At 44.6% G+C, this 288,358-nt stretch overlaps 1 protein-coding gene and 1 pseudogene across 1 annotated transcript; both read left to right on the top strand.

Moving 5' to 3' along the window:
* The first annotated feature begins 58,227 nt into the window (after positions 1–58,227).
* LOC124720241 (pancreas transcription factor 1 subunit alpha) lies at positions 58,228–275,339 on the top strand. Its single transcript, XM_047245557.1, has 6 exons — positions 58,228–58,469; positions 155,013–155,147; positions 181,841–182,168; positions 194,343–194,523; positions 257,350–257,543; positions 273,621–275,339. Exons 1-5 carry the CDS (start codon positions 58,228–58,230, stop codon positions 257,535–257,537), a joined length of 1,074 nt encoding a protein of 357 aa, XP_047101513.1. The 3' UTR covers positions 257,538–257,543; positions 273,621–275,339.
* LOC124720678 lies at positions 261,417–261,534 on the top strand (annotated as a pseudogene).
* Positions 275,340–288,358: the final 13,019 nt, after the last annotated feature.

Here is a 288,358-nt window from a genome sequence, read left to right as displayed (position 1 = left end):
AAAATAACTGATGATGGTGGAAGTAGAGAGGATATAAAATGTAGACTCGCAATGGCAAGGAAAGCTTTTCTGAAGAAGAAAAATTTGTTAACATCGAGTATAGATTTAAGTGTCAGGAAGTCATTTCTGAAAGCATTTGTATGGAGTGTAGCCATGTATGGAAGTGAAACATGAACGATAAATAGTTTGGACAAGAAGAGAATAGAAGCATTCGAAATGTGGTGCTACAGAAGAATGCTGAAGATTAGATGGGTAGATCACATAACTAATGAGGAAGTATTGAATAGGATTGGGGGGAAGAGAAGTTTGTGGCACAACTTGACTACAAGACGGGATCGGTTGGTAGGACATGTTCTGAGGCATCAAGGGATCACAAATTTAGTATTGGAGGGCAGCGTGGGGGTTGAAAATCGTAGAGGGAGACCAAGAGATGAATACACTAAGCAGATTCAGAAGGATGTAGATTGCAGTAGGTACTGGGAGATGAAGAAGCTTCCACAGGGTAGAGTAGCATGGAGAGCTGCATCAAACCAGTCTCAGGACTGAAGACCACAACAACAACAACAACAACAACAACCAGCAAGTCACGGCTGTTCACATTGTGTCGTTCGGAGTTCGTTGTCGGGTATTGGGACTTTCCCGCGAGCAACAACGTGTGTTTTCACTTTTAGCCACCCTCCCGTGGAGTTTAACTGTACTCGGTTATTTTGAATTGAAGTGCACCTGCGCAAGTTCCTGCCTTGTGGCCGCCGACGTAAATCCAGGCAGTGTATTTTCCTCGTCGTGTTGTCGCTGTCCTGCAGAGATGAATGTATAGTTGGTTGTGGGCGCCAATACTTTCTACGTTGTTCCATTGAACTCCCTGTTGTGTGCTGGTCGGGTGGAGCCGAAGTTATCTTGTCGGTGGGTCCGTTGACTGTCTGTCGGTTGGGTTGTCGTCGGATGGGAAATGGTTGTGTGGACTGCCTGTCTCACCTAAGCGAGCGTTAGTGTTTGAATTCCAGGACGACCCTAGGAAACTTCTGAGTGCCGTTAGCTGTACTGCCTTTTCTTATTTGTTCTTGTTGTTTGCATTTGTATGCATTCTAGGCGATTTTAAAATTCAGGTTATTCTGCTCTTAAGGCATAAGATTGTTTGGGCCTTCAGGCTAATTTAAAGAACTGTGTTAAGTAAGTCCTTTGGCCTTTTTAAAAAATTAATTTAGTTGAGTCTTAAGTGATACGCCTTAATCAGCCGATTTTGAATTAAAGATGTTTTGTTCTTAAGGTGTCAGATTGTTTGGGCCTTCAGCCTAACTAAAGAACGGTTTTAAGTGAAGGCCTTTGGCCTTTTAAAATTTATTTTGGTTTGAGCCTTAAGTGATGGGCCTTCAGCCGATTTTGAATTAAAATTGCTTTGCTCTCAAGGTGTCAGATTGTTTGGATCTTCAGCCTTACTAAAGAACTGTTTTAAGATAAGGTCTGTTGCGTTTTAAAGTCCGCAGCTCGTGGTCGTGCGGTAGCGTTCTCGCTTCCCACGCCCGGGTTCCCGGGTTCGAATCCCGGTGGGGTCAGAGATTTTCTCTGCCTCGTGATGACTGGGTGTTGTGTGATGTCGTTAGGTTTTAGTAGTTCTAAGTTCTAGGGGACTGATGGCCATAGATGTTAAGTCCCATAGTGCTCAGAGCCATTTGAACCATTTTTTTGCCTTTTAAAAAGTATCATTTTGTTTTCAGTTTTAAAGTGCCAATTCTATTGTAGTCTCGCCCTTAAGGCAGCCGGTTATTAAGTTCAAAAAATTGATGCTGTTCTTTTTCTTAATTTTCGTGGCTCCTCTAATGTTTGACCAAAGTTGTATGTCCGAGTGTAACCGACAGCGGCTTATTTTGCCCCCTTTCCACAATTTAAACTACACTACTGGCCATTAAATTTGGTACACCGCGAAGATGAAGTGCTACAGACGCGAAATTTAGCCGTCGGGAAGAAGATACTATGATATGCAAATGATTAGCTTTGCAGAGCATTCACACAAGGTTGGCGCCGGTGGCGACACCTACAACGCGCTGACATGAGGAAAGTTTCCAACCAATTTCTCATACACAAACGGCAGTTGCCCGGCGTTGCCTGGTGAAACGTCATAAAGGTCGGATTGTAGCCTTTTGCGATTACGGTTTATCGTATCGTGACATTGCTGCTCGCGTCGGTCGAGATCCAATGACTGTTAGCAGAATATGGAATCGGTGGGTTGAGGAGGGAATAACGGAACGCCGTGCTGGATCCCAACGGCCTCGGATCACTAGCAGTCGACATGACAGGCATCCTATCTGCACGGCTGTAACGGATCGTGCAGCCGTGTCTCGATCCCTGAGTCAACAGATGGGGTCGTTTGCAGGACGACAACCATCTGCACGAACAGTTCGACGATGTTTGCAGCAGCACGAACTATCAGCTCGGTTACCATGGTTGCGGTTACCCTTGACACTGCATCACAGTCAGGAGCGCCTGCGATGGTGTACTCGACGACGAACCAGGGTGCACGAATGGCAAAACGTCATTTTTTCGGATGAATCGAGGTTCTGTTTACAGCATCACGATGGTCGCAGCCGTGTTTGGCGACATCGCGGTGAATGCACATTGGAAGCGTGTATTCGTCATCGCCATACTGGCGTATCATCCGGCGTGATGGTATGGGGCGCCATCGGTTACACGTCTCGGTCACCTCTTGTTCGCAATGGCGGCACTTTGAAAAGTGGACGTTACATTTCAGATGTGTTACGACCCGTGGCTCTACCCTTCATTCGATCCCTGCGAAACCCTACATTTCAGCAGGATAATGCACGACCGCATGTTGTAGGTCCTGTATGGGCCTTGCTGGATACAGAAAATGTTCGACTGCTGCCCTGGCCAGCACATTGTCCAGATCTCTCACCAACTGAAAACGTCTGGTCAATTTTGGCCGAGCAACTGGCTCGTCACAGTACGCCAGTCACTACTCTTGATGAACTGTGGTACCGTGTTGAAGCTGCATGGGCAGCTGTACCTGTACACGCCATCCGAGCTCTGTTTGACTCAATGCCCAGGCGTATAGAGGTTATTACATCCAGAGGTGGTTGTTCTGGGTACTGATTTCTCAGGATCTATGCACCCAAATTGCGTGAAAATGTAATCACATGTCAGTTCTAGTATAATATAATTGTCCATTGAATACTCGTTTATCATCTGCATTTCTTCTTTGTGTAGCAATTTTATTGGACAGTAGTGTATCTGTCCTGTCCTTCGGGTTTAGTAGGACGTGTCTCTTATGCACCAACCCAGTAGTTTTCCGTTTACATTTGCTGAAGTAGTGTATTTTCGGCCTTGAGGTTTCACTGGTATTTTTCTTCTTCTTTTTTCTCGCTCAAGAACTGGCGTTTCTGCGTACAGTGATGGAAATACGTATTGATACACTAGAGCGTGGAAAAGTAAACTGTCTTTATTGACAATACGAAACCAAAAACACTAATTGGATATGCACTATACACATTGGCCAGTCGCCAATGCAGCTATGCTGGTATATAGAACGAGAATAAACAAGCCTTTACAAAACAGAATACAAAAACGTCTGCCAAGTTCTTTACTCCGCTGGGAATTAAGTATTCATACACCAACAGAAAATGACACATCTAACAAAGCCAGAACATGTTTAATACTTCGTATGCATACCCTTCCGATGTATTACGTCTCGCAACCTCCGTGGCATGGAATGGACCAATTTTCTTGTAGTTTTCGACGTGATACCTTCCCATTCTCTTTCAAAGAGGCCTTGCTACGGGTGCCGTGTTTTCTCACTCGTGTTTCCAGCTCACTCCACAAGTGTTCGATGGGATTCAGGTCCGGACTCTGAGCTGGTGTTTTAAGAGTGTGTGGAGTGTTGTAGAGCAACCACAACCGGACAATTTGCGCCGTATGTTTGGGACCATTGTCCTGTTGGAAGTAATAATTTCTAGGAAGACCCAAGGCGTCAACACTCTCTTGTAAGTTCTGTTTGAGAATGTTCATATACACAAATCTACCTTCCACAAACACTAATTTTCCGACACCAGAGGCTGACATACAGCTCCATACCATCACTCCACCACCTCCGTGCTTCACCGCGGGTTGGATGTTGTTTCGGTCGAGGTCTGTATTCGGTCTTCTGCAGACCAAGATGCTACCGTCATTGTGCACGATATTAAATTTGCTTTCATCACTAAACAATACACTATCCCATAAGTCTGCTGTCTCGGATACATGTTGTTTCGCGAATTCCATCCGCCAGTTCTTGTTCTTTTTGCTCATGTAGGGCTTTCGTCTCAGGACCATGGCTGAGTAGCCCGAACGATTGAGAATGGTACGAACTGCCCTTGGAGTGAGGTCCTTTCGGAAGTGGTCAGTCATTTACATATGCGGATAGTGCCGACGCTGTCTTTTTTGGGTTTTTTTGATTCTTAGTAGCATGCTGGTCTCTCTTGTTGTAAGCTTCAGTGGACGACCATGTCTTTCACTGTTTATTACTATATGTTGTTGTTGTTGTTGTTGTTGTTGTGGTCTTCAGTCCTGAGACTGGTTTGATGCAGCTCTCCATGCTACTCTATCCTGTGCAAGCTTCTTCATCTCCCAGTACCTACTGCAACCTACATCCTTCTGAATCTGCTTAGTGTATTCATCTCTTGGTCTCCCTCTACGATTTTTACCCTCCACGCTGCCCTCCAATGCTAAATTTGTGATTCCTTGATGCCTCAAAACATGTCCTACCAACCGATCCCTTCTTCTAGTCAAGTTGTGCCACAAACTTCTCTTCTCCCCAATCCTATTCAATACCTCCTCATTAGTTACGTAATCTACCCACCTTATCTTCAGCATTCTTCTGTAGCACCACATTTCGAATGCTTCTATTCTCTTCTTGTCCACACTAGTTATCGTCCATGTTTCACTTCCATACATGGCTACACTCCATACAAATACTTTCAGAAACGACTTCCTCACACTTAAATCTATACTCTATGTTAACAAATTTCTCTTCTTCAGAAACGCTTTCCTTGCCATTGCCAGTCTACATTTTGTATCCTCTCTACTTCGACCATCATCAGTTATTTTACTCCCCAAACAGCAAAACTCCTTTACTACTTTAAGTGTCTCATTTCCTAATCTAATTCCCTCAGCATCACCCAATTTAATTTGACTACATTCCATTATCCTCGTTTTGCTTTTGTTGATGTTCATCTTATATCCTCCTTTCAAGACACTGTCCATTCCGTTCAACTGCTTTTTCAAGTCCTTTGCTGTCTCTGACAGAATTACAATGTCATCGGCGAATCTCAAAGTTTTTACTTCTTCTCCATGAATTTTAATACCTACTCCGAATTTTTCTTTTGCTTCCTTTACTGCTTGTCCAATATACAGATTGAATAACATCAGGGAGAGGTTACAACGCTGCCTCACTCCTTTCCCAACCACTGCTTCCCTTTCATACCCCTCGACTCTTATAACTGCCATCTGGTTTCTGTACAAATTGTAAATAGCCTTTCGCTCCCTGTATTTTACCCCTGCCACCTTTAGAACGTGAAAGAGAGTATTCCACTCAACATTGTCAAAAGCTTTCTCTAAGTCTACAAATGCTAGAAACGTAGGTTTGCCTTTCCTTAATCGTTCTTCTAAGATAAGTCGTAAGGTCAGTATTGCCACACGTGTTCCAATCTTCCTACGGAATCCAAACTGATCTTCCCCGAGGTTGGCTTTTACCGGTTTTTCGATTCGTCTGTAAAGAATTCGTGTTAGTATTTTGCACCTGTGTCTTATTAAACTGATAGTTCGGTAATTTTCACATCTGTCACACCTGCTTTTTTTGGGATTGAGATTATTATATTCTTCTTGAAGTCTGAGGGTATTTCGCCTGTCTCATGCATCTTGCTCACCAGATGGTGGAGTTTTGTCAGGACTGGCTCTCCCAAGGCCGTCTGTAGTTCTAATGGAATGTTGTCTACTCCCGGGGCCTACATGTCTGTCCTTATATCGCTTGTTGATAGATTGCACAGTCGCTCGGCTTCGTCCTATGACTAAATAAAAACTAGACAGCGCAATGGCGCTAGTGTCGCGTCGCCACATTGAACGTGACAGAAGCCGCCAAATGATTTTCTAAATCGGAAATGGATAGTTGCTACTCGGAAACTTCCAACCGACAGGAAAACATTTGCTGTGCTCTCTTCATTTTGAAGAGAATTGTTACATGGAAAATTATGTAAATAGACGTCAACTTAAGGACGATGCTGTACCGACAGTATTTGGATTTCCAACTCATTTGAAAAAGGTATAATGTCCTGGAAATCGTGCAATATATGCCTAGCTTAAATAGTGTGGAAATATTGTCAGTGTGTATAATTTTGAACGTTCCTTTTGCAGATTACCAAGGCAATCAAATATATATTAAGTATGAATCAGAGGTAGGTCGAATAATTGCGTTTAGATACTTAACATGTGTTGTCAGGCGGTGATTATACTTCGTAAATGGTCAAATATTTGATCAAATATTGCAAACTCAACCACTTTCAGAGGTGCTATCAGTGTTAAAAACTGAAACACGTATGTATTCAGTGTATTCATTAACAGCGATGGCGAGGCATGACAGCATCTCTGACCAGAGAGTTATTTATCGTTGCTAGTCTGCGCTTGACCGCACGAGTGTTTAGTTGCGAGTGGCACTCTGTCTGCAGTTGTTATGAGTTGGACTCAGTCGGAAGTTGTGTGTGAGGAGTCGGCAGTAGCAGTAGCGAATGGACGGTTGTGCTGAGCGGGGGTCGACATGGGTCTCTGGTCACGGTTCTGGGCGAGGTATATTGTTATTAAAGGTAATGAAGCAGCATTGCGCTCAGCTAATGACATATGTTAGTTGAAATTAATTTGTTCAGGAATTGCCCCAATAATAATTTTCTTTTAAAGTAACTGTTTTAAACAAAAGATTCATTTTAAGTTAAATAATATTTCCTATGCATTCCCTCCAAGAATGAAAATTAAACACGGGCCAGCACTGTACGGAGCTGTGCCGAAAAATAAGAGCAGATATAGATGCAGTTTACTGAGGTAAGAATTTTGGTTTCTCTATTCAGGTACAATTATTGCACGGGGCCGAAGGTCAGCGCAGCTGCCCTTATATAATTTATCAGGTTCATCTTAACGTTAATTTTGTGGGGACTTAACATTTTTGCACATTTTTAATATCATTGAGTTTTATTACTGTGGGGAGTTTACATTTGGGCCATTATTATTCTTTAATTTTGCAAGGAGGTTACGCTTAGCTTATTTTTATTATTCAGTTTTGTGGGAAGACAACATTTCACATAATATTGATTTTTTTTGTATTCATGCGGGGAGGTTACAAAACTAATGTGCGAATGAAGTTCCTACGGTATTTAAAGTGATATGGGTTATTACAATTAATTATACCAAAATTCGAGTGTAGACAATACTGTGCTAAACAAAAGTAAGCGTGCAAAATGTACACAGTAGTCGGCAAAAAGCGAACAGGACCTGGCAGGAAAACTACGTGAGTTACATACTAATCGTACTGTCTGCTACTTTAAACGTTTCAGGTAATTATCTGATGCAAATAACTCGATGTAAACTCGCTCCACCTTGTCAGGAGAGAGCCCTACATTCTTAAATTTCGCCTCTCAATGCAGACGTACTTCGGAAATTAGGAAACTTCATTCATTTAAGTATACTTTTAAAATAGACTCGAATACTCAGTACTTTTTTAAACAAACGTGTTTAATTTGTGCTTCAATTTGCTCTTGTTGCGTCTCATATACTTGAAATCACAACCCCAGTACTGCAAATGGCGGCGATCGGCTGCTTCAAACGGTTGACAGTTGCCTCGCTTCTCCGCTACGGCGTGGTAAGGGCTTGGTTGCTTCACGGCCGCCATGGACCCCGTGGCTGCGTCAGCCGTTTGTTTGGTTTAAAGTAGTCCGCTGTATGAATACGTTTGGCCCTGTCGTAGACCGTGCGGAGTGTAACATATTTTATTTTCCCAGACAATTTTCATGGCATACGGGAACCTTCATGATCGTACTTATTCGTATCGGCGCTGTGGGTGATTTACTATCTCAACACACCGTCGGAGTTTGTCACCACCTACTGTATGAATACTTATTTCCATGACTGTATGTTTCACATTTCGGTCCACCCGCTGTGACGTAGCAGCAGATAGATCTGTCTCAGTGGCAGTATTGAGCCAGCGCAGACGCCGTGTCTGAAGGCACGCAGGTGGTTTTGTTCCCACGCTACGCAGTGCGTGACGTGGCGTGCTACAGCCTGCTAGATGGCTAGCACGCAGCGGGACGCTAAATCATACGCCGAGAGCTGTGATTGCCAACTCTATCACTTCCTGTGAACCAGTCTTAATGAAACGTTGCGCTACACAGTCAATAAAGTCGCCATGACACAGTACTCGATAATTCGACAGACCCCGTAGTCCGGAACGGTGCGAGATGCCGGCGCTAGCAGTGTATTTAACACTAAATTCTTCTAGAATCTTCATATGTAAATGATGCTCTAAGCCCCCCCCCCCCCCCCTATTCTAACTACGACTTTTGCTGCTGCACATGGATTAAAAAGATACGCGAACTGACTGTAACAAACCCTGCAAGTGGAGTAGAAAAAGAGTTTGGCACCTGCAATAATTTAATTTGATAAATAAGTTAAATAAAGGAAGGTTTCATTAACGTAGTGAGAAATGATAGGGTTGCTCTACCGATTAACAGAATGAAAGTTCTGTCCAAAATAACAATATGATTTATTAAGACTAAACATAAAATAATAAACAAAAACACATGAAACATTTACAATACGTCAAATTGGCTCAAATTGGATACTCAAACAAACGCTGTGAAGGTGAAGTTGTCCCTAAACTAGATTGTGACGTTTATGACGAAGTGGTATGTGGAGCCAATTCCTTGCAACTCAAATCTTAAGAGAGACACACAGCTAACCCAACATTAATTGCTGCTACGTTAGTGATAACTCAGACAATGAACACCCAAGATAGAACAAAGTCAGAAAAGACGAACAGGCGCGCTCTGCTGAGCTCTGATTATCGCCTAGCAAAAATGCCTGCTTTGCCGGTGCTGCGGACATACATTACCAAGCTGTCTTCTTAGCTGCAAGGACACGATCTGGTGTACTGGAAGCGATGGCTCGTTGCTTCGACGTCCCGTCGTGGTGATGATAATGTCGCTAGTATAGCCCGAAACAAATTGTCCTGGTCTGGTTGTTCCAGACTAAAGACTTCCTAGCAATACAAATGCGCCTCTGAGGGAGACGAAGAATGCTCGCCACACAATCACTGACGGTACAGTGATTGATTTTAACAAGCGAAGTCACACAGTAACTCCGATAGTCAACTTTAGCCAAAACTGCCCAAGACAGACAACATAGGCCGCTTGTATGCAGAACGCTCAATTGCCAACTGTACTCGGAAAGTTACGTTGAAGTCGAAACTTCAGCAACTTCATCAAACAGTTGCTTTTATTTAAAGTATATTAGACAGCCAACAGAAGGCAGGCTGTCCAGAGCAGAGAGAGCTCAGTCTTGTAACCTACTCCGACCGAAAGGCGAGAGCCGACTACTCCACAAGAGCACCCGTACCGAACCGAACACAGAACATTCCCGCCCGCACGGCAGTGGCCGTGGTTAACCGTTCCAATCAGCAACTCGAAAACCGGCGGAGAGTTCCACTCTATTGGCGAAGCACTACCATTCCACCAATGGAGATTCTTGGCGCCAATTTCTGCGCCGATTTTGCTACGTCACAGAGCTATGCCCTGAGCAAGCCAATCACAGTTACGATTTTGCAGAAAGCGCGGGAATTTGCCCGCCAAAACTGTCTGGGTACACAAGTCATTCCCACGCCTCGCTGGTAGCCCGCCAGAAAGTGTTTCCGCTAAGTTTCTGCGAAGTAACGGAACTAGCCCAGCCGCTACTTCAGGCCCCTGCAGGCGTGTCTCTTGACAATGTCGGCGTCTGGAAAGCATTCACTCGACTCCCTCACACACGTCGGCTTAACCCTCTCGAGATCAGTATAGCCCGCCTGTTGCCGGACCACCTGGCTGACGAGAGATGCTGCGTGGGAAGTCCGCGTGTGAAGGAATAGCAACTTTGCACCGCATGCAATTAGAGAGGAAAATCGTAAGATAGAAATATGAGAGGGGGCTCATGCCACCTCTCAACAGATCTGAAATTTTTTTTCCTGTTACTTTTAGCTGGGCGCTTTTCGAAAGCGCAGTCGGACACCTTGAAGAAACATCGGGATCGACACTGACAAATATTTAGCTACCGAAGAAGCTCTGACTCTCGGCGTGATAATACAAGGTGTTTTCAACCCATAGTGAAACATCCCCTTTTGAAAAATTAATGAATTACTGTGCTGGTAAATCCCTAACGTTATTTGATTTTCAAACACCTGAGCAAAACTGAACGTACTCAGACATTACTCTCCTTACTTATTTTTGCATCTAGCAGAAAAAGGAGCCACTATGAATATATTAGCAAAATTAGAAATACGCACACACAAAAACAGCACCCCAGACTGTATCCTTAACGAACAAACAGAGTTAGCTAACACCCCTTTCCTGAAAAATTTCCAAAAATTACTTTCCAGCCTCCAAAGCAAATAATATTAATACACCTATCTGCAGATCAAGTAGCAAATTTATATGTTACTATAATTCCCATGATGCCAAATGTAATTAAATAATATACTATTTTACATATACAGTACTATATATATATATATATATATATATATATATATATATATATATATATATATATATAACTTTATAATTAATTTAGCAATATCAACTCAAAAATTCAATGTCTCTGTACTAATGTAAAAGGCAGTACAGTTGTCTAAATGAATATATGATCCCTTCCAAACATAGGACATCATCGTCAAATGTTACGATATATCATAGCATCTGTGATACTCATATGTTTGTAAGCTCTCTGTATGTATCAAAACACGTGGTGCGTGGTTGAAATGATCTCAGCGACAAATCTAAAGCGTACAGTGAGAACAATTTATGTGTGCAACAACGAGGATGCAATGAGAATGCATTTACATCTGTTGGACGAATGTTATAAAAACAAACACCCGAAACCGACGTTTCGCGTAAGTCACATGCAACGAAAATCTGTAACGCAACCATATGTGTGTGGCGTGTTTATAGTTATGTTTTATTTATATTTTAGGGCAATTAATCTGTAAAAACACACCACATGTCATAAAGAAATCGTGTAAACCGTATGAGGATGAATCACAACGATTCTAAACCGGTAACGGTACCATTTTAATAAAGGAACTGAAAGCAAATTTGTGGCTGGTTGCTGTCCTAACACCATCAACATTTGCCTTCAAACAACAGCCACGGTCTCCATCATTTATCATATGACAAAATTGCATAAATAAAGGATTCTAACTACTGAAGGCACTAACTACTGATAGGGATAGTCAGCAAATGAAAGATTTTGATAGAGAACAAACGATGTATTTACCTTAATAGTGTTCAAAAGTCATAATATATATATATGTATCAGTTCATGATATACAGTCTTACAAATTTACTCTCTCTGACGGACACACGTCCAGATCGTCCGCTCTCAAAACTCCGCCATCTCTCTCCCCACATCCACCACTGCTCGTGGCTCACCTCCAACTGCGCAACGCTACGCGCTGTTCACATCCAACTGCCCAACTCTATAATAGCAAATATTCTAACAACGCAAACCAGCCACAGACTGCACACAGCACAGGCAGTGATTTTCATACAGAGCGCTACGTGGCGTTACCAACATGAAACCTAAACAGCCTACTTACATAGCCCACATGCTCTCCACAAAAAATTTTACAAACTTATTTGGACAGTGGCCAGTAATGATTTGATAAAAGTTTTGATAAAAGTTTGCGATTGTGGAAGTGCACCATCGAAGAGTCTTGCGGACAATATAGCAAGTCCATAAACCACCACTTGTGCACTCACAAAAAAATTTTTTTGAAATGTCCTTAGAACCAGCAATGCTGTTAACCAGTCCCTTGCTGAATTATCAACACACGTGCAAACACTAACCAAAGATAAAAAATGTACACACTTATTGATGCAATTTTGGTCAAAAGCAAAAATTGTTCTCATAAAGACAGTCCTGATCATACATCACAGTAGTAATTACAATTTCCTTTTTTTTTTCTCTCAAAGTCTGAGCAGTAAAAAAAAAAAAAAAAAATTTGAAATGTCCTTAGAACCAGCAATGCTGTTAACCAGTCCCTTGCTGAATTATCAACACACGTGCAAACACTAACCAAAGATAAAAAATGTACACACTTATTGATGCAATTTTGGTCAAAAGCAAAAATTGTTCTCATAAAGACAGTCCTGATCATACATCACAGTAGTAATTACAATTTCCTTTTTTTTTTCTCTCAAAGTCTGAGCAGTAAAAAAAAAAAAAGAATTTTGAAATGTCCTTAGAACCAGCAACGCTGTTAACCAGTCCCTTGCTGAATTATCAACACACGTGCAAACACTAACCAAACTTCTCACATATTGTGCATAAACTATGACCAACAGAAATCCGTGCACTGAAATGAATGCTTACAAGTTACTTAATTTGATGAACTGGTGTCAATTACAATTTTATAGCCGGCCGAGGTGGCCGAGCGGTTCTAGGCGCTTCAGTTTGGATACGCGCGACCGCTCCGGTCGCAGGTTCGAATCCTGCCTCGGGTATGGATGTGTGTGATGTCCTTAGGTTAGTTAGGTTTAAGTAGTTCTAAGTTCTAGGGGACTGATGACCTCAGATGTTAAGTCCCATACTGCTCAGAGCCATTTGAACAACTTTATAACATGAGAATACAATTACAAAGGTACAGAAAACATCATTAAAAACATAATGATACTGATAACATTTGTAGTAATACAGGCCTTACAATCAGTTCATAATATCCAGTATTACAAATTTCCTCTTTCTGACGGACACACGTCCAGATCGTCCGCTCTCAAAACTCCGCCATCTCTCTCCCCACATCCACCACTGATGGCGGCTCACCTCCAACTATGCAACGCTACGCGCTGTTCACATCCAACTGCCCAACACTACAATAGAGAATATTCCAACAGTGCAAACCAGCCACAGACTGCACACAGCACAGTCAGTGATTTTCATACAGAGCGCTACGTGGCTTTACCAACATAAAACCTAAACAGCCTACTTGCAATAGGACGCTCCATACCTGGGAGAAACGCCTGCACCTCACATGTCATGGGCTGAGGCTTCAGAAGCCTTACACACTTTCGTGAAAATAGCCAAGAGTACTCAGCAATACAACTCATCTGAAGCTGAGACTCTGCACATCGTACAAAATAATGTTTATCAAGAAACAGCTCAATCCAAGAAACAATCAACATTTCCACAGTGTTGTAGAGCGGCTATGTGTTCTATTCTTAACGACACTGATTCCAATTAAGTGTACCTAATTCTTGGTAACATTTTTTATTAATTAGTTTCTTCTCGATCTTTTCAAATCAGTGGTGATTATTTTATGTCTTAACTGGCGAAAAAAAGTATTTGTATGTACTGAACTTTTCTAAAACTTGGAGCCTTAGAATTATTTAATAGAGCATTACAGTATTCGACTTTTAATACAATTTTTTTTACAGGTAAGTAATACATACTTTTATTTTTTGATACTGGGTGCTGTAATCTCTCCTGTTGTATTTAATAAATAACAGTTACTTGTTATTGTGCGTTAAAACTACAGGATTTCCTTATATTCCAATTTTAAATCGATGTTTTTAAATATAACCTTCATAAAACAGCATATTCTATAACCTGGAACTGACAGATCCCCGATTATGTCTGATTAGCAAGATACTACTTTATATAAAAGTATGAATTTGCTGTACAAATTTCAAGTAAATAACTTTTCTAGACATTGCCAAACAGTTGAAAAATTTGGAGAAGGAAGAAAGAAGAATTACTCGAAAAACGTTGGGCCCCAAGTATGGTATTTGGAAATTTAGAAGCAACAAGGGAGTGTGTCAAATCATTGAGTATATAATACACGCACCTAGAAAAGTTTTGCATCACCTCGGCTTCGAGAGTTCCGGAACCTGTACAGAAAATTGGAATAGAGATCAAAATAAACATCATTTCCACTTCAGAGGTGGTGGTTCAGATTGCTGTACACACCGGTACCTGTAATACCCAATAGCACGTCCTCTTGCATTCATGCATGCCTGTATTAGCCGTGACATACTAATCCACAAGTTTATCAAGGAACTGTTGGTCCAGATTGTCCCACTCCTGAATGGCGATTCGGCGTAGATCCCTCAGAGTGGTTGGTGGATCACGTCGTCCATTAACAGCCCTTTTCAATCTATCCCAGACGTACAAAATTGTTAACGCTTTCGTGACCTCTTGTCAACAAGCTGCCTATTGGCTTCTGTCTCAGGTTCTTCAGCCGACGTTCACCTAATGATTTCACTAACGTTACCCCAGCACGAGTGGCTGGCATTGTCAAAGCTTCACCCTCCATAGCCGGTGGTGAACTGGAGGGTGAAGCTTTGACAATGCCAGCCACTCGTGCTGGGGAAACGTTAGTGAAATCATTAGGTGAACGTCGGCTGAAGAACCCGAGACAGAAGCCAATAGGCAGTTTCTTATCCCAGACATGTGAGACAGGGTTCATGTCTGGAGAACATGCTGGCCAATGTAGTAGAGCGATATCGTTATCCTGATGGAAATCATTCACAAGATGTGCACGATGGGAGAGCGAATTGTAGTGCGTGAAGACAAATGCCTCGTCAATGTGCTGCCGATACGGTTGCACTATCGGTCGGAGGACGGCATTCACGTATCAAACAGCGGCTACGGTGCCTTCCGTGACTACCAGCGGCGTACGTCGGCCCCACATAATGCCACAGCAGGGAACCTCCACCTCGCTGTACTCGCTGGACAGTGTGTCTAAGGCGCTCAGCCTGACCGGGTTGCCTCCAAACTCGTCTCCGACGATTGTCTGGTTGAAGGCATATGCGACATTCATCGGTGAAGAGAACGTGATGCCAATCCTGAGCGGTCCATTCGTCATGTTGTTGTTCAGCCCACCTGTACTGCGCTGCACGGTGTCGTGGTTGCACAGATGGACCTCGCCGTGGATGTCGGGAGTGAAGTTGCGCATCGTGCAGCCCATTGCGCACAGTTTGAGTGGTAACACGGCGTCCTGTGGCTGCACGAAAAGCACTATTCAACATGGTGGCGTTGCTGTCAGGGTTCCTCCGAGCCAGCGGCCATCCACTGCAGTAGTACCACTGGGGCGGCGTGAGCGAGGCATGTCGTAGACAGTTCCTGTCTCTCTGTATCTCCTCCATGTCAGAACAAGCTCGCGCTGTTCCTCCACGAGACTCAGAGGGCCATAGACACGGGTTCCCAGGTAGATGCCGTGTTTCTTGACTTCCGCAACGCGTTCGATATAGTTCCCCACAGTCATTTAATGGACAAAGTAAGAGCATATGGAGTATCAGACCAATTGTGTGATTGGATTGAAGAGTTCCTAGATAACAGAACGCAGCATGTCATTCTCAATGGAGAGAGGTCTTCCGAAGTAAGAGTGATTTCAGGTGTGCCGCAGGGGAGTGTCGTAGGACCGTTGCTATTCACAATATATACGTAAATGACCTTGTGGATGACATCGGAAGTTCACTGAGGCATTTTGCGGATGATGCTGTGGTATATCGAGAGGTTGTAACAATGGAAAATTGTACTGAAATGCATGAGGATCTGCAGCGAATTGACGCATGGTGCAGGTAATGGCAATTGAATCTCAATGTAGACAAGTATAATGTGCTGCGAATACATAGAAAGACAGGTCGTTTAGCTACAATATAGCAGGTCAGAAACTCGAAGCAGTTTTAATTCCATAAATTATCTGGGAGTAGGCATTAGGAGTGATTTAAAATGGAATGGCCATATAAAGTTGATCGTCGGTAAAGCAGATGCCAGACTGAGATTCATTGCAAGAATCCTAAGGAAATGCAATCCGAAAACAAAGGAAGTAGGTTACAGTACGCTTGTTCGCCCACTGCTCGAATACTGCTCAGCAGTGTGGGATCCGTACCAGATAGGGTCGATAGAAGAGATAGAGAAGATCCAACGGAGAGCAGCGCGCTTCGTTACAGGATCATTTAGTAATCGCGAAAGCGTTACGGAGATGACAGATAAACTCCAGTGGAAGACTCTGCAAGAGAGACGCTCAGTAGATCGGTACGGCCTTTTGTTGAAATTTCGAGAACATACCTTCACCGAGGAGTCAAGCAGTATATTGCTCCCTCCTACGTATATCTCGCGAGGAGACCGTGAGAATAAAATCAGAGAGATTAGAGCCCACACAGAGGCATACCGACAATCTTTTTTTCCACGAACAATACGAGACTGGAATAGAAGGTAGAACCGATAGAAGTACTCAAGGTACCCTCTGCCACACACCGTCAGGTGGCTTGCGGAGTATGGATGTAGATGTAGATGAACATCCCTTGGTTCACTCTGAGACGGCTCGACACTTCCCTTGTTGAGAGCCCTTCCTGGCACTAAGTGACAATGTGGACGCGATCGAACCGCGGTATGGACCGTCTAGGCACGGTTGAACTACAAACAACTGGAGCCGTGTACCTCCTTCCTGGAGGAATGACTGGAACTGATCGGCTGTCGGACCCCCTCCGTCTAATAGGCGCTGCTCATGCATGGTTGTTTATATCTTTGGGCGGGTTTGATGACATCTAATGGCTCTGAGCACTATGGGAGGAGAATATTGGTATTTAACGTCCCGTTGACAACGAGGTCATTAGAGACGGAGCACAAGCTCAGATTAGGGAAGGATGGGGAAGGAAGTCGGCCGTGCCCTTTCGAAGGAACCTTCCCGGCATTTGCCCGGAGTGATCTAGGAAAATCACGGAAAACCTAAATCAGGATGGCCGGACGCGGGATTGAACCGTCGTCCTCACGAATGCGAGACTTAACATCTGTGGTCATCAGTCCCCTAGAACTTAGAACTACTTAAACCTAACGAACCTAAGGACATCACACACATCGATGCCCGAGGCAGGATTCGAACCTGCGACCGTAGCGGTCACGCGGTTCCAGACTGAAGCGCCTAGAACCGCTCGGCCACCCCGGCCGGCTTTAGTGACATCTCTGAACAGTCAAAGGGACTGCGTCTGTGATACAATATCCACAGTCAACGTCTATCTTCAGGAGTTCTGGGAATCGGGGTGATGCAAAACTTTTTTTGATGTGTGTAGATTCATAGAGAAAGCGGAGGATTACATTTTGTGACCAGTTACAAATAATGGATAATTAAACATTCAGCATCTTTGCCAAAAATTCATAAACACGAATTTCATGTTTTATGTAAGTTAAGAAGGGTCTACCGGGGAACACACAAAGACACAGAAAACAGGCACGAGTGCAAGGAAAAGGTACAAAAGACCAAATGTTTCCAGAGGGAACCACAATAGGAGAGAGGTAGAGAATAGCAGAGATCAATATTTAAGAAATACTGGGAAACCAAACAAAAGGGGAAAGAGGCTGCATCTTAAATCATCTGTTTTACCTCGTGCTGAGTTGGCCAAATTCGAGTAGCAATAACAGTTATCAGATTTTGTGAGGCGTGAACGGAAGGTGTCCACGAACAAGGAATCTAGAATCATTGAGCAAATAAGAGTATATCATCCTGTGAAATTGCTTTGCACAATAGTGCAGCGATCCACGTACACTGAGAGAAAGCGCAGGTGCTTTGAGTGAAGTCCGTGGACACTGTCTTCAAAGTGGATTGCGTACAGGGCGAAGCAATGCTTCGTGCTTCGTGCTGAAGTTTGGTTGCGTGATCGGCAAAAAAGTAGTAATCTAATTTTGTGTTTCCTGAAGGTTGAAAATATGCGTAAAGTTTTCTGGAAATCACTTAGTGCTCCCATTCTCAAATATAATGTGAACAAAGTGCTAGTGAAATGCGGAACGTGAGCTGGGTGTGTCAATGCCAAACAGTTTAAATTTCATGCAATGGCCATACCTCACCCATGTCTGAGGGGAACTGAACTGCAATTTTTTGGGGGTCTAAGGTATCAGATGGTGTGCCACATCCTGTACACAATGTTATCCACTTGCCTTTTGAAAACAGTTCCGCGATTTAGATTGCGATCAACTATTGAACGTCAGTCTGTGTCACGATCTTTGGGTGTGTCATGCTAGCTGATAGCTTTTATCCCAGAAAACATGGCAGTTCAGTTTGCTTCAAACATGGCGGACGAATAGCCACTCTATGAAACTTAAACTCTATGGTAGAAGCATATATACGATGTTTATAACTTTAGTGCTTGAACTATTGCGTTTAACCTTCAAACTGTCCGCCCCTTGAGCTGACTGAAATGCAGCGGGCGCGGGTTCGATTCCCGGCCGCTGTAGTGTCCCTTTCGCAATATTCACCATTATCGAGGTGAAACATAAATAAAAATGACTGTATGTGACTCAAAATGAACTGCAAACATCGATTTACCTGCGAAAGGTAATAACACTAACTGTAAAAATATACAATATAGATCGATGGATGCAGAAAAGACATTATTTTTATTGTATGAGATTATAATGTGTAAGTAATTAAAAGAAGTATTATTATCTTTGTAAGAGTATAAAACACAATGCAATGCTCATTCTTCTGTCTAGTCTGTTTTTTTCTGTTCGTTCCGGTGTTAGCTGGAATAAGGTACGCAAGCTATTGTGCTGCGCTAGCATTTGTTTCTGTCGTAACGTAATTGCAAATATTTAATGGTGTAAACTGTGTCCTAGTAAGAATATATTAGTATAAAGTGATGCCCGTGTGTTATTTCAAGAACCTACGCCACATTTTTCTTATGAAAAGAATATTTAATGAAAATTATTTAGCATGTTTCCAGCTGCTGCGGAGCGAGTTAACAGTGATCTCTGACTGTTAACAATTGGCCGCCATTACGCGGTACATTTAAAAATGTTTTTTCACAGCACAATGTCTGATAGCCGGAGCGGAAGAAATTATGTAAAAATATTCAGTGAGATTAATTGAAGGAATCCAGTGAAATAATTTTATTAAAACTTGTCTATTTTCTGTGATATTAATAATTTCAGATCAGTGAACTGGAGCTGAGTAATACTACGCTATTGCATTTACAGTAATTTGTAGGGAGCCTGGCGCTCGATAAAACCAGATATAATACGTAACTGGCAACCTACGAAATTCATTATTTTGCTTATTGTATCTGTTTTGTGATTTTTTGAAAGCTAAACGTAGAAACTAACTTCACTAAAAATCAGTAACAGATCACGATAAATCAAAGGACAGACAAATTTACCAGGAGAGTGTTTCCTCTAAATAAATAGTTACATTATTTTTTTAAGATATGTAATACCGCGTCGGAAATATTTTCCGCTCCGGGTCTCGGGGTTGAGTAGTCCTCATCATGACTGAATCATCACCGACATCCAAGTCGGCCAATGTGGCGTCGACTGCAGAGACGTGCAACTTGGCGGCCGAACTTCCCCAGGCGGCTACTCCCGACTATCATTGGCATTCCACCTTCAAACTAAGATTATACCAATTAATCAGTAGATGAATTTTAGCAGAATTTATTCGAACTGGCCATGAACAATATAAAATCACGAACTCCCCTTTTAAAATAGAGAAAATTAAGTAAACGAATAATAAAAGCTAATTACACTGAAGAGCCAAAGAAACTGGCACACTTGGCTAATACACTCCTGGAAATTGAAATAAGAACACTGTGAATTCATTGTCCCAGGAAGGGGAAACTTTATTGACACATTCCTGGGGTCAGATACATCACATGATCACACTGACAGAACCACAGGCACATAGACACACGCAACAGAGCATGCACAATGTCGGCACTAGTACAGTGTATATCCACCTTTCGCAGCAATGCAGGCTGCTATTCTCCCATGGAGACGATCGTAGGGATGCTGGATGTAGTCCTGTGGAACGGCTTGCCATGCCATTTCCACCTGGCGCCTCAGTTGGACCAGCGTTCGTGCTGGACGTGCAGACCGCGTGAGACGACGCTTCATCCAGTCCCAAACATGCTCAATGGGGGACAGATCCGGAGATCTTGCTGGCCAGGGTAGTTGACTTACACCTTCTAGAGCACGTTGGGTGGCACGGGATACATGCGGACGTGCATTGTCCTGTTGGAACAGCAAGTTCCCTTGCCGGTCTAGGAATGGTAGAACGATGGGTTCGATGACGGTTTGGATGTACCGTGCACTATTCAGTGTCCCCTCGACGATCACCAGTGGTGTACGGCCAGTGTAGGAGATCGCTCCCCACACCATGATGCCGGGTGTTGGCCCTGTGTGCCTCGCTCGTATGCAGTCCTGATTGTGGCGCTCACCTGCACGGCGCCAAACACGCATACGACCATCATTGGCACCAAGGCAGAAGCGACTCTCATCGCTGAAGACGACACGTCTCCATTCGTCCCTCCATTCACGCCTGTCGCGACACCACTGGAGGCGGGCTGCACGATGTTGGGGCGTGAGCGGAAGACGGCCTAACGGTGTGCGGGACCGTAGCCCAGCTTCATGGAGACGGTTGCGAATGGTCTTCGCCGATACCCCAGGAGCAACAGTGTCCCTAATTTGCTGGGAAGTGGCGGTGCGGTCCCCTACGGCACTGCGTAGGATCCTACGGTCTTGGCGTGCATCCGTGCGTCGCTGCGGTCCGGTCCCAGGTCGACGGGCACGTGCACCTTCCGCCGACCACTGGCGACAACATCGATGTACTGTGGAGACCTCACGCCCCACGTGTTGAGCAATTCGGCGGTACGTCCACCCGGCCTCCCGCATGCCCACTATACGCCCTCGCTCAAAGTCCGTCAACTGCACATACGGTTCACGTCCACGCTGTCGCGGCATGCTACCAGTGTTAAAGACTGCGATGGAGCTCCGTATGCCACGGCAAACTGGCTGACACTGACGGCGGCGGTGCACAAATTCTGCGCAGCTAGCGCCATTCGACGGCCAACACCGCGGTTCCTGGTGTGTCCGCTGTGTCGTGCGTGTGATCATTGCTTGTACAGCCCTCTCGCAGTGTCCGGAGCAAGTATGGTGGGTCTGACACACCGGTGTGAATGTGTTCTTTTTTCCATTTCCAGGAGTGTATTACGTAGCGCCCCCGTTAGCACGCAGAAGTGTCGCAACACGACGCGGCGTGGACTCGACTCATACAATGAAGGCTTTCACGACCGGATGGGACTGTTGTTGATAATTCTTCCGGATTATATGGCCATGGTCCATGGAATTCTTCTATTCCTAACTTTTCGTCCAATACTACGTTGGACATCCTCAGAGGTATGGCTGGTCCTGTCGAGTCCTGCCGACTGACGAGTCGGGGGTCGGAGAGCGGCCTAAATACCGAGGAAAGTGGGCGATTGACTCCCCTACTTATCAAATATCTAGGTAGCTAGCTAATCTTCTACAACCATACATTGGTAAGACTCACTCTTATGTGAGGGATTCACGTCATTTAATTGAGAAAATTGAAGGTCTAACCTCGGCTCCTGAAGACATTCTGGTCAGTTTTGATATATTGTATCTCTGTTTACTATGATTCCGGTCAATTAAGTTATGGTTTACATAACGGAAGTTTTCCCTGAAGATTTGGCCGCTCTGTTTAGACACTGTCTCACATCTAGCCAGTTTCAGTGGGATGAGGAGTTTTATGAGCAAGTGGATGGTGTTGCCATGGGTAACCCGTTGGGCCCTGCGATTGCCAATTTTTACATTTGAACAACTAGCATTGAATATAGCAAATAAGAATCCATGTTGTTGGTATCGTTATGTAGACGACTCATTCGTGGTTTGGACACGCGGTAAAAAAGCCTTAGACGAATTTTTTGGGTATATTAATAGCATAAACCCTAAAATTCAGTTTACTATTGAAGTGGAAAAAGACCAGGCTATTTCGTTTCTCGATGTGTTAGTCGTGAGACAGACCGATGGCAGTCTAAAACATAAAGTGTTTCGGAAGAGCATACATACTGATAGATACTTACATGAGAACTCCAGTCATCACCCACAACAAAAAAGAGGTGTAATCAAAAGTTTAGTGGACAGGGCTAAACGGATTTAAACGCCGGAACATCTGGATACGGAACTGAATTATCTGAAACAGGCCTTCGAAAAGAATGGGTACTCAAACAAAGAAATTAATAGAGTTTTAAGACCTAATTACAGCAGGCCAACGGACAAAGATGGTACACAGCAATGGAAGAACACGGTGTCTTTACCTTTCATTAGTAAGGTTACAGATCGAATCGGCAAAATTTTGCTGAAACATAAAGTGAAACTGGTATTGAAATCTGCCAGAAAAATAGGACAAGTACTTCGTTCTGTTAACGATAGAAGCCCACTATTATCATCTAGCGGTGTGTATAAAATTCCGTGTACTTGTGGCAAGGTCTATATTGGTACTACGAAAAGAAGTGTGAATACGAGGGTAAAGGAGTATAAAAGTCTTTGCCGACTGGGAAAAATAGATAAATCGTCCGTTGCGGAACATGCACTTCAGCCAGGTGACCATGTAGTTAAGTTTTCTGAAACTACAGTTTTAAGTGCTACCACGAACTATTATCCACGACTATATAGGGAGGCTATTGAAATTTATAAACATGAAGATAATTTTAATAGAAAAGAAGAGGCCTTGAAATTAAGCGAGATATGGACAGTGGCGTTACAGAATCGACCAGTGATTTTTATCTATGACGGACTATTATCGAGAGTTACATTTTATCTTTGACCAGTTTTCTCTCTGCTACTGTGTGCAAGCTAGACCACGCCCACTTTCCTCGGTATTTAGGCCGCTCTCGTCACTCGGCAGGACCAGCCATGCCTCTGAAGATGTCCAACGTAGTATTGGACGAAACGTTAGGAATAGAAGAATTCCATGGACCACGGCCATATAATCCGGAAGAACTGTCAACAACATGAACTCGACTATCTGAAGTAGTCATGGATGAAACTGACACCATGAATCCTGCAGGGCTGTCCGTAAATCCGTAAGAGTACGACGGGGTGGAGATAACTTTTCAACAGCACGTTGCAAGGCATCCCAGTTATCCTCGAATAATGTTCATGTCTGGGGAGTTTGGTGGCAAGCAAAAGTGTTTAAACTCAGATTGAGTGCTCCTGGAACCACTTTGTAGCAATTCTGGACGTTTGGGATGTCGTATTGTCCTGCTGGAATTGACCAAGACCGTCGGGATGCACAATGGACACGAATGGATGCAGGTGATCAGACAGGATACTTATGACTCACGTGTCACCTGTCAGAGTCGTATCTAGACGTATCAGGGGTCCCATATCACACCAACTGCACACGACCCACACCATTACAGAGCCTCCACCAGCTTGAACAGCCCGGTCCGTGGATTCATGAGGTTGTCTCCATACCCGTACACGTCCATGCGTTCGATACAATGTGAAACAGATTCGTGCGACCAGGCAACATGCATCCAGTCGTCAACAGCGCAATGTCGGTGTTGACTGTCCCAGGCGAGGAGTAAAGCTTCGTGTCGTGCAGTCATCAACGGTAGACGTGTCGGCCTTCGGCTCCGAAAGCCCATATCGATGATGTTTCGTTGAATGGTTCGCACGTGGGCATTTGTTGATGACCCAGCATTGAAATCTACAGCAATATGCGGAAGGGTTGCACTTCTGTCACGCTGAAACATTCTCTTCGGTCGTCGTGCATCCCAGATACAGGCCCCCAGGTAGATGCTATTTTCCTTGACTTCCGGAAGGCGTTCGATGGAGTTCCGCTGATAAACAAAGTAAGAGAAAATGTGATATCAGACCAACTGTGTGGCTGGATTGAAGAGTTTTTAGCAAACAGAACACAGCATGTTGTTCTCAATGGAGGGACGTCTACAGAAGTTAAAGTAACCTCTGGCGAGCCACAGGGGAGTGTTATGGGACCATTGCTTTTCACAATATATATAAATGACCTAGTAGATAGTGTCGGAAGTTCCATGCGGATGATGCTGTAGTATACAGAGAAGTTGCAGCATTAGAAAATTGTAGCGAAATGCAGGAAGATCTGCAGCGGATAGGCACTTGGTGCAGGGAGTGTCAACTGACCCTTAACATAGACAAATGTAATGTATTGCGAATACATAGAAAGAAGGATCCATTTTCTTTTTCTTCTTTCGTTTCACCCTCTTTGGGGTACGCTGGATCAATCATTTCTTTGTGCATTGTTCTTTTCTTAGGGCCCAGTATTTCTTCATTCTTTCTGATCTTCTTCTCCTCTCTTCTTCCGAGATGAAGGATTTGGCCTTTTGTGTGCATTTGTCTTGGAACCTTATGTTTTCATCTTTAGTAATTAATTTAGCAGTTCGATCAATAAGTGAATTTTCTGAAATATTTAATTCCGCTAGGTCTTTCTCAGTTTCTTTAAACCAGTTGCGCTTCGTTTTTCGGTTACGGAAGAAGTCAAAGATTTGTTTGGTTAATCTGTTGGAATTCATTCTGAGAAGATGACCATAAAAATTTATTCTCCTTTTTCGCAAAGAATCTGAAAGTTTTTCAATTTTCTTGTAGAGAGTTTCACTTTTGATGTATATAATCTTATTGTCTTGAAATTTTGGCCCAATAATTTTTCTTAAAATTTTTCTTTCGTTTACCTCAAGTTTCTCCATTTGGCCTTTGATATTCATGTTAAGTGTTTCTGCTGCATACAGTGCTTCTGGCTTAATCACTGCGTTGTAATGCGTAATTTTGGACCCCCATGAAAGGGATTTTTTGTTTTATGTATTTTTTGTTAGTTGGAAGGCCAATTCAAGTTTATTTTTTCTGGATCCTTTATTGTATGATTATATGATAGCGGAACAAACACTGGTAGCAGTTACTTCTGTAAAATATCTTGGAGTATGCGTGCGGAACGATTTGAAGTGGAATGATCATATAAAATTAATTGCCGGTAAGGCGGCTACCAGGTTGAGATTCATTGGGAGAGTCCTTAGAAAACGTAGTCCATCAACAAAGGAGGTGGCTTTCAAAACACTCGTTCGACCTATACTGGAGTATTGCTCATCAGTGTGGGATCCGTACCAGGTCGGGTTGACAGAGGAGATAGAGAAGATCCAGGTTATTCGGAAAGCGTGATAGCGTTACGGAGATGTTTAGCAAACTCGAGTGGCAGACTCTGCAAGAGAGGCGCTCTGCATCGCGGTGTAGCTTGCTGTCCAGGTTTCGAGAGGGTGCGTTTCTGGATGGGCTACCGAATATATTGCTTCCCCCTGCTTATACCTGCCGAGGAGATCACGAATGTAAAATTAGAGAGATTAGAGCGCGCACGGAGGCTTTCCGGCAGTCGTTCTTCCCGCAAACCGTACGCGACTGGAACAGGAAATGGAGGTAATGACAGTGGCACGTAAATTGGCCTCCGCCACACACCGTTGGGTGGCTTGCGGTGTATAAATGTAGATGTAGATGTAGATGTAGTCTTACAGGATCTTTTTTAGGCAGCAGCGATGTCGGAAATTTGATGTTTTACGAGATCCCTGATATTAGCGGTGCACACGGGAACATCCCCACTTCATCGCTACCTCGGAGATGCTGTGTCCCATCGCTCGTGCGCCGACTGTAACACCACGTCCAAACTGACTTAAATCTTGAGAACAGCCATTGTAGCAGCAGCAACAGATCTAACAACTGCACCAGACACTTGTTTTATACAGGCGTTGCCGACTGCAGCGCCTTATTCTGCCTGCTTAGATATCTCTCTATTGGAATACGCATGCCTGTACCAGTTTCTTTGGCGCTTCAGTCTATGCGCAAAGTAGCAAACAGCTTTATTCAAAGAGTTTCTGACGAGCGTCCCTTTTGTTACACAACTACTCTAGGCAACCGATACACGTATTGTTGACATCTCTATCGTCTGTGAGTCTTTAGCGTGTGGCAGTCTTTGTGCTTGTGATTATAGTGTCCGAGCTTCTAGCGTTCGGGTCGTGAGCATTCGCGTCTCCTAAGTTCACGTGTCGCTCTGTAAAATACTTAACTTTATAGTAAGCCAGGCTAATTAAAAGTAAATTTCTGTTCGTTTAATTTATTGTCAAAAGTACTGACAGGACTCAGATAAAGCTAACATCCGGAGAACATCTCCATCGATAAAAGAATGATATCATTAATTTCAGTTAAACAACTTCAGTTATTGCTGGACTTACTACTAATACATCGCGTCGCAACTTGATTTTCGATCGTAGACTCTGTTTGAACATTGATTATCGCGGAAAGGTGTGACCACTCACACTAGTGAATCATATCAAAGACACTGTGTTAACAAAGACCGAGCTAACGAAACACGATAGCATCCTACGATTCCGAAGAGAGTGTTACGAGAAGTGAACAACGTATTGGATTATCTCTGGGCAATAATAATAATAATAATAATAACACAACCACACATCGATCAAGACGCATCCAACACATGGCTAAGAAAAGGCAATATATACAGTGAGACGGGATTCATGATTGCAATACAGGATCAAACAACAGACACCAGATATTACAGCAAGCATATTATTAAAGATCCCAATACTACAACAGATAAATTCAGACTTTGCAAACAACAAATAGAAACAGTAGCTCACATCACACGTGGATGTACAATACTAGCAAATACAGAATAGCCCAGAAGACATGACAATGTAGCAAAAATAATACATCAACAGCTTGCCTTACAACATAAACTTATAAAACAACACGTTCCCACATACAAGTATGCACCACAAAATGTACTGGAGAATGATGAATACAAATTATACTGGAACAGAACCATTACAACAGATGAAACAACGCCACATAACAAACCTGACATCATACTCACCAATAAAAACAAGAAATTAACACAACTAATCGAAATATCCATACCCAATACAACAAATATACAGAAGAAAATAGGAGAAAAAATTGAAAAATACATCCAACTGGCTGAGGAAGTCAAGGACCTGTGGCATCAGGATAAAGTTGACATTATACCAATTATACTATCAACTACAGGAGTCATACCACACAATATCCACCAGTACATCAACGCAATACAGCAGCATCCAAACGTATATATACAACTACAAAAATCTGTAATTATTGATACATGTTCAATTACCCGAAAGTTCCTAAATGCAATGTAACATATACCGTACAGTTAAAAGGAAGTCACGCTTAATCGAGGTACGCGTCACTTTCCATTTTTAACCAGACATAACGTCTGAGAAACAAAAGAGTAATAATAATAATAATAATAATACGATGTGGCACTTCTCACAGATAACGAAACCACAGCAATCAGACAGCTAGAAGTACTCAAAGACTGCGCGGAAAAAGTAGGGCTAAGTCTTCTGCACGAAATTAACCATACCAAATTTGATCACAAAGAATGGCAAGATGAACAGGGTCAGACACTTTAAGTACCTAGGTGAAATGCTCGAACCGACAGGAAAGGAGAAAATTGCCCAGAACACTAGGTTAGCGGTTCTAGGCGCGTCAGTCTGGAATCGCGTGACCGCTACGGCCGCAGGTTCGAATCCTGCCTCGGGCATGGATGTGTGTGATGTCCTTAGGTTAGTCAGGTTTAAGTAGTTCTAAGTTCTAGGGGACTGATGACCTCAGATGTTAAGTCCCATAGTGCTCAGAGCCATTTCAACTATTTTTTGAACACTAGGTTATTGAAAATGAAGAGACCCCTATACAAAACACAGGGCATCTACAACAAGAAATGTCTGTCCACCTGCACCAAAATTCGTCACTGGAACACTGTAGTCAAACCTGAGGTGTTATACGCCAGTGAGACACTAATGTTACACACAGGAAAGAAAAATTACTAGCAAAATTATTGGACCAAAACTCACGGAGGAAGGATATAAGCTTCACTCCAGGGACACCACAGAGGTTCTCCAACATCGCAGCGGAAATTAGAAAGAGGTGACTGAAATTTTATGGGCAAGTCATCAGACTCTCACAGACCAGACTCACCAACAGAATCCTCAGATACATCCACGGACTCAAGACCACTACACGTTGGATGACGCAAGTGAAAATTGTTCTGGAACGAGCTCAGATAGATCCAGCGAACGAGAGGGGCGTCAATATACACAAGGTGTACAAGTGGGAAGTGATGTCAGAGAAAAAGCACCTAAAACCCAAAGGCGAAAGTTGACTGAAGAAAGGGAGGAGCCTTTAGAGAACGAATGAAGGAGTAATGGAAGAACAGTAAGAACAAGTAGTCATGAATGTTTCGCGTGGTTTGATAAAAGGCACATAACGTGTGTAATAATAATAATAATAATAATAATACCCTACTGACCATTAAAATTGCTGCACCACGAAGATGACGTGGTACAGACACGAAATTTAACCGACAGGAAGAAGATGCTGTGATATCCAAATGATTAGCTTTGCACAGCATTCACACAAGGTTGGCGCCGGTGGCGACACCTACAACGTGCTGGCATGAGGAAAGTTTCCAACCGATTTCTCATACACAAACAGCAGTTGACCGGCGTTGCCTGGTGAAACGTTGTTGTTATGCCTCGTATAAGGAGGAGAAATGCGTACCATCACGCTTCCGACTTTGATAAAGGTCGGATTGTAGCCTATCGCGATTACGGTTTATCGTATCGCGACATTGCTGATCGCGTTGGTCGAGATCCAATGAGTGTTAGCAGAATATGGAATCGGTGGATTCAGCAGGGTAATACGGAACGCCGTGCTGGATCCCAACGGCCTCGTATCACTAGCAGTCGAGATGATAGGCATCTTATCCGCACGGCTGCAACGGATCGTGCACCCACTTCTCGATCCCTGAGTCAACAGATGGGGACGTTTGGAAGACAACAACCATCTGCACGAACAGTTCGATGACGTTTGCAGCAGCACGGACTATCAGCTCGGAGACCACGGCTGCGGTTACCCTTGACGCTGCATCACAGACAGAAGCGCCTGCGATGGTGTACTCAACGACGAACCTGGGTGCACGAATGGCAAAACGTAGTTCTTTAGGGTGAATCCAGGTTCTGTTTTCAGCATCATGATGGTCGCATCCGTTTTTGGCGACATCGCTGTGAACCCACATTGGAACCGTGTATCCGTCATCGCCATACTGGCGCATCACCCGGCGTGATGGTATGGGGTGCCGTTGGTTACACGTCTCGGTCACCTCTTCTTCGCATTGACGGCTCTTTGAACAGTGGACATTACATTTCAGATGTGTTACGACCCGTGGCTCTACCCTTCATTCGATCCCTGCGAAACCTTACATTTCAGCAGGATAATGCACGACTGCATGTTGCAGGTCCTGTACGGGCCTTTCTGGATGCAGAAAATATTCGAGTGCTGCCCTGGCCAGCACATTCTCCAGATGTCTCACCAATTGAAAACGTCTGATCAATGGTGGCCGAGCAACTGGCTCGTCACAATACGCCAGTCACTACTCTCGATGAACTGTGGTATCGGGTTGAAGCTGCATGGGCAGCTGTACCTGTAACCGCCACCCAAGCTCTGTTTGACTCAATGCCCAGGCGTATCGAGGCCGTTATTACGGCCAGAGGTGGTTGTTCTGGCTACTGATTTCTCAGGATCTATGCATCAAATTGCGTGGAAATGTGATCACACGTCAGTTCTAGTATAATATATTTGTCCAATGAATACTCGTTTATCATCTGCATTTCTTCTTGGTGTAGCCATTTTAATGGCCAGTAGTGTATTAATAGTAGTACTAATAGTAGTAGTAGTAGTAGATTACTCCACATTACATTAAAGGGAATAATGTTCAACGGAAAAAACATAGTGCTGTGTTAAGTGAACTCTGTAACTTTTGAAGGAATTAATTCGGTGTACATGAACTACGCAAGGCAAAGATATCAGTTTATTTTGAAACGCGAATCGGCCGCCTAGTAACTGTGAATCAGCATATTTGGCGGCAACCGGTAAAGAATGCAGCAAACCCATAGTAATAATTTGAAACTAAACTTATTAACAGGAGAGTTTCACTCAAATTAGTACAAAAAGCAGATATTATAAATAAATATTGACTGTAATAACAGACAGTGCGGTGTCGCTTGGCTTTCACGTATCTGTAACGGGTGAATACTGGCTGGGCATAGAATAAGGCTATTGCACTTTCGCTGATGGTGGATGTTCCAGTAGAGAGAAATAGGAAACCTCACATTGGGTACACTGCTGGCCATTAAAATTGCTACACCAAGAAGAAATGCAGATGATAAACGGGTATTCATTGGACAAATATATTGTACTAGAACTGACATGTGATCACATTTTCACGCAATTTGGATGCATAGATCCTGAGAAAGCAGTACCCAGAACAAACACCTCTGGCCGTAGTAACGGCCTCGATACGCCTGGGCATTGAGTCATACAGAGCTCGCATGGCGTGTACAGGTACAGCTGCCCATGCAGCTTCAACACGATACCACAGTTCATCAATAGTAGTGACTGGCGTACTGTGACGAGCCAGTTGCTCGGCCACCATTGACCAGACGTTTCCAGTTGGTGACAGATCTGGAGAATATGCTGGCCAGTCGAACACTTTCTGTATCCAGAAAGGCCCGTACAGGACCTGCAACATGCGGTCGTGCATTATCCTGCTGAAATGTAGGGTTTCGCAGGGATCGAATGAAGGGTAGAGCCACGGGTCGTAACACATCTGAAATGTAATGTCCACTGTTGAAGGTGCCGTCAATGCGAACAAGAGGTGACCGAGACGTGTAACCAATGGCACCCCATACCATCACGCCGGGTGATATGCCAGTATGGCGATGAGGAATACTCGTTTCCAATGTACATTCACCGTGATGTCGACAAACACGGATGTGACCATCATGATAATGTAAACAGAAACCGGATTCATTCGAAAAAATGACGTTTTGCAATTCCTGCTCCCAGGTTCGTCGTCGAGTACACCATCGCAGGCGCTCCTGTCTGTGATGCATTGTCAAGGGTAACCGCAGCCACGGTCTCCGAGCTGATAGTCCGTGCTGCTGCAAACGTCGTCGAACTGTTCGTGCAGATGGTTGTTGTCTTGGAAACGTCCCCATCTGTTGACTCAGGGATCGAGACGTGGCTGTACGATCCGTTACAGCCATGAGGATAAGATGCCTGTCATCTCGATTGCTAGTGATACGAGGCCGTTGGGATCCAGCACGGCGTTCCGTGTTACCCTGCTGATCCCACCGATTCCATATTGTGCTAACAGTCATCGGATCTCGACCGACGCGAGCAACAATGTTGCGATACGATAAACCGCAATCGGGATAGGCTACAATCCGCCCTGTATCAAACTCGGAAACGTGATGGTGCGCATTTCTCCTCTTTACACGACGCATCACAACAACGTTTCAGCAGGCAACGCCGGTCAACTGCTGTTTGTGTATGAGAAATCGGTTGGAAACTTTCCTCATGTCAGCACGTTGTAGGTGTCGCCACCGGCGCCAACGTTGTGCGAATGCTCTGGAAAGCTAATCATTTGCATATCACAGCATCTTCTTCCTGTCGGCTAAATTTCGCGTCTGTAGCACGTCATCTCCGTGGCGTAGCAATTTTAATGGCCAGTATATGTAGATATGTTCACTGCGGCCGACCACACGTAGCTCTCCGAGAAACGACAGGGCGGTGTGAACCTGCGACTTGCGGAACTGTCATTTGCAATCGGTCTTCCTTGGTCGCTTTGTGATTTACGTCCCCTAGACTGCAGATGTAGAGGACGATAACGTCGGGACCGCGACCTAGAGGGGCGATTACATGTGTGTGTGTGTGTGTGTGTGTGTGTGTGTGTGTGTAGATGAGGGCGGCGGAGCGGCGCCGGAAGTGGAGCGTGGCGGAGGGTGGTTTGTGCGGTGCAGGTGCGTGGCGAGTTGCGGTGGGGTCGGCAGGCCATCTGCCGTTATTTGCGAGGCGTGACCTCTGACCCCCGGCCGCACGCGACTCACGCCAGGGGGAGCGCCGGCGGGATACACGTGGGCCTATATCCACCGTCCGATATCCAACCAGACCGGCGGCAGCCAGAGCCCAGCGGGCGCAGGTTCACACCGTGGACTTCATCAAAGTCGTCTGCATACAGAAACTGCGGAACATCCACATCTACATGATGAAAGGTCTCTCTTGGATTCCTTTCATGTTAATTTCTTTAAATCTGCTAGCTAGCTTAAGAAACACTTCGACAATGAACGTCTTATGGCTGTGGCGAGTCTAATGGAGAATTCGAAACATTGTAGAATGCGTTTGGCAACTATGTATCAGTTTATTTCCTGGGGTGGTGACGAATTATCCTACTAAATTTACTCGCTAATAACAGTATTTTATTTATTCGATAAAAATCCCGAATGATTGTCACATAAGCGGTGACATAAAAGTGGAAAATTCTTATTTTTGAGTCCCGAAAGCTCTATTCAACACAAAGTGCAGATCATTTTGCCATTTTCATTGCGAAATTTGCCGGCTTATTCATGTCTGGTAATAATAGAGGGCTGTTTGCCTGGGTTGTCCGCTAGCGTTGTGAAAGGTGTTTGCTACTGCAAGGGAAATCTGGTTTGTTTTCGGTTCTAATTTCGATGGAGGCAGATAGACTATCAGCAAAGCAATTTTAAGAAATTCGAGCGCCCCCAGTTCGTTTTATTGCTACCTTTATTCTATACTGGCAACCTGTGGATGAAACATGAAGAACTTGTAGAATTTCATACTTGTTACTGCCAACTTTTTCCGCTTCTGTCAACAATTGAATTGACTTACGTGTGGCACTGAATGATTTTTAACTGAATTTCGTTGTGAATCTTCACGCATTGCTATATTTGCACACTTTCATGGTAGGTCAGGAAAACTAACCCAGTAGGGCAGGTCTGAACGTTGACACAGACCGTTTCGCAGCCGAATGCGCGTAATATTTTGCTAATTCGTAACGATCTGCGGTTCTTTTTCTTACTAAAACAGTTATCTTATCTCGATAAGCTGAAAATCATTTTTATTAGTACAGTTCGTACTAATTAAAGTTTCTTCTTTCGTTTATTTTTTGTATTTGCGTGTTGTGTTTAACGTAATAATCAGCATTAATATAGTCTTACACATGATGAAAACAGTTTGACAAAGTTGGGATAGTTTTTCAATTTCACGCCTGTGCCTAGTATGTTGGTAGCACTTGGTTGCCTTGCCTGTTATGCTGAGTAGCAGACTTTGAAGCTGTGCGGATCAGCATAACGAAAAGGGGAGCGGTCTCGCTAGTACGTCTTAAGATGTGCATTTAGAGCCCCTGTTTACTTTACTTTTTCTCTTGTTTTGGCCTATGCTGGCACCTCTCAAAACATGGAGCTCTTGTTGTGATTCTTGAGTTTCTCCCGGCGTATTTGATAATCAAAATATCCACGGGTATGCTGCCGGTCTATAGTGTCCAACGGGCACAATATTTCGGCGATCAAACATGTCGCCATCATCATGATGATGGCGACATGTTTGATCGCCGAAATATTGTGCCCGTTGGACACTATAGACCGGCAGCATACCCGTGGATATTTTGATTATGGAGCTCTTGTTTTTAACAGCTGTATACGTTTTAACAGCCTGCCACTGGCGCCTCATATAAATAACTGCCTAACAGTCTTTGAAGCAATACTCATAGTAACTGCTGGAGATCCGGTGCAATTATAAACGGGTCAGTCATTATAAACCGATCAGTCATGAATGAATAAATACAACGACTATGTTTTCATCTCATACGTGTTTGTTGTTTTTTCTAAACAACCGCTGGTGGTATAGTGTTCCTTAGACAGTTTAGAGCCGTGTTTCTCAACCTTTTTTGCTCTGGGGCAGACCAAAGCATGTTTCAAATTTTCTGCCATCTCTACATGTCCCAGATGCTAAAACACAAACAGTACATACATTTTTTAAATTATGGAACGATTATGCGCTACAAAGTTTACAGGACTGTGACGAAAGACTTGAATCGCTATACTTGCGACAGCAAGCGTACCTAATATGTTCCAAATGACCGGGAAAAAAAAACGGGATTTTCCGGTGCTCATACCTCTGGTTCTGTTGAATAAAAAGGTGGGGACAAGTGTTTTGGATAGTCCTTGAGCTAGGCACCATTTGTATACCCAGCATAACGATCGTCTTAGTGTACAGGTTCGAAGTATGAATAGTACACACTTCTGCTCCAAATGGAGCAAATCGGTTGGCTGTTTAGGCAGTTGATGTGGTCTACGAGGGCCTTGACGGGAATTACGGATGAATCATTAGTTCGTGGGCGGTTCCTCGGAAAAGTGTTGTTTTTTTTTTTTTTTTTACTATGTTTTCATCGTCACCAGAGGACCAAAACTCAGCTGAGGGCCCAAAGACGGCTGAAATTATTACGATATCTTTCTAAGATCCTGAGCTCGAATGACGCTGACAGTTTTCTTAATATCTTTATCCGATTCCAAGATGCAGATATTCAGAGATTCACTACTTCTACATGTGAAATGTAAGTAATAAATAACTGAAGCAAATTGCTCAAATTTTAAGGCTACATTCTCTAGGCATTTATCTAGAACAACCACCTCCCGTTTTCAAAATTCTTTGGCCGGCCGAAGTGGCCGTGCGGTTAAAGGCGCTGCAGTCTGGAACCGCAAGACCGCTACGGTCGCAGGTTCGAATCCTGCCTCGGGCATGGATGTTTGTGATGTCCTTAGGTTAGTTAGGTTTAACTAGTTCTAAGTTCTAGGGGACTAATGACCTCAGCAGTTGAGTCCCATAGTGCTCAGAGCCATTTGAACCATTTTTTCAAAATTCTTTATCCGTCTTCGAGAAATATCCCAAAAAATTGTTCCTTGGTTATCAAAACCCATACGCAGATTACAAGTCGGCTACGCACAGCAAAGGGCCGTAATGTATTCCTAAGGTTCCATGGTCGAGAAACCTTGAATTTTTTTCATATTTTTATTCGTTTTCGAGATACAGAGGTTCAAAGTTACCCCACTTGTACACGTGAAATACCCACGTAAAATCACTGTGAGGAAAAAAACGTAGTTTATAAAATGACATAAATAAAACTCCGTCCGACAGGCCTTGGAAGGCCCACCGGGTACCGACCGGCCGCCGTGTCATACTCAGCGCACAGGCGTCATGGGATGCGGATACGGAAGGGCACGCGGTCAGTTTACGAGACCGGAGTCTCTACTTCTCAGTCGAGTAGCTCCTCAGTTTGCCTGACAAGGGCTGAGTGCACCCCGCTTGCCAACAGCGTTCGGCAGACCGGATGGTCACCCATCCAAGTGCTATCCCAGCCCGACAGCGCTTAACTTCGGTGATCTGACGGTAACCGGTATTACCACTGCGGCAAGGCCGTTATAAAATTACATCCTAGGAGAAATACGCTATGAAGTTTCTACGTTATCATCTGAGAATTCCATGTTGTAGCACTGAACCACATGCAATTTTCTTTTAACGTAAAATTCGGTCTGAGGTGTAACATTAGTTATGCGTTATTTCAATTTCACACAAGTAAACTATAAATATTCTTACTGACCCATACAGATCTTTTCATGTGAGCGACGTGCTGTAGCAGGAAACAGAAGGAAACCATCGCAAAAATGCTCCTAGCTGAGTAGGGAAAAGAAAGACGGATATGCTCCTGTTTATTTGGGAGAGTCTGACTGTAAAACGGGTTACCAGCTCCCTCGTTCTACCTTCCTCAGCACCTTCAAAGATTTTCCCAGAGTTTTGGCATAAGAACATATTCGCGCTTTTTTATGCTAAGAGAGAAGAATACAGTGACAGTGGCAAAGGGACATAAAAGTAATAAATACTGGAAGACAGTAGAGAGTGGTTGCGCTATGCACTGCTCAAAACAATTAGGGGATCAGGTGAGATATCATACACAGTAGACATATGGTAACGTGTTTTATTCAACTATCTACATCTACATGGATACTCTGCAAATCACATTTAAGTGCCTTGCGGAGTGTTCATCGAACCACCTTCACAACAATTCTCTATTATTCCAATCTCGTATAGCGCGCGGAACGAAAGAGCACCTTAATCTTTCCGTACGAGCTCTGATTTCCCTTATTTTATCTTTGTGATCGTTCCTCCCTATGTAGGTTGTTGTTGTTGTTCTTGTTGTTGTTGTTGTGGTCTTCAGTCCTGAGACTGGTTTGATGCAGTTCTCCATGTTACTCTATCCTGTGCAAGCTTCTTCATCTCCCAGTTCCTACTGCAACCTACATCCCTCTGAATCTGCTTAGTGTATTCATCTCTTGGTCTCCCTCTACGATTTTTACCCTCCACGCTGCCCTCCAATACTAAATTGGCGATCCCTTGATGCCTCAGAACATGTCCTACCAACCGATCCCTTCTTCTAGTCAAGTTGTGCCACAAACTCCTCTTCTCCCCAATCCTATTCAATACCTCCTCATTAGTTATGTGACCTACCCGTCTAATCTTCAGAATTCTTCTGTAACACCACATTTCGAAAGCTTCTATTCTCTTCTTGTCTAAACTATATATCGTCCATGTTTCACTTCCATACAAGGCCACACTCCATACAAATACTTTCAGAAACGACTTCCTGACACTTAAATCTATACTCGATGTTAACAAATTTCTCTTCTTCAGAAGCGCTTTCCTTGCCATTGCCAGTCTACATTTTATATCCTCTCTACTTCGACCATCATCAGTTATTTTGCTCCCCAAATAGCAAAACTCCTTTACTACTTTAAGTGTCCCATTTCCTAATCTAATTCCCTCAGCATCACCCGACTTAATTCGACAACATTCCATTATCCTCGTTTTGCTTTTGTTGATGTTCATCTTATACCCTCCTTTCATAACACTGTCCATTCCGTTCAACTGCTCTTCCAAGCCCTTTCCTGTCTCTGACAGAATTACAATGTCATCGGCGAACCTCAAAGTTTTTATTTCTTCTCCATGGATTTTGATACCTACTCCGAATTTTTCTTTTGTTTCCTTCACTGCTTGCTCAAAATACAGATTGAATAACATCGGGGAGAGGCTACAACCCTGTCTCACTCCCTTCCCAACCACTGCTTCCCTTTCATGCCCCTCGACTCTTGTAACTGAGATTGTAAATAGCCTTTCGCTCCTTGTATTTTACCCCTGCCACCTTCAGAACTTGAAAGAGGTAGGTGTCAACAAATCGGAGGACAAAGTTAGTGATTGGAATTTCGTGAGAAGATTCCGTCGCAACAAAAAACGCCTTTCTTTTAACGATTTCCAGTCCAAATCCTGCATCATTTCTGTGACACTCTCTTCCATATTTCGCGATAATACAAAACGTGCTGCCTTTCTTTGAACTTTTTCGATGTACTCCGTCGGTCCTATCTGGTAATGATCCCACACCGTGCAGCAGTTTTCTGAAAGAGGACGGACAAGCGTAGTGTAGGCAGTCTCCTTAGTAGGTCTGTTACATTTTCTAAGTGTGCTGCCAATAAAACGCAGCCTTTGGTTAGCCTTCCCCACAACATTTTCTATGTGTTCCTTCCAATTTTTGCTGTTCTGTCGCTCATAGTAGAACTAAAATGATCGAAATCGCAATATCAGGGGCTTCGTAACAGAATAGCTGTGATTTATTTCTGCCTTATAAATTGCCATATCAAGCTAATCTCAAATGTTAATCCGCCTAAGTCAGATGTTTCTGTTACTGAATGTAGTGCTGAGGTAAAATTGTAGGTTAATACAAATGGATATTGTCAAAAGTTTGTCTGCTGATAATGTTCGCATCTTAATTTAATTTATAAGTGGGGCTGCAACGGCACTTCTGGCGAAAGTACGTACAAACAAAAGTTTACCAATGATAATGGAAGCAAATACAATGCAAATTGTTTTTACCTCAATCGCTCCACTGCAGACGACCAAGATACAAACGCAAGGATCGTTGTATGGAAAAATCCGAGGCCGTCACCTACTAGTTTAGAATGCAATTTTTTTCACAAGAGTCCTGAAACTACTCGTGAGGAAGTGGAATACATTGAGTAGCAAGAGAAAAATCTTGTCCCTTTCGAAAACATAGTCGATGGAAAAGAATTACGAGTTTCTTTCCGACTTGCTTTCACCATGATAGAAGGTAAAGTTTGTAATGCTGTCACGCATAATATGTCTACCCAACGATGCTATTTATGCACTGCAACTTCAAAAGAATTTTAGAAAAGGATGTCTCTGAAGAACATCTGAAACTTCCCCTTAGAAAAATTAATGAATGATTGTGCTGACAAACCTCTTACGTTATTTGATTTTCAAACAGCTGAGCAGAACTGAACGTACTCAGACATTTCGCTCTTTACCTATTCTGATCAACACTAAACAGACACACAATGTTTTTAGCGCAACGAAATCTGACTTTCAATAATCTCTACAAAAGAATGGCCCTGACTAATAATAACCTATACGTTTCATGAATCACTTGCCTCACTAAAATCTTCGTTACTCGAACTACTGCAATACAGCGAGCGCCAATACTGCCAGCTAAATAAAAGATTCAAACTACTGAAGGCACTAACTACTGATAGGCATAGTTAGCAAATGAAAGATTTTGATATAGAACAAACAATGTATTTACCTTAATAATGTTCAAAAGTCATCATCATCATATATATATATAAGTTCACGATATCCAGTATTACAAATTTCCTCTTTCTGATGGACACACGTCCAGATCGTCCGCTCTCAAAACTCCGCCATCTCTCTCCCCACAACCACCACTGCTGGCGGCTCACCTCCAACTGCGCAACGCTACGCGCTGTTCACATCCAACTGCCCAACACTACAATAGCAAATTCCAACAACGCAAACCAGCCACAGACTGCACACAGCACACTCATGTGATTTTCATACAGAGCGCTACGTGACGTTACCAAGATAAAGTCCTAAACAGCCTACTTACAAATTACGAGTTTCTTTCCGTCTTGCTTATACCATGATGGACGGTAAAGTTTGTATTGCTATCACGTATAATACGTCTACTCAACTACGCTATTTATGCAATGCAACTTCAAAAGAATTTAGCAATATCGACACAATTTTAGAAAAGGACGTCTCTGAAGAACATCTACAGTTCGGATTGTCAACCTTCCATGCGTGGATTCGGTTTCTCGAATGCTGTTTGCGTGTAACATACAAGCTTGGAATTAAAAACTGGCAAGCGCGTAGTGAGAAAGGAAAGGAACAAGTACCGACCGGATAAACTAATATACAGAAGGATTTCCTTATAGAATTAGGTCTGATATGATCGGCCAAAGCCTGGTTTCGATAGTTCGAGTGATGCGAATACCGCCCACATCTCGTGGTCGTCCGGTAGCGTTCTCGCTTCCCATGCCCGGGTTCCCGGGTTCGATTCCCGGCGGGGTCAGGGATTTTCTCTGCCTCGTGATGGCTGGGTGTTGTGTGCTGTCCTTAGGTTAGTTAGGTTTAAGTAGTTCTAAGTTCTAGGGGACTGATGACCATAGATGTGAAGTCCCATAGTGCTCAGAGCCATTTGAACCATTTTGATGCGAATACCGCTCGAAGAGTTTTCAAAAATTCAAGCATTTCTGTTGCTATAACAGGGGTAGTTGAGGACTTGGTTAAACGTTTCCATGTGATATTGCAACCCCCCCCCCCCCCATGAACCATGGACCTTGTCGTAGGTGGGGAGGCTTGCGTGCCTCAGCGATACAGATAGCCGTACCGTAGGTGCAACCACAACGGAGGGGTATCTGTTGAGAGGCCAGACAAACGTGTGGTTCCTGAAGAGGGGCAGCAGCCTTTTCAGTAGTTGCAGGGGCAACAGTCTGGATGATTGACTGATCTGGCCTTGTAACACTAACCAAAACGGCCTTGCTGTGCTGGTACTGCGAACGGCTGAAAGCAAGGGGAAACTACAGCCGTAATTTTTCCCGAGGGCATGCAGCTTTACTGTATGGTTAAGTGATGATGGCGTCCTCTCAGGTAAAATATTCCGGAGGTAAAATAGTCCCCCATTCGGATCTCCGGGCGGGTACTACTCAAGAGGATGTCGTTATGAGGAGAAAGAAAACTGGCGTTCTACGGATCGGAGCGTGGAATATCAGATCCCTTAATCGGGCAGGTAGGTTAGAAAATTTAAAAAGGGAAATGGATAGGTTAAAGTTAGATATTGTGGGAATTAGTGAAGTTCGGTGGCAGGAGGAACAAGACTTCTGGTCAGGGGAATACAGGGTTATAAATACAAAATCAAATAGGGGTAATGCAGGAGTAGGTTTAATAATGAATAGGAAAATAGGAGTGCGGGTAAGCTACTACAAACAGCATAGTGAACGCATTATTGTGGCCAAGATAGACACGAAGCCCACGCCTACTACAGTAGCACAAGTTTATATGCCAACTAGCTCTGCAGATGACGAAAAAATTGATAAAATGTATGATGAGATAAAAGAAATTATTCAGATAGTGAAGGGAGACGAAAATTTAATAGTCATGGGTGACTGGAATTCGACAGTAGGAAAAGGAAGAGAAGGAAACGTATGAGGTGAATGTGGATTGGGGCTAAGAAATGAAAGAGGAAGCCGCCTTGTAGAATTTTGCACAGAGCATAACTTAATCATAGCTAACACTTGGTTCAAGAATCATGAAAGAAGGTTGTATACATGGAAGAGCCCTGGAGATACTAGAAAGTTTCACATAGATTATATAATGGTAAGACAGAGATTTAGGAACCAGGTTTTAAATTGTAAGACATTTCCAGGGGCAGATGTGGATTCTGACCGCAATCTATTGGTTATGAACTGTAGATTGAAACTGAAGAAACTGCAAAAAGGTGGGAATTTAAGGAGATGGCACCTGGATAAACTGAAAGAACCAGATGTTGTACAGCGTTTCAGGGAGAGCATAAGGGAACAATTGACAGGAATGGGAGAAAGAAATACAGTAGAAGAAGAATGGCTAGCTTTGAGGGATGAAATAGTGAAGGCAGCAGAGGATCAAGTAGGTAAAAAGACGACGGCTAGTAGAAATCCATGGGTAACAGAAGAGATACTGAATTTAATTGATGAAAAGAGAAAATACAAAAACGCAGCAAATGAAGAAGGAAAAAAGGAATACAAACGTCTCAAAAATGAGATCAACAGGACGTGCAAAAAGCCTAAGCAGGGATGGCTAGAGGACAAATGTAAGGATGTAGAGGTTTATCTCACTAGGGGTAAGATAGATACTGCCTACAGGAAAACTAAAGAGACGTCTGGAGGGAAGAGAACGACTTCCATGAATATCAAGAGCTCAGATGGAAACCCAGTTCTAAGCAAAGAAGGGAAGGCAGAAAGATGGAAGGAGTATATAGAGGGTCTATACAGGGGCGATGTTCTTGACGACAATATTATGGAAATGGAAGAGTATGTAGATGAAGATGAAATGGGAGAGAAGATACTGCGTGAAGAGTTTCACAGAGCACTGAAAGACCTAAGTCCAAACAAGACCCTCGGAGTAGACAACATTCCATTGGAACTACTGACAGCATTGGGAGAGCCAGTCCTGACAAAACTCTACCATCTGGTGAGCAAGATGTGTGAGACAGGCGAAATACCCTCAGACTTCAAGAAGAATATAATAATTCCAATCACAAAGAAAGCAGGTGTTGACAGATGTGAAAATTACCGGACTATCAGTTTAATAAGTCACGGCTGAGAAATACTAACGCGAATTCTTTACAGACAATGGGAAAACTAGCAGAAGCCAACCTCGAGGAAGATCGGTTTGGATTCCGTAGATATGTTGGAACACTTGAGGCAATACTGACCCTACGACGTATCTTAGAAGCTAGATTATCGAAAGGCAAACCTATGTTTCTAGCATTTGTAGACTTAGAGAAAGCTTTTGACAATGTTGACTGGAATACTCTCTTCCAAATTCTGAAGGTGGCAGGGGTAAAACACAGGGACGGAAGGCTATTTACAATTTGTATAGAAAGCAGATGGCAGTTATAAGAGTCGAGGGACATGAAGAGGAAGCAGCGGTTGGGAAGGGAGAGAGACAGGGTTGTAGCCTCTCCCCGATGCTATTCAATCTGTATATTGAGCAAGCAGTGAAGGAAACAAAAGAAAAGTTCGGAGTAGGTATTAAAATCCATGGAGAAGAAATGAAAACTTCGAGGTTCGCCGATGACTTTGTAATTCTGTCAGAGACAGCAAAGGGCTTGGAAGAGCAGTTGAACGGAATGGACAGTGTCTTGAAAGGAGGTTATAAGATGAACATCAACAAAAGCAAAACGAGGATAATGGAATGTAGTCGAATTAAGTCGGGTGATGCTGAGGGGATAAGATTAGGAAAAGAGACAAAGTAGTAAAGGAGTTTTACTATTTGGGGAGCAAAATAACTGATGATGGTCGAAGTAGAGAGGATATAAAATGTAGACTGGCAATGGCAAGGAAAGCGTTTCTGAAGAAGAGAAATTTGTTAACATCGAGTATAGATTTAAGTGTCAGGAAGTCGTTTCTGAAAGTATTTGTATGGAGTGTGGCCTTGTATGGAAGTGAAACATGGAGGATAAATAGTTTAGACAAGAAGAGAATAGAAGATTTCGAAATGTGGTGTTACAGAAGAATTCTGAAGATTAGACGGGTAGGTCACATAACTAATGAGGAGGTATTGAATAGGATTGGGGAGAAGAGGAGTTTGTGGCACAACTTGACTAGAAGAAGGGATCGGTTGGTAGGACATGTTCTGAGGCATCAAGGGATCACCAATTTAGTACTGGAGGGCAGCGTGGAGGGTAAAAATCGTAGAGGGAGACCAAGAGATGAATACACTAAGCAGATTCAGAAGGATGTAAGCTGCAGTAGGTACTGGAAGATGAAGCAGCTTGCACAGGATAGAGTAGCATGGAGAGCTGCATCAAACCAGTCTCAGGACTGAAGACAATAACTACAACAACATTGCAAACAATCTCGAGAGCTCATGAAATCGATTTCATAAAATTCCAAGATTATGCCTTAATCAATGATGTGTGTGTACGAGTGGTTCGCCCGTTTTCGAAGACGCCAGTAAAATGTTTCTGACAATCCCTGTAGCGGACCACCGGCAACCGGCGTCAGCGACGAAAACATTGAGAAAGTGAGGACATTAATCATGAGCGAGCGTCAATTAACTGTTCACACGATAGCGGATGAAATGTAGATGAACCGTGAATCCGTGCAATAAATCCTTACGCAGTAGTTGGGGAAGAGGAAAACGTGTTGTTGTCTCGTGCTACTTCACTTGACTGACGGTCAGAAGCAGCCACGTTTAGAGGCTTCAAGGATTGTGTCGACACTGTGGATGCGACACCCACTTTCTTGAACCATATTGTCACTGAGGATGAAACCCAGTGTCTCCGGTACGGCCCTGAAACGTTCAAAAATTGTTCAAATGTGTGTGAAATCTTATGGGACTTAACTGCTAAGGTCATCAGTCCCTAAGCTTACACACTACTTAACCTAAATTATCCTAAGGACAAACACACACACACCCATGCCCGAGGGAGGACTCGAACCTTCGCCGGGACCCGCCGCACAGTCCATGACTGCAGCGCCTCAGACCGCTACGGCCCGGAAACGAAACAGCAAAACATGGAATTGCGTTCTCCGACATCACCTCGTCGGAAAAAGGTCAGAGCCGAAAAAAACACGCATCAGAATGAAGCTTATCACCTCACCTTGCCCGATAGTCAAGGCATTATCCACAAGGAATTTCTACCTGAGGGAACGACGCTAAACGTTGCACGGTACGTTGAAATTTTCACCCGTTTCACGCAACTTAAACGCAGGGTGTGACCTCAGTGTCGGAAGTTCCATGCGGCTTTTCGCGGCTGATGCTGTAGTATACAGAGAAGTTGCAGCATTAGAAAATTGCAGCGAAATGCAGGAAGATCTGCAGCGGATAGGCACTTGGTGCAGGGAGTGGCAACTGTCCCTTAACATAGACAAATGTAATGTATTGCGAATACATAGAAAGAAGGATCCTTTATTGTATGATTATATGATAGCGGAACAAACGCTGGTAATAGTTACTTCTGTAAAATATATGGGAGTATGCGTGGGGAACGATTTGAAGTGGAATGATCATATAAAGTTAATTTTTGGTAAGGCGGGAGCCAGGTTGAGATTCATTGGGAGAGTCCTTAGGAAATGTAGTCCATGAACAAAGGAGGTGGCTTACAAAATCACTCGTCCGACCTATACTTGAGTATTGCTCATCAGTGTGGGATCCGTACCAGGTCGGGTTGACGGAGGAGATAGAGAAGATCCAAAGAAGAGCGGCGCGTTTCGTTACAGGGTTATTTGGTAAGCGTGATAGCGTTACGGAGATGTTTAGCAAACTCGAGTGGCAGACTCTGCAAGAGAGGCGCTCTGCATCGCGGTGTAGCTTGCTCGCCAGGTTTCGAGAGGGTGCGTTTCTGGATGAGGTATCGAATATATTGCTTCCCCCTACTTATACCTGCCGAGGACATCACGAGTGTAAAATTAGAGAGATTAGAGCGCGCGCGGAGGCTTTCCGGCAGTCGTTCCTCCCGCGAACCATACGCGACTGGAACAGAAAAGGAATGACAGTGGCACGTAAAGTGCCCTCCGCCACATACCGTTGGGTGGCTTGCGGAGTATAAATGTAGATGTAGATGAGCAAGGTTCCTGCTTTTTTTTTTGTTTTTTTTTTTTTTTTTTTTGTTTACGGCAACGCTCGCCCACACACAGCCAGCATCGTCAAAAAGGCGGCGGTGCAACTTGCGACATCCACCATACTCGCCGGATCTCAATCCTCCACACTTCTCCCTCGACTCAAACTCGCTTTGAAAGGGCAGAGATATGACGATATTCCTGACATACGACAAAATGTGACACGGCTTTTGAACGCCATCCCAAAGGAAGACTTCCTGAGAAGAGGTTACTGGTGCGTAGTTATGGGAGGTGACTATTTCAAAGGACAGCATGGTAACTGTAGTTCATAGTACATCTACGTTAATGTTATGGGGACTATTCACCGAACTTTATTGTCAAAGGTTGTATTTTCTGCTTTTATAACAGTTTAATGGGCAACTGCAGGGCGGCGGACGAAACTACTGCTGAAATTCGGGTTTTTCTCTTTTTTTTTCCTCTGTAGTGGAATGTAGTCGACAAACGGGGTTTCCTGCAATTAACAAAGCATACACTGAAGTTTTTATTGATTTTTTTTATTGAAAAATAGTAGTATGTTCAGTGTGTATTTCGGATTTTCGCGAGGCAGCTCTGAAAGGATGTGGGGCAGGAATTCTTCATACGGTCTGCCCGTTCTCAGTAACATAGCCCCTCCTAACCTGCGCCGAAAACACGCTCTGGTTAGAGAATTTCAAAAATTCATGACCGACCCTCGATTTCACTCGCGACATCCAAGGAAACCGACTCCGGTCCGGCATCCTCCACTGAAGACCGCAGAGGCACTCCACCAAAACAACTTTAAAATAAATGAGCGATGGCAAGAGGAATGGGAGAGCAGAACGGCAGTAAACTGCCACAGTGTGCCATGCATCTTTAGTAAACCAAAAGGATTTGATTGCCCTCGCAAAGTTTGGTCAACTCTTAATCGCATCAGAACCAACTGTGGGAGATGCGCCGATTCCTCCTTACACAGATGGGGTAAACTTCCTTGGGCCGCTTCCGACTGTGGCGCTGAGAGACAGACGGTCAAACACATCGTGCAGGAATGCCCACTAAGGGCATACCAGGGTGACCCACAGGATTTCCTAATGGCGACCCAAGAGGCAATCGACTACATATTACCTAAGCTGGACGTTTGCTTGTGATTGCCCTTCTGTGAGTATAAATTTACAATGGTGGTGTCCTTATATACAAATGTTACTTATTGTTGTGTTTATACATATGTGATTTTTTTTTTTAAATCGTGTTCTTCCTGTAATTTTTACCCTGATATTATGAGCCATACGCTAAATAAATAAATAAATAAACATATGACTTTGATCCTTACAGTTGTAATAATTACAGTTCATCGTTGGGATTTGAAAAAAAAGAAAAATGGCGGAATTATAGATATTTTTAAAAATGGCCGTTTTTGGATCCTTCTTTTCTGGCGGAAAAAAATACTTAATATCAACATAAAAACATAGATTACGATGAACTAAACGGAATTTGCTTCAATGGAGACCAAAAATCGTTAAAATCGGATGAAAATTGTAGCGTGGGCGACGACAACCGAACCGAAAAATTTGGTTTTGAGAAAAACGGCGTTTAAAGTTTGACACGTATAAGAAAAACGGACAAAGCTCTAAAATTACGGAGTATCATTGGTGCCTGGTCCATAGTAACGACCGCCCCGGCAAGTGGATGGCTGCTTCTGTTACTTCGACCTGGTAATCCCTCGTCTCCGTCCGCAAAGCCCTTTTCGTCGCTGATCGCTTCGCTGCTGGCGGCTCTGTCTTCACAGAATCGGCGCATTTCATCGCCGATTTTGATGTGAAGGGCATTTGCCACGTGAATTAATGCAGTGTGGGGTACAGTGAATAGACATACGGGAAACTCTGAAGCAATGTTGACAACTTCGCTTCGGCTTGATGTTATTTTTGGATCGTATCTCCACCCAATGAGATTATTGACACTGTCGTTCACATTTTGAGTGAGACCGCCCAGACAGCGCTCCAGCAAATCAAGTTTACTCAGAGCGTTATAAACAGGGGTGTCGGCATCGATAACGACTTTTGGTTCGGTATCCAAACGCTCACAGACTCGGTACTTTTTGGAGCTCGCGTATATTATTTTGGGAAACAATTCTTCAATTTATATACATTCGAATCTTGTAAAAAAAAAAAATTACACGTTTTTCGATCGTGACCCTGCGTTTCCCCTTAAGAGCCTAGGTCTTATTATGTACACTCAATGTGACTGTTTTAATAAGACCCACTTGATGGCTAACGCTTAACAATTTATGCCAGTAAAAATTATAAAATCTTAACTTCCCATTTTTCCCCGTAACAGAGAAATAAATTCACTTTCTAATATAGTAAATAGCATTTCCCTAAATCTCAAAATTAAAAATAAGAAAACTGCAGATTCTTAAATGGGCCTTAATTGATACACGTACCTTATTGGTGACCGCCTTCCTTTCGCGCAATCACAGCGAAAAATTTTTCTGGAACTTGATTTGTTGTGTAAAATCTTCTTCTTGGACGGAGGGGCACAAACAACGGACTCTGTTGACGATTCAGTTTCGTGTCGTTTGTGTAAAATCTTCTTCTTGGACGGAGGGGCACAAACAACGGACTCTGTTGACGATTCAGTTTCGTGTCGTAAAAGATAGACATACAAATTGATGCAGTTCTGTTGATTGTAATACATCTGATTACATCTACTTAACTTTTCAGATTTACGCAGATTCGGTTCATTCGGGAGTACATGAAGCTATAGAAAGGAAGAAAAACTTTTGAATATAGCTGTCAGAAATCGTCATTATCTCACGAGTACTGGCCGTTGTCCTAACCACCGCCGGTAATGTTGGAGCCAGAGATTCTACACTATGTGGTCAAAAGTAGCCGGACACCCCCAGAAACATATGTTCTTAATATTAGGCGAATTGCGCAGCCACATACTGCCAGGTACTCCATATCAGCGAACTGAGTAGTCATCAGACATTGTGAGAGAGGAGAATGGGGCGTTCCGTGGAACTCAGGGACTTCGAACGTGGTCAGGTGATTGGGTGTCACTTGTGTCATACGACTGTACGCGAGATTTCCACACTGCTAAACATCCCTAGGTCCACTGTTTCCGATGTGATAGCGAAGTGGAAACGTGAAGGGACACGTACAGCACAAAAGCGTACAGGCCGACCTCGTCTGTTGACTGACAGAGACCGCCGACAGTTGAAGAGGGTCGTAATGTGTAATAGGCAGACATCTATCCAGACCATCACACAGGAATTAAATACTGCATCAGGATCCACCGCAAGTACTAAGACAGTCAGGCGGGAGGTGAGAAAACTTGGATTTCATGGTCGAGCGGCTGCTCATAAGCCAGTAAATGCCAAACGACGCGTCGTTTGGTGTAAGGAGCGTAAACATTGGTCCGTTGATCAGTGGATAAACGTTGTGTGGAGTGACGAATCACAGTACACAATGAGGCAATCGGATGGCAGGGTGTGGGTATGGTGTCGTGGGGTTTGCTACCGTGTGGTTTCCTGCGAGCAGTGGCACACTGAACCTGTCAGAGGCCCGGGCTGGCGAAACAAATCCAGGCTCCCCTCGCTGCCCCCTCCCACCCTCCTCACCACACATGATTTCTCCGAGAGTTTCAAAATGCAGACGGAAGGAAGTCCCACATTGCTTATCATCTTCATTTTGTGTCGTGATAATTCACAAGGTATAACATTATTTTACGTAACACTGAAAGTGACTGCTCTCGTAATCTCGTTACTATTATTTAATAGCTATGTTGCCCCTTATACGACAGAAATCATTACATGATTTCTGTTGTTCGAATCTATTATTTATATTTCGCAACTATGTCGGCATAGAGCGAGCGGGGTGTATAAAAATTAATTCCTATTTCCCAAACCAAGAGGAAGGTCACTGTCTACATAAAACTTCGCTCAGTGCATGGTGGAGGGTACTTTACTTAAGGATTTCAACAAAAGCCACAGTGTTGCTCCGATCTTGATGAAATTTTGAACATTTGATCTTCAAACCAAGGGGAACCTCACCGACTACGTGAAGTTTCATACGGTGTATGGTGGATGGAGGGTACCTTACAACAGAATTACACACCATTTGACTGATCAGCTTGGGAGTAGGCTCATGTATGTATGTTTTCGTGGTGAAGGCATGTACACAAGCCAACGTATGCTGGATGGCGTATGGTTGGCCTACCTTTAAATAAATTCGTCTCGTCAATCAGCATGAAAGTTGGCAGATATACGTATTTTTTCATAGACAGGGAAAGAGGAGTTGGGAGGCGGAGGAGGAGGAGGAGATATACGGAGAGAGGAGAACGTGATGGGGGCGGGGAGGGGGGGAGGAGTTGCATCCAGAGAAGTGAGAGAAGCAAATTAAAAGAGAGAGGGAGCAGCAGGTAAACAGAGAAAGGGGGAAGGTGACGAATGACTAATGGATCACTGTAATAAATACATAAATTAGGGGTGTTATTGTGAATTTGATGTACTATTAGAAAAAGCGCAGGAGTAGATGAACAGAGACGGGAAGATGGATGGAGAAGGAGAGGAGGAGGAAGTGTTGTGAGAGAGGTGGCAGATGGAGGAGATGGAAAGAGAGACGGATGGGCGGAAGCAGGAGGTGGATAGAGAGACGAGATACGACTAAATGGACAAGAGAGATGGGGGAAGAGGGGATGAACTGGCGTAAAACTGGGATGAATAAATAGCTGGGCAACGCCGGGTTACTGCTAGTAATTAGATAAAGATTTACGCGACAATGGGCCTGTTCATCTGAAAGAAATTACAGAATATTTTCCTGTGGTTAGGTGCGGCGTATAAACTCTCGATAACTAGGGTGTTGTTCTTGATGTCTACAGATGGTAAAATTCGTTGCTTAATATAGATGACTCCACCAAAGTTCATCTAGTCGGAATTTCATGTTTATAAAATGAACTACGTAATAATCGGCTGAAAAATGCTCCTGGTGGAGCACAGTAAAGGCAAATACGATCGTGTTTAAAAGTCTCTGACAGGAAAGTGGGCTACCAGCTGTCTGAGTCCTCATTCCGCCTTCCTCACCAAAAATTCTGGAAGTTTCACAAGACGAGTGACCATGTTATGTAAGAAGTTATGTAAGAAGTAAAATTTCAGTTTTGTTGAGATAAAAATTCGCCGACCGGAGTGGCCGTACGGTTCTAGGCGCTACAGTCTGGAACCGAGCGACCGCTACGGTTGCAGGTTCTAATACTGCCTCGGGCATGGATGTGTGTGATGTCCTTAGGTTAGTTAAGTTTAAGTAGTTCTAAGTTCTAGGCGACTGATGACCTCAGAAGTTAAGTCGCATAGTACTCAGAGCCATTTGTGAGAAAAAATTCAATAAATAGCAGATTGTGTATTAGAACTTTAGAAATACCGTTAAAAGCGTAATTTTCTGAATGAGATCCGCCAAATACAAATAATTAGTTTCGTATGATATGTATGACGAAACTCCAGAATCGGCAAGTTAACTTTGCGAAAGTTTTGATGCTGATCGAAGACGACACTTTCTGGGAAACGGTGACCACACCTGGACTGGGGACGACAAGCAGTGGGGGAGGCTCAGTTCGCAAACACCTCGTTAGGGAACCGGTTACTCGGGACAGCTTGGCTACCTGCTGCACCCTGGTAGGAAACCCTACGGTAGGAAACCCCACGTAGCCGTGGGTATGGCGAATTCCCGGTGAACGTCATCTGCTAGCGTGTGTAGTGCCAAACGTAAAATTCGAAGGCGGTGGAGTTATGGTGTGGTCGTGTTTTTCATGGCACTATCACATGTTTTAAGCACCCTCTTGCTCTCCACTGTCGATGAGCAATTCGGACGATCGAGCACCTGTTCATAATGCACGGCCTGTGGCGGAGTGGTTACACGACAATAACATCCCTGTAATGGACTGGCCTGCGCAGAGTTCTGACCTCTAGAACAGCTTCGGGATGTTTTGGAACGCCGACTTCGTGCCAGGCCTCACCGACTGACATCGATACCTCTCCTCAGTGCAGCACTCCGTGAAGAATGGGCTGCCATTCCCCAAGAAACCTTCCAGCTCCTGATTGAACGTACGCCTACGAGAGTAGAAGCTGTCATGAAGGCTAAGGGTGGTCCAACACCATACTGAATTCCAGCATTACCGATGGAGGGCGCCACGAACTTACAAGTCATTTTCAGCCAGGTGTCCGGATACTTTTGATCACATAGTGTAACTCACGGCGGCCCCTTCCAACATTGCTCCGCGTTTCACGTTACCAGCATTTGTGAAGTGACGCGACGTGTTTACGTTTCTCCTGTAACCGAGCGGTATTCGACACCCGATGTATCGGGTGATCAAAAAATCAGTATAAATTTGAAAACTGAATAAATCACGGATTAATGTAGATAGAGGGGTACAAATTGACACACATGCTTGGAATGACATGGGGATTTATCAGAACCGAAAAATACAAACGTTCAAAAAATGTCCGACAGATGGGGCTTCATCTGATCAGAATAGCAATAATTACCATAACAAAGTAAGACAAAGCAAATATGATGTTCTTTACAGGAAATTCTCAATATGTCCACCATCATTCCTCAACAATAGCCGTAGTCGAGAAATTTAGTTGTGAACAGCACTGTAAAGCATGTCCGGAGTTATGGTGAGGCATTGGCGTCGGATGTTGTCTTTCAGCATCCCTAGAGATGTCAGTCGATCACGATACACTTGCGACTTCAGAAAACCTCAAAGCCAATAATCGCACGGACTGAGGTCTGGGGACCTGGGAGGCCGAGCATGACGAAAGTGGCGGCTGAGCACACGATCATCACCAAACGACGCGCGCAAGAGATCTTTCACGCGTCTAGCAATACTTTTTTTTTTAGTTCTAATAAAACCCCATGTCATTCCAAGCATGTATGTCAATTTTTACCTCTCTATCTACATTATTCCGTGGTTTATTCAGTTTTCAAATTTATACTGACTTTTTCATCACCCGTTATATAGTACAGTCAGAGTCGAGAATGGAACTTGTGAGAGCGGCCCAACATCGGAGAGGGAAACTAAATTAGCAATGTGCAGCGTCTCTCGCGACTGGAGTGGAAGTTGTGAAACACTTCTTATTTTGTTAAAAGTAGATGCGAAAATTGGCAGTTGATCGTAAGGAATCAAAAGTGTGAGGTGAACCACACGAGTGCTAAAAGGAATCCGTTAAAGATTTGATTAGATTTACTTTCATTGCAATTGGTGCGTAGTGGGGAGGTCCTCCAGGATGTAGAACATGTTAGAAAAACAATAATACATGACAAATATTTACAACTGAAACAAATAAGCTACTGTACCTTCCACAGGTCCCGAGTGGAATGATCGTCATTTTTCCCAATGAACACCATATGGAAAGATTATAACTCATTTACTAAGATCGCATTTATGCACTGAATTGAAAATAAAAAAAATGTTTTTATTCAGGTAATAAACATATACTAGAACTCCTACAATATTTATTTACAATGAATATATTACTTCACTGAAATGGTGCGGAAGTTAGATGGTTCTTATATATATATACACACAAAGTCAGTTGGCTCTACTGAGAAATTCATCAATGGAGTAGAAGCAGTTGACCACCAATAAATCCTTCAGGCATCTCTTAAAGTGAATTTCATTGGTTGTTAAGCTTTTGATGGCTGCTGGCAAGTTATCGAAAATGTATGTTCCTGAATAATGCACACCTTTTTGTACAAGAGCAAGTGACTTTAAATCCTTGTGAAGATTATTCTTACTCCTAGTACTGATTCCATGAATTGAGCTGTTGGTTTGAAAAAGTGATATATTTTTAATGACAAATTTCAGTAAAGAATAAATATATCGTGAAGCAGTAGTTAGTATCCCCAGTTCCCTAAACAGGCTTCTGCAGGATGTTCTTGAGTTCACAGCACATATAACTCTTATTGCACGTTTTTGTGCCCGGAAAACTTTAGCTTGGCTTGATGAATTACCCCCCTCCCCCCCCCCCCCCAAATAAAAAAAAAATCCCGTATGGGATTATCGGGTGAAAGTAAGCATATTATGTCAGCTTATTCATTTTTATATCCCCTATGTCTAACAGAATTCGCATTGCAAATAGAGATTTGTTTAGACGCTTCAGCAGTTCTGTGGTGTGTGCCCCTCCCTTCGGTTACGTGATAAATCAGTCAAATCTAAAGGCCATAAATTCAAATAGATAGGTAAGAATTACAATTACGAACAACCTAAATTGGGAAGAACACGTGGAAAATTTTGTGAGAAGGCGAAGCAAAGACTGCGAATTATTGGCAGGACCATCAGAAGATACAACAGATATACTAAAGAGACTGCGTACACTACGTTTATCCGTCCTTTTTTGCAGTAAGCCTACTGCTGCGCGGTGTGGGATCCTTACCAGAACGCGTTAGATGAGTATGTGCCAAGCAAGACTGTAAGAGATGGAAAAAAGCCACCGTGGTACAACAACCGAGTCACAAAACTACTGCGGAGGCAAAGAGAACTTCACAGTAAACGTAAACATAGTCAGAGCCTTGCAGACAAACAAAAATTACGCGAAGGAAATGTAGTGTGAGAAGGGCCATGCGAGAGGCGTTCAATGAATTCGAAAGTAAAGTTCTAAGTACTGACTTGGCAGAAAACCCTAAGAAATTTTGGTCTTGTGTCAAAGCGGTAGGTGGATCAAAACAAAATGTCCGGACACTCTGTGACCAAAATGGTACTGAAACAGAGAATGACAGACTAAAGGCCGAAATAGTAAATGTCTTTTTCCAAAGCTGTTTCACAGAGGAAGACTGCACTGTAGTTCCTTCTCTAGATTGTCGTACAGATGACAAAATGGTAGATATCGAAATAGGCGACAGAGGGATAGAGAAACAATTAAAATCGCTCAAAAGAGGAAAGGCCGCTGGACCTGATGGGATACCAGTTCGATTTTACACAGAGTACGCGAAGGAACTTGTCCCCCTTCTTGCAGCGGTGTACCGTAGGTCTCTAGAAGAGCGTAGCGTTCCAAAGGATTGGAAAAGGGCACTGGTCATCCCCGTTTTCAAGGAGGGACGTCGAACAGATGTGCAGAACTATAGACCTATATCTCTAACGTCGATCAGTTGTAGAATTTTGGAACACGTATTATGTCCGAGTATAATGACTTTTCTGGAGACTAGAAATCTACTCTGTAGGAATCAGCATGGGTTTCCAAAAAGACGATCGTGTGAAACCCAGCTCGCGCTATTCGTCCACGAGACTCAGCGGGCAAGGCGTTCAATACAGTTCCCCACAGTCGTTTAATCAACAAAGTAAGAGCATATGGACTATCAGACCAATTGTGTGATTGGATTGAAGAGTTCCTAAATAACAGAACGCAGCATGTCATTCTCAATGGAGAGAAGTCTTCGGAAGTAAGAGTGATTTCAGGTGTGCCGCAGGGGAGTGTCGTAGGACTGTTGCTATTCACAATATACATAAATGACCTTGTGGATGACATCGGAAGTTCACTGAGGCTTTTTGCGGATGATGCTGTGGTATATCGAGAGGTTGTAACAATGGAAAATTGTACTGAAATGCATGAGGATATGCAGCGAATTGACGCATGGTGCAGGGAATGGCAATTGAATCTCAATGTGGACAAGTGTAATGTGCTGCGAATGCATAGAAGGATAGATAACGTATCATTTAGCTACAAAATAGCAGGTCAGCAACTGGAAGCAGTTAATTCCATAAATTATCTGGGAGTATGCATTAGGAGTGATTTAAAATGGAATGATCATATAAAGTTGATCGTCGGTAAAGCAGATGCCAGACTGAGATTCATTGGAAGAATCCTACGGAAATGCCACCTGAAAACAATGGAAGTAGGTTACAGTACGCTTGTTCGCCCACTGCTTGAATACTGCTCAGCAGTGTGGGATCCGTACCAGACAGGGTTGATAGAAGAGATAGAGAAGATCCGACGGACAGCAACGCGCTTTGTTACAGGATCATTTAGTAATCGTGAAAGCGTTACGGAGATGATAGATAAACTCCAGTGGAACACTCTGCAAGACAGACGCTCAGTAGCTCGGTACGGGCTTTTTTGAGGTTTCGAGAACATACCTTCACAGAGGAGTCGATCAGTATATTGCTACCTCCTACGTACATCTCGCGGAGAGACCGTGAGGATAAAATCAGAGAGATTAGAGCCCACACGGAGGCATACCGACAATCCTTCTTTCCACGAACAACAGGAGACTCGAATAGAAGGGAGAACCGGTAGAGGTACTCAAGGTAACCTCCGTCACACACCGTCAGGTGGCTAGAGGAAAAAAATGGCTCTGAGCACTATGGGACTCAACTGGTGTGGTCATAAGTCCCCTAGAACTTAGAGCTACTTAAACCTAACTAACCTATGGACATCACATACATCTATGCCCGAGGCAGGATTCGAACCTGCGACCGTAGCAGTCGCGCGGTTCCGGACTGAGCGCCTAGAACCGCTAGACCACCGCGGCCGGCTTCGGTCCAGAGACTGGTTTGATGCAGCTCCCCATGCTACTCTATCCTGTGCAAGCTTCTTCATCTCCCAGATCCTTCTGAATCTGCTTAGTGTACTCATCTCTTGGTCTCCCACTACGATTTTTACCCCCCACGCTGCCCTCCAGTATTAGATTGGTAATCCCTTAATGCCTCAGAACGTGTCCTACCAACCGATCCCTTCCTCTAGCCAAGCTGTTCCACAAATTCCTCTTCTCCCCAATTCTATTCAATACCTCCTCATTAGTTACGTAATCTACCCATCTGATCTTCAACATTCTGCAGTAGCCCCAGATCTACACAGCTTCTATTCTCTTCTTGTCCAAACTACACTCCTGGAAATGGAAAAAAGAACACATTGAGACCGGTGTGTCAGACCCACCATACTTGCTCCGGACACTGCGAGAGGGCTGTACAAGCAATGATCACACGCACGGCACAGCGGACACACCAGGAACCGCGGTGTTGGCCGTCGAATGGCGCTAGCTGCGCAGCATTTGTGCACCGCCGCCGTCAGTGTCAGCCAGTTTGCCGTGGCATACGGAGCTCCATCGCAGTCTTTAACACTGGTAGCATGCCGCGACAGCGTGGACGTGAACCGTATGTGCAGTTGACGGACTTCGAGCGAGGGCGTATAGTGGGCATGCGGGAGGCCGGGTGGACGTACCGCCGAATTGCTCAACACGTGGGGCGAGAGGTCTCCACAGTACATCGATGTTGTCGCCAGTGGTCGGCGGAAGGTGCACGTGCCCGTCGACCTGGGACCGGACCGCAGCGACGCACGGATGCACGCCAAGACCGTAGGATCCTACGCAGTGCCGTAGGGGACCGCACCGCCACTTCCCAGCAAATTAGGGACACTGTTGCTCCTGGGGTATCGGCGAGGACCATTCGCAACCGTCTCCATGAAGCTGGGCTACGGTCCCGCACACCCTTAGGCCGTCTTCCGCTCACGCCCCAACATCGTGCAGCCCGCCTCCAGTGGTGTCGCGACAGGCGTGAATGGAGGGACGAATGGAGACGTGTCGTCTTCAGCGATGAGAGTCGCTTCTGCCTTGGTGCCAATGATGGTCGTATGCGTGTTTGGCGCCACAATCAGGACTGCATACGACCGAGGCACACAGGGCCAACACCCGGCATCATGGTGTGGGGAGCGATCTCCTACACTGGCCGTACACCACTGGTGATCGTCGAGGGGACACTGAATAGTGCACGGTACATCCAAACCGTCATCGAACCCATCGTTCTACCATTCCTAGACCGGCAAGGGAACTTGCTGTTCCAACAGGACAATGCACGTCCGCATGTATCCCGTGCCACCCAACGTGCTCTAGAAGGTGTAAGTCAACTACCCTGGCCAGCAAGATCTCCGGATCTGTCCCCCATTGAGCATGTTTGGGACTGGATGAAGCGTCGTCTCACGCGGTCTGTACGTCCAGCACGAACGCTGGTCCAACTGAGGCGCCAGGTGGAAATGGCATGGCAAGCCGTTCCACAGGACTACATCCAGCATCTCTACGATCGTCTCCATGGGAGAATAGCAGCCTGCATTGCTGCGAAAGGTGGATATACACTGTACTAGTGCCGACATTGTGCATGCTCTGTTGCCTGTGTCTATGTGCCTGTGGTTCTGTCAGTGTGATCATGTGATGTATCTGACCCTAGGAATGTGTCAATAAAGTTTCCCCTTCCTGGGACAATGAATTCACGGTGTTCTTATTTCAATTTCCAGGAGTGTATTTATCGTCCATGTTTCGCTTACATACATGGTTATACTCTAAACAAATACTCCCAGAAAAGTCTTTCTAACGAATAAATCTATACTAGATGCTAACGAATTTCTCTCCTTCAGAAATACTTTCCTTGCCATTGCCAGTCTACATTTTACATCCTCTCCACTTCGACAATCATCAGTTATTTTGCTCCCCAAATAGCAAAATTCCTTTACTACTTTAAGTTTCTCATTTCCTAATCTAATTCCCTCAGCATCACCCGTCTTAATTCGATCGCATTCCATTATCCTCGTTTTGCTTTTGTTGATGTTGATCTTATATCCTCCTTTCAAGAGACTGTCCATTCCGTTCAGGTGCTCTTCTAGGTCCTTTGCTGTCTCTGACAGAGCCGGCCGCGGTGGCCGTGCGGTTCTAGGCGCTGCAGTACGGAACCGCGGGGCTGCTACGGTCGCAGGTTCCAATCCTGTCTCGGACATAGATGTGTGTGATGTCCTTGGGTTAGTTAGATTTAAGTAGTTCTAAGTTCTAGTGGACTTTTGACCTAAGATGTTGAGTCCTATAGTGCTCGCAGCCATTTGAACCATTTTTTGTCTCTGACAGAATTGCGATATCGTCAGCAAACGTCAAAGTTTTTATTTCTTCTCCATGGATTTTAATACCTGCTTGAAATTTTTTTGTATGGTTTCCTTTACTGCTTGGCCGGCCAGGGTGGCCCAACGGTTCTAGGTGCTACAGTCTGGAACCGCGCGACCGCTACGGTCGCAGGTTCGAATCCTGTCTCGGACATAGATGTGTGTGATGTCCTTGGGTTAGTTACGTTTAATTAGTTCTAAGTTCTAGGGTACTGATGACCTCAGAAGTTAACTCCCATAGTGCTGAGAGCCATTTGAACCTTTGCTGCTTGCTCTCAATACACAGATTGAATAACATGCGGGATTGATACAGGCTAAAAATAATGCTGCCCAATTTCTTGCGAAACTTTTTTGCCAGGATTAGGACCACACACCGAGGAGGGCGTGGCCATCGAGACGATGTGGTGGGGTCAGCCAGCACAGAGACGTTACCCGCGGCCGATCAATATTGGGTGCAGTGCCGCTTGGAGCGACGCTATTGGCTAGCGGGCGGACCAGTGGCAGACCAGCAGCTCTTACCCTCACCGCCCCCCTCTCGCTGTTATGGAAATTGGCGTACGACGCATGCGCACCCGGCATTTCACTGCCTGCGGGGCTAGACGTGAATCTGGCGCTCAGTGCGATCGTGGGTCGCGGGTCGTAAGGGAGGCGCGCTGCGCGGTCGTGGGTCGTGACGGCGCGAGCACCTTTCTCTCCGTCCCCAGGGCTGCGTGCGTCCTCCAGCTGGCGGAACTGGAGGGGGCTGTTCCAGCGGCACGTTCTCCAGCGGTGCTGTGGGAAGACCGCCTCGGATACTGGTCCGTGAGGTGAGTGTCGGGCGTAATATCGCTGGTCTCCCTTCTACATAGTATCCCCCTCTACACCACCTGCTCCCCGCTGGCGAGTGGGCAGTGTGTGGCGACGGTGTTTCTATACCTGCAACCGTAGGTTTCCGCTCTGCAAGTCTGAGTACAGGCTTTTTAGCGATTACAAAATTCTCTAAAATTTCTAGCAGAGACTCTCTGCTAAACTGCAAATTAACGTTGCCCAGCGCCTTTACAGACGAATGGAAAAACTGGTAGAAGCCGACCTCGGGGAAGATCAGTTTGGATTCCTTAGAAATATTGGAACACGTGAGGCAATACTGACCCTACGACTTATCTTAGAAGAAAGGTAAAGGAAAGGCTAACCTACATTTCTAGCATTTGTAGACTTAGAGAAAGCTTTTGACAATGTTGACTTGAATACTCTCTTTCAAAATCTGAAGGTGGCAGGGGTAAAATACAGAGAGCGAAAGGCTATTTACAATTTGTACAGAAACGAGATGGCAGTTATAAGAGTCGAGGGGCATGAAAGGGAGGCAGTGGTTGGGAAGGGAGTGACACAGGGTTGTAGCCTCTCCCCGATGTTAATCAACCTGTATATTGAGCAAGCAGTAAAGGAAACAAAAGAAAAATTCGGAGTAGGTATTAAAATCCATGGAGAAGAGATAAAAACTTTGAGGTTCGCCGATGACATTGGTAATTCTGTCAGGGACAGCAAGGGACATGGAAGAGCAGTTGAACGGAATGGACAGTGTCTTGAAAGGAGGGTATAACATGAACATCAACAAAAGCAAAACAGGATAATGGAACGTAGTCGAATTAAGTGCGGTGATGCTGAGGGAATTAGATTAGGAAATGAAACACTTAAAGTAGTAAAGGAGTTTTGCTATTTGGGGAGCAAAATAAGTGATGATGGTCGAAGTAGAGAGGGTATAAAATGTAGATTGGCAGTGGCAGGGAAAGCGTTTCGAAGAAGAGAAATTTCTTAACATCGAGTATAGATTTAAATGTCAGGAAGTCGTTTCTTAAAGTATTTGTATGGAGTGTAGCCATGTATGGAAGTGAAATGTGGACGATAAATAGTTTAGACAAGAAGAGAATAGAAGCTTTCGAAATGTGGTGCTACAGAAGAATGCTGAAGATTATATGGGTAGATCACATAACTAATGAGGAGGTATTGAATAGAATTGGGGAGATGAGGAGCTTGTGGCACAACTTGACTAGAAGAAGGTATCTGTTGGTAGGACATCTTCTGAGGCATCAAGGGATCACCAATTTAGCACTGGAGGGCAGCGTGGAGGGTAAAAATCGTAGAGGGAGGCCGAGAGATTAGTACACTAAGCAGATTCAGAAGGATGTAGGTTGCAGTAAGTACTGGGAGATGAAGAAGCTTGCACAGGATAGAGTAGCATGGAGAGCTGCATCAAACCAGTCTCAGGACTGAAGACCACAACAGCAACACGAGGGTCAGTAGGTGACGGATGGCCTGAAGTATGGAACAGATTTCGGAGGTCTCAGTGACGGAAAAAAAATTAGAAACGTTAGGAACATTTTTGTAATAAAATTTGCAAATGAAGATGACCCCACCGTGGTTTAACATCGCAATTCGGAGAAAGCTCGGGAAGCAAAGGCAGTTGCACTCGCGGTACAAGAAAGATCGGGAGAATGAGGACAGGCAAAAGTTAGAAGAGATTCGTGCTGCTGTAAAAAGAGTGAGGCGCGAAGCATTCAACCACTACCACCGTCATACCTTAGAAAAAGATGTTGCTGAAAACCCAAGGAAATTCTGGCCTTACGTAAAATCGGTAAGCGGGTCGAAGGCTTCCATTCAGTCACTCACTGAACAGTCTGGCCTGGCAACGGAAGACAGCAAAACGAAAGTTGAAATTTTACAATTAGCATTTGAGAAATCTTTCACGCAGGAGCATCGTACAAACACACCGCCGTTTGAGTCTCGTACAGATTCCCGTATGGAGGACATAGTGATAGACATCCATGGGGTTGTGAAGCAGCTGAATGGGTTGAAAAGAAATAAATCGCCAGGTCCTGATGGGATTCCAATTCGGTTTTACAGAGAGTACTCTACTGCATTGGCTCCTTACTTAGCCTGCATTTATCGCGAATCTCTTGCCCAACGTAAAGTCCCGAGCGACTGGAAAAAAGCGCAGGTGACGCCTGTATATAAAAAGGGTAGAAGGACGGATCCTCAAAATTACAGACCAATATCCTTAACATCGCTTTGTTGCAGGATTCTCGAACATATTCTCAGTTCGAATATAATGAATTTCCTTGAGACAGAGAAGTTGCTGTCCATGCATCAGCACGGCTTTAGAAAGCATCGCTCCTGCGAAACGCAACTCGCCCTTTTTTCACACGATATCTTGCGAACCGTGGATGAAGGGTATCAGACGGATGCCATATTCCTTGACTTCCAGTGAAATCGTTCGACTCTGTACCCCACTGCAGACTCCTAACTGAGGTACGAGCATATGGGGTTGGTTCCCAAGTATGTGAGTGGCTCGAAGACTTCTTAAGTAATAGAACCCAGTACGTTGTCCTCGATGGTGAGTGTTCATCGGAGGTGAGGGTATCATCTGGAGTGCCCCAGGGAAGTGTGGTAGGTCCGCTGTTGTTTTCTGTCTACATAAATGATCTTTTGGATAGGGTGGATAGCAATGTGCGGCTGTTTGCTGATGATGCTGTGGTGTACGGGAAGGTGTCGTCGTTGAGTGACTGTAGGAGGATGCGAGATGACTTGGACAGGATTTGTGATTGGTGTAAAGAATGGCAGCTAACTCTAAATATAGATAAATGTGAATTAATGCAGATGAATAGGAAAAAGAATCCCGTAATGTTTGAATACTCCATTAGTAGTGTAGCGCTTGACACAGTCACGTCGATTAAATATTTGGACGTAACATTGCAGAGCGATATGAAGTGGGACAAGCATGTAATGGCAGTTGTGGGGAAGGCGGATAGTCGTCTTCGGTTCATTGGTAGAATTTTGGGAAAATGTGGTTCATCTGTAAACGAGACCGCTTATAAAACACTAATACAACCTATTCTCGAGTACTGCTCGAGCGTTTGGGATCCCTATCAGGTCGGATTGAGGGAGGACGTAGAAGCAATTCAGAGGCGGGCTGCTAGATTTGCTACTGGTAGGTTTGATCATCACGCGAGTGTTACGGAAATGCTTCAGGAACTCGGGTGGGAGTCTCTAGAGGAAAGGAGGCGTTCTTTTCGTGAATCGCTACTGAGGAAATTTAGAGAACCAGCATTTGAGGCTGTCTGCAGTAGAATTTTACTGTCGCCAACCTACATTTCGCAGAAAAACCACAAAGATAAGATAAGAGAGATTAGGGCTCGTGCAGAGGCATATAGGCAGTCATTTTTCCCTCGTTCTGTTTAGGAGTGGAACAGGGAGAGAAGATGCCAGTTGTGCTATGAGGTACCCTCCGCCACGCACCGTATGGTGGATTGCGGAGTATGTATGTAGATGTAGATCTAGACATAAATTAATGTACAGGGTGTCCCATAAAGAACGTAACTTTTAATTTAATAATAAGACACATAATTTATTTGAAAACTGCTAGTATTATTATGTCAGTATGAAACTCGGAGACTGCCATTAAACATGAAACGAAATTGCTTACGTTCTGTTGGGCCCACAGTACAGTATACATGGGTACAAGACATTATGGAAATGATTGCTCAATTTCAGCTGTAATATGGTAATATGTTTTCTAATATTTTGCACGACAAGCCTGTTCCGACTTATTGCTCTTATCAGGTGGCGTCCAGTTGGAAGTGATAACCACGCTACATCTATAGCAAATTCGTTCTGTCATGTCTCGGTAAGTACAATAGTTCTTGTAGTTATCGAAACGTATAAACGTAAAAAAAGTGTCAAAATATCTGACGAAGACGTCTTTTTACGTTTCGGTAACTACAAGAACTACCACACTTACTGAGACATGACACTAGATGCAATGTGATCATCACACCCAACTACACACCACTTTACAATGGCAATAAGCCGAAATAGGCCTATCGTGTAAAATTTAAAACAATTACCTTATTGTAGCTGGTTTCGAGCATTCATTTCCATAATGATGTCTTCTACGTCTTCGTCTGCACACACCCACTTTGTGGAAACTATTTTCGACGACTCTAGCGCAAAGTTCCTCTCGAATTTGACCCCTGACACGTCTGATTCCTGCCTTGAGTTGAGGGACTGTTAGTGGGCTGTTCATATAAATACAAGACTTGACACCCTCTCTCGGTAACAGGTTACACGGTGAGTCTAAAAAAATGGCTCTGAGTACTATGGGACTTAACATCTGCGGTCATCAGTCCCCTAGAACTTAGAACTACTTAAACCTAACTAACCTAAGGACATCACACACATCCATGCCCGAGGCAGGATTCGAACCTGCGACCGTAGCAGTCATGCGGTTCCGGACTCAGCGTCTAGATCTCTGGAGTCTCGTTGGATTCTGTGCATCCTATTCTGTCCACCGCCTGATTGCGGTCTAATTTATTAACTCTCCCAGAAAGACTGAGCAATCAAAGTAAGACTTATTAATGATATTATGTTTGACTTTTTATGTTCCATAGGATATCATGAACTGTATTTATTACGTTTTTCCCTTCACCCTACCCTGTGTGAGCGTGAATGTGACTGAATGTGTGTTTTTACGAGTAGTTTCGGGTTTCTTTTGCTGAGTTGGTTGTCGTCTGTGTGACGGTACGTCACATAAATATTGAAATTTTTAGCGGTTGCATATCGTAGTTTACGTATTTTATAGATATGATTAATGTAAAAGATATAGTTAATGTTCTTGAAACAACTGATATGCAGCGATAGCAGCTTTATTTAATGTCTATGAAAATAAAAAAGGATCGACACAGACGCGATTGTGCGGCCGAGGAGCAAGGACGTATTTTGTGGTACACACACACACTGTTTTGTTTCGCTGTGCGGATGGCAGCCTTTGTAATAGTTGTCACGTCAAATGCTCGCAGTGGCTAATTATTTTTAATAAGCATTTTTTCAGTAATTTGAGCTGCGAGAAGCTCATCTTCCGATGCAGCCTCTGGGCGGCCATTACGCGCCGAACTATTAATTTATTTATCAAAGTGTTAACAGTAACTGTAAATGCGAGAGATTTCGTTGTAAGAACCATTTTAAATTGCAACAGATAATTAATTTACGTTAAAGTTCATGTTTTTAAACTATACAGATTCCATGAGTTCAGTAAGTTTCATCTTGGCCGCTCCACGGCAACAATCGAAATTCTCTCGAGCGTTGCTTTGCAATCAATAAATAGAAATTAACAAAATTACATTCAATTCAGTTAACGGCAACTATATTTTAGTCATCACGTTCAAAATCTGAAGTTGGTACATGAATAACAGAGGCCCTTTAAAAACCCGTTTCATATTTACTTATGTACGTAAGTAAAAGTGATAAGAAAAGACAGTATCCCTGAGAGAAGGAATCATGCTGATAAATTAAAAATAAAATTATATATAAAATATATATGTAATAATTTCCTTTGTATGTGACGTCGCGAATGACAACGGACGTCACAAGTGACGTCACAAGTGGCGCCCAACTTTGGGCCACTTTTTCCCTTCACCCTACCCTGTGTGTGCGTGAATGTGACTGAATTAGTGTTTTTACGAGTGGTTTCGGGTTTCTTTTGTAGGGGACGCTGAGCTGGTTACCGTCTGCTAGGAGCAGGTGATGTTTGCTTCTCGTAGCACAGGATGACCAACTTAGGATCCCAGTACCTGGACAGAGAGGTTTACCCATCTTAGTCTGAGGTTGGTTTGTCTGTCAGGTTGGTGGCGGAAGTCTACACCTCTGGTAGCTTCCGTTGCACCGGTGGTTCGGCGGAGAAAGGACACTCTGCAGCTAGCGGTTGGTGAGTGCAGTTCGTAGCTCCTAGAGAGGGTTTCTGTTGATAGGAAGTAGGTCGAATTAGAACTTCCCTACGTTAAACTCATGGAATATTTAAGTACTTCAGATTAACTAAATAGTGCATTCAAGGAGCAGGGCGTCGAAGTGTGGCTAAGGTCCTATTGCGCGAAAATGGCTGCTATAGCACAAGGAGAAGAAGTGCTACAGAAGAATGCTGAAGATAAGGTGCGTAGATCACGTAACCAATGAGGAGGTATTGAATAGGATTGGAGAGAAGAGAAGTTTGTGGCACAACTTGACTAGAAGAAGGGATCGGTTGGTAGGACATGTTTTGAGGCATCAAGGGATCACAAATTTAGCATTGGAGGGCAGCGTGGAGGGTAAAAATCATAGAGGGAGACCAAGAGATGAATACACTAAGCAGATTCAGAAGGATGTAGGCTGCAGTAGGTACTGGGAGATGAAGACGCTTGCACAGGATAGAGTAGCATGGAGAGCTGCATCAAACCAGTCTCAGGACTGAAGACCACAACAACAACAACAACCGCACAAGGATTGCGGTGTGTCTTGGCGAGAAACGTGTGTGCCTTTAGGACTTTGCCTAGAATGAGAGCAATTTGTGTGCAGCAGAAGTATTTACAGCAAAACAACCTGTCAGACACAGTTCAAAGACCAAAAATACTTTCCGGCCAAGGTTTCTGGCAGAAGGGACATGTCCGACACTTTGCCGAGGCTAAGCCAACAATGGACAAGATTCGTGAAAGAGTGCTTAAAGTTTGTGCAGCAGAGGTCGAGGTCACTGCAGATAAGCTCACCTTGGATTCCCATTTTATGAATGATCTCGGTTGGGACTCTCTTGATCATGTAGAAGTCATAATGGCGATGGAGGATGAATTTGGATTTGAAATTCCAGATTCAGGTGCGGAGAAACTAGTGAGACCCGCTGATATTGTAAGATACATTGCGGACAAAGAAGATGTATATGAGTGAAAGTGTACTTTGCTTACACCGTATATACGTATATTGTACCGTAGACTGCCCGCCAGTGATTGCATGGAATTTAGATTGAAATTTGAAGATGCTAGCCATCACTTTTAATTTTTGTAAGTTTTTGTTGCCAGAAGTCACTCAATAATTCAGTCGCAAACACTGTACATAAATAAGTGTTTAGGACATTTGTGTCATGGAGGAACATTATATGTGAACTAAGTGTGATACTTTGTTTCAATCTGATCAGGTGTTACTGTTGAAGTAAAGTGCCATTTTGGCTAAAAAAAAAAGCGTTGTAGTTATGTATTTTCGGAATGTGGCATAATTATTTTGTTAAAAATCGGCGATGATGGTGGTTGAAATTGAAAGTGTGGAAGTTCCTTTGTTCCTTTCGGACAGTCGTGGGTATGTAGATGGAATGATTGAATTATTGTGTTTACACTTCCCTTTTGTGTGTTTTTCGTTTGTAATTGCGCGATTCTATAGTTTTTTGCGAATTATGTAGTTAAACTTTTTTATTCAGGCACCAGTCATGTGTATCCATAGGATGTGCATCAAATTCAGTAATGAAATAAATGTGCTACGTGAAAGATAAACTCTGCGTCCTTTATCTTTCTCATTGATACCAGTTTTCAAATTAATTTTCTATTCCTTGGTTTTTTTTTAAGTTGATCTGCTTGCTTGTGATGGAGGAAAAATCAAAGTGAACGGTGTACTGTGTAATGGTACTTGAATTACGTAACCATTACGGCACCTCACCTGAACCTCTCGATACCAGCAATATTCTACTGTATTTCTGTTAACTACTTAACATATTTCTGAGACAACATTCAGATTTGATTTCACTTTTGATACATCGATATATTTATATTGCAATATTATTCTTATGTGTATTCTTTCTTTTGTCACTATGGTCTTTGACGTACTTGTAACTCTGATTTTTGGGCGCGTAAGCGATTATTAGTTAGTTAGTTGTTAAGTTGTTAGAGAGTCGGACCTTGAAAAAGTCAAGTCTTGGACGTCATGTTGGAAAGATGCATATTATAGTTGGCTTATAAAATGTGAGGAAGCTGTTTTCAAGTATGTTTTGTATTGTGAAGTGATGTTTTGTGTCATACGTGATATTGCAATAAAAGCAGTTAAAAGGAAGTGTAGCTCAAATTCGGAGTGCTGATTATTTTTTTACATCACCATTGTGCTAACTTTGAAAGGTTTAATCTCCAAGAATGGTTTGAGAAGCGCATCTACAAAACTTTTGAATATAGCAGAATAAAACCTAGGCCTCTTTGCATCCGAACTTGGAATCATAACCACCTAGATTTTCAACAATTGAGCCACGATTTTACGACGAGATCAGCGTGGGAAACACAAAAAGACGAGTGCCTAGTTTATCCATTATTTCAAGAAATGACTTTATTAACTGTGCTCTAATGACACCTGCCACAAATACAACTTTGTTGTTGCCCGAAAATACAGTATTTAGCAGCGAGAGCAACACCACAATCATTAAATTCTGACCTTTGTTGTAGTAGGGTTGTTAGAACTGTCTCAAAATTACGAAATTATCACATTTAATTAAACAGTACGACAATACGACATACAAGGCTATTACAAATGATTGAAGCGATTTCATAAATTCACTGTAGCTCCATTCATTGACATATGGCCATGACACACTACAGATATGTAGAAAAACTCATAAAGTTTTGAAACTTCCTGGCAGATTAAAACTGTGTGCCCGACCGAGACTCGAACTCGGGACCTTTGCCTTTCGCGGGCAAGTGCTCTACCGTCTGAGCCACCGAAGCACGACTCACGCCCCGTCCTCACAGCTTTACTTCTGCCAGTACCTCGTCTCCTACCTTCCAAACTTTACAGAAGCTCTCCTGCGAACCTTGCAGAACTAGCACTCCTGAAAGAAAGGATATTGCGGAGACATGGCTTAGCCATAGTCTGGGGGATGTTTCCAGAAAGTTTTGTTCGGCTGAAGCCGCACTTCAGGTTTCTGCCGCCAGAGCGCTCGAGAGCGCAGTGAGACAAAATGGCGACAGGAGCCGAGAAAGCGTATGTCGTGCTTGACATGCACTCACATCAGTCAGTCATAACAGTGCAACGACACTTCAGGACGAAGTTCAACAAAGATCCACCAACTGCTAACTCCATTCGGCGATGGTATGCGCAGTTTAAAGCTTCTGGATGCCTCTGTAAGGGGAAATCGACGGGTCGGCCTGCAGTGAGCGAAGAAACGGTTGAACGCGTACGGACAAGTTTCACGCGTAGCCCGCGGAAGTCGACGAATAAAGCAAGCAGGGAGCTAAACGTACCACAGCCGACGGTTTGGAAAATCTTACGGAAAAGGCTAAAGCAGAAGCCTTACCGTTTACAATTGCTACAAGCCCTGACACCCGATGACAAAGTCAATTTTCGGCGCGGATGCAACAGCTCATGGAAGAGGATGCGTTCAGTGCGAAACTTGTTTTCAGTGATGAAGCAACATTTTTTCTTAATGGTGAAGTGAACAGACACAATGTGCGAATCTGGGCGGTAGAGAATCCTCACGCATTCGTGCAGCAAATTCGCAATTCACCAAAAGTTAACGTGTTTTGTGCAATCTCACGGTTTGAAGTTTACAGCCCCTTTTTCTTCTGCGAAAAAACCGTTACAGGACACGTGTATCTGGACATGCTGGAAAATTGGCTCATGCCACAACTGGAGACCGACAGCGCCGACTTCATCTTTCAACAGGATGGTGCTCCACCGCACTTCCATCGTGATGTTCGGCATTTCTTAAACAGGAGATTGGAAAACCGATGGATCGGTCGTGGTGGAGATCACGATCAGCAATTCATGTCACGGCCTCCACGCTCTCCCGACTTAACCCCGTGCGATTTCTTTCTGTGGGGTTATGTGAAAGATTCGGTGTTTAAACCTCCTCTACCAAGAAACGTGCCAGAACTGGGAGCTCGCATCAACGATGCTTTCGAACTCATTGATGGGGACATGCTGCGCCGAGTGTGGGAGGAACTTGATTATCGGCTTGATGTCTGCCGAATCACTAAAGGGGCACATATCGAACATTTGTGAATGCCTAAAAAAACTTTTTGAGTTTTTGCATGTGTGTGCAAAGCACTGTGAAAATATCTCAAATAGTAAAGTTATTGTAGAGCTGTGAAATCGCTTCAATCATTTGTAATAACCCTGTACAATGCTGTTCATCATGTTAGTGTCTTAAGAAAAATTGCATTCTTATAATTAAATTCTTAACTTAACTGAACTGATAATTTCCAGTTCGGTCTTTTCTTAATTGTTAGGAAGGGCTTGGGCTGGTGGCGACCCTGTAATTTTTAAATTTGTGATTGTCCTTGCGAAATGGCTCAACCAGAAATTGCGAACAGTCCCCATTATTCTTGGTACATAACGTATGTGGAGCCTTGGCTAGGATCCGTTTACAGTTCTACATGCACACTTGTCAGATCACAGGATGTCGGGCACCGGTTCTGACAGCCATTGCGAGAGACCAGAGCAGGGGGGAACCTTTCTGTCAGCAGCCTCATTCTTTCAACAAACAGTGTGGGCAGGTTACCCAGTTCTGCTGGAAGCACGTGTGTTTCCACATTCAATTCCTGCAACTGCGCCCATAAAAACTGTGTTATCACGTGGCGATAACGGTCAGCATGTAGTGGTTAATAAAAGAAAAAAGAGAAAAGAAAAGAAAAAGGTTGAAAATGTGGGAAGAAATCGTAAGTGAAAATGGGTTTTTTAAAATCGTTAATGACCGTGAAAAGAAAAGGGAAAGAATGAAAAGCAAATCGGACTTCGTATTACAGAAAAACTATAGTTGGGGTGGTCCTTGTGGCGTTTTTGAGCAAAAGTTAAACCAATTTCCACTGCAAAAATTATCTGAAAAGGAACAGAGAATAACAAAATGTAACTGACAGGGGAAAATGGCGCAGATAAGAGTTCATCCTTTACCAGGTTAAATGTCTTCTTTCGTGCGGCGTCCAGGTCTTCAAAAATCTCCTTCATTTCTGCGAGGAAAGGCTGCTCCGAAATCTTGCAATCGTCCAGGAATCACTAATTTATACCAATTAAAATCATCTTGATACTGTATGCAACTTAATTTACTTTGCTACTTCCATCCTCCGAATTTCTTAACAACTTCCACAATATGTCTACACATTAACATCAGATCAAGACTAGCTAATAAGTTTTTTTTACGTCTTCATCAGATCACGTCTGCCTTAAGCTTCGGCTAATCAAGAGACAATCAAGAAACGGATAGAAAACAAAAAAAGAGCTACAATTTTAGTAGGTTCTCTGCCGTCGAGCGCTCATACCGCTGTGACGGGGTATTTTTTATCTGAGGGAACGAGTGTAGCGTGGCGAAATTCAAAGTCGCGCTACAAGCAGTTACTGTCACTGTTTCTCCTGTCTCATCTTCAAAAAAACACGGCCCAATTAGTCCGCCAGCCCGTAACCCACACCACTTGTTGTGCATAAAGACACTTGCCACCGATCATGCGAGGATTCTGTGTGCCCCACATCCGGAAATTTTGTTTACTCGCACTTCAAAAATGGTTCAAATGGGTCTGAGCACTATGGGACTTAACATCTGAGGTCATCAGTCCCCTAGAACTTAGAACTACTTAAACCTAACTAACCTAAGGACATCACACATATCCGTGCCCGAGGCAGGATTCGAACCCGCGAACGTAGCAACAGCGCGGTTCCTGACTGAAGCGCCTAGAACCGTTCGGCCACAACGCCCGGCTTACTCGAAGTGTGCCTCGTCGGTAAAGATTAAATTTCTCATGGAAAATCACTATCAAATTTCTGTTTGTGCATACTAAATCGGGAAATCTCAAGATTTTAAACATGGCTGAAACAGCAACTGTTGAAATTCTTCACGATAAAGGATGACAGCCAAAACAGTTGCAGGATAAAAATTTATTAAAATTCTTGACCAAGGTTTCGGTATATATAAATATACCTTCATCAGAAGTAAAAAATCTAAAATTACATCATGCAATGGACATTAATAAAACAATTGACGACGCCTTTGGCACAATTGTTTTATTAATCTCCATTGCATGATGTAATTTTAGATTTTTTACTTCTGATGAAGGTATATTTATATATACCGAAACCTTGGTCAAGAATTTTAATAAATTTTTATCCTGCAGCTGTTTTGGCTGTCATCCTTTATCGTGAAATCGGGATATGTTCGGCACTTCTAATGGTCCATCGGCTTCAGCTTATATCGTCGCTCTGCTTTCGTATTAAGATGTTTTGATACATCTTACGAATAAGAAAGAATAAGCAGTCCTTCTTCTTTCCTTCGATGACACATCGCACATCATCGATCGAATCGAAGATGTGAGATGTACAGAATATCGAATCACATCTTTAGGCCGTCTTTCCAGATTGTTATTTTATTGGGCTCCAAGTTTCGGCGACATATTACACCATCTTCAGGTGCCCTGACCGACGTGTAGGAAGATTGGGACCTCGCCTCCAGGCAAAATAGCGGCCAGCGTTCGAAGACTGGTATCTGAAGATTTCTGAAACAACGACGACTTCAAACATCATCTGCTCCTAATTTGGTCTTAACCGAGGTTGGAATCTTCCTACACGTCGGTCTGGGGGCCTGAAGATGGAGTAATAAATCGGCGAAACTGGTAGCCCAATAAAATAACATTTTTAAAAGACGGCTGAAAGTTGTTTGAGTCGATATTCTGTATTGAACAGCCGAGGTCCCGAACCATCTCTGAGAATGTGGACGTACAGAGACATTTAAGATGAGGTGCTACAGAACAATGTTGAAAATTAGGTGGCCTGGTAAAGAATGAGGAGCTTTTTCACAGAAAGGACGAGGAAAGAAATCTGTGGACAATATTGACAAGGAGAAGGGACAGCATGATAGGACATCTGTTAAGACATCAGGGACTGACTTTCTTGGTATTAGAGGGAGCTGTAGAATGCAAAAACTGTAGAAGAAAGTGGAGATTGGAATACATGCAGGAAATAACTGAGGGCATAGGTTGCTAGTGCTACTCTGAGATGAAGACGTTGACACAGGAGAGAAATTCATGTCGAACCGCATCATATCGGCCAGAGGACTGAAAACAAATGAGGTATCTAATGGTTCAAATGGCTCTGAGCACTATGGGACTTAACATCTGAGGTCATCAGTCCCCTAGAACTTAGAACGACTTAAACCTAACTAACCTAAGGACATCACACACATCCATGCCCGAGGCAGGATTCAAACCTGCGACCGTAGCGGTCGTGCGGTTCCAGACTGTAGCGCCTAGAACCGCTCGGTCGCAGCGGCCGGCAAATGACGTATCTCACAGATGAGAGTAAGTTGGGCTTATTTGATATCTATGTCAGGGTAATGAGTCCACTGTTTGCATTGCTTCCTGAAACTTATGTCAGGTTGGCGAACCAGAAATTCGAGGAGCCAATTTCTGCAGCCATTTTAATTTTGTTGAGATAATGCGCTTATCTGAGCAGTTCTTTCGTATTCATACCAAAACGTCGCTCTTGCAGTTCCATAATATACTTGACAAGTTCTAACTATCGCTTCTTCTACATCTACGTTTATGCTCCGCAAGCCACCCAACGGTGTGTGGCGGAGGGCACTTTACGTGCCACTGTCATTACCTCCCTTTCCTGTTACAGTCGCGTACGGTTCGCGGGAAGAACGACTGCCGGAAAGCCTCCGTGCGCGCTCGAATCTCTCTAATTTTACATTCGTGATCTCCTGAAAGCACGCTATTATTTTCCGCAGGTTTTGACAGCTATCGAAAGGGGCTAATCCTTCCCCATTTTTAAAATAGTCAAAGACACGACAAATTGTTTCGATGCTTCTTGTCGGTCATCGCTTCGTTTATTACCGATACAACAGCTCGTTCCATGTTTTTAGCGGTCTCCGTTTTACGTGCACTGTGTGATCAAAAGTATCCGGACACCTGGCTGAAAATGACTTACAAGTTCGTGGCGCCCTCCATCGGTAATGCTGGAATTCAATATGGTGTTGGCCCACCCTTAGCCTCGATGACAGCTTCCACTCTCGCAGGCGTACGTTCAATCAGGTGCTGGAAGGTTTCTCGGGGAATGGCAGCCCATTCTTCACGGAGTGCTGCACTGAGGAGAGGTATCGATGTCGGTCGGTGAGGCCTTGCACGAAGTCGGCGTTCCAAAACATCCCAGAGGTGTTCTGTAGGATTCAGGTCAGGACTCTGTGCAGGCCAGTCCATTACAGGGATGTTATTGTTGTGTAACCACTCCGCCACAGGCCGTGCACTATGAACAACTGCTCGATCGTGTTGAAAGATGCAGTCGCCATTCCCGAATAGCTCTTCAACAGTGGGAAGCAAGAAGGTTCTTACAATTGTAGGCCTGTAGCCGGCCGCAGTGGCCGAGCGGTTCTAAGCGCTGCAGTCTGGGACCGCGTGACCGCTACGGTCGCAGGTTCGAATCCTGCCTCGGGCATGGATGTGTGTGATGTCCTCAGGTTAGTTAGGTTTAACTTGTTCTAAGTTCTAGGGGACTGATGACCGTAGAAGTTAAGTCCCATAGCCATTTTGTTCTGTACTGTAATAGTGCAACGCAAAACAACAAGCGATGCAAGCCCCCTCCATGGAAACCACGACCCCACCATAACACCACCGCCTCCGAATTTTACTGTTGCATTACACTCGCTGGCAGATGACGTTCACCGGGCATTCGCCATACCCAGACCCCGTCCCCCCCCCCTCCCCCTCCCCCCCCCCCCCCCATCGGATCGCCACATTGTGTACCGCGATTCGTCACTCCACGCAACGTTTTTCCACTGTTCAATCGTCCAGTGTTTACGCTCTTCACATCAAGATAAGGGCTGTTGGCATTTGCTGACGTGATGTGTGGCTTATGAGCAGCCGCTCGACCGTGAAATCCGAGTTTTCTCACCTCCCGCCTAACTGTCATAGCACTTGCAGTGGATTATGATGCAGTTTGGCATTCGTGTGTGATGGTCTGGATAGATGTGTGCCTATTACACATTACGACCCTCTTCAACTGTCGGCGGTCTCTGTCAGACAACAGACGAGGTCGACCTGTACGCTTTTGTGCTGTACGTGTCCCTTCACATTTCCACTTCTCTGTCACATCGGAAACAGTGGATCTAGGGATGTTCAGGAGTGTCGAAATATGGCGTACAGACATATGACACAAGTGACCCCTAACACCTGACCACGATCGAAGTCCGTGAGTTCCGCGGAGCGCCCCATTCTGCTCTCTCACGATGTCTGATGACTACTGAGGTCGCTGATAGGGAGTACCTGGCAGTAGGTGCCAGCACAATGCGCCTCATGTGAAAAACGTATGTTTTTCCGGGGTGTTCGGATACTTTGGATCACATAGTTTATGTTGTATTGCTAGAGAAGGCCGAAATGCACGCTATAAGCTCACGCAGGACGGCGTGAGGTCTGAAACAGGATACGTAATGAATGCTATAAAGAAAAGTACGTAGCTTCTGGAATACTTAACTTTAATCCATCATTTGTATACATCTTTCTTGATGAGACATGCTTCGTACGATAACTATCAATTGCTATGGCGCCTTGCTAGGTCGTAGCCATTGACTTAGCTGAAGGCTATTCTAACTATCTTCTCTGCAAATAAACGAGGCTTCGTCAGTGTTGCATCGCTAGCTAAGTCGTCCGTACAACTGGGGGCGAGTGCTCGTAAGTCTCTCTAGACCTGTCGTGTGGTGGCGCTCGGTCTGCGATCACTGACAGTGGCGACACGCGGGTCCGACATGTACTAATGGACCGCGGCCGATTTAAAGCTACCACCTGGCAAGTGTGGTGTCTGGCGGTGACACCACAGTTTATATAATGACAAGCAGTCTGCAAACGAGAAATGCAAACCTTGCGGTAGTAATCGTCAAATGAAGAACAGAAGATGACCGCGAAGGAACGGACTAAACCAGTAGACGAATCGCCGCAACTGCTTACCCATTGACACAATATTCAGCAACCACCGTAAACAGTTTCTTTCGATTGAATTGTACATAATGATAGCCTAGAACATGCTGGTTTAGCTGGGCTAGACGGTGAATGAGAAGAAAAAACGAGACAAACTTATCTTTGTTGGAAACGGTCCTGTATGTCATGACAGAACAGTGAATTCGCTCGGTCTTACAGGCGGACTGCGTAGCTCGAGCGCAACAGTAGCTACAAACTGGTGCGCAACAGCGGCTACAAACAGTTTAGTTTGTAAATTTTATACGAAATTTAGGTATCTTGTCCACATTTCGTTCTCAACATTGTGGCAACTAAAATCGACCATACGGAAAGTATACGCTACGGACTTTTACCACTGCAAACTCTTCAAAATTTCGTGCAATGGTTTACTATATCTAATGCTGCACAATAACTGCATTGAACATCGAAACAAAATTAAGTTGTTTATGGGGGGGAAGATATCGGTCAAGAAGATGTGTAAAAATCAAATTTTTGGGACAAATAGTTCTTGTGAAAATGAATGATAAGTGTGTCAAAGCAGTCGGAACACCATGTTTCTGCACAGGCGAGCAGTGCAGTGACGACAAAATGCGGGGAGCACGTCTCTGTAGCAGCGAAAGGGTTAATGAAGAGATAAAGCACTAGGAATTTAAAAAAATTACATTCAAACGAATAAAATTCATGAAGTAAGACACTTCGATACTGTTTTTAAATAAAGAAAATATTAAGCACCTAACAAAGTTTGAGCTCACAACCTCTTACTTGGCAACCCAACACCTTAATCATTACGCTAAGGCAGCTCATCTGGAAATAAAACTCCTTGAGGACTCTAAAAGGTCACGCAAAATACTGACAAACACTGTTGGTATGACTATGAATTACTCACGCTTCGTCGAAATACAGTAGGAAATAAACAATTACCACTGTTCTTTATAGGGAAAAAGCGGTTCGTGAGATTGATACAGACACCTTTCCTTGCTATCGCCTGAATTAGGAGACTTATTGCTTGTTTGGTTTAAGTAATTAATAGAATATGGAGCAATTGGAATAAAGAATGCTTTTTCCAAACTTTCTATAAAAGAAAGTCTGCCATCAAGGCATTGCTTTCGTTCAATTACTTTATTTATGACTGAACGTTCCTGAAACTGAAGACACTCGTCCGTGCTCTGTGCTGCAGTCGAGCTCTGGCAGCGTCGTTCTCTGTTCATTGGCTGTGTTTTGTGACGTCAGATGCGCAGAACGAACCTAAACTCGGCCGCCATCGTAAATGACGCGCGCTATAGTTGTACTTAAGCTGGATAACTGTAAGGCTAGACAAAGCGGCAGACAAGTTTACTTCCATACTTTTTTCAGCAGGCTTCACCGGGCCCCAGATTCCCCGCCTGAAATTCTTCTCTACGTCCTGTCACATTTTTGCACGCTCTTACGGAAACAGACTGTATATACTAAAAATATTCTTCAAAAAGTCCCGCGGCCTTGCTCCGAAACACGGTCTCAATAGTAGACTACTGTTTTTCTGCAGACGAAGAAGACAAGCGATGGCTTGCACATTCTACGTTCAGTTTTACACGGTAGAGATATTGCATCCGACTTAGGGAATACAGTCGTCTCTACTTAAGGCGCGAGTCCAAAAGCTACAGTCGAAACAGAGAATCTCATTTTATGCACTAATAGCGAAACAAACATGCCAAATTTAAACAGATGCAAAAATCCCCAAGATTGGCGATCTTTTACAGAAGTTCGAAATTTAGCGCGGACTTCAATGCGAGATGCCTATAAGAGTTTCCACAATGAAACCTTGTCTCGAAATCTGGCAGAAAATCCAAAGCGATTCTGGTCGTATGTGCAGTATGTTAGCGGCAAGATACAATCAACGCCTTCTCTGCGCGATAGCAATGGAGATACTATCGAAGACAGTGCTGCCAAAGCAGAGTTACTAAACACAGCCTTCCGAAATGCCTTTACAAAAGAAGACGAAGTAAATATTCCAGAATTCTAATCGAGAACAGCTGCCAACATGAGTAACGTAGAAGTAAATATCCTTGGAGTAGTGAAGCAATTTAAATCACTTAATAAAAACAAGTCTTCTGGTCCAGACTGTATACCAATTACGTTCCTTTCGGAATATGCTGATGCATTAGCTTCATACTTAACAATCGTATACAACCGTTCGCTCGACGAAAGATCCGTACCCAAAGACTGGAAAGTTGCACAGGTCACACCAATATTCAAGAAAAGTAGTAGGAGTAATCCACTAAAGTACAGACCCATATCGTTAAGGCGATATGCGGCAGGATTTTAGAACATATATTGTGTTCGAACATTATGAATTACCTCGAAGGAAACGGTCTATTGACACACAGTCAACATGGTTTTAGAAAACATCGTTCTTCTGAAACACAACTAGCTCTTTATTCACATGAAGTGTTGAGTGCTATTGACAAGGGATTTCAGATCGATTCCGTATTTCTGGATTTCCGGAAGGCTTTTGACACTGTACCACACATGCGGCTCGTAGTGAAATTGCGTGCTTATGGAATATCGTCTCGGTTACGTGACTGGATCTGTGATTTCCTGTCAGAGAGGTCACAGTTCGTAGTAACTGACGGAAAGTCATCGAGTAAAACAGAAGTGATTTCAGGCGTTCCCCAAGGTAGTCTTACAGGCCCTTTGCTGTTCCTTATCTATATAAACGATTTGGGAGACAATCTGAGCAGCTGTCTTCGGTTGTTTGCAGATGACGCTGTCGTTTATCGACGAATAAAGTCGTCGGAAGATCAAAACAAGCTGCAAAACGACTTAGAAAAGATATCTGAATGGTGCGAGACGTGGCAGTTGACCTTAAAGAACGAGGTCATTCACATGAGTGCTAAAAAGAACGCGTCAAACTTGGGTTACACGATAAATCAGTCTAATCTAAATGCTGTAAATTCAACTAAGTATCTAGGTATTACAATTACGAACAATTAAAATTGGAGAGAACACAGAAAATGTTGTGAGAAAGGCTAACCAAAGACTGCGTTTTATTGACAGGACACTTAGAATATGTAACAGACCTACTAAGGAGACTGCCTACACTACGCTTGTCCGTCCTCTTTTAGAATACTGCTGCGCTGTGTGGGATCCTTACCAGGTGGGACTGACGGGGTACATCGAAAAAGTTCAAAGAACGGCAGCACGTTTTGTATTATCGCGAAATATGCGAGAGAGTGTCACAGAAATGATACAGGATTTGGGCTGGAAATAATTAAAAGAAAGGTGTTTTCGTTGTGACGAAATTCCAATCACCGACTTTCTCCTCCGAATGCGAAAATATTTTGTTGACACAGAGCTACATAGGGAGGAACGATCACCAAGATAAAATAAGGGTAGTCAGAGCTCGTACGGAAAGATATAGATGTTCATTCTTTCCGCTCGCTATACGAGATTGGAATAACAGAGAATTTTGAAGGTGGTTCGATGAATGTGATTTGCAGAGTATCCATGTAGATGCAGATGTGTAGATCCTTAGAGCACGAAACGGAGTCATTGCCAAATAACAAATTGCTAGAAAATTTAAGGCTATGGGAGAGTTTTAACAAGGGGGGGAGGGGGGAAATGAAATTTTCATTATTCTCCCACAGTCTATTTTATATTTATTTACTATCCCTTTGAAAAACGCATGATGGCTTCAAAAGACACAGTTTTCAGTTAATCAGTTTGCACACTTTATAGGCGAGAACATATCACTTCCGTTGCAATGAGACCAAAGTTGACTAATTATGTTGCGATAGATCGCATGTTAACATTGGTCAATTCGTGAACTGCGATTTTAAACTATGACAAATCGCAACCAATAATTGCAGTTGCCAAAAAGTAGCATTCACAGAAATCACTGACATCGGAATGTTGTAACATTATGTGATTGCCTTATCATTTTAAATCATTCACTAATCGTGCAGTCGCTCGACAACAGCTACAGTTAGCAAATAATGTTGCGAGAATGTAAAAGTTGAACGACCTGTGACGTAACGTGTTCATTGTTGAAGCGCCGTCAGAGATGCAGTGAAAACCGCGGCGGGAAAAACGGACAGAAGAAGAACACTTCTACACATTCTTTTGGTGCACGAGATATTCTCGATGAACAGTTACTCATTTTTTCTCTTGTCTCTTGTAACTTGTGTCGGACGCGCACGTCTTGCCGCCGTATTAGTATCGTTAAAAATAATATTATTTTAGTGTAAAATAAAAGTGCAATACTGCATAGCAGTAGATTTATTGTGCGACGTGTATGTGAAAACGTCAAAGGAATTATTTTCATTACGAGAAGTGCCACTCAAAACGGCATCCATGTTAAATCCTTCATTGCAGTGTAAGTTCATCTATTAATTGCCATAAATTCAGAGTTAAATGGAACTGGTGTATGGACTATTTATTTAGTATAGAATCTATGTCTCACTCCTTCATGAAGTTATTTAATTTTCTTTATGTTTCTGCCAAATAGAGAGTTCACAGTCACGAATTCTTCCGTCGAAATCGGACGGAAGTTGTATGCGGCGAAATATTTTCTCCGCGCCATATTCTACTGGTAAATGCATGATAAACTACGGTCCCTTAGGAAATTCGTGTTGAGCTATCCAAAAATAATTATATTTTGAGCAGGCATTTACTCTCCTCTGCAACGCAACTTCCGACTGATCAGACGATCCAACAAGAAACAGCCGCACACGGTCGGCGTTCGCAAATATATTTCCACCGCTGATTATAGCTATATGTTACAGCACAAAAGTAAACATATAATTAGCGACTACGAATGGGGACATTTATAACTGTATACCGGCCGGAGAGGCCGTGGGGTTCTAGGCGCTACAGTCCGGAACCGAGCGACCGCTACGGTCGCAGGTTCGGATCTTGCCTCGGGCATGGATGTGTGTGATGTCCTTAGGTTAGTTAGGTTTAATTAGTTCTAGGTTCTAGGCGACTGATGACCTCAGAAGTTAAGTCGCATAGTGCTCAGAGCCATTTGAACCATAACTGTATGTTTATGTATACACATTACGTAAACATATCGTTACAATGTCGACGCTTAACCCATCATAGAGGTGGCCCCCTTTTGTACGTTTCCAAGGAGTGTATCGATGAACGTTGGTGTTCCATTGTCTCCAAACAACTTACTATCACGGTTTCGAAACAGTGATGTTTTATTCCACTCAGTCTTGTGTCGGATATGATATTCATCAGGCACGGAACTGTATCGTCGTGTCTTTGCCAGTCTACATTTTATATCCTCTCTACTGTTCAGCTGTTGCAATACAATACTTTTTTCACTCCAGATCTGTTCGGAAAGGACCTGCTGTACTGAAACAGTAGTGTTTGACTTCGGCAGCTCTTAGAAGAGATTCGAGCTTTGCACCAAAACCTAATATGACACCCGTGAGCATGCAGATTAAGTTTACCGGAAATGCAATTTCGTTTCTAACTGACAGCCGTGCTCTGAAATGACATTGCTGACTTATAAACGCTGTTGTTTTTGTTGTTGTGGTCTTCAGTCCCGAGACTGGTTTGATGCAGCTCTCCATGCTACCCTATCCTGTGCAAGCTTCTTCATCTCCCAGTACCTACTGCAACCTACATCCTTCTGAATCTGCTTAGTGTATTCATCTCTTGGTCTCCCTCTACGATTTTTACCCTCCAAGCTGCCCTCCAATGCTAAATTTGTGATCCCTCGACGCCTCAGAACATGTCCTACCAACCGATCCCTTCTTCTAGTCAAGTTGTGCCACAAACTCCTCTTCTCCCCAGATCTATTCAATACCTCCTCATTAGTTATCTACCCATCTAATCTTCAGCATTCTTCTGTAGCACCACATTTCGAAAGCTTCTATTCTCTTCCTGTCCAAACTATTTATCATCCATGTTTCACTTCCATACAATGCTACACTCCACACAAATACTTTCAGAAACGACTTCCTCACACTTAAATCTATACTCGATGTTAACAAATTTCTCTTCTTCAGAAACGCTTTCCTTGCCATTGCCAGTCTACATTTCATATCCTCTCTACTTCGACCATCATCAGTTATTTTGCTCCCCAAATAGCAAAACTCCTTCACTACTTTGTCTCACTTCCTAATCTAATTCCCTCAGCATCACCCGACTTAATTCGACTACATTCCATTATCCTCGTTTTACTTGTGTTGATGTTCATCTTATATCCTCCTTTCAAGACACTATCCATTTCGTTCAACTGCTCTTCCAAGTCCTTTGCTGTCTCTGACAGAATTACAATGTCATCGGCGAACCTCAAAGTTTTTATTTCTTCTGAATGGATTTTAATACCCACTCCGAACTTTTGTGTCCTTTACTGCTTGCTCAATATACAGATTGAATAGCATCGGGGAGAGGCTACAACCCTGTCTCACTCCCTTCCCAACCACTGCTTCCCTTTCATGTCCCTGGACTCTTATAGCTGCCATCTGATTTCTGTACAAATTGTAAATAGCCTTTCGCTCCCTGTATTTTTCCCCTGCCACCTTTAGAATTTTAAAGAGAGTATTCCAGTTGTAAGGTGTCAGGCAAATCCAACACCTTCCATGAAAACCCTGACGTGATAAGCAAATCAGGTAGTATTTCACATAGCTCCGAATAAATCGTGACATTAAATTAACCAAAGTAATACGAGTAACGAGTGAGCAAATGGAATACCACAGACTAACACAAGAATGCCTAAATGCATGTCATACCTTCGCACCGTGAGACCGACGCAGTTCCGAGGGGAGAAACGGGAACAGAAGCCGAGACCTTAAGCGAGAAGGCCCTACGATAAGGGACGGACACCCACGTCGCCAGCTAACCGCTACGACCACACCACCCGCAAGTTTTTTGGCGTGAGACTTTTTCGCGTCTCTGTTACGTCAGGACCACCCCCCAGCCCATGTTAACAGATAGAGCCCTCCAGAAGAACAGTATAGATCTTACGATAACGCTAAAAGGTCCACACGAGCTGCAAGTTTTAGCGTGAGACCTTTTCGCGTCTCTGTTACGTTGCAAACTTTAAAAACATTGCCCAACCACGAAAAGTATAACGTTTCTGAATGGATAGACATAATTTTTGTAGGCGGAGCTTAAGGTTAACATTGAGACCCTGATTGGTCAGATGAAAACACAGCCAGATAGCTTTTTTTAAACCAACATCGGTAAATTGTAGTAAGGAGAAGTTAGGAGGGAGTTGCTTCCGAGACGGCGAGGTGAGCGGAGCTGTGCTGTCCGCCGCCCCCTGACGAACACCGACGAGGCAATGAACGCACGCGATGCCGCATAACAGCGCATAAAGCTTCACTCAGAACTGCAGAAGTCTCATCTGTTACATAGCCTTTTTGTGTAATACTAATGTCGATCATCAATTAAAGCTCATGTTGTTCACATTTGTCACTTGAAGTAAAAATCTGAAACGTGATGATTTTTCTGTTATATAGTTATTGAAAAGCAACATCAGCCACTGTAATTTACGACAAGTTAGATAAGTAATTAAAGATAATTGAGGGTGACTGTAGACCATTTTGATAGTTTTCTCTTTTGTGAAATTTAAATGATATGGCATAGGTCATCCTTCGATCCATTGTAGAACTTGGAAACCCATTCAGGGAATATTCGTTCACATTTTTGTTGAACGCAGTTGGTTTTTACCATCCTGTATTAAAACATTTCCTTTTATCAATAGTGCAATTTATAAACGATGTTTTGTGAGTAGAATAAAATTTCCAATGGTAAACTTAACTGCTTTTTCGACGTTATTCGACGTTATTTTACCAGCTAATTAAAAATAGGAAAGCCTTGAACCCCTTCCACTAAATTTAGTTAGTATTAAGATTCTTTTACAGGGAGTGCAGTGGAGTTGATGCTGAAATCATTATTTGATTATATCATCGCTAGTCTCACTGAACTCTTCTGAACTCTTACATGTCATGTGTGGTCTGGCGTCTCCTTACCAGCAACAGGTCCCAGGTTCAAACCAGTCAATTCCCTAAAAAACACGCTCAGAGCGTCGTTGCGCCAAAGTGGTAGGGAGACACGATATAGAACAAACAGACACCACGCAGAATGTTTAGACAGTCAACATTGTCAAAAGCTTTCAGCAGGTGACCGCCTGGGAACACCTCGTGCTGTTGGCTCCCCTTCATTAAGGCCGGCCGTGGTAGCCGAGCGGTTCTAGGCGCTTCAGTCCGGAACCGCGCGGCTGCTACGGTCGCAGGTTCGAATCCTGCCTCGGGCATGGATGTGTGTGTTGTCCTTAGGTTAGTTAGGTTTAAGTAGTTCTAAGTTCTAGGGGACTGATGACCTCCGCAGTTAACTACCATAGTGCGCAGAGCCATTTCAACCATTTGAATCATTTTATCGATGGCAATCTAAATGGTGCAATGTATGCTGATTTCCTACGTAATGTTCTACCGATGTTACTACAAGATGTTTCACTGCATGACAGATTGGCGATCTACTTCCAACATGATGGATGTCCGGCACATAGCTCGCGTGCGGTTGAAGCGGTATCGAATAGCATATTTCACGACAGGTGGATTGGTCGTCGAAGCACCATACTGTGGCCCGCACGTTCGCCGGATCTGACGTCCCCGGATTTCTTTCTGTGGGGAAAGTTGAAGGATATTTGTTATCATGATCCACCGACAACGCCTGACAACATGCGTCAGCGCATTGTCAATGCATGTGCGAACATTACGGAAGGCGAACTACTCGCTGTTGAGAGGAATGTCGTTACACGTATTGCCAAATGCATTGAGGTTGACGGACACCATTTGAGCATTTGTTAATGACGCTGTAACATTATGCGTTCTCAGAAATGATAAGTTCACAAAGATACATGTATCATATTCGAACAACCGAAATAAAATGTTCAAACGTACCTCCGTTCTGTATTTTAATTTTAAAAAGCTACCTGTTACCAACTGTTGGTCTAAAATTGTGAGCCATGTGTTTGTGACTATTACAGCGCCATCTATCACAAAGCGAAAAAAGTGGTCCAACTAAAACATTCATATTTATTTACGTACTACACGAATACGTAATGAAAAATTGGGGTTCCTATTTTAAAAAAAAACGCAGTTGATATCCGTTTGACCTATGGCAGCGCCATCTAGCGGGCCAACCATAGCGCCATCTGGCTTCCCCCTTCAAGCTAGACAAGTGTCGTTCGTTGTAGTTTTCTCGTTTGACGCTTATTTCGATAGATATTTGCCCCGATCACGATCAATGGACCACCCTGTATACAATTTTACATGTTATAACCTCATTGGCTTTTCCTAACATTCTATCTGATGCACAGGATAAGACTAGGATATCGTTAGGGTATATCATGACAAGTTACTTAATTAATGAGAATAACGTACTTCTACTGGGGGACGTATAAGTACCAGGGCGACTTCACTACCGGTACCCCCCCCCCCTCACCAAATTCTATAGGTCCCTCCAGATCCTTGAGTGTCATGCACTCCGCCTCGCCTTCCGTATACGCCTCCCGACTCCCACGCGGATCCTCTATGATCTCATTCCTTTCCCCCATCTGCTCCTCTTCCTCGCACATATCCGCATCCTCTACACCTCCCGCCGTCTTGAACCCCCTCACCCCCTGGTTGCTCCTCTCCTCTCCCATCCCCGCCCCCTGCCCCGTCTTCACCTTTGTGTCCCCCCTACCCTCCATCTCTACACCCTACATCTCCTTTCCCAAGGTGGCTTCCGTCAGCTCCCCCTCCCGGATGATGCCCTCTCTCCCTCCATTTATCCTTCCTATCAACTCTGATCCTCCCTCCCCCTCCTTTCCTCTGTCCTTTCCCATGGCTCCCTCTTCCCCCCCCTTCCGTCCTGTTTTCTCCCCACTACAACTCTCCCTACATCCCTTCTCCCCCTCCCCCCCACCCGAGTCCTTTTGTATTCCCCTCCTATGCCTACCCCACTCCCTGTCGCGTCTGCCCAGCGCCCCTCACCCCTTTTATCGGTCCTCATCCTCCATCAGCTCCTTTCCCCCCATTTTTATTTTCCCATCATCTGTCCAGTTTCCCCCCACCTGCTCTCGGCCGTGGTCTGTCACATTTGACAACTTTTTAGTACAGTGTTCCAGTGACTGTTCAGTGTTGTTTGTCTTTCTCGTGTTGCGAACAGAAACCATGCTGTCGCTGGGTGTGTATTTTATGTCTTTTGCGAACAGAAACCAGACTGTCGCCGTGTTTTTTAATTGTCTGTCTATTGTTTTACCTGTCTGCTTTGTATGTATTTTCTTAGCGTCATCATCCCTCTGATCTTTATTTTAAGTTCCACGATTTCTTTTCGCCATGTTACTCTTTAAGTCTCCGATTTTATCGCCTGTTTTTATTATTTATTCTCTTCATCTTTCTAACAAAGTCTGTAGGCTGAAGAGCGGCATACTAAGCTGCTGCCAGCCCGCCCCCTTCGGGGGGAATTGAAATTCAATAAAGGAAAAAAAAAACCACTACCGTTAAAAAAAAATCGATTGTACCGTGTCTATTAGTAAGATATAAAGCTTTCAACACATGAAATGAAACTTCACTTAAAGACATCGACACGAAAAATCTTCTAAAAAGTAAAAAAATAATGTGTTTTACCCCTTTTAGTTTATTAACATTGCCAATCCCTTTGCTTTCTGTTTTAACTTTCCGCATTTTTCCTCCATTTTACACTTTAAGTCACCGTTTTATCGCCCGTTTTTCTTGTTTCTTTTCTTCTTCCGTTTTTAAAATAAAAGTCTGTAGGCTGTAGAGCAGCATACTAAGCTGCTGCCAGCCCGGCCCCTTCGGGGGGAATTGAAAATCAATAAAGAATAAGAAAGAAAAAAAAACAGTAGCGTTAAAATAACGGTTGTGCAAATTATCACTTACACGTACCCTTGGAGAGTCTCCGCCATCAACAGCCAGCAGTAGAAAGTAGAGGTACGTTAGAACAGATGCGTTACTCGACGTCCCACATTGACTTCCGCGGTTACTTCACACAGTGTTGCTGGTCTGTCAGCACTGACACCGCTACGCAAAGCTGGCTCGTCTCAGTCGTTAAGTGAAGGCTGCCGGCCATTGCGTTGTCCGTGGTGAGAGGTAACGCCTGAAATCTGGTATTCTCGGCACACTCTTGACCTCGGAATATTGAACTCCCTAACAATTTCCGAAATGGAATGTCTCTTGCATCTAGCTGGCAACAACCATTCCGCGTCCAGAATCTGTTAATCCCCGTCGGAAACCTGAGCGCAATGACAGCTCTGACAATGTACTGCCCTTTTTTACACCTTGTGTACGCCAGACTACCGCCATCTGCGTACGTGCGTATCCATGTGTGATGACTTTTGTCAGCGTAATGTAGAGGAAAGGTGCCTAATATGAGACGCTCTTTTGTAAACCCATTTGAAAGACCTAAAAGTAAGAGCAATTGCATTTTTTATGATGGTAATAAGATCTTACCCTATTCCACAAGATTACGGGATTTCCGCTGACAACCTTACAGCCATCTTCAGGCGAGTGTTGGACACTGGGGATTGCTAGTGCAAGTCGCTCTACTTATACGTAAAAGTGCCGCCGGCGCGCATGCGCAGGTTACCGTTTTTTTTTTTTTCACGGTTTTCACAACATCTGATTTCCATCCATACAAACATTCAGTTTACGATGGAAGTTGAAAAGGATGTTTGCCTACCATTTCTGGACGTCATGGTTAAACGCAGGGTGGATGGGTCAATGCGGCACTCTGTCTATCGAAAATCCACGCATACGGACCTGTACCTGCAGGCGTCAAGCTGTCATCACCCGTCACAAACTACGTATGTGCGTCCTTCGAACGTTGGTGCATAGGGCACATGTCGCGTCTGATAAAGACAGCCTTGCAGACGAATTAGAGCACTTGAAATCTGTATTTCAACATAATGGATATTCTGCACATCAGGTCAGTACTGCTTTGAGGTGGAAAAAACGTCACCACCCACAAGATGAAAAGGAAAATGAGGTGTTTAAGTCCAGAGCATTTCTCCCACATGTCGGGAACATTTCATCGAAAGTAGGCAGAATTTTAAAGAAACATCGTGTGAAAGCAATCTTCCGGCCACCTACAAAGACTCGTGCTCTTCTGGGCTCAGCCAAGGATGACCTGGGGTTACGAAAGGCTGGAATTTATAAAATACCTTGCGAGTGTGGGAAAGCCTACATTGGTCAAACCACACGCACAGTACACGACCGCTGCGTTGAACATGAGCGCCACACTCGCCTTTTACAGCCCAGTAAGTCGGCCATAGCCGAACATTGTATTTCCACAGGACGTACTATGGATTATTCGGCCACGAAAATCTTGGCCCCATCGAATCTTTCTGGGATTCAGTTGTGAAGGAATCCGTGGAAATACGTTTAGCGGAAAATCTCATTAACCGTGATGGCAGCTTCTTATTGAATAGGCCTGAGACCCGTTGATTTCTTTAATTTCAACCAAAAGAAAACTTTTTATGGCTTCTGACATGTCGAGCGACAAGTAATTTTAATTTTAATATTGAAGTTTTGCATTTTATTACTTTGGACACATCTGCGTGCATGTTTTACTTTTTTCACGCATTTGTTTGCGCTCCTTAGATGCAGTAATATTGTAGAGGGCATTGGAATCGACAGGTGGCGCGCATGCTACGGTAACTTGCGCATGCGCGCCGGCGGCACTTTTACGTATAAATAGAGCGACTTGCACTAGCAATCTCTCCTCTCCAACACCCAATGTGGCTTTCGACCTTCCTTCTCTGCTGATGACCTCCGCCTCACCCATCTCCTCTCCCTCCAGCTTAACTCCCGTCGCTCCGCCATTTTTGTCTCCCTTGACCTCGACAAGGCCTACGACCGTGTCTGGCATCCCGGTCTCCTGTTTAAACTCCAAACCTACGCCCTTCCTATCAACTACATCCGTCTGATGGCCTCCGTCCTTTCCCCCCGCCCCTCCTATGTTACCATCCATCATGCCAATTCCCACACCTTCTACCCCTCTGCGGGTGTGCCCCAGGGCTCTGTCCTCTCCCCTCTCCTCTACCTCCTGTACACGGCAGATGTGCCCCAACCCCCCCCCTCCCCCCGCCAGTGCACCTCTTGCAATATGCTGATGACACCGCATTCCTCGCCATCGCTCCTACCCTCCAACAGTCCCAACGCCTTCTCCAGAATCACCTTGACCTTTTTGCTGCATGGTGTAACCAGTGGCTCCTGAAAATCAATCCTTCCAAGACCCAGGCAATCATCGCAGGTCATACCCCTCGCTCCTTCCGGCTCCTGGATTTCTCCCTTACTGTCTGCGCCCATTCTGTCCGCATCAGCCCCACCCTCACCTACCTCGGCCTCACCATTGACCTTCACCTCACCTGGATCCCTCATCTCCGCTCCATCCAATCCAAAGCCCACAACTGCCTGCAACTCCTCAAACTCCTCTCTGGCTGGACATGGAGGTTGCACCCCTCTGCCATCCTCCACACCTACAAATCCGTAATCCGTCCCATCCTCTGTTATGCCAGTCCTGCCTGGATATCTGCCGCCCCCCCCCCAAATTCTATAAGTCCCTCCAGATCCTCGAGCGTCATGCACCCCGCCTCGCCTTCCGTATACACCTCCCGTCCCCCATGCGGATCCTCTATGATCTCATTCCTTTCCCCCATCTGCTCCTCTTCCTCGAATATATCCACATCCTCTACACCTCCCGCCGCCTTGATCTCCCTCACCCCCTGGCTGCTCCTCTCCCATCCCCACTCCCTGCCATGTCTTCACTGTTGTATCCCCCCTCCCCTCCATCTCTACACCCTACATCTCCTTTCCCAAGGTGGCTTCCATCAACTCCCCCTCCTGGATGGTGCCCTCTTTCCCTCCATTTATCCCTCCTATCAACTCTGACCCTCACCCCCCTCCTTTCCTCCGTCCTTCCCTGGGCTCCCTCTTCCCCCCCCCTTCCATCCTGTGTTTTCTCCCTGCCTACCCTCTCCCTATCTCCTTTCTCCCCCCCCCCTGAGTCTTTGTACTCCCCTCCTCTGCCTTCCCCACTCCCTGGCACGTCTGCTCAGCACCCCCACCCCTCTTCTGGATCCTCCTCTTCCATTGGCTTCTTTCCCCCCTCCCACTTCACTTTTCCTCTCCTTGCCCCCCTTTTTTTCCCGTCATCTGACCAGTTTCCCCCACCTGCTCTCGGGTGTGGTATGTCATATTTGTGCCAACATTTTAGTGCAGTGTTTAAGTGAGTGTTCAGTGTTGTTCGTTTTTCCACAGTGTTGCAAACGGAAATCTTGCTGTCGCTGGGTGTGCATTTTATATCCCTTGCGAACAGAACCCAGACTGTTGCCGTGTTTTTTAATTGTCTGTCTATTATTTTTCTGCTTCCTGTGTATTTTATTAGCATCATCAACCCTGTGTTTTATGTTTTGAGCTCCGTCATTTTCTGCCATTTCACCTGTAAGTCACCGATTTCATCGCCAACTGTTATTATTTTTTCTTATCTTCATCTTTTTAAAACAAATTCTGTAGGCTGAAGAGCGGCGTAATAAGCTGGTGCCAGCCCGCCCCCTTTAGGGGGGGAATCGAAACTCAATAAAGGAAAAAAAAACTAGCAATCTCCAGTGTCAAACACTCGCCTGAAGATGGCTGTAAGGTTGTCAGCCGAAATATCGCGGAAAGAAGTCGATGAGATCCGGCTGCAATCCCGTAATCTTGTGGAATATTCGATACGCCGGGAAAATTTCAAGAGTCAGATCTTACCCTTATTAAATCTTATCATACAATTATCGTATTTGCAATAATAAACAATCTTTCAGAGTAGTCATTAAATCTTCACAAACAAGGCATTTCATAGAAATGAGATCAAAGTTTCGTAATATGAGACAGTAATAATATCTTGCTTTAATTATTTTATTACATAGTAATGAAGTATGAATCCACAATTTTTACATGTTCATTCATTTCTGTTATCCTTCGCTCATTTCACACTACTTAGGCTTATATTTACGACATCCGGGGCAAACAAAATTGTCTTCTGTGACACCGCAATCTTCATGAGCCCAGCGTTTCGTGCACTGTGCCCATTTCTCCCCGTGTTCGTCTTCAGAAAAGCGCCCAGCACAGAACAGACACTCTGCGTCATATAGTCATCACTGCTGCCTGAATCCCCACTGTCACCAAGATGTGGACATCGGATGCCGAGTCACTAGACGATTCTTCTGCTTTAGGTCTACAATTGGAAGATTTTTCCACTCTTCTCCCCAAATAACTTTCTCGCTACTTTCTTGGCTTCAGCCTCTGATTTCTTCTGTTTAGATTCTTACAATTGCTTCACATAAGGAGTTGAAGTTAGTAACGCAGCAGAGCACGAACGCGATGTTTGACCTCGATGACTGTCTCCAGGTGGTTTTGCGATGTGTGGGAGACGTCTGATGTCTGCCGGGCTGACAGCTTGACCAGCACCGTCATTAGCTTCATTTGCGTTTTTGGCATCTCTTTCTTGAAGTCAGCATGGCGATGAATTGAAAACCCATGTTCCCTAAAGATGTTTCTGTTGCATGGGATGAGACCTGTTTTTCTGAAGACATTCACAGATGCTTCCATTTTTGTTGCTCGGTTGTAAGCTGCCCCAAATAACTTGGCTATTAATAACGATGATAACACGACCTGGGTTACTTGCCAACCACGTTTCTGTCTCTTGGGCATAATAGGTTTTCAAAGGCCGCATAAATCCGACGTCAAGTGACTGCATTTTATGCGTTGAGTGAGGTGGCAAACATGCAATATGAACATGCAGCCCGTAACAGGAGCACAGTTGGGGTGTCTCATATTAGGGAACTATCGCATAATACGCACCTTTCCTCTACTGGCAAACATTTCTGCTAGAAGACGCGATTTTCGAGTTATTCAAGGAAAACATAAATAAGTGACTTTTATGAGGGTCACTCCAAAAGAAATACACACTATTTTTGTGAAAATACAGTTTTCATTCTGAGCCGCGCTAAAATTTGCTGTTTTGGAGAGCGCGCCGCAGCGCGTAGTGTGAAGCAGTCGCCCTCCGTTTCTGGCGGTGGCGCCGCTGTGGCAATCGCAGCTTTGGTGTCTCCCTCTGGTGGGAAAGGGGAAAGGTTGCCTGTTGGGCATTTAAGGGGCGCTATGAGCTCGCCAGTCAATCCCTCCAAAACCCAGGCGATCATTGTAGGCAAAACCGCCCCTTCCTTCCGCCTCCTTGATTTCTATTTCACCGTCTATGGCCGTCCCATCGCCCTCACTCCCACCCTTAAGTACCTTGGCGTCACCCTCGACCGTCGCCTCTGCTGGACTCCCCACCTCCGGACAATCCAAGCCGAGGCACACTCCCGCCTCAGTCTCCTCAAGCTCCTCTCTGGCTGTACGTGGGGTCTGGACCCCTCCACCATCCTCCACACCTATAAATCCCTCATCCGCCCTATCCTTTGTTACGCCCATCTGGCCTGGATCTCTGTCCCCCCCCCACCTTTTATAAATCCCTCCAAATCCTTGAACGCCATGCTCTCCGCCTCGCCTATCGCATCCGTCTCCCCTCCCCTACGCGGATCCTGTACGATCTCATCCCCTTCCCCCACCTCCTCCTTTTCCTTGAAAGGATACGGATCCTGTACACCTCCCGTAAACTCGATCCTCCTCACCCGCTCATCTCCCCGATCCTCTCTCACCCCCGCCTGCTGCCGCACCTGTATTCCCACGTCCCACCCGGTCTCCATCTCTCCACCCTCCTTACCCTCTCCCGAGGTGGCTTCCGCCAGCTCCCCCTCCCTGATGATGTCCTCCTCCCCTCCATCTACCCCTCCTATCAACTTTAACCCTGCCCCACCCCTCACTTCCAGTGTCCTTTCCTTTAGGCACCCTCCCTCCCTTCTCTTCCCTTTCCTTCTCTTTCCTTTTCCCCCGTCCCCTCCCTCCACCCCTCTTCCCCCGGGCTTCCCCTCCCCCTTCCTCCCTAACCCCCTATCTCCCCTGCCCGTGGCATCTCTGCTCTCCCCTCTCACTCTCCCACTCCCCTTCCTCCTCCTCCTCTCTTGGCAGGTCCCCGGACTCGCACACGCATAGTGAACATTCGCGCGCCGGAGGTCATCGCCATTAGTGTCTCGTGTGTGTGCCTTCGTTTGTGTTTAGTGTTTGTTCGCCGAAACGCCGCCACTGTTCACGTGTACCATCGCCATCATCCCTGTTTTGTGCGCCGTGTCGACTAGTGTCAGTGTTGTTTTCTCGTCAGGCGTGAACGGCTCCGTGTTTTTTGTTTTTTGGTGTCCACATTGTTTGCCCGCCATTTTTTATTGTATTCTCTGTGTGCCCTCTATTTATTACTTATTGTAAATCTCAAGGCTGAAGAGCGGCGTACTCAGCTGCTGACAGCCCGCCTTGTGTAAGGTGATAAAAATTACAATAAAGAAAAAATAAAAAACTCGCCAGTCAATCTGTCTGGGCAACACCGACTCAAAGGATGGCCACGCCGCTTGTTGGTGACGTCACGTCAGCTAGGCACGGCGAACGCCACGTCTGTTGCAGGCAGAAACGCCCGGGCGCGCTTATCACTATAAATCTCTTATTTTTGGACAAAATGTTCGGTATTGTTTCGGACTCTGCAGTTTTGTTTAGGTGAAAGATTTTCTTACTCGTAAAGCTACAAATGAATATCATAGTTCTGTATTACTGAATCCTGTCGAAACAAACGTAGATCAATATGAGAAGATGCTTTGCCCCATTGCAAGCTTCGGAAATTTTACATTCAAGTAACTATATTTACTTGATCCATTTGTTATCGGAACTTACCCCAATCCCCTTACAATGAACTCGTTTCTTTTATTTATTTATTTATTTATTTTCGTTTGACATTGTCACTGGAAATGTGAACTAATTTACATGTGTGAATGTCCAACTGTTGCCAGTCATTTGATTACAGTCGTTTTCAACGAAAGGAATTCTAAACAGGAAACAAAATAGCTTCATATATCGAAGCTTAAAATAGCTTCATATATCGAGCTTAAACTTTTTTAAGCATGCACATTAGAACAGATAAATATTCCCCTCTTGCAACGGAAAGGAGAAGCTTTATAAGATAAAAAGATTTTATTTGAATAAACAAGTATCTCTCTTTTGCCTCTTCTTCTGTCCCCCACCCACTCCCCCAACGTGTACAATCGCAAGATATTTCATTAACATTCAGTGCTCCTCACCCCATAGTCAACCGAGATACCTAAAGAAGAGCACCAATATGTTGACAGTTTCTTGTAAAAGCAACCAAGTACAAACGTAACTTCCTCAGATTTACAAATAAGGTAAAGAAGCACGAATTCCGTTGCTGCTTGACCATCAAGTTGTTTTTGTATCTCAATCCTTAAAACAGGTAGCTTAAGTTCAGGAGCACACTATTTGTTAAGAAGTGTAACGAATTGCACAATTAATTGATTGCACAAATCTCTCAGAACAATGTGTGTTGGTCAACTACCGCCAGTAGTTTCACATTTTCCTGTGTCAGAGAGGGAGACACCACCATTATGAGTATGCCTGCGACAGACCTGGCGTTCGCCGTGCCTAGCTGACGTGACGTCACCAACAAGCGCCGAGGCCTTCATTTGAGTCGGTGTTGGTCTGGCTCAGTCTGGAGTCAGTCTCGCGTCACGGGTTACTGGTCTGTCTCTCGTCCGCATTTGTTAGGCAGTTAGTGTCTGTCTGTCGGTCTGCCGTACGTTAATAGCTGCCTCTGTCATGTTTGTCGGATTCGGTGTTAACGAATTTATTGCTTAAGGTGTAAAGGCCGAATTCCTGAAATATGTTTTCATCTTGCCTATCATCTTGAGAGGCGGTATATATGTAATGTAGAGCATGTTTGTATATTTTATGCAAGACTGCCTTTCATGGGTTTTTATTTAAATGGTCATTTTAGTATACAGGGTGTTACAAAAAGGTACGGCCAAACTTTCAGGAAACATTCCCCACACACAAATAAATAAAAGATGTTATGTGCACATATGTCCGGAAACGCTTAATTTCCATGTTAGAGCTCATTTTAGTTTCGTCAGTATGTACTGTACTTCCTCGATTCACCGCCAGTTGGCCCAATTGAAGGAAGGTGATGTTGAATTCGGTGCTTCTGTTGACATGTGACTCATTGCTCTACAGTACTAGCATCGAGCACATCAGTACGTAGCATCAACAGGTTAGTGTTCATCACGAACGTGGTTTTGCAGTCAGTGCAATGTTTACAAATGCGGAGTTGGCAGATGCCCATTTGATGTGTGGATTCGCACGGGGCAATAGCCGTGGGCCGGCCGCGGTGGTCTAGCGGTTCTAGGCGCTCAGTCCGGAACCGCGCGACTGCTACGGTCGCAGGTTCGAAACCTGCCTCGGGCATGGATGTGTGTGATGTCCTTAGGTTAGTTAGGTTAAAGTAGTTCTGACTTCTAGGGGACTGATGACCACAGATGTTAAGTCCCATAGTGCTCAGAGCCATTTGAACCATTTGAATAGCCGTGGCGCGGTACGTTTGTATCGAGACAGATTTCCGGAACGAAGGTGTCCCGACAGGAAGACGTTCGAAGCAATTGATCGGCGTCTTAGGGAGCACGGAACATTCCAGCCTATGACTCGCGACTGGGGAAGACTTAGAACGACAAGGACACCTGAAATGGACGAGGCAATTCTTCGTGCAGTTGACGATAACCCTAATGTCAGCGTCAGAGAAGTTGCTGCTGTACAAGGTAACGTTGACCACGTCACTGTATGGAGAGTGCTACGGGAGAACCAGTTGTTTCCGTACCGTGTACAGCGTGTGCAGGCAATATCAGCAGCTGATTGGCCTCCACGGGTACACTTCTGCGAATGGTTCATCCAACAATGTGCTAATCCTCATTTCAGTGAAAATGTTCTCTTTAAGGATGAGGCTTCATTCCAACGTGATCAAATTGTAAATTTTCACAATCAACATGTGTGGGCTGACGAGAAACCGCACGCAATTGTGCAATCACGTCATCAACACAGATTTTCTGTGAACGTTTGGGCAGGCATTGTCGGTGATGTCTCTATTGGGCCCCATGTTCTTTCACCTACGCTCAATGGAGCACGTTATCATGATTTCATACGGGATACTCTACCTGTGCTGCTAGAACATGTGCCTTTACAAGTACGACACAACATGTGGTTCATGCACGATGGATCTCCTGCACATTTCAGTCGAAGTGTTCGTACGCTTCTCAACAACAGATTCGGTGACCGACAGATTGGTAGAGGCGGACCAATTCCGTGGCCTCCACGCTCTCCTGACCTCAACCCTCTTGACTTTCATTTATGGGGGCATTTGAAAGCTCTTGTCTACGCAACCCCGGTACCAAATGTAGAGACTCTTCGTGCTCGTATTGTGGACGGCTGTGATACAATACGCCATTCTCCAGGGCTGCATCAGCGCAACGGTTTCTTTTAACTGTCGATTTTCTCGACAACGGCTGAGAAGTGCATCTTGGTGCTTTGCCACGTTACACCTCTGGCCATGAGCTTTTATTGTGCGCAGTATGAATCGAATCTGAATTTCACAATTGGCGGCCTCCCCTTGTTAGTTCAACCTGTTCCCGTGAGTGGAGCCGTCACAGCATGTCTTCAAGGTGGCTGCTACACTTGACGTTGGTCAGAAGCAACGTGCTGTCATAGAATTCCTGTGCTGTGAAAACGAGACAGTGGGAAACATCCACAAGAGGTTGAAAAAGGTGTACGGAGATGCTGCTGTTGATCGCAGTACAGTTAGTCAGTGGGCAAGCAGGTTACGTGATGAAAGCGGGCACGGCAATATTGAGGATTGTCCTCGCAGCGGCAGGCCTCGTACTGCACACACTCCAGACAATGTGCAAAGAGTTAACGAATTGGAGACTGCTGACAGACGCATCACAGTGAACGAATTGTCACGCTACGTTGGGATAGGGGAAGGAAGTGTTTGCAGAATACTGAAAGTGTTGGCGTTAGAAAAGGTTTGTGCCAGGTGGGTTCCCCGGATGTTGACAGTGGCTCACAAAGAAACAAGAAAAACGGTATGCGGCGAACTTTTGGAACAGTACGAGAATGGTGGAGATGAATTTTTTGGAAGAATTGTGATTAAAAAAGTCTCCACCATTTTTCACCAGAGACGAAGAGGAAATCAATGGAGTCGCATCATGCAAATTCACCCAAGCAAAAAAAAAAATTCAAAAGCACACCTTCTGCTGGAAAAGTTATGGCTACAGTGTTTTTCGATTCTGAAGGACAGTTCGTTGTGGACGTCATGCCATAAAAGCCATGCCATAAAATCTACATCTACTACATCTACATCCATACTCCGCAAGCCACCTGACGGCGTGTGGCGGAGGGTACCTTGAGTACCTCTATCGGTTCTACCTTCTATTCCAGTCTCGTATTGTTCGTGGAAAGAAGGATTGTCGGTATGCCTCTGTGTGGGCTCTAATCTCTCTGATTTTATCCTCATGGTCTCTTCGCGAGATATACGTAGGAGGGAGCAATATACTGCTCGACTCTTCGGTGAAGGTATGTTCTCGAAACTTCAACAAAAGCCCGTACCGAGCTACTGAGCGTCTCTCCTGCAGAGTCTTCCACTGGAGTTTATCTATCATCTCCGTAACGCTTTTGCGATTACTAAATGATCCTGTAACGAAGCGCGCTGCTCTCCGTCGGATCTTCTCTATCTCTTCTATCAACCCTATCTGGTACGGATCCCACACTGCTGAGCAGTATTCAAGCAGTCGGCGAACAAGCGTACTGTAACCTACTTCCTTTGTTTTCGGATTGCATTTCCTTAGGATTTTTCCAATGAATCTCAGTCTGGCATCTGCTTTACCGACGATCAACATTATATGATCATTCCATTTTGAATCACTCCTAATGCGTACTCCCAGATAATTTATGGTATTAACTGGGATGCATACGTGAAGAAACTGAAGAAACTTCGAGCTCGACTGAGTCGTGTTCGACCACATCGGCAAAAGCAGGATGTTTTGCTGTTGCACGACAATGCACGGCCACATGTCAATCAAAAAACCGTGGACGCGATCACAAAATTCGGATGGACAACACTGAAACACCCACCTTACAGTCCTGACCTGGCTACAAGTGACTATCATCTCTTTGGGAAACTGAAAGACTATCTTCGCGGAACAAGGTCGGAAGATCATGACTCCCTTGTGCACGCTGCCAAACAGTGGCTCCAACAGGTTGGTCCAGAATTTTAGCGTGCGGGTATACAGGCGCTGGTTCCAAGATGGAGTAAGGCAGTTGAGAGGGATGGAAATTATGTGGAGATATGAAAATATTGTTCCTAAAGGATATGTCTACACACTGTAAAAATTTGAAACATGTAGAATAAAAGATGGATTTTAAAAAAAATAGTGTGCATTTATTTTGGAGTGACCCTCATATACAGGGTGAAAAGTATTTAGACCGACAAACTGTGGGAGGTTGTACGGGACATCAAAACAAATAATTTTCCCTAATGTCATTTTTTCCTATGAGGAGTATTTAAACCGGTAGAGGAAGATTTCTCTGGCAGCAAATTAATTAAACCAACAAACACTTTTCAATTTTTTCATGGCCAAGAGACAACACATTAACGGAACCCAATTTAAATTACAGTAGCTTTTCAAAAATGCCTCCATTGACATGTAAACAAAGGTTACTCCGTCGGATCATGTTCTGTCTGACACGGGCAAAAATCCCAGGAGTATCCTGAATTGTTCCTGCTGCAGCTGCTATCCGGGCAACCAGATCCTCTTCTGATTCAACAGAAGTTGCGTAAACAAGGTTGCGCATCTCTCCTCACACAAAATAGTCCAGAGGGGACATATCTGGGGATCGAGCAGGCCACGGTACAGGACCACCTCTGCCAATCCACGTTTCTGGGAACCGCCGGTCCAGGAATCGACGCACACGACGACTGAAATGTGCCGGCGACCCGTCATGTTGGAACCACATGCGTTGTCTTGTAGGGAGCGGGACATCTTCCAGCAATTCTGGCAATGCTCTGGCGAGAAAATTGTAATAGTGCCTGCCGTTTAATGGCCTAGGTTACAGATACGGTCCAATTAAACAGTCCCCAGCAACACCGACCCACACATTAACGAAGAACCGCACTTGATGAGCGCTAGTAACTGTGGTATGTGGGTCATCCTCACTCCAAATATGCGAATTGTGCATGTTGAAGACTCCATCACGCTTCACCGGTGAAAAACACAGAGGATGGAAATGTAGGATGCATTTCACACTGTTCCAGGTACCACTGCGAAAACTGTGCTCCGGGTGGATAATCAACTGGTTCCAGTTTGTGGACACGCTGTAAGTGAAATGGACGTAACAATTGCTCTCGAAGGACTGTTCTTACATTCATCTGATTCGTCCCCACGTTACGTGCAATTGCACGAGTGCTGATTGAAGGATCCCGCTCCACATGCTGCAAGGCAGCTTCCTCAAATTGCAGCGTTCTTACCGTGCGACGGCGTCCCTTTCCAGGTAATCTGCTAAATGACCCGGTCTCACGCAGACGTCGGTACACAGCAGCAAAGGTCGTACGATGCGGGATACGGCGATTAGGATATTGTTGTTGATAAACCCGCTGTGCAGCTCGTCCGTTGTGGTGCGCTACGTAGTACGCACCAACCATGTCAGTGTACTCACTCCAGGTGTATCGCTCCATTAGTAAACAGAGACAATGCACTACTATACTGGTGGACGGCAGTTGCCCACAACTGAAGAGCGTAATACGGCCTCTAACAACTACGGCCTCCACCACTTTAAATAATCCTCATAGGAAAAAATGGCATTAGGGAAAAATATTTGTTTTGATGTCCCCTACAACGTCCCAGAGTTTGTCGGTTTAAATACTTTTGACCATGTATGGCCACTGCGTCCCCCATCCCCACACCCTCAGAGGTCCGCGGGGAGAATTTCTGGTATGTTGTTCTTGACAGTTACTCCTATCACTTTACAAAAAATTGCGACTACACGATTTTTCTCCCCTGTTCGACCTTTCTTGTCCTTCGTTGACTGGGTTTATATTGCCCGGCGATACTGAAAAGTTGCCGCGTGCCGCAGCCGCGTAGCGGCAATGCTCACGGCAACACTACTGCGGCCACACACTGCCGCAGAATATTGCCCCTTGCAAAGACACGTTAACGTTGTGTGTTTTTAATTTGGCGCGAAATTTTTCCGACCGGAAAAACCGCTCCGCTACCGCTGCTAAGGCCGGTTGCAAACACGGCGTATTTTTCCGCAGCGGTCAACTGACCTTCGCCGCCGTTCCCGCAGTGGTGCACAGGAGTAAGTCACAGCTTGCATATTGAGCGGAAGAAAAACCGAGCGGTAAATCTGACGTCGGCGGTAGGTGTGTGACCGCCGGCTACCACTGGAGCTGATGGCAACTCTACCGCCACGGCCAAAGTAGTGGCGCACTTTGCGAGGTGCCGGCGCTAGCAGTGGATTTAACACTAAATTCTAGAATCTACATATGTAAATGATGCTCTATGCCCCCCCCTATTCTAACTCCGACTTTTGCTGTTGCACAAGGATTAAAAAATATACGCGAACTGACTGTAATCAACCCTGCAAGTGGAGTAGAAAAGAGTTTGGCACCTGCAATAATTTAATTTGATAAATAAGTTAAATAAAGGAAGGTTTCATAAACGTAGTGAGAAATGATGGGTTGCTCTACCGATTAACAGAATGAAAGTTCTGTCCAAAATAACAATATGATTTATTAAGACTAAACACAAAATAATAAACAAAAACACATGAATTCTAATTTATAATACATCAAATTGGCTCAAATTGGATACACAAACAAACGCTGTGAAGGTGAAGTTGTCCCTAAACTAGATCGTGAGGTTTATGACGAAGTGGTATGTGGAGCCAATTCCTTGCCACTCAGATCTTAAGAGAGACACACAGCTAACCCAACATTAATTGCTGCTACTCAAGACAGAACAAAGTTAGAAAAAGACGAACAGGCGCGCTCTGCTGAGCTCTGATTATCACCTAGGAAAATCCCTGTCTACCGGTGCTGCGGACATACATTACCAAACTGTCTTCTTATCTGCCAGAACACGATCTGGGGTACCGCAGGCGATGGCTGGTTGCTTCGACGTCCTCGACCGAAAGGCGAGAGCCGACTACCCACAAGAGCACCCGTACCAAACCGAACACAGAACATTCCCGCCCCCACGACAGTGGCCGTGGTTAAACGTTCCAATCAGCAACTCGAAAACCGGCGGAAAATTCCACTCCATTGCCGGAGCACCACCATTCCACCAATGGAGATTCTTGGCGCCGATTTCTGCGCCGATTTTGCTACGTCACGGAGCTATGCCCTGAGCAAGCCTATCACAGTTACTATTTTGCAGAAAGCGCGGGAATTTTCCCGCCACAACTGCCTGGGTACACAAGTCATTCCCACGCCTCGCTGGTAGCCCGCCAGAAAGTGTTTTCGCTAAGTTTCTGCGAAGTAACGGAACCTCTAGCCCAGCCGCTACTTCAGGCCCCGGCGGGCGTGTCTCTTGACAATGTCGGCGTCTGGAAAGCATTCACTCGACTGCCTCACACACGTCGGCTTACCCTATCAAGATCAAACGAGCCCGCCTGTCACCGGACCACCTGGGTGACGAGAGACGCTGCGTGGGAAGTCCGCGTGTGAAGGAATAGCGACTTTTCACCGCATGCAATTAGAGAGGAAAATCGTAAGATAGAAATATGAGAGGGGGCTCATGCCACCTCTCAATATGTACTAGAAGAAACTAGTTTTATAGCTTCTAGAAGTGACGGGGCTCTCTCCTTGCAGTGGAACAGCAACTTCACTTCACATTGCACGCGTTTCCTGATTAATTGTTTTTATTATTGTGACAACCATGGCAGGCTATTATTAACAAATGCTTTATTTTATGAAAAAGAACATTACTGAAAAACAGTAACAATGTCACATTTTTAAAAAGTGTTATTGTTTTTGCAAATTACTTGTAGTAATACGATAACGAAAAATAAGTCGTGTACTGGAATACTTGTGTTCAATGTGAAGGCGGTCTATACCATCTCCAACAACAGACCAATCCACTGCCACCTCAACAACATTTCACTGCTATCACTTCACAGTACACACAACCACCACATGTCCCACATTATGTCCCACCAACGATTCCCTCAGTTTCAACTCAAAATGCACTATGTACTCCAGTATCCCAGCCAGGGCGAACGCATTCTGCATTCGGAACTCTTGCCTTTGTATCCCTCAGAAGTTCTGCATCTCCCAAATTACGACCCACCATCGATTCCCTCGGTGTCTACCGTGGATGAACGGCCTACTCCACCTTCCCAACGCAAAAAAAAAAAAAAAAAAAAAAAAATAGCTGCAGCTGAACATCATGAAAATTTTCCTGTGAGTGTTGAAGAGGATTTTGAAAGTAGTTCTTCAGTAAATTCGCATTCGTCCACTACAATGGAAATCAATTTCTAATACTATATTGTGTACTAATGTGTGTGTGTGTAGGTATTATGTATCTTTCTTCTGAATTTTATCAATAAATACCGTTACTTTAAAACTAGTCTGATCCCAAACTTACCTCACTGTTATTGCCAGCATTTCTACAGGCTGAATAGAATTCCTCATTTTGGTATTTTTCCGCTGAATAGTATCTTTCAACCGTCGATGCAGCCTGTCAAAGGTAGACACCGACAGTCTGAAATAATTGAAGAATTTCGTGTCATCCTGCCTCGACTCTTCAAACAACGTGCTGAGCTGCCGACGACGGAGATTTTTACACGCCGTGTGCATAAACGCCAGAGTTCTGCGAGCCACGACGGTCAACTGACCGCAGCGGAAAAAAATCCGCCGTGTGTGCAACCGGCCTAAGTGGTTGGATGCGATGTCGTGTACATGGTCACGTGTGGGGCACGCGCCTTCCACATGCGAGAGCTGCCGATGGCTAAGGGCGCGCACGTGCGCTGGGCTTGAGAGTGGAGCCACGTGCCTTGTCCACCCCTCCCACCCAGCCACCCCCCCCCCCCCCTACTAGCCTGCCCGACACCACTACTGCTAGCCCCCCACCCCTTCGCCGCTACAGCGTGCCCCATTCAACTGGCCAGGTTATCTCGGCGAGCATCTACCAGCGATTAGCTGGGGCCGCTCTGCCGAATGCCGCTCGCGTGACAGACGAGGGAGACAGAGAACGTGGGTCAGCTGTCGTCTACTGTCTGCCAGCAGATAAACTGCTCCGGGCTCCACTGTCTTGTCCTAACAAAAGTTCCGCCACCGCCACGCCCTCTCGCTTTTGCTCGCACTGTGTACTTGTTTACTTCTTTACTGTACTCTGTTCATCGCAAGAATAAACCTGGTGTACACAAACACGAACACGATGATTGGTCAGAAGCCGTAGCACACGTATAAGTCTGTCTGTAAACTCAAGAGCGAGCAGCGCTTTTGGTGGGGAAAGTGACCTTTCCCTGAAGAACGCTGCCACCGGACTAAAGGGGCTCCCAAAATCTGTTGCCCGTTACCTGTCTAGAGGTGTAGATCGGCGTGCAGTGATATACGTCGTTTCTGTTCATATGATCTTACAAGGGAACCTCCCCATCGCACCCCCCTCAGATTTTGTTATAATTCGGCACAGTGGATACGCCTTGAAAAACTGAACACAGATCAGTCGAGAAAACAGGAAGACGTTGTGTGGAACTATGAAAAAAATAAGCAAAATATACAAACTGAGTAGTTCATGGGCAACATAGGCAACATCAAGGTTAATCAGGGTTTCAGGAGCGCCGTGGTCCCGTGGTTAGCGTGAGCAGCTGCGGAGCGAGAGGTCCTGGGTTCAAGTCGCCAGCACGGTGGCTCAGCGTGTTCGGTCAGAGGGTTAGCAGCCCTCTGTAATAAAAAAACTGACCTAATGGATCAACAACGAACTTAAACGAATGTCTTACGACGTTCGCCCCGAGCAGATGCAACGATCAAAAGCGAACGAAATAAGATTAAAAAAAAAAAAAAAAAAAAAAAAGCGAAAAGTTTACTTTCTTTATTTTCGCAAAGTTATGATCTGTCCGTTCGGTCATTGACGTCTCTGTTCACTGTAATAAGTTTAGTGTCTGTGTTTTGCGACCGCACCGCAAAACCGTGCGATTAGTAGACGAAAGGACGTGCCTCTCCAATGGGAACCGAAAACATTTGATCGCAAGGTCATAGGTCAACCGCTTCCTCTACAGGAAAACACGTCTGACATATTCTATACGACACTGGTGACGGCATGTGCGTCACATGACAGGAATATGTCGTCGACCCACCCAACTTGTACACTTGGCGAATGGGTAAAAAGATTCTTCTACCTTGCCCGATTTAGGTTTTCTTGTGGATGTGATAATCACTCCCAAAAAACTGATGAAAACATAATAGTTTGTCACATAAACTGCCACAAATGAATGCAACAGTTTCACAGTCGCACAGTTTTCCCTGTGCTCTGTCAAAACATATGTTTTTAACGTTTTCAAATTTTTCCGTCTGTAGACCGTCAAATCCTGCATATGTCCAAGCAAATCTGAACATGTCCTGGAATTTTGGAGAGCGAAGTTGATTATGTGTGAGTGCCTGAACTTTGATAATTGTCTTAAAATAAAAAATTAAACTTTTCACTCGAGTGAAGACTTGAACCAAGGACCTGTCGTTCCGTAGTTGCTCACACTAACCACGGCACCACGGCGCTCGTATGCTCACACTATCCTTGATGTTGCCTACATTGCACATGAACTACTCAGTTTGTATATTTTGCTTATTTTTTTCATAGTTCCACACAACTTCTTCCTGTTTTCTCGATTGATGTGTGTTCAGTTTTTCAAGGCCTATCCACTGTGCCAACTTATAACTAAATCTGAGGGGGGTGCGATGGGGAGGTTCCCTTGTTAGTTGCCAGAGTCAGTCAGTTAACTTTGTATACTTACTGGTGGATAATCGCGCAGCATTGCAAGAAAATGTGCAGAATACGAAGGAGGTATTTGCAGATTAACGAGCGTTCGATCGTCTCTAATGTTACTACAGCGTGTATTAAAGAGGCAATCCAAACATAACTGTTGGCTACTATTACCAGCCCCAATCAAAGGGCTGCGATTTACGCAAGGGTCAGCCTCGTCCAATAGGACACATAAGGAAGGAACGCGAAAATAAGCCGCATGGTTTAGTGGAATCGCCACGAAGGAAAACTAATAATCTTGGGGAGAAACCGATCGTTATAGACACTTTCAACATAACGTAAAACCTTTGACGCTTATGGAACACTAAATCTCTATCTCGGTCGCTATTCACCTGATTCTGAGACATATTGCTTGAAATTTGTGCGCAATAGCTATTCTAAACACTGCTGAAATTTTCTCCGAAACATATACATCGCCGGCCGAAGTGGCCGTGCGGTTAAAGGCGCTGCAGTCTGGAACCGCAAGACCGCTACGGTCGCAGGTTCGAATCCTGCCTCGGGCATGGATGTGTGTGATGTCCTTAGGTTAGTTAGGTTTAATTAGTTCTAAGTTCTAGGGGACTGATGACCAAGGCAGTTAAGTCCCATAGTGCTCAGAACCATTTGAACCATATACATCGATTCTGGACTTCTAAGCAAAAAGCTTGAAAAAACTTTATTTGTTAATCTACAGCAATGTTGTTGTTGTTGTTGTCTTCAGTCCTGAGACTGGTTTGATGCAGCTCTCCATGCTACTCTGTCCTGTGCAAGCTTCTTCATCTCCCAGTTCCTACTGCAGCCTACATCCTTCTGAATCTGCTTAGTGTATTCATCTCTTGGTCTCCCTCTACGATTTTTACCCTCCACGCTGCCCTCCAATGCTAAATTGGCGATCCCTTGATGCCTCAGAACATGTGCTACCAAACAGATCCCTTCTTCTTGTCAAGTTGTGCCACAAACTCCTCTTCTCCCCAATTCTATTCAATACCTCCTCATTAGTTATGTGATCTACCCATCTAATCTTCAGCATTCTTCTGTAGCAGCACATTTCGAAAGCTTCTATTCTCTTCTTGTCTAAACTATTTATCTTCCATGTTTCACTTCCATACCTGGCTACACTCCACACAAATACTTTCAGAAACGACTTCCTGAGACTTAAATCTGTACTCGATGTTAACAAACTTCTCTTCTTCAGAAACGCTTTCCTTGCCATTGCCAGTATACATTTTATATTCTCTCTACTTCAATCATCATCAGTTATTTTGCTCCCCAAATAGCAAAACTCCTTTACTACTTTAAGTGCCTCATTTCCTAATCTAATCCCGTCAGCATCACCCGACTTAATTCGACTACATTCCATTATTCTCGTTTTGCTTTTGTTGATGTTCATCTTATATCGTCCTTTCAAGACACTGCCCATTCCGTTCAACTGCTCTTCCAAGTCCTTTGCTGTCTCTGACAGAATTACAATGCCACCGGCGAACCTCAACGTTTTTATTTCATCTCCATGGACTTTAATACCCACTCCGAAGTTTTCTTTTGTTTCCTTTACTGCTTGTCCAATATAGAGATTGAATAACATCGGGGAGAGGCTACAACCCTGTCTCACTCCCTTCCCAACCACCGCGTCCCTTTCATGTCCCTCTACTCTTACAACTGCCATCTGGTTTCTGTACAGAATGTAAATAGACTTTCGCTCCCTGTATTTTACCCCTGCAACGTTTAGAATTTGAAAGAGAGTATTCCCGTCAACATTGTCAAGAGCTTTCTCTAAGTCTATAAATGCTAGAAACGTAGGTTTGCTATCCTCTTCAAAATATTGTCCATTACATATTATATACTTGTGTCAGTGCTTTTTCCAATTCCCGAAATCCTTTAGGAACTGTTTCTTCGGGGTAGTTTATAGGTCTCTTAACTGTGCATTTTTAATCTCACCCATGATCGTAAAGCCGCTGTCCTTTAAGGCCTACTTTGAAACGTTTATAGCACTTGTATGCCCTTGGTTCACTTATAACAGGCTCACCAGAAGCAATAATTAACATTTCTAAAAATTTCATAAACTTCATTCCATTTTTATAACAAAACTTAATACAGATTCTGTAATCTATTTTTATACAAAACAAATAATCTTTGCTGCTACCAAAACACATATAAGCTTTTTGACAGCTGACAACAGAGTAAATACCCAATATGCATAACATTGTACACATACTTTTGAGACATGTTTACGAAGACAGTGACAAGAAAAGTAGTGCAAAAGGACTAATGCAACACGCAAAACTATAAATTTATGCTTACTTTTTAACCATTTATCGTGTTGCAAAAATTGTTAAGTTTCAATGCAGTGTTTCAAAGAAAACTTCTACCTTCTAGTAGAAACACAAAGTAAGAACAAGCCTCAAATTCTACAGACTGATTGCATTATATGGGGTTCGTTTTACGAATAGCAATAGAGGAACATATTAAATTCACGTGAACATTCTTATCTTAATATTATTTACTCTACAATGTTGTGTTTCGGAAGAAGCTATCCTCTTTTGTATTCATTGTGGTCTTAATGCATTTGTCTAAAAATAAACGCAGCCGGGACGTATCTGTACACGGCGTCGCCACAAATTTAAAACGCGCGCCACGGCAGGGCAGGTACTACATTGTGAAACAGCCTGTAGGAGCGCCCTGTGACGTAGCTGGGTTGACAGAGTGGGGACTAGCTTGCTCGCTCTTCAGTTTACCGACAGACTATACACTGGTGTTGTTCATCTACATACTCTGCAAATAACATTCGCCGAATGGTATTTCATTTTCAGCCGTCCCCATCGAGGTATATCAACAACACCTGTCTGCAGCTGAGGGTTACAATTAATTATCATTTATTCTAGAGAAGTTGCGCGGTCATCAATGGTATCTGTACTTTCGAGAACAGTTACTATCTTCATATATATTATTTCATTCTCTTTAAAAACCAAATGGTATTCGAAGCTACGTACACTCCTGGAAATGGAAAACAGAACACATTGACACCGGTGTGTCAGACCCACCATACTTGCTCCGGACACTGCGAGAGGGCTGTACAAGCAATGATCACACGCACGGCACAGCGGACACACCAGGAACCGCGGTGTTGGCCGTCGAATGGCGCTAGCTGCGCAGCATTTTTGCACCGCCGCCCTTAGTGTCAGCCAGTTTGCCGTGGCATACGGAGCTCCATCGCAGTCTTTAACACTGGTAGCATGCCGCGACAGCGTGGACGTGAACCGTATGTGCAGTTGACGGACTTTGAGCGAGGGCGTATAGTGGGCATGCGGGAGGTCGGGTGGACGTACCGCCGAATTGCTCAACACGTGGGGCGTGAGGTCTCCACAGTACATCGATGTTGTCGCCAGTGGTCGGCGGAAGGTGCACGTGCCCGTCGACCTGGAACCGGACCGCAGCGACGCACGGATGCATGCCAAGACCGTAGGATCCTACGCAGTGCCGTAGGGGACCACACCGCCACTTCCCAGCAAATTAGGGACACTGTTGCTCCTGGGGTATCGGCGAGGACCATTCGCAACCGTCTCCATGAAGCTGGGCTACGGTCCAGCACACCGTTAGGCCGTCTTCCGCTCACGCCCGAACATCGTGCAGCCCGCCTCCAGTGGTGTCGCGACAGGCGTGAATGGAGGGACGAATGGAGACGTGTCGTCTTCAGCGATGAGAGTCGCTTCTGCCTTGGTGCCAATGATGGTCGTATGCGTGTTTGGCGCCGTGCAGGTGAGCGCCACAATCAGGACTGCATACGACCGAGGCACACAGGGCCAACACCCGGCATCATGGTGTGGGGAGCGATCTCCTACACTGGCCGTACACCACTGGTGATCGTCGAGGGGACACTGAATAGTGCACGGTACATCCAAACCGTCATCGAACCCATCGTTCTACCATTCCTAGACCGGCAAGGGAACTTGCTGTTCCAACAGGACAATGCACGTCCGCATGTATGCCGTGCCACCCAACGTGCTCTAGAAGGTGTAAGTCAACTACCCTGGCCAGCAAGATCTCCGGATCTGTCCCCCATTGAGCATGTTTGGGACTGGATGAAGCGTCGTCTCACGCGGTCTGCACGTCCAGCACGAACGCTGGTCCAACTGAGGCGCCAGGTGGAAATGGCATGGCAAGCCGTTCCACAGGACTACATCCAGCATCTCTACGATCGTCTCCATGGGAGAATAGCAGCCTGCATTGCTGCGAAAGGTGGATATACACTGTACTAGTGCCGACATTGTGCATGCTCTGTTGCCTGTGTCTATGTGCCTGTGGTTCTGTCAGTGTGATCATGTGATGTATCTGAACCCAGGAATGTGTCAATAAAGTTTCCCCTTCCTGGGACAATGAATTCACGGTGTTCTTATTTCAATTTCCAGGAGTGTATATTGTTTCTCTGCTCGTCTCTTTTACGTCTGAACTGCAGTGATGTCGGAGATTTGATGTTTTACCAGATTCCTGATATTCACGGCACACTCCTGAAATATGTTGTTATCTTGCCTATCATCTTGAGAGACGGTATATGTGTAATGTAGAGCATGTTTGTATATTTTACGTAAGACTGCATTTCATGGGTTTTTATTTAAATGGTCATTTTAGTATATAAAGTTGCCGCCCTTCCACCGTAAGAGTTTTCTTTTAAAAACAAGTTGCACTTTCGATGGCATGTAATTTTTTTTAATGTGAGTGTTTTGTACCATTTCCATTTCCATTGCGATTTTTTTTTTGAGATCTGTTTACAGAATCCGCCCTGTTGCACATTTTTGCTGTCGCGTTGATGGTCGACCTGTCGTCTTTCAGTCGAAAAAGGACCCGGTTCTGAAGAGTTACTGTTGCCTTCGCTGTATCGTTCGCTTTGATGGAGATTCGTTATGAAATTGTGCCGCAAAACTCCGTTGCACATCTCTTATGGTTTTCCCGGTGTGTCCACTTACGTCTACATCATTCTCCGCATGCCACCTAGTGGTGTGTGGCGGAGGGGTGTGTGGCGAAGGGTACTTTTTTTTTACAACTAACTGAGCCCTCCGTCTCTGTTCCACTCGCGATTAGCGCGTTGGAAGAATGCTTTTCAGTGAGCCTCTGTTTTGGCTCTAAGGTCTCGAATTTCAATAGTAAATCTCTTGTAACGTCTGCCACTTGAGTTTGTTGACCATCTCAGTAACGCTCTCGCGCCGACCAAGCGACCCCGTGTCAAAACGCGCCGCTCTTCTTTGGATCTTCTCTATCTCTTCTGTCAGTCCTACCTCATAGGCATCGCAGATAGAAGAACAATACTCAAGGATCGGTCGAAAAAGCGCCTTATAAGACACTTCCTTCGTGGATGAGTTACATTTCCTTAAGGTTCTTCCTGTGAATCTGAGTCTGGCATCTGCTTTCCCCACTATTTGTTTCATATGGTCATTGCACTTAAGGTCGCTCTGGATAGTTACGCCTAGATATTTTACGACAGACGCTGTTTCCAGCTGTTTGTCATCAATAGTGTAGCTGTGCAGTAGTGGATTTCTTTTCCTATGTATGCCCAATATGTTACATTTATTTACGTTCAGGGTCAACCGCCAGAGCCTGCACCATTCGTCAATTCTCTGCAGGTCGTTCTCAAATCGTTACTATCTTCCGGTGTTGCTACTTCGCTACAAACAACTGCATCACCTGCGAATAGCCTTAAAGAGCATCCGACGCTTTCTGCTAGATCATTTATATACACTCCTGGAAATTGAAATAAGAACACCGTGAATTCATTGTCCCAGGAAGGGGAAACTTTATTGACACATTCCTGGGGTCAGATACATCACATGATCACACTGACAGAACCACAGGCACATAGACACAGGCAACAGAGCATGCACAATGTCGGCACTAGTACAGTGTATATCCACCTTTCGCAGCAATGCAGGCTGCTATTCTCCCATGGAGACGATCGTAGAGATGCTGGATGTAGTCCTGTGGAACGGCTTGCCATGCCATTTCCACCTGGCGCCTCAGTTGGACCAGCGTTCGTGCTGGACGTGCAGACCGCGTGAGACGACGCTTCATCCAGTCCCAAACATGCTCAGTGGGGGACAGATCCGGAGATCTTGCTGGTCAGGGTAGTTGACTTACACCTTCTAGAGCACGTTGGGTGGCACGGGATACATGCGGACGTGCATTGTCCTGTTGGAACAGCAAGTTCCCTTGCCGGTCTAGGAATGGTAGAACGATGGGTTCGATGACGGTTTGGATGTACCGTGCACTGTTCAGTGTCCCCTCGACGATCACCAGTGGTGTACGGCCAGTGTAGGAGATCGCTCCCCACACCATGATGCCGGGTGTTGGCCCTGTGTGCCTCGGTCGTATGCAGTCCTGATTGTGGCGCTCACCTGCACGGCGCCAAACACGCATACGACCATCATTGGCACCAAGGCAGAAGCGACTCTCATCGCTGAAGACGACACGTCTCCATTCGTCCCTCCAGTCACGCCTGTCGCGACACCACTGGAGGCGGGCTGCACGATGTTGGGGCGTGAGCGGAAGACGGCATAACGGTGTGCGGGACCGTAGCCCAGCTTCATGGAGACGGTTGCGAATGGTCCTCGCCGATACCCCAGGAGCAACAGTGTCCCTAATTTGCTGGGAAGTGGCGGTGCGGTCCCCTACGGCACTGCGTAGGATCCTACGGTCTTGGCGTGCATCCGTGCGTCGCTGCGGTCCGGTCCCAGGTCGACGGGCACGTGCACCTTCCGCCGACCACTGGCGACAACATCGATGTACTGTGGAGACCTCACGCCCCACGTGTTGAGCAATTCGGCGGTACGTCCACCCGGCCTCCCGCATGCCCACTATACGCCCTCGCTCAAAGTCCGTCAACTGCACATACGGTTCACGTCCACGCTGTCGCGGCATGCTACCAGTGTTAAAGACTGCGATGCAAACTGGCTGACACTGACGGCGGCGGTGCACAAATGCTGCGCAGCTAGCGCCATTCTACGGCCAACACCGCGGTTCCTGGTGTGTCCGCTGTGCCGTGCGTGTGATCATTGTTTGTACAGCCCTCTCGCAGTGTCCGGAGCAAGTACGGTGGGTCTGACACACCGGTGTCAATGTGTTCTTTTTTCCATTTCCAGGAGTGTATGTTCGCCTAGGTCATACTCGTTCATCCTGCTACCGATAGGATAAAACAGCTTAGCCTAGATCGAATCGGTTTGACCCAGTTAGAATTTACGTGCTTTAGAATAAACTGGTACGTCCTAGTGTGAATTATTTCACCTAAGCTTTTCAAAGTAAACTGCATAAAGGAATAGAAATAAACGTCAAGATGATTCGTTAAAGTTATCTCTCAACTAATCAGTAATTTCACATCTATCACTAGATCAATTTACATATATTCATCCACAGAAATCACCTTATCTGCAATTTGTTTATTTACTTATTTTTGCAAGGTTTACTTTGGTGGCACTTAGAACTGCAGAGTAATTTGTCTTTCTCACAATTGCATTTCTTTGTTGTACAGTTTTTCACGCAACGCCTTGCCCTGATACAACAGAATGTTTTGTGGCTGCAGCCCTTAAAAATATTTCAATATCCTGGTTAATATCTCCCACATCTAAAAACTTCTCAGTGCAGACGTCGAAATCAGTTCTAACAATATAAAAAAGGAAAATAAAACAAATATTTTTTAATATTTCATTGCAAAAAATTATGGAAAATTTTAATAAAATTATACCTGCGATAATGTTTTTGAAGTACGCCATGTTTGGTGCCCACTTTGTAGAGTCACTCATCAGTCTTTTGAAGTATTACTCCAGTTACGTTTCGGAGGTCACGTCTGCCTCTGTCTCCATCTGAAATAGGTACGGTTACGTTGCCTCCAATGTCAGCTGCTGGATGGGACTTGTCAGACGAAGCTTTCATTCTTTCAGCTCGTTTTTTTTTTTTTTTTTAAATTTTCTGTCGCAATTTTCCAGCATTTTGAATGTCGTTTGTGTCAGTTTTGACAATGTTATCATCGTCACTGCAGCCGGCCACGGTGGCCGAGCGGTTCTAGGCGCTTCAGTCCGGAACCGCGCGACTGCTACGGTCGCAGGTTCGAATCCTGCCTCGGGCATGGATGTGTGTGATGTCTGTTGTGGGTTGGCAGGAGAGCCAACACCGTATGAATAGAGGAAGCCGATAGGCACGCGTTTTAGCTCACGCAGGCTGGCGTGAGATCTGGAACAGGACAAGGAAATTAGACTTTAGAAAAACGGACGTAGCTGGTGGAATACTTAACTTTAATCCATTAATGTTGAACGTCGCTCTTGACGGTACATTATTTACAATATAAATAGCAACTGATAATGGCGCCTTGCTAGGTCGTAGCAAATGACGTAGCTGAAGGCTATGCTAACTATCGTCTCGGCAAATGAGAGCGCAATTTGTCAGTGAACCATCGCTAGCAAAGTCGGCTGAACAACTGGGGCGAGTGCTAGGGAGTCTCTCTAGACCTGCCGTGTGGCGGCGCTCGGTCTGCAATCACTGACAGTGGCGACACGCGGGTCCGACGTATACTAACGGACCGCGGCAGATTTAAAGGCTACCACCTAGCAAGTGTGGTGTCTGGCGGTGGCACCACAATGTCCTTAGGTTAGTTAGGTTTGACTAGTTCTAAGTTCTAGGGGACTGATGACCTCAGATGTTAAGTCCCATAGTGCTCAGAGCCATTTGAACCATTTTTTCATCACTGTCTTCGTACTGTTGAGTACTGCTGTCATCTTCGATTGCCTTCGTTAGGTCATCTTCATCCTCAATATGATTTATGATTTACTGAGGCAACGAGGAAGTGGAAAGTCCTACTCTAGGTTCAATTCCGAATAATGCTTTGTAAGGTGATTGTTTTATGCCAGAGTGGTAAGCTCCATGTTTCATGAATTGGACATACCTTAACCCTCCCGACCACTTCGTCGAATTGTTGTCCTTTAACCAAGAAGTTATCATATTTTCAATGCCCTGGTTGGCAGAACCCTGACTTTGGCTGTGCCTCGGTTTTCCATGCACAATTTTCAGTTCTGACCAAAGCTTTGCGAGTTCACTTATAAAATTATCGACAAATTCTGTGCCATTATCAGACTAAAGAATGCACGGCGCCCCTGCGCCCCCACAGTTAGGAATATTCAAATGATAAGCTACTTCTTCACCCCTCTTTGATGTTAACGCATGAAGGAGAAGAAATTTTGTGAGATGGTCTTGGTAAACTAGAATGAATTTTAAATTCACATCTGGTTGTGTTTGGAATTCAATCAGATCGACTTGGCATCTGCTATTCATTTCCGAATGGAGAATTGGCTTTGAAACTAGCCCTCTTTTCTTTTTCTTTTGTTGACAAACGTCTCACATTGATAAATAGAGGCATATCATTTCGTTTGTGATATTGGCATATTTTTTTGATGTCTCAGCTAACACCCTATCGCGACCACCATGACGCACAGCTACATGAGCTGCGTCAATCACATCATAAAGTTCATCAGCTGCAACAAAGTATTTTATATTTCCTTCACACTGAGCAATGACTTTTTTCACATCACCAATTTTCAAAGCAGCAAGTCGTTTCGGTCTTCTTTTTTGTTATGATGTTCTGTTTTCCAACTTTTCCGCGTCTTCTACTTGTTTAACCAAATCCGCATATTCGTCTACTGATTGTTGTTGTTGTTGTCTTCAGTCCTGAGACTGGTTTGATGCAGCTCTCCATGCTACTCTATCCTGTGCAAGCTTCTTCATCTCCCAATACCTACTGCAACCTACATCCTTCTGAATCTGCTTAGTGTATTCATCTCTCGGTCTCCCTCTACGATTTTTACCCTCCACGCTGCCCTCCAATACTAAATTGATGATCCCTTGATGCCTCAGAACATGTCCTACCAATCGATCCCTTCTTCTAGTCAAGTTCTGCCACAAACTTCTCTTCTCCCCAATCCTATTCAATACTTCCTCATTAGATATGTGATCTACCCATCTAATCTTCAGCATTCTTCTGTAGCACCACATTTCGAAATCTTCTATTCTATTCTTGTCCAAACTATTTATCGTCTCTGTTTCACTTCCATACATGGCTACACTCCATACAAATACTTTCAGAAACGACTTCCTCACACTCGATGTTAACAAATTTCTCTTCTTCAGAAACGCTTTCCTTGCCATTGCCAGTCTACATTTCATACCCTCTCTACTTCGACCATCATCAGTTATTTTGCTCCCCAAATAGCAAAACTCCTTTACTACTCTAAGTGTCTCATTTCCTAATCTAATTCCCTCAGCAACACCCGACTTAATTCGACTACATTCCATTACTCTCGTTTTGCTTTTGTTGATGTTCATCTTATATCCTCCTTTCAAGACACTATACATTCTGCTCAACTGCTCTTCCAAGTCCTGTGCTGTCTCTGACAGAATTACAATGTCATCGGCGAATCTCAAAGTTTTTACTTCTTCTCCATGGATTTTAATACCTACTCCGAATTTTTCTTTTGTATCCTTCACTGCTTGCTCAATATACATATTGAATAACATCGGGGAGAGGCTACATCCCTGTCTCACTCACTTCCCAACCACTGCTTCCCTTTCATGCCCCTTGACTCTTATAGCTGCCATCTGGTTTCTGTACAGAATGTAAATAGCCTTTCGCTCCCTGTGTTTTACCCCTGCCACCTTCAGAATTTGGTTTGCCTTTTCTTAATCTTTCTTCTAAGACAAGTCGTAGGGTCAGTATTGCCTCACGTGTTCCCACATTTCTACGGAATCCAAACTGATCTTCCCTGAGGTCAGCTTCTACCAGTTTTTCCATTCGTCTGTAAAGAATTCGCGTTAGTATTTTGCAGCTGTGACTTATTAAACTGATAGTTCGGTAATTTTCACATCTGTCAACACCTGCTTTCTTTGGGATCGGAATTATTATATTCTTCTTGAAGTCTGAGGGTATTTCGCCTGTCTCATACATCTTGCTCACCAGATGGTAGAGTTTTGTCAGGACTGGCTCTCCCAAGGCCGTCAGTAGTAGCAATGGAATGTTGTCTACTCCCGGGGCCTTGTTTCGACTCAGGTTTTTAGGTGTTCTGTCAAACTCTTCACGCAGTATCGTATCTCCCATTTCATCTTCATCAACATCCTCTTCCATTTCCATAATATTGTCCTCAAGTACATCGCCCTTGTATAGACCCTCTATATAACACAGTATAATGAGAAGATTTTTTTGTTTTCACTCTGCAAAATTTCCTCCAGAAACTTTTCTCTCCACAGCTTTTGATTGGCTTGTCTACTACACGAAGGCTCACCCATGATGAAACGCCTCACCGTAATTGAACTGGAATTATAATAAGACCGAAGAGCGGGTGAGAGGCGCGAGGGGGGAACAAGAGATGATTCGGGGATTCCCCGTACGTACAGGCAGAAACATGGGTTTCGACTGGGCAAAATTAGTTCAAACTAGGACGTACCGGTTTATCCTAAGGCATGTAAATTCTAACTAGGGTAAACCGATTCGACCTAGGCTAAACTGTTTTATCCTGTCGGTAATAGGATGAACGAGTTTGACCTAGGCGAAACCATTTCATCCTAAAATCGGTTTTGGCCGGTAACATATACTAGTATATTGTAAACTGCAACGGTCCTGTCACACTTCCTTGGGGTACTCCGGAAATTAGGTTTACAGCTATTGGTGGGACGGTGTGACCGAGCGGTTCTAGGTACTACAGTCTGGAACCGCGTGACCGCTACGGTCTCAGGTTGGAATCCTGCCTCGGGCATGGATGTGTGTGATGTTCTTTGGTTAGTTAGGTTTAAGTTGTTCTAAGTTCTAGGGGACTGATGACCTCATATGTTAAGTCCCATAGTGCTCAGAGCCATTTGAACCCATAAACAGGAATTTCATGTTTTATGTAAGTTAGGAAGGATCTACCGGGGAACACACAAAGACATAGAAAACAGTGAAAAGAAGGGTACTTTGTCAGACTGTAACAACTGGCGTGGTATTACATTGTTGTCAGTGCCCAGTAAGTTTCTCACCAGAATTATTTTAAACAGAATTAAAGAATCGCTTGAAAAGCGACTGCGTAAAGAGCAGGCCGGTTTTAGGGCACAACGCAGCTGTGTTGATCCTATTAACACTCTTAGGATCATTTTAGAGCAAAGCAAAGAATTCCAAGCAACCATGTACCTGGCATTCATTGATTTTGATAAGGCCTTCGATTCCGTGAAACATAAAGTGCTCTGGCAGGTGTTGCGGAAGTATGGCATACCACAGAAGATCTTAAACATCATAAAAGATCTATATGATGGCTACGAATGCTGCGTACTCCACAAGGGAAATATGACAGAGCCCATAAAAGTAACAACTGGAGTGCGGCAGGCTTGAATTTTGTCACCAACACTTTTTCTACTCATTCTAGAATCTGTTATGAGAAGAGCCGCAGCAGGCAGGAGACGAGGAATCCAGTGGGGGATCCACGAACGTCTGGAGGATTTGGATTTTGCAGACGACATAGTTTTATTAGCTCCATGGCTGACTGATATACAAGCTAAATTAAACTTGCTGAAAGAAGAAGCAGAGACTGCTGGCCTCAAGATAAATACAGGCAAAACAAAGGAAATGAGAGTAAATTCAGGGAACATGGAGGTGCCCCTGTTAATAAGTGAGCAGCGAGTGGAGACTGTCAACTCACTCCTGTATCTGGGTAGTATAGCGGCGGAAGATGGTGGAGCTGGAGATAACGTGAAAAATCGCATTAAAAAGGCAAATGCTGCCTTCATACAATTGTATCCAATATGGAAAAATAGAAATATCACGTACAAAACAAAAATCCGTATTTTTAATACAAATGTGAAGGCTGTCCTTCTGTACGCCAGTGAAAGCTGGAAAATGGATAAAAAGATAACAACCCAGTTACAAAGCTTCATAAATAGATGTCTTCGACGGATCATGAATATCTGGTGGCCAGAAAAAAATACGTAATGAGGAGCTCTGGCGAATAACAAACCGCCCGCATCTCGTGGTCGTGCGGTAACGTTCTCGCTTCCCACGCCCGGGTTCCCGGGTTCGATTCCCGGCGGGGTCAGGGATTTTCTCTGCCTCGTGATGGCTGGGTGTTGTGTGCTGTCCTTAGGTTAGTTAGGTTTAAGTAGTTCTAAGTTATGGGGGACTGATGACCATCGATGTTCAGTCCCATAGTGCTCAGAGCCATTTGAATTTGAATAACAAACCAGATACCTACAGAAGACCAGATACGAGATAGAAAGTGGGGCTGATTGGGGCACGCCTTGAGAAAACCAGATGGAACCATCGAGAAAAAAGCGTTGGAATGGAATCCGCAGGGAACAAGGAAGAGAGGAAGACCAAGGGGCACGTGGAAGAGGACAGTGGAAGGGGAAGCAAAAAGAGTTGGCAGGACCTGGGCAGAATTGAGGCAAATGGCCAAAGACAGAGACGGATGGCGAGTTCTCCTGGATGCCCTATGCCCCCATAGGGGCCAAAGGAATTAAGTCAAGTAAGTCAAGTCAAGTTCTAGGGCATTGATGACCTCAGCAGTTAAGTCCCATAGTGCTCAGAGCCATTTGAACCATTTTTTACAGCTATTGATTTTGTCCCGGTAAGAGTCACGTGTTGAGTAGTGTCTGGAAGAAAGTCTTTAATCCAGTCGCAAGTCTGTTCTGATTTATTTATTTATTGCTCCGTGGGACCAAATTAAGGAGAAGTCTCCATGGTCAAGGAACGAGTCAATACATGAAATTATAATACGATATTAGAAACAGATAAAATGAAATATAAAAAAACATATTCAGGTGACAAGTCGTAAGTTTAAATGAAGAAAATCAACAACATAACACTGGAATTTCCTTAATTTTTAGCTCTTCCAGGAGCTCCTCGACAGAATCGAAGGAGTGAGCCATGAGGAAACTCTTCAGTTTAGACTTACAAGAGTTTGGGCTACTGCTAAGATTTTTGAGTTCTTGTGGTAGCTTATTGAAAATGAATGCAGCACTCCTTTCTGCACAAGAGTCAAGGAAGTGCATTCTACATTCAGATTTGATTTCTGCCTAGTATTAACTGAGTGAAAGCTCATAACTCTTGTGAATAAGCTAATACTGCTAACAACAAACGACATTAAAGAAAATATATACTGTGAGGGCAATGTCAGAATTCCCAGATTTTTGAATAGGGATCGACAAGACGTTCTCGAACTTACACCACTTATAGCTCGAAGAGCCCGTTTTTGAGCCAAAAATACCTTTTTTGAATCAGAAGAATTACCCCAAAAAATAATACCATACGACATAAGCGTATGAAAATATGCGAAGTAGACTACTTTTCGTGTTGAAGTGTCACTTATTTCAGATACTGTTCTAATGGTAAATAAAGCAGCATTTAGCTTCTGAACAAGATCCTGGACATGGGCTTTCCACAACAGCTTACTATCTATCCGAACGCCTAGGAACTTGAACTGTTCCGTCTCGCTTATAATATGCCTATTCTGTCTGATCAAAATATCGGTTCTTGTTGAATTGTGAGTTGTTGTTGTTGTTGTTGTTGTGGTCTTCAGTCCTGAGACTGGTTTGATGCAGCTCTCCATGCTACTCTATCCTGTGCAAGCTTCTTCATCTCCCAGTACCTACTGCAACCAACATCCTTCTGAATCTGCTTAGTGTATTCATCTCTTGGTCTCCCCCTATGATTTTTACCCTCCACGCTGCCCTCCAATACTAAATTGGTGATCCCTTGATGCCTCAGAACATGTCCTACCAACCGATCCCTTCTTCTGGTCAAGTTGTGCCACAAACTTCTCTTCTCCCCAATCCTATTCAATACTTCCGCATTAGTTATGTGATCTACCCATCTAATCTTCAGCATTCTTCTGTAGCACCACATTTCAAAACCTTCTATTCTCTTCTTGTCCAAACTATTTACCGTCCATGTTTCACTTCCATACATGGCTACACTCCATACAAATACTTTCAGAAATAACTTCCTGACACTTAACTCTATACTCGATGTTAACAAATTTCTCTTCTTCAGAAACGCTTTCCTTGCCGTTGCCAGTCTACATTTTATATCCTCTCTACTTCGTCCATCAGTTATTTTGCTCCCCAAATAGCAAAACTCCTTTGCTACTTTAAGTGTCTCATTTCCTAATACCCTCAGCATCACCCGACTTAATTCGACTACATTCCATTATCCTCGTTTTGCTTTTGTTGATGTTCATCTTATATCCTCCCTTCAAGACACCATCCATTCCGTTCAACTGCTCTTCCAAGTCCTTTGCTGTCTCTGACAGAATTACAATGTCATCGGCGAACCTCAAAGTTTTTATTTATTCTCCATGGATTTTAATACCTACTCCAAATTTTCCTTTTGTTTCCTTTACTGCTTGCTCAATATAGAGATTGAATAACATTGGGGAGAGGCTACAACCCTGTCTTACTCCCTTCCCAACGACTGCTTCCCTTTCATGTCCCTCAACTCTTATAACTGCCATCTGATTTCTGTACAAGTTGTAAATAGCCTTTCGCTCCCTGTATTTTACCTCTGCCACCTTTAGAATTTGAAAGAGAGTATTCCAGTCAACATTGTCAAAAGCTTTCTCTAAGTCTACAAATGCTAGAAACGTACGTTTGCCTTTCCTTAATCTTTCTTCTAAGATAAGTCGTAAGGTCAGTATTGCCTCACGTGTTCCAGTATTTCTACGGAATCCAAACTGATATTCCCCGAGGTCGGCTTCTACTAGTTTTTCCATTCTCTGTAAAGAATTCGTGTTAGTACTTTGCAGCTGTGGCTTATTAAACTGATTGTTCGGTAATTTTCACATCTGTCAACACCTGCTTTCTTTGGGATTGGAATTATTATATTCTTCTTGAAGTCTGAGGGTATTTCGCCTGTTTCATACATCTTGCTCACCAGATGGTAGAGTTTTGTCAGGACTGGCTCTCCCAAGGGCGTCAATAGTTCCAATGGAATGTTGTCTACTCCGGGGGCCTTGTTTCGACTCAGGTCCTTCAGTGCTCTGTCAAACTCTTCACGCAGTATCGTATCTCCCATTTCATCTTCATCTACATACTCTTCCATTTCCATAATATTGTCGTTAAGTGCATCGCCCTTGTATAGACCCTCTATATACTCCTTCCACCTTTCTGCTTTCCCTTCTTTGCTTAGAACTGGGTTTCCATCTGAGCTCTTGCTGTTCGTACATGTGGTTCTCTTATCTCCAAAGGTCTCTTTAATTTTCCTGTAGGCAGTATCTATCTTACCCCTAGTGAGATAAGCCTCTACATCCTTACATTTGTCCTCTAGCCATCCCTGCTTAGCCATTTTGCACTTCCTGTCGATCTCATTTTTGAGACGTTTGTATTCCTTTTTGCCTGCTTCATTTACTGCATTTTTATATTTTCTCCTTTCATCAATTAAATTCAATATTTCTTCTGTTACCCAAGGATTTCTACTAACCCTCTTCTTTTTACCTACTTGATCGTCTGCTGCCTTCATTACTTCATCCCTCAGAGCTATCCATTCTTCTTCTACTGTATTTCTTTCCCCCATTCCTTTCAATTGTTCCCTTATGGTCTCCCTGAAACTCTGTACAACCTCTGGTTCTTTCAGTTTATCCAGGTCCCATCTCCTTAAATTCCCACCCTTTTGCAGTTTCTTCAGTTTTAATCTACAGGTCATAACCAATAGATTGTGGTCAGAGTCCACATCTGCCCCTGGAAATGTCTTACAATTTAAAACCTGGTTCCTAAATCTCTGTCTTACCATTATATAATCTATCTGATACCTTTTAGTATCTCCAGGGTTCTTCCATGTATACAACCTTCTATCATGATTCTTAAACCAAGTGTTAGTTATGATTAAGTTGTGCTCTGTGCAAAATTCTATCAGGCGGCTTCCTCTTTCATTTCTTAGCCCCAATCCATATTCACCTACTACGTTTCCTTCACTCCCTTTTCCTACTGACGAGTTACAGTCACCCATGACTATTAAATTTTCGTCTCCCTTCACTATCTGAATAATTTCTTTTATTTCATCATACATTTCTTCAATTTCTTCGTCATCTGCAGAGCTAGTTGGCATATAAACTTGTACTACTGTAGTAGGTGTGGGCTTCGTATCTATCTTGGCCACAATAATGCGTTCACTATGCTGTTTGTAGTAGCTTACCCGCATTCCTATTTTCCTATTCATTATTAAACCTACTCCTGCATTACCCCTATTTGACTTTGTGTTTATAACCCTGTAGTCACCTGACCAGAAGTCTTGTTCCTCCTGCCACCGAACTTCACTAATTCCCACAATATCTAACTTTAACCTATCCATTTCCCTTTTTAAATTTTCTAACCTACCTGCCCGATTAAGGGATCTGATATTCCACGCTCCGATCCGTTGAACGCCAGTTTTCTTTCTCCTGATAACGACATCCTCTTGAGTAGTGCCCGCCCGGAGATCCGAATGGGGGACTATTTTACCTCTGGAATATTTTACCCAAGAGGACGCCATCATCATTTAATCATACAGTAAAGCTGCATGCCCTCGGGAAAAATTACGGCCGTAGTTTCCCCTTGCTTTCAGCCGTTCGCAGTACCAGCAGAGCAAGGCCGTTTTGATTAGTGTTACAAGGCCAGATCAGTCAATCATCCAGACTGTTGCCCCTGCAACTACTGAAAAGGCTGCTGCCCCTCTTCAGGAACCACACGTTTGTCTGGCCTCTCAACAGATACCCCTCCGTTGTGGTTGCACCTACGGTACGGCTATCTGTATCGCTGAGGCACGCAAGCCTCCCCACCAACGGCAAGGTCCATGGTTCATGGGGGGGGGGGGGGGGGAATTGTGAGTTAGAAACTGTAAAAACTGAGTCTTACTGTGATTTTGCATCAAATTATTTTCCACAAGCCACGAACTTCTTTCATGAACTACATTATTTGTTACTGTTTCAATATTACACATAAGATCCTTCACTATCAAGCTGGTGTCATCAGAAAACAGAAATATTTTTGAATCACCTGTAATACTAGAAGGCATATCATTTATATAAATAAGAAACAGCAGTGGCCCCAGCACCGACCCTTGGGGAACGCCCCACTTAACAGTGCCCCATTGGGACTGAACACCACAACCACTCTCAATATTGCGGAGAATTACCTTCTGCTTTATGTTCTTTAAGTAAGAGGCGAACCAATTGTAAGCTACTCCCCTTACTCCATAATGGTCCAACTTCTGCAGTAATATTTTGTGGTCAACACAGTCAAAAGCCTTTGTTAAATCAAAGAAAACACCTAGCGTTCGCAACCTTTTATTTAATCCGTCCAAAACCCCACAGAGAAAAGAGAATGTAGCATTTTCAGTTGTTAAGCCATTTCTAAAACCAAACTGAACATCTGACAGCAAATTATGTGAATTTAAATGCTCCAGTAACCTTGTATATACGACCTTCTCGATAACTTTAGCAAACACCGATGGCATAGAAATAGGTCTAAAATTGTCAACATTATCCCTGTCTCCCTTTTTATAAAGTGGCTTCACTACCGAGTACTTTAATCGGTCAGGAAACCGACCACTCCTGAAGGAAAAGTTACAGATATGGCTGAGAACTGGGCTAACGTACATAGAACAATACTTCAGTATTGTGCTAGATACCCCGTCATATCCATGAGAGTTCTTGGTCTTTAGTGATTTAATTATTAACTCAATCTCCCTCTTGTCAGTATCATGGAGGAGCATTTCAGGTAACAGTCTCGGAACACTTTTTTCTAAGAGCGCTATATGATTCCCTGTTGGGACTAGGTTTCTATTTAGTTCACGTGCTATATTCAGAAAGTGATTATTAAATACTGTACATATATGCGACTTATCAGTAACACGGACATTCCCACTACGCACTGATTCTATATCCTCGTCCTGTCTCTGCAGACCAGCAACTCGATAAACTTGTATTTTTTCCACTATACGGCAGCGCGCGGGGTGGTGTCAGTTGCCTTGCTGAAGTCACGCAACACGACGTTAACCTGAGTGCCATGCCATCGTCTACGTCGCTGTGCAACAGAGCGAGCTGAGTTTCGCAGGATCTCTGTTTGCGGAATCCTGTTAATTTTTATAGAGGAGATTTTCCTTCTCTTCTTGAGCATAAATCAGGTTCCGTAATTCTACAACAGATTGACGTGAACGATATACGTCTATAACTGTGTGCATTTCTTCTACAGCCCCTCTTAAAAAAAGGGAATGACGTTTGACGTTTGCTTTCTTCCGGTCGCTAGGTACCTTTCCTTGGCCCAGCGGTCTACGATAAGTTGCTGCTAGAAGGGAGCAAGTTCTTTGGCATAATATTTGTAGAATCTCGTAGGTATGATTCTGATGTGTTTCCACAACTAAGCTATTGTATTTATTTATTTTTTAATTCCGCGATCCGTTATCTCAATATCTGCCATGTCGACGTTCGTACCACAATTGAAAGGATTGTGCTACGATCTTCCGCGGTAAAACAATTTGGGAAGACCGAATTCAATATTTCGGTCTTTTCTTTGTTATCTTCCGTTTTGGTGCCAGTGTGGTCACTGAGTCAGTGAACTGATGACTTCGACCCAGTTACCGATTTTACATACGACCACAACTTCTTACAGTTTTTACTCAGATCGGTTGACAAAGTTCTACTCTCAAAATGATTGAATGGTTCTCTCATTGCTGTCCTTGCGCTCATTTTCACTTCGTCCAACTGCGTGCACTTAACAGAACACGGTCGGATAACACAGAAGTTACTTGCGTCCGTCATCTGAAAACAAAAAAAAAAAAAAAAAAAAAATGTTCAAATGTGTGTGAAATCTTATGGGACTTAACTGCTAAGATCATCAGTCCCTAAGCTTACACACTACTTAACCTAAATTACCCTAAGAACAAACACCCACATCCACGCCCAAGGGAGGACTCGAACCTCCTCCGGGACCAGCCGCACAGTCCATGACTGCAGCGCCTGAGACCGCTCGGCTAATTCCGCGCGGCTGAGAAAAAAAAAAGAAGACATATGGAGTATAAATACATGGCCAAAAAAGAGTGCGTTGACAGGACTTTCGGACCTTACTGTACAGCTGAATCGATTTCTGCGCTGCACAAGGACTGTAAAGCCTTCGGCACGCGGGACGAGTTAGCTGACGTTGACAAAGCGCTATGTGATTGTTGCAAAGTCATTTCCTGCTGTTGCACGTCGAGAAGCCATTTCGACAAGTGAAACACAAAATAAGTTCTGCGATATTTCGGCAGCGTGCCACGTAAAGTAGAACCAATAGCAAGCAAGAACGGTCACTACGTCACAGGCACAAAGCAAGAGGTCGTACTGTATTTGTCGTGTTCAGCAGAAGCCCATGTTCGGCGGGAAATATGTTACACCGTATGAGTATACATGCGGTTCCTAAGCACCAGTACATCGAGTGTCCCGAGAAACAATCGTTATCGATGCGATTTGTTGTAATAAAATGACGGAAAACGTCATAATGGTGGTTACGTTATTTTCACGTTATAACTCGCGTATTATGAGAGTAAGCCGCTTTAAGGCAACGACGCATTTAAGACTCGCGAAAACTTGTCATTCTTGTTAGGATTTGTTATAATTAATTTTCAGTTTTCAGCGGTTAAAACCTTTAGGAGATTATTACATATAAAATATGAGATCGTTGCAAGCAAAGTTACAAAAAAAGGCTCTGAGCACTATGGGACTTAAACTTCTGAGGTCATCAGTCCGCTAGAAGTTAGAACTACTTAAACCTAACTAACCTAAGGACATCACACACATCCTTGCCCGAGGCAGAAATCGAACCTGCGACCGTAGCGGTCGCGCGGTTCTAGACTGTAGCGCCTAGAACCGCTCGGCCACAGCGGCCGGCGCAAAGTTTCAGTCTGGCGTAGTTGGACGAGGCGCCACGTACAGGAGTGGACGGTGGAGAGGTAGAGGGTTCGTGTCCTGACGTAAACTTTATTTTTTTTTTTTTTTTTCGCCTTCCCGGTTTCTAGAAGGTTGTGTGACATTGATATGAAATGAACAGAAATAATTTCTGTAATATTTGACGTTATGTAACTAAAAGTGTGGTCTGTGTCAGGAGTGAGTTCGCCCACTTTGGTGAACTCTTATTACCTGGTGACCTTATTGAGTGGACATGCATCTTTGATTTACGCCTGTTACACGTTTAGGATCTTGGAGTTTTTGTCTACGTGTACCACAGACACAACAACATAACTAGCTGATGCTCAAGAAAGGAAATGTGCGTTTTAATAGAGCTAACGTATGAATTCTATACCCGTTCATTTTTGAAAACAGGCTATTAAATACGAAATTGTTAAGGCTCTCGTGGCCACTTGTTGACAAACTGCCTATTGGCTTCTGTCTCAGGTTCTTCGGCCGACGTTCATCTAATGATTTTTCTGGCGTTTCGCCAGCGCGAGTGGCTGGCATTGTCAAAGCTTCACCCTCCATTGCCGGTAGTGATCTGGAGCCGAGCTCGCGGCCGCAGACTATTGAAAGGTGGCTACACTGAGCCACTGCGCCAGAGATTGCGCCAAAGAGTATTATTAAGCCGCCTCCACAGTGCTTGTCGAGAGCTCGTAGTAGTGAGTGCCTGTCGAGGACTCGGGGTAGTCTGTGCTGAGATGTTGTAGCAGAGAGTGTTTGTTGAGATGTGCTATTAGGCAGTGCTTGCTGAGATGTGATACTGAAGAGTCTTGTTGAGATGTGGTAGTAGAGACACGGTGTGAGATATAATGTAAGGATTAGAGTGATTTTCATCAATATAAATGAGGTAACTAACTCCGTTTCTTTTTATTTCAGTGTCCTAAATAATGCGTCATTACAGGTTCAGTCAACAAAGCATCTGGCGTGTGTTCTTGTATTAGAGTTCAATTCTGCTTTCCTTACGCAATTATAGTATTTGTAATTTTCTTTTATCACGTCAGTAAAATTGGTATTTAAAAATTCGTGTCTTGTTGAAGAAGAACCGTGCCAGATGTGCGTTGAGTCATACTTCCACAAACAGAACAGTTATACTTATGCTTTGGTTTCGTAGGTTTCATAGTTGCTGGGGACTTAATTAATTAATTGTGTTAACGAAAATTTTCATTTCATTCTTTGTTGTTGTTCTTTGCAGTCAGATTGCGTAATAATTCTAGTCAGGGCCAACCGTTTACGAAACAGCGTAATCGAACTTACAGCTACTAAAAACTAAAAATATTTTCAATCTTATTTAATTAAGCCCCCATGCACTATATGTACCTGGCGCGCCAACGTCCGAGGGCTTCTCCGCGGTCATTTCCGGTGCGTTTCTCCTCTTGCTACCTGCGACGGTCGTTCGCTGCAGTACGGGAAGCCAGGATCCGTTTACCTTAAGGCTTTCCTCTTTCTTGTTCACACTGTTCGCGTGTTTTTGTATTTCTACAGCTTCTCTGAACAAGCGCGTGTGATAGTGCTTCTCTACAGCCAGAACTTCCGTGTCGGGGAATTTTATTACGTGGTCGGTCTCATTCAGTGCGTGCTCTGCCACGGCCGATTTCTCCACCTGCCCCAACCTGCAATGTCGCTTATGCTCTTTGATCCTGGTGTTAATTGATCGTCCAGTCATTCCGACATAAACTTTTCCGCATGTGCATGGTATACGGTATATTCCCGACATTGCAAGTGGGTCTCTTTTCTCCTTCGCCGATCTAAGACACTCTTTGATCTTCCTTGTCGGTTTGAAAATCGTCTTTACGCCGTGTTTGCGCAATATACGGCCGATTCTGTCCGTCACTCTGGGGATGCCATCGACTCTGTCCGTCACCACACGCGCTTGTTTAGAGAAGCTGTAGAAATACAAAAACACGCGAACAGTTTCAACAAGAGAGAGGAAAGCCTTAAGGTAAGCGGATCCTGGCTTCCCGTACTGCAGCGAACGACCGTCGCAAGTAGCAAGAGGAGAACCGCACCGGAAATGACCGCGGAGAAGCCCTCGGACGTGGGCGCGCCAGGTACATACAGTCTGCGGCCGCGAGCTCGCCTCCAGTTCACCACCGGCAATGGAGGGTGAAGCTTTGACAATGCCAGCCACTCGTGCTGGCGAAACGTCAGAAAAATCATTAGATGAACGTCGGCCGAAGAACCCGAGACAGAACCCAATAGGCAGTTTGTCAGGCTATTAAATGTTTTTTAATCCAGTCTCTGATCACAATATCAGTTCTTCAGACGATGACCGGTTTCAGGCCGAAATGACCATCCTCAGATCTAAAATATATACATCTAGTGAGCAGTGTGTCTTTTAACATAGAACAGCAGTACGTATCAGAATATACTGTCATACACCAGGGAAGTGTACAGATGAAATATGGTATAACGTACCTTTTTTACACCATGTCCTAAAGTGCTAAGACCATAATGGCATCATCAAAACATATAAATATAATCAGCATAGCATCGTCACACAGATTTAAAATATGGCGTAGAATCGTCCACATAGTGGTTATTGCCAACTAGCTACTGAGGTGCAGTAGCATCCAGAAACCTGTTTGCCTAAACCCTCCCTAGATGTTGTAACCTCCCCACAGAAAATGTAAATGAAAAATGAAAATGAGCAAAGTGAAGCACGCCCAAAGAATTGTTTATATTTAGAATATGAACCATGCATAAACTCCCCACAAAACAATAATTAAATGAATTTTAAATATTGTAACCTCTGAACAAAAATTGGCTCCCATTTATAGTCTGTGCGCAGAAATGCATTCACATTTAATGTTCCCACAAAATTCTTTTCTCATTTAATGTCAAGTTCGAAACAGCAAAATTCCTAAACATCAAAAATAATAAAAAAATTTATTAACCTCATAAATTTTATGAGGACAGCAGAGCTGCCCTTCGGCCCTGTATTCTGAATAAAAAAAGCAAAACATTCTTGCCTCAATAAAAACTGCAATTATATCTGCTCTTAATTAGACATTTTTCGACACAGGTTCGTGCGATGCCGGCGTATATTTTTTTTTATTCTTGGAAGGAATGATAATGCATTGGAAATATTCTTTAAATTGAAATGAATGCTTTTCTTTAAAAGAGTTACTTTATATTATAAAAATTATTATTGGGGCATTTTTTTGGAACAAATGAAATTACAATTAACATACATTATTAAATATGCGCAAGGCTGCTTCTTTACCTTCTACAACAATACTCATCCTGCAGAGTCCTGACCAGAGTCGCGAGCAGAGCAGACAGCCGACACATGCCGACTCCACCAGACTACTACTGTCGACTCGCGCAGACTAGCGACAAGCAACAACTAACGACATACTACTCTCTGGTCAGAGATTCTGTCATGCCTCGCCCATCGCCGGCAAAGCATACATCTTACAATGTCGCTAGTGAGGGCTTGCTTATATGTAGTCATCATTTACGCAAAAACATAATCTGATAAAAACATATTACGTAAAATACATGCAGCAGACTTTTAAATATAACTATCGCAGAAACCAATTGTGATACATTGAAAAACGAATACACTTACCTAAAAATGCAGTAAATGAAGCAGGCAAAAAGGAATACAAACGTCTCAAAAATGAGATCGACAGGAAGTGCAAAATGGCTAAGCAGGGATGACTAGAGGACAAATGTAAGGATGTAGAGGCTTATCTCACTAGGGGTCAGATAGATACTGCCTACAGGAAAATTAAAGAGACCTTTGGAGATAAGAGAACCACTTGTATGAACATCAAGAGCTCAGATGGCAACCCAGTTCTAAGCAAAGAAAGGAAGGCAGAAAGGTGGAAGGATTATATAGAGGGTCTATACAAGAGCGATGTACTTGAGAACAATATTATGGAAATGGAAGAGGATGTAGATGAAGATGAAATGGGAGATACGAAACTGCGTGAAGAGTTTGACAGAGCACTGAAAGACCTGAGTCGAAACAAGGCCCCCGGAGTAGACAACATTCCATTGGAACTACTGACGGCCTTGGGAGAGCCAGTCCTGACAAAACTCTACCATCTGGTGAGCAAGATGTATGAAACAGGCGAAATACCCTCAGACTTCAAGAAGAATGTAATAATTCCAGTCCCAAACAAAGCAGGTGTTGACAGATGTGAAAATTACCGAAGTATCAGTTTAATAAGCCACAGCTGCAAAATACTAACACGAATTCTTTACAGACGAATGGAAAAACTAGTAGAAGCCGACCTCGGGGAAGTTCAGTTTGGCTTTCGTAGAAATGTTGGAACACGTGAGGCAATACTGATCTTACGACTTATCTTAGAAGAAAGATTAAGGAAAGGCAAACGTACGTTTCTAGCATTTGTAGACTTAGAGAAAGCTTTTGACAATGTTGACTGGAATACTCTCTTTCAAATTCTAAAGGTGGCAGGGGAAAAATACAGGGAGCGAAAGGCTATTTACAATTTGTACAGAAACCAGATGGCAGTTGTAAGAGTCGAGGGACATGAAAGGGAAGCAGTGGTTGGGAAGGGAGTAAGACAGGGTTGTACCCTCTCCCCGATGTTATTCAATCTGTATATTGAGCAAGCAGTAAAGGAAACAAAAGAAAAATTCGGAGTAGGTATTAAAATCCATGGAGAAGAAGTAAAAACTTTGAGATTCGCCGATGACATTGTAATTCTGTCAGAGACAGCAAAGAACTTGGAAGAGCAGTTGAACGGAATGGATGGTATCTTGAAGGGAGGATATAAGATGAACATCAACAAAAGCAAAACGAGGATAATGGAATGTAGTCGAATTAAGTCGGGTGATGCTGAGGGGATTAGATTAGGAAATAAGACACTTAAAGTAGTAAAGGAGTTTTGCTATTTAGGGAGTAAAATAACTGATGATGGCCGAAGTAGAGAGGATATAAAATGTAGACTGGCAATGGCAAGGACAGCGTTTCTGAAGAAGAGAAATTTGTTAACATCGAGTATAGATTTAAGTGTCAGGAAGTCATTTCTGAAAGTATTTGTATGGAGTGTAACCATGTATGGAAGTGAAACATGGACGGTAAATAGTTTGGACAAGAAGAGAATAGAAGCTTTCGAAATGTGGTGCTACAGAAGAATGCTGAAGATTGGATGGGTAGATCACATAACTAATGAGGAAGTATTGAATAGGATTGGGGAGAAGAGAAGTTTGTGGCACAACTTGACCGGAAGAAGGGATCGGTTGGTAGGACATGTTCTGAGGCATCAAGGGATCACCAATTTAGTATTGGAGGGCAGCGTGGAGGGTAAAAATCGTAGAGGGAGACCAAGAGATGAATACACTAAGCAGATTCAGAAGGATGTAGGTTGCAGTAGGTACTGGGAGATGAAGAAGCTTGCATAGGATAGAGTAGCATGGAGAGCTGCATCAAACCAGTCTCAGGACTGAAGACCACCACAACAACAACAACAACAAGTAAATACTTAAATATACAGCTCTAAAATGGGCAGTATATTTACAATGTGCAGCCGACAGCATAATAGGCCTGTACGCCGTAGTTATTTCTGTCGATATATCGCTATATCGATATTTGTTGTCAATATCTGCAGTGTGGATAATGATATTTTTATTAGATATAGATATATCAGATTCCCGATATTTTTAAAAATATCAACAGACCTACTTGCGGGTCTTGTTGCGTCCTTGCGACGTCGAGTCGCTGTACTACGGCGGGCAGAAAGTGGTCTGACGCGAAATTTGGAGGTGTGGCATATCTTTTGTTACGTCGGTGTGTTGTCATTCGTGTTGCTATTGATCTTACCTGTTGTCGAAGAAGTTGCTTTTAAACGATATATTCAGCGTTTTGGAGATCATATTGTAACGTTGTTGCTTTAATTTGCTATGAAAGCGGTGCTGATAGACAATAAAAGCGGTTTAAAAGCTGTGAGCTGCCTGGGGAAGTTAACCTTGCATTTCTGAGCAACTGTTTCACCAGGTATCCAGTCTAGCTTACCAAATTCCCAACCAGACTAACATTAATTATAATCTTTTGATAGTCATACGACAACCGGTGATATTTGGAAATTTATTTTAACATTGATCATTGAAATTTCAGCATATTAAACTTGAGTCATAACTAAGCTGGTGCCTTATTTAGGACTGTGAAAATGTGCGTTTGTAATCTTACAGAACACATCAAATAGGGAGCCAAGATTGGGAGACTGCATACAACACTGCGTTCATAAAATAACACACAAAGAACGTTGAAACACATGCGAGAGGAAATTAACCACATCCAACCGGTTCAATTTTCACCCAAAGAAGTTACGTTCGTAGCGCAATCCTGTCCGTCATGTAATTACCACACACTGGTATACTAAATACATACTAACTCTCTGTGAAATCTTCCCGAAAAGAATAGCTGAGGGCTACTTTGATGCTTAAACCACATGCTTCACGTGGTCAACTTGGTTTACACAAAGAGTGTAACTCCACAACAATTTTGATAATTAAACTAAATTAGATCGAAAAGCAATTTACAAAAGAAAAACCTCGAACTGGTTACCATCGTCTTACTATTAACCTGATGGGTCAAACAATTGTATAAGCACGTGGTACTGGTCTCACAAAGTACACCCCACATGGGTTGAACATAAAGAAAAGTTGCTACATTGAAAAATATCGTCAAGACCAGACGTTATGATCTCATGCACACTCGCATTTAAGATTGATGATCTTAGTTAGAGTTACTGATCAACACGTGGTTCCACTTTACTCACAAGGTAGTGACAAAGTAACTACTGGAAGATATTCTGAACTTCACACTCGAATTACACTGCGTTGCAATGTAAGATAACATTAGATATTTTAGAGCTAAACCTGAAATAAATGTGATTAAATTTTCAGTTAGGCTGAACTTAAGAAATCCATTGTCCTACGGACTTAGCAGACACGCGCTTAGCCGGGGATCTTACCACTTCAGACGCTCGCCACGGACAGACTGCCCTGGTCCCTTCCTGAGGGTGGCTCACAAATACAAACGGAAGTGGCCAGAGGGGCAGCTTGCTATACTAACATGACAACGGACGGACAGAACCATACTAAGGATAGAAACCTCTCCGCTTTTAGAAAGCGTAGCTACCTGTTCCGACGTTGGTCCTACTGTTCTCTAGCAGACAGGCTTGTCTGCTACCCTCAAGCATGCAACTAGAAATACATTTGCTCATTCATCCTCTCACACAGAAGGGAAGGGGGATGACAGTATCTTATCATATACAGTATATAACAGAAAGCGGATGTAGGTTCCGTATGAGACTGTGTGACATGAATTACATATAAACTGTGTTTTAAAGTGTAGTAGTGTGACAGATCGTTCTTGATTATGTGTAAAAGTAACACGTTCCACCACTCAGTCTCCTCCCAGATAGTCAAAATCGCCACAGTGAATTTAGAATAGGAATTTATGCCGTAAATGAGAACAGATTTCAGAAATGAACATGAAAGGAATCCAACAGAGACCTTTCAATATGTATCCAGCATTAGTTCACAAGTTCAGGAAACTGCTCGCTTACTTAAAAAAGTAACACGTCCACTAGGAGTGATCTATCTTTTCCATGCTAACTATCTTCTTTGTGGTATGGAAAAGCAGGGGAGCCGCATCCTCTTCCATATCTCGTTGCGTCTTTTTGGCGGCCATTGGAAAAATGGAATTTTGTGGTAAGGACTATGGGACCAAACTGCTGAGGTCCTCGGTTCCTAGGCTTACGCACTACTTAAACTAACTTACACTAAGGACAAACACACACAAACCCATGCCCGAGGGAGGACTCGAACCTCCGACGGGGAGAGAGCCGCTCGAACCTTAGCGGACATTGTGTGAGGCCCTTGTAAACACTGCTGACGCGGAAATGTATTGCCGGCAACAGTGACGGCAATGTTGCCAAACACGTGGCAGCAATTCTTGTCTACAGAATGTTGCAGCAAAACATGGTCGCGATGTGTTATCGGTAGTGCGCAATTTTTTGTGCCCCGTATACGCACCGGAATACCGTGTGCCTGACTGGGATTCGAACGTGGGACCTTTCCCAACTGCACTAACCGAGCTTTCCACGCGCGACACGTATGTCCTCACAGCTTCCGCCAGACTCTAATCTTCCGCCATCTGAAATTGCAAAACGCCGCCAGTGTCTACATCTACATCTACATCTACATTTATACTCCGCAAGCCACCCAAAGGTCTGTGGCGGAGGGCATTTTACGTGCCACTGTCATTACCTCCCTTCCCTGTTCCAGTCGCGTATGGTTCGCGGGAAGAATGACTGTCTGAAAGCCTCCGTGCGCGCTCTAATCTCTCTAATTTTACATTCGTGATCTCCTCGGGAGGTATAAGTAGGGGGAAGCAATATATTCGATACCTCATCCAGAAACGCACCCTCTCGAAACCTGGCGAGCAATCTACACCGCGATGCAGAGCGCCTCTCTTGCAGAGTCTGCCACGAGTTTATTTAACATCTCCGTAACGCTATCACGGTTACCAAATAACCCTGTGACGAAACGCGCCGCTCTTCTTTGGATCTTCTCTATCTCCTCCGTCAAACCGATCTGGTACGGATCCCACACTGATGAGCAATACTCAAGTATAGGTCGAAGGAGAGTTTTGTAGGCCACCTCCTTTGTTGATGGACTACATTTTCTAAGCACTCTCCCAATGAATCTCAACCTGGTACCCGCCTTACCAACAATTAATTTTATATGATCATTCCACTTCAAATCGTTCCGCACGCATACTCCCAGATATTTTACAGAAGTAACTGCTACCAGTGTTTGTTCCGCTGTCATATAATCATACAATAAAGGATCCTTCTTTCTATGTATTCGCAATACATTACATTTGTCTATGTTAAGGGACAGTTGCCACTCCCTGCACCAAGTGCCTATCCGCTGCAGATCTTCCTGCATTTCGCTACAATTTTCTAATGCTGCAACTTCTCTGTATACACGATGTGTTATCGGTAGTGCGCAATTTTTTGTGCCCTGTATACGCATCGGAATACCGTGTGCCTGACTGGGATTCGAACGTGGGACCCGTCTGTCGCACTTCATCCAACGCTGTTCTAATTTGTTGATCCAAATGTTCAAATGTTCAAATGTGTGTGAAATGTTATGGGACTTAACTGCTAAGGTTATCAGTCCCTAAGCTTACACACTACTTAAGCTAAATTATCCTAAGGACAAACACACACACCCATGCCCGAGGGAGGACTCGAACCTCCGCCGGGACCAGCCGCACAGTCCATGACTGCAGCGCCGCAGACCGCTCGGCTATTTGTCCATCCCTTCCGAATAATAGGAATTGTCTAAGTCTGCAAAATAGCTATTAGTTGCTGCAATGACCTCCTCGCCTGAATAAAATCTTTGTCTTGCCAGAGATTTGTTGAAATTGGGGAACAAGTAGTAGTCCCAGGGAGCCAAGTCTGGAGAACAGGGGGGATGTGAAACGAGTTGGAATCCTATTTCCGTTAATTTTGCGAGCACAACTGCTGAGGTGTGTGCTGGTGCACTGTCGTGATGGAAAAGGACTTTTTTTGCTGTCCAATCGCCGGCGTTTTTCTTGCAGCTCGGTTTTCAAACGGCCAAATAACGATGAATAATATGAACCTGTAATAGTCTTACCTTTTTCCAGATAGTCGATGAGGATTATTCCTTGCGAATCCCAAAAGACAGTCCCCGTAGCCTTTCCGGCCGAAGGAATGGTCTTCGCCTTTTTTTGGTGCAGATTCTCCCTTGGTAGCCCATTGTTTAGATTGATGTTTCGTCTCAGGAGTGTAGTACTGTATCCATGTTTCATCCACAGTGACGAAACGACGCTTAAAGTCCTGCGGATCCTTCCTGAACAGCTGCAAACCATCCTCGCAACACTTCACACGATTCCGTTTTGTGGTCAAGCGTGAGCAATCGCGGAACCGATCTTGCGGATCGCTTTGTCGTGGCCAAATGTTTATGCAAAATATTATGCGCCCGTTCACTCACGATGCCCAAAGTACTAGCAATCTGACGCACCTTAACTCTTCTGCCATCCATCACCACATCACGGATTTTGTCAATGATTTCTGGAGTCGTAACCTCCACAGGGCGTCCAGAACGTTCACTTGTGCCGATATGGCCACAACGAAAATTTTGAAACCACTTATAAACTGTTCTAATCGAAGTTGCAGAGACACAGTAATGTTTATCAAGCTTTTCTTTAGTCTCCCGAGGCGTTTTGTCTTTCATAAAGTAATGTTAACTCACCACACGAAATTCTTTTTCGTCCATTTTTTGACAATCACTCGACTTCCTTGATTCACAGGAAACGTTAGCGACAGCCCCGGACATTTGCACAAGCCCCGCCAATTTATCCCCCTCCACACCTACCCCCGCCACAACAATCAAGAGCGCATCAATATGATCTTTGGTAGTCCTCGTCGCTGTCGTGTTTTTGTTCGTCGTTTTTTGTTTTACCGCGGTTGTTCATGCTAGCAGTGTTGTGCTGTTAGTACTTCTTAGCAGTTTCTGTAATACTGTCAAAATGAAACATACATATGCACTCTCAATAAAGTTATCATACACAAGGTACCTAATCTTGGCTGTTGTGGCCAACTGCTGTCAAAACTGATATCTAACAGACATTAAAGTACGATAAGATGTGTTGGAATAACACTGACGAAATTATGTACATATGTCTAACAATAGGCAGCTCTAAAGCTCTCAAATAGAGACGGGCAAACTGAAACACATAACTGTTTCGAAACAAAGGAAACAATACAATGTAATGTTTCGAAACGCTGTTTCGAAACAGTGAAACAGTTTGTGTTTTGTAATAGTACTGGAGGCGGGAACAAACTGCAGAAACAACGGATACGCTACTGGGATTCCCAAATTTCGTTAGTATGGATAATATATACCCGGCCTGCTAATATTCATGCACACATTGCGGAGAATAGGCACATTGACTATAGACTCATGAATAAAGCCAAGTAACTCGAAATAATAACGAAATATAAGAGAAAAAAATTTTTGTCCCTCAAGGTGTTTCAAATCATTACTATAAATCCACCATGCTTCCCAGCCCTTCCCGTTCACCATTACATCATCAATGATCCGTCAATCACATTGCTTGAAAGTACATCCAATTACGTATATGTCTAAAAACTGCCACTCTACGCCTTTTCTAATTCAAAATGTTGTAGGTTTACTTGAATTTTTTAAATGTGATTACTGTACATGAACAGAGAAGCATATTTTATAGGAGATGTGTAATTTAACTGAATGTTTTTCACATTTTTATCATTTTGAATGCGAATAGTGTGCTTTATTTTATTGTTTGTTACTGTTTATAAAGCGTATATTACACCATTTCGGAATAGAGCCGTCAGAAATGAAACTTTATTTTCGGAATCTTAAGCATCATGCTGTTGTGTGTCAAAAAGATTTCGACACTCTTGAAAGAGTTTGATGAAGTAGTATGTTAAACGTATTTCCGTATCTGTGCCGTGCCCGAATATCGTCCGAGACAAAGTGAAATGAAGCATCACTGTTTCGATACAATTAGTCCGTTCCAAGCACAAGTGGACTGAAACAGCCTTATTTTGAAACAACGATACAGTTTCTGTGGCTGGCTCGAGATCGAATCTGGTCCCGTTATCCGACACAGTGCGGAATGAAACACCACTGTTTCGAAACAGTGAACCACAGCCGTTCCGAAACACTGAAACAGTTCCACGTATCGATACACTGTATCGAAACATAGAAACAGTGGCCAAGTCTACTCTCAAACACTGAAGAAGAACTCAAAGTAATCTCGTGTCTGCTATAAGCAAGCAGTCATAAGAGTTCAGAAGAAAAAATTCACCCATTACACAGGCAAATATTAATGAAGAATGTCACTGTATAAATATCTGACTGCTTGCATTACGCATTTCTGCTTTATCCCACTCTCATATTTTCTTTAGTCTTAATGAGGTAATCAGAAACAAACCAAGACATCGACTTTGCCTCGTTTATGCACATCATTGACGTTAGACAATCGAGATAATGGACAGCATCCTTGGCAATACTACCAATTAATATTTCCCAACACTACGCAAGGTGACGGGGATTTTCGGTCACTGCAGTTAACAAATATCAGTGGGGATACCATTTTTATTTTTCTTTCTTATTGATGATTTTTCAACTCGCATATTAATGAACATATTTCTAATTCTTTTCACAATGGTACCGGAAAAACTCTATTTCGTACTAACTACTGATTTTCTCCCTTGTTATGACTGGCATATCTGTGATACGAACAACTTTGATGTTGGAACATGCGGCAGACCATGGTTTAATTCGTACCTAACTGGAAGAGTGCAGAAAGTTGAAATATGTAGTTCTCATAATATGCAAAGATCAGCACATTCCTCAAACTGGGGAACTATCAAGAATGGGGTTCCACAAGGGTCAGTCTTGGGTCCTTTGTTGTTCTTAATATATATTAATGACTTTCCATTCTATATTCATGAAGAGGCAAAGTTAGTTCTCTTTGCTGATGATACAAGTATAATAATCACACCTGACAAACAAGAATTAACTGATGAAATTGTCAATACTGTCTTTCAGAAAATTACTAAGTGGTTCCTTGTAAATGGACTCTCACTGGATAAGACACAGTACATACAGTTCCGTACAGGGAATGGTATGACCCCATTAATAAATATAGACCTTAATCAGAAGCGTATAGCTAAGGTAGAATATTCCAAATTTTTAGGTGTGTCCATTGATGAGAGATTAAATTGGAAGAAACACATTGATGATCTGCTGAAACGTTTGAGTTCAGCTACTTATGCAATAAGGGTCATTGCAAATTTTGGTGATAAACATCTTAGTAAATTAGCTTACTACGCCTATTTTCACTCATTGCTGGCATATGGCATCGTATTTTGGGGTAATTCATCACTGAGGAATAAAGTATTTATTGCACAAAAGCGTGTAATCAGAATAATAGCTGGAGTCCACCCAAGATCATCCTGCAGACATTTATTTAAGGATCTAGGGATATTCACAGTAGCTTCTCTTATGAAATTTGTTATTAACAACCAAACCCAATTCAAAAGTAATAGCAGTGTGCATAACTACAATACTAGGAGAAAGGATGATCTTCACTATTCAAGATTAAACCTAACTTTGGCACAGAAAGGGGTGAATTATACTGCCACTAAAGTCTTTGGTCACTTACCAAATAGTATCAAAAGTCTGACAGATAACCAACAAGTATTTAAGAAGAAATTAAAAGAATTTCTGAATGACAACTCCTTCTACTCCATAGAGGAATTTTTAGATATAAAATAAAAAAAAAAAAAACAAAAAAACAAAAAAAATAAAAAAATAAAAAAAATAAATAAAAAACACAAAAAATAAAAAAGTTGTTATATTAACTTAAGTATGTTGTTAAATTAACTTAATTATGTCATGTATTGGAAAATTTGACTCGTTCCACATCATTACGAAATATCCTATTCATAATCCATGGAATTAGTATTAATCTAATCTAATCTAATCTAATCTAGCTTAGGATATGGATTGGTGTGGAGGGGGGTGATTGGGCGGGACTTGTGCACCGTCCGGGGCTGTCGCTAACGTTACGTCACACGAATAGCAAACACAAAGAAATAGACCAATATGGCTGAAACTTGGTGTGCGTTCTTTCCAAAGATGCTACTAACTAAACATGACCTCGGTACGCGACGGTGGTGCCATCTCTCGGACTTCGCACGGACTTTTCAAACGCCCCTCGTAATCTGGGCTATCCTGCACCGACAGTTGTTCTTACCCATACCACGTACTGCGTATCCAAGCTCTTTGGGTCAGGATCTGCCTGGCCAAACCTGTGCACGCTCCGCTGAAGAGAGAAAATTCGTCACAGAGATGAAATACCGATGATACAGAAGTGGACGAAGAGCGATATCAGGGGGACTCGTGAGGTCACGTGTCCCGATGACGTCGTCTGCTAGGGCAGTAATGCGATTAGTTACCGACGCACAGCTACTTAAGCCCTTTTTAAACGGAGGCTCCGCTCCCTGGGCGTTACGTCCAGTGCGTGACACGTGTGTCCCGTACAGGCCGGCTCTGTAGCGAGGCGCTGAGCTCGTTCGCCATTGGGGGGACGGATTAGCGTGGGATTCGGGGCGGATGGGCGGCTGAGCGGATTGTAAAGCGCGCTGTCACAGTGGTGGGGTGGGACAAGTGGTGTTACTGCGGGCCGCCAGCCACTTCGAGAGTGTCGGTGCTCGCGCCCGACACGTGCAGTCCACGTGGTCGGAGGATGGGGAGGTTCGCACCCAGCCCGGGGAGCTTTTGACGCAGGCGACGAGAGCGAAACCCGGCGCGTCGTGGTTATCGTCTTCGGTCGGAAGCATCGGTGTAAGAGTGCGGTCGTAGTGGCTCCGATATCGGTGGATTCCACCGACGACCGACGTCGGCCGAATTCGGCCGATCTTTTCAGATCCGTGGGCGACTACGTGCGCATCGGTGTAAGAGTGCGGTCGTAGTGGCTCCGATATCGGTGGATTCCACCGACGACCGACGTCGGCCGAATTCGGCCGATCTTTTCAGATCCGTGGGCGACTACGTGCGCATCGGTGTAAGAGTGCGGTCGTAGTGGCTCCGATATCGGTGGATTCCGCCGACGACCGACGTCGGCCGAATTCGGCCGATCTTTTCAGATCCGTGGGCGACTACGAGCGCGGCCACACTACAGCCGATCATAGCTCCGGAACGCACAGACTTCGGACGATAATCGGTGGAATTCAAATTCGGTCAGTCGACAGATGTTCTCGCTCACGTAATGTGGAGCGCGACAAATTGTTACGTTTGGTCCAAGAGAGAGTGAGTTTGTGGCGTCCCGGGGATGAAAATATCATAATGGGCATATATATTCGAATCTGTGCATTGAAATCGCACGTTTGTTCGAAACCTCAAATAGGCAAAATCTTTATTGGAAATTTTAGGATATATTATAACCTCAAAAAGTAATTTGTTCAAGTGAGAAAGGTGACGTATCTAAAATGCTTGTAGCCATAGACCATATACAGGGTGGTCCATTGATCGCGACCAGACCTAATATCTTACGAAATAAGCGTCAAACGAAAAAAACTACAAGAACGAAACTTGTCTAGCTTGAAAGGGGAAACAACATGGCGCTATGGTTGGTCCGCTAGATGGCGCTGCCGTAGGTCAAATGGATATCAACTGCGTTTTTTTTAATAGCAACCCCAATTTTTTATTACATATTCGTGTAGTACGTAAAGAAATACGAATGTTTTAGTTGCACCACTTTTTTCGCTTTGTGGTAGATGGCGCTGTAATAGTCACAAACATATGGCTCACAATTTTGGACGAACAGTCGGTAACAGGTAGGTTTTTTAAATAAAAATACAGAACGTAGGTGCGTTTGAACATTTTATTTCGGTTGTTCGAATGTGATACATGTATGTTTGTGAACTTATCATTTCTGAGAACGCATGCTGTTACAGCGTCATTAACAAATGCCCAAATGGTGTCCGTCAACCTCAATCGATTTGGCAATACGTGTAACGACATTCCTCTCAGCAGTGAGTAGTTCGCCTTCCGTAATGTTCGCACATGCATTGACAATGCGCTGACGCATGTTGTCAGGCGTTGTCGGTGGATCGCGATAGCAAATATCCTTCAACTTTCCCCACAGAAAGAAATCCGGGGACGTCAGATCCGATGAACGTGCGGGCCACGGTATGGTGCTTCGACGACCAATCCACCTGTCACGAAATATGCTATTCAATACCGCTTCAACCGCACGCGAGCTATGTGCCGGACATCCATCATGTTGGAAGTACATCGCCATTCTGTCATGAGTGAAACTTCTTGTAGTAACATCGGTAGAACATTTCGTAGGAAATCAGCATACATTGCACCATTTAGATTGCCATCGATAAAATGGGGGCCAATTATCCTTCCTTCCACAATGCCGCACCGTACATTAACGCGCCAAGATCGCTGATGTTCCACTTGTCGCAGCCATCGTAGATTTTCCGTTGCCCAGTAGTGCATATTATGCTGGTTTACGTTACCGCTGTTGGTGAATGACGCTTCGTCGCTAAATAATAGAACGCTTGCAAAAAATCTGTCATCGTCCCGTAATTTCTCTTGTGCCCAGTGGCAGAACTGTACACGACGTTCAAAGTCGTCGCCATGCAATTCCTGGTGCATAGAAATATGGTACGGGTGCAATCGATGTTGATGTAGCATTGTCAACACCGACGTTTTTCAGATTGCCGAATTTTCCCGCAATTTGTCTGCTACTGATGTGCGGATTAACCGCGATAGCATCATCATTTGTTGCAGGTCGTGGTTGACGTTTCACACGTGGCTGAACACTTCCCTGTTTCCTTAAATAACGTAAACATCCGGCGAACGGTCCGGACACTTGGATGATGTCGTCCAGGATACCGAGCAGCATACATAGCACACGCCCGTTGGGCATTTTGATCACAATAGCCACACATCAACACGATATCGACCTTTTCCGCAATTGGTAAATGGTCCATTTTAACACGGGTAATGTATCACGAAGCAAATACCGTCCGCACTGGCGGAATGTTACGTGATACCAGTACTTACACGTTTGTGACTATTACAGCGCCATCTATCACAAAGCGAAAAAAGTGGTCCAACTAATTCGTATTTCTTCACGCACTACACGAATATGTAATAAAAAATGGGGGTTCCTATATTTTTAAAGACGCAGTTGATATCCGTTTGACCTATTGCAGCGCCATCTTGCGGGCCAACCACAGCGCCATCTGGTTTCCCCCTTCAAGCTAGACGAGTTTCGTTCCTTGTAGTTTTTTAGTTTGACGCTTATTTCGTGAGATATTTGGCCCGGTCACTATCAATGGACCACCCTGTACTTTGGAATCTGTGCACTGAAATCGCAGGTTTGTTCGAAACCTCAAACAGGCAAAATCATTATTGGAAATTTTAGGCGGATATTACAATGTCAAAAAATAACTTGTTCAAGTGAAAAAGGTGACGTGTTTAATATCCTTATAGCCATAGACGTTATTTAACGTAGACCGCGCATGGCCCTATCGCTACCGTGTTAACGTTTGAAACCAACATCTAAGTCACGTGACTCGGGGCACAAAGCCGAGCTCCCGTCATTAAGCGCAGCGTGAAGTGGAGCTGACAGTTACACTTCCTCTCATTTATAGCTGAAATCAAACATCGATTTTGACAATTCAGCGAATTACTAATCTTACACATTTGATAGTGCAGTTAACCAAATTTCTCCGAAATTCCTGATAATAAAGCACTGGTTATCGTTTTTACATGTAGTCAAGTTCTGCATCTACATCTACATCTACATCCATACTCCGCAAGCCTCCTGACGGTGTGTGGCGGAGGGTACCTTGAGTACCTCTGTCGGTTCTCCCTTCTATTCCAGTCTCGTATTGTTCGTGGAGAGAAGGATTGTCGGTATCCTTCTGTGTGGGCTCTAATCTCTCTGATTTTATCCTCACGGTCTCTTCGCGAGATATATGTAGGAGGGAGCAATATACTGCTTGACTCCTCGGTGAAGGTATGTCCTCGAAACTTCAACAAAAGCCCGTACCGAGATTCTGAGCGTCTCTCCTGCAGAGTCTTCCACTGGAGTTTATCTATCATCTCTGTAACGCTTTCGCGATTACTAAATGATCCTGTAACGAAGCGCGCTGCTCTCCGTTGGATCTTCTCTATCTCTTCTATCAACCCTATCTGGTACGGATCCCACACTGCTGAGCAGTATTCGAGCAGTGGGCGAACAAGCGTACTCTAACCTACTTCCTTTGTTTTCGGATTGCATTTCCTTAGGATTCTTCTAATGAATCTCAGTCTGGCATCTGCTTTACCGACAATTAATTTTATATGGTCATTCCATTTTAAATCACTCCTAATGCCTACTCCGAGATAATTTATGGAATTAACTGCTTCCAGTTGCTGACCTGCTGTATTGTAGCTAAATGATAAGGGATCTATCTTTCTATGTATTCGCAGCACATTACACTTGTCTACGTTGAGATTCAATTGCCATTCCCTGCACCATGCGTCAATTCGCTGCAGATCCTCCTGCATTTCAGTACAATTTTCCATTGTTACAACCTCTCGATACACCACAGCATCATCTGCAAAAAGCCTCAGTGAACTTCCGATGTCATCCACAAGGTCATTTATGTATATTGTGAATAGCAACGGTCCTACGACACTCCCCTGCGGCACACCTGAAATCACTCTCGCTTCGCAAGACTTCTCTCCATTGAGAATGACATGCTGCCTTTTGTTATCTAGAAACTCTTCAATCCAATCACACAATTGGTGCTGGCCGGAGTGGCCGAGCGGTTCTAGGCGCTTCAGTCTGGAACCGCGCGACCGCTACATCGCAGGTTAGAATCCTGCCTCGGCCATGGATGTGTGTGATGTCCTTAGATTAGTTACGTTTAATTAGTCCTAAGTTCTAGGGGACTGATGACCGCAGATGTTAAGTCCCATAGTGCTCAGAGCCATTTTTGAACACAATTGGTCTGATAGTCCACATACTCTTACTTTGTTCATTAAACGACTGTGGGGAACTGTATCGAACGCCTTGCCGAAGTCAAGAAACACGGCATCTACCTGTGAACCCGTGTCTATGGCCCTCTGAGTCTCGTGGACGAATAGCGCGAGCTGGGTTTCACACGACCGTCTTTTTCGAAACCCATGCACATTCGTACGGAGTAGATTTCTAGTCTCCAGAAAAGTCGTTATACTCGAAAGTATCGCGTATGCAGAGACCATGCCAGATGTGGAGACATTGCTGCCTTTGACGTGTGAGACAGAACATCCCACGGCGCGTACACGTATGCGTTGAGACACATGAAAACCATTTCCAACACATACTGCAACTGTGGCTGCACGGTACAGCGTGTATTAGGCCGCAGACTCCGTTACAAAGTATAATTGAACAAATGGTCTCTAACATGGAAACCACGCATTTCCGGACATATGTTCGTTAGACCTTCTTTGTTCCGCGTCCTCTCATCGATCAACCCCAAGAGTTTGTACACAGTGGAAAAAAATCACCCCGTGTAGGCACGAGTGTGGGCTCTGGCAAAGAGCCTCAAAGGGCCGAAGCAACGCGTTTTGTTCTTTATTTTGGCTTTGGGTTGCAAGGTACCAGACAGCCAACAACGGTTGTAAAGTGCCCAAAAAAATATTCGCTAAAGGCAGAATAGCACAAAATTATGAACTTAACATAGAAACAGGCCGCTAAAGTAAAATAAAAGCGCAGTTAGGCAAACAATAGACAACTGGCGGCGCTGATGACAATGACATTGGGACAGAATTACAAACAGTACGAGACAATAGCATTACAGTAAACATGCATACGCTCGTATAGTAGAAGACCAGGCATGAAAGGGCAACAGCTGAAGAACAAAACTGCAAATAACATGACATAAAAAGATGAGAAGTGTAGCAAAGAAACAAGCGTATTTTAAAAAAAAAAAAAAAAAAAACTGAAAATGACAAACGCAGTACAATCAACAGTCAAGTATCTAAGAGTGTCTCTGCTGAGCGGCCTTAAGTGGAATGACCACATGAAACAAATCTACATCTACATCTACATGGATACTCTGCAAATCACATTTAAGTGCCTGGCAGAGGGTTCATCAAACCACCTTCACAATTCTCTGTTATTCCAATCTCGTATAGCGCGCGCGGAAAGAATGAAGACCTATATCTGTCCGTGCGAGCTCTGATTTCCCTTATTTTATCGTGGTGATCGTTCCTCCCTATGTAGGTCTGTGTCAACAAAATATTTTCGCATTCGGAGGAGAAAGTTGGTGATTGGAATTTCGTGAGAAGATTCCGTCGCAACGAAAAACGCCTTTCTTTTAATGGTCTCCAGCCCAGATCCTGTATCACTTCTGTGACACTCTTTCCGATATTTCGCGATAATACAAAATGTGCTGCCCTTCTTTGAACTTTTTCGATGTACTCCGTCAGTCCTATCTGGTAAGGATCCCACACTGCGCAGCAATATTCTAAGGGAGGACGGACAAGCGTAGCTTAGCCAGTCTCCTTTGTAGGTCTGTTACATTTTCTAAGTGTCCAGCCAATAAAACGCAGTCTTTGGTTAGCCTTCCCCACAACATTGGCTACGTGTTCCTTCCAATTTAAGTTGTTTTTAATTGAAATACCTAGGTATTTAGTTGTATTTACGGGTTTTAGATTAGACTGAATTATCGTGTAACCGAAGTTTAACGCGTTCCTTTTAGTACTCATGTGGATGACCTCACACTTTTCGTTATTTAGGGTCAACTGCCACTTTTCGCACCATTCAGATATCTTTTCTAAGTCGTTTTGCAGTTTGTTTTGATCTTCTGATGACTTTATTACTCGGTAAACGACAGCGTCATCTGAAAACAACCGCTCAGATTGTCTCCCTAATCGTTTATATAGATAAGGAACAGCAAAGGATCTATAACACTACCTCGGGGAACCCCAGAAATCACTTCTGTTTTACTCGACGACTTTCCGTCAATTAGTACGAACTGTGACCTCTCTGACAGGAAATCTCAGATGTAGTCAGATAACTGAGACGATATTCCATAAGCAGGCAATTTTACTACGAGCCACTTGTGTGGTACAGTAGCAGAGGCAGATTCATAGGAACAATTGTAAGAACTGGCTCACAAGGTGCTCGTTTGAGCGATTCTTGAGTACTGTTCACCAATCTGAACCACTGCCAGGTAGGCCACATAGAAGAGCTAGAGAAGATCCAAAGAAGAGAAGCGCGTTTTGCCACGGGTTCGTTTGGTAGGGGTGAGAGCGTTACTCCAGTCGCAGACACTACAAGAGAGGCGTAGTGGATCTCAGAGAGGTTTACTGTTGAAATTTTCAGAGAGTACATTCAGGAAAGAAACGGACAGCACATTACTTCCACCCACATACATCTCGCGAAACGACCAGGACGAGAAATTTAAAGAAACTCGAGCTAATACAGAGACTTACCGACAAACAGTGTTCCCAAGCGCCATTCGCGAGTGGAGTAGGGGTGGGGGCACCAGTTAATGGTACCAAAGTACCCTCCACCATACACCATCGGGAGGTTTTTTTGGAGAACTGTTGGTAGGGTTGTTTGGGGAAAGAGACAAACCAGCGAGGTCATCGGTCTCGTCGGAGAAGGGAAAGACGGGGAAGGAAGTCGGCCGTGCCCTTTCAGGGGAACCATCCCGGCATTTGCCTGGAGCGATTTAGGGAAATCACGGAAAACCTAAATCAGGATGGCCGTACGCGGGATTGAACCGTCGTCCTTCCGAATGCGAGTCCAGTGTGCTAACCACTGGCCCACCTCGCTCGGTGGAGAACTGTTGTAGCCGGCCGCTGTGGCCGAGCGGTTCTAGGGGCTTCAGTCTGGAACCGCGCTGCTGCTACGGTCGCAGGTTCGAATCCTGCCTCGGGCATGGATGTGTGTGATGTCCTAAGGTTAGTTAGGTTTACATAGTTCTAAGTTCTAGGGGACTGATGACCTCAGATGTTAAAGTCCCATAGTAATAATAATAACAAAAAAAAGAAAAACAGAACTGTTGTAGATGTAGATCTACAAGGGGTGTTCAATAAGTAACGCAACACAATTTTCTTTAAAACAAGGATTATTTTATTCAGGATTACAATACCCCACATTATTGCTCACTCCTTTGGCTACAAAACCCTATTTTTCAACACAGTCTCCATTCAATGTGATGGCCTTACGCCACCTTACTGGCAGGGTCTGTGTGCCTGCATAGTACCTCTCAATTGATAGACGTCGAAGTCATCGGCTTGCTGCATCCCGTCATCCACGTACTTCTTGCCGTCGGCGCATCTTTCTTTCAAGCCAACACATGGAGCCAGCCGAAGTGGCCGAGCGGTTCTAGGCGCTACAGTCTGGAACCGCGAGACCGCTACGGCCGCAGGTTCGAATCCTGCCTCGGGCATGGATGTCTGTGTGATGTCCTTAGGTTAGTTAGGTTTAAGCAGTTCTAAGTTCTATGGGACTGATGACCTCAGAAGTTAAGGCCCATAGTGCTCAGTGCCATTTGAACCAACACATGGAAGTTGGGGCTGCGGGGTGTATGGGGAAAAACAAACAGTCCAATGATGTTTTATGAGCTTCTCTCTGGTGCACAACGTGTGTGAGTTCTTGCGTTGTCACGCAGCAGTGAAGTGTTTGTGATCCGTCAATCACCTCGAACTAGAGTGTCCGCAATTTCCAACGTTGCAGCAGTCACAGCTGTGTGCAGCGGGCCAGTAAGCGGGAGATCGGACAGATTTGCGCTACCTTGCTGCGCTGCTGACAGACGCCTCGCCCAACGACTCAACGTGCTTTTGTTCACTGCCGCGGGAGATCGGACAGGTTTGCGCTACCTTGCTGCGCTGCTGACAGATGCCTCGCCCAACGACTCAACATGCCTTTGTTCACTGCCGCGGGACATCGGACAGGTTAGCGCTACCTTGCTGCGATGCTGACAGACACCTCGCCCAACGACTCAACGTGCTTTTGTTCACTGCCGCGGGAGATCGGACAGGTTAGCGCTACCTTGCTGCGATGCTGACAGACACCTCGCCCAACGACTCAACGTGCTTTTGTTCACTGCCGCGGGAGATCGGACAGGTTAGCGGTACCTTGCTGCGCTGCTGACAGATGCCTCGCCCAACGACTCAACATGCCTTTGTTCACTGCCGCGGGAGATCGGACAGGTTAGCGCTACCTTGGTGCGATGCTGACACACACCTCGCCCAACGACTCAACCTGCTTTTGTTCACTGCCGCGGGAGATCGGACAGGTCTGTGCTACCTTGCTGCGATGCTGACAGACACCTCGCCCAACGACTCAACGTGCTTTTGTTCACTGCCGCGGGAGATCGGACAGGTTTGCGCTACCTTGCTGCGCTGCTGTCAGATGCCTCGCCCAACGACTCAACATACCTTTGTTCACTGCCGCGGGAGATCGGACAGGTTAGCGCTACCTTGCTGCGATGCTGACAGACACCTCGCCCAACGACTCAACGTGCTTTTGTTCACTGCCGCGGGGGATCGGACAGGTTTGCGCTACCTTGCTGCGCTGCTGACAGACACCTCGCCCAACGACTCAACGTGCTTCTGTTCACTGCCGCGGGAGATCGGACCGGTTTGCGCTACCTTGCTGCGCTGCTGACAGATGCCTCGCCCAACGACTCAACATGCCTTTGTTCACTGCCGCCTGAGATCGGACAGGTTAGCGCTACCTTGCTGCGATGCTGACAGACACCTCGCCCAACGACTCAACGTGCTTTTGTTCACTGCCGCGGGAGATCGGACAGGTTTGCGCTACCTTGCTGCGATGCTGACAGACACCTCGCCCAATGACTCAACGTGCTTTTGTTCACTGCCGCGGGAGATCGGACAGGTTTGCGCTACCTTGCAGCGCTGCTGACAGATGCCTCGCCCAACGACTCAACATGCCTTTGTTCACTGCCGCGGGAGATCGGACAGGTTAGCGCTACCTTGCTGCGATGCTGACAGACACCTCGCCCAACGACTCAACGTGCTTTTGTTCACTGCCGCGGGAGATCGGACAGGTTTGCGGAACCTTGCTGCGCTGCTGACAGACGCCTCGCCCAACGACTCAACATGCCTTTGTTCACTGCCGCGGGAATCGGACAGGTTTGCGCTACCTTGCTGCGATGCTGACAGACACCTCGCCCAACGACTCAACGTGCTTTTGTTCACTGCCGCGGGAGATCGGACAGGTTTGCGCTACCTTGCTGCGCTGCTGACAGATGTCTCGCCCAACGACTCAACATGCATTTGTTCACTGCCGCGGGAGATCGGACAGGTTAGCTCTACCTTGCTGCGAAGCTGACAGACACCTCGCCCAACGACTCAACGTGCTTTTGTTCACTGCCGCGGGAGATCGGACAGGTTTGCGCTACCTTGCGGCGCTGCTGACAGATGCCTCGCCCAACGACCCAACATGCCTTTGTTCACTGCCGCGGGAGATCAGACAGGTTTGCGCTACCTTGCTGCGCTGCTGACAGATGCCTCGCCCAACGACTCAACTTGCCTTTGGTCACTGCCGCGGGAGATCGGACAGGTTAGCGCTACCTTGCTGCGATGCTGACAGACACCTCGCCCAACGACTCAACGTGCTTTTGTTCACTGCCGCGGGAGATCGGACAGGTTTGCGCTACCTTGCTGCGCTGCTGTCAGATGCCTCGCCCAACGACTCAACATGCCTTTGTTCACTGCCGCGGGAGATCGGACAGGTTACCGCTACCTTGCTGCGATGCTGACAGACACCTCGCCCAACGACTCAACGTGCTTTTGTTCACTGCCGCGGGAGATCGGACAGGTTTGCGCTACCTTGCTGCGCTGCTGACAGATGCCTCGCCCAACGACTCAACATGCCTTTGTTCACTGCGGCGGGAGATCGGACAGGTTAGCGCTACCTTGCTGCGATGCTGACAGACACCTCGCCCAACGACTCAACGTGCTTTTGTTCACTGCTGCGGGAGATCGGACACGTTTGCGCTACCTTGCTGCGCTGCTGACAGATGCCTCGCCCAACGACTCAACATGCCTTTGTTCACTGCTGTGGGAGATCGGACAGGTTAGCGCTACCTTGCTGCGATGGTGACAGACACCTCGCCCAACGACTCAACGTGCTTTTGTTCACTGCCGCGGGTGATCTGACAGGTTTGCGCTACCTTGCTGCGCTGCTGACAGATGCCTCGCCCAACGACTCAACATGCCTTTGTTCACTGCCGCGGGAGATCGGACAGGTTAGTGCTACCTTGCTGCGATGCTGACAGACACCTCGCCCAACGACTCAACGTGCTTTTGTTCACTGCCGCGGGAGATCGGACAGGTTTGCGCTACCTTGCTGCGCTGCTGACAGATGCCTTGCCCAACGACTCAACATGCCTTTGTTCACTGCCGCGGGAGATCGGACTGGTTTGCGCTACCTTGCTGCGATTTTGACAGACGCCTCGCCCAACGACTCAGCGTGCTTTTGTTCACTGCCACGCCTCCATAGACATTCTGTATGCCCCTATTTGCGATGCTCTGGTGTTCTGCCAAAGGACAGCTGCAACTCCTTTAGAGATACCATTTTGAAGGTTACATATAGTGCTGCCACCTATCGGGAGTTACGAAACTGCAGGTGCTAAAACGGGATATTCCACGGTGTCCCACAACAAATTCCGGAATGTTTTCATCCTAAATTGGCCGAGAAAAAGAATGTGTTCAATTAGTAACTGAATGTCCTTCATAGACAGCTCTTTGAAACTTGGACCATAGACTGAAAGATGTGCTACAGTATAGTACTGTAGTTAACTGAAATAAGTATGCTATGAGACGAACAGAAATGACACTTTAATTCACAGACAATAATTGAACTGAAGTCACCGCTATTCATGGTCGTCCGCTGGACATTGCAAAAAGTGGGTCATGGTTCTTAATATGGTGTGTGATGACCACGGATGGCAGTACATGGTGGGTGCATGTTTGCTAAGACGTTCTTGTGGTACGGTGTTCCTTATATATATACTAAGATGGTATCTGTTCTTTCGGACATGTCCGAAAGAACAGTATATATATAGTTAAGGCTCACCTGCCACTTGACCATCTTTTCCTTCTGTGCGAATGCACAGACAGTGCCCGAACTCTTACGGGAATCGGCAACGCGCCGCGAGTAATGAGTAAAATGGACGGGGGCACTACGAATGTGGTGCGGGACAATACGTGGAGAATGTGGGTTTTGCGGGAGGTGTGCCAGAGATAAATAACTGCAGTTGCACTATCCTCTGTGTCCTCGGTGACTCAGATGAATAGCCGGCACGGTAGCTCAGCGTGTTCGGTCAGAGGGCTGCCTGCTCTCTGTAATAAAGAAACTGAGTCAAGGAATTAACGATCAACTTGAACGGATGTCTTGTGACGTCCGCCCCGACCAAACGCAACTAGCAGTATCGAACAAAATGAATAATAAAAAAAATAAAATAAAAAATAAGTTGGATAGAGCGTCTGCCATGTAAGCAGGAGATCCCGGGTTCGTGTCCCAGTCGGGGCACACATTTTCATCTGTCCGCGTTCACGTATGTCAACGCCTGTAAGCAGCTAAGGGTGTTCATTTCATCGTAAACGGAGTTCCTTTCCTTCTCCAGTGCCCATATCATGACCATCTTTCTTCTACTTCTTCTTTTTTTTTTTTTTGAGTCATCAGTCTTCTGACTGGTTTGATGCGACCCACCACAAATTCCTCTCCTGTGCCAGCCTCTTCACCTCAAAGTAGCACTTCGAACCTACATCCTCAATTATCTGCTTGACGTATTCCAACCTCTGTATACCTCTACAGTTTTCCCTGCTACAGCTCCCTCTAGTACCATGGAAGTCATTCCCTTATGTCTTAACAGATGTCCTATCATCCTGTCCCTTCTCCTTTTTTTTCTTTTTTTTTCCTTTACTGAATTTCGATTCCCCCCGAATGGGGCGGGCTGGCAGCAGCTTATTACGCTGCTCTGCAGCCTACAGACTTTTTAAAATGTAAGAAGGAGAGAAGAAACAATAAAAGCAGGCGTTAAAACGGTGACTTAGATTGTAAAATGGCGGAAAGTTGTGGAAAGTTAAAACGTAAAGCAAAGGGTTGGCAATGCTAGTAAAATACACAGGAATTAGGCAAGTAACATAGTAGCCAGACAATTAAAAAACATGGAGACAGTCTGGTTTCTGTTCGCAAGAGATTAAAAAAATCACACCCAGTGACAGCATGATGTCCGGTCGCAACACTTCTGCAAAGACACACAACACTGAACACTCACTGTAAACACTGCACGAAAATGTCGGCACAAAGATAAAGATGACACACCCTAGCAGATGGCAGATGTGGTGGGGGGGGGGGGGACCTGGACAGATGAGGAGAAGAAAAACGGAAGGGGGGAACCAAAGGAGGGAGAGGATCCATAAGGGGGGGGCAGGGCAGACGTGAGAGGGAATGGGAAAAGTAGAGGAGGGAAATGACTTGGTGGAGAGAAGGGGGGCAGAGACAGGGTAGGGGGGAGAGGGAGCCCAGGAAGGACAGAGGAAAGGAGGGGGGGTGAGGATCAAAGTTGATAGGAAGGATAAATGGAAGGAGAGAGGGCATCATCCAGGATGGGGGAGTTGATGGAAGCCACCTTGGGAAAGGAGATGGAGGGTGTAGAGATGGAGGGTTAGGGGGACACAACAGTGAAGGCGTGGCAGGGGGCGGGGATGGGAGAGGAGAGGAGCAACCAGGGGTTGAGGGGGATCAAGGCGGGAGGTGTAGAGTATGCGGATATGTTTGAGGAATAGGAGCACATGGGGAAAGGAATGAGGTCGTAGAGGATCCGCGTGGGAGACGGGAGGCATATACGGAAGGCGCTGCAGTCTGAAACCGCAAGACTGCTACGGTCGCAGGTTCGAATCCTGCCTCGGGCATGGATGTTTGTGATGTCCTTAGGTTAGTTAGGTTTAACTAGTTCTAAGTTCTAGGGGAATAATGACCTCAGAAGTTGAGTCCCATAGTGCTCAGAGCCATTTGAACCATTTTTGAAGGCGAGGCAGAGTGCATGATGCTCGAAGATCTGGAGGGACTTATAGAATTTAGGGGTGGGGGGGCAGATATCCAGGTGGGACTGGCATAACAGAGGATGGGACGGATTAAGGATTTGTAGGTGTGGAGGATGGTAGAGGTGTGCAACCCCCATGTCCGGCCAGAGAGGGGTTTGAGGAGTCGGAGGCAGTTGTGGGCTTCGGATTGGATACAGTGGAGATGAGAGATCCAGGTGAGGTGACGGTCAATGGTGAGGCCAAGGTAGGTGAGAATGGGGGCGAGGCAGACAGAACGAGCACAGATGGTAAGGGAGATATCAAGGAGCTGGAAGGAGCGAGTGGTACGACCTACGATGATTGTCTGGGTCTTGGAAGGATTGACATTCAGGAGCCACTGGTTACACCATGTGGCAAAAAGGTCAAGGTGATTCTGGAGAAGGCGTTGGGACCGTTGGAGGGTAGGAGCGAGGGCGAGGAATGCAGTGTCATCGGCATATTGCAAGAGGTGTACTGGAGGGGGGGGGGAGAGGGGTGGGGCATCCCTTTTCCTTATCAGTGTTTCCCATATATTCCTTTCCTCTCTGTCCCTGTGCAAAAACCCCTCTTTCATTACAGTACCTAATTTTCAACATTCGTGTGTAACATGACATCTCATAAGCCTGGATTCTCTTCTGTTCTGGTTTTCCCACAGTCCACCACCTTACAATGCTGTGCTCCAAACGCAGATCCTCAGAAATTTCTTCCTCAAATTAATGCCCATGTTTGGAACTAGTAGCCTTCTCTTGGTCAGGAATGCTCTGTTTGCCATTGCTAGTCTGCTTTTGATGTCCTCCTTGCTCCGTCCATCATTGGTTATTTTGTGGCCTATGTAGCGGAATTCCTATAACTTCATCTTCTTCGTGACTATCAATCCTGTTGTTAAGTTTCTCGCAGTTCTCATTTCTGCTACTTCTCATTACTTCCGCCTTTCTCCGGTTTACTCTCAATCCATATTCTGTACACTATTCATTTTATTCAGCAGATCAAGTAATTCTTCTTTGGTTTCAGTCAGTATAGCAATGTCATCAGCGAATCGCATCACTTATCCTTTCACCTTGAATTTTAATTCCACTGGTTGTTTTATTTCCATCGTCACCTCTACGATGAGTTATGCTGACCCAAACAGGCTGACGTGGCGAAATCTGACGTTACCGCGCGTACAGTAACTTACTTAGTGAGCATCACTCACCGTAAAAAAAAAGCACAGAGACTGGATGTTTGTGTTGTCCTCAACATTACATCATCATTCCCACCATTGGTGACAGTGGATTGGGAATAAATTTTGGACTGAGTAAGAACTGGGCCTTTGTATGGGCGCTGATGAGCGCGCAGTTCAGCGCCCCACAAACCGAACATCTACATCTACATCTACATACATACTCCGCAATCCACCATACGGTGCGTGGCGGAGGGTACCTCGTACCACAAATAACATCTTCTCTCCATGTTCCACTCCCAAACAGAACGGGGGGAAAATGACTGCCTATATACCTCTGTACAAGCCCTAATCTCTCTTATCTTATCTTTGTGGTTTTTCCGCGAAATATAAGTTGGCGGCAATAAAATTGTACTGCAGTCAGCCTTAAATGCGGGTTCTCTAAATTTTCTCAGTAGCGATTCACGAAAAGAACGCCTCCTTTCCTCCAGAGACTCCCACCCGAGTTCCTGAAGCATTTCCGTAACACTCGCGTCAAGATCAAACCTACCAGTAACAAATGTAGCAGCCCGCCTCTGAATTGCTTCTATGTCCTCCCTCAATCCGACCTGATAGGGATCCCAAACGCTCGAGCAGTACTGAAGAATAGGTCGTATTAGTGTTTTATAAGCAGTCTCCTTTATAGATGAATCACATCTTCCCAATGAACCGAAGACGACTATCCGCCTTCCCCACAACTGCCATTACATGCTTGTCCCACTTCATATCGCTCTGCAATGTTACGCCCAAATATTTAATCGACGTGACTGTGTCAAGCGCTACACTACTAATGGAGTATTCAAACATTACGGGATTATTTTTCCTATTCATTTGCATTAATTTACATTTATCTATATTTAGAGTTAGTTGCCATTCTTTACACCAATCACAAATCCTGTCCAAGTCATCTTGTATCCTCCTACAGTCACTCAACGACGACACCTTCCCGTACACCACAGCATCATTAGCAAACAGCCGCACGTTGCTATCCACCCTATCCAAAAGATCGTTTATGTAGACAGAAAACAACAGCGGACCTACCACACTTCCCTGGGGCACTCCAGATGATACCCTCACCTCCGATGAACACTCACCATCGAGGACAACGTACTGGGTTCTATTACTTAAGTCTTCCAGCCACTCACATACTTGGCAACCAATCCCATATGCTCGTACCTGAGTTAGGAGTCTGCAGTGGGGCACCGAGTCAAACGCTTTCCGGAAGTCAAGGAATACGGCATCCGTCTGATACCCTTCATCCATGGTTCGCAAGATATCATGTGAAAAAAGGGCGAGTTGCGTTTCGCAGGAGCGATGCTTTCTAAAGCCGCGCTGATGCATGGACAGCAACTTCTCTGTCTCAAGGAAATTCTTTATATTCGAACTGAGAATATGTTCGAGAATCCTGCAACAAACCGATGTTAAGGATATTGGTCTGTAATTTTGAGGATCCGTCCTTCTACCCTTCTTATATACAGGCGCCACCTGCGCTTTTTTCCAGTTGCTCGGGACTTTACTTTGGGCAAGAGATTCGCGATAAATGCAAGCTAAGTAAGGAGTCAATGCAGTAGAGTACTCTCTGTAAAACCGAATTGGAAACCCATCAGGCCCTGGCGATTTATTTATTTTCAACCCATTCAGCTATTTCACAATCCCAGGGATGTCTATCACTATGTCCTCCATAAGGGAATCTGTACGAGCCTCAAACGGCGGTACGTTTGTCGTCACCATCAAACCATAACAAAACTTGTGGTAGGCGTGGGGAGTTTCGCGTAACACTACTTCATTGTATATAGGCCAGGTGCTGACAGCATTCGCTACTGTGTCGTTTCTTTTTGCAGCGCGGCACGGATGCTGCACTTCCCCGTGCTGGGCGAGGCGGCGCCGCCCCCGCTGGCGCCCGGCGCCGCCCCCGCCACCCCCGCCGGCGCGGTGCCGCCTCCGCTGTCCGCCCCCGGGCCGCTGTCGACGGGTGGGTCCTGCTCGTCGACCACGTCTTCCACCGCGGACCTCTTCCTCTACGACGACGACATGGACGACGACGCTGACGACGACGACGACGACGACGAAGACGACGAGGAGGACGAAGAGGACGACGATGACGTGGCGGGGGGCGGCGGGGGCGGCGGGGAGGCGGGCTCCTTGGCCGCGTCGTGCGACGCTCTGAGGCGGAGGGGGAGGCGCGGGGGCGGACAGCGGCGCGGCGCCGAAGACGCGGACGTCGACGACAGCTCGTCGAGCAGCTGCCACAGCGACCAGGAGAACGCCCACTCGCGATTCCTGCTGCTGCCCGCTCACAGGTAGCTGTCACGACTAGCCTAGCCCAGCCTAGACTAGCCCAGCCTAGACTAGCCCAGCCTAGACTAGCCCAGCCTAGACTAGCCCAGCCTAGACTAGCCCAGCCTAGACTAGCCCAGCCTAGACTAGCCCAGCCTAGACTAGCCCAGGCTAGACTAGCCCAGCCTAGACTAGCCCAGCCTAGACTAGCCCGGCGTAGACTAGCCCGGCCTAGACTAGCCCGGCCTAGACTAGCCCGGCCTAGACTAGCCCAGTCTAGACTAGCCCAGCCTAGAGTAGACCAGCCTAGACTAGACCAGCCTAGACTATCCCAGCCTAGACTAGACCAGCCTAGACTAGACCAGCCTAGACTATCCCAGCCTAGACTAGCCCAGCCTAGCCTAGCCCAACCTAGCCTAGCCCAACCTAGCCTAGCCCAGCCTAGACTAGCCCAGCCTAGACTAGCCCAGTCTAGACTAGCCCAGCCTAGACTAGCCCAGCCTAGACTAGCCCAGCCTAGACTAGCCCAGGCTAGACTAGCCCAGCCTAGACTAGCCCAGCCTAGACTAGCCCAGCCTAGACTAGCCCGGCGTAGACTAGCCCGGCCTAGACTAGCCCGGCCTAGACTAGCCCAGCCTAGACTAGCCCAGCCTAGACTAGCCCAGCCTAGACTAGCCCAGCCTAGACTAGACCAGCCTAGACTAGACCAGCCTAGACTAGACCAGCCTAGACTAGACCAGCCTAGACTAGCCCAACCTAGCCTAGCCCAGCCTAGACTAGCGCAGCCTAGACTAGCCCAGCCTAGACTAGCCCAGCCTAGACTAGCCCAGCCTAGACTAGCCCAGCCTATACTAGCCCAGCCTATAGCCCAGCCTAGACTATCCCAGCCTAGCATAGCCTTTGCACCAGACTCAACTCACTACTCAATCCCCATACAAACATATTAGGAAATTGCTGAGAAATCAACAGTCGTTTTAAACGTACTCACTGTCCCACTGACAAACAGAAATTATGCGAAATTAAAGCAGCTGTCAGAAGGACAATGAAAGACTCTGTTAACGAATTTGAAAGCTATATTTTACCTGCAGATTCCATAAATAACCCCAAAAAATGTTGGCCGTACGTGAAATCTATGAACGCTACAAATAATTCAATACCTTCTCTCGCTGACAGTACGGGTAATGTAACTGATGATGATAAACAGATGGCCGAAATTCTAAACCTAGCATTCAAAAACTCGTTTACGGTAGAGGACTGCAGCACCATTATCCCTTCCAACTATCGAACAAACGAAAGGATGGCTGACATACTGTTTAGTGTATCTGGGACTGTAAAATAGTTAAGATCCTTAGACGCCAGGAAGGCATCTCGCCCAGACGCTATCCCCTTAAGATTTTATGTTCACTATGCTACAAATGCTGGTAATTATGTGCATCTGATTTTCTACCCATGGAGAAGAAATAAAAACTTTCAGGTTCGCCGATGACATTGTAATTCTGTCAGAGACAGCAAATGACTTAGAACAGCAGTTGAACGGAATGGATAGTGTCTTGAAAGGAGTATAAGATGAACATCAACAAAAGCAAAACGAGGATAATGGAATGTAGTCAACTCGGGTGATGCTGATGGAATTAGATTAGGAAATGAGACACTTAAAGTAGTAAAGGAGTTTTGCTATTTGGGGAGCAAAGTAATTGATGGTCGAAGAAGAGAGGATATAAAATGTAGACTGGCAATGGCAAGGAAAGCATTTCTGAAGAAGAGAAATCTGTTAACATCGAGTATAGATTTAAGTGTCAGGAAGTCGTTTCTGAAAGTATTTGTATGGAGTGTAGCCATGTATGGAAGTGAAACGTGGACGATAAATATTTTGGACAAGAAGAGAATAGAAGCTTTTGAAATGTGGTGCTACAGAAGAATGCTGAAAATTAGATGGGTAGATCGCATAACTAATGATGAAGTATTGAATAGAATTGGGGAGAAGAGGTGTTTGTGGCACAACTTGACCAGGAGAAGGGATCGCTTGGTAGGACATGTTCTGAGGCATCGAGGGATCACAAATTTAGCATTGGAGGGCAGCGTGGAGGGTAAAAATCGTAGAGGGAGGCCAAGAGATGAATACACTAAGCAGATTCAGAAGGATGTAGGCTGCAGTAGGTACTGGGAGATGAAGAAGCTTCCACAGGATAGAGTAGTATGGAGAGCTGCATCAAACCAGTCTCAGGACTGAAGACCACAACAACAACATTATAGTTGTACTGTAATGGATATGTTTTGGTATCTATAAACAGTATGTTACACTTATTCACCTTCAAGGTCTTCTGCCAGACCCTCTCTAGATGATTCTGCAGATCGATACTGTTTTCTGGCGTTACTATTTTGTTATAGACAACCTCATCATCATCTGCGAACAGTCTTAAAATGGGTGCTGCGCTTTCTACTAGAACATTTATACGTAAATACTTCCTTGGGGCACTCCGCAAATTACCTTTACATATGTCGATTTTGTTCCGTTAAGGGCGACGTGTTGAGTTCTGTCTGCAAGGAAGTCTTGAATCCAGTCTCAAACCTGGTCCGATGCTCGGTAAGCAACAGAGCGAGGTGGTGCAGTGGTCAGGTTCAGACCCACGTCTGGCCATCGTGATTTAGGTTTTCCGTAATTTCTCTGAATCACTCCAGGCACATGCCGGGATGGTTCTTTTGAAAGTGCACGGCCGACTTCCTTCCTCATCCTTACCTAATGCGATGGGACCGATGACCTCGCAGTTTGGTCCCTGTCGCAGCAAGTCAACCAACCAGCTCGGAAAGCTCGCATTTTTTTAAATTTTTTTTTCACTAAACGGCAGTGCGAGACGGTGTGAAATGTCTTCCTGAAGTCAAGAAACACGGCTTCAATCGGGGTGCCCTTGAAACTTCCTGGCAGATGAAAACTGTCTGCCCCACCGGGACCCGAACCCGGCACCTTTGCCTTTCGCTCCATCGGCGGAGCTACCCAAGCACGACTCACGACCGGTCGTCGCAACTTTCCTTCCGCCAATAACTACTCTCCTACCTTGCAAACTTCACAGCCTGGGTGATGTTTCCAGAACGAATTTTTCAGTCTGCAGTGGAGTGTGCGCCGATATGAAACTTCCTGGCAGATTAAAACTGTGTGCTGGAGCGAGACTCGAACTCGTGCTCTGCTTTTCGCAGGCTAGAGCTCGTGCTTGAGTAGAGCACTCGCCTGTGAAAGGGCAAAGGACCCTAGTTCGAGTCACGGTTTGGCACACAGTTTTAATCTGGCAGGAAGTTTCATATCGGCGCACACTCCACTGCAGAGTGTAAATTTCGCCGGCCGGTGTGGCCGTGCGGTTCTAGGCGCTTCAGTCTGGAACCGCGTGCCCGCTACAGTCGCAGGTTCGAATCCTGCGTCGGGCATGGATGTGTGTGATGTCCTAAGGTTAGATAGGTTTAAGTAGTTGTAAGTTCTAGAGGACTGATAACCACGGATGTTAAGTACCATAGTGCTCAGAGCCATTTGAACCATTTTTTTGAGAGTGCAAATTTCATTCTGAGAGCCGTTGTCTACAACGATGTGGATCTCGCGGAGGAATAGAGCGACCTGGGTTTCGCAATATCTCTGTTTGTGGAATTTACACTATGTGATCAAAAGTATCAGGACACCCCATATTAGGTGCATTGTGCTGCCACCTACTGCCAGGTACTCCCTATCAGCCACCCCAGTAGTCATCAGACATCGTGAGAGAGCAGAATGGGGCGCTCCGCGGAACTCACGGACTTCGAACGTGGTCAGGTGATTGGGTGTCACTTGTGTCATACGTCTGTACGCGAGATTTCCACACTCCTAAACATCTCTAGGTCCACTGCTTCCGATCTGATAGTGAAGTCGAAACGTGAAGGAACACGTACAGCACAAAAGCGTACAGGCCGACCTCGTCTGTTGACTGACAGAGACCGCCGACAGTTGAAGAGGATCGTAATGTGTAATAGGCAGACATCTATCCAGACCATCACACAGGAATTCCAAACTGCATCAGGATCCACAGCAAGTACAATGACAGTTAGGCGGGAGCTGAGAAAACTTGGATTTCACGGTCGAGTTGCGGCTCATTAGCCACACATCAACGCAGGTAAATGGCAAGCGACGCCTCGCCTGATGTAAGGAGCGTAAAATTGGACCGTTGATCAGCGGAAAAACGTTGTGTGGAGTGACGAATCATGGTACACAATGTGGCGATCCGATGCAGGGTGTGGGTATGGGGAATGCCAATTAAACGTCATCTGCCAGCGTGTGTAGTGCCAACAGTAAAATTCTGAGGCGGTAGTGTTATGGTGTGGCCGTGTTTTTCATGGAGTGGGCTTGCACCCCTTGTTGTTTTGCGTGGCACTATGACAGCACAGCCCTACATTGATGTTTTAAGCACCTTCTTGCTTGCCACTTTTGGTGAGCAATTCGAGGACGGCGATTGCATCTTTCAACACGATCGAGCATTTCTTCATAATGCGCGGTGTGTGGCGGAGTGGTTACAAGACAATAACATCTCTGTAATGGAGTAGCCCCCGCAGAGTCCTAACCTGAATCCTATAGAACACCTTTGGGATGTTTTGGAACGCCGACTTCGTACCAGGCCTCACCGACCGACATCGATACCTCTCCTCAGTGCAGCACTCCGTGGAGAATGGGCTGCCATTCCCCAAGAAACCTTGCAGCTCCTCTACATCTACATCTACGTCCATACTCCGTAAGCCACCTGACGGTGTGTGGCGGAGGGTACCTTGAGTACTTCTATCGGTTCTCCCTTCTATTCCAGTCTCGTATTGTTCGTGGAAAGAAAGATTGTCGGTATGCCTCTGTGTAGGCTCTGATCTCTCTCATTTTATCCTCATGGTCTCTTCGCGAGATGTACGGAGGGAGCAACATACTGCTTGACTCCTCGGTGAAGGTATGTTCTCGAAACTTCAACAAAAGCCCGTACCGAGCTACTGAGCGTCTCTCCTGCAGAGTCTTCCACTGGAGTTTATCTACCATACCCGTAACGCTTTCGCGACTACTAGATGATACTGTAACGAAGTGAGCTGCTCTCCGTTGGATCTTCTCTATCTCTTCTATCAACACTATCTCGTACGGATCCCACACGGCTGAGCAGTATTCGAGCAGTGGGCGAACAAGCGTACTGTAACCTACTTCCTTTGTTTTCGGATTGCATTTCCTTAGGATTCTTCCAATGAATCTCAGTCTGGCATCTGCTTTACCGAGGATCAACTTTATATGATCATTCCATTTTAAATCACTCCTAATGCATACTCCCAGATAATTTATGGAATTAACTGCTTCCAGTTGCTGACCTGCTATATTGTAACTAAATGATAAGGGATCTTTCTTTCTATGTATTCGCAGCACATTACACTTGTCTACATGAGATTCAATTGCCATTCCATGCACCATGCGTCAATTCGCTGCAGATCCTCCTGCATTTCAGTACAATTTTCCATTGTTACAACCTCTCGATATACCACAGCATCATCCGCAAAAAGCCTCAGTGAACTTCCGATGTCATCCACAAGGTCATTTATGTATATTGTGAATAGCAACGGTCCTACGACACTCCCCTGCGGTACACCCGAAATCATTCTTACTTCGGAAGACTTCTCTCCATTGAGAATGACATGCCGCGTTCTGTTGTCTAGGAACTCTTCAATCCAATCACACAATTGGTCTGATAGTCCGTATGCTCTTACTTTGTTCATTAAACGACTGTGGGGAACTGTATCGAACGCCTTGCGGAAGTCAAGAAACACGGCATCTACCTGTGAACCCGTGTCTATGGCCCTCTGAGTCTCGTGGACGAATAGCGCGAGCTGGGTTTCACACGATCGTTTCTTTCGAATCCCATGCTGATTCCTACAGAATAGATTTCTAGTCTCCAGAAACGTATGCTTGCGAGAGTGGGAGCTGTCATCAAGGCTAAGGGTGGGCCAACACCATACTGAATTCCAGCATTACCGATGGAGGGCGCCACGAAGTTGTAAGTCACTTCCAGTCAGGTGTCCGGATGCTTTTGATGACATAGTGTATGTTGAATTTTATAGAGGAGAATTCCGTTTTCCAAAATTGTTATAACTCTTGAGTATAAAACATGTTGCATAATTCTGCGACAGACCGACGTGAAATCGGAATTAGAGGGGTCAAGGTTAGGGAGGCAACCACAACCAGTATATTTCTCGTGGAGAAATAAAACTGCTTGAGCTGTAAAATCGTTTTATTCTTAGGTACTACCGGTTTCACAGCACTTATCAATGCATCTGCAGGAGCAGATCCATACATAAGTGGAAGAACAATTACGTGGAAATAGATAATGTCAAACCTAACATGAAAACCTAATAGCCTAAAAAACGCACTGACTGGAGTCAAGTGATGATACACATAAAATTACACACAGTGACATTACGTAAATGTACTCCTCATTGCTCCTTAAGATTCACGGGAGAGCTCCCCAGAATTTTTTTATTACTTTTAGGACATTCCTTTGTCTTTGAGTAATTTGTTGCATGGGGCTGACTATGAACGCAGCGTCTTTATGCTACGTATATCATGACATGACTCCAGTGAGTACATCATTATTACGTTTTCATCGTAGGTTTGAGACCTTGTTTTTCCACGTATACACAGGAGTTTTCATTAGATTTATTATTCCAACAATCGTTATAATCCTTGAAACAGCACCATCGAAAAAATTAATTACTGACCGAGAAAAAAAATCGCCATTTGAGTGTGAATATGATCCAAAAAGATCAGCACGAACACCATTTTCCCTCCGATTCTTCTTAATCGCTGAAATTTTTCTAATCTTTGATGTAGAAATTGCATTAATTCCACGTATACACAAGATTTTTCATTAGATTTATTATTCCGATAATCGTTATAATCCTCGAAACAGCACCATCGAAAAATTAATTACTGACCGAGAAAAAAAATCGCCATTTGAATGTGAATATGATCCAAAATGATCAGCACGAATACCATTTTCCCTCCGATTCTTCTTAATCGCTGAAATTTTTCTAATCTTTGATGTAGAAATTGCATTAATTCCACGTATACACAAGAGTTTTCATTAGATTTATTATTCCAATAATCGTTATAATCCTCGAAACAGCACCATCGAAAAAATTAATTACTGACCGAGAAAAAAAAAATCGCCATTTGAATCTGAATATGATCCAAAATGATCAGCACGAATACCATTTTCCCTCCGATTCTTCTTAAACGCTGAAATTTTTGTAATCTTTGATGTAGAAATTGCATTAATTCCACGTATACACAAGAGTTTTCATTAGATTTATTATTCCGATAATCGTTATAATCCTCGAAACAGCACCATCGAAAAAATTAATTACTGACCGAGAAAAAAAAATCGCCATTTGAATGTGAATATGATCCAAAATGATCAGCACGAATACCATTTTCCCTCCGATTCTTCTTAAACGCTGAAATTTTTCTAATCTTTGATGTAGAAATTGCATTAATTCCACGTATACACAAGAGTTTTCATTAGATTTATTATTCCGATAATCGTTATAATCCTCGAAACAGCACCATCGAAAAAAGTAATTACTGACCGAGAAAAAAAAATCGCCATTTGAATGTAAATATGATCCAAAATGATCAGCACGAATACCATTTTCCCTCCGATTCTTCTTAATCGCTGAAATTTTTCTAATCTTTGATGTAGAAATTGCATTAATTCCACGTATACACAAGAGTTTTCATTAGATTTATTATTCCGATAATCGTTATAATCCTCGAAACAGCACCATCGAAAAAATTAATTACTGACCGAGAAAAAAAAATCGCCATTTGAATGTGAATATCATCCAAAATGATCAGCACGAATACCATTTTCCCTCCGATTCTCCTTAATCGCTGAAATTTTTCTAATCTTTGATGTAGAAATTGCATTAATTCCACGTATACACAAGAGTTTTCATTAGATTTATTATTCCGATAATCGTTATAATCCTCGAAACAGCACCATCGAAAAAATTAATTACTGACCAAAAAAAAAAAATCGCCATTTGAATGTGAATATGATCCAAAAAGATCAGCACGAATACCATTTTCCCTCCGATTCTTCTTAATCGCTGAAATTTTTCTAATCTTTGATGTAGAAATTGCATTAATTCCACATATACACAAGAGTTTTCATTAGATTTATTATTCCGATAATCGTTATAATCCTCGAAACAGCACCATCGAAAAAATTAATTACTGACCGAGAAAAAAAAAATCGCCATTTGAATGTGAATATGATCCAAAATGATCAGCACGAATACCATTTTCCCTCCGATTCTTCTTAAACGCTGAAATTTTTGTAATCTTTGATGTAGAAATTGCATTAATTCCACGTATACACAAGAGTTTTCATTAGATTTATTATTCCGATAATCGTTATAATCCTCGAAACAGCACCATCGAAAAAATTAATTACTGACCAAAAAAAAAAAAAATCGCCATTTGAATGTGAATATGATCCAAAAAGATCAGCACGAATACCATTTTCCCTCCGATTCTTCTTAATCGCTGAAATTTTTCTAATCTTTGATGTAGAAATTGCATTAATTCCACATATACACAAGAGTTTTCATTAGATTTATTATTCCGATAATCGTTGTAATCCTCGAAACAGCACCATCGAAAAAATTAATTACTGACCGAGAAAAAAAATCACCATTTGAATGTGAATATGATCCAAAATGATCAGCACGAATACCATTTTCCCTCCGATTCTTCTTAATCGCTGAAATTTTTCTAATCTTTGATGTAAAAATTGCATTAATTCTGCCAACAGCAATTACTTTAAAAACATCAGACATCATACTCTGAACAGTATCAACGATATTTTCGATTCTAGTCCGGAAAGAAAAGTTGCAATGGCAAGTAGCGCCACTATGAGGATGGTAATCAGGTTTGATTTAAACACGCGCTTAACGGCGAGACCGTAGCTAGCTTTGAGATTGGACGTGGTGAATTCATGTTAATCAAGAATGTCTTTAAGGCGACAGAGACGCCATTATCCACACGTGACTTAGTTTCAACGACATCGTGTTCAAATGGTCCCAACAGCTCTAAGCACTATGGGACTTAACATGTGAGGTCTTCAGTCCCCTAGAACTTAGAACTACTTAAACCTAACTAACCTAAGGACACCATACAGACATCCATGCCCGAGGCAGGATTCGAACCTGCGACCGCAGCGGTCGCGCGGTTCCAGACTGAAGCGCCTAGAACCGCGTGTACAATAAAGCACAAGCATTGTACGTCTGTAAAACATATAAACTGTGGAAGCGGTCAGTCGACAGTGTCGCCGCATTCTCGTTAAATGAAATAGCGCCGGCCAGCCAGGACGCCCCAATAGACGTTCACCACATCCCAAATGAACTTTACCACCTAAAACATTTCTTCGTACAATATAGCTACATTGGACTGGGAACACCCGAGAAAGATGTCATCAAAGTCAAGAAAATATACCAAAACTTAATGAACTTTCAGACCAAGAACATCATCATAGAACAAAAATACGTCGGTCACTCTTGGCATGATATCTGGAGGAACATACACCACCCGTATTTACCAACAAAAGTGCGGTCATTGTGGTACTACTTTGTGAATAGGAAATTTCCAACGAACTCCAGACTACATTCCATTCACCTGGCTGATTCCCCTTTGTGTACCACTTGCAACCTGATTGATACAGATGAACATCAATTTGTCTGTGGAAATGCAAATAATATATGGTTGTCAATCAGAAAAAAATTAGCAACTATGCAGAGAAAACCGCCGTATTTGATAACGCCAGCGTGCCTTTTATACCCGGAAGAGGAGTTATACCCCACCTGGAAGAAAAATGCCGTCAACTGGTTGAAGGGACACGCGGTATTTTACCTGCTGTCCAGTAAAGAAAGGAGCGAAGGAGATTTTTGGACGTACATTTCCGACCAGCATCACAAGCTACCACGCATGAATAATTATTATGATACATACGCCAACTTCCTCAGAAGAACAGTCATGTGAACTCCATTTTCGATGATGCGATTCAGAACATGAAGAAACGAGAGACAATTTGATCTTTGAAAAACAAATACGATCAAGTGACGAACATCTCTATCTGGTTTAGACTTGGATTTTTTCTAAAATGCCAAGGAACCTGTAATTAATTTTGATTTGTTTTATTATTTTTAAATGTCAGTTGAAAATTATGTACTACAGTGGAATGTTATGACTAACTTAAAAAAAAACCGCTCGGCCACCACGGCCGTCATGAACAGCATTCCAGGGGATGTTTTCCAACAAGATAACGCTCGCTCGCATGCCGCTGCTGTAACCCAACATGCTGTAGATGCCTTCGCCTGCTCGATCACCAGATCTGTCTCCAACCGAGCACGTATGGGACATCATCGGACGCCGACTCCAGCGTCATCCACAATCTGCATTGGCCATCTACGTACTGACCGACCAAATGCAACAGGCATGGAACTCCATCCCACAAACTGATATCTGGCACGTGTACAACGTAGTGGATGCACGCTTGCGTGCTTGCATTTAACATTCAGGCGTTGACAACTGTTATTAATGCGCCAGCAAATGGCTCTGAGCACTATGGGACTTGGCTTCTGAGGTCATCAGTCCCCTAGAACTTAGGACTACTTAAACCTAACTAACCTAAGGACATCATACAGACATCCATCCCCGAGGCAGGATGAGAACCTGCGACCGCAGCGGTCGCGCGGTTCCAGACTGAAGCGCCTAGAACCGCTTGGCCACCAAGGCCGTCATGAACAGCATTCCAGGGGATGTTTTCCAACAAGATAACGCTCGCTCGCATACCGCTGTTGTAACCCAACATGCTGCAGATGCCTTCGCCTGCTCGATCACCAGATCTGTCTCCAATCGAGCACGTATGGGACATCATCGGACGCCGACTCCAGCGTCATCCACAATCTGCATTGGCCATCTACGTACTGACCGACCAAATGCAACAGGCATGGAACTCCATCCCACAAACTGATATCTGGCACGTGTACAACGTAGTGGATGCACGCTTGCGTGCTTGCATTTAACATTCAGGCGTTGACAACTGTTATTAATGCGCCAGCAAATGGCTCTGAGCACTATGGGACTTGGCTTCTGAGGTCATCAGTCCCCTAGAACTTAGGACTACTTAAACCTAACTAACCTAAGGACATCATACAGACATCCATCCCCGAGGCAGGATGAGAACCTGCGACCGCAGCGGTCGCGCGGTTCCAGACTGAAGCGCCTAGAACCGCTTGACCACCAAGGCCGTCATGAACAGCATTCCAGGGGATGTTTTCCAACAAGATAACGCTCGCTCGCATACCGCTGTTGTAACCCAACATGCTGCAGATGCCTTCGCCTGCTCGATCACCAGATCTGTCTCCAATCGAGCACGTATGGGACATCATCGGACGCCGACTCCAGCGTCATCCACAATCTGCATTGGCCATCTACGTACTGACCGACCAAATGCAACAGGCATGGAACTCCATCCCACAAACTGATATCTGGCACGTGTACAACGTAGTGGATGCACGCTTGCGTGCTTGCATTTAACATTCAGGCGTTGACAACTGTTATTAATGCGCCAGCAAATGGCTCTGAGCACTATGGGACTTGGCTTCTGAGGTCATCAGTCCCCTAGAACTTAGGACTACTTAAACCTAACTAACCTAAGGACATCATACAGACATCCATCCCCGAGGCAGGATGAGAACCTGCGACCGCAGCGGTCGCGCGGTTCCAGACTGAAGCGCCTAGAACCGCTTGACCACCAAGGCCGTCATGAACAGCATTCCAGGGGATGTTTTCCAACAAGATAACGCTCGCTCGCATACCGCTGTTGTAACCCAACATGCTGCAGATGCCTTCGCCTGCTCGATCACCAGATCTGTCTCCAATCGAGCACGTATGGGACATCATCGGACGCCGACTCCAGCGTCATCCACAATCTGCATTGGCCATCTACGTACTGACCGACCAAATGCAACAGGCATGGAACTCCATCCCACAAACTGATATCTGGCACGTGTACAACGTAGTGGATGCACGCTTGCGTGCTTGCATTTAACATTCAGGCGTTGACAACTGTTATTAATGCGCCAGCAAATGGCTCTGAGCACTATGGGACTTGGCTTCTGAGGTCATCAGTCCCCTAGAACTTAGGACTACTTAAACCTAACTAACCTAAGGACATCATACAGACATCCATCCCCGAGGCAGGATGAGAACCTGCGACCGCAGCGGTCGCGCAGTTCCAGACTGAAGCGCCTAGAACCGCTTGGCCACCAAGGCCGTCATGAACAGCATTCCAGGGGATGTTTTCCAACAAGATAACGCTCGCTCGCGTACCGCTGTTGTAACCCAACATGCTGCAGATGCCTTCGCCTGCTCGATCACCAGATCTGTCTCCAATCGAGCACGTATGGGACATCATCGGACGCCGACTCCAGCGTCATCCACAATCTGCATTGGCCATCTACGTACTGACCGACCAAATGCAACAGGCATGGAACTCCATCCCACAAACTGATATCTGGCACGTGTACAACGTAGTGGATGCACGCTTGCGTGCTTGCATTTAACATTCAGGCATTGACAACTGTTATTAATGCGCCAGCAAATGGCTCTGAGCACTATGGGACTTGGCTTCTAAGGTCATCAGTCCCCTAGAACTTAGGACTACATAAACCTAACTAACCTAAGGACATCATACAGACATCCATCCCCGAGGCAGGATGAGAACCTGCTACCGCAGCGGTCGCGCGGTTCCAGACTGAAGCGCCTAGAACCGCTTGGCCACCACGGCCGTCATGAACAGCATTGCAGGGGATGTTTTCCAACAAGATAACGCTCGCTCGCATGCCGCTGCTGTAACCCAACATGCTGCAGATGCCTTCGCCTGCTCGATCACCAGATCTGTCTCCAATCGAGCACGTATGGGACATCATCGGACGCCGACTCCAGCGTCATCCACAATCTGCATTGGCCATCTACGTACTGACCGACCAAATGCAACAGGCATGGAACTCCATCCCACAAACTGATATCTGGCACGTGTACAACGTAGTGGATGCACGCTTGCGTGCTTGCATTTAACATTCAGGCGTTGACAACTGTTATTAATGCGCCAGCAAATGGCTCTGAGCACTATGGGACTTGGCTTCTGAGGTCATCAGTACTCTAGAACTTAGGACTACTTAAACCTAACTAACCTAAGGACATCATACAGACATCCATCCCCGAGGCAGGATGAGAAGCTGCCACCGCAGCGGTCGCGCGGTTCCAGACTGAAGCGCCTAGAACCGCTTGGCCATCACGGCCGTCATGAACAGCATTTCAGGGGATGTTTTCCAACAAGATAACGCTCACTCGCATGCCGCTGCTGTAACCCAACATGCTGCAGATGCCTTCGCCTGCTCGATCACCAGATCTGTCTCCAATCGAGCACGTATGGGACATCATCGGACGCCGACTCCAGCGTCATCCACAATCTGCATTGGCCATCTACGTACTGACCGACCAAATGCAACAGGCATGGAACTCCATCCCACAAACTGATATCTGGCACGTGTACAACGTAGTGGATGCACGCTTGCGTGCTTGCATTTAACATTCAGGCGTTGACAACTGTTATTAATGAGCCAGCAAATGGCTCTGAGCACTGTGGGACTTGGCTTCTGAGGTCATCAGTCCCCTAGAACTTAGGACTACTTAAACCTAACTAACCTAAGGACATCATACAGACATCCATCCCCGAGGCAGGATGAGAACCTGCGACCGCAGCGGTCGCGCGGTTCCAGACTGAAGCGCCTAGAACCGCTTGGCCACCACGGCCGTCATGAACAGCATTGCAGGGGATGTTTTTCAACAAGATAACGCTCGCTCGCATGCCGCTGCTGTAACCCAACATGCTGCAGATGCCTTCGCCTGCTCGATCACCAGATCTGTCTCCAATCGAGCACGTATGGGACATCATCGGACGCCGACTCCAGCGTCATCCACAATCTGCATTGGCCATCTACGTACTGACCGACCAAATGCAACAGGCATGGAACTCCATCCCACAAACTGATATCTGGCACGTGTACAACGTAGTGGATGCACGCTTGCGTGCTTGCATTTAACATTCAGGCGTTGACAACTGTTATTAATGCGCCAGCAAATGGCTCTGAGCACTATGGGACTTGGCTTCTGAGGTCATCAGTCCCCTAGAACTTAGGACTACTTAAACCTAACTAACCTAAGGACATCATACAGACATCCATCCCCGAGGCAGGATGAGAACTTGCGACCGCAGCGGTCGCGCGGTTCCAGACTGAAGCGCCTAGAACCGCTTGGCCACCACGGCCGTCATGAACAGCATTGCAGGGGATGTTTTCCAACAAGATAACGCTCGCTCGCATGCCGCTGCTGTAACCCAACATGCTGCAGATGCCTTCGCCTGCTCGATCACCAGATCTGTCTCCAATCGAGCACGTATGGGACATCATCGGACGCCGACTCCAGCGTCATCCACAATCTGCATTGGCCATCTATGTACTGACCGACCAAATGCAACAGGCATGGAACTCCATCCCACAAACTGATATCTGGCACGTGTACAACGTAGTGGATGCACGCTTGCGTGCTTGCATTTAACATTCAGGCGTTGACAACTGTTATTAATGCGCCAGCAAATGGCTCTGAGCACTATGGGTCTTGGCTTCTGAGGTCATCAGTACTCTAGAACTTAGGACTACTTAAACCTAACTAACCTAAGGACATCATACAGACATCCATCCCCGAGGCAGGATGAGAACCTGCGACCGCAGCGGTCGCGCGGTTCCAGACTGAAGCGCCTAGAACCGCTTGGCCACCACGGCCGTCATGAACAGCATTGCAGGGGATGTTTTCCAACAAGATAACGCTCGCTCGCATGCCGCTGCTGTAACCCAACATGCTGTAGATGCCTTCGCCTGCTCGATCACCAGATCTGTCTCCAATCGAGCACGTATGGGACATCATCGGACGCCGACTCCAGCGTCATCCACAATCTGCATTGGCCATCTACGTACTGACCGACCAAATGCAACAGGCATGGAACTCCATCCCACAAACTGATATCTGGCACGTGTACAACGTAGTGGATGCACGCTTGCGTGCTTGCATTTAACATTCAGGCGTTGACAACTGTTATTAATGCGCCAGCAAATGGCTCTGAGCACTATGGGACTTGGCTTCTGAGGTCATCAGTCCCCTAGAACTTAGGACTACTTAAACCTAACTAACCTAAGGACATCATACAGACATCCATCCCCGAGGCAGGATGAGAACCTGCGACCGCAGCGGTCGCGCGGTTCCAGACTGAAGCGCCTAGAACCGCTTGGCCACCACGGCCGTCATGAACAGCATTTCAGGGGATGTTTTCCAACAAGATAACGCTCGCTCGCATGCCGCTGCTGTAACCCAACATGCTGCAGATGCCTTCGCCTGCTCGATCACCAGATCTGTCTCCAATCGAGCACGTATGGGACATCATCGGACGCCGACGCCAGCGTCATCCACAATCTGCATTGGCCATCTACGTACTGACCGACCAAATGCAACAGGCATGGAACTCCATCCCACAAACTGATATCTGGCACGTGTACAACGTAGTGGATGCACGCTTGCGTGCTTGCATTTAACATTCAGGCGTTGACAACTGTTATTAATGCGCCAGCAAATGGCTCTGAGCACTATGGGACTTGGCTTCTGAGGTCATCAGTACTCTAGAACTTAGGACTACTTAAACCTAACTAACCTAAGGACATCATACAGACATCCATCCCCGAGGCAGGATGAGAACCTGCGACCGCAGCGGTCGCGCGGTTCCAGACTGAAGCGCCTAGAACCGCTTGGCCACCACGGCCGTCATGAACAGCATTTCAGGGGATGTTTTCCAACAAGATAACGCTCGCTCGCATGCCGCTGCTGTAACCCAACATGCTGCAGATGCCTTCGCCTGCTCGATCACCAGATCTGTCGCCAATCGAGCACGTATGGGACATCATCGGACGCCGACGCCAGCGTCATCCACAATCTGCATTGGCCATCTACGTACTGACCGACCAAATGCAACAGGCATGGAACTCCATCCCACAAACTGATATCTGGCACGTGTACAACGTAGTGGATGCACGCTTGCGTGCTTGCATTTAACATTCAGGCGTTGACAACTGTTATTAATGCGCCAGCAAATGGCTCTGAGCACTATGGGACTTGGCTTCTGAGGTCATCAGTACTCTAGAACTTAGGACTACTTAAACCTAACTAACCTAAGGACATCATACAGACATCCATCCCCGAGGCAGGATGAGAACCTGCGACCGCAGCGGTCGCGCGGTTCCAGACTGAAGCGCCTAGAACCGCTTGGCCACCACGGCCGTCATGAACAGCATTTCAGGGGATGTTTTCCAACAAGATAACGCTCGCTCGCATGCCGCTGCTGTAACCCAACATGCTGTAGATGCCTTCGCCTGCTCGATCACCAGATCTGTCGCCAATCGAGCACGTATGGGACATCATCGGACGCCGACGCCAGCGTCATCCACAATCTGCATTGGCCATCTACGTACTGACCGACCAAATGCAACAGGCATGGAACTCCATCCCACAAACTGATATCTGGCACGTGTACAACGTAGTGGATGCACGCTTGCGTGCTTGCATTTAACATTCAGGCGTTGACAACTGTTATTAATGCGCCAGCAAATGGCTCTGAGCACTATGGGACTTGGCTTCTGAGGTCATCAGTACTCTAGAACTTAGGACTACTTAAACCTAACTAACCTAAGGACATCATACAGACATCCATCCCCGAGGCAGGATGAGAACCTGCGACCGCAGCGGTCGTGCGGTTCCAGACTGAAGCGCCTAGAACCGCTTGGCCACCACGGCCGTCATGAACAGCATTTCAGGGGAAGTTTTCCAACAAGATAACGCTCGCTCGCATGCCGCTGCTGTAACCCAACATGCTGCAGATGCCTTCGCCTGCTCGATCACCAGATCTGTCTCCAATCGAGCACGTATGGGACATCATCGGACGCCGACTCCAGCGTCATCCACAATCTGCATTGGCCATCTACGTACTGACCGACCAAATGCAACAGGCATGGAACTCCATCCCACAAACTGATATCTGGCACATGTACAACGTAGTGGATGCACGCTTGCGTGCTTGCATTTAACATTCAGGCATTGACAACTGTTATTAATGCGCCAGCAAATGGCTCTGAGCACTATGGGACTTGGCTTTTGAGGTCATCAGTACTCTAGGACTACTTAAACCTAACTAACCTAAGGACATCATACAGACATCCATCCCCGAGGCAGGATGAGAACCTGCGACCGCAGCGGTCGCGCGGTTCCAGACTGAAGCGCCTAGAACCGCTTGGCCACCACGGCCGTCATGAACAGCATTTCAGGGGAAGTTTTCCAACAAGATAACGCTCGCTCGCATGCCGCTGCTGTAACCCAACATGCTGTAGATGCCTTCGCCTGCTCGATCACCAGATCTGTCGCCAATCGAGCACGTATGGGACATCATCGGACGCCGACGCCAGCGTCATCCACAATCTGCATTGGCCATCTACGTACTGACCGACCAAATGCAACAGGCATGGAACTCCATCCCACAAACTGATATCTGGCACGTGTACAACGTAGTGGATGCACGCTTGCGTGCTTGCATTTAACATTCAGGCGTTGACAACTGTTATTAATGCGCCAGCAAATGGCTCTGAGCACTATGGGACTTGGCTTCTGAGGTCATCAGTACTCTAGAACTTAGGACTACTTAAACCTAACTAACCTAAGGACATCATACAGACATCCATCCCCGAGGCAGCATGAGAACCTGCGACCGCAGCGGTCGTGCGGTTCCAGACTGAAGCGCCTAGAACCGCTTGGCCACCACGGCCGTCATGAACAGCATTTCAGGGGAAGTTTTCCAACAAGATAACGCTCGCTCGCATGCCGCTGCTGTAACCCAACATGCTGCAGATGCCTTCGCCTGCTCGATCACCAGATCTGTCTCCAATCGAGCACGTATGGGACATCATCGGACGCCGACTCCAGCGTCATCCACAATCTGCATTGGCCATCTACGTACTGACCGACCAAATGCAACAGGCATGGAACTCCATCCCACAAACTGATATCTGGCACATGTACAACGTAGTGGATGCACGCTTGCGTGCTTGCATTTAACATTCAGGCATTGACAACTGTTATTAATGCGCCAGCAAATGGCTCTGAGCACTATGGGACTTGGCTTTTGAGGTCATCAGTACTCTAGGACTACTTAAACCTAACTAACCTAAGGACATCATACAGACATCCATCCCCGAGGCAGGATGAGAACCTGCGACCGCAGCGGTCGCGCGGTTCCAGACTGAAGCGCCTAGAACCGCTTGGCCACCACGGCCGTCATGAACAGCATTTCAGGGGAAGTTTTCCAACAAGATAACGCTCGCTCGCATGCCGCTGCTGTAACCCAACATGCTGTAGATGCCTTCGCCTGCTCGATCACCAGATCTGTCTCCAATCGAGCACGTATGGGACATCATCGGACGCCGACTCCAGCGTCATCCACAATCTGCATTGGCCATCTACGTACTGACCGACCAAATGCAACAGGCATGGAACTCCATCCCACAAACTGATATCTGGCACATGTACAACGTAGTGGATGCACGCTTGCGTGCTTGCATTTAACATTCAGGCGTTGACAACTGTTATTAATGCGCCAGCAAATGGCTCTGAGCACTATGGGACTTGGCTTCTGAGGTCATCAGTACTCTAGAACTTAGGACTACTTAAACCTAACTAACCTAAGGACATCATACAGACATCCATCCCCGAGGCAGGATGAGAACCTGCGACCGCAGCGGTCGTGCGGTTCCAGACTGAAGCGCCTAGAACCGCTTGGCCACCACGGCCGTCATGAACAGCATTTCAGGGGAAGTTTTCCAACAAGATAACGCTCGCTCGCATGCCGCTGCTGTAACCCAACATGCTGCAGATGCCTTCGCCTGCTCGATCACCAGATCTGTCTCCAATCGAGCACGTATGGGACATCATCGGACGCCGACTCCAGCGTCATCCACAATCTGCATTGGCCATCTACGTACTGACCGACCAAATGCAACAGGCATGGAACTCCATCCCACAAACTGATATCTGGCACATGTACAACGTAGTGGATGCACGCTTGCGTGCTTGCATTTAACATTCAGGCATTGACAACTGTTATTAATGCGCCAGCAAATGGCTCTGAGCACTATGGGACTTGGCTTTTGAGGTCATCAGTACTCTAGGACTACTTAAACCTAACTAACCTAAGGACATCATACAGACATCCATCCCCGAGGCAGGATGAGAACCTGCGACCGCAGCGGTCGCGCGGTTCCAGACTGAAGCGCCTAGAACCGCTTGGCCACCACGGCCGTCATGAACAGCATTTCAGGGGATGTTTTCCAACAAGATAACGCTCGCTCGCATGCCGCTGCTGTAACCCAACATGCTGTAGATGCCTTCGCCTGCTCGATCACCAGATCTGTCGCCAATCGAGCACGTATGGGACATCATCGGACGCCGACGCCAGCGTCATCCACAATCTGCATTGGCCATCTACGTACTGACCGACCAAATGCAACAGGCATGGAACTCCATCCCACAAACTGATATCTGGCACGTGTACAACGTAGTGGATGCACGCTTGCGTGCTTGCATTTAACATTCAGGCGTTGACAACTGTTATTAATGCGCCAGCAAATGGCTCTGAGCACTATGGGACTTGGCTTCTGAGGTCATCAGTACTCTAGAACTTAGGACTACTTAAACCTAACTAACCTAAGGACATCATACAGACATCCATCCCCGAGGCAGGATGAGAACCTGCGACCGCAGCGGTCGTGCGGTTCCAGACTGAAGCGCCTAGAACCGCTTGGCCACCACGGCCGTCATGAACAGCATTTCAGGGGAAGTTTTCCAACAAGATAACGCTCGCTCGCATGCCGCTGCTGTAACCCAACATGCTGCAGATGCCTTCGCCTGCTCGATCACCAGATCTGTCTCCAATCGAGCACGTATGGGACATCATCGGACGCCGACTCCAGCGTCATCCACAATCTGCATTGGCCATCTACGTACTGACCGACCAAATGCAACAGGCATGGAACTCCATCCCACAAACTGATATCTGGCACATGTACAACGTAGTGGATGCACGCTTGCGTGCTTGCATTTAACATTCAGGCGTTGACAACTGTTATTAATGCGCCAGCAAATGGCTCTGAGCACTATGGGACTTGGCTTCTGAGGTCATCAGTACTCTAGAACTTAGGACTACTTAAACCTAACTAACCTAAGGACATCATACAGACATCCATCCCCGAGGCAGGATGAGAACCTGCGACCGCAGCGGTCGTGCGGTTCCAGACTGAAGCGCCTAGAACCGCTTGGCCACCACGGCCGTCATGAACAGCATTTCAGGGGAAGTTTTCCAACAAGATAACGCTCGCTCGCATGCCGCTGCTGTAACCCAACATGCTGCAGATGCCTTCGCCTGCTCGATCACCAGATCTGTCTCCAATCGAGCACGTATGGGACATCATCGGACGCCGACTCCAGCGTCATCCACAATCTGCATTGGCCATCTACGTACTGACCGACCAAATGCAACAGGCATGGAACTCCATCCCACAAACTGATATCTGGCACATGTACAACGTAGTGGATGCACGCTTGCGTGCTTGCATTTAACATTCAGGCATTGACAACTGTTATTAATGCGCCAGCAAATGGCTCTGAGCACTATGGGACTTGGCTTTTGAGGTCATCAGTACTCTAGGACTACTTAAACCTAACTAACCTAAGGACATCATACAGACATCCATCCCCGAGGCAGGATGAGAACCTGCGACCGCAGCGGTCGCGCGGTTCCAGACTGAAGCGCCTAGAACCGCTTGGCCACCACGGCCGTCATGAACAGCATTTCAGGGGATGTTTTCCAACAAGATAACGCTCGCTCGCATGCCCCTCCTGTAACCCAACATGCTGTAGATGCCTTCGCCTGCTCGATCACCAGATCTGTCTCCAATCGAGCACGTATGGGACATCATCGGACGCCGACTCCAGCGTCATCCACAATCTGCATTGGCCATCTACGTACTGACCGACCAAATGCAACAGGCATGGAACTCCATCCCACAAACTGATATCTGGCACGTGTACAACGTAGTGGATGCACGCTTGCGTGCTTGCATTTAACATTCAGGCGTTGACAACTGTTATTAATGCGCCAGCAAATGGCTCTGAGCACTATGGGACTTGGCTTCTGAGGTCATCAGTCCCCTAGAACTTAGGACTACTTAAACCTAACTAACCTAAGGACATCATACAGACATCCATCCCCGAGGCAGGATGAGAACCTGCGACCGCAGCGGTCGCGCGGTTCCAGACTGAAGCGCCTAGAACCGCTTGGCCACCACGGCCGTCATGAACAGCATTCCAGGGGATGTTTTCCAACAAGATAACGCTCGCTCGCATACCGCTGTTGTAACCCAACATGCTGCAGATGCCTTCGCCTGCTCGATCACCAGATCTGTCTCCAATCGAGCACGTATGGGACATCATCGGACGCCGACTCCAGCGTCATCCACAATCTGCATTGGCCATCTACGTACTGACCGACCAAATGCAACAGGCATGGAACTCCATCCCACAAACTGATATCTGGCACGTGTACAACGTAGTGGATGCACGGTTGCGTGCTTTCATTTAACATTCAGGCGTTGACAACTGTTATTAATGCGCCAGCAAATGGCTCTGAGCACTATGGGACTTGGCTTCTGAGGTCATCAGTACTCTAGAACTTAGGACTACTTAAACCTAACTAACCTAAGGACATCATACAGACATCCATCCCCGAGGCAGGATGAGAACCTGCGACCGCAGCGGTCGCGCGGTTCCAGACTGAAGCGCCTAGAACCGCTTGGCCACCACGGCCGTCATGAACAGCATTCCAGGGGATGTTTTCCAACAAGATAACGCTCGCTCGCATACCGCTGTTGTAACCCAACATGCTGCAGATGCCTTCGCCTGCTCGATCACCAGATCTGTCTCCAACCGAGCACGTATGGGACATCATCCGACGCCGACTCCAGCGTCATCCACAATCTGCATTGGCCATCTACGTACTGACCGACCAAATGCAACAGGCATGGAACTCCATCCCACAAACTGATATCTGGCACGTGTACAACGCAGTGGATGCACGCTTGCGTGCTTGCATTTAACATTCAGGCGTTGACAACTGTTATTAATGCGCCAGCAAATGGCTCTGAGCACTATGGGACTTGGCTTCTGAGGTCATCAGTCCCCTAGAACTTAGGACTACTTAAACCTAACTAACCTAAGGACACCATACAGACATCCATCCCCGAGGCAGGATGAGAACCTGCGACCGCAGCGGTCGTGCGGTTCCAGACTGTAGCGCCTAGAACCGCTCGGCCACTGCGGCCGGCCAATATACCAGCAAAAATGTGTATGGGACCAAACTGCTGGGGTCATCGGTCCCTGAGCTTACACATTACTTAATCAAACTACATCTACATCTACATCTACGTGATTACCCTGCTATTCACAATAAAGTGCCTGGCAGAGCGTTCAATGAACCACCTTCAAGCTGTCTCTCTACCGTTCCACTCTCGAACGGCACGGGGGAAAAACGAGCACTTAAATTTTTCTGTGCGAGACCTGATTTCTCTTATTTTATCGTGACGATCATTTCTCCCTATGTAAGTGGGTGCCAACAGGATGTTTCCGCAATCGGAGGAGAATACTGGTGATTGAAATTTCATGAGAAGATCCCGTCGCAACGAAAAACGCATTTGTTTTAGTGATTGCCACTCCAATTCACGTATCACGTCTGTGGCACTATGTCCCCTATTTCGCGATAGTACAAAACGAGCTGCCCTTCTTTGTACTTTCTCGATATCATCGGTCAGTCCCACCTGATGCGGATCCCACACCGCACAGCAGTACTCCAGAATAGGGCGGACAAGCGTGGTGTAAGCAGTGTCTTTGCTACACCTGTTGCACCTTCCAAGTGTTCTGCCAATGAATCAGAATCTTTGGTTTGCTCTACCCACAATATTATCTATGTCATCGTTCCAATTTAGGTTATTTGTAGTTGTAATCCCTAAGTATTTAGTTGAATTTACAGCCTTCATATTTATGTGACTTATGTGATTTATGTGACTTACCGCGTAATCGAAATTTAGTTGATTTCTTTTACTACTCACACGAATAACTTATCCTTATTCGGGGTCAATTGCCACTTTTCGCACCATACAGATATCTTGTTTTGCAAGTCTTTTTGATCATCTGATGACTTTACAAGACGGTAAATGACAGCATCATCTGCAAACAATCTAAGACGGCTACTCAGATTGTCTCCTATGTCTCGTTAATATAGATCAGGAAGAATAGAAGGCCTATAACACTTTCTTGGGGAACGCCGGATATTACTTCTGTTTTACTCTATGTCTTTCCGCCTATTAGTACGAACTGTGACCTTTCTGACAGGAAATCACGAATCCAGTCGCACAACTGAGGCGATACTCCGTAGCCACACAGTTTGGTTAGAAGACACTTGTGAGAAACGGTGTCGAAAGCCTTCTGGAAATCTAAAAATATGGAATCAATTTGACATCCTCTGTTGATAGCACTTATCACTTCATGAGTATAAAGATCTAGTTGTGTTTCACAAGAACGATATTTTCTGAATCCGTGCTGACCATGTGTCAATAAATCGTTTTCTTCGAGGTACTTCATAATGTTCGAATACAGTGTATGTTCCAAGACCCTACTGCAAGTCGACGTTAGCGATATAGGCCTGTAATTCAGCGGATTACTCCTATTTCCCTTTTTGGGTATTGGTGTGACTTGAGCAGTTTTCCAGTCTTTAGGTACGGATCTTTCTGTGAGTCAGTGGTTGTATATAACTGCTAAATATGGAGCTATTGTATCAGCATACTCTGAGAGGAACGTGACTGGTATACAGTCTGGACCGGAGGCCTTGCCTTTATCAAGTGATTCAAGCTATCTTTGTTACACCGAGGATATCTACTTCTATATTTCTCATCTTGACAGTTGTTCTTGACTGGAATTCAGGAATATTTACTTCGTCTTGTTTGGTGAAGGAGTTTCGGAAAACCGTGTTTAATAATTCTGCCGTTTTTATCGCGCAGTGAAGGTATTGACTGCGTCTTGCCACTGGTGTGCTTTATGTATGACCAGAATCTCTTTGGGTTTTCTGCAAGATTTCGAGCTTCGTTGTTGAAATTATTAAAAGCATCTCGCATTGAAGTACTCGCCATATTTCGAACTTCTGTATAACTAAGCCAATTTTGGGGATTTTGCGTTCTTTTAAATTTGGCACGCTTTTTTCGTTGCGCTAAGGACAAGACACAAATTCATGCCCGAGGGAGGACTGGTACCTCGTACAGGGGAAGCCGCGCGAACCGTTACAAGGCGCCCAAGACCGCGCGGCTACCCCGCGCAATGTACCAGCACTTCACATTTGCGATGTCTTATCTGGCGTTTACGTTAACCTGTGAACTTGCGCTGTTAACCACTGAAACACGTTACCTACATTACTGGCCATTAAAATTGCTACACCACGAAGATGACGTGCTACAGAAGCGAAATTTAACCGACAGGAAGAAGATGCTGTGATATGCAAATGATTAGCTTTTCAGACCATTCGCACAAGGTTGGAGCCGGTGGCGACACCTACAAGGTGCTGACATGAGGGAAGTTTCCAACCGATTTCTCACACACAAACAGCAGTTGACCGGCGTTGCCTGGTGAAACGTTGTTGTGATGCCTCGTGTAAGGAGGAGAAATGCGTACCATCACGTTTACGACTTTGATAAAGGTCGGATTGTAGCCTATCGCGATTGCGGTTTATCGTATCGCGACATTGCTGCTCGCGTTGGTCGAGATCCAATGACTGTCAGCAGAATATGGAGCCGGTGGGTTCAGGAGGGTAACACGGAACGCCGTGCTGGATCCCAACGGCCTCGTATCACTTGCAGTCGAGATGACAGGCATCTTATCCGCACGGCTGCAACGGATCGTGCAGCCACGTCTCTATCCCTGAATCAACAGATGGCGACGTTTGCAAGACAACAACCATCTTCACGAACAGTTCGACGACGTTTGCAGCAGCACGGACCATCAGCTCGGAGACCGTGGCTGCGGTTACCCTTGACGCTGCGTCACAGACAGGAACGCCTGCGATGGTGTACTCGACGACGAACCTGGGTGCACGAATGACAAAACGTAATTTTTTGCGGACGAATCAAGGTTCTGTTTACAGCATCACGATGGTTGCATCCGTGTTTGGCGACATCGCGGTGAACGCACATTGGAAGCGTGTATTCGTCATCGCCATACTGGCGTATCACCCGGCGTGATGGTATGGGGTGCCATAGGTTACACGTCTCGGTCAGCTCTTGTTCGCATTGACGGCACTTTGAACAGTGGACGTTACATTTCAGTTGTGTTACGACCCGTGGCTCTACCCTTCCTTCGATCCCAGCGAAACCCTAAATTTCAGCAGGATAATGCATGACCGCATGTTGCAGGTCCTGTACGGGCCTTTCTGGATACAGAAAATGTTCGAATGCTGCCCTGGCCAGCACATTCTCCAGATCTCTCACCAACTCAAAACGTCTGGTCAACGGTGGCCGAGCAACTGGCTCGTCACAATACGCCAGTCACTACTCTTGATGAACTGTGGTATCGTGTTGAAGCTGCATGGGCAACTGTACCTCCACACGCCATCCAAGCTCTGTCTGACTCAGTGCCCAGGCCGTTATTACGGCCAGAGGTGGCTGTTCTGGGTACTGATTTCTCGGGATCTATGCACCCAAACTGGGTGAAAATGTAATCACATGTCAGTTCTAGTATATTTGTCCAATGAATACCCGTTTATCAACTGCATTTCTTCTTGGTGTGGAAATTTTAATGGCCAGTAGTGTAGAGAAATGTATTCCCCAAATTTCTTTACTCTACTTTATTGTTTGCTGGTCCACTTCTATTTTCCCAATCAGTGCATACAGATTAGGACATAAAAATACAGCTTGCAGAGAATAAAAGAATTTTACAGCTCAAGCGGTTTTATTTGTCAACACGATTACTGTATTTCACACTTCACGAGTATCCCTGGTATGTGAGCGTGCCGCCCCTGTAGACGTGATAACCTCGCCGCCCGTGTGAGTGCAGGCAGCGCCAATACAACCTCCACCACCATGGCTGCAGACACCACCACCATCACCACCACCACCACAACCACAACCACGCGACGTCTCCGGCCCCCGGAGGCGGCGCCGGTGCCGGCGGGCCGTTGGAGGCGGCGTCACAGTCCGGGAGGCGGCGCTGCAGCTCCGTGGGCGGCGGGGGCGGCGGGGGCGGTCGCTGCCCCCAGCAGCAGGTGCAGCAGCGGCAGGCGGCCAACCTGCGCGAGCGGAGGCGGATGCAGAGCATCAACGACGCGTTCGAAGGGCTGCGCGCGCACATCCCCACCCTGCCCTACGAGAAGCGGCTGTCCAAGGTGCGTGCCCGGTCAGCCGAGACCAGAAAGTGACTGAAGTAATTACTTTTGATTAGATTACGGGAGTGAACAGTGATCAAAGTGTTACAAATATTTACTATCAAAAACAGTCTCGTACAGATTCCCGTATGGAGGACATAGTGATAGATATCCGTGGGGTTGTGAAGCAGCTGAATGGGCTGAAAATAAATAAATCGCCAGGTCCTGATGGAATTCCAGTTCGGTTTCACAGAGAGTACTCTACTGCATTGGCTCCTTACTCGGCTTGCATTTATCGCGAATCTCTTGCCCAACGTAAAGTCCCGGGCGACTGGAAAAAAGCGCAGGTGACGCCTATATTGATTGGCGACTCCATGGAGTGCCCTGTGCACCACGACCACATAATGGATATACCTGGAACGAGAAACAGCATTGGTCGTATTTTTTGTTTTTGTTTTATTATCCGCAAAATCTATTTTAGGTCACTTAGTGACCATCCTCAGTGCTGTAATATACAATTTAAATAGTTTATGTGATCGCTCTAAGCTTGTTGACACCAGTGCCTACCAATTTAAATTGTATATTACAGCACTGAGGATGGTCACTAAGTGACCGAAAATCGATTTAGCTGACAATAAAACAAAAAAAAAAAAATACGTCCAATGCTGTTTCTCCTTCCATGACGCCCATATATAAGAAGGGTAGAAGGACGGATCCTCAAAATTACAGACCAATATCCTTAACATCGGTTTGTTGCAGGATTCTCGAACATATTCTCAGTTCGAATATAATGTAAGTAGGCTGTTTAGGTTTTTATGTTGGTAACGCCACGTAGAGCTCTGTATGAAAATCACTGGCTGTGCTGTGTGCAGTCTGTAGCTGGGTGGCATTGTTGGAATTCGCTATTGTAGTGTTGGGCAGTTGGATGTGAACAGCGCGTAGCGTTAGGCAGTTGGAGGTGAGCCGCCAGCAGTGGTGGATGTGGGGAGAGAGATTGCGGAATTTTGAGACCGGATTATCTGGACGTCTGTCCATCAGAAACAGTAAATTTGTAAGACTGGATGTCATGAACTGATATATATATATATATATATATATATATATATATATATATGACTTTTGGACACTATTAAGGTAAATACATTGTTCTTTATCAAAATCTTTCATTTGCTAACTATGCCTATCAGTATTTAGTGCCGGCCGAAGTGGCCGTGCGGTTAAAGGCGCTGCAGTCTGGAACCGCAAGACCGCTACGGTCGCAGGTTCGAATCCTGCCTCGGGCATGGATGTTTGTGCTGTCCTTAGGTTAGTTAGGTTTAACTAGTTCTAAGTTCTAGGGGACTAATGACCTCAGCAGTTGAGTCCCATAGTGCTCAGAGCCATTTGAACCAGTATTTAGTGACTTCAGTAGTTAGAATCTTTTATTTAGCTGGCAGTATTGGCGCTCGCTGTATTGCAGTAGTTCGAGTAATGAAGATTTTTGTGAGGTAAATGATTGATGAAAGGTATAGTTTATTGTGAGTCAGGGCCATTCTTTTGTAGGGATTATTAAAAGTCAGATTGTGTTGGGATAAAAATACTGTGTGTCAGTTTAGTGATGATCAGGATAAGTAAAGAGAGAAATGTCTGAGTGCGTTCAGTTTTGCTCAACTGTTTGAAAATCAAATAACGTGTGAGGTTTACCAGCACAGTAATTCACTAATTTTTCTAAGGGGACGTTTCAATAATGAATTTCCTTGACACAGAGAAGTTGCTGTCCATGCATCAGCACGGCTTTAGAAAGCATCGCTCCTGCGAAACGCAGCTCGCCTTTTTTTTCACATGATATCTTGCGAACCGTGGATGAAGGGTATCAGACGGATGCCATATTCCTTGACTTCCGGAAAGCGTTTGACTCGGTGCCCCACTGCAGACTCCTAACTAAGGTACGAGCATATGGGATTGGTTCCCAAGTATGTGAGTGGCTCGAAGACTTCTTAAGTAATAGAACCCAGTACGTTGTCCTCGATGGTGAGTGTTCATCGGAGGTGAGGGTATCATCTGGAGTGCTCCAGGGAAGTGTGGTAGGTCCGCTGTTGTTTTCTATCTACATAAATGATCTTTTGGATAGGGTGGATAGCAATGTGCGGCTGTTTGCTGATGATGCTGTGGTGTACGGGAAGGTGTCGTCGTTGAGTGACTGTAGGAGGATACGAGATGACTTGGACAGGATTTGTGATTGGTGTAAAGGATGGCAGCTAACTCTAAATATAGATAAATGTAAATTAATGCAGATGATTAGGAAAAAGAATCCCGTAATGTTTGAATACTCCATTAGTAGTGTAGCGCTTGACGCAGTCACATCGATTAAATTCTTGGACGTAACATTGCAGAGCGATATGAAGTGGGACAAGCATGTAATGGAAGTTGTGGGGAAGGCGGATAGTCATCTTCGGTTCATTGGTAGAATTTTGGGAAGATGTGGTTCATCTGTAAAGGAGACCGCTTATAAAACACTAATACGACCTATTCTCGAGTACTGCTCTAGCGTTTGGGATCCCTATCAGGTCGGATTGAGGAAGGACATAGAAGCAATTCAGAGGTGGGCTGCTAGATTTGTTACTGGTAGGTTTGATCATCACGCGAGTGTTACGGAAATGCTTCAGGAACTCGAGTGGGAGTCTCTAGAGGAGGCGTTCTTTTCGTGAATCGCTACTGAGGAAATTTAGAGAACCAGCATTTGAGGCTGACTGCAGTACAATTTTACTGCCTCCAACTTACATTTCGCGGAAAGACAACAAAGATAAGATAAGAGAGATTAGGGCTCGTACAGAGGCATATAGGCAGCCATTTTTCCCTCGTTCTGATTGGGAGTGGAACAGGGAGAGAAGATGCTAGTTATGGTACGAGGTACCCTCCGCCACGCACCGTATGGTGGATTGCGGAGGATGTATGTAGATGTAGACAATGTTTTTATTACGGTGACAGGTTTCGACCATTACTGTGGTCATCTTCGGACCAATGAATAAGGACCTCCTTGTGTTGGAGAATCACTCAGTAGAAGGAGGTGCTTACTCATTGGCCTGAAGATGACCACAGTAGTGGTCGAAACCGGTCACCATAATAAATAAATTGTGATCAGGACAGTTTTTGATGGTAAATATTAGCGACTAAAGTGACTATCCTCCGCATTTTCTCCCTTTGCATGTGGTCTCCCAATCGGCGAACGTGAAGTGCATGCGCAATTACATTTGTTTTTTCCCGGGACATGTGTGATGCGGAAGTCAAATTGCTGGAGGAATGAAACCCACCTTGTCAGCCTATCGTGTCTCAATTTTGCCGACAGCAAAAATTCCAACGCTCTGTGGTCTCTAAAGACATGGATCTTTTGTCCAAGCAGGAAATATTTGAATCTTTTGAAAGCCCACGCGATAGGCAATGCCTCCAGCTCAGTTACTGAGTAATTCCTTTCGCACTTTGTATGGACTGGGCTCGCAAATGATATCGTCTTGTTTGCTAATGTCCCCTTTTTCATAATTTGTTGGAATATTACTACGCCAAGACCTGTTTCTCGCTGTGCAGTCCACATACAAAAATCCGCTGTTAAGTCAGGGAGAGCTAGGATAGGTGGCCCCACAAGGGACTGTTTAAGCGAATTGAATTCATGATCGGCTGCCTCATCCCAAACCCATGGTGTCTTCTTTCCTGTTAAGACACGAAGTCTTCGTGCTCCATTCTCCTTCGTTCTAACAAGCACTCCGTCTCCAGGCCACGAGTGGCCTACCGGGACCATCCGACCGCCGTGTTGTCCTCTGTGGAGGATGCGGATAGGAGGGGCGTGGGGTCAGCACACCGCTCTCCCGGCCGTTAGTTGATGGTTTTCTTTGACCGGAGCCGCTACTATTCGGTCGAGTAGCTCCTCAATTGGCATCACGAGGCTGAGTGCACCCCGAGAAATGGCAACAGCGCATGGCGGCCCAGATGGTCACCCATCCAAGTGCCGACCACTCCCGACAGCGCTTAAACTCTGCTTCTACATCCATACTCCGCAAGCCACCTGACGGTGTGTCGCGGAGGGTACCTTGAGTACCACTATCGGTTCTCCCTTCTGTTCCAGTCTCGTGGAAAGAAGGATTGTCGGTATGCCTCTGTGTAATCTCTCTGATTTTATCGTCATGGTCTCTTCGCGAGATATACGTAGGAGGGAGCAATATACTGCTTGACTCTTCGGTGAAGGTATGTTCTCGAAACTTCAACAAAAGCCCGTACCGAGCTACTGAGCGTCTCTCCTGCAGAGTCTTCCACTGGAGTTTATCTATCATCTCCGTAACGCTTTCGCGATTACTAAATGATACTGTAACGAAGCGAGCTGCTCTCCGTCGGATCTTCTCTATCTCTTCTGTCAACCCTATCTGGTACGGATCCCACACGGTTGAGCAGTATTCGAGCAATGGGCGAACAAGCGTACTACTGTAACCTACTTCCTTTGTTTTCGTATTGCATTTCCTTAGGATTCTTCCAATGAATCTCAGTCTGGCATCTGCTTTACCGACGATCAACTTTATATGATCATTCCATTTTAAATCACTCCTAATGCGTACTCCCAGATAATTTATGGAATTAACTGCTTCCAGTTGCTGACCTGCTATATTGTAGCTAAATGATGAGGGATCTTTCTTTCTAAGTATTCGCAGCACATTACACTTGTCTACATTGAGATTCAATTGCCATTCCCTGCACCATGCGTCAATTCGCTGCAGATCCTCCTGCATTTCAGTACAATTTTCCATTGTTACAACCTCTCGATATACCACAGCATCATCCGCAAAAAGCCTCAGTGAACTTCCGATGTCATCCACAAGGTCATTTGTGTACGAGGGCCGTTCAGAAAGTAGCCTCCGGTTGATTTAAAAAAATACACCAAGTTAAATAAAAATTTTTAATACATACATCTTACAACTACATCTTTGCACTATTTTTCTACATAGTCTCCATAGCGATTGAGGCACTTATCGTATCTCTTCACAAGCTTTGAAATTCCTTCTGCATAAAAATCACCCGCTTGTGCCTGGAGCCAGCCTGTGATCGCATCTTTGAGCTCTTCGTCGTCATCAAACCGCTGTGACCCGAGCCATTTCTTCAAATGCATGAAGAGGTGATAATCACTTGGCGCCAGGTCTGGGCTGTAAGGTGGATGGTTGATAACGTCCCACTTGAAGGACTCAAGAAGGGCCGTTGTTCTGCGAGCGGAGTGAGGACGGGCGTTATCGTGCAAAAAAACGATACCGGAAGTCAGCATACCACGGCGTTTGTTCTGTATAGCCCGTCGTAACTTTTTATTGTTTCACAGTACACGTCTTGATTAATGGTCGTACCACGTTCCATGAATTCAACCAACAACACCCCTTTGGCATCTCAAAACACTGTTGCCATCAGTTTTCTGGCAGAAAAATCTTGCGAGGCTTTTCTTGGTTTGGTAGGCGAATTTGAATGTGCCCACATCTTTGATTGTTCTTTTGTCTCAGGGTTCACGTACTTAATCCAGGTTTCGTCACCGGTCACGATTCTGTTTAACAATGGTTCTCCTTCGTCCTCATAACGTGACAGAAAGTCTAATGCAGAGGCCATTCTTTGAGTTTTGTGGTGGTCGGTAAGAATTTTGGGCACCCATCGTGCACAGAACTTACGGTAACCCAATCTTGCTGTCACTATCTCGTACAAGAGAGTCTTAGAAATCTGTGGAAAACCAGTAGACAACTCCGACATTGAGAAACGTCGATTTTCACGAACTTTTGCATCAACTGTCTGAACGAGTTCGTCGGTCATCAATGATGGTCTACCACTCCTCTCTTCATCATGAACGTTTTCTCGTCCACTTTTAAATAAACGTACCCATTCACGGACAACTCCTTCACTCATAACTCTTGGTCCATACACGGCACAAAGCTCACGATGAATAGCTGCTGCAGAATATCCTTTGGCTGTAAAAAACCTTATGACAGCACGCACTTCACATTTGGCGGGGTTTTCTATTGCAGCACACATTTCAAACTGCCACAAAAACTAAACTAGCGCAGGTACGACGTTCACTCGACCACGGGTTGATGCCGACTGACCTGTTGAGTGCGTGAACGCACAGATGGCGTCGCTACTCCCCCCACAACCCGCACTGTGACCAATCGGAGGTTACTTTCTGAACCGCCCTCGTATATTGTGAATAGCAGCGGTCCTACGACACTCCCCTGCGGCACACCTGAAATCACTCTTACTACGGAAGACTTCTCTCCATTGAGAATGACATGCTGCGTTCTGCTATCCAGGAACTCTTCAATCCGAGGCACAGGACTGAAATCTGCAGCAATTTGCGGAAGGGTTGCACTTCTGTCACGTTGAACGATTCTCTTCAGTCGCCGTTGGTCCCGTTCGTGCAGGATCTACTTCCGGCCGCAGTAATGTAAGAGATTTGATGTTTTACCTGATTCCTGATATTCACGGCACACTGATGGAGTGGTCCTGCTGGAAGATACACACTTCACCACTCCCTCGGCGATGCTACGTCCCATCGCTCGTGCGCGGACTATAACACCACGTTTAGACTCACTTAAACCTTGACAACCTGCCATCGTAGCAGCAGTAAGCGGTCTAACAACTGCGCCCCCGCTGCAGAATATATTGGGCAATCAAGGCTTGCCCAGTCTGAAAATGAAGCTCAAGCCATGCGGCTACGCCTGCAATAATAAAAATTGACATTAAACCAATAGCTTTTTTGGTTGTCTTGTTTTTTTCTGTTTTTAAATGATTTAAGAAGACATTGGTTGCATAAAATTTTTTTCATTTTTTATTTTTTTATTTCTTTTTAATTTTTTCTTTTTTTCTTACTGTCTTTTTATTATTATTTTTTATATCTTTTTAATTTTTTCTTTTTTCTTACTTTCTTTTTATTTTTATTTTTTATTTTTTTATTTTTTTATATTTTTTTCTTACTTTCTTTTTATTTTTATTTTTTATTTCTTTTTAATTTTTCTTTTTTCTTACTTTCTTTTTATTTTTATTTTTTATTTTTTTATTTCTTTTTAATTTTTTCTTTTTTCTTACTTTCCTTTTATTTTTATTTTTTATACCTTTTTAATTTTTTCTTTTTTCTTACTATCTTGTTATTTTTATTTTTTATTTTTTATATCTTTTTAATTTTTCTTTTTTCTTACTTTCTTTTTATTTTTATTTTTTATTTTTTATTTCTTTTTGATTTTTTTTCTTACTTTCTTTTTATTTTTATTTTTTATTTTTTTATTTATTTTTTTCTCCCATTTGCTCACACATTCACACCATATATAAATTGTAGACACTCATACATATTGCAGTTAACACATTCTCACACTCATTCATTCACCTTTTTTGTCATGAAATAGTAAAATAAATAAATAAAGACAACTGCGCCAGACACTTGTCGTCTTATATAGGCGCCGCCGACCGCAGTGCCTTATCCTGCCTGTTTACATATCTCCGTATCTGAATACGCATGCGTGTACCAGTTTCTTTGGGGCTTCAGTGTAGTTACGTGTAACAGGGGATGTAAAAATCGCAGAGTATCAAATATCGGATACGTAGGATAGTACAAGTGCCTGTGCCCTTTACAAGTATGATGCAGTGTTTTTTCCCAGGTTTGATACTAGTAACCTTCTCTACGGCAGGAATGCCCTTTTTTGCCAGTTCTAGTCTCCTTTTTATGTTCGGCTAGCTCTGTCCGTCATCGGTTATTTTGCTGCCTAGGTAGCAGAATTCCTTAACATCATCTACTTCGTGACCATCAATCCCGACATTAAGTTTCTCGCTGTTCTCATTTCTGCTACTTCTCTACACATTCGTCTTTCTTCGATTTACTCTTAATCCATTTTTCTGTACTCATTCGATTGTTTATTCCATTCATCAGAGAATGGTATTATTGTTCACTTTCACTCAGGATAGCAATGTCATCAGCGGATCGTATCACTGATATCCTTTCACCTCGAATTTTAGTTCCACTCCTGAACCTTTGTTTTGTTTCCATCATTTATTCTTCGATGTGCAGATTGCATCCCTGTCTTACACCCTTTTTAATACGAGCCCTTCCTTTTTGGCCGTCCAATCTCATTATTCACTTTTGACTCTTGTACGTATCGTATGGTTCAAATGGCTCTGAGCACTATGGGACTTAACTTGTGACGTCATCAGTCCCCTAGAACTTAGAACTACTTAAACCTAACTAGCCTAAGGACATGATACACATCCATGCCCGAGGCAGGATTCGAACCTGCGATCTCCGGTCGAAGTGGCCGAGCGGTTCTAGGCGCTACAGTCTGGAACCGCAAGACCGCTACGGTCGCAGGTTCGAGTCCTGCCTCGGGCATGGATGTGTGTGATGTCCTCAGGTTAGTGAGGTTTAAGTAGTTCTAAGTTCTAGGGGAGTGATGGCCTAAGTTGTTAAGTCCCATAGTGCTCAGAGCCATTTGGACCATACATTGCCGATCGCTTTTTCCAGGTCGACAAATCCAATGAACGTGTCTTGATTTTTCTTCAGTCTTGCTTCCATTATCAACCGCAAAATCAGAATTGTCTCTCTGGTGCCTTTACCTTTCCTAATGCCATACTGATTGTCCTCTAACACATTCTCAATTTTCTTTTCCATTCTTCTTTGTATTATTCTTGTAAGCATCTTGGTTGCATGAGCTTTTAATCCGATTTTGCGATGATTCTCGCACTTGCCAGCTCTTGCCGTTTTCGGAATTGTGTGGATGATGCTTTTCCGAAAGTCAGATGGTATATCGTCAGACTCGTACATTCTACAGACCACCGTGAATGGTAGTTTTGTTGTCACTTCCCCCAACGATTTTAGAAATTCTGAGAGAATGTTACCTGTCCCTTCTGCCTTATTTGATATAAAGTTCTCAGAGGCTCTCTTAAATTCTCATTCTAATGTTAGATCCCCTATCTCTTCTAAATCGACCCCTGTTTCTTCTTCTATCACATCAGAGAAATGGAAATGTCGTGTGGCTAGGGCCTCCCGTCGGGTAGACCGTTCGCCTGGTGCGAGTCTTTCGATTTGACGCCACTTCGGCGACCTGCGCGTCGATGGGGATGAAATGATAATGATTAGGACAACACCCAGTCCCTGAGCGGAGAAAATCTCCGACCCAGTCGGGAATCGAACCCGGGCCCTTAGGATTGACAGTCTGTCACGCTGACCACTCAGCTACCGGGGCGGACACATCAGAGAAATCTTCCGCCCCACAGGGCCTTCACTGTAACCTTTCCACCTATCCGCTCTCTCCTCTGGATTTAAAAGAGGAATTCCCGTAGCACTCTTAATGTTACCACCCTTGCTTTAAATTTCACTGAAGGTTATTCTGACTTTCATATATGTTGAGTCACTCCTTCCGACAGTAATTTCTTTTCCAATCGCTTCATATTTTTCATGGAGCCTTTTCGTCTTACCTTCTCTGCACTTCCGATTTATTTCCTTCCTCAGTGACTTGTATTTCTGTATTCGTGAATTTCCCTCAACATCTTTGTACTTCCTCATTTCATCGATCAGCGGAAATATTTCTTCTGTTACCCATGGTTTCTATGCAGTTAACTTCTTTGTACCTATGTTTTCCTTCCCAACTTCTGTGATTGCCCTTTTTAGAGATGTCCATTCCTCTTCAAATTTATTGCCTACTGAGCTATTCCTATCTATAGCCTTAGAGAACTTCAAGTGTGTCTCGTCATCCTTAGTACTTCAGTACGCCGCTTCTTTCCGTATTGATTGTTCTTCACTAATCTCTTGAACTTCAACCTACTCTTCATCGCTTCTACATTGTTCCCTGTGTCTATGTCTGCTCTTGGGCACCCCTTACAATCCTGTATCTGATTTCGGAATTTCTGTCTGACCATGAAAAAATTTAAAGGAAATTTTCCCCGTGTCATCCAGTCTTTTCCAAGTATACCTCCTCCTATTGTGATACTTGAGCAGAGTATTCGCTGTTACTAGCTGAAATTTATTACAGTACTCAGTTAGTCTTTCTCTCCTCTCATTCCTTATCCCAAGCCCATATTCTCTTGTAACCTTTTCTCCTACTCCTTCCCCTACAACTGCATTCCAGTTCCCCATGACTATTAGATTTTCATCTCCCTTTATGTACTGTATTACGCTTTCAATATCCTCATAGACTTTCTATATTTGCCGGCCGAAGTGGCCGTGCGGTTAAAGGCGCTGCAGTCTGGAACCGCAAGACCGCTACGGTCGCAGGTTCGTATCCTGCCTCGGGCATGGATGTTTGTGACGTCCTTAGGTTAGTTAGGTTTAACTAGTTCTAGGTGACTAATGACCTCAGCAGTTGAGTCCCATAGTGCTCCGAGCCATTTTGAACTTTCTATATTTCATCTTCAGCTTGCGACGTCGGCATGTATATCTGAACTATTGTTGTCGATGTTGGTTTTCTGTCGGTTCTGACAAGAACAACCTTATCGCTGAACTGTTCACTGAAACACACTCTCTGCCCTTTCTTCCTATTGATAACGAATCGTACACCCGTTATACCATTTTCTGCTGCTGTTGGTATTACCGTATGCTCATCTGCCCAAAAATCCTTGTTTTCTTTCCTATTATAAGGGGCGTTCAAACAGAAACGAGCAGGAGGCATAATTACATAAACCAGTGCCTGTATTTTAGAAGCATTGACCCTGACTGTTGAGACACTTGCCCCACTGTGACACAAGGCGGTGAATGGCTGTCTCATAAAATTCCCGGGGATGCGATGTGAACCAGTTCTGCACGTACAGCCGGGCGTTGTCGTCCACACGAGTGCAGGAAAGGTTATGCTGACGTTCTTCTTTGACCAAGATGGCCCCCTTCCGATTCACTTCCTGCAGTACGGGACAGCAGTGAACGCCCAGCGTTACTCGCAAACCTCGACCACCCTCCTCCGAGCGATCAAATCAAAACGACCAGGCAATCTCACCTGTGGGGTCATTCTGCTCCACGACAATGCAAAAGCCTCACACGGCCAACACAGTCGCGACACTCCTGCAGAAATTCAAAGGGGGGGTTCTCGGCCACCCTCCATACAGTTCGGACCTCCCTCCCTGTGATTACGCCATTTTTGGTACCTTAAATAACTGAACAGTTATTACTGACTCGCACTGCGGAAAAGGCAGAACAAAAAAAACGCTTTCTGTTGCCCCGAAACCATTTTTACTAGAACTGAAGTGGGAACCATTTAAAGCTCGAGAGTTGCCTCTTTCCAACAGTACGTTGTTCACGCACATATCTAAAACAACATAAGTTTTTTTTCGGATGATTCTTTTTGATACACCCTGTATATGTCCCCCAGTATTTCCTGTCCAGTTTTCTTATGTGAGCACGTGGAATAACTTCGGTGAGCTCTTGTTTCTATGGTGACATTATTTTCAGTTTATTAAGTGAGTAGTTATTTGCATTTTTTAAGTGAGCTTTTAGCTAGGAAAAATAGATTCCTATAAGTAATGGCTGACAGCTGTTTAGTTGTTAGTGTGATGTTGTTAAAGAGTGACCTTTGTAGTATTGGTGAGAACTCCCTTCCCCTGTCTCCTTTAAGTTTCTCTCTCTTCCCCTCCACCCCCCCCCCCATCTCTGCCTGTCTTTTAAGTCTCCTGTAAGTATCTCTCCTTCTCTTTCTGCCTAGCTCCCTCTCTCTCCCTCTCTACTTCCCCCTCTGTCTCTCTCTCTTTCTCTCTCTCTCTCTCTCTCTCTCTATCTATCTATCTCTCTCAACTCTTCCCTCTTCCCTTTAAGTCTCTCTCTCTCTCTTTCTATCTGTCTCTAAATTCTCACCCTCTTTCTCTCTCTCTCTCTCAAAATCAACTCTTCCCTTTAAGTCTCTCTCTTTCTCTCTCTCTCTCTTTCTCTCTCTCAATTCTCTCCTTTAACCTTTAAGTCTGTATCTCTCCCCCCCCCCTCTCTCTCTCTCTCTCTCTCTCTCTCTCTCTCTCTCTCTCTCTCTCTCAACTCTTCCCTTTAAGTCTCTCTGTCTCTCTTTATCTCTGTCTCTCAATTTTCTCCTTTAAGTCTGTATCTCTCCCCCCCCCCTCTCTCTCTCTCTCAACTCTTCCCTTTAAGTCTCTCTCTCTTTCTGTCACTCAATTCTCTCCTTTAAGTCTGTATCTCTCTCCCTCTCTCTTCTCTCTCTGCCTCTTTACATAGCAGAAATCTGTTGACAGGTGGACACGCTGAAGTTGGCCATCGGCTACATCAACTTCCTGAGCGAGTTGGTGGCGTCGGACCGTGCGGGGGCGGCAGGAGGCGTCGGCGGCGGCGCCGGGGGTGGACTCGGCGGTGGCGGGTTGCGCGGCGTGGGCCACGGCCCGCTGCGCGATCAGCCCAAGAAGGTCATCCTCAGGGGTCCGTACACAGCCTGCTTCACTCTCACATGCAATAGTTTACATTCACCTGTCTCTGTTATCCCTTTCACTGCCAATTTAATCAACATAAACCGTGTGGTTCCAGACATCTTTTCAAGTCTCAAACATTTATGATGTATAAGGTTGTTTCTGTAAGAGCATGCAAAAGTTTAACAGGACATAGAGGATGCTCCACTGAACAATTTGAGGCAGGGAACCGGGGGTCGAGCCGAGCAGTCTGAGGCGATGCAGTCATGGACTGGGGCATGGAAGTGTGTGTTTGTCCTTAGGATAATTGAGGTTAAATAGTGTGTACGGTTAGGGACTGATGACCTTAGCAGTTAAGTCCCGTAGGATTTCACACACACACACACGCACACACCTGTGGTCGAAGAAATCAGCTTAAGGCGACAATAGGAATAAAATCACATTACTGTGTACATCTTAGTTAACATTAGTTACAGTTAACTGCAAATACCATCAATGACACAATTAATGCACCATTTGCACTGTATCTTAAGAAACATGCTGAAACTGACGGTAATCAACCTAAATGCAAGCATGACATCGGCGAACACAATTCTGACGCACCCTGACAAAAATCCCTGGTGTGCTTCGAGTCACGTGACAGGCAGTACAATTCTGGCATCTCTACTGACCCTACGACTTATCTTAGAAAATAGATTAAGGAAAGGCAAACGTACGTTTCTAGCATTTGTAGAGAAAGCTTTTGACAATGTTGATCGGAATACTCTCTTTCAAATTCTAAAGGTGGCAGGGGTAAAATACAGGGAGCGAAAGGCTATTTACAATTTGTATAGAAACCAGATGGCAGTTATAAAAGTCGAGGGGCATGAAAGGGAAGCAGCGGTTGGGAAGGGAATGAGACAGGGTTGTAGCCTCTCCTCGATGTTATTCAATCTGTATATTGAGCAAGCAGTAAAGGAAACAAAAGAAAAGTTCGGAGTAGGTAATAAAACCCATGGAGAAGAAATGAAAAGTTTGAGGTTCGCCGATGACATTGTAATTCTGTCAGAGACAGCAGAGGACTTGGAAGAGCAGCTGAATGGAATGGACAGTGATTTGAAAGGAGGGTATAAGATAAACATCAACAAAAGCAAAACGAGGATAATGGAATGCAGTAGAATTAAGTCGGGTGATGCTGAGGCAATTATATTAGCAAATGAGAAACTTAAAGTAGTAAAGGAGTTTTGCTATTTGGGGAACAAAATAACTGATAATGGTCCAAGTAGACTGGCTATGGCAAGGAAAGCGTTTCTGAAGAAGAGAAATTTGTTAACATCGAGTATTGATTTAAGTGTCAGGAAGTCATTTCTGAAAGTATTTGTATGGAGTGTAGCCATGTATGGAAGTGAAACATGGACGGTAAATAGTTTGGACAAGAAGAGAATAGAAGCCTTTAAAATGTGGTGCTACAGAAGAATGCTGAAGATTAGATGGGTAGATCACATAACTAATGAAGTATTGAATAGAACTGGGGAGAAGAGGAGTTTGTGGCACAACTTGACAAGAAGAAGGGACCAGTTGGTAGGACATGTTCTGAGGCATCAAGGGATCACAAATTTAGCATTGGAGGGCAGCGTGGAGGGTAAAAATTGTAGAGGGAGACCAAGAGATGAATACACTAAGCAGATTCAGAAGGATGTAGGCTGCAGTAGGTACTGGGAGGTGAAGAAGCTTGCACAGGATACAGTAGCGTGGAGAGCTGCATCAAACCAGCCTCAGGACTGAAGACAACAACAACAACAACAACAACAGTTCCATCTCTGCATCCACTGGATACTTCAGGTATCCTCACAGGTCAGGAAGTGGAATAGGACCTGCCGTTCCAATCCAGCCACCAGGAAATACAGCACCGAGATGGATGCGGACATCTGCACTGAAGGGACGCGGTGTTGCGTCCACATCTTCTCACCAACAGCCAAGGCTACGGTCTCCAACAACTCAGGTAGAACTCTCTGCACGAACCCCAAGAAGAGGTGGCGATGCAGGTAGAGGACATGGCCCAATGCGTTTGTCGCCTACAATGCCGGGTCAGATATTGACACCAAAACGTACTTGATCGTGTGACCCTACGACAGCGTGAAGCTTTCCCTTATCCCACACACGGTAATTCCTGCTGTTCGCAATACCGTCACGATCAAATGAGGCCTCGTCGGTTGAAAGTCGCGAGCTGTATATGTTCTTATCTCGAGTTTTCTGCTGAAAATATCTTGCTTCTACTCTTGTTAACTTTACTATTACAGAGATCGCCTAAACTCTTATTTTATTTTTATTGGTCCTGTGCGCAACAGATAACTTACTTGGTATTTCTGCTGACACTGCTTGATCTGCTGCATTCCATTATTTAACAAAAACATTAAAAAAACCCTATTATTTGTGCTGAGTGCATGTTCTGTATGGCGGCTCCTGCCGTTGCTGCTGCTGCTGCTGCTTACTACAACTACATATAATTCAAGAAAAAGGGTTTGGTCAAATCTAAACTCGATAAATGATAACCCAAACAGAAAACTATATTCCGAAAGTGATTCTTTCTCGTTCAGTTAACAAAACGCTAGAAGCTCTTTGAACAATCGCTTCGTATGTAAATCTGCCTCCAGTGGCATTAAAGCAATTATTACAAATTAATCAAACTCTTGAGACACACTGAAATACTTCTCAATTGAATACATAGTGAAACAATTCCCTGACAATTACAAAAGAAATCAATGACAAAAATCAATACTTAATCTAACAATGGTTTCCCTTAAGAATTCAACTCCTATCATTATCAAAATTACCGCCTGCTGCTACGCACATACACAAACCCTTTTCTTTAAATTAATAATCGCGCTGGAAATTATAAAAAATATCAACTAAATAGAAAATCCTGTGCCGCTGCTGGCGGACACGGCAGTACGGCAGCTCGCCCAACACACGTGCGCACCAAAGCAGGCGGGCTCCTACACATCGCTTCACAATACAAAACGTACTTGAAAACATCTTCCTGACAGTCACTGTTAAAGTTCGCATTTTATAAGCTGACGACAATATTCGTCTTTCCAACATGACGTCGACGACTTGACTTTCTCAAGGTCCGACTCTAACGAATTAACAACTAACTAGGAATTAGACTTGGCCACTGTTTCAGTGTTTCGATAAAGTGTATCGATACGTGGAACTGTTTCAGTGTTTCGGAACGGCTGTGGTTCACTGTTTCGAAACAGTGGTGTTTCATTCCGCCCCTGTCTCGGATAACCGCACCAGATTCGATCTCGAGCCAGACACGGAAACTGTATCGTTGTTTCAAAATAAGGCTGTTTCAGTCCACCTGTGCTTGGAGCGGACTAATTCTATCGAAACAGTGATGTTTCATTCCGCTCTGTCTCGGACGAGATTCGGGCTCGGCACAGGTACTGAAACACAACATAACACTTCATGAAACATTTTCTAGGGTTTCGAAATCTTTTTGACAAGCAATAGCATGAAGCTTAAAATATCCGAAAATAAAGCTTCGTTTCTAGCTGACTGTCCTATTACGAAATGGCGTAACATCTGCTTTATAAACACTAACCAAACAATAAAACAACGCATACTATTCACATTCAAAATAATAAATATGTGAAAATCATTCGAATAAATTACACTTTTTTTATAACATACGCTTCTCTTTTCAGGTACAGTAATCATATTAAGAAACGCAAGTAAGCCTACAACATTTTGAGTAACAAAAGGCGCAGAGTGACAATTATTAGACATATACACAAATTTGATGTAGGTATAATTGCAAGCAATCTGTTTGACATATCACTGATAGTGTAATGTTGAACAGCAAGGGCTGGGAAGCATGGTGAATTTATAGTAATGGTTCGGAACACCTTGAAATACAAAATTTTTTTCTGTTATATTTTGTTATTTATTCGAATTATTTGGCGTTATTTGTGAGTCTATAGTCACTGTGCCTATTATCCACAATGATTCACTTTTTGTGCATGTAAATTAGCAGGATGGGTATATTACCCATACTAACGGAATGTGGAAATCCCAGTAGCATATCCGTTGTTTCTGCAGTTTGCTCCCACCTCCAGTTCCGTTCGCGGTGGTTCTTCTGTCTTCAGGTATGGCTGTCCTCAGTCAATGGAAAAGTGTGAAAGCCACACGACACGAAAGCAGCGGATTTGCTGCAGGAAATACGAAACTGCCAAGACGCCCAAGTGTAGCGCTCTCGCACCTCATTTGTGTTTATATGGGCATACTTATACAGTAGACATTCAAGATGATGAAATGTGTAGGTTTATTAGATTACAAAACACAAACCGTTTCACTGTTTCGAAACAGCGTATCGAAACATTACATTGTACTGTTTCATTTGTTCCGAAACAGTTACGTGTTTCAGTTTGCCCATCTCTACTACACTGGCTTCCAAACTGCCACTAATTAATCTGTGCGCTGCAAAGCGCGACAACAATATCTTAGATTCCAGAGCTTGTGTATGCGCACTGTAGCCAACCTTTACATCCTAAGAGAGTATTGCCAACTCTCGCGGTAAACAGTAAGATTGAAACAAATCTCGTCTGCCAATTCACTGTTGGAGCAGCGGCTGACGCAATGCCTCCCTTGGTGCAATGTCAGTCACGGATACTGCACGGGCTCGTTTTGGATGATACGGGTGTGACTGTTGTTCGTGGAGTACCCGCCACACGCCAGTACGTGCGGTACCCATCTCGCGTGCAGTACGACGAGTACTTGCAGTGGCGTCCGCTGCAACACGTCCCCCCATCTCCTCTTCAGAACTGAGTGTGCGAATAAACCTCATGTTGTCACGTCCTCCGTGTCTTCTTTCCAATGAACCAGTCTCCCGCATTCGTCGATCGAGACAAATAAACACTTGCCGTGACGGACGGTGCCTGTCAGTAAACCGTTCCCTGTACAGCCTTTCATAAGCGAGAGCACTGCACAATGTACTTCCTCATGTACAAGGAGCATGTAACTTAATTCTGCGAAACTTCGCTGGTACTGCTCCATCGTACAGTACTGTACGTCTCTGAATAGCGCTAACAAGGGAACCTCCCCATCGCGCCCCCCTCAGATTTAGTTATAACTTGCCACAGTGAATAGGACTTGAGAAACTGAACACAGATCAATCGAGAAAACAGGAAGAAGTTGTGTGGAACTATGAAAAAAATATAAGCAAAATATACAAACTGAGTAGTCCATGCGCAACATAGGTAACATCAAGGATACTCTGAGCTAAGGAGCGCCGTGGTCCCGTGGTCAGCGTGAGCAGCTGCGGCACGAGAAGTCCTTGGTTCAAGTCTTCCCTCGAGTGTAAAGTTCACTTTCTTTATTTTCGCAAAGTTATGATCTGTCCGTTCGTTCATTGACGTCTCTGTTCACTGTAGTAAGTTCAGTGTCTGTGTTTTACGACCGCATCGCAAAACCGTACGATTAGTAGACGAAAGGACGTGCCTCCCCGATGGGAACCGAAAACATTTGATCGCAAGGTCATAGGTCAGCCGATTCCTCCACAGGAAAACACGTCTGATACATTCTATACGACACTGGTGACGGCATGTGCGTCACATGACAGGAATATGTTGTCGACCCACCTAACTTGTACACTTGGCGAATGCGTAAAAAGATTCTTGTACCTTGCCCGATTTAGGTTTTCTTGTGGATGTGATAATCACTCCCAAAAAAGTGATGAAAACGTAAGAGTTTGTCACATAAACTGCAACAAAGGAATGCAACAGTTTCACAGTCGCACAGTTTTCCCTGTGCTCTGTCAAAACATATGTTTTTAACGTTTTCATAGAACGTCCCCATACTACGGCGCAGTTACCTCGCGTCGGACGGACGGACGGACAGATAATAATTGTCTGAAAATAAAAAATTAAACTTTTTACTCGAGGGAAGACTTGAACCAAGGACCTCTCGTTCCGCAGCTGCTCACGCTAACCACGGGACCATGGCACTCCGGATGTCACATTATCCTTGATGTTTCCTATCTTACGCATGGACTACTCAGTTTGTATATTTTGCTTATTTTTTTCACACTTCCACACAACTTCTTCCTGTTTTCTCGATTGATCTGTGTTCAGTTTTTCAAGGCCTATCCACTGTGCCAACTTATAACTAAATCTGAGGGCGGTGCGATGCGGAGGTTCCCTTGTAAGTAATAAATGGGTCCGTCGCTGATTCATAGCACATTCTGTCTTGGGACAATGTAAATGGGATACAACAGAGCCACTATATGGACAAGTGAAGTAAACAAAACCTGCATCTCGACTTTCTACTAATCTGGCTCGTCATCCTCGTTTCCTTTAAGGAAATAAAGAATTTACGTGTAAATAAACTTGCACGAATGTAAGCGTGAATAACGTGTGAAAACAGTAATCCTAGAGAAAGCGCTAGACATGTTTCCCTACTTCAAATTGTTCAGTGGAGCATTCTCTACGTCCTGTCACATTTTTGCACGGTCTTACGGAAACACCGCGTATATGCAGACAGAAGTGACAATGTAAATTTGTATCTAGACCAGGGGTCAGACCACTTAAACACATTTGTTGCTGTGAACACTTAAACATTACGTTCTTTACCTACAGTATGCTGGGTTCAATTTTACTGTGGAATAATGTAAACACGCAAGGCTTAAGTGTTAATACTAACAAATATGCTTAAGTCATAAATAGATGTTTCGTTATGTTTCCTTTCGGATTGTTACCTAATAATTGTACTGCGACACGCCTAACTCCATTCCTCAGGCAGAAGTGGTTCAAATGGTTCAAATGGCTCTGAGCACTATGGGACTCAACTGCTGAGGTTATTAGTCCCCTAGAACTTAGAACTTGTTAAACCTAACTAACCTAAGGACATCACAAACATCCATGCCCGAGGCAGGATTCGAACCTGCTACCGTAGCGGTCTTGCGGTTCCAGACTGCAGCGCCTGTAACCGCACGGCCACTTCGGCCGGCTCAGGCAGAAGTGGATGATGTGCACTGAAATCGTCGGAGAACGGAAACGGTACGTTTCCGGACATTGGCTGGTCTCCAAAATATTGTGTACTCACACCGCGGTACATGTCATAAAAGTTTGTAACGGGAATTTTCTAACACTCCGTATGTCGGCTGATTTTTTTTTTGTTTTTGAGAGGTGCAGCCCCTCCGCGGTCACATCGGAATGATGGTCACCACAGGTCTGCTGCCATCTCTTTGTACTGGTTAGCCTCCGTTGAGGTCTCGTCAGGTATGTGTACTGTGATGTCTGCATACATCTGGTTATGATTAACCATTAATACCCGCTCATCTGGCGATATATTGGATCCGAACTTGAACCAAGAGTAGCAGTTTGAAGGGCAGAGGGGGAAAAAAGTGCCAAGTCAAGAGGCAATGTAAAAAAGACCTCTGCGATTCTCTATTATTCCAATCTCGTACAGCGCGCGGAAAGAACGAACACCTATATCTTTCCGTACGAGCTCTAGTTTCCCTTATTTTATCGTGGTGATCGTTTCTCCCTATGTAGGTCGGTTTCAACAAAATATTTTCGCATTTGGAAGAGAAAGTTGGCGATTGGAATCTCGTGAGAACATTCCGTCGCAACGAAAAACGCCTTTCTTTTAATGATGTCCATCCCAAATCCTGTATCATTTCTCTGACACTCTCTCCCGTATTTCGCGGTAATACAAGACGTGCTGCATTTCTTGGAACTTTTTCGATGTACTGCTTCAGTCCTATCTGGTAAGCATCCCACACCGCGCAGCAGTATTCTAAAAGAGGACGGACAAGCGTTGTGTAGGCAGTCTCCTCAGTAGGTCTGTTACATTTTCTAAGTGTGCCGCCAATGAAACGCAGTCTTTGGTTAGCCATCCCCACGACATTTTCTGTGTGTTCCTTCCAATTTAAGTTGTTCGTAATTGTAATACCTAAGTATTTAGTTTAATTTACGGCTTTTAGATTAGATTGATTTATCGTGTAACCAAAGTTGAACGAGTTCCTATTAGCACTCATGTGGATGACCTCACACTTTTCGTTATTCGGGGTCAACTGCCACTTTTCGCACCATTCCGATATTTCTTCTAAATAGTTTTGCAGTTTGTTTTGATCTTCTGATGACTTTATTACTCGATAAACGACAGCGTCATCTGAAAACAACCGCTCAGATTGTCTCCCAAATCGTTTTTATAGATAAGGAACAGCGAAGGGCCTATAACAAATGGGTCAAATGGCTCTGAGCACTATGGGACTCAACTTCTGAGGTCATCAGTCCCCTAGAACTTAGAACTAGTTAAACCTAACTAACCTAAGGACGTCACACACATCCATGCCCGAGGCAGGATTCTAACCTGCGACCGTAGCGGTCTCGCGGTTCCAGACTGCAGCGCCTAGAACCGCACGGCCACTTCGACCGGCCCTCTATAACACTACCTTGGGGAACGCCAGAAATCACTTCTGTTTTACTCGATGACTTTCCGTCAATTACTACGAACTGTGACAAGTCCAGTCACATAACACAGACGATATTCCATAAGCGTGGAATTTCACTACAAGCCGCTTGTATGGTGCAGTGTCAAAAGCCCTTCGGAAATCCCGAAATACGAAATCGATCTGAAATTCCTTGTCAATAGCACTCAACACTTCATGCGAGTAAAGAGCTAGCTGTGTTTAACAAGAACAATGTTTTCCAAGTCCATGTTGACTGTATGTCAATAGACTGTTTTGTTCGAGGTAATTCATAATGTTGGAACACAATATATATTCCAAAAACCTGCTGCATATCGACGTTAATGATACGGACCTGTGATTTAGTGCATTACTCATATTGCCTTCCTTGAGCATTGGTGAGACCCGTCCAACTCCCCAGTCTTTGGGTACGGATCTTTCGTCGAGCAAACGGTTGTATGTGATTGTTAAGTATGGAGCTAATGCATGCATCAGCATACTCTGAAAGCAACCTAACTGGTATACTGTCTGGACCAGAAGACTTGCTTTTTTTAAGTGATTTAAGTTGCTTCACTACTCCGAGGATATGTACTTCTATGTTGCTGATGTTGGCAGCTGTTCTTGATTCGAATTCTCGGAAGTTTACTCCGTCTTCTTTTGTGAACGCATTTCGGAAGGTTATGTTTAGCAACTGTGCTTCGGCAGCACTGTTTTCGGTAGTAACTCCATTGCTATCGCGCAGAGAAGGCATTCATTGTACGTTGCCGCTAACATACTTCACACAGTTGCATTCATCATTGCTTAGTGTCAAATAGGTCATGTATCGGATTCACAGTGTAGGATTGTGTTGGCGGTTTGTTTGTGCGTTAGTGTGCTTCCCTGCTACAGCCTGCTCGTCGGCTGTGGTAGCAGCTGGCATATCCAGTCAGTATTGCTGATTGGCAGGGCCTTTACGATGTTGTCGCTTGGGGGTGTGTGTTAGCTCGCCATAGCTAATGCAGTTTCAGCCAAACTATGAATTGAAGCTTGGGATAGCACCTTATGGCACCATAGCCAGAAATGGTTATGCCCTAGCAAGCAGCGTCTTCGGCCTGTTATTCTTCCACCCATGATTGTGATATTTCGGTTGCTAGGCTACAGCGGTCTAATGTCAAAATTGCGGTAGAGTAAAAGCTGGGAACCAGAATGAAAAAGGAATATGTCCCGGACAGAGATAGGGACATAGAAGAAGGGATCTGGCGGATTGAAAGACATTTAAATGAAAAAATCTTGATACACTCCCTCTTTTCTACGAGTTGACCACACTTTCCCAGCGCAGTGAGCTTATGATACTAACGTGCCGTGAAGCACACTAATGTAACCCTCTGAGAGGATTTCAGAGTTCGACCGTGCGTATGTCTGACAGAAAAGGTTATCGGGCTATAATTTCGAGTTTTGTGAAGTTGACAGTAAACCCAAACGGGCCTTAATCTTGGGAGTGAACAGAAGTGGTAAAATTGAATACCGGACATTTGCCACGCCCGACATTGGCCACACTTGCCCCTTCGCCAGGTAGCTTCTTGAGTAGCGACCCCTCAGGTAAGGGACGCCCTTCCCCGTACTTCATCTGTCCGCTTTCGAACCGCCGTCTCCACATCTTACTCGATACAACCAGCACGTAAGGGACCTTCTTCTTCGACATCTTGGCCAAATACAGAGCTCCTTTTCCGAAATCGAAATATTTATAACTTGTGGGAAACGAAAGAAATACCGACAATTATTTCAGTATGTAATTAGTTCTGCCAAACAAAAATATAGATTCCTCTGTCTATAGGGTACCTTCCTTTCACGCTTACTGATTGCGATAGAAACAGTCCATCGCCACGGGAGCAACAAGAAAGGAACGATGTAAACAGAATGCGTATGTTCACTAATTTCTTTTTGATCACTGCATTTGTGTCTACTTCAATTCCTACAACACCATGCCCAAAAGACAATAAGGAAAGCAGAAATGGGTAAGTGAATGTTTGAAAAGAAGAACGACATATTCCATATTAATTTACTCTCTAAAATGAGATATCCCTTGCGGCGAAACATTAGTTAATAAAGTGTAGCGGGACAATGTTCAAAACATGACTGAAAATAGGTTCACTAAATATAAGAACATCTATGACTGACATGTCATCTAAAGTCGACGTACAATTTTAAAATGTTAGAAATAAGGAAATAAAGTAATACACAGTGCTATGCTTGTAACGTACGTTGTTGTTGTTGTACATTGTTTAGCTCTGGTATTTACAGGGTCACAGAGACATCATCCTAGGTTTTGGAGGGAAAAACCGTAATTGTAATGATCTGCACTACAACAGAAACAAGAAGCACAACTTAAGGAAAAACAATGTAATGTGTGTTCCAGCTCACAAGCGACAGTGAAGCAGATAGTTCCTGTGACTTAGTATGGGAAGAGGTTATATTCGACAACCGGAATAAATTAATAACCGGCTCCTTTTACCGACCCCCAGTCTGAGATGAAGCAATTGCTGAAGTTCAAAGAAAACTTGAGTCTCACCACAAACAGGTACCCTACTCATATAATTATAGTTGGCAGTGACTTTAATCTACCTTCCGTATGTTGACAAAAATACATTTCCAGACCCTACTGTAGATAGAAAACAACTTCCGTAATTGTTCTAAACGCTTTTTTTAAATTTATTTTTTACAATTAGTTCACGAGGCCATTCAAATTGTAAATGGTTACGAAAACACACTTGACCTCTTAGCCACAAATAATCCTGACCATCACGACGGATACAGGGATTAGTGAACACGCAGTCGTAGCGAGTCTCAATTCCGCAACAAAGAAATTCACCAAAACTAAACGCGAAATGTATCTACACTCCTGGAAATTGAAATAAGAACACCGTGAATTCATTGTCCCAGGAAGGGGAAACTTTATTGACACATTCCTGGGGTCAGATACATCACATGATCACACTGACAGAACCACAGGCACATAGACACAGGCAACAGAGCATGCACAATGTCGGCACTAGTACAGTGTATATCCACCTTTCGCAGCAATGCAGGCTGCTATTCTCCCATGGAGACGATCGTAGAGATGCTGGATGTAGTCCTGTGGAACGGCTTGCCATGCCATTTCCACCTGGCGCCTCAGTTGGACCAGCGTTCGTGCTGGACGTGCAGACCGCGTGAGACGACGCTTCATCCAGTCCCAAACATGCTCAATGGGGGACAGATCCGGAGATCTTGCTGGCCAGGGTAGTTGACTTACACCTTCTAGAGCACGTTGGGTGGCACGGGATACATGCGGACGTGCATTGTCCTGTTGGAACAGCAAGTTCCCTTGCCGGTCTAGGAATGGTAGAACGATGGCTTCGATGACGGTTTGGATGTACCGTGCACTATTCAGTGTCCCCTCGACGATCACCAGTGGTGTGCGGCCAGTGTAGGAGATCGCTCCCCCCACCATGATGCCGGGTGTTGGCCCTGTGTGCCTCGGTCGTATGCAGTCCTGATTGTGGCGCTCACCTGCACGGCGCCAAACACGCGTATGACCATCATTGGCACCAAGGCAGAAGCGACTCTCATCGCTGAAGACGACACGTCTCCATTCGTCCCTCCATTCACGCCTGTCGCGACACCACTGGAGGCGGGCTGCACGATGTTGGGGCGTGAGCGGAAGACGGCCTAACGGTGTGCGGGACCGTAGCCCAGCTTCATGGAGACGGTTGCGAATGGTCCTCGCCGATACCCCAGGAGCAACAGTGTCCCTAATTTGCTGGGAAGTGGCGGTGCGGTCCCCTACGGCATTGCGTAGGATCCTACGGTCTTGGCGTGCATCCGTGCGTCGCTGCGGTCCGGTCCCAGGTCGACGGGCACGTGCACCTTCCGCCGACCACTGGCGACAACATCGATGTACTGTGGAGACCTCACGCCCCACGTGTTGAGCAATTCGGCGGTACGTCCACCCGGCCTCCCGCATGCCCACTATACGCCCTCGCTCAAAGTCCGTCAACTGCACATACGGTTCACGTCCACGCTGTCGCGGCATGCTACCAGTGTTAAAGACTGCGATGGAGCTCCGTATGCCACGGCAAACTGGCTGACACTGACGGCGGCGGTGCACAAATGCTGCGCAGCTAGCGCCATTCGACGGCCAACACCGCGGTTCCTGGTGTGTCCGCTGTGCCGTGCGTGTGATCATTGCTTGTACAGCCCTCTCGCAGTGTCCGGCGCAAGTATGGTGGGTCTGACACACCGGTGTCAATGTGTTCTTTTTTCCATTTCCAGGAGTGTATTTATAAAAGCAGCTAAAAATTCGGTTGACGTCTTTCTAAGAGACAGTCTCCAATCGTTCCAAACTATGTAAGTGAATACCATATGTGGCTTAAGTTCAAAGAAATAGTATCAACAGCACTTGAGAGATTGATACCAAATAAATTAATAGGAGACGGAACTGACTCCCCATGGTACACAAAACACGACAGAAAGCTGCTGCAGGAGCACCGAAAAAGGCACGTATAATGTAGACGAACGCAAAATCTCCAAGATTGGCGATGTTTTACTGAGGCTCGAAATTTGGTGCGAATTTCAATGCGAGATGCATTTAATAGTTTCCACAACGGAACTGTCTCAAGAAATGTGGCGTAAAATGCAAAGAGATTCTGGTTGTATGTTGAGTAAAGCAGCGGAAAGGCTCAGTAAGCGATGAGAGGAGGAGGGGGAGACAAGGGACCCAACCCTTCGGAGCAGGTGAAATCGTGGCAAATGTCCGGCATGGCAAATGTCCGCACACCGGTAAAATTATGAGTGAATGAAACAAAATGAACGGTCGCCAGCCTACTTAGGCACATTAATTTGGAAATATATATTTGAGAAAATTGGATACTACTTATTGAAGCTACTTTTGTTGAGATTTCCCTTTGAATATCAAACAGGATACAAACTGACACAGTGCTCTCTGTACTGTGTATAGCAGTAGTTACCAATAATACACACAGCAGTACAGAATGGGGAGCAAAACTGCATCGAGTTCATAGTAATGACAGCCACACTCAATAGCATTACTTAATCAAAACACTGAAACATCACACGAAGTGCAGAACTAATTTTGGATATGAGGGGCTTCTATCTTGACTGACATGAATGACACAAATAAAGATGAATAACATCTTAAATACACTGTTTAAGCTTCTCTGCATGTAGCAGTTTTCCTTAGTAATGGTAGCAGCCCAATTTTTCTTAATAGGAGGACAATATGATTGGGATCCAAAACTGATATATTTTCACTAGCCAATGTTCTTTGATTATTGTAAAAGTAAAAATTTTCTCTAAAAGTTAATCATTCACTTAAATTACTTTGCAAGGTAATAAAATACAACACTGGGCTTAATTAACTTTAAAAGGAACCATTCATGATGGGGAACTAAACTACACTATCTTTGAAAATATGCACAACTTCACTTCTAATAGTCCTGCTGGAAATCGGTTCATTAAAGATTTATATTTACCTGTACTTTAATCACCTGTGAAGCAGGTATTGTTGGCAATGATATTTGTAAAATCTTGCACTGTAATCCAACAAAAGCCGGCCGGAGAGGCCGAGCGGTTCTTGGCGCTACAGTCTGGACCCGCGAGACCGCTACGGTCGCAGGTTCGAATCCTGCCTCGGGCGTGGATGTGTGTGATGTTCTTAGGTTAGTTAGGTTTAAGTAGTTCTAAGTTCTAGGGGACTGGTGACCTCAGCAGTTAAGTCCCATAGTGCTCAGAGCCATTTGAACCAATCCTACAAAACTATACTTTGTAATAAACTAAGGATACTTTAGCAAAAGCCTATAACTTCGCTTTTATGGTTTTAACTTGTAAATAATTAAGGTTTTCACTTTCCTATTGATTGATCTTTATATTTTTGTACTTCCTACCTTAACAATTTCACTTGGAGAAGTTGATAAACAAAACGTCCAAATTTTACTCTTACTTTCACTTTTGCTAGTCCTTTTACGAAATACAAAAAAATCAGATTTAATCACATGAATGCCAGAATTGTTCATTTAAATCCGGATGCTCGCTTTTAGTAGCGCTTAGGTGGGGACCCTGCGTAGGTTCGTGATCGGGATTGGAGTTATGGTTTCGAACACGAACTGACGTTTTATGTGACTATTGTTGAAACAACACAAAAATAAACTGGTCCATACTAATGTACACTACGTAATGTATGAAGTCTGTGAAGCAGTGGCGAAGATTAGCGGCAAGCAAAATGGCGGCTAACTGCACTCACGGCTCTTGATATGTGAATGCTCTATAAAACCTCTCCTTAGCGTTGGATTTTCAACATACTAGAGCCATTCCATTATTCCGTGAACACGAAGTAATAGCCAGACCCACATCTGAGGCAAATCCCTTCTAATGCAGCTTCCACTTGTCTCTCTCAGCACCGTCGAAGTGTACCGTGGTAAGGCCAGCCACGCACTGCGTGCCGTTCACACAAAACAGCCGCCCAGTTCGGCCGGCAAACCCACCTTTTACATCGCGCCATGCCACTTTAGTTGCAGGGAGACTTCCCTACAGCGCTTACATGTTACAAATACAAGTGCCCTAAGCATGAACGAGCTTTTAACCAATATACTTATTTCATAAACATATTAATATTACAATAATTTTAAAATTTCAACATATTCTTTTGCTTTTTTCATACACAGGGTGTTACAAAAAGGTACGGCCAAACTTTCAGGAAACATTCCTCACACACAAATAAAGAAAATATGTTATCAGAATCTTCCACATTAATCGTGGAATGAAAACACACAGCAACAGAACGTACCAGCGTGACTTCAAACACTTTCTTACAGGAAATGTTCAAAATGCCCTCCGTTAGCGAGGATACGTGCATCCACCCTCCGTCGCATGGAGTCCCTGATGCGCTGATGCAGCCCTGGAGAATGGCGTATTGTATCACAGCCGTCCATAATACGAGCACGAAGAGTCTCTACATTTGGTACCGGGGCTGCGTAGACAAGAGCTTTCAAATGCCCACATAAATGAAAGTGAAGAGGGTTGAGGTCAGGAGAGCGTGGAGGCCACGGAATTGGTCCGCCTCTACCAATCCGTCGGTCACCGAATCTGTTGTTCAGAAGCGTACGAACACTTCGACTCAAATGTGCAGGAGCTCCATCGTGCATGAGCCACATGTTGTGTCGTACTTATAAAGGCACATGTTCTAGCAGCACAGGTAGAGTATCCCGTATGAAATCGTGATAACGTGCTCCATTGAGCGTAGGTGGAAGAATGTGGGGCCCAAACGAGACATCACCAACAATGCCTGCCCAAACGTCCACAGAAAATCTGTGTTGATGACGCGACTGCATAATTGCGTGCGGATTCTCGTCAGCCCACACATGTTGATTGCGTAAATTTACAATTTGATTACGTTGGAACGAAACCTCATCCGTAAAGAGAACATTCGCACTGAAATGAGGATTGACACATTGTCGGATGTACCATTCGCAGAAGTGTACCCGTGGAGGGCAATCAGCTGCTGATAGTGCCTGCACACGCTGTACACGGTACGGAAACAACTGGTTCTCCCGTAGCACTCTCCATACAGTGACGTGGTCAACGTTACCTTGTACAGCAGCAACTTCTCTGACGCTGACATTAGGGTTATCGTCAACTGCACAAAGAATTGCCTCGTCCGTTGCAGGTGTCCTCGTCGTTCTAGGTCTTCCCCAGTCGCGAGTCATAGACTGGAATGTTCCGTGCTCCCTAAGACGCCGATCAATTGCTTCGAACGTCTTCCTGTCGGGACACCTTCGTTCTGGAAATCCGTCTCGATGTAAACGCACCGCGCCACGGATATTGCCCCGTGCTAATCCGTACATCAAATGGGCATCTGCCAACTCCGCATTTGTAAACATTGCACTGACTGCAAAACCACGTTCGTGATGAACACTAACCTGTTGATGCTACGTACTGATGTGCTTGATGCTAGTACTGTAGAGCAATGAGTCGCATGTCAACACAAGCACCGAAGTCAACATTACCTTCCTTCAATTGGGCCAACTGGCGAGGAAGTACAGTACATACTGACGAAACTAAAATGAGCTCTAACATGGAAATTAAGCCTTTCCGGAGAGATGCCCACATGACATATTTTCTTTATTTGTGTGTGGGGAACGTTTCCTGAAAGTTTGGCCGTACATTTTTGTAACACCCTGTATATATTACAACACCCTAATTTTCTTGCTGTACATCAAGGAGTTCAAACGACACATACTGCACACTTTATAAATTGCAGATACCCAGTTACTTAAAATAAACCTACTCCTAACCGACATTACTGTTACAAGTTAACTGCGTGTTGACACATCTGCATCTTGCAATTTACAGACTACATCCCCTGATCCTATGCCCGAAACACGGAAGATTCGCCAGCCATGGTAGACAATATACACTGACGTGACAAAAGTCACGGGATACAGATATGCACTTACAGTATACTTAAGGTGGTAGTATCTCGTACACAAGGTATAAAACAGCATTGCATTGGCGCAGCTGTCGCCTGTACTAAGGTGATTCATCTGAAAAGGTTTTGATACCGGAAAGATATCAGTCCCAGGATTCAAGGGCGTACCCAGGATCTGAACTAGGGGGGGGGGGGGGGGGGGGCGGCGGCACATCACACTAGTCTCAGGAAACAAGGACTCGAGACAACATACAGCACTTCTTATTAAATAAAACAGTAAACCAGTGAAAAACTGCGAATATCTTCTACCACTCGCTGGGTACGGGCAAGCCAGGGATTCCAAAATTTTCGAGGACATTTTAATTTCAGTAATGGATATGTGACCCAGAGTCACGCTGGAAGCAGGAGACCTGCCGGCCGCGGTGGTCTCGCGGTTCTAGGCGCGCAGTCCGGAACCGTGTGACTGCTACGGTCGCAGGTTCGAATCCTGTCTCGGGCGTGGATGTGTGTCATGTCCTTAGGTTAGTTAGGTTTAAGTAGTTCTAAGTTATAGGGGACTGATAACCACAGCAGTTGAGTCCCATAGTGCTCAGAGCCATTTGAACCATTTTTTTTTTTTTTTTTTTTTTGAAGCAGGAGACCATTACTATAATAATCAGCTGTTCTGCATTCGGGCTGACTGGAACTATGATAAAAATAAGCAAAATATACAAACTGAGTAGGCCATTCGCAAGATAAGTAACATCAAGGAGAAAGTGAGCTCAGGAGCGCCGTGGTCCCGTGGTTAGCGTGAACAGCTGCGGATTGAGAGGTCCTTGGTTCAAGACTACCTTCGAGTGAAGATTTTAATTTTTTGTTTTCAGACAATTATTACCTGTCCGTCCGTCCTTCTGATGTGAGGTAACTGCGCCGTAGTATGGCGACGCTACACCTAAACGGAAAAATTTGAAAACGTTAAAAACATATGTTTTGACACAGCACAGGGAAAACTGTGCGACTGTGAAACTGTTGCAGTCATTTGTTGCAGTTAATGCGACAAACTCTTATGTTTTCATCACTTTTTTGGGAGTGATTATCACATCCACAAGAAAACCTAAATCGGGCAAGGTGGAAGAATCTTTTTACCCATTCGCCAAGTGTACAAGTTAGATGGGTCGACAACATATTCCTGTCGTGTGACGCACATGCCGTCACCAGTGTCGTATAGAATATATCAGACGTGTTTTCCTGTGGAGGAATCGGTTGACCTATGACCTTGCGATCAAATGTTTTCGGTTCCCATTGGAGAGGCACGTCCTTTCGTCTACTAATCGCACGGTTTTGCGGTGCGGTCGCAAAACACAGACACTAAACTTATTACAGTGAACACAGACGTCAATGAACGAACGGACAGATCATAACGTTGCGAAAATAAAGAAACTAATCTTCTCATTCGAGGGAAGACTTGAACCAAGGACCTCTGGTTCCGCAGCTGCTCACGCTAACCACGGGACCACGGCACTCCTGAGCTCACATTCTCCCTGATATTATCTTGCACATGGACTGCTCAGTTTGTATATTTTGCTTATTTTTTTCATAGTTCCGCACAACTTCTTCCTGTTTTCTCAGTTGATCTGTGTTCAGTTTTTCAAGGCCTATCCACTGTGCCAACTTATAACTAAATCTGAGGGGGTTGCGATGGGGAGGTTCCCTTGTAAGAAGCGTGGCACTACACTTCGGCGATCGGCAATATAAAATTGTTCGATATTCTGAGGAAAATAGGGGTAAGCTATAGGGATAGTCGGGTAATATACAATACGTAGCCGGCCGGGGTGGCCGAGAGGTTCTAGGCGCTACAGTCTGGAACCTGCCTCGGGCATGGATGTGTGTGATGTCCTTAGGTTACTTAGGTTTAAGTAGTTCTAAGTTCTAGGGGACTGATGACGCCACATAGTGCTCAGAGCCTGACAAAACTGTACCATCTGGTGAGCAAGATGTATGAGACAGACGAAATACCCTCAGACTTCAAGAAGAATATAGTTATTCCAATGCAAAAGAAAGCAGGTGTTGACAGATGTGGAGAATTACCGAACTATCAGTTTAATAAGTCACAGCTGCAAAATACTAACGCGAATTCTTTACAGACGAATGGAAAAACTGGTAGAAGCCGACCTCGGGGAATATCAGTTTGGGTTCCGTAGAAATGTTGGAACACCTGAGGCAATACTGACCCTACGAGCCGGTCGGGGTGGCCGAGCGGTTCTAGGCGCTACAGTCTGGAACCCCGCGACTGCAACGGTCGCAGGTTCGAATCCTGCCTCGGGCATGGATGTGTGTGATGTCCTTAGGTTAGTTAGGTTTAAGTAGTTCTAAGTTCTAGGGGACTGATGACGACAGATGTTAAGTCCCATAGTGCTCAGAGCCATTTGAACCATTTTTGATCACCAATTTAGTAGTGGAGGGCAGCGTGGAGGGTAAAAATCGCAGAGGGAGACCAAGAGATGAATACACTAAGCAGATTCAGAAGGATGTAGGCTGCAGTAGGTACTGGGAGATGAAGAAGCTTGCACAGGATAGTGTAGCATGGAGAGCTGCATCAAACCAGTCTCAGGACTGAAGAGCACAACAACAACAACAACAACAACAACAACAGCTCAGACGCACGATGGTGTGTGGCGCGGGAGGGAGGGGGGGGGGGCGGGCAATATCAAGTTTCTGCCCCATTTCGGGAACAGCGTAAATCCCCGGCTGGGTTGGGGTAGCGCACAACAGTGTGGAATTTCTGCCCGTTTTTAGACTCTTTTCACGCTATTTTATTTTCCGTACATTAACTGAGGATGTTGGACATGGACACACATAATCCAGGCTTGGTTGCACGCGTGGACCGACCGCCTTTCACTCCCCAGCGGCCTCTGGCCAGATTCGGTGCCGTGCGGTCCTCCGCTACACAGCACAGTCCCCTCCTCTACGCCCTCTCCCCACAATTGGCACCTTGTGGCTGCAGCACCTGTCGCCGACAGGACGCGGATCCTATATTTATCACCGCGGACCCCTGCGCGACGGATGCGGCTGACTGCACACGCACAGCTGGCCATATGGGGCCGCAGTTCGGACCTCGGCTGACCCCCGCTTTGTTCTTCCGGTCACAGCTGCTTAGTCAGTAATGAGGCGTCAGTCGTGGCGACTACACTTAGCGCGACACCAGCTGTTCCCCACCGTCTCGCTTCACACGCACGGTCGCCAGATTTTTTTTCCAAACAAAGACGGCAATTTTTTTTTGCACACCTGCCACTTCTAACAAGGGAACCTCCCCATTACACCCCCCTCAGATTTAGTTATAACTTGGCACAGTGGATAGGCCTTGGTAAACTGAACACAGATCAATTGAGAAAACAGGAAGAAGTTGTGTAGAACGGTGAAAAAATAAGCAAAATATACAAACTGAGTAGTTCATGGGCCACATAGGCAACAACAAGGAAAAAATGAGCTCAGGAGCGCCGTGGTCCCGTGGTAGAGTGAGCAGCTGCAGACGGAGAGGTCCTTGGTTCAAGTCTTCCCACGGCTGAAAACTTTACTTTCTTTATTTTCGCATGGTTATTATCTGTCCGTTCGTTCATTGACGTCTCTGTTCACTGTAATAAGTTTAGTGTCTGTGTTTTGCGACCGCACCGCAAAACCGTGCGATTAGTAGACGAAGGGACGTGCCTCTCCAATGGGAACCGACAACATTTGATCGCAAGCTCATAGGTCAACCGATTCCTCCACAGGAAAACACGTCTGATATATCCTATACGACACTGCTGACGGCATGTGCGTCACATGACAGGAATATGTTGTCGACCCACCTAACTTGTACACTTGGCGAATGGGTAAAAAGTTTCTTCTACCTTGCCCGATTTAGCTTTTCTTGTGGATGTGATAATCACTCCCAAAAAAGTGATGAAAACATGAGAGTTTGTCACATGAACTGAAAATAAAAAATCAAAGTTTTCACTCGATGAAAGATTGGAACCAAGGTCCTTTCGTTCCGCAGCTACTCACGTTACCACGAGACCACGGCGCTCCTGCGGTCCTATTCTCCTTAATGTTACCTATGTTGCCATGAACTACTCAGTTTGTATATTTTGATTATTTTTTCACAGTTCCACACAACTTCTTCCTGTTTTCTCAATTGATCTGTGTTCAGTTATTCAAGGCCTATCCACTGTGCCAATTTATAACTAAATCTGAGGGGGGGGTGCGATGGGGAGGTTCCCTTGTAAGTTATTCTCCGGATATTTGCCAGACTGGCATCTTTAATCTTTTGTATACAGGCTGCGTCACTAACTGTTGCCAGCCGACCGTGTGGCCGTGCGGTTCTAGGCGCTACAGTCGCAGGTTCGAATCCTGCCTCGGGCATGGATGTGTGTGATGTCCTTCGGTTAGTTTTAAGTTCTAGGCGGCTGATGACCTCAGAAGTTAAGTCGCATACCGTTCAGAGCCATTTGAACCATTTAACTATTACCACCTAGAATAACTCCGAAAGTATGACAGTAGCTGAAACGTTTTTGTGAGACAAATGTTGCAACGGACAACGGGGGCCATAATATGACGTTGGTTTTTTCTTGCTACGAAATTCAACTACGTTTTTTAAATGGCGTGCTATACTTAGGTACTTTTTTCTGATCTACGTCTACATCTACATCTACATCTTCATCCATACTCCGCAAGCCACCTGACGGTGTGTGGCGGAGGGTACCTTGAGTACCTCTATCGGTTCTCCCTTCTGTTCCAGTCTCGTATTGTTCGTGAAAAGAAGGATTGTCGGTATGCCTCTGCGTGGGCTCTAATCTCTCTGATTCTATCTTCATGGTCTCTTCGGGAGATATACGTAGGAGGGAGCAATATACTGCTTGACTCTTCGGTGAGGGTATGTTCTCGAAACTTCAACAAAAGCCCGTACCGAGCTACTGAGCGTCTCTCCTGCAGAGTCTTCCACTGGAGTTTATCTATCATCTCTGTAACGCTTTCGCGATTACTAAATGATCCTGTAACGAAGCGCGCTGCTCTCCGTTGGATCTTCTCTATCTCTTCTATCAACCCTACCTGGTACGGATCCCACACTGCTGAGCAGTATTCAAGCAGTGGGCGAACAAGCGTACTGTAACCTACTTCCTTTGTTTTCGGATTGCATTTCCTTAGGATTCTTCCAATGAATCTCAGTCTGGCATCTGCTTTACGACTATCAACGTTATATGATCATTCCATTTTAAATCACTCCTAATGCCTACTCCGAGATAATTTATGGAATTAACTGCTTCCAGTTGCTGACCTACTATATTGTAGCTAAATGATGAGGGATCTTTCTTTCTATGTATTCGCAGCACATTACAGTTGTCTACCTTGAGATTCAATTGCCATTCCCTGCACCATGCGTCAATTCGCTGCAGATCCTCCCGCATTTCAGTACAATTTTCCACTGTTACAACCTCTCGATATACCACAGCATCATCTGCAAAAAGCCTCAGTGAACTTCCGATGTTATCCACAAGGTCATTTATGTATATTGTGAATAGCAACGGTCCTACGACACTCCCCTGCGGCACACCTGAAATCACTCTTACTTCGGAAGACTTCTCTCCATTGAGAATGACATGCTGCGTTCTGATAGCGGCTATCGAGACTAATCCAAAGATGTATAATAGTAAGGTCTTTGAAGGTCGCCGAAGGTAAAAAAGGTTGCATGAACGTCCATTTACAGAAGGTGTTCGAAGTGATGAACCATTGGTATCAATGCAGTGCTGCAATCTTCTTATCGTGGATTGAGCGGTCTTCCTTACCACCTTGTCGCTTATGAAAGCACATGCGCTGACAATTCTCTCTCGTATATCGTGTAAACAGTAAATATTCGCCGAATACGGCGTATCCATCTACATCTACATGCTTACTCTGCAATTCACATTTAAGTGCTTGGCAGAGGGTTCATCGAACCACAATCATACTATCTCCCTACCATTCCACTCCCGAAAAGCGTGCGGGAAATACGAACACCTAAACCTTTCTGTTCGAGCTCTGATTTCTCTTATTTTATTTTGATGATCATTCCTACCTATGTAGGTTGGGCTCAACAAAACATTTTCGCATTCGGAAGAGAAAGTTCGTGAGTGAAATTTCGTAAATAGATCTCGCCGCGACGGAAAAGTCTTTTCTTTAGTGACTTCCATCCCAACTCGCGTATCATATCTGCCACACTCTCTCCCCTATTACGTGATAATACAAAACGAGCTGTCCTTTTTGCACCCTTTCGATGTCCGCCGTCAATCCCACCTGGTAAGGATCCCACACCGCGCAGCAATATTCTAACAGAGGACGAACGAGTGTAGTGTAAGCTGTCTCTTTAGTGGACTTGTTGCATCTTCCAAGTGTCCTGCCAATGAAACGCAACCTTTGGCTCGCCTTCCCCACAATATTATCTATGTGGTATTTACAACTGAAGTTGTTCGTAATTTTAACACCCAGGTACTTAGTTGAATTGACAGCCTCGAGAATTGTACTATTTATCGAGTAATCGAATTCCAACGGATTTCTTTTGGAACTGGTGTGGATCACCTCACACTTTTCGTTATTTAGCGTCAACTGCCACCTGCTACACCATACAGCAATCTTTTCTAAATCGCTTTGCAACTGATACTGGTCTTCGGATGACCTTACTAGACGGTAAATTACAGTATCATCTGCGAACAACCTAAGAGAACTGCTCAGATTGTCACCCAGGTCATTTACATAGATCAGGAACAGCAGAGGTCCCAGGACGCTTCCCTGGGGAACACCTGATATCACTTCAGTTTTACTCGATGATTTGCCGTCTATTACTACGAACTGCGACCTTCCTGACAGGAAATCACGAATCCAGTCGCACAACTGAGACGATACCCCATAGGCCCGCAGCTTGATTAGAAGTCGCTTGTGAGGAACGGTGTCAAAAGCTTTCCGGAAATCTAGAAATACGGAATCAACTTGAGATCCCCTGTCGATAGCGGCCATTACTTCGTGCGAATAAAGAGCTAGCTGCGTTTCACAAGAACGATGTTTTCTGAAACCATGCCGATTACGTATCAATAGATCGTTCCCTTCGAGGTGATTCATAATGTTTGAATACAGTATATGCTCCAAAACTCTACTGCAAACCGACGTCAATTATATAGGTCTGTAGTTCGATGGATTACTCCTACTGCCCTTCTTAAACACTGGTGCGACCTGTGCAATTTTCCAATCTGTAGGTACAGATCTATCGGTGAGCGAGCGGTTGTATATGATTGCTAAGTAGGGAGCTATTGTATCAGCGTAATCTGAAAGGAACCTAATCGGTATACAATCTGGACCAGAAGACTTGCCCGTATGAAGCGATTTGAGTTGCTTCGCAACCCCTAAGGTATCTACTTCTAGGAAACTCATGCTAACAGCTGTTCGTGCTTCAACGTGGCTTTGACATGTAAACACCATTCGACGGTTTCGCAATACAACGCTAATAGGAACGGTAAGACGCAAATGTGAATGATGTATTCCTTCGTAGAACAAGTCGATATTCTTCTCATTTACGGAGAATGCCAACGAAATTCGGCCAGAAGTAGAGACTTATGCTTTGGAAGACATCCTCGACGTTCTCAACCCACACGTCGTACATTTAAAAATGTGTATGATAAATTGAGGACAATTGGAACTTTAACGCATCGGAAACATATCCGGCAAAGGAAAGTTACTAACGAGGAAACGGAAATTGGTACTTTTGCCAGTGTGGTTGGAGATCCTTGTCTTCGTTGGCGTCAAAACGCAAGGGAATCCGGCATGAGAGACAGTAGTTATATTGTAACAAATAAGCCGTTGGTCACAAATATTAAGTCAAAATTGACCTGGTTTCGCCGCTACTATGAGCGTCGTCTTCAGAATTGAACTAAGTGTACTAAAACATTACGTATATAGTACATTAATAAAATTAAAGTTTGTACTGACTCGAAAAGATGCAGTACTTACAAGTCACATATTAAAAAAAGATGTAAGCCGGAAAGGCCACTTGTGAAATGGCGAGCCACTAAGGGCTGCTAGTACTGTGGACAAAGGTTGCAACAATTTTATGTGACTTGTAAGTACAAACTTTAATTTTATTAATGTACTATATACGTAATGTTTTAGTACAGTTAGTTTAATTCTGAAGACGACGCTCATAGTAGCGTCGAAACCTGGTCAATTTCGACTTAATATTTGTGACCGAAGGCTTATTTGTTACAATATGATTCTGACACGGTCACTGAACCTTAGCAGCTATGTTCAAAATACAGTAGTGTTGTTCGTGATCTACCTCGCCATAAATACAGGGTGTTTCAAAAATGACTGGTATATTTGAAACGGCAATAAAAACTAAACGAGCAGCGATAGAAATACACCGTTTGTTGCAATATGCTTGGGACAACAGTACATTTTCAGGCAGACAAACTTTCGAAATTACAGTAGTTACAATTGTCAACAACAGATGGCGCTGCGGTCTGGGAAACTCTATAGTACGATATTTTCCACATATCCACCATGCGTAGCAATAATATGGCGTAGTCTCTGAATGAAATTACCCGAAACCTTTGACAACGTGTCTGGTGGAATGGCTTCACATGCAGATGAGATGTACTGCTTCAGCTGTTCGATTGTTTCTGGATTCTGGCGGTACACCTGGTCTTTCAAGTGTCCCCACAGAAAGAAGTCACAGGGGTTCATGTCTGGCGAATAGGGAGGCCAATCCACGCCGCCTCCTGTGTGTTTCGGATAGCCCAAAGCAATCACACGATCATCGAAATATTCATTCAGGAAATTAAAGACGTCGGCCGTGCGATGTGGCCGGGCACCATCTTGCATAAACCACGAGGTGTTCGCAGTGTCGTCTAAGGCAGTTTGTACCGCCACAAATTCACGAAGAATGTCCAGGCAGCGTGATGCAGTAATCGTTTCGGATCTGAAAAATGGGCCGATGATTCCTTTGGAAGAAATGGCGGCCCAGACCAGTACTTTTTGAGGATGCAGGGACGATGGGACTGCAACATGGGGCTTTTCGGTTCCCCATATGCGCCAGTTCTGTTTATTGACGAAGCCGTCCAGGTAAAAATAAGCTTCGTCAGTAAACCAAATGCTGCCCACATGCATATCGCCGTCATCAATCCTGTGCACTATATCGTTAGCGAATGTCTCTCGTGCAGCAATGGTAGCGGCGCTGAGGGGTTGCCGCGTTTGAATTTTGTACGGATAGAGGTGTAAACTCTGGCGCACGAGACGATACGTGGACGTTGGCGTCATTTGGACCGCAGCTGCAACACGGCGAACGGAAACCCGAGGCCGCTGTCGGATCACCTGCTGCACTAGCTGCACGTTGCCCTCTGTGGTTGCCGTACGCGGTCGCCCTACCTTTCCAGCACGTTCATCCGTCACGTTCCCAGTCCGTTGAAATTTTTCAAACAGATCCTTTATTGTATCGCTTTTCGGTCCTTTGGTTACATTAAACCTCCGTTGAAAACTTCGTCTTGTTGCAACAACACTGTGTTCTAGGCGGTGGAATTCCAACACCAGAAAAATCCTCTGTTCTAAGGAATAAACCATGTTGTCTACAGCACACTTGCACGTTGTGAACAGCACACGCCTACAGCAGAAAGACGACGTACAGAATGGCGAACCCACAGACTGCGTTGTCTTCTATATCTTTCACATCACTTGCAGCGCCATCTGTTGTTGAAAATTGTAACTACTGTAATTTCGAAAGTTTGTCTGCCTGAAAATGTACTGTTGTCCCAAGCATATTGCAACAAACGGTGTATTTCTATCGCTGCTCGATTAGTTTTTATTGCCGTGTCAAATATACCGGTCATTTTTGAAACACCCTGTATCACCCTTACCATATCAGTCTCCACCGAAAATTAACTGGTGCGGATTGTATGCGTCGCATTGAATTCTGCCGATGGGCTCAACTTCAGATTCAGAGCGACCACACAGTTATTGATTTTATTTTATTTACTGACGAGGCTACAGTCACGAACCGTGGAAATGTTAATTTGCATAACATGCATTATTGGGCGGCTGAAAATCCATGTTGACTGCGGCAAGATGCACACCAAAAATTGTGGTCGGTGAATGTATGGTGTGGGATTCTGGAGGACGGAATTATAGGCCCCTATTTCTCCGAAGGAAACCTCAATGGTAAGAAGTATACCACATTCCTGCAAGAAACATTAGGTCTGTTATTAGAAGAAATACCGTTAGGAACAAGGAACAGAATGTTGTATCAACACAGTGGCTGTCCGGCACATTTTTTGCCGATTGTTAGAAATGAGTTGCAGAGACAATTCCCGAATCATTGGATTAGACGCGGAGGAGATGTGTCGTAGCCGGCTCGTTCGCCAGACTTGACGCCTGTGGGTTTTTTGTTGTGGGGATTCGTAAAAGACATTGTGTATAAAGACGTTGCAAATACACCTGAAGATATGCGAGACAGAATTGTCAGAGCATGTGCTTCGATAAGTGCCGAAGTCATAAGGAATACCACTCAATCAATGATAAGAAGATTGCAGCACTGCAACTGATGCCAATGGTCATCACTTGGAACACCTTCTGTAAACGGATGTTCATGCTACCTCTGCGACCTTCGTTGACCTTCAAAGACCTTACTGCGTACACATCACTGAATTTGTCTCGATAGCCGCTATCAGAAAATAAGCACCAAACTATAGCATTCCATCTAAAAAAAACAAAGTTGACCTTCAGATCTCTGAAGCGACCCCACCTAGCAACAAAAAACCAACGTCGTATCATGGCCCTTGTTGTCCCATGGAACTTTTGCCCCACAAACTTTTCAGCTCCTATCATACTTTCAGAGTTATTCTTGGTGGCAATAGTTAGTGACTCACCCTGTATATGGCAGTAAAGCAGCTGTGAATTTCTTGAGGGAAGTCATTTACCTGCATAGCAAACTGTTTTATTTTTGATATTACCACCTTACATCATGATTTCGCCTAATTTCGTCCCTTTGGGCGTTATCAAGCATACTCTGTAACTTGCATCAGTGTAGAAAGTTTCAAGCATGTAGCACCACATATCCTAGACATCTGTGTTGGTGCAGGCAATATGTCATGGCGACCTTAGTAATGGCTTCTTACAACCGTGGTAGCTAAGAGCAAGCCTATTTCAGATGTGAAGTAAGTACATCAAAAATTGAAAAATACATCCATCAACGAAGTGCACGAATTAGTAAGGGTGCAAAGTTGTACATGTAGTCTTCCGCCCCTGCTGTTGAATCTATAAACTGTATAGAACAACCAATCACCATTCTTTTAAGCTTCAAGAGTGGGATAAAAGTTCAGGATGAGGGGTATCAATGATAAGATTTCGTGATGACACTGCTGTGCACAGAGAAAGTGAAGAAGTATTACAGTAACTGCGGAATGGAATGAACAATCTAATGAGTGCAGAATATGGGCTGAGCGTTACCCTTTTCTTGTATGAGGTCCTGTGCGGCTTGTGTATGAACGCCAACAGCTGTGTTCCACACTCCTAGATTTCCGTAAAGCATTTGACACGGTGCTACTCTGCCGACTGTTAACGAACGTTTAGGTTCCCAGGTATGCAATTGCCTCGGAGAGACTTCTTAAGTAATAGAATCCAGTATGTTGTCCTCGACGGTGGGTGTTCATCAGAGTCAAGGGTATCGTCAGGAGTTCCTCAGGGAAGTGTGGTAGGACCACTGGCGCTCTCTCTATATACGGGGTGTTACAAAAAGGTACGGCCAAACTTTCAGGAAACATTCCTCACACACAAATAAAGAAAATATGTTATGCAGACATGTGTCCGGAAACGCTTAATTTCCATGTTAGAGCTCATTTTAGTTTCGTCAGTATGTACTGTACTTCCTCGAATCACCGCCAGTTGGCCCAATTGAAGGAAGGTAATGTTGACTTCGGTGCTTGTGTTGACATGCGACTCATTGCTCTACAGTACTAGCATCAAGCACATCAGTACGTAGCATCAACAGGTTAGTGTTCATCACGAACGTGGTTTTGCAGCCAGTGGAATGTTTACAAATGCGGAGTTGGCAGATGCCCATTTGATGTACGGATTAGCACGGGGCAATAGCCGTGGCGCGGTACGTTTGTATCGAGACAGATTTCCAGAACGAAGGTGTCCCGACAGGAAGACGTTCGAAGCAATTGATCGCCGTCTTAGGGAAGACCTAGAACGACACCTGGAATGGACGAGGCAATTCTTCGTGCAGTTGACGATAACCCTAATGTCAGCGTACAAGGTAACGTCGACCATGTCACTGTATGGAGAGTGCTACGGGAGAACCAGTTTTTTCCGTACCGTGTACAGCGTGTGCAGGCACTATCAGCAGCTGATTGGCCTCCACGGGTACACTTCTGCGAATGGTTCATCCGACAATGTGTCAATCCTCATTCCAGTGCAAATGTTCTCTTTACGGATGAGGCTTCATTCCGACGTGATCAAATTGTAAATTTTCACAATCAACATGTGTGGGCTGACGAGAATCCGCACGCAATTGTGCTATCACGTCATCAACACAGATTTTCTGTGAACGTTTGGGCAGGCATTGTTGGTGATGTCTCGTGTTCTTCCACCTACGCTCAATGGAGCACGTTATCACGATTTCATACGGGATACTCTACCTGTGCTGCTACAACATGTGCTTTTACATGTACGACACAACATGTGGGTCATGCACGATGGAGCCCCTGCACATTTCAGTCCAAGTGTTCCTACGCTTCTCGACAACAGATTCGGTGACCGACGGATTGGTAGAGGCGGACCAATTCCGTGGCCTCCACGCTCTCCTGACCTCAACCCTCTTGACTTTCATTTATGGGGGCATTTGAAAGCTCTTGTCTACGCAACCCCGGTACCAAATGTAGAGACTCTTCGTGCTCGTATTGCGGACGGCTGTGATACAATACGCCATTCTCCAGGGCTGCATCAGCGCATCAGGGATTCCGTGCGACGGAGGATGGATGCACGTATCCTCGCTAACGGAGGACATTTTGAACATTTCCTGTAACAAAGTGTTTGAAGTCACGCTGGTACGTTCTGTTGCTGTGTGTTTCCATTCCACGATTAATGTGATTTGAGGAGAAGTAATAAATTGAGCTCTAACATGGAAAGTAAGCGTTTCTTTGTGTGTGAGGAATGTTTCCTGAAGGTTTGGCCGTACCATTTTGTAACACCCTGTATGTATATGATTTGACGGAGAGGGTGGGCAGCAGTCTGCATTTGTTTGCTGATCAGGCCGTGGTGTACGGTAAGGTGTTGAAGTTGAGTGACTGTACGAAGATACATAATGGCTTGGACAAAATTCCTAGTTGGTGTGATGAAGGGCAGCTACCTTTAAATGCAGAAAAATGTAAGTCAGTGCAGATGAATAGGAACAACAAACCGGTAATTACTAGAGCCCTACTTGACACAGTCGTTTAAATATCTGTGCGTAACGGTGCAACCCGATGTGAAATGTAACGAGCGCGTGAGAATTGTGGGTGGAAAGGCGAATCGTCGACTTCGGTGTATTGGAAGAATTTTGGGAAAGAGTGGTTCACTTGTACAGGAGACCGCATATAGGACGCTGGTGCGACCTGTTCTTGAGTACTGCTAGAGTGTTTGGGATCCGTACCAGGTCGGATTGAAGGAAGACGTCGAAGTAGTTCAGAGGCGGGCTGCTAGAATTGTTACCGGTAGGTTCGAACAAGGAGATGCTTAGGGAAATGGGAATCCTAGGAGGGAAGCTGACTTCCTTTTCGAGAAACACTATTGAGAAAATTTAGAGAACCGACATTTGAAGCTGAGTGTTGAACGATTCTACTGCCGCCAACGTAGGTTGCCCGTAACGAGTACGAAGATTAAGAGAAACGAAGGCTCATACAGAAGCATGTAGATAGTCATTTCCCCTCGTTCTGTTTGCGAGTGGAACGGGAAAGAGTGACTAGTAGTGGTACAGGGTACCCTCCGCCACGCACCACTGACTGCCTTGCGAAATATGTATGGAGATGTAGGTGAGGATGTAGATGTAGGGTAAAGCGAAGAAAGAAAGAAAGGAAGTAATCGGGAGTAGGAGGAATGAGACTCGGAATAAATTTCATATGAAAATTGGTGACCAGGAAATAGACGAAGACTTTTCTTACCTTGGAAGCAAAGTAACAAGTGACGGAAGGAAGATGGAGGACGAAACAAAAACCAGATTAGCACAGGCAAAGAGTGCATTCCTGGCCAAAAAAAAAAAAAAAAAATGGTTCAAATGCCTCTGAGCACTATGGGACTTAACTTCTGAGGTCATCAGTCCCCTAGAACTTAGAACTACCTAAACCTAACTAACCTAAGGACGTCACACTCATCCATGCCCGAGGCAGGATTCGAACCTGCGACCGTAGCGTTCGCGCGGTTCCAGACTGAAGTGCCTAGCAGTTAATTCCATAAATTATCTGGGAGTAGGCATTAGGAGTGATTTAATATGGAATGACCGTATAAAATTAATCATCGGTAGAGTGGATGCCAGACTGAGGTTCATTGGAAGAATCCTAAGGAAATGCAATCCGAAAACAAAGGAAGTAGGTTACAGTATGCTTGTTCGCCCACTGCTCGAATACTGCTCACCGGTGTGGGATCCGTACCAGACAGGGTTGATAGAAAGAGAAGATCCAACGGAGAGCAGCGCGCTTCGTTACAGGATCATTTAGTAATCGCGAAAGCGTTGCGGAGATGATAGATAAACTCCAGTCGAAGACTCTACAGGAGAGACGCTCAGTAGCTCGGTACGGGCTTTCGTTGAAGTTTCGAGAATATACCTTCACCAAAGAGCCAAGCAGTATATTGCTCCCTCCTAAGTATATCTCGCGAAGAGACCGTGAGGATAAAATCAGATAGATTAGAGCCCACACAGAGGCATGCCGACAATCCTTCATTCCACGAACAATACGAGACTGGAATAGAAGGGATGTAGATTAATTCCCTCTTTAGGCGGAATTGCACGTAACGCACTAGTTCGCGTGTTGCCAACTCAAAAACCGATCGAAGACTGCCTTGGATTAAAAATATCGCTCAAGTGCGTCATCCGAGACAATTTCTCAACAAACTGTTCCGTCTTTACACGAGATCAGATTTCATCTACGGATTCGTTTTTTGCCTCCCCGGAAACTGACTACAACTTGTTGGTGAGCTGTCCTATCAGTTTGGCGCATGCCCTCTCAGGGGGCAATTGTTATTGGTCCATCCTTTCCACCAATAACCACTGACAGTAGCTACGATTTGTAATTACCATTCCCTGGTGAACTGAATGATGTCGAAGTTATTATCAACAAGTTCTCAGTGCAAGTAACGCCACCAGCACGGCTGGAGCTGCATATCAATATTTAAATAGTAAATATAAATAATAAAAGATTCGCTACAATATCATCCGAAATTGTGCTAAACGCATTCTCTGAAAATTATTTCGAGGAGTTAGTTCATTGAGCCCACGCGAATAGTAAACGGTTGTGAAAACACACTTGACCTCTTAGCAACAAATAATCCTGAGTTAATAACGAGCATCAAAACCGATTCAGGGATTAGTGATCACAGGGTTGTCGTAGCGAGATTGAATATTGTAATCCCCAAATCCTCGAAAAATAAGCGAAAAATATACCTATTCGAAAAAAAGGAGATAAAAATTCACTTGGCGCCTTCCTGAGAGATAAATTGAGAGATTTATACCAAATAAACTAACAAACGACGGAGCTGATCCTCCTTGGTACACAAAACGGGTTGGAACACTGTTGCAGAAACAACGAAACAAAGATGCTGAAACGTCCCCTTAGAAAACTTTATGAATTACTGTTCTGACAAACCACTTACATTATTTGATTTTCAAACAGCTGAGCAGAACTGAACGTACTCAGACATTTCGCTCTTTACCTATACTGATCAACACTAAACTGACACACAATATTTTTAGCGCAACGCAATCTGACTTTCAATGTGTGTGTGGTGGTCTTCAGTCCTGAGACTGGTTTGATGCAGCTCTCCATGCTACTCTATCCTGTGCAAGCTTCTTCATCTCCCAGTACCTACTGCAACCTACATCCTTCTGAATCTGCTTAGTGTATTCATCTCTTGGTCCCCCTCTACGATTTTTACCCTCCACGCTGCCCTCCAATGCTAAATTTGTGATCCCTTGATGCCTCTGAACATGTCCTACCAACCGATCCCTTCTTCTAGTCAAGTTGTGCCACAAACTTCTCTTCTCCCAAATCCTATTCAATACCTCTTCATTAGTTACGTGATCTACCCACCTTATCTTCAGCATTCTTCTGTAGCACCACATTTCGAAAGCTTCTATTCTCTTCTTGTCCAAACTGGTTATCGTCCTTGTTTCACTTCCATACATGGCTACACTCCACACAAATACTTTCAGAAACGACTTCCTGACACTTAAATCAATACTGGATGTTAACAAATTTCTCTTCTTGAGAAACGCTTTCCTTGCCATTGCCAGCCTACATTTTATATCCTCTCTACTTCGACCATCATCAGTTATTTTGCTCCCCAAATAACAAAACTCGTTTGCTACTTTAAGTGCCTCATTTCCTAATCTAATCCCCTCAGCATCACCCGATTTAATTTGACTATATTCCATTATCCTTGTTTTGCTTTTGTTGATGTTCATCTTATATCCTCCTTTCAAGACACTGTCCATTCCATTCAACTGCTCTTCCAAGTCCTTTGCTGTCTCTGACAGAATTACAATGTCATCGGCGAACCTCAAAGTTTTTATTTCTTCTCCATGGATTTTAATACCTACTCCGAATTTTTCTTTTGTTTCCTTTACTGCTTGCTCAATATACAGATTGAATAACATCGGGGAGAGGCTACAACCCTGTCTCACTCCCTTCCCAACCACTGCTTCCCTTTCATGCCCCTCGACTCTTATAACTGCCATCTGGTTTCTGTACAAATTGTAAATAGCCTTTCGCTCCCTGTATTTTACCCCTGCCAACTTCAGAATTTGAAAGAGAGTATTCCAGTTAACGTTGTCAAAAGCTTTCTCTAAGTCTACAAATGCTAGAAACGTAGGTTTGCCTTTTCTTAATCTTTCTTCTAAGATAAGTCGTAAGGTTAGTATTGCCTCACGTGTTCCAACATTTCTACGGAATCCAAACTGATCTTCCCCGAGGTCCGCTTCTACCAGTTTTCCCATTCGTCTGTAAAGAATTCGCGTTAGTATTTTGCAGCTGTGACTTATTAAACTGATAGTTCGGTAATTTTCACATCTGTCAACACCTGCTTTCTTTGGGATTGGAATTATTATATTCTTCTTGAAGTCAGTGGGTATTTCGCCTGTCTCATACATCTTGCTCACCAGATGGTAGAGTTTTGTCATGACTGGCTCTCCCAAGGCCATCAGTAGTTCTAATGGAATGTTGTCTACTCCCGGGGCCTTGTTTCGACTCAGGTCTTTCAGTGCTCTGTCAAACTCTTCACGCAGTATCTTATCTCCCATTTCATTTTCATCTACATCCTCTTCCATTTCCATAATATTGTCCTCAAGTACATCGCCCTTGTATAAACCCTCTATATACTCCTTCCACCTTTCTGCCTTCCCTTCTTTGCTTAGAACTGGGTTGCCATCTGAGCTCTTGATATTCATACAAGTGGTTCTCTTCTCTCCAAAGGTCTCTTTAATTTTCCTGTAGGCAGTATCTATCCTACCCCTAGTGAGATAAGCCTCTACATCCTTACATTTGTCCTCTAGCCATCCCTGCTTAGCCATTTTGCACTTCCTGTCGATCTCATTTTTGAGACGTTTGTACGCCTTTTTGCCTGCTTCATTTACTGCATTTTTATATTTTCTCCTTTCATCAATTAAATTCAATATTTCTTCTGTTACCCAAGGATTTCTATTAGCCCTCGTCTTTTTACCTACTTGATCCTCTGCTGCCTTCACTACTTCATCCCTCAGAGCTACCCATTCTTCTTCTACTGTATTTCTTTCCCCCATTCCTGTCAATTGTTCCCTTATGCTCTCCCTGAAACTCTGTACAACCTCTGGTTCTTTCAGTTTATCCAGGTCCCATCTCCTTAAATTCCCGCCTTTTTGCAGTTTCTTCAGTTTCAATCTGCAGTTCATAACCAATAGATTGTGGTCAGAATCCACATCTGCCCCTGGAAAGTCTTACAATTTAAAACCTGGTTCCTAAATCTCTGTCTTACCATTATGTAATCTATCTGATACCTTTTAGTATCTCCAGGATTCTACCAGGTATACAACCTTCTTTCATGATTCTTGAACCAAGTGTTAGCTATGATTAAGTTATGCTCTGTGCAAAATTCTACAAGGCGGCTTCCTCTTTCATTTCTTCCCCCCAATCCATATTCACCTACTATGTTTCCTTCTCTCCCTTTTCCTACTGACGAATTACAGTCACCCATGACTACTAAATTTTCGTCTCCCTTCACTACCTGAATAATTTCTTTTATCTCGTCATACATTTCATCAATTTCTTCATCATCTGCAGAGCTAGTTGGCATATAAACTTGTACTACTGTAGTAGGCATGGGCTTTGTGTCTATCTTGGCCACAATAATGCGTTCACGATGCTGTTTGTAGTAGCTAACCCGCACTCCTATTTTTTTATTCATTATTAAACCTACTCCTGCATCACCCCTATTTGATTTTGTATTTATAACCCTGTAATCACCTGACCAAAAGTCTTGTTCCTCCTGCCACCGAACTTCACTAAGTCCCACTATATCTATCTTTAACCTATCCATTTCCCTTTTTAAATTTTCTAACCTAACTGCCCGATTAAGGGATCTGACATTCCACGCTCCGATCCGTAGAATGCCAGTTTTCTTTCTCCTGATAACGACGTCCTCTTGAGTAGTCCCCGCCCGGAGATCCGAATGGGGGACTGTTTTACCTCCGGAATATTTTACCCAAGAGGACGCCATCATCATTTAATCCTACAGTAAAGCTGCATGTCCTCGGGAAAAATTACGGCTGTAGTTTCCCCTTGATTTCAGCCGTTCGCAGTACCAGCACAGCAAGGCCGTTTTGGTTAATGTTACAAGGCCAGATCAGTCAATCATCCAGACTGTTGCTCCTGCAACTACTGAAAAGGCTGCTGCCCCTCTTCAGGAACCACACGTTTGTCTGGCCTCTCAACAGATACCCCTCCGTTGTGGTTGCACCTACGGTACGGCCATCTGTATCGCTGAGGCACGCAAGCCTCCCCACCAACGGCAAGGTCCGTGGTTCATGGGGAGGTGACTTTCAATAATCCCTACAAAAGAATGGCCCTAACTCACAATAACCTATACCTTTCATCAATCAATCACCTCACAAAAATCTTCGTTACTCGAACTACTGCAATACAGCGAGCGCCACTACTGCCAACTAAATAAAAGATTCTAACTACTGAAGGCACTAACTACTAATAGGCATGTTTAGCAAATGAAAAATTTTGATAGAGAACAAACAATGTATTTACCTTAATAGTGTTCAAAAGTCATAATATGTGTATCAGTTCATGACATCCAGTCTTACAAATTTACTGTCTCTGATGGACACACGTCCAGATCGTCCGCTCTCAAGACTCCGCCATCTCTCTCCCCACATCCACCACTGCTGGCGGCTCACCTCCAACTGCGCAACGCTACGCGCTGTTCACATCCAACTGCCCAACACTACAATAGAGAATATTCCAACAGTGACAACCAGCCACAGACTGCACACAGCACAGTCAGTGATTTTCATACAGAGCGCTACGTGGCGTTACCAATAAAAAACCCTAAACAGCCTACTTACAATGCCAAATTTAAACAGAAGCAAAATACTCACAATTGGCGAACTTTTACAGAAGCTCGAAATTTAGCGCGGACTTCAATGCGAGATGCCTATAACAGTTTCCACAGCGAAGCTTTGCCTCGAAACCTGGCAGAAAATCCAAAGAGATTCTGGTCGTATGTGAAGTACGTTACCGGTAAGAAACAATCAATGATTCTCTGCGCGATAGCAATGGAGATACTATCGAAGACAGTGCTGCCAAAGCAGACTTACTAAACACAGCCTTCCGAAATGCCTTCACAAAAGAAGACGAAGAAAATATTCCAGAATTCGAATCGAGAACAGCTGCCAACATGAGTAACGTAGAAGTAAATATCCTCGGAGTAGTGAAGCAACTTAAATCACTTAATAAAAACAAGTCTTCTGGTCCAGACTGTATACCAATTACGTTCCTTTCGGAATATGCTGATGCATTAGCTCCATACTTAACAATCATATACAACCGTTCGCTCGACGAAAGATCCGTACCCAAAGACTGGAAAGTTGCACAGGTCACACCAATATTCAAGAAAGGTAGTATGAGTAATCCACTGAACAACAGGCCCATATCGTTAACGTCGATATGCGGCAGGTTTTTAGAACATATATTAACGTTATGAATTACCTCGAAGAAATCGGTCAATTGACACACAGTCAACACGGGTTTAGAAAACACTGTTCTTGTGAAACACAGCTAGCTCTTTACTCACATGAAGTGTTGAGTGCTATTGACAAGGGATTTCAGATCGATTCCCTATTTCTGGATTTCCTAAAGGCTTTTGACACGGTACCATAAAAGCGGCTCGTAGTTAAATTGCGTGCTTGTGGAATATCGTCTCAGTTATGTGACTGGATTTGTGATTTCCTGTCAGAGAGATCACAGTTCGTAGTAATTGACGGAAAAGTCGTCGAGTAAAACAGAAGTGATTTCTGGCGTTCCGCAAGGTAGTGTTATGGGCCCTTTGGTGTTCCTTATCTATATAAACGATTTGGGAGACAATCTGAGCAGCCGTCTTCGGTTGTTTGCAGATGACGCTGTCGTTTATCGAGTAATAAAGTCATCAGAAGGTCAAAACAAACTGAAAAACGATTTAGAAAAGATATCTGAATGGTGCGAAACGTGGCAGTTGACCCTAAATAACGAAAAGTGTGAGGTCATCCACGTGAGTGCTAAAAGGAACTCGTTCAACTTCGGTTACACAATAAATCAGTCTAATCTAAAAGCCGTAATTTCAACTAAATACCTAAGTATTACAATTACGAACAACTTAAATTGGAAAGAGCACACAGAAAATGTTGTCTGGAAGGCTAACCAAAGACTGCGTTTTACTGGCAGGACACTTAGAAAATGTAACAGACCTACTAAGGAGACTGCCTACACTACGCTTGTCCGTCCTCTTTTAGAATACTGCTGCGCGGTGTGGGATCCTTACCAGATAGGACTGACGGAGTACACCGAAAAAGTTCCAAGAAAGGCAGAACGTTTTGTACTATCGCGAAATAAGGGAGAGAGTGTCACAGAAGTGATATGAGATTTGGGCTGGACATCATTAAAAGAAAGGCGTTTTCCGTTGCGACGTAATCTTCTCACGAAATTCCAATCACCAACTTTCTCCTCCGAATGCGAAAATATTTTGTTGACAGAGACCAACGTAGGGAGGAACGATCGCCCGATAAAATAAGGGAAATTAGAGCTCGTACGGAAAGATATAGATATTCGTTCTTTCCGCGCGCTATACTTGATTGGAATAATAGAGAATTGTGAAGGTGGTTCGATGAAGCCTCTGCCAGGCACTTAAATGTGATTTGCAGAGTATCCATGTAGATGTAAATAGAGCGCTCGAGTGCGATGGGACAGTCGCCGAATACACGCTTCCATCCACCTCGTGTCTTACAAGGGAACCTCCCCATCGCACCCCCCTCAGATTTAGTTATAAGTTGGCACAGTGGATAGGCCTTGAAAAACTGAACACAGATCAATCGAGAAAACAGGAAGAAGTTGTGTGGAACTATGAAAAAAATAAGCAAAATGTACAAACTGAGTAGTCCATGCAGAAGATAAGCAACATCAAGGATACTCTGCGCTCAGGAGCGCCGTGGTCCCGTGGTTAGCGTGGACAGCTGCGGATTGAGAGGTCCTTGGTTCAAGACTACCTTCGAGTGAAGATTTTAATTTTTTTTTTTCAGACAATTATTACCTGTCCGTCCGTCCTTCTGATGTGAGGTAACTGCGCCGTAGTATGGGGACGCTAGACCTAAAACGAAAAATTTGAAAACGTTAAAAACATATGTTTTGACAGAGCACAGGGAAAACTGTGCGACTGTCAAACTGTTGCATTCATTTGTTGCAGTTTACGTGACAAACTCTTATGTTGTCATCACTTTTTTGGCAGTGATTATCACATCCACAAGAAAACCTAAATCGGGCAAGGTAGAAGGAACTTTTTACCCATTCGCCAAGTGTACAAGTGTGGTGTCACCGCCAGACACCACACTTGCTAGGTGGTAGCCTTTAAATCGGCCGCGGTCCGTTAGTTTACGTCGGACCCGCGTGTCGCCACTGTCAGTGATAGCAGACCGAGCGCCGCCACACGGCAGGTCTAGAGAGACTTCCTAGCACTCGCCCCAGTTGTACAGCCGACTTAGCTAGCGATGCTACACTGACAAACTACGCTCTCATTTGCCGAGACGATAGTTAGCATAGCCTTCAGCTACGTCATTTGCTACAACCTAGCAAGGCGCCATTACCCGTTCATATTGAGATGGAAATGATACAAAAGAGCGATGTACACCAATTATGGATTAAAGTATTCCAGGAACAGCGTACCTTATTGGCTATATTAATTACATTTAACTGTTCCAGACCTCACGCCAGTCTGCGTGTAATTAAACGCGTGCATTTCGGCCTCCTCTAGCAACACGGTGTTGGCTCTTCTGCCAACACAGCAACACGTTAGGTGGGTCGACAACATATTCCTGTCGTGTGACGCACATGCCGTCAGCAGTGTCGTATAGGATATATCAGATGTCTTTTCCTGTAGAGGAATCGGTTGACCTATGACCTTGCGATCAAATGTTTTCGGTTCCCATTGGGGGGAGGCACGTCCTTTCGTCTACTAATCGCACGGTTTTGCGGTGCGGTCGCAAAACACAGACACTAAACTTATTACAGTGAACAGAGACGTCAATGAACGGACGGACAGATCATAACTTTGCGAAAATAAAAAAGTAAACTTTTTACTCGGGGGAAGACTTGAACCAAGGACTTCTCGTTCGGCAGTTGCACACGCTAACCTCGGGACCACGGCGCTCCTGAGTTCGCATCATCCATGATGTTCGCATCATCCTTGATGTTGCTTATGTTGCACATGGACTACTCAGTTTGTATATTTTGCTTATTTTTTTCGTAGTTCCACACAACTTCTTCCTGTTTTCTCGATTGACCTGTGTTCAGTTTTTCAAGGCCTATCCACTGTGCCAACTTATAACTAAATCTGAGGGGGGTGCGATGTGGAGGTTCCCTTGTTAGCAGATGAGGTTTTTCCACTTTTGCTCTGTGCAGTACAACTCTTCGATACGATGCCTCTTGATACACAACAGTTCGGCTTCCCAGGCTGCGAAAGCACCCACCACAAGTGGAGTAACAGTTTGTCCAAGTTCGACTTCATTTAACTCTGCCACATGAATTCTTACCTACACTGCTCTGACTGTATAGCGAACAGGGCACGAGTACCGTTTGTGGTCAAATACAACAGCGCAACCTCCCTATAGTCAATTCAAAATTACTTTAGTATTGACAGGTGCGACGGAAGTGGTAGGCAGAAGGCGGCGGCTGAGTCACGGCTCGGAATCAGCCAATCGGGTGATGCCTGCAGCTGCAGCCCATCCTGAGTTGCCAAATCTCAGTCCACAACACTTCCGCTTGTGCCGCGATTTAGTTGCAGTGAGTGCTGTAGCGACCCTATTTTCTATCCCGACTTCCGTATCTTGCATGAAAGTAGGAATGTTAATTTATCTATACATTGACTGGTATTGAGGGGTTTTGTTTTATCCCAGCTAGTTCCTAAATTAATCCCAGTGAGTCACTACAGCTACATCTACATTTATACTCCGCAAGCCGCCCAACGGTGTGTGGCGGAGGGCACTTTACGTGCCACTGTCATTGCCTCCCTTTCCTGTTGCAGTCGCGTATGGTTCGCGGAAAGGACGACTGCCGGAAAGCCTCCGTGCGCGCTCGAATCTCTCTAATTTTACACTCGTGATGTCCTCGGGAGGTATAAGTAGGGGGAAGTAATACATTCGATACCTCATCCAGAAACGCACCCTCTCGAAACCTGGACAGCAAGCTACACCGCGATGCAGAGCGGCTCTCTTGCAGAGTCTGCCACTTGAGTTTGCTAAACATCTCCGTAACGCTATCACGCTTCCCCAATAACCATGTGACGAAACGCGCCGCTCTTCTTTGGATCTTCTCCATCTCCTCTGTCAACCCGACCTGGTACGGATCCCACACTGATGAGCAATACTCAAGTATAGGTCGAACGAGTGTTTTGTAAGCCACCTCCTTTGTTGATGGACTACATTTTCTAAGGACTCTCCCAATAAATCTCAACCTGGTACCCTCCTCACCAACAATTAGTTTTATATGATCATTCCACTTCAAATCGTTCCGTACGCATACTCCCAGGTATTTTACAGAAGTAACTGCTACCAGTGTCTGTTCCGCTATCATATAATCATACAATAAAGGATCCTTCTTTCTACGTATTCGCAATACATTACATTTGTCTATGTTAAGGGTCAGTTGCCACTCCCTGCACCGAGTGCCTATCCGCTTCAGATCTTGCTGCATTTCGCTGCAATTTTCTAATGCTGCAACTTCTCTGTATACTACAGCATCATCCGCGAAAAGCCGCATGGAACTTCCGACACTATCTACTAGGTCATTTAAATATATTGTGAAAAGAAATGGTCCCATAACACTCCCCTGTGGCACGCCAGAGGTTACTTTAACGTCTGTAGACGTCTCTCCATTGATAACAACATGCTGTGTTCTGTTTGCTACTTGCGGTATACGGCTGTTAAAAGGAAAAAAAACCATAAGTAAATTAATACTAGTGTTTTCAATAGATTCTCGTTCACTTGTTTCAGTTATTAGTCTGCAGTTTATTCTTGGTGAAAATCACGTAACCTAATTATTTATGAACTTACATCGAAGTAAACTTCAAGACGAATAGTCAGTTTCAAATTAACACGTTATTTTATTTAACAATAATTATTAGTAAATCAGTTGATTCACACGATCGCATCCAAAGGGGTTCTTTGAATAAGTATCTAATCTGGAATCCCGTCAATATTAGAGATACGAAACAATGTTCTGTCACTCTCGATAAAAAGATTGTTCCCGTTTAATATACATAAACTGTCAGGAACTATCATTACTAGTCGCGTGAAGTAAAGCTTATCCACTATCACAATACGAAGTCCGAATCTGTCCGAAAATCGTTAATTCCGTAAAATATTTAAATCTTCACACGAAGTGACGTTAAAGTCAGAGAGATTATTGATCACCTCCCCGTTCCTCTAATATGACAAAAAAAGTTCTAATTCTGATCTGGAATTAATGCTTCCCAAAAAACGATCTCGTCCCGATTTATTTTTGCGCCCTGGTTTAAAAAAAAAAAAAAAGCTCCTATTGTTGCTTCCTAAAGCTGTACGTCCTAATTGACTTCGAACAGACTAGAGGATAGAGACTGGGGTATCATAATTGCATGTATGTCTACTTATACTTTAGTAAACGCTATCTTTGGTGTTCAAGACCTGCGTTCTGTGACTATAATATTGATTTTCTCATGTATAAGAATAACTAATAATTTAACCATATCTATCGTTTCCCCCCCCCCCCCCTCCCATGTTTCCAAAATTTATGATTAAAATTCTTTTCTTTTTCTATTATTTTTTTACTATAGATTTCCCTCTATTTGTCTTATTTCTATTTCGTAAATTACTACTTGTGGAGGGGCTTGGGACATTTTCTGAAGTTATGTTTAGAGGGCATGGGAGCTAATTTGGGAGCTATTTTGGTTCATTAACACCGAGAGGCGTTGTAGGTGTTACAGTCCGTCCGTGCGATCGCCGCGCGCTGTGTTTGTTTCGCTGCAGTTGAGGAGTTACCTAATTGTTTCTGTGACAGTCATTTGTTGTGTCTTATTTAACATGTCAGAAGTACATCGAAAGTTAGAAGTGGAAAAGTTCGACGTCGTTCTGGCGGACAGGGGGCTGCTTTACGAGGACAGCGTAGAGAAATGATTTGTTCGTTAAGAGCTTACTTTGAGAGTGAGAGACTTAATGGCGGCCCACTACACTCCGTTAGCAACGTAGTAGATGGAACGGCTTCAGTCCTGAATATCAACAAAAACACTGTCGCAAAAATTGGGAAGGAAGTGTTTGAGACAGAAAAAGGGAGAACCTATCCAAACGTTGTAGTCCCGGGAAGAAGCGTTCTATGGATATGCGGCTTACGAATTTAGATTCATTTGCAGAGGATACAATTCGTCGTCTTGTTTGCGTTTATTATCGCAGAAAGGAACATCTCACTCTCTCAAACTCATTGGTGACACTTGAAGAATCAGGACTTTTCCAGGGCAGTCGAGCATCGTTACTCACAGTTTTGCACAACGTAGGCTTTCACTGCGGACAATTTTGCGGCCGTAAGCTATTGATGGAAAGAAAGGATATTGCTGCATGGCGATGCCGATGTTCAAGACAAATATTTAGCGTCAATGTTAATGAAGTGGTTTGGCTCGATGAAATTCTGGTCGTGTAGTTAATCAGGCGTGGACAGACAACACAATTAAAACAATGCAGATGCCGTCTGGTAAGGGGGGCAGATTGATTCTACTGCATGCAGGCACCGTGCAAGGCTTCGTACCAAACTGTCACCTTCTCTTTAAATCGAAGAAGACAGGAGATTATCACGAAGACATGAAACACATTACATTCACAAAGTGGTTCGTAGAATCTCTAAGACCCAATCTAGATAAACCGTCAACAATAGTTTTAGACAATGCTCCACATCATTCACTTGTTGTTGATAAAGCACCTACCATGGAAAAGTGAAAGGAGGAAATGATTAATTGGCTTGAGCGTCTTAACGTAAATGTATGTGATGACCTTATGAAGGTCGAGCTTATGGAAAAAAATAAATTTCCATAAACCGCAATTTTAAAAATATGAAATCGATGAACTACCAAAAAAATATGGGCATACAGTCGTCCGGCCTGCACTGTAACACTACAACTTCAACCCTATAGCGTTAAAATGGCTCTGAGCACTATGGGACTCAACTTATGATGTCATTAGTCCCCTAGAACTTAGAACTAGTTAAACCTAACTAACCTAAGGACATCACATACATCCATGCCCGAGGCAGGATTCGAACCTGCGACCGTAGCAGTCGCGCGGTTCCGGACTGAGCGCCTAGAACCGCTAGACCACCGCGACCGACCTATAGAGTTGATTTGGGTCCAAATTAAATGTTACGTTGCCAGGAACAACCGAAAACTTAACGCTCTCCGCAGTAGAAGCAAGCACTAAAGAAGCTATCACTCCCGTTACCTCTGAAGACTGGAAGAAAGCCGCCAAACACGCACACAACGTTATGGAAAGAGCATGGCAGCATGAAGGTGCTTTGGACACTTCAGTGGAAGAGATGATTGTCTCTTTAAATGGCAATAGTGACCCCGAAACTTTGTCTGTAATAGCGACGAGGGTAATGTCTACATCTAAATCTACATGCATACTCCGCAAGCCACATGACGGTGTGTGGCGGAGGGTACCTTGAGTACCTCTATCGGTTCTCCCTTCTATTCCAGTCTTGTATTGTTCGTGGAAAGAAGGATTGTCGGTATGCTTCTGTGTGGGCTCTAATCTCTCTGACTTTATCCTCACGGTCTCTTCGCGAGATATACGTAGGAGGGAGAAATATACTGTTTGACTCTCCAGTGAAGGTTGTTGTTGTTGTTGTGGTCTTCAGTCCTGAGACTGGTCTGATGCAGCTCTCCATGCTACTCTATCCTGTGCAAGCTTTTTCATCTCCCAGTACCTACTGCAACCTACATCCTTCTGAATCTGCTTAGTGTATTCATCTCTTGGTCTCCCTCTACGATTTTTACCCTCCACGCTGCCCTCCAATACTAAATTGGTGATCCCTTGATGCCTCAGAACATGTCCTACCAACCGATCCCTTCTTCTGGTCAAGTTGTGCCACAAACTTCTCTTCTCCCCAATCCTATTCAATACTTCCTCATTAGTTATGTGATCTACCCATCTAATCTTCAGCATTCTTCTGTAACACCACATTTCGAAAGCTTCTATTCTCTTCTTGTCCAAACTATTTATCGTCCATGTTTCACTTCCATACATGGCTACACTCCATACGAATACTTTCAGAAATGACTTCCTGACACTTAAATCTATACTGGATGTTAACAAATTTCTCTTCTTCAGAAACGCTTTCCTTGCCATTGCCAGCCTACATTTTATATCCTCTCTACTTCGACCATCATCAGTTATTTTGCTCCCCAAATAGCAAAACTCATTTACTACTTTAAGTATCTTATTTCCTAATCTAATTCCCTCAGCATCACCCGACTTAATTAGACTACATTCCATTATCCTTGTTTTGCTTTTGTTGATGTTCATCTTATATCCTCCTTTCAGGACACTGTCCATTCCATTCAACTGCTCTTCCAAGTCCTTTGCTGTCTCTGACAGAATTACAATGTCATCGGCGAACCTCAAAGTTTTTATTTCTTCTCCATGAATTTTAATACCTACTCCGAATTTTTCTTTTGTTTCCTTTACTGCTTGCTCAATATACAGATTGAACAACATCGGGGAGAGGCTACAACCCTGTCTTACTCCCTTCCCAACCAACCGCTTCCCTTTCATGTCCCTCGACTCTTATAACTGCCATCTGGTTTCTGTACAAATTTGTAAATAGCCTTTCGCTCCCTGTATTTTACCCCCTGCCACCTTTAGAATTTGAAAGAGAGTATTCCAGTCAACATTGTCAAAAGCTTTCTCTAAGTCTACAAATGCTAGAAACGTAGGTTTGCCTTTCCTTAATCTCTTTCTTCTAAGATAAAGTCGTAAGGTCAGTATTGCCCTCACGTGTTCCAGTGAAGGTATGTTCTCGAAACTTCCAACAAAAGCCCGTACCGAGCTACTGAGACTCTTCCACTGGAGTTTATCTGTCATCTCCGTAACGCTTTCGCGATTACTAAATGATCCTGTAACGAAGCGCGCTGCTCTCCGTTGGATCTTGGAGTTTTACCATTATCCACATAGAGATGCAGCACAAACGGGTTCAGCTACACGTTTGGAGTGCGCAGTTTGCACTTGTAAGTACTCACATAACAAAATTAATTCACACTAAGTTTTGAAATTTTAATATGGCGGCATTATCAAATATTAATTCCAAAGAAAGTACATTTCTAGAATTCAGTCTGTGCATAGATATTACTGTATACAAAATAATGTCTGCAATACATTGGCCGTTTTTGTATTGTTTTTGTTTCTCAGAACAGATGTTGCCCAATTTAAGTTACCAAACATGCATTATTTTAATTTTCTTGTGTGTGAAATAAGGATGCATATCACAAACATACCAGGTCTTTACGAATGTAGAGCTATGTTGCCTATCGTTACTGTACGCGAGCAAACGATTGCGCATCATATTATTTACAGACCTGTATCTCGCGTTAGAGATCTTTGACACAGTGAGGTTTGAAACAGATGGAAATTTAATGTTTTCTTGACATTTCATCCGGGTAATGTGTACACCTAGCTTCAATAACAAAAAACTTTCTCGCATGTCGAAAATTTGATAAAGTCGTCGGAAAGTTGTTTCTTGAAAACTGTCGTTTTATTGTCTACATAACCATTTTAAAAAATAAAAATGAAACCATCACATAGTGAAACTATTTCACAACGAATTACAGTCGGCTCCACATTTAAAGATCAAATAGTTAGCTTGTATGAGCGAGTTGAATGAAACATGAGATAACGCACGAGTTCCGTGCGGGGCTTGGCAACTCTGTTCCACGCTCACCTGTGCTACTTCCGAACTGTCAGTCCTAAACTAATTCTGAATGCACTATAGCATGGTCGGCCGCTGTGGCCGAGCGTATCTAGGCGCTTCAGTCTGGAACGGCGCGACCACTACGGTCGCAGGTTCGAATCCTGCCTCGGGCATGGATGTGTGTTAGTAAGGTTTAAGTAGTTCTAAGTTCTAGGAGACTGTTGACCTCAGATGTTAAGTTCTCAGAGCCATTTGGACTATTTGAACCACTATAGCACCTACATTTATCCTGTATATACTCAGACTGAAGTGACGAAGGAAAATTTGTACCAACACTGGGATTCAAACCTGGGTCCTCTGTTCAGTAGGCAGATGTGCTAACCACTAGGCCACCCTTGCACAATTGCTTTGCACAACTGCGTGGACTACCCTAGCACGCCTCGCACTTCAGTCCAAACTCTTATCCACTCTCCAGCCCACTAAGTATCCCCCCTATACTGGAACAACATTCCAGAGGCTCTCCAACTCTATTGGAATAGCACACCAGCGTCGAACAAAACAGTAGAGTCTGCCTGAAAACTAGGCATAGGTGCTTTTATCAAATGAAACTATATGGTTCCAGACACCTTTTCATGTCTCATTTATGATGTATACAGGGTGTTACAAAAAGGTACGGCCAAACTTTCAGGAAACATTCCTCACACACAAAGAAAGAAAATACATTATGTGGACATGTGTCCGGAAACGCTTACTTTCCATGTTAGAGCTCATTCTATTACTTCTCTTCAAATCACATTAACCATGGAAATGAAACACACAGCAACAGAACGTACCATCGTGACTTCAAACACTTTGTTACAGGAAATGTTCAAAATGTCCTCCGTTAGCGAGGATAAGTGGATCCACCCTCCGTCGCATGGAATCCCTGATGCGCTGATGCAGCCCTGGAGAATGGCGTATTGTATCACAGCCGTCCACAATACGAGCACGAAGAGTCTCTACATTTGGTACCAGGGTTGCGTAGACGAGAGCTTTCAAATGCCCACATAAATGAAAGTCAAGAGGGTTGAGGTCAGGAGAGCGTGGAGGCCACGGAATTGGTCCGCCTCTACCAATCCATCGGTCACCGAATCTGTTGTTGAGAAGCGTACGAACACTTCGACTGAAAAGTGCAGCAGCTCCATCATGCGTGAACCACATGTTGTGTCGTACTTGTAAAGGCACATGTTCTAGCAGCACAGGTAGAGTATCCCGTATGAAATCGTAATAACGTGCTCCATTGAACGTACGTGGAAGAACGTGGGGCCCAATCGACACATCACCAACAATGCCTGCCCAAACGTTCACAGAAAATCTGTGTTGATGACGTGACTGCACAATTGCGTGCGGTTTCTCGTCAGCCCACACATGTTGATTGTGAAAATTTACAATTTGATCACGTTGGAATGAAGCCTCATCCGTAAAGAGAACATTTGGACTGAAATGAGGATTGACACATTGTCGGATGAACTATTCGCAGAAGTGTACCCGTGGAGGCCAATCAGCTGCTGATAGTGCCTGCACACGCTGTACACGGTACGGAAACAACTGGTTCTCCCGTAGCACTCTCCATACAGTGACGTGGTCGACGTTACCTTGTACAGCAGCAACTTCTCTGACGCTGACATTAGGGTTATCGTCAACTGCACGAAGAATTGCCTCGTCCATTGCAGGTGTCGTCGTCGTTCTAGGTCTTCCCCAGTCGCGAGTCATAGGCTGGAATGTTCCGTGCTCCCTAAGACGCCGATCAATTGCTTCGAACGTCTTCCTGTCGGGACACCTTCGTTCTGGAAATCTGTCCCGATACAAACGAATGTAGTCGAATTAAATCGGGTGATGCTGAGAATATTAGATTAGGAAATAAGACACTTAAAATAGTAAAGGAGTTTTGCTATTTGGGGAGCAAAATAACTGATGATGGTCGAAGTAGAGAGGATATAAAATGTAGACTGGCAATGGCAAGGAAAGCGTTTCTGAAGAAGAGAAATTTGTTAACTTCGAGTATAGATGTAAGTGTCAGGAAGTCATTTCTGAAAGTATTTGTATGGAGTGTAGCCATGTATGGAAGTGAAACATGGACGGTAAATAGTTTGGACAAGAAGAGAATAGAAGCTTTCGAAATGTGGTGCTACAGAAGAATGCTGAAGATTAGATGGGTAGATCACATAACTAATGAGGAAGTATTGAATAGGATTGGGGAGAAGAGAAGCTTGTGGCGCAACTTGACCAGTAGAAGGGATCGGTTGGTAGGACATGTTTTGAGGCATCAAGGGATCACAAATTTAGCATTGGAGGGCAGCGTGGAGGGTAAAAATCGTAGAGGGAGACTAAGAGATGAATACACTAAGCAGATTCAGAAGGATGTAGGTTGCAGTAGGTACTGGGAGATGAAAAAGCTTGCACAGGATAGAGTAGCATGGAGAGCTGCATCAAACCAGGACTGAATACCACAACAACAACAACAACAACAACAAACGTACCGCGCCACGGCTATTGCCCCGTGCTAACCCATACATCAAATGGGCATCTGCCAACTCCGCATTTGTAAACATTGCACTGACTGCAAAACCACGTTCGTGATGAACACTAACCTGTTGATGCTACGTACTGATGTAGAGCAATGAGTCGCATGTCAACACAAGCACCGAAGTCATTGCCTTCCTTCAATTGAGCCAACTGGCGGTGAATCGAGGAAGTACAGTACATACTGACGAAACAAAAAAGGGCTCTAACATGGAAATTAAGCTTTTCCGGACACATGTGCACATAACATATTTTCTTTATTTGTGTGTGAGGAATGTTTCCTGAAAGTTTGGCCGTACCTTTTTGTAACACCCTGTATACGCAGACTGAAGTGACGAAAGAATATTCGTACCAAGGCCGGGATTCGAACCCAGCACTACCACTCACAATGCAGATGCACTAACCACTATGCCACCCTGGCACAGTCGATTTGCACAACCACATGGAATATGCTAGCACGCCTCCCTCCTTAGTGTAATCCAGTCCCGGGATTGGTACATATTTTCATTTGTCACTTCAGTCTGAATATACTGGGTGATCAAAAAGTCAGTATAAATTTGAAAACTGAATAAATCACGCAATAATGAAGATAGAGAGGTGCAAATTGACACAAATGCTTGGAATGACATGGGGTTTTATTAGAACCAAAAATCTCCGACAGATGGCGCTTCGTATGATCAGAATAGCAATAATTAGCATAACAAAGTAAGACAAAGCAAACATGATGTTCTTTACAGGAAATGCTCAATATGTCCACCATCATTCCTCAAAAATAGCTTTAGTCGCGGAATAATGTTGTGAACAGCACTGTAAACCACGACCGGAGTTATGGTGAGGAATTGGCGTTCGATGTTGTCTTTCAGCATCCCTAGAGATGTCGGTCGATCACGATACACTTGCGACTTCAGGTAACCCCAAAGCCAATAATCGCACGGACTGAGGTCTGGGGACCTCGGAGGCCAAGCATGACGAAAGTGGCGGCTGAGCACACGATCATCACCAAACGACGCGCGCAAGAGATCTTTCACGCGTCTAGCAATATGGGGTGGGAGCGCCATCCTGCATAAACATCGTACGTTTCAGCAGTTGTTTATCAGCCAGGCTGGGAATGATGCGATTCTGTAACATATCGGCGTACCTCTCACCCGTCACGGTAACAGTTACAAAACCAGAATCACGCATTTCCTCGAAGAAAAAAGGCCCGATAACGGTAGATGTGGTAAATCCAACCCATACCGTGACTTTCTCGTCGTGCAGTGGAGTTTCCACGACTGTTCTGGGATTTTCGGTAGCCCAAATTGCGCAGTTGTGGTCGTTGACAGACCCTCGGATCGTGAAATGAGCTTCGTCGGTCCACAACACGTTACTCAACCAATCGTCATCTTCCGCCATCTTTTGAAACGCCCACACCGCAAATGCCCTCCGCTTCACTAAATCGCCAGGTAACAGTTCACGACGCCGATGGATTTTGTACGGATAGCATCGGAGGGTACGCCTAAGTGCGAACCAAAAGTAGTGTATGGAATGCCGGTGCGACGTGCGACTGCACGAGCGCTGACTTCCCCGTGCATAGACGAACCCGCTACAGTCTCCATTTCTTCCTGAACTGTCTCAGCAGCATTACGCCTTGTGCTCGGTCGGCCACTACGGGGTCTATCCTCTAAACAACCCGTGGCTTCGAACTTCGAAATCATTCTCGCCGCAGCTGCATTTGTCAACGGACCTTTACCCGTTCGAATCCCCTTCCTTTGGCGATAGGATCGTAACGCTGAACTAGCACATTCCCCATTCTGATAATACAGCTTCACTAAAAGCGCCTTTTCAGGTAACGTCAACATGCTGCGACTGCTGGCGCATCTGATTCTCTCTCTTTTTTTTTATTTCCTTTTTTTCTTTATTGGGATTTTGATCACCTTACACAAGGCGGGCTGTCAGCAGCAGAGTACGCCGCTCTTCAGCCTTGAGTTTTACAATAAGTAATACATATAGGTGGCACAGAGAATACAATCAAAACGGCGGGCAAAAAATGTAGACACTAAAAAACAAAAAACATGGAGCCGTTCACGCTGGACGAGAAACATCACTAACACTAGTTGACACGGCGCACATAACTTGGATGACGGCGACGGCACACGTGAACAGTGGAGGCGTGACGGCGAAAGAACACTAAACACAAACGAAGGCACACACACGAGACACTGACGGCGATGATCCGGCGTGCGAAAGTCCACGTGGCGTGTGCGAGTCCGGGGACCTGCCAAGAGAGGAGGAGGGGGAGGGGTGGGAGAGGGAGAGGGGAGAGCAGAGGTGCCATGGGAAGGGGAGATAGGAGGAAAGGAGGAAGGGGGAGGGGAAGCCCGGGGGAAGAGGGACGGAGGATGAGGGATGGGGGGAAAAGGAGAGAGAAGGGAGGAAAGGTGCCTAGAGGAAAGGACACCAGAGTGGGGGGGGGGGGCAGGATCAAAGTTGATAGGAGGGGTAGATGGAGGGGAGGAGGACATCAGCAGGGAGGGGGAGCTGGCGGAAGCCACCTTGGGAGAGGGTAAGGAGGGTGGAGAGATGGAGACCGGGTGGGACACGGGAATACAGATGCGGCAGCGGGCGGGGGTGGGAGAGTATGGGCGAGACAAGCGGGTGAGGAGGATCGAGTTTGCGGAAGGTGTACAGGATCTGTATCCTTTCAAGGAAAAGGAGGAGGTGGGGGAACGGAATGAGATCGTACAGGATCCGCGTGGGGGAGGGGAGATGGATGCGATAGGCGAGGCGGAGAGCATGGCGTTCAAGGATTTGGAGGGATTTATAAAAGGGAGGGGGGGCGGAGATCCAGACCGGATGGGCGTAACAAAGGATAGGGCGGATGAGGGATTTATAGGTGTGGAGGATGGTGGAGGGGTCCAGACCCCATGTACGGCCGGAAAGGAGCTCGAGGAGACGGAGTTGGGAGCGTGCCGTGGCTTGGACAGTCCGGAGATGGGGAGTCCAGGAGAGGCGACAGTCGAGGGTGACGCCAAGGTACTTAAGGGTGGGAGTGAGGGCGATCGGATGGCCATAGATGGTGAGATAGAAATCAAGGAGGCGGAAGGAAGGGGTGGTTGTGCCTACAATGATCGCCTGGGTTTTGGGATTTCTCTCTCATTACAGCTCCTTTTATACACGATTTTCATGCGCAGTCACTGACGTTTTGCTGTCCAGCGCCATCTCTCGGACATTTTGTGAACTTTGCTTTTTTTTTGCTTCTAATAAAACCCCATTTCATTCCAACACTAAGACCACTGGCCTACCAACGGTATAAACCCGTCCAGGCGATGGCAGCGTCACATGACGCGGAATGACCGCCAGTCACACACATACACGGTGTGTGTATAGTATCAGTGAGCATGCTGTCCATGTGTAGGATGGGGAAGGCGTGCAGTCTGTCTGACATTGACCGAGGGCAGATTGTGATGCCTTGGGGGATCAGCACGAGCATTTTCGAAACTGTACGACTTGTCGACTGTGGTGACTGTCTTGAACACGTGGCGAAACCAAGGTGAATCCGCCGGCCGGGGTGGCCGAGCGGTTCTAGGCGCCACAGTCTGGAACCGCGCGACCGCTACGGTCGCGGGTCCGAATCCTGCCTCGGGCATGGATGTGTGCGATGTCCTTAAGTTAGTTAGGTTTAAGTAGTGCTAAGTTCTAGGGGACTGATGACCTCAGAAGTTAAGTCCCATTTGAACCATTTGAACCAAGGTGAATCCACGTCCAGATGTTGTAGGGTTGGGTGGCCACCCGTCATTACACATGTCGGATGCCGTAGGCTGGGCAGACTGGGAAAACAGAGGACAGGGAGGCGAACTCTGGAGGAACTACAGGGTGTCCAGAAAAGGGCTCCCTCATTTCAAAATTAAATATCTCGAAAACAAAGATCGATAGAGGAATGCAGTAAACGGTATGTTTATTGTGAAAGCTGTAAGAAGTTCATACTGCAGTTTGAAATAATAGTTACAAAAAGCTGCTAATAGATGGCGCTGTAATCGCCATACGTAATGCCTAGTATAAGCAGTGATCCGAAGCCCAGAGCGATCGGTTCCACTATTGAAACGTGAAAGGAGGTTAGCGTACCGAAGGAAGAGATTAAAACCGTGTACTCCATTGAACAACGCGTTTTTCTGGTGCTGGAGTACCACAGGTTAGAAGAGAGTCCTGCGGCAACAAGGCGAAGTTTTCAAGCACGATTTAATGTACCAAAAGCCCCGATGCGAAAACCATTCGTACGCTCTTCGCAAAATTTCAACGAACAGGCAGCGTAACTGATGATCTAGTGGGGCATGTTGGCCGCAAGCAAACCGCAGTTACACCTGAAAATATCGCCACAGTTTCTGGAATTATTCAGCGAAATCCAATGTCATCCGTACGTAGAATTTCATCTGAGACTGGTTTGAAGCCTTCCAGCAAGCAGAAAATACTGAGAAAGAGCCTACACATGTTTCCATTCAAAATTCAAAGGCACCAGGCCATACCCGTACGAGCTGTGCGACAGAGGGTTGCCTTTGCTAATCAGATGCTCACCATGATTGATAGTGAAGGATTTGATGTTGGCTGCATCTGGTTTACAGATGAAGCACACTTCCACCTGAATGGATACGTGAATAAGAACTGGCGATTTTGGGCTTCCGAAAAGCCATATTGGTGTGAAGCGAAACCCCTGTATTCTCCTAAAATTACTGTGTGGGCTGCAATATGCAGCAGAGGCATTATTGGCCCTTTTTTCATTCGAGAAACGGTCACTGGTGCACGTTACGTTGCAGTTTTGGAACAATTTGTCGCCACACGGCAAGCGTTAGAGGATCGACCAGGTACTGAATGGTTTATGCAAGATGGAGCGCGACCACATCGGACCGAACAAGTGTTTCGCTTTCTTGAGGAATATTTCGGGAAGCGAGTCATTGCTTTGGAATATCCCAAATTTACTGGTGCAGGCATGGATTGGCCTCCATATTCGCCGGATTTGACTCCCTGTGACTTTTTTTTGTGGGACACAGTGAAAGACACGGTCTACCCGAAGCATCCCGCCACGCTGGACGAGCTCGAATCGGCGATCTCTGTGGCATGTGAATCCATTTCGGTTGAGACACTACGAAACGTGATGGCGAATTTCATTCTTCGTTTGCGCCACCTCTGTAGTGCCAATGGAGAACATTTTGAAAACTATGTGATGTGATTGTTTGCAAAGATTGTTTTCATACGATTATCTCACTTATGTATGCTGATATGAGCTGTACAGCGTACAGCGCCATCTGTTAGCAACTTTTGTAACTATTATTTCAAACTGCTGTATAAACTTCTTACAGCTTTCACAATAAACGTACCGTTTATTGCATTCCTCTACCGATCTTTGCTTTCGAGATATTTAATTTTGAAATGAGGGAGCCCTTTTCTAGACACCCTGTAACATCAGACTTTAACGTTGGGCAGAGTACAAGTGTGCCAAACACTGCTAATGGTGGACCTCCACAGCCGATGACCAGTGCATGTGGCTATGTTAACACTACGACTTTGGCAACTATGACTGAAATGGGCACGTGACCATCGGCTCTGGACATTGGCGCAGTGGCAGAGCAGTGAACGGTCTGATGAATCGCGATATCTTCTTCATCGTGCTGACGGGAGCGACCAAATCCGTCGTCTTCCACGGGAGCAGCTCCTCGACACCTGTACTGTGGGACAGAGACCAGCCGGTGGCTGCTCAATTATGTTCCACAGAACACTCACGCATGCATCCATGGGTGCAGTGGAGTTTGTGCAAGACACCATCACGGCCGAGGAGTATCATACACTGGTTACAGACCACATACACACTAGAGATGGGCAAACACGTTCATCTTTGGGAACTAGTTCACTGCTGATGGTTCTTTACACACTAGAGATGGGCAAACTCGTTCATCTTTGGGAACTAGTTCACTGCTGATGGTTCTTTACACACTAGAGATGGGAAAACTCGTTCATCTTTGGGAACTAGTTCACTGCTGATGGTCCTTTACACACTAGAGATGGGCAAACTCGTTCATCTTTGGGAACTAGTTCACTGCTGATGGTTCTTTACACACTAGTGATGGGCAAACTCGTTCATCTTTGGGAACTAGTTCACTGCTGATGGTTCTTTACACACTAGAGATGGGCAAACTCGTTCATCTTTGGGAACTAGTTCACTGCTGATGGTTCTTTACACACTAGAGATGGGCAAACTCGTTCATCTTTGGGAACTAGTTCACTGCTGATCGTTCTTTACACACTAGAGATGGGCAAACTCGTTCATCTTTGGGAACTAGTTCACCGCTGATCGTTCTTTACACACTAGAGATGGGCAAACTCGTTCTTCTTTGGGAACTAGTTCACTGCTGATGGTTCTTTACACACTAGAGATGGGCAAACTCGTTCATCTTTGGGAACTAGTTCACTGCTGATCGTTCTTTACACACTAGAGATGGGCAAACTCGTTCATATTTGGGAACTAGTTCACTGCTGATCGTTCTTTACACACTAGAGATGGGCAAACTCGTTCATATTTGGGAACTAGTTCACTGCTGATGGTTCTTTACACACTAGAGATGGGCAAACTCGTTCATCTTTGGGAACTAGTTCACCGCTGATCGTTCTTTACACACTAGAGATGGGCAAACTCGTTCTTCTTTGGGAACTAGTTCACTGCTGATGGTTCTTTACACACTAGAGATGGGCAAACTCGTTCATATTTGGGAACTAGTTCACTGCTGATCGTTCTTTACACACTACAGATGGGCAAACTCGTTCATATTTGGGAACTAGTTCACTGCTGATGGTTCTTTACACACTAGAGATGGGCAAACTCGTTCTTCTTTGGGAACTAGTTCACTGCTGATGGTTCTTTACACACTAGAGATGGGCAAACTCGTTCATCTTTGGGAACTAGTTCACTGCTGATGGTTCTTTACACACTAGAGATGGGCAAACTCGTTCATCTTTGGGAACTAGTTCACTGCTGATCGTTCTTTACACACTAGAGATGGGCAAACTCGTTCATCTTTGGGAACTAGTTCACTGCTGATCGTTCTTTACACACTAGAGATTGGCAAACTCGTTCATCTTTGGGAACTAGTTCACTGGTGATGGTTCTTTACACACTAGAGATGGGCAAACTCGTTCATCTTTGGGAACTAGTTCACTGCTGATGGTTCTTTACAGACTAGAGATGTGCAAACTCGTTCATCTTTGGGAACTAGTTCACTGCTGATGGTTCTTTACACACTAGAGATGGGCAAACTCGTTCATCTTTGGGAACTAGTTCACTGCTGATGGTTCTTTACACACTAGAGATGGGCAAACTCGTTCATCTTTGGGAACTAGTTCACTGCTTATGGTTCTTTACGCACTAGAGATGGGCAAACTCGTTCATCTTTGGGAACTAGTTCACTGCTGATGGTTCTTTACACACTAGAGATGGGCAAACTCGTTCATCTTTGGGAACTAGTTCACTGGTGATGGTTCTTTACACACTAGAGATGGGCAAACTCGTTCATCTTTGGGAACTAGTTCACTGCTGATCGTTCTTTACACACTAGAGATGGGCAAACTCGTTCATCTTTGGGAACTAGTTCACTGCTGATGGTTCTTTACACACTAGAGATGGGCAAACTCGTTCATCTTTGGGAACTAGTTCACTGCTGATGGTTCTTTACACACTAGAGATGGGCAAACTCGTTCATCTTTGGGAACTAGTTCACTGCTGATCGTTCTTTACACACTAGAGATGGGCAAACTCGTTCATCTTTGGGAACTAGTTCACTGCTGATCGTTCTTTACACACTAGAGATGGGCAAAATCGTTCATCTTTGGGAACTAGTTCACTGCTGATCGTTCTTTACACACTAGAGATGTGCAAACTCGTTCATCTTTGGGAACTAGTTCACTGCTGATGGTTCTTTACACACTAGAGATGGGCAAACTCGCTCATCTTTGGGAACTAGTTCACTGCTGATCGTTCTTTTTTGGGAACCGTTCATTTTCACTCGTTCACCATTCATTTGTGCTTAGTATATGGTTCTTATGAGAAACTGAAAACCGGTAGTGTAGGTGACTGAAGGATGGAGGGCACCAAGAGGGTACACTTGCCTCCCCCTGAAGTATAGAGTTTTATTCATTACAGAATTCTTACACACTTGTAGAAGTGATTTCTGTGATTCTGCAGAACCTGTCGTTTAGCCAACCGTAGCCTTGTGTGGATGATCGCAGGGAAATCATAAAGGGTGGCGCACGGAAAACCGGCCCCGAGTACAGACTGCTCGCCAATTACGGACGAAGTGTTGCCCGTTACGAGCAGATACAACAAACAGACAAACATGTAATAATTAGGCAGTGAAGAAATAACAAGCTAATGCAAGCAACAATTGCGAAACAATCGATGATGATGTGTAGAGAGCTGGAGAAGAGAACATGAAAATCTTACGCGACGAGTATGAGCTATAGCTCATGTAGTCTTGTAAACCTGTTGGTGGCTGTTTCCCAACGTGATAGACCACAAGTGTCTTGTAAAAAATTCTTCGTTTCAACTTCCACTACATAGCTAGGCTACGTTGTAAACAATAATCGTTTGCACCCTATATATACTTCACGTTCTCTCTGAGTTCGTAGGCGAAGTAGACTTTATGGAAGCAGAAAATAAAATGTGGTTTTCTCATTGTACTTGCATCACATGATTAGTAAAAATTAGGTTTTTATGTTGCATTATTAAAGTTAATGCAGCAATAATAATAATAATAATTAAGTTCGTAGTAATAAAGTTTTTGGTTTGAAAGCTCCTTCTGAACAAATGTTTTTGAGATAATAAGTAAATACGATTTTATGGCAATCTACGTCTTTTCAAATGGAGAGGCACTGCTTTTCCTGCTAAGCCAAAATGACCCACAACCCACTTTTTTTTTCTTTTAAAGAAACCACACTAGCAGGTAATGCAAATTGGAAACAACCAAACTTAAAAATAACTAGAGCCCTCCTAAATGTAGTGTTTTGTAAATGAAAGATACACGAAAATCGTTTTATATGAATTTTCTTACACAAAAAATTAAGCAAATTATTGAAAGTTAGCTGCTAAATCAAGTCGATGAAACCAAAAAGATATATGAATAGCAAAAAAAAGTTGCCTTGTTATAAGTATGTCTTCTGCTGTTCATCGATACAATGAAGTGAGCTGATATGCCCTTTTGTTACCTGAAAAGACGTACCTATTACATACAGCGTATTTTTTATGTAATTTACTTAACTATAAAATACTTTTTGATTACCGGTCGTGGACGCTGAATAGCCAGAACCACTTGCAAGAACAGTTTCGAACACACGTAAAATAGGCGAGCGCAGTGAACGAAACGAACAACTGGATGCTGAACTAACTAGGAGCAGTCGGCAGTGGAACTGAGACAGGCGGTCATGCGAAGAACGACGAGTGCGGCCGAGGGAGGCCGAGACTGAGATGAGGACGTGACCGAGGCTGGAACGAGAACTGCCCAAGTGACCGCCGCAACCGAAGTGAACTATGAACCGATCGTTCCTCGTTCCCGGGAACTATAAGTAGACCGCCGCTACCGAAGTGAACTACGAACCGATCGTTCCTCGGAATTCGTTCCTCGGTCCTTTCGTTCATCTTGGTGAACCATTCCTTTGCACCCGTTCGTTCGCGAACTACCAAACTCTAATACACACCTACATGATCATAACGTGTTCCTGACGGTAGTGGCCAAAAGTGTGAGGTGGTTCAAGAAACACAGTGGCGGGTCCCACTCGCCATATCTGAACTCGATCGATCTGGGGTGTGATTGAATGTGACATCAGAACTCATCGCCCCCCTCCCCAGAATTACGGTAGTTTGGTGACTTGTATGAGCAGGTGTGGTGCCAACTCCTTCCAGCGACCTACTGAGGTATCACTGCTTCCACACCACGACGCGTCGCCACTGTTAGCTGTGCTAAGGGTGGACATACTGGCTGTTAGGTAGATGGTCACGTGTTCTGGCTGATAAAAATACGAGCGGAGTTCGGAAAGTCCGTGCAAAGTCCAAGAGATGGCACCACCGGCGCGTATCGAGGTCATACTTAGTTAGTAGCATCTTTGGAAAGAACCATAGAGTAAATATCTCTGGAGTAGGCATTGCGTTCTGCGCATGTTGTCAACATTAAACCAGGATTGTCACATGTTTTCAGGACAATGCTGTGCGTGTGTGCTTTCCGCAGCGTTTGTAATATCAAGAGCTTTTGTTGTGTTTCACCGTTTGTTGATAGTGTAATAGCGATGGTGAATTACTGTTGTTGCTATGGATGCAAAGAAAAATATGTGAAACGAGGGATAGTAACTTGTCATGGCTACATACTATGTAGCTCTAATTATAGTTATCATATTAGTAGGGGACACTGTATATGTTAAAAATTTCGAGACGCATTATAATTAAGGCTTGATTCTGTAGACCTATTTTTCTACGATTTTATGACTATATAATAAATATTACGGCTCGTACAAAAGCTTACAGACAATCGCTTCCTCTCGTAAATTTGCTAGCGGAACAGGAAAGGGAATGGTTAGTTGTTTTAGCAAATACCATCCTCCATGCATTTATCAGCGACTTTTCGATTATGTTCATAGATTACTCAGTCTACTATTTATTTAATAAACTGGGAGCAAGTACGTAAAATGCGTTAAATAAACACTTCAAAGTGTCAGCAGTAAGAAAAATTGCGCTTTAGGTCGCAAAAACGAGAAAATAAATACGCAGAAATATCAGAAAAAAGGAAGAATTAGCAGGGATATAATCGCTAATGTGTGGCAAATTCGGTGTTTTTCGGACACTTGCAAAAGTACTAGCTTACTGTCAAGTCGTTTTGCAAGACTATCACTCGAAGAAGGGGTACGTCAGGCTCTTAAATACTATAAAGTGCCGTATCATACCGAAAACTACCAAAAATCGAGTGCATCTGAACTGTGACACCTATCGCAAAGAAGCAGACTGCGTTATCACTTGCCCTTGAAAGTTAAGTAGCTGGTTTATTCCCGGTATCGAATGGATACTGTTAAAATGTCTGCGCAACATATATAACTAATCCACGACACATACGAGAAGAATCCGTCTGTACTAGGGATGTAGTGACATTCGAAATATACAGGGCGCTATACGGACAAACACACGACGTCCCGAGAACACGTGACCTGGCGGGCAATGTATGTTGACAACACAAAATCTGTTCTGCGCATGCGAATGCTCACTCCAGAGATATTTACTCTATGCAAAGAACGCACACCAAGTTTCATCCATATTGGTCTATTTCTTTGTGTTTCGCATTCGTATGAATCAAGGAAGTCAAGTGATTGTCCAAAAACGGACGAAAAAGAATTTCGTGTCTTCATTAAACATTAGTTTATGAAAGGCTAAACGCCTCAGGAGACTAAAGGGAAGCTTGATAACCATTAAGGTGTCGCAGCACCTTCGATTAGAAAAGTTTATAAGTGGTTTCAAAATTTTCGGAGTGGCCATATGGGCACAAGTGATGCTGAACGTTCTGGACGCCCTGTAGAGGAATTTATTCCGGACATTGGCACGAAGTGATGAAGGACTTTCCGCCATCACCTCTCCTTCCCTTCCCGTCCAAATATTGGTCGTGAAAATTCCATCACCACAAGGGTTCGAACCGGCTTACCTCCGAAATTGACAAAATCCATTATATGGTGATTGATGACCGTAGAGTTAAGGTGCCTGAGATTGCTAGTGCTGTGGGCATCTCGGATGAATGGGTACATGATATTTTGCATAAACATTTGGACATGAGAAAGCTACACGCAAGATGGGTTCCGCGATTGCTCACGCTTGACCAAAAACGGAGTCGTGTGAAGTGTTGCAAGGATGGTTTGCAGCTGTTCAGGAAGAAACCGCAGGACTTTAAGTTTCATTTCGTCACTGTGGATGAAACATGGATACATTACTATACTCCTGAGACCAAATAACAATCTAAACGATGGGTTACCATGGGAGAATCTGCAACAAAATAGGCGAAGCCAGTCCTTCAGCCGGAAATGTTATGGCGACTGTCTTTTAGGATTCGCAAGGGATAATCCTCATCGACTATATGGAAAAGGGTAAAACTATTACAGGTGCATATTATTCATCGTTACTGGAACGTTTGAAAACCGAGCTGCAAGGAAAACGCCTGCGATTGGACTGCAAAAAAGTGCTTTTCCATCACTACACACACCTCAGCAGTTGTGCTCGCAAAATTAATGGAAATAGGATTCCAACTCGTTTCACATCCCCCCATTCTCCAGACTTGGCTCCCTTGGACTACTATTTGTTTCCCAATTTGAAGAAATGGCTGGCGGGACAAAGATTTTATTCAAATGAGGAGGTGATTGCAGCAGCTAATAGCTATTTTGCAGACTTGGACAGTTCCTATTATTCGGAAGGGATCGACAAATTAGAACAGCCAGAATGAGATTTTCACTCTGAAGCAAAGTGTGCGCTGATATAAAACTTCCTGGCGGATTAAAACTGTGTGCCGGACCGAGACTCAAACTCGGGACCTTTGCCTTTCGCGGAAAAGTGCTCTACCAACTGAGCTACCCAAGCACGACTCACGCCCCGTCCTCACAGCTTTACTTCTGCCAGTATCTCGTCTCCCACCTTCCAAACCTTACAGAAGCTCTCCTGCTAACCTTGCATAACTAGCACTCCTGAAAGAAAGGATAATGCGGAGACATGGCTTAGCCACAGCCTGGGAATGTTTCCAGAATGAGATTTTCACTCTGCAGCGGAGTGTGCGCTGACACGAAACTTCCTGGCAGATTAAAACTGTGTGCCGGACTGAGACTCGAACTCGGGACCTTTGCCTTTCGCGGGCAAGTGCTCTACCAACTGAGCTCTGAGGACGGGGCGTGAGTCGTTCTTGGGTAGCTCAGTCGGTAGAGCACTTGCCCGCGAAAGGCAAAGGTGCCGAGTTCGAGTCTCGGTCCGGCACACAGTTTTAATCTTCCAGGAAGTTTCAAATTAGAACAGCGTTGGACGAAGTGTATAGGCCTAAAAGGAGACTATGTCGAAAAATAAAAAAGTTTTGCCCCAAACACGTAAGTGGTTTTTATTTTTGCACAGACTTTTCAAATGACCCTCGTACATCATAGATGTCTGAGACTTGAAAAGGTCTGTGGAACCATATAGTTTCATTTGATCTCCATTTATGTTGAAGCATGCATTTCTCAAGGTGTTTTCCATAGTTTTGTCGAGTGTCAGTGTTTGCTGTGACTTAGGTGTTTGTGTTTGTATGTGCGTCTGTTTGGGATGGGAGGTGAAGTGGATAGGGGGGTTTTGATCACTCACATATGAGTGGGAACACAGTAGCAAAGCAGTGAGTCCCCTTATAATAAGTGCGCTGTGTGATTTGCTGTACCCTACAGGAGGCTTCGGCTGCCCGTTCACGGCGCATTCACTATCGTGGTCGAGCAGCCGGTCGGAGCGCACGCCCACCGCCGCCGGGCTGATGTTCGCCAAGGTGTGGACCCCAGAGGACCCCAGGGCTGCCAGCAAGGCCGCCTCGGCTGTGCCAGCCGGCGACGCCCCCACGCCGGCGCCGCAGCGCTTCTGACACCAGGTAGCCGCCTGCCCAACTCCTGCCTCAACCTCTCACTCTCCACCTCCTACTCTTTCTCACTCTCATTCACACTGCCACTCTTTCCCTCTCATTCTGCTTCTCTCTCTCTCGTCCTTCTCTCACTGTTACTCACCTCTTCTCCTCCCCCCCTTCTCTCTCTCTCTCTCTCTCTCTCTCTCTCTCACACACACACACACACACACACACACACACCACATCAACGATGCACCGCAAAATGTACTGGTATACCGCAACAGCGATCTAGTGGCAGGAAGGGTTCTAACAACCCTTCCACAACAAAGGTCAAAAATTAATTATGATTGTGGTGTTGCTCACGCTGCTAAATATTGCATTTTCGGGCAACAACAAAGTTATATTATGTGGCAGCTGTCACTAGAGCACAGTTAATAAAGTCATTTCTTGAAACAAGGATAAACTAGGCACTCATCTTTTCGTGTTTCTCACGCTGGTCTCGTTGTGAACTCATGGCTCAATCGTCGAAAATCTAGGTAGTGATGATTCCAAGCTCGGATGCAAAGAGGCCTAGGTGTTGTTCTGCGATATTCAAAAGTTTTATAGATGTGTTTCATAAACCATTCTTGAAATTTAAACTTTTGCAAATTAGGACAATGGTGATGTAAAAAAGTAATCAGCACTCCGAATTTAAGTTACACTTCTTTTTTATTACTTTTGTTGCAATATCACGTAACTCGTTCCAAAACATCACTTCACAATATAAAACATACTTGAAAATGTCTTCCTCACTGTTAAAGTTCACATTTCATAAACTGACTACAATCTGCGTCTTTTTAACATGACGACCAAAGCTTGACTGCCTAAAAACCGCTTACGTGCCTAAAAATCAGAGTTACAAGTACGTCAACTATCATAGTCACAAAAGAAAGAATACACATAACAATAATATCATTGCAATATGTACACATCGATGTATCGAAGTACCTCTACATTAACGAAATCAAGTCTGAATGTTGTCACAGAAGTATGTTAACTATTTTATAGAAACACAGTAGAATATTTCCGGTATCAAGAGGTTGAGGTGAGGTGCCATAATTGTTACGTAAATCAAGTACCATTACAGGCTGAAACTACGAAAATGAGCAGACACATTATCCATGCACCAGAACAGAGAGCAGTCCTAATCTACTGTCAATCCACGCATGCGCACCAGGCAGCAATAATTGACGCATGCGCAGAAGGGGGTACTGCAGAGCTTTCTGCTTGTTAGTTGCTTATTGTTAGGTGGCTGGAGGCTAATATCAGATCTTCGTTAATGAATCGGCGACTGCTGACAGACGCATCACAGTGAACCAATTGTCGCGCTACGTTGGGATAGGGAAAGGAAGTGTTTGCAGAATACTGAAAGTGTTAGCGTTAAAAAAGGTTTGTGCCACGTTGGTTCCCAGGATATTGACAGTGGCTCACAAAGAAACAAGAAAAGCGGTATGCAACGAACTTTTGGAACCGTACGAGAATGGCGGAGATGAATTTTTTGGAAGAATTGTGATGAAACATGGCTCCATCACTTTTCACCAGAGATGAAGAGGCAATCAATGGAGTGGCATCATGCAAATTCACCCAAGGAAAAAAAAAAAAATTCAAAAGCACACCTTCTGCTGGAAAAGTTATGGCTATGGTGTTTTTCGATTCTGAAGGATAGTTCCTTATGGACATCATGTCAAGTGGAACCCCCATAAATTCTGATGCATATGTGACGACACTGAAGAAACTTCGAGCTCGACTGAGTCGTGTTCGACCACATCGGCAAAAGCAGGATTTTTTGCTGTTGCACGACAATGCACGGCCACATGTCAGTCGAAAAACCGTGGAAGCGATCACAAAATTCTGATAGACAACAGTGAAACACTCGCCTTACAGTCCTGACCTGGCTCCATGTGACTATCATCTCTTTGGGAAACTGAAAGACTCTCTTTTGAAGAAGGTTTGAAGATGACGACTCCCTTGTGCACGCTACCAAACAGTGGCTCCAACAGGTCGGTCCAGAATTCTACCGTGCGGGTATACAAGCGCTGGTTCCAAGATGGCGTCAGGCAGTTGAAAGGGATGGAAATTATGTGGAGAGACGAAAATATTGTTCCTAAAGGATGTATCTACACACTGTAAAACTTTCAGACATGTAGAATAAAAGATGGATTTAAAAAAAAATAATGTGCAATTCTTTTGGAGCGATCCTCGTACTTACAATGTTAAATTTCTCAATGACAACGTTATAAAATTTTAATGGCTGGTGGAGGAAGAGTCTCTCTCCATTGACCTGTTTTTGTAGATGAGTCGCTTGCATAATTTATTTTTCAGAGAATTTTTTGCGAGTTGTAAAATTTTTTCCACATATTTAAGCTGTATTAATTCATAATTTCTACAATTTTAAACTGGGCTTCTTTTAAACATGCATCATTGATGTTCAGCCCAGTTTCTGTAAGTTGTGTAAGTTTCACTGCTCTATGACGGTAAGTTCCTGAAAAAAATGTACTTAATCATTAAAAAAGTAAAGTGTCGGGAATCCGGCTTTTAAAGTGAACATAGTTTGTTGCTGACCTCAGAAGATCCCTGCGCCATATCCTGGGTCAACTGCATTTTCTTCATCCTCCCTGGCTCTCTTAGCATTCCTTGAGTGCGTTCTTGCCTTCGTACTCTGCTTTGTTCACACGGACAGCATCCAATTAGGAAGATGGCATCATCATATTTTCCGCAGGTTGTACGCCTATCTCTTGAAGCAGCCTAACTCTCACCACATTGTCACCATTAAATGAAAGAATTGCTTCATAAACCCCAAATTCAATGTATCTTTACCTACAAATACAGTTTCAGGAATTCTAGACCATATGACACTGTTAAATGATTCATTTGGGTTCTGGAAGGACAAGAAACAAGTGAATACAGCGCGCGAAGAGGGCAGCCAACTGTGAGCACGAAATATTTTCACAAATCAGCAAATCAGGTCTTTGAAGTGAAGTGCAAGAAGTTGACAGAAGGCAAAAGGGGGGCGTGGCAACATGTGCTGCCCTTTAAGTAAATGAATATTTAAAGCCTTTAATGCCCTTAGAAAACGTATTTCTCTAGTAAAATACACTCCAAGGAATGTATATGAGCAAAAAAAAAAATTTTTATATTTTGTCGCCTATGAAGGTACAATATTTCCTTAATTCAGGCATATAGCGAGGAAAGGTGTATTTATGACCCATTGTATCATAATGAGGAACGTCGGTAATCGTTTCTTTCTGACTAATATCCGTATAATGTTACACGGTGAATTTCGATTTGTATCGTAATGCCTTACTTAACGAAAGTTCACGTTTGATTTGATTGCATCTCTTGCGTTATTTCAGCGTGCCAGAAAGTAGAAAGTGGCAGTGGTTGGGTAGAAAGTAGCCAGGAAACGTAACGTTAAAACTAGCCTGCAACGTAACAGGGCTTTTATCGGTATTTTATTCGTGATTTAGGCTGTTATGATCACAAAACGTATAAATATAGGATTTAATTCTTGTTTTCGAGAATGTGAGACAGCCTCCCTAACGACCGTGTCACACTTGTTATTTCCATCTTCTATCAAAGACAGCAGCTTCTCGAAACAGGCCATGTCCATCCACACTAAGTTTCGAAATTCTTGCGGACCTTCGAGACTCTGTTCATTCATAAGCAGTGAATAAAATCCCCTCCCTTCGTCCGTTCTTTTCTGCCAGGGTCGAACTCAACAACCTCAGGCTTTTCGTTTTCGTCGTCGTTCTGTCCTAATCTGAAGATTTACTGTCACTGCCAAGGCAATAGCTCCAAAAACAAGTGGGTCCCTCCATGTGTAAAATGCTGTATAAATACATGTACCTTTGTAACCGAGTGGGCAACGGCCTTGCCGCAGTGGATACACCGGTTCCCGTGAGATCACCGAAGTTAAGCGCTGTCGGGCGTGGCCCGCACTTGGATGGGTGACCATCCAGGCCGCCATACGCTGTTGCCATTTTTTCGGGGTGCACTCAGCCTCGTTGTGCCAATTGAGGAGCTACTCGACCGAATAGCAACGGCTTCGGTCAAGAATACCATCATAACGACCGGGAGAGGGGTGTGCTGACCCCACGCCCCTCCTATCCGCATCCTCCTTGAGGATGACACGGCGGTCGAATGGTCCCGGTACGCCACTCGTATCCTGAAGACGGAGTGCTTTTTGTAACCAAGTGCCGTAATATAAAATCAACTGTTGAATCTGTAATTCAGAACAGTAGTAATCTACATAAGAGAATAATAATTAGTTAATAAATAATGATAAAAACAGTTTCTTATTAAATGGGAACCTTGAGCTCACATAATTTGAACGAATGACGTTCCAATATGTCACACAGTCCCCTTTGTCCCGCGCGACTTTACAAGAGATCAGGTGTACGCCGCGTGGATGGTGTAATAGATCTGCGCAATCCAGCCTGCACTACAGATATGCATGCTTTGCGCACTGGTGCATAGGTGTACGGCTTAGGCCCATCGTGTAATACGGTTCTTTTCCAGGACCGTACCGTAGCCACGGCGAGATAGCCTACTGCTCAGGACGAAGGCACAGAGGGGTGCAAGAACTCGCTGGAAAAACAGCCCTGTAGAAACCGTTTAACACTCTCAGACAATGTGGTACCGTCTGGAGCCACCCTCGTGTAACATGCACTGTAGTGACATCTGTGGCCACCCTCAACAGCTGCAGTAGGTGCTGCCATCTAGCAGCTGCAGCTTCAACTACTTCACATGTTTCGACTCTTAGCAATTAGACGAGAAAATGTAGGAAACATTTTTGTATGCAGTGCACGATTGTATTTGTTTTCAAATTGTGATTGAATTTTTCTCTATAATGCGTGTTTTGGACATGGACTAGGTGCAAAAAACTGTCCGGTTCAGTTTATACTGCGTGCATTGGGATAATAATTAAATTTATGCCCCACTGCAGACTCCTAACTAAGGTACGAGCATATAGGATTGGTTCCCAAGTATGTGAGTGGCTCGAAGACTTCTTAAGTAATAGAACCCAGTACGTTGTCCTCGATGGTAAGTGTTCATCGGAGGTGAGGGTATCATCTGGAGTGCCCCAGGGGAGTGTGGTAGGTCCGCTGTTGTTTTCTATCTACATAAATGATCTTTTGGATAGGGTGGATAGCAATGTGCGGCTGTTTGTTGATGATGCTGTGGTATACGGGAAGGTGTCGTCGTTGAGTGACTGTCGGAGGATACAAGATGACTTGGACAGGATTTGTGATTGGTGTAAAGAATGGCAGCTAACTCTAAATATAGATAAGTGTAAATTAATGCATATGAATAGGAAAAAGACTCCCGTAATGTTTGAATAGTCCATTAGTAGTGTAGCGCTTGACACAGTCACGTCGATTAAATATTTGGGCGTAACATTGCAGAGCGATATGAAGTGGGACAAGCATGTAATGGCAGTTGTGGGAAAGGCGGATAGTCGTCTTCGGTTCATTGGTAGAATTTTGGGAAGATGTGGTTCATCTGTAAAGGAGACCGCTTATAAAACACTAATACGACCTGTTCTTGAGTAATGCTCGAGCGTTTGGGATCCCTATCAGGTCGGATTGAGGGAGGACGTAGAAGCAATTCAGAGGCGGGCTGCTAGATTTGTTACTGGTAGGTTTGATCATCACGCGAGTGTTACGGAAATGCTTCAGGAACTCGGGTGGGAGTCTCTAGAGGAAAGGAGGCGTTCTTTTCGTGAATCGCTACTGAGGAAATTTAGAGAACCAGCATTTGCGGGTGACGGCGGTACAATTTTACTGCCGCCAACTTACATTTCGCGGAAAGACCACAAAGATAAGATAAGAGAGATTAGGGCTCGTACAGAGGCATATATGCAGTCATTTTTCCCTCGTTCTGTTTGGGATTGCAACAGGGAGAGAAGATGCTAGTTGTGGTACGAGGTACCCTCCGCCACGCACTGTATGGTCGATTGCCGAGTATTTATGTAGATGTATTTATTTATTTTCGTAGTTATTGCGCTGGTTCCTTTTGAAACCACTGCAGTTCTAAGGGTAACATGAGTAGCCGCGACAGGTCGTTGTATTTCCCTGTCACACGATGTACTCTCGCAGAATAAAGGAAGAGGAAATTCGGGCGTGCCTTTTGGAAGGGATTTCTCCTGATGCCAACTCAGACACTGATGGCAGCAGTGAAAGTGGAGATATTGTGGTAATTGAAGACAGTGAGCTAGATTTGGAGGTGGCAAGCTGTAACACATATTTTTCCAGACTAATCAGAAACTCCCGGACGTCCAGGTACATCATCAGAACGATGAGCAAAAAAAAATGTAAAACTGTTGTTCCAGCACGCAACAAAAGCGGAGCATCAGCCAATATATGGCACCTTAAGCCGCAATGTACTCTGTAGCACAAACGAGGAGCCTTTCAGGAGCCGAGGGAAGTACGCCCTGTGTCTGGTAGCCCTATACATAACAACAGAAAGGAAGTGCATTTTACCTTACCACCAAAAGTAACCACATTTCATACGCACTGGCTCCATTTGAAACCACCCCGTATTTGTCCAAGTAATGTACACACATCAAAAAAAGTTTTGCAGCACCCCGGTTCCCAGAACTCCTGAAGATAGACTCTGACTGTGGATATTGTATCACAGACACAGTCTCTTTGACTCTTCAGAGATGTTACTAAACCCGCCTTAAGATGTAAACAACCTATTAGACGAAGGGGGTCTGACAGCCGATCAGTTCCAGTCATTCCACCAGGAAGGAGGTACACGGCTCGTGTTGTCTGTAGTTCAACCGTGCCTAGACGGCAATACCGCGGTTCGATCGCGTCCGCATTGTTACTTTGTGCCAGGAAGGGCTCTCAACAAGGGCAGTGTCCAGCCGTCTCTGAGTGAACCAAAGCGATGTTGTTCGGACATGGAGGAGATACAGAGAGACAGGAACTGTCGATGACATGCCTCGCTCAGGCCGCCCGAGGGCTACTACTGCAGTGGATGACCGCTACCTACGGATTATGGCTCGGAGGAACCCTGACTGCAACGCCACCGTGTTGAATAATGCTTTTCGTGCAGCCACAGGACGTTGTGTTAAGACTCAAACTGTGCGCAATAGGATGCATGATGAGCAACTTCACTCCCAAAGTCCATGGCGACATCCATCTTTGCAACCACGACACCGTGCTGCGCGGTACAGATGGGCCCAACAACATGCCGGATGGACCGCTCAGGATTGGCATCACGTGCTCTTCATCGATGAGTATCACATATGCCTTCAACCAGACAAGTGTCGGAGACGTGTTTTGACACAACGTCGAGCGAGTGCAGCAAGGTGGAGGTTCCCTGCTGTTTTGGAATGGCATTATGTGGGGCAGACGTACCCCGCTGGTGGCCATGGAAGGTGCCGTAACGGCTGTACGATACGTTCAAATGGCTCTGAGCACTATGGGACTTAACATCTATGGTCATCAGTCCCCTAGAACTTAGAACTACTTAAACCTAACTAACCTAAGGACATCACACAACACCCAGCCAAAACGAGGCAGAGAAAATCCCTGACCCCGCCGGGAATCGAACCCGGGAACCCGGGCGTGGGAAGCGATAACGCTACCGCACGACCACGAGATGCGGGCGTACGATACGTGAATGCTATCCTCCGACCGATAGTGCAACCATATGAGCCGTATCTTGTGAATGACTTCCTTCAGGATAACGACATCGTTCGACTAGAGTGGCCAGCATGTCAGCATTGCGACTTTTGCCGATTTCTGCGCCGGCACGGTAGCTCAGCGTGCTCGGTCAGAGGCTTAGCTACCCTGTGTAATAAAAAACTGAGTGAACGGATCAACACAGAACCTGAACGGGTGTCGCCGGGCGTCCGCCCAGAACAAATTCAACGAACAATATGCGATCTAAAAAGAAAAAAAAAAAGAAAAAAGTGAGCAACACACCTTCTCACTAAGCAGGAGGCCCGGGTTCGATTCCCGGCCCTTGTACAATTTTCATTCGTCGCTTCAGTCTGTATACATAAAATCGTATCTGTATGAGACCCGTAGAGTCTCTGAAATTGTGTCATTTCATTTGTAAAAATATGCTGTTTGCCTGAAGCATTGCGACTTTTGCCGATTTCTGCCAACTGACGACTTGAGTAGTACTGTTTAAGCTACATTCTGACATTGCCCTCACAGTATATATTTTCTTTAATGTCGTTTGTTGTTAGGAATATTAGCTTATTCCCAAGAGTTAGCAGCTTTCACTCAGTTAATACTAGGCAGAAATCAAATCTGCATGTAGAATGCACTTCCTTGACTCTTGTGCAGAAAGGAGTGCACTATTCTGCTGCATCCATTTTCAATAAGCTACCACAAGAACTCAAAAATCTTAGGAGTAGCCCAAACGCTTTTAAGTCTAAACTGAAGAGTTTCCTCATGGCTCACTCCTATTCTGTCGAGGAGCTCCTAGAAGAGCTGAAAAATTAAGCAAATTCCAGTGTTGCATTGTTGATTTTCTTTATTTAAACTTACAAATTGTCGCCTGAATACGTTTCTTGTATTTCATTTTATCTGTTTCTACTATCGTGTTAAAATTTCATGTATTGACTCGTTCCATGACCATGGAGACTTCTCTAAAATTTGGGCCCACGGAACAATAAATAAATAAATAAATAAAACACGGCGCTTCAAAGTATTCGATAGAGTAGTAAGTGAAATGGGAAACAGGGCCCAAATATAACACCACCTCATCTCACTTGAATTTCCCGCCAGGAAAGTTTCCAATGAGAGCTTTGTATATTATTTTGGAAAATAAGCGGCAGATTTGGGTCCCAAATATAACACAGATATCGCTGCATCTGAGCTAGTTAACGAAATAACTGCTTTCAAATTTCTGACGGAGATTCGCATCTGCGCACTTTGAAGTTTATTTATTTATTTTATTTATTTATTTCTTCAAAGTATCGGTTACGAGACGCTTATCGAAACCTCGAAATAGGTTTCAGGATATTTACGACAATTTCAGAGACTACAACCTCTTTATCACCGCAGTTTCAGCTATTTAAGATGACAGAAAACTAAATATCCAGTATAGGTGTAGCAGACTGTCAGATTCTTCATCTCCTCGATACGGTACGACATAACTGCTAAATTTGACTTCAACAACATAACCAAGAAACACATACAGGATCGCTTTCTTGCGCTGCTGTAAAGTCCTCTTTTGCTCAGCAGTGCGTAGAGGTATTAAGCTGGAGCTTATGACACACACTAATGTCTGTGACGCCTTGGTGGTGTGGGAAATTAAAACTCGAAAGTCAATGCCATCAAAAGATGCAACCGTTTATGCCACATATTTTGATACTCGGAAAGTCATCAAAACCTGTATGTGAACTGAAGAGACAAAAGTCATGGTATAACGGCTCCTCTTGATGATTTGGTTTGATTTGTACTTGGCCTCGGCTAAAACTCGGCGACAGTCGGTAGAGTGTTGAGATCGTTACCAAGTTACGAAGACGACGTTACGCAAAATAACAGTGCTGAACCGAAATGTCGACGTGCGTGAGATATTTACTTCGCCAAGAATCGAAATTAATCGTTCGTAATCGGTGTTTAACTGATTAATGATGAAACATTAATGATAAAACCAATACAGTCACATCCACAACAAATTCCCTACAAGCTGGTCGTAATTTCAAGTATGTAAGAAATCGTAACAGTGGGCTTGTTACTAGAGTCAAAGGTTCTACACAAGCGCCGAGCGCTACAGTCAAATATTATCGCTGCGCGGAATTATTACTCGGGAGTTTCATGTCAATAATTTGATAGAATTTTAAATCACAAATGCACGACTTGGCACGAGAGGGTGTTTTATTGCACAATATCAGTCACTTCCTCAAATGGTTCAAATGGCTCTGAGCACTATGGGACTTAACTTCTAAGGTCATCAGTCCCGTAGAACTTAGAACTACTTAAACCTAACTAACCTAAGGACAACACACACATCGATGGCCGAGGCAGGATTCGAACCTGCGACCGTAGCGGTCAGGCGGTTCCAGACTGTAGCGCCTAGAACCGCACGGTCATAGTCACTTCCTAACCGAGCCTTGACAAGAAAACTTTCCCAGGCGTTGGGGGGATTTAAATTATATGCTTCGGACCTATCACTGAAGTTCCATAAACCACTGGCTATTATGAATGAAAATTGTCTATCAGTGTTGTTGCCTAAATCACTGTCTAAGTAATGTTTAGTTCAGTTATCTAGTTAAAAGTTCACTTTATTCTAGTAGGTAAAAGTCCTCCGTTCGAATTCCAATGCCATGATATTTGAAGTCAGAAGATCGTATTACTGCGTCATAATAGATCGCAGTTATTCAATCTCAAAAACAATCTAAGGGTGCCTACATGTACGAGCATTCAAGTATATGACCTGCTTCGGCTAACTCTCGTAACATAATGACAATGCATTGAATTATACTTAGTCATTACTCGCGATTCCCAAAGAGTACTCACACGGAGTATTCTTTGGGATCATTGGTTCTACTTTGCGAATGTTAGTTTATGCTAATTTTGCCATTTAGTATGCTTTTGATTTCAATTTTACTGAAATTTAATGTTTCTTTCGTAGATTGTTAAATTTTCAAGTCTTAAATTCCTGATTTAATTACTTGTTATTGTCCTAATAATAGTGATAAATGGAGCTTCGTTCGCTTATTCACTTTTCTGGGAATTTGGGACTTGGGGAGGGGGGGGGGGAATCTTTTGGGTATTGTGAGCTAATTTTTGATTTTTATTTCTCGTCCGAAGAAGTGGCATTACAATGGGATAGAGATATGGGCATACGCAGATAGTGTAGCGTACACAACGTATAAGAGGATAGTGCACTGGCGGAGATGTCATTCACGTGATTGGCGTGCGAAGCTTACCGATGTGATTACGGCCGCATGACAGGCTTTGAATGCGGAACCGCAGTTGGAGCTAGACGTATCGGACATTCCATTTCGCAAATCGTTAGGGAATTCAGTATTCGGAGACCCACAGAGTCAAAAGTGTGCCGAGAATACCAAATTTGAGGCGTTACCCCTCACCACGGACAACGCAGTGGCCGAAGGCCTTCACTTAACGGCCGAGAGCAGCGGCATTTGCGTAGAGCTGGCGGTGCTAACAGACTAGCAACACTGCGTGAAAAAACTACAGAAATCAATGCGGGACGTACGACAGACGTATCCGTTAGTATACTTCGACGAAATTTGACTCTAATAGGCTGTGGCAGCGGACGACCGACGCGAGTGCCTTTGCTACATCTACATCTACATCCATACTCCGCAAGCCACCTGACGGTGTGTGGCGGAGGGTACCTTGAGTACCTCTATCGGTTCTCCCTTCCATTCCAGTCTCCTATTGTTCGTGGAAACAAGAAATGTCCGTATGCCTCTGTGTGGGCTCTAATCTCTCTGATTTTATCCTCACGGTCTCTTCGCGAGATATACGTAGGAGGGAGCAATATACTGCTTGACTCCTCGGTGAAGGTGTGTTCTCGAAACTTCAACAAAAGCCCGTACCGAGCTACTGAGCGTCTCTCCTGCAGAGTCTTCCACTGGAGTTTATCTGTCATCTCCGTAACGCTTTCGCGATTACTAAATGATCCTGTAACGAAGCGCGCTGCTCTCCGTTGGATCTTCTCTATCTCTTCTATCAACCCTATCTGGTACGGATCCCACACTGCTGAGCAGTATTCAAGCAGTGGGCGAACAAGCATACTGTAACCTACTTCCTTTGTTTTCAGATTGCATTTCCTTAGGATTTTTCCAATGAATCTCAGTCTGGCATCTGCTTTACCGACGATCAACTTTATATGATCATGCCATTTTAAATGACTCCTAATGCGTACTCCCAGATAATTTAAGGAATTAACTGCTTCCAGTTGCTGACCTGCTATATTGTAGCTAAATGATAAAGGATCTTTCTTTCTATGTATTCGCAGCACATTACACTTGTCTACATTGAGATTCAATTGCCATTCCCTGCACCATGCGTCAATTCGCTGCAGATCCTCCTGCATTTCAGTACAATTTTCCATTGTTACAACCTCTCGATATACCACACCATCATCCGCAAAAGGCCTCAGTGAACTTCCGATGTTATCCACAAGGTCATTTGTGTATATTGTGAACAGCAACGGTCCTACGAGACTCCCCTGCGGCACACCTGAAATCACTCTTACTTCGGGAGAATGACATGCTGCGTTCTGTTATCTATGAACTCTTCAATCCAATCACACAACTGATCTGATAGTCCATATGCTCTCACTTTGTTCGTTAAACGACTGCGGGGAACTGTATCGAACGCCTTGCGGAAGTCGAGAAACACGGCATCTACCTGTGAACCCGTGTCTATGGCTCTCTGAGTCTCGTGGACGAATAGCGCGAGCTGGGTTTCACACAACCGTCTTTTTCGAAACCCGTGCTGATTCCTACAGAGTAGATTTCTAGTCTCCAGAAAATTCGTTATACTCGAACATAATACGTGTTCCAAAATTCTACGACTGATCGACGTTAGAGATATAGGTGTATAGTTCTGCACATCTGTTCGACGTCCCTCCTTGAAAACGGGGATGACCTGTGCCCTTTTCCAATCCTTTGGAACGCTACGCTCTTCTAGAGACCTACGGTACACCGCTGCAAGAAGGGGGGCTAACAGCAGGGCATCACCTGCAGTGGGTCTTCTCGGCTCGTGTCCGTATCGGTTGGACCCTAAACAACAGCAAAACCGTTGCGTGGTCAGATGAGTGCAGATCTCAGTTCTAAGAGCTGATGCTAGGCTTCCAGTGTGGTGCAGACCCAAATTGTGAACAAGGCATTGTACAAGTTGGTGGTGGCTGCATAATGGTTTGGGCTGTGCTTACATGGAATGGACTGGGTCCTCGGCCAGAGTGGCCGAGCAGTTCTAGGCACTTGAGACCGGAACCGCGCTGCTGCTACGGTCTCAGGTTCGAACCCTGCCTCAGGCATGCATGTGTGTGATGTCCTTAGGTTTAAGTAGTTCTAAATCTAGGGGACTGATGACCTCAGATGTTAAGTCCCATAGTGCTCAGAGTCATTCGCAGGATATGCACGATTGGGGCGCGAATTGTCGTCCATGAAGACGACTGCCTCGCCAATGTTCTGCCAATACGGTTGCACTATCGGTCGGAGGATGGCCTCCAAGTGTCGTGCAGACATTACAGCGCCTTCCGTGACCACCAGCGGCGTTCCCTGGCCCCACATAATGCCACCCCAAAACATCACGGAACCACCAAGTTGCTGCACAGTGTGTCTAACGCTTTCAGCCTGACCGACTTGCCTCCAAACACGTCTCCGACGATTGTTTCGTTGAAGCCATATGCGACACTCATCGGTGAAGAGAACGTGATGCCAATCCTGAGCGGTCCATTCATCATGTTGTTGGCCGCATCTGTACCGCGCTGCACGGTGTCGTGGTTGCAAAGGTGGACCTCGCCGTGGATGTCCGGAGTGAAGCTTCGCATCGTGCAGCCAATTGCACACAGTTTGAGTCGTAACACGACGTCCTGTCGCTGTACGAAAAGCATTGTTCAACATGGTGGCGTTGCTGTCAGGGTTCCTGCGAGCCAAAATCCGTAGGCAGCGGTCATCCACTGCAGTAGTAGCCCTTGGGCGGCCTGAGCGAGGCATGTCATCGACAGTTCCTGTCTCTCTGTATCTCCTCTGTCCGAACAACATCGCTTTAGTTCACTCCGAGACACCTGGACACTTCCCTTGTTGACAGCCCTTCCTGGCGCAGAGTAACAATGCGGACGAGATCGAACTGCGGTATTGACGGTCTAGGCACGGTTGAACTACAAACAACACGAGCCGTGCATATCCTTCCTTGTGGAATGGATGGAACTGATTGGCTGTAGGACTCCCTTGGTCTAATAGGCGATGCTCATGCGCTGTTACTTCCATCTTTGGGTGGGTTTAGTGACATCTCTGTACAGTGAAAGCGACTGTGTCTGTGATACAATATCCACAGTTAACGTCTGTTTGCAGGAGTTATGGGAACCGGGGAGTTGCAAAACTTTTTTTGAGGTGTGTGTTATTGTGCGACATTGCTTTTACACTACTGGCCATTAAAATTGCTACTCCACGAAGATGACGTGCCACAGACGCAAAATTTAACCGACAGGAAGAAGATGCTGTGATAGGCAAACGATTAGCTTTTCAGAGCATTCACACAAGGTTAGCGCTGGTGGCGACACCTACAACGTGCTGACATGACGAAAGTTTCCAACCGATTTCTCATACACAAACAGCAGTTGACCGGCGTTGGATGGTGAAACGTTGTTGTGATTCCTCGTGTGAGGAGGAGAAATGCGTGCCATCACGTTTCCGACTTTGATAAAGGTCGGATTGTAGCCTATCGCGGTTTCGGATTATTGTATCGTGACATTGCTGCTCGCCTTGGTCGAGATCCAATGACTGTTAGCAGAATATGGAATCGGTGGGTTCAGGAGGGCATACGGAACGCTGCGCTGGATCCCGACGGCCTCGTATCACTAGCAGTCGAGATGACAGGCATCTTATCCGCATGGCTGTAACGGATCGTGCAGCCATGTCTCGATCCCTGAGTCAATAGATGCCGACATTTGCAAGACTACAACCATCTTGACGCTGCATCACAAACAGGAGCGCCTGCTATGGTGTACTCGGCGACGAACCTGGGTGCACGAATGGAAAACGTCATTTTTTCGGATGAATCCAGGTTCTGTTTACAGCATCACGATGGTCACATCCATGTTTGGTGACATCGCGGTGAACGCACATTGGAAGCGTGTATTCGTCATCGCCGTACTGGCGTATCACCTGGCGTGATGGAATGGGGTGCCATTGGTTACACGTCTCGGCAGCTCTTGTTCGCGTTGACGGTCTTTGAACAGTGGACGTTACATTTCAGAAGTGTTACGACCCGTGGCTCTACCCTTCATTCGATCCCTGCAAAACCCTACATTTCAACAGGATAATGCACGACCGCATGTTGCAGGTCCTGTACGGGCCTTTCTGGATACAGAAAATGTTCGACTGCTGCCCTAGCAAGCACATTCTCCAGATCTCTCACCAACTGAAAACGTCTGGTCAATGGTGGCCGAGCAACTGGCTCGTCACAATATGCCAGTAACTATTCTTGATGAACTGTGTTATCGTGTTGAAGCTGCATGGGCAGCTGTACCTGTACACGCCATCCAAGCTCTCAGAATGAGATTTTCACTCTGCAGCGGAGTGTGTGCTGATATGAAACTTCCTGGCAGATTAAAACTGTGTGCCCGACTGAGACTCGAACTCGGGACCTTTGCCTTTCACGGGCAAGTGCTCTACCAACTGAGCTACCGAAGCACGACTCACGCCCGGTACTCACAGCTTTACTTCTGCCAGTATCTCGTCTCCTACCTTCCAAACTTTAGAGAATCTCATTCTGGAAACATCCCCCAGGCTGTGGCTAAGCCATGTCTCCGCTATATCCTTTGTTTCAGGAGTGCTAGTTCTGCAAGGTTCGCAGGAGAGCTTCTGTAAAGTTTGGAAGGTAGGAGACGAGATACCGGCAGAAGTAAAGCTGTGAGTACCGGGCGTGAGTCGTGCTTCGGTAGCTCAGTTGGTAGAGCACTTGCCCGTGGAAGGCAAAGGTCCCGAGTTCGAGTCTCAGTCGGGCACACAGTTTTAATCTGCCAGGAAGTTTCATCCAAGCTCTGTTTGACTCAATGCCCAGGCGTATCAAGGCCGTTATTACGGCCAGAGGTGGTTGTTCTGGGTACTGATTTCTCAGGATTTATGCACTCAAATTACGTGAAAATGTAACCACATGTCAGTTCTAGTATAATATATTTGTCCAAAGAATTCCCGTTTATCATCTGCATTTCTTCATGGTGTAGCAATTTTAATGGCCAGTAGTGTACATTATCTGTGCTCTACCACGTACTGACGAAATGTTCCATCAATGTTATACTACCGTTGTTTGTTAGTTTTTTATGTGCACACACCCGATTGTTAAACAAATCGATGAACATAACCTCATGGCCTTTTTTACTCTCTCTTTTCAGGTCGCGGTTTCACACATCCTCTGACTGAATTACGGAGTGAATCCTCGCGTCGCTGTGCAGTGCGGACTTGTTATGTCACAACAGGCTGGGAGATCACTGCAGAGACTGAAAGAAGTGGTCGAGTGCACACGCCATCGGCAGTGTCGTTCACGGCCGTGGATTCAGCTCACGTTAGCCCTGTGAGGGACAGTGCGCATGCTGTTTCGGTATACCGTCATAATAAATTGTTCAGCTCTCTGTGTAATGGAAGGGATGTACCAAAGGAGAAATATTACAAAGGTCTTATTGTGGCAGTGAATGGCTAGCAGCCAGTGAAGAGAGAGAAGCATCGTCTACAAACACTGAAATCTCTAGTCACACGTACCGACAAATTACCTAGGATGTTTTGCTGCGTGATCTGGCGTGTTCAGAATTCATTGTCTCCACTAGCTTGTTACTGAGCGGTCCCTAGAGTGGCTGACACAAAGAGTTTCCACATCTACATCCATATTCCATGTACCACATTATAGTGTATGATGGAGGGTACTTTTATTGCCGCTATTATTTCGCACCCTTTGCTCTTCCGTTCGCGAACGCCGCGTGGGAAGAATGATTGTCAGTAACCTTTCTGTATGTCCTTTTTATTAGTATTGAGACTTTCCCCGTGTATTTCTTAACTGTAAACTACTTTCAATACAGTCATATTCATGCATTTGTCCAAGCCAGCAACCTTATCGCAGTGGTAATACCGGTCAGATCACCGATGTTAAGCGCTATCGGGCTGGGCTAACACTTGGATGGGTGACCATCCGCTCTGCCGAACGCTGTTGGCAAGCGGGGTGCACTCAGCCCTCGTGCGGGTAACTGAGGAGCTACTTGACGGACAAGTAGCGGCTCCGGTCACGAAAACTGACAACGGCTGACCGTGTGCCCCTCCGTATCCCCATCCATTGACGCCTGTCTGTGAGGATGACACGGCGGCCGGTCGGTGCCGTTGGGCCTTCACGGTCTGTACGGACGGTGTTTAGTTTATTTTACTTGTCTGTTCAAGGGCAGGTTGTGCTGCACCCTTATTACCATCAGGTGCTTCTCTCGCATACTTTCCTACACGAGCTACATGTCGTTATGGCTGCTGCTGCCTAGCAACACGTTTAACCACGTAAATAAGAAAGAAACAGTGGCGGCCGGTGCAAACTTTTACAAGTGTGCAACAATATTATGAAAAGAAACAGAAAACAAAATCATAAAAAATTTATTACAATAAAAACTAGTACTCCAGACAAAAAATTGAAGTCTGGGACAATTCTAGTGTCCGATTCCACTCGGCGGCTTTGGGCAACGACGTCAGAGACGCCACATAGAGGCAATCTTTGAAAGCAACGGATCGTATTAGTAAACAAATGAATGTAGCACACGATAAAATTACAAACACAGTTCACGTGATTAATTACTTGGCCCCAAATTATACTGACAAGAACTAAAAGTAGCGAAAGGAAATAAGAACGGAAAAAGAGAAGTATACAAGTCTGAAATAAATTATTATCGTAATTTATGTGAGTAAGAAAAGCACAGAGAACCTTTACATCTAGTACAGTTCAGCGCATTGTGAAGCCATATTATGAATCAGGGTTAACTTTCAATACTAATTGTTAAATCTAACGGGACGAGTACACAAGTGACGAAACTAATATATTTGCAGTAGTCTTCTAAACTGTATATCTCATACATATTCAAATATACATTCATGCCTGTACAAATATATAGATACATACATACATTAATACTTGTTCCACAGGTCACAAATACATAATGGTGTGGAACATTTCAGCTTAACATTCGATTTCTTTACACAATATAATTAAATACATAAAAATATGTAGATACGTACACATGTCCATTCCTATTCCCAAGTGCATAAGATGTACTGCAACATACTTTCTTCATGCTCACTTCAACTGAACGATTATGTTGTTTACTTTAGGTGCTTTGCCCTTGAAGGTCATTTCAAAAGTCAAAACATAATGTGGAGAAAGTGCCAGTCGGCCTTGCCTTTAGCTCAGCAAGGGACGTGTCCTCACCCAGTCCATGAGCTGGTGGAAACACTCTCTCAATTACAGCTTTGAATATTATAAAAATATATTTACATTTTTGAGGCGTGAGATTAAAAAGAGTTTCAAGAAAAACAAGCAGTGGCAGGCAATGAACGTATCGGATCTAAATTTTGTTATGTGTTTCAACGTTGTATAAAGGGAACTACGTAAAGTGAAGAAAGACACTGATGGATCTTAGTCATCATGGAGACTGTCTTGTTTTCCAAGAGTGGGGGAAAAAAGAAATTTCTAATAATGTAGGTGAAAATTTGCCAAATTGTAAAAAAGTGAATCTTTGCCCTTATGTCCTGCAGAAATGGCCCAAAAGTCTCCTTTCTTACCATTAAACTTCCTTCAGCCTTTGCCATTACATCTTTTCCTGCCTTTATGTTGTCATATATGTCCACATTGTGGTAAATTGAGTAGGCCTACACTCATGCAGCTAATACCACAATTTAACATTTTTTGAAACACGTGGCCACAACCGAGAATCACTATTGAATTCTAGTCAGTCCTAGTCGAGATATTATTTTATTCTATTATATTTATTATCAAAGCCTGCCAAATCTTCAAATGAGTTGTGATCTCTGTGTAATTATTATATAGCATCTCGATGTTATTGTACGTACAGTTATTTGTTATTCATGTACAACTATTTATTAATAAATTATTCTGAAACTCAATCCTGACCTAGCAGATAATACTCTGTGTAAACTACAAAACAAATTTGTGCTGTTATGTGTCAGAGCCTCACAAATAGAGTTAATCTTCCAAATGCTATGGAGCATTTGTTAGTTTGAAAGTTCTGATGGAGCGAAACTGTGTCCTGAATTTGCTATTTAAATACAGCCACCTTCCATTCAAGCTTCGCGGCGCAGCCAGACACACAACTTAGGGGCAGACTGAAAGTTTAAGATGGAGAGACATGTCTCATTCACATTGATTGCAAGAATATTGCTAGGTAAGATTTTGGGCTGATATGTGATCCAGCGCACAATCTTAATGCACTAGGAAAATCAAAGACAAGCTTTGTATACATTGCTGTGTGCTATGAGTATTGTGTAAATACAACTCAAACAACAATATTACTGAACCATTGTTTACACCTGGTTACAAAGCTCGAAGGCAGAAGGTCACTGATGTGTTTCTGTAGATTTTCCCCTCCTCAGTCACCGCACCCTCTCAAACGACAAGTCAAGTTGATGAACAGATGTCAACTTAAATCTTCATGGCAAGAAAATATTCCTGAACATAGATCTCTTGAGATCTCATTATACAATTACAACTGCAGAAAAAATAAAAATATCAACTACTTTCTATTAGCTCATTGTCAATTTTATTTTATGCAACTCTTATTAAGAAATACACCTGACAGTTTTCAGAGATTATGAAGTACAGAATGCTCTGGTTGATAATTATCAACAATTTACTAACAAACGAGGTGACTCACCAAACGCAGATGTGCTACATCGTCCATAGGTACACTGACATAAACTACTGAGCTTAGCTGGCTTTTGCAAACAGTTCCCTGTTACAAGCTTGTAGGAATATACACACACACACACACACACACACACACACACACACACACACACACACACACACACACACACACACTGTTTTGTGGGGTTACTGGGGTGAGAAACTTTAGGCCAGGGAGATTATGGGTGTGTGGAATCACACCTCATCAGTCACCGTACCCACTCAGCCCACTGCTCAAGTCGATGAACACATGACATCAACTTAAATCTACATGGCAAGTACGAGGGCAGTTCAATAAGTAATGCAACACATTTTTTTTCTCGGCCAATTTTGGTTGAAAAAACCGGAAATTTCTTGTGGATTATTTTCAAACATTCCCGCTTCGCCTCGTATAGTTTCATTGACTTCCGACAGGTGGCAGCGCTGTAGGGAGCTGTTAAAATCGCGTCTGTAACGGATGTGCGTTGCAAACAACGGGCAGTGATCGAGTTTCTTTTGGCGGAAAACCAGGGCATCTCAGATATTCATAGGCGCTTGCAGAATGTCTACGGTGATCTGGCAGTGGACAAAAGCACGGTGAGTCGTTGGGCAAAGCGTGTGTCATCATCGCCGCAAGGTCAAGTAAGACTGTCTGATCTCCCGCGTGCGGGCCGGCCGTGCACAGCTGTGACTCCTGCAATGGCGAAGCGTGCGAACACACTCGTTCGAGATGATCGACGGATCACCATCAAACAACTCAGTGCTCAACTTGACATCTCTGTTGGTAGTGCTGTCACAATTGTTCACCAGTTGGGATATTCAAAGGTTGGTTCCCGCTGGGTCCCTCGTTGTCTAACCGAACACCATAAAGAGCAAAGGAGAACCATCTGTGCGGAATTGCTTGCTCGTCATGTGGCTGAGGGTGACAATTTCTTGTCAAAGATTGTTACAGGCGATGAAACATGGGTTCATCACTTCGAACCTGAAACAAAACGGCAATCAATGGAGTGGCGCCACACCCACTCCCCTACTGAGAAAAAGTTTAAAGCCATACCCTCAGCCGGTAAAGTCATGGTTACAGTCTTCTGGGACGCTGAAGGGGTTATTCTGTTCGATGTCCTTCCCCATGGTCAAACGATCAACTCTGAAGTGTATTGTGCTACTCTTCAGAAATTGAAGAAACGACTTCAGCGTGTTCGTAAGCACAAAAATCTGAATGAACTTCTCCTTCTTCATGACAACGCAAGACCTCACACAAGTCTTCGCACACGAGAGGAGCTCACAAAACTTCAGTGGACTGTTCTTCCTCATGCACCCTACAGCCCCGATCTCGCACCGTCGGATTTCCATATCTTTGGCCCAATGAAGAACGCACTCCGTGGGAGGCACTACGCAGATGATGAAGAAGTTATTGATGCAGTACAACGTTGGCTCCGACATCGACCAGTGGAATCGTACCGTGCAAGCATACAGGCCCTCATTACAAGGTGGCGTAAGGCCGTAGCATTGAATGGAGATTACGTTGAAAAATAGTGTTGTGTAGCTAAAAAATTGGGGAATAACCTGGTGTATTTCCATGATGAATAAAACAACCCCTGTTTCAGAAAAAAAAAGTGTTGCATTACTTATTGAACTGAGTTCGTAAATATTCCTGAACCAAGATCTACTAAGATCTTACTATGCAATTACTATTGCAGAAAAAATATACATAAATATCAACTACTTACTACTAGCACATCGAGAATTATATTTCATGCCTGCCTTATTAAGTAATACATCTACAGTTTTCAGAGATTATGATGTACAGTATGCTCTGATTGATAATTATCAATTATTTACTAACAAATGAGATGACTCACCAACTGCAGATGTGCTGCATCGTCGATAGGTACACTGACATAAACTACCGAGCTTTGCTGGCTTTTGCAAAGAGTTTCCTCGTACAAGTTTGTAGGAAAACACACACACACTAACTATTTTGTGGTTTTACTGGAGAGAGTAACTTTAGGCCAGGGAGATTATGGGCGTGTGGAATCACACCTTCTCAGTCACCGTACCCCCTCAGCCCACTAGTCAAGTCGACGAACACACGACATCAACTTAAATCTACATGGCAAGTAAATATTCCTGAACCAAGATCTCCTAAGATCTTACTATACAATTACTATTGCAGAAAAAATATACATAAATATCAACTAATTTCTATTAGCTCATCATGAATCTTATTTAATGCCCCTCTTATTAAGAAATACATCTACAGCTTTCAGAGATTATGATGTACAGTATGCTATGGTTGATAATTATCAATTTTTACCAACAAACGAGGTGACTCACCAAACGCAGATGTGCTGCATCGTCGATAGGAACACTGACATAACCTACAGAGCTTTGCTGGCTTTTGCAAAGAATTTCCTCTTACAAGCTTGTAGGAAAACACACACACACAAACAGTTTTGTGGGGTTACCGGGATGAGTAACTTTAGGCCAGGGAGATTATGGGTGTGTGGAATCACACCTTCTCAGTCACCGTACTCCCACAGCCCACTAGTCAAGTCGATGAACACATGACGTCAACTTAAATCTCCATGGCAAGTAAATATACCAGAACCAAGATCTCCTAAGATCTTACTATACAATTAATACTGCAGAAGAAATATACATAAATATCAACTACTTTCTATTAGCTCATTGTGAATTTTATTTCATGACCATCTTATTGAGAAATACACGTACAGTTTTCAGAGATTTCGATGTACAGTATGCTCTGGTTGATAATTATCAATTATTTACCAATAAATGAGGTGACTCACCAAAGGCAGATGTGCTGCATCGTCAATAGGTACACTCACATAAACTACCGATCTTTGCTGGCTTTTGCAAAGATATTCCTTTTACAAGCTTGTAGGAAAACACACACACACACACAAACACACAAACTATTTTGTAGTTTTACTGTAGAGAGTAACTTTAGGCCAGGGAGATTATGGGTGTGTGGAATCACACCTTCTCAGTCACCGTACCCCCTCAGCCCACTAGTCAAGTCGATGAACAGATGACGTCAACTTAAATCTATATTCCTGAACCTAGATCTCCTGAGATCATTTTATACAAGTACTATTACAGTAAAAATATAAATAAATATAAAGTACTTTCTATTAGTCATCATGAATCTTATTTCATGCCCTTCTTATTAACAAATGCACCTACAGTTTTCAGAGATTATGATATACAGTATGCTCTGGTTGATAATTATCAATTATTTACTATCAAACGAGGTGACTCACCAAAGGCAGATGTGCTGCATCGTCGATAGGAACACTGACATATCCTACAGAGCTTTGCTGGCTTTTGCAAAGAATTTCCTCTTACAAGCTTGTAGGAAAACACACACACACACACACACACACACACACACAGTTTTGTGGGGTTACTGGGGTGAGTAACTTTAGGCCAGGGAGATTATGGGTGTGTGGAATCACACCTCATCAGTCACCGTACCCCCTCAGCCCACTAGTCAAGTCGATGAACAGATGACGTCAACTTAAAACTATATTCCCGAACCTAGATCTCCTGAGATCATAATATATAAGTACTATTACAGTAAATATATAAATAAATATAAAGTACTTTCTATTAGCTCATCATGCATTTTATTTCATGCCCTTCTTATTAACAAATGCACCTACAGTTTTCAGAGATTATGATATACAGTATGCTCTGGTTGATAATTATCAATTATTTACTATCAAACGAGGTGACTCACCAAAGGCAGATGTGCTGCATCGTCGATAGGAACACTGACATAACCTACAGAGCTTTGCTGGCTTTTGCAAAGAATTTCCTCTTACAAGCTTAATAGGAAAACACACACACACACTTTTGTGGGGTTACTGGGGTGAGTAACTTTAGGCCAGGGAGATTATGGGTGTGTGGAATCACACCTCATCAGTCGCCGTACCCCCTCAGCCCACTAGTCAAGTCGATGAACAGATGACGTCAACTTAAATCTATATTCCTGAAACTAGATCTCCTGAGATCATATTATACAAGTACTATTACAGTAAATATATAAATAAATATAAAGTACATTCTATTAGCTCATCATGCATGTTATTTCATGCCCTTCTTATTAACAAATGCACCTACAGTTTTCAGAGATTATGATGTACAGTATGCTCTGGCTGATAATTATCAATTACTTACTATCAAACAAGGTGACTCACCAAAGGCAGATGTGCTGCATCGTCGATAGGAACACTGACATAACCTAAAGAGCTTTGCTGGCTTTTGCAAAGAATTTCCTCTTACAAGCTTGTAGGAACACACACACACACACACACACAGTTTTGTGGGGTTACTGGGGTGAGTAACTTTAGGCCAGGGAGATTATGGGTGTGTGGAATCACACCTCATCAGTCACCGTACCCCCTCAGCCCACTAGTCAAGTCGATGAACAGATGACGTCAACTTAAATCTATATTCCTGAAACTAGATCTCCTGAGATCATATTATACAAGTACTATTACAGTAAATATATAAATAAATATAAAGTACATTCTATTAGCTCATCATGCATGTTAATTCATGCCCTTCTTATTAACAAATGCACCTACAGTTTTCAGAGATTATGATGTACAGTATGCTCTGGCTGATAATTATCAATTACTTACTATCAACCAAGGTGACTCACCAAAGGCAGATGTGCTGCATCGTCGATAGGAACACATACATAACCTACAGAGCTTTGCTGGCTTTTGCAAAGAATTTCCTCTTACAAGCTTGTAGGAAAACACACACACACAGTTTTGTGGGTTAACCGGGATGAGTAACTTTAGGCCAGAGAGATTATGGGTGTGTGGAATCACACCACATCAGTCACCGTAAGCCCTCAGCCCACTAGTCAAGTCGATGAACAGATGACGTCAACTTAAATTTATATTCCTGAACCTAGATCTCCTGAGATCATATTATACAAGTACTATTACAGTAAATATATAAATAAATATAAAGTACTTTCTATTAGCTCATCATGCATTTTATTTCGTGCCCTTCTTATTAACAAATGCACCTACAGTTTTCAGAGATTATGATGTACAGTATGCTCTGGTTGATAATTATCAATTACTTAATATCAAACGAAGTGTCTCACCAAAGGCAGATGTGCTGCATCGTCGATAGGAACACATACATAACCTACAGAGCTTTGCTGGCTTTTGCAAAGAATTTCGTCTTACAAGCTTGTAGGAAAACACACACACACACACACACACACACATAGTTTTGTGAGGTTACCGGGGTGAGTAACTTTAGGCCAGGGAGATTATGGGTGTGTCGAATCCCACCTCATCAGTCACCATACCCCCTCAGCCCATAGTCAAGTCGATGAACAGATGACGGCAACTTAAATCTATATTCCTGAACCTAGATCTCCTGAGATCATATTATACAAGTACTATTACAGTAAATATATAAATAAATATAAAGTACTTTCTATTAGCTCATCATGCATTTTATTTCATGCCCTTCTTATTAACAAATACACCTACAGATTTCAGAGATTATGATGTACAGTATGCTCTGGTTGACAATTATCAATTACTTACTATCAAACGAGGTGACTCACCAAACGCAGATGCGCTGCATCGTCGATAGGAACACTGACATAACCTACAGAGCTTTGCTGGCATTTGCAAAGAATTTCCTCTTACAAGCTTATAGGATACCACACACACACACACACACACACAGTTTTGTGGGGTTACCGGGGTGAGTAACTTTAGGCCAGGGAGATTATGGGTGTGTGCAATCACACCTCATCAGTCGCCGTACCCCCTCAGCCCCCTAGTCAAGTCGATGAACAGATGATATCAACTTAAATCTATATTCCTGAACCTAGATCTCCTGAGATCATATTATACAAGTACTATTACAGTAAATATATAAATAAATATAAAGTACTTTGTATTAGCTCATCATGCATTTTATTTCGTGCCCTTCTTATTAACAAATGCACCTACAGTTTTCAGAGATTATGATGTACAGTATGCTCTGGTTGATAATTATCAGTTACTTACTGTCAAACGAGGTGACTCACCAAACGCAGATGCGCTGCATCGTCGATAGGAACACTGACATAACCTACAGAGCTTTGCTGGCATTTGCAAAGAATTTCCTCTTACAAGCTTATAGGATACCACAAACACACACACACACACACACAGCTTTGTGGGGTTACCGGGGTGAGTAACTTTAGGCCAGGGAGATTATGGGTGTGTGGAATCACACCTCATCAGTCACCGTACCCCCTCAGCCCACTAGTCAAGTCGATGAACAGATGATGTCAACTTAAATCTATATTCCTGAACCTAGATCTCCTGAGATCATATTATACAAGTACTATTACAGTAAATATATAAATAAATATAAAGTACTTTCTATTAGCTCATCATGCATTTTATTTCGTGCCCTTCTTATTAACAAATGCACCTACAGTTTTCAGAGATAATGATGTACAGTATGCTCTGGTTGATAATTATCAGTTACTTACTATCAAACGAGGTGACTCACCAAAGTCAGATGTGCTGCATCGTCGATAAGAACACTGACTTAACCTACAGAGCTTTGCTGGCATTTGCAAAGAATTTCCTCTTACAAGCTTGTAGGAAAACACACACACACACACAGTTTTGTGGGGTTACTGGGGTGCGTAACTTCTGGCCAGGGAGATTATGGGTGTGTGGAATCACACCTCATCAGTCACCGTACCCCCTCAGCCCACTAGTCAAGTCGATGAACAGATGACGTCAACTTAAATCTATATTCCTGGACCTAGATCTCCTGAGATCATATTATACAAGTACTGTTACAGTATATATATAAATCAATATAAAGTACTTTCTATTAGCTCATCATGAATTATATTTCATGCCCTTCTTATTAACAAATACACCTACAGTTTTCAGAGATTATGATGTACAGTATGCTCTGGTTGATAATTATCAATTACTTACTATCAAACGAGGTGACTCACCAGAGGCAGATGTGCTGCATCGTCGATAGGAACACTGACATAACCTACAGAGCTTTGCTGGCTTTTGCAAACAGTTTCCTCTTACAAGCTTGTAGGAGAACACACACACACACACACACAGTTTTGTGGGGTTACTGGGGTGAGTAACTTTAGGCCAGGGAGATTATGGGTGTGTGGAATCACACCTCATCAGTCACCGTACCCTCTCAGCCCACTAGTCAAGTCGATGAACAGGTGACGTCAACTTAAATCTATATTCCTGAACCTAGATCTCCTGAGATCACATTATACAAGTACTATTATAGTAAATATATAAATAAATATAAAGTACTTTCTATTAGCTCATCATGAATTTTATTTCATGTCCTTCTTATTAACAAATACACATACAGTTTTCAGAGATTATGATGTACAGTATGCTCTGGTTGATAATTATCAATTACTTACTATCAAACAAGGTGACTCACCAAAGGCAGATGTGCTGCATCATCGATTGGAACACTGACATAACCTACAGAGCTTTGCTGGCTTTTGCAAAGAGTTTCCTCTTACAAGCTTGTAGGAAAACACACACACACACACACACTCACAGTTTTGTGGGGATACTGGGGTGAGTAACTTTAGGCCAGGGAGATTATGGGTGTGTGGAATCACACCTCATCAGTCACCGTACCCCCTCAGCCCACTAGTCAAGTCAATGAACAGATGACATCAACTTAAATCTATATTCCTGAACCTAGATCACCTGAGAACATATTATACAAGTACTATTACAGTAAATTTATAAATAAATATAAAGTACTTTCTATTAGTTCATCAAGCATCTTATTTCATGCCCTTCGTTTTAACAAATACACCTACAGTTTTCAGAGATTATGATGTACACTATGCTTTGGTTGATAATTATCAATTACTTACTATCAATCGAGGTGACTCACCAAAGGCAGATGTGCTGCATCGTTGATAGGAACACTGTCATAACCTACAGAGCTTTGCTGGCTTTTGCAAAGAATTTCCTCTTACAAGCTTGTGGGAAAACACACACACACACACACACACACACACACACACACACACACACACACACGGATTTGTGGGGTTACTGGAGTGAGTAACTTTAGGCCAGGGAGATTATGGGTGTGTGGAATCACACCTCATCAGTCACCGTACCCCCTCAGCCCACTAGTCAAGTCAATGAACAGATGACGTCAACTTAAATCTATATTCCTGAACCTAGATCTCCTGAGATCATATTATACAAGTACTATTACAGTAAATGTACAAATAAATATAAAGTACTTTCTATTAGCTCATCATGCATTTTATTTCATGCCCTTCCTATTAACAAATGCACCTACAGTTTTCAGAGATTATGATGTACAGTATGCTGTGGTTGATAATTATCAATTACTTACTATCAAACGAGGTGACTCACCAAAGGCAGATGTGCTGCATCGTCGATAGGAACACTGACATAACCTACAGAGCTTTGCTGGCTTTTGCAAAGAATTTCCTCTTACAAGCTTGTAGGAAAACACACACACACACACCCACAGACACAGTTTTGTGGGGTTACTGGGGTGAGTAACTTTAGGCCAGGGAGATTATGGGTGTGTGGAATAACACCTCATCAGTCACCGTACACCCTCAGCCCACTAGTCAAGTCGATGAACAGATGACGTCAACTTAAATCTATATTCCTGAACCTAGATCTGCTGAGATCATATTATACAAGTACTATTACAGTAAATATATAAATAAATATAAAGTACTATCTATTAGCTCATCATGAATTTTATTTCATGCCCTTCTTATTAACAAATACACCTACAGTTTTCAGAGATTATGATGTACAGTATGCTCTGGTTGATAATTATCAATTACTTACTATCAAACGAGGTGACTCACCAAAGGCAGATGTGCTGCATCGTCGACAGGAACACTGACATAACCGACAGAGCTTTGCTGGCTTTTGCAAAGAATTTCCTCTTACAAGCTTGTAGGAAGACACACACACACACACACACAGTTTTGTGGGGTTACTGGGGTGAGTAACTTTAGGCCAGGGAGATTAAGGGTGTGTGGAATCACACCTCATCAGTCACCATACCCCCACAGCCCACTAGTCAAGTCGATGAACAGATGACGTCAACTTAAATCTATATTCCTGAACCTAGGTCTCCTGAGATCATATTATACAAGAACTATTACAGTATATATATAAATAAATATAAAGTACTTTCTATTAGCTCATCATGAATTTTATTTCATGCCCTTCTTATAAACAAATACACCTACAGTTTTCACAGATTATGATGTACAGTATGCTCTGGTTGATAATTATCAATTACTTAATATCAAACGAGGTGACTCACCAAAGGCAGATGTGCTCCATCGTCGGTAGGAACACTGACATAACCTACAGAGCTTTGCTGGCTTTTGCAAAGAATTTACTCTTGCAAGCTTGTAGGAAAACGCACACACACACACACACACACACAGTTTTGTGGGGTTACTGGGGTGTATAACTTTAGGCCAGGGAGATTATGGGTGTGTGGAATCACACCTCATCAGTCACCATACCCCTCAGCCCACTAGTCAAGTCGATGAACAGATGACGTCAACTTACATCTATATTCCTGAACCTAGATCTCCTGAGATCATATTATACAAGTAGTATTACAGTATACATATAAATAAATATAAAGTACTTTCTATTAGCTCATCATGAATTATATTTCATGCCCTTCTTATTAACAAATACACCTACAGTTTTCTGAGATTATGATGTACGGTATGCTCTGGTTGATAATTATCAATTACTTACTATCAAACGAGGTGACTCACCAAAGGCAGATGTGCTGCATCGTCAATAGGAACACTGACATAACCTACAGAGCTTTGCTGGCTTTTGCAACGAGTTTCCTCTTACGAGCTTGTAGGAAAACACACACACACACACAGTTTTGTGGGGTTACTGGGGTGAGTAACTTTAGGCCAGGGAGATTATGGGTGTGTGGAATCACACCTCATCAGTCACCGTACCCCCTCAGCCCACTAGTCAAGTCGATGAACAGATGACGTCAACTTAAATCTATATTCCTGAACCTAGATCTCCTAAGATCATATTATACAAGTACTATTACAGTAAATATACAAATAAATGTAAAGTACTTTCTATTAGCTCATCATGCATTTTATTTCATGCCCTTCTTATTAACAAATGCACCTACAGTTTTCAGAGATTATGATGTTCTGTATGCTCTGGTTGATAAGTATCAATTAGTTACTATCAAACGAGGTGACTCACCAAAGGCAGATGTGCTGCATCGTCGATCGTAACACTGACATAACCTACAGAGCTTTGCTGGCTTTTGCAAAGAATTTCCTCTTACAAGCTTGTAGGAAAACACACACACACACACACCCACACACACAGTTTTGTGGGGTTACTGGGGTGAGTAACTTTAGGCCAGGGAGATTATGGGTGTGTGGAATAACACCTCATCAGTCACCGTACACCCTCAGCCCACTAGTCAAGTCGATGAACAGATGACGTCAACTTAAATCTATATTCCTGAACCTAGATCTGCTGAGATCATATTATACAAGTACTATTACAGTAAATATATAAATAAATATAAAGTACTTTCTATTAGCTCATCATGAATTTTATTTCATGCCCTTCTTATTAACAAATACACCTACAGTTTTCAGAGATTATGATGTACAGTATGCTCTGGTTGATAATTATCAATTACTTACTATCAAACGAGGTGACTCACCAAAGGCAGATGTGCTGCATCGTCGACAGGAACACTGACATAACCGACAGAGCTTTGCTGGCTTTTGCAAAGAATTTCCTCTTACAAGCTTGTAGGAAGACACACACACACACACACAGTTTTGTGGGGTTACTGGGGTGAGTAACTTTAGGCCAGGGAGATTATGGGTGTGTGGAATCACACCTCATCAGTCACCGTACCCCCTCAGCCCACTAGTCAAGTCGATGAACAGATGACGTCAACTTAAATCTATATTCCTGAACCTAGATCTCCTGAGATCATATTATACAAGTGCTATTACAGTAAATATATCAATAAATAAAAAGTACTTTCTATTATCTCATCATGAATATTATTTCATGCCCTTCTTATTAACAAATACACCTACAGTTT

The sequence above is a fragment of the Schistocerca piceifrons genome, chromosome 11 (assembly GCF_021461385.2).
Source record: "Schistocerca piceifrons isolate TAMUIC-IGC-003096 chromosome 11, iqSchPice1.1, whole genome shotgun sequence".
NCBI lineage: Eukaryota > Metazoa > Arthropoda > Insecta > Orthoptera > Acrididae > Schistocerca > Schistocerca piceifrons.
Note: the sequence above shows the minus strand (reverse complement) of the source record. Positions and strands in the feature narration are given on the sequence as shown.

What these genes read in the sequence shown, in the direction of transcription:
- LOC124720241 (XM_047245557.1), top strand. Translation starts at nt 58,228, where the DNA reads ATGCGCACCCGGCATTTCACTGCCTGCGGGGCTAGACGTGAATCTGGC. An exon ending in GGGCCGCTGTCGACGGGTGG is followed by an intron (nt 155,148 to 181,840) that starts GTCCTGCTCGTC and finishes GTGTGAGTGCAG; the next exon opens with GCAGCGCCAATACAACCTCC. An exon ending in CAAGAAGGTCATCCTCAGGG is followed by an intron (nt 194,524 to 257,349) that starts GTCCGTACACAG and finishes TGTACCCTACAG; the next exon opens with GAGGCTTCGGCTGCCCGTTC.